We start from the raw sequence: 288,358 nt of genomic DNA on the forward strand, positions 1-288,358 counted from the left end.
ATACAATATAAAAGAACAACATGTGCTTTTCCCCCTTTTATTCAGTTGAGAAGGTGATGAGCTATCTGCTAACGCTAGCTAGTTTGGTTAGCAAATGCTAACCAACTCTATGGGTCTATTGCTGGACATACCCGCTAATTAGTGCTATGTACAGTAGCATGCACAACAAAATTCTAGACTTTTATGCGCCGTGGCCATCGTACTAACTTGTCTGTGCAGATAACAGCTTAGGAATCTAAACAGTAGTCAGACCATACTAGTAGCTCTTACAGCAATCAACATGGCCTACATGTCCAGTTCGGTGAGCTCAGTTAGCTGAGGTTAATCCTAGCAGACAGTTAGTGTCCTATCTGTTACTCAGACAAACACGTGGCTAATAAAGTTTAAACAGGTGAGTAATAGTAATATTACTTAATAATTATTAATATAGTAATATTTATACCTAAACAGTTCTCATTAAGGAATAAATTGATCAAGGAGTGGAAAATAATTTGCGTAGCAAGCAGTAAGCATGATAATTTTTGCTCTAAAGTTGGCTATTTCAACAAGGGAGTCTATGGAGAGTGACTCACTTTAGAAGTCAGTCTTGAGTGGCCACAAGAGAAACTGCAGTTTTTATCAATATGTGTTGCACTGATTATGTCGTCCTTATTTCCTTTTTTTTGTTATTTCATGCTTTTGTTTGGGTCAAGAAGGGCATCCAATATAAAGTCTGCCAAATCAAACATGCGCTGGTAACCAGTGTGATGACGCCTTCTGGAAAGGGAGCAGCAACTATTTAAAAAGCGAACCAAGATATTTTAGCAAATAAAATACAGTTTGTGACCACATGATATACCAGAAAGATTTTCTAAAAGGTTCTTATGTAATGAGTTTTCAGTCTTTTTTTAATGCAAAAATCCCTAAAGTTGTGATGTTATTTAACCAGGTACTTAGTCTGGATGGCTTTACCTTGGCCTCGAGTGATCCTGTGAGGAACACCGGCGTAATTTCAGACCAAGATATGTTCTTCAGCACACACAGTATAGACATACATGTAAGGCTGCTTTCCTTCACCTAAGTGGTATTTTTCTAATTCAATACACCATTTCAATTCAATTCAGTTTTATTTATACAGCACCAAATCACAACAACAGCCGCCTCAAGGTGCTTTATATTGTAAGATAGACCCTAAAATAATACATACAGATAAAAACCCAACAATCCTATGACCTTCTATGAGCAAACACCTTGGCAACAGTGGGAAGGAAAAACTCCCTTTGAACAGGAAGAAACCTCCGGTAGAACCAGGCTCAGGGAGGGGCAGGGCCATCTGCCGTGACCGGTTGGGTTGAGAGAAGGAAGGCGGGACAAAAGACATGCTGTGAATAAAATTTTAACAATGAAATGTTGTTGTTGTACAGTGGAACCTGTAAACAGACGGCTTCTGCAAAGTAAAGTCTCAAAGACCAGAGATGAGAGAACGGAGGACAATTTTAGGTTCTTAAGTGCTCTGTTTGTGAATAAAGTCACATGACAACCATGTGGTGCTACATACAACACCATCACAGTCTTGCCACTGCGATCCATCTAACCAAAAAGGATCTGCTGTTTCTTATACAACACAGAGCTTGGGAGATTTATGCTCCACTTGTTGTTAAGTAACCACAGGATCCCCCAAAAACAACATCTGCAGGCAATCTACACTGACCCGCCCACCACCCTTGCCCTGGCAGCCGGGCCCCCAGGCTCCCTCTGTGCTGCAGCATCAGGGGTCATAACCTGCCTGTATAAAACATGGACACAGACCATCGTGGAAAAGACACATGTAGATCACACATGTCAGAGGCCACTATAAAATTTCCATGCTGCTCCCAGGAATAAGATTAATCTATCTAATAAAGTCAAAGGTCATGCATTGGTGGAAAAGAAACCATGAGTTCACGTGGAATACAAACATTTCAAACTTAACTTTTAAAACTCTGGTTACAATTTCTTAATAAGAATGATTGGATTGAAGAGGTTAGGATTTTAAGATGGTGCGCTTTTGACAGTGATTTTTTACCTAATGAATTAGACGTAAGATATAAAAAATGGTCTGGACAAGGTTTAACGGCATATTGTATGTTTTACGATAAGGGAATTCTTAGGGACTTCCAATCAATAAAAGATCAATACCAGTTAAGTAAAACGGACTTTTTTAGGTTCTTACAAATTAGGCATCATCTATATAATTTTATACCTAAGAGAACAGATCTTTTTTCTTTACCTGTTCTGAGTATATTTGTCAAGGCTTATCAGGCTGACACAGGCCTTAAGGTGATTTCAAGATTGTACAAGGGTATACAAGAGGTTAAGAAGTGGAATACTACCTACATCAAAAAAAAATGGGAAAATGAAACAAATATAGCAATATCAGATAACATTTGGTATGAGCAGTGCGCTTTTCAGTGGAGAATTTCTAGTTCTAATACATGGAGATGTTACGGTTGGAAGAGTATCTGTAGGTTTTTTATTACCCCTGCACAAAGTAAACATTATTTTAATCACTCTAATTGCTGGAGAAATTGTGGGGCCCAAGGAGTAAAACATTTTCATCTGTTCTGGTCTTGCCCAAGGATCAACATTTTTTGGGTATTGATCCACTCTGAGTTGCAGATTATTTTTGGTATGCAGCTTCCCTTTAATTGGGACGAACTTTTGTTTGGATATTTATACTCAGTAAATGTAGATAAAATGTCTAAGCAGTTGTATGGTATCCTGAGTTTGGCTGCCCGTAAAATTATTACCAAGAAATGGCTTAGTGTGAAAATTCCATCACTGGGTGATTGGCATGAGACTGTACATGGGATGTTTAAAATGGAAAGAATTACCTTCATTAAAAGACTCCAGTTTGATATATTTAGTGAAATTTGGGGTAAATGGAAACACTACATCCGGTTAAGGAGACCCGATCTTGTTTGAATCTCTGTAACTATATATGCCACATTTCTGAATCGTTATGTGTTTATATGTATATGTTAGTATGTATGAGACTACAAGTGAACACATATGTAAGTAGGTATGTGTATGTATGCTTAAGAATATGGGTGTGTGAGTGAATATGTGTGTGCGAGTACATACACACTAGAGGGTACACCCATCTGTTTTTCTTATTTTTATTTATTTATTTATTTTTATTATTTACGTCTGTTCTTGATTATATGTTTATTTTGGATTATTTGTGTTTATATAGGTTGTTTAATAAAAAGAGAATAACAAAAAAAACATGGACACAGACCATCGTGGAAAAGACACATGTAGATCACACATGTCAGAGGCCACTATAAAATTTCCATGCTGCTCCCAGGAATAAGATTAATCTATCTAATAAAATCAAAGGTCATGCATTGGTGGAAAAGAAACCATGAGTTCACGTGGAATACAAACATTTCAAACTTAACTTTTAATATCATCCATGAAGACGGGCTTCCCAAGTAAAATATTAAACAAACAAAACCTTTGGGAAAAGAAAGGCTCATGTGAGCCGAGCGATGCCGGGAAAAACAGTCTGAGAGTCTGTCGGCATGAGGTTCAGGACCCAGAAACCATCTCACATGATGAGATGACGTGAGACCAGTGATAGTTTGGGTTGTAAGTTTACCACTGCTTTCCCTCCAGCAAAACATGTTACAACTTATTTCTTCTCAAGTGGGATTAAAAAGGGTGCAGATTTTTATAAAAGAGAACACCAGCATAAAAGGATTATCCATTTCCAGCCTCGTATTTTTATTCTTGGACTCTATCAGAGTAGCTGTGTATGACCCACAGTTCAAAACAATGCTAATTTATCTCATTCTGGGTCTTGTTTCAGTGCCACACTTCATCCTCTGTCTGAAACAAGTTGTTAAAAGCCATCTTTCACTGCGCCTCCTAAAAGGAATTACAGCAGGGGGGTGGGGCTTTTGTGCTCACAGCAGAGTACTTTTACAATAATGTACTTCCTCTGAAATAGTCCATAAATAAATACATTTTGATGGAAGGGTTGAGACAATTGTTTTTTATTGTCCAAAAATACCTTTCTGTGAGTTTTAGGGACATCATACCACCATAAAGCAATTTGTAGCTTCTGCCATTTTTATTTGAGGCATGAAGCGAGCAGCAGCTGAAATTTTATAGCTGCAGCGTTTTCAGTCACCACAGTCGCCTGCTCCTCTGCATGCATGGAGATACAGAAACACACATTAGCAGAATGCTAGTGTCTAATAAACTGTGGGATTTCTTTTTGTCCTGTTCAACACTCAGCTAGAGCGGAAGTTAGTTCCTATACAATGGGGTTAACAGGAAGTAGATTGGCTCTCCTCACAGCCAGAGATTTCCTAGAGCCAGAGATCAGTAATGACCAGATGAGGCACATTCACTCTCCAAATGTTTAGAGCAGTCTGAAGAATGCTCGGTGTTGCTCAAACCTATATATAGGTTTGAGCTATATATAGGTCTATACAGTCTATATATAGGTATATATATATACCTAAATATAGACTGACCTCGTTATTTCAATTCAATTCAGTTTTATTTATACAGCACCAACATCACAACAACACCTCAAGGCGCTTTATATTGTAAGGTAGACCCTACAATAATACACAAAGAGAAAAACCTAACAATCATATGACTCCTTATCTGCAAGAACTTTGGTGACAACGGGAAGGAAAAACGACCTTTTAACAGGAAGAAACCTCCAGCAAAACCAGGCTTAGGGAGGGGCGGGGCCGACAGGATATTTGGAACTTTGGATCTGTTTAATATAATCATCCACTATCATAATATATATGACAGGAAAAGGAAGGAAACATCACCTTTAAAAATAACTATTAAAGTGAAATCTAATGGAAATACTCTGTTGCTGCTTGTATGGCTGGTTTGGTTCAGGAGCCAATGAGCAGACAATGGAAGGACATCAGGAAGCAGTACACACCTGAGTAATTTGGGCCTCTCTCTATTTAAGTGGCTTCACTGGAAACAATAGTTTTGCATTTACTTGTGATTGCGTGGGTTTTTAGGCTGTGTGCTCTCCAGTGTTGGGTAAGTTACTTTAAAATAGTAACTTAGTTACATTACTAGTTACTTCTCTCAAAAGTAACTCAGTTACTTCAAGTTACTCGTTACTTTCAAAGTAACTAGTTACTAGGGAAAGTAACTTTGGTTTTACTCAGAATTCTCTTGTTAATGTGTTTCTTCCATAACTTTGCCAGTCTTCTAGCTTGCTTACTTGCCACAAGTGCACTGTGCCACCTACCAATAGAAAGGATATGATAACGTGCATATTTCCACGAGAGAAATCCCACGCCTGGACCGTCATTGACTGCTGCCATGATTCTAGCCTACGTCACAGAGTCATCTGCGCCTTTTACATCCAACACAAAAACTGCAGTCGTGGTGCTTTCGATTGTACTCAGAACTCAGAAATTCTGCCTTCTGAATAGGAAGATGTAGGTAACACCAGACTGCAGATGAGCTGCATACAGGGCTGGACTGGGAAAGAAAATTGGCCCGGGCATTTTGACTAGAAACTGGCCCACCATTATAGGAAAAATCATAAAGCCTTTGAATGAAAACAAACACTGTTGTGACAGTGATGTACACTGTTTTGATGGTATATATGCATCAATCTATCAATCGTTTGTTGTAAGATTCAGATAATTATTTTTTAAAAGCGAGACATTTTAAATGAGAATAAGAAAGAAAAGTATTTCTTTGTGCCCCCCATTCCCTGTTAATGCCCTACATGCCCCCTTGGCCACACTTTGCTAGATCCGCACCTGCACAGTTACCAGCTGTCAGCTACCTAAAAAAGGATCCTGGGGTTATTTGTCTCTCAGAAACTGTTCATAACTTCCCTTCAACTCATTCATGTCACCTAAAAGGTAAACCTGTTTCTCCATCACTGTTCAGCTCTGATGATCCAGTAAGGACATCTCCTGGTTTCATCTTCATGTTTCCCTCTCACCAGATAACCAAACCATATCATGACCAGCAGCTTTTTTTTACAGCTGTGGCTCCAGCAAACATCAGCTGATACTAGAAATTAATATTAAATAAATTCTAACAACAGCTGATCAAGCTTAAACGTGCTGCTGTTGTTTAGCGCGACATCCGCTGGTTTCCTCTTTCGGCGCAAAGTGGGCGATAAACAAACAAGAGAGCCGATCAGCTGATCATTGATCAGTTTCATGATTGAAGTAGAAACGGGAGAGGGAGGGGGGAGAATGAGAGGAGAAGAGGCAGCTGTGCAGCAAAGACACAGAATAACTCCAGCTTTGTGCCTTTTCCATTGTAGCTGAATTACGGGACAAACTGTTCCTTTTCACCTCAATAAGAAACGCGCAATATTTTCTCTGAATACCAGACGGGACGGTTGGCAACTCTAATAACTTATGAACAAAATAAAGTTAAACATCATTAACTTCATAGCACCACCCAGCTGTGTAGAAACTCCGTCATGCTAGCTAGCACGCAGTACGGAAAAAGTCAGAATAACAAAAATAAACTCCACCTAAGCTTGGTTTATATCTGACCCAGAGAGACTGCAGGTCATAACTTCTTACCTGAAGTTCAGTTCACACTCGGACCGGCGGCCGCCTCGGGTCTCTTTTCCTTCTGCGTCCCTTTTCCTTCATCCACCTGCTGCCTCCACCACTTGCTAATGTTACTGAATCTGTGGAAACTCCGCGATGCCACCACACGAAGTAACGAGTAACGACCCTATCTAAATCCCAGTAACGAGTAACGCGTTCCTGATTTTGGCATAATAACTAGTTACCGTGCTCGTTACCACAATAATAACGTAGTTACTGTAACGCGTTACTTAATAACGCGTTAGTCCCAACACTGGTGCTCTCATACTGATCTTTTAAGGTGACATGTTTCTGGTTTTGAGCCTACAAACATGCATTTTCTCATCTTTAATCTTAGATTATGACCCTCCTAACACTAGTCCTTTCCTCTCTAAACTTTCTAGGTGCTTTCTTACTGCACAGTCTGACCATGTTAGGGTTTTGTCTGTTTCCAGCACTTCATTTTAGAGTTCACACGGCTATAATCAGGGTTTTGGAGTCATGTGAAATTGTCATACAATCTTTCCTTTGAGGGGTAGTTTGAGCCAGCCAGTTACACTGAGGTGTAACTGAACGTGGTTACACAGGTGTTACATTTGGCTTAAGTTATATTTCTGTTAACAAAATGGGAAAAAGTAAATCTGAAATGTACTCTTTTTTTAAAATTTATTTACAGTAGAGCATTTTTATTGCTTTGTTCAAACTGTGGCTGATGTAATACTCATACTTCTATCCAATCATGGGTCCAAAATATGCTGCAATATTCTTTAGATTTTGGCTTTGAAGTTGGAATTTAAAAATAAATGAATAAATAATTGTGGAGGAGGACTCTACTCATGTTTCCTATCACTGGTGGTCGGTACATTTCAGATCAACACATTTCATACAGAAACTGAGCTGCTATTAGGAAGCTCTGGAAATGAGTCACATAAACATAGTAATCAAGACATAGGATGAGTAATGAAAAAAGCTAAATGATGATGGGTTTTCATTATGACTGTGGTCAAAACCAGTAAAAGGCTCAAAACAAAGGTCTTTATTCAACTTTTTAATGCAACATTTAATTTAAAAAAATCACCTATCAGTTAAAACTAAACATTTCAGACTTTAAAAACATTGAGCCCTTAATTAAATTGGTTGTTCTAATTTAAACCAGTTTATATATGCCCACCCTTTGGGGTTTTTGTGCCAGGAAACATGAAGATGGGAACGGTAAGCTGAAACTCATCTGAGCAAACAGCTTCATGCGAATTTTATTTTTAAATGTCAAACTGAATGAGAACCAGAATCATTTGCAGCTCAAAATGAAGCCGTTTTCAGTGCCGCTTGTTTCATAATGCTTCATAATCATCATTCCCAGGACTGCACTCTTCTGATGTTGTGTCTGGAATCTGCTGGTGACTCTCTTGCATCACTGAGAAAGACTGCCCGATGCACCAGTAGATGGAGTAGTTTTGTAGGAATACAGAGCAGAGTTGAGCTCTGAGGGTGATAAAGCAGCTCCTGCAGAATCAATGCATCATGGGAATCCCCCGGCAGCCTACAGCTATTGCAGCATAACTAAGGGGGGATTTGGGAGTCACCTGATTCAGCCCTAACTATATGCTTTAGCAAAAAAGAAAGTTTTAAGCCTAATCTTATCATTAGAGATAGTGTCTGTCTTCCAAATCCAAACTGGAAGCTGGTTCCACAGAAGAGGGGCCTGAAAACTGAAGGCTCTGCCTCCCATTCTACTTTTAAATACTCTAGGAACAACAAGTAAGCCTGCAGTGCCAGAGCGAAGTGCTCTAATGGGGTGATACAGTAAGATAGGGCTTGATTATTCTTGTATGTGAGGAGCAAGATTTTGAATTCAAGTCTGGATTTAACAGGGAGCCAATAAATGGAAACCAATATAGGAGAAATATGCTCCCCCTTTCTATTCCCCGTTTCTCTCCTCTGTTTCCTGAGGGGGGGCCTCTTCTTGGACTCACGGTGGGGCCAGCTTATAAGAATATTCAGCCTGTGTGACTGTGAACAGAAGAGGAAGTTCACACACGAGGCGTAACTGACATGACATTTTCTAACCAAAGCAGTGTTCAGCGTGGCTGCAGTGACACAAAGGAAACAACAGGCCGGGTTGATTCCATTCAGCCTCAGGACCCCCGCAGTTTAGAATCGTCTCTGAGTTTATGTCGGGCTGTTATGTCAGTGCAGCACCGAGACAGATACACAACAGACGGCGTGACAGGTTCAAAATGCACTTCGGCCGAGAAATTATGCGTCTCTGGTGCCACGTGGTTGCGGTGACAGCAGGACAGCAGATGACAGAGCAGCTTTGAAAAGAAAAGGGTGACACTCAAAGGCTTTTACTGTGCCAGTGTGATCAGAGTGATCAGACAAACCATAAAAACGTGTAATAAAGAATAAAGAATCGTAATACTTTCTGCAGATGTTCACTGCGCCTTCCTCTGCGGTTACTTTTCCAGCACAGAAAGTGGAAAATTCTGCAGAACCCGTGTTACCTGATAGACTTTTAAAAAACCAACAACCGGGTGTAATTTTGAACTTCTTCAGGAAATCGAATTACACGAGGAGCGACGGTTCCTCATTTGCATGTCTGCTGTCCTGGCGCGCGAAGACAAAACAACTCAGAGTGGACGCTTCTTTCTTTAAACAGCATGTAAAAGTGAGACACAATCGCCACAGCGACGACAAAGTGTGATAAAGATAAAGCCGTCGCGCGAGGGCAGCTCTGATGCGCCTGTGCACGTGGACGCAGAGGCGTGCGTGGAAGCAACAGGCGGTGAAGCGAGAGACGTCTCTCCTCGTGACATCTTTAACTTGTGATTTTGGTGCGAGCCAGCACAGGACACGCGGCGTGGATACCTTCACGCGCGGGAGCCGTTGTGTAAACGCGGAGCGAGAAAGAGGGCGGTCAGAGGAGTGACGGCACACGGTGCGCCGCGCGCTGCTCTCACTCCCAGCTCGGCTTCTGGTGGGGTGCCCGTCGCACGTGCAGTTTGTTGTTCGTGCACGGCGGGACTACCGGCGTCGGGAGACGCATGCTTGAAAAGACCTGCGCTCACTTGACGCCCGCTTTGGTGATGCCATGCCCCGGAACCACAGCGGAGACGAAGGCGGCACCGGGCTCTGGATGAGGACCTCGCCGGGGCACCGTACCGAAGGCTACGGCTTGAAGGATGTGGAGTCCGGCGGAAAGATGATGAACAACGCAGGAGACGGCTTGCTGTCGGCCCCCGGCGCCGCAGGTGCTGCCGGGTCCGACAACGCGAGGGGGAAGCAGGGAGCCCGGCTCAGCCTGCTGGGGAAGCCACTCTTATACAGCACCCAGAGCGGCCGGAGAAACGTGCGCTACCGGCGGCTTCAGAACTACCTGTACAACGTGCTGGAAAGACCGAGAGCCTGGGCGTTCATCTACCACGCGTTTGTGTAAGTTCACGTTATGATATGCGTACGGAGTTGTGTGATGCGAGGATGCACACCTGTTGATGGTCCCTGCGGGAGGGTTTGCAGTTAGAAAGCTTGATTCAGTTTGGGGCACTTTTGATATGTGATGGCTGACATGCGCCAGATTCACAGCTTTTGCACATGAAGCAGCTTCAGTGTGAGACTAACAGGTCACTTTTGCGTTTATGAGTTTCATGTGTGCTGTTAAACCCGGATCTCAGGGTCCCGGCGGTTAGGACATCTTCAGCCGTGCTGTGCGCCTTTCTTCGCTTCTCAACCAGCTGTATTTAATTTCCCGCGTGCGATTGTTTGTTGTTGTGGCGTGATAACTGTTCCTGAGAGGGAGGAAGGAAGTCGAGACACATGCTGACTGCAAAGCACCATTTTTTTTCTTTGGTGTGTGTGTGTTGTGTGTACACTAAGGGGAGGGGTTGCAAAGGGAGGACAGAAGCTGTTTACACACAACGCAAACAGCTCAAGTGTTCACTTTTCTTTCTGAGTCATCATTAAAGCTACTCTTTCAAACTGCATTCTTCATGAGCACATAGGATTTTCCCCTTGGTGTCGTGTGTAGGCTGTGGTCTGCGGTGGCACCTTTCATGTCGCATTCTTTTAAAAGAAATTACACTCGCTGACTGAAAACGGTTTTAAAATTTCCTAGACAGTGAAATCGAAATTTCATGTGTCGTGCGCGGTGATGGAAGGCAGAAATGGAAATCGGATCCTTTTCTCATTGCAGAGTTGGTCCTGTTAATAAATACTGTTCAGTTACAATACAGCAGCATGTTGGTTAAAGAGGACGCATTCTGCTCATTTCCAGCATCATGTTCTTGTTCCGAGGCTCAACTGGAGGTTCACATGATTCCCAGTTCAAAAAACCCAACTTATCTTTTGTTTAACTTTGCTTTTTCAGCTCCTCTCTGTTCAGCATATGCTGATCTATTGATGTGAAACTTTGGCCATATTTAATATGAGCATCCAGCACTGTAACTGTATACATGTGACAAAAAACAAGAAAAGAAAAGAGGGAAATGACATCAGGAAAGACGTTTTAAGTGGCGTATAGAGATGAAGCTCAACTGAAAATTTAAACCAAAAAAACAGATTTCCCATAATATTTATGAAGACAGGTCTGACACATCTGTAACTAAATGAGTTACAGATGTGCCTGAATGACATTTTTGGGTTTTATATATTTAAGTGTGTCTCTATCTTTTCATTTGATGTGCTGCCTCCTTTCACAGTGCTGCATGAATTAGCTGCCATTGTACTGGAGGAGCAAACAAAGAAGCTGTTGGCCTTGGACTCGTATGATCGACTGCGTGTGATGTTTATAACCACCTAACTAGTTGTAGAAAACATTCGGATATACGTTTTTAAAACCTCTGATTAGTCCAGTTCAGTTTTACTTAGAGCTGGTTCACAAAACCAGTCATCTCAAGGTGCTTTACTCTGTAAGGTAAAGCTCTTAATACCTAATACTAGAGAAAACCACAATGATCAGATAAGGAGATGAGCAGCGCTTGGAGGCTGTGGGGAAGAAGATCTCCATTTTAACAGGATGACGCTTCCAGCAGAACCAGGGTTAGGGAGGAGCAGCCATCTTCTCCATTTGATTGGCTTTTCTTTGTGTAGCTTTTTGGCAGTGCAGAGGTTAGAAGGATATGAGATTTGAACCACTGAGGCTATGGAGATGGACATGTGCACAGTCCAACAAAGACATTGCATCCGTCTTATCCACACGTCGAATACTGACTGGCTGAAGAGTTGGTTTGAACAGAAAAGGTAAAGACGACTGAGCCCACCACCAGGAGGCAGAACTGTGGAAAAAATGTCAGTGGTCAGAAAAAAGTACAATTTAAAGCACAAACTGTGATTTCAACAGACAGTTGTAAATGTTTTTGGCTTAAGAAGAAGACGTTCTTCGTATATTATGATCTGTTATCTCTCAGGCATGGGGCTCAGGTAAATGACCAGGAACAGCATTAAATTAACAAGAATGCTTATATTACAAGCTGTTCCACACATTTTTGACACTGCACCCTGGTGACTGTGTGCAGATACAATATGGGTTATTTGGCCTGCAAAGATCTGCCTTCTGACATGGAGTCGGCTGCACGTAAAAAACTTTAAGATTGAGCCCGCAGAAGCATGTTGCTGTAACTGCATGTCTGTCTTTAGTTCACAGTGAACAGAAGCTCAGTTCCCTGGAAAAGCCTCCATATCTCTGCTGGCAACAATGCAAGTTATGCTCTTTTAACACAGGAATTGTCTTGTGGAAATAAAGGTACAGAGGTCTTTGTTTCCACCCAGTAAAGTTGTCTCAGCATCACCTTTTCATTTTGATGCAAATCGAGCTAGCTGCAAGTTGAGCAGTTTTTCAGCTGTCCATTTAGTGCAGCTCGCACACGGTGAAAGAATCACTCTGCAGACCACAGCTACAACTAGGGCCAAATTTAATTAAAAACCAAAATTGGTCAAAATTTGCAAAGGGCTGGATTTGGTGTGAACCTTGATTTTTGACACGGGGTTTGAATTATCATGCTTGTAGCTGGCTAACTAATGGGACAATAAGTTTTCTCAGTTTCTACAAAAGCTGTTTCTGAGCCACTGGCTCGTCTCACTCCGTACAAGTCTTGCTTCTTTTCCGTGGAGCAGCATCTGCTCCCTGCAGTGTTGGGTTAAAATTGGATAGTACAATCATCAACCAAAAGCTACAATAGCAGCTCTGTGTTACCTCAAAGATAAGCACTGTTAAGGCAGTTTGATGTTTACTAAAGTAGAATTCGACATAGAGACATGGATGGATTTACTAACCCCTGCAAGTGATTCCAGCTGATTTTCAACACTATATTTCTAAGCTTTAAATGTTTCTGTGACCTTTACTCCAACAAACCCTCCCATTCAGATTTATTTGTATATTAACTAAAAGGCCTAAATTCAATGATTTGCTACAACCAAAATAGAGAATCTAGTGTTTGTGACCAGTCAGGGGTGTGGGTTTGTTTTACACCCTTTCATGTAAACTGCGTCATGGGCAACATTTTTTTTTTTTTCCAGGAACCAGAATTTTGATTTTTTTTTTCTTCTAAAATCCAGATTTGAAACTTTTGAATTACACTTGCTCTATATTTATTTTTAGCATGAACGTGCCATCGCTTCAGCCCCAGTACTTTGAGCCATCCAGCTTTATGCTGACCTTCCGTATTCCCCTTTATTGGAGCCATAGCTTAGACGTACACCAGTCGATATGCTTTAGTTTGCTGTTTTAGTTAAAAGCTTGACTGAAAACTGCTAATTTACATATTTTATGAAAGTGAGTTAGTCACATACGCCCACAGGGATCTTCAGACTCCTCACATCGGCGCTCTAAAACATTAGGAACGCATGGTCGGGTGGCCTGGAAGTTACTGAATGCTTTTCTTTCATTCCTGCGGCATCAAGCTTGAACTGGAGATGTGGGAGGAGGAGTGAACTCTCACTCGGCCCTTTGCTGTCTCTCCTGTACTGTGATGAATGGAGCTGTGATGGTTAGTGGCCTTGAAGTTATACTGGTCTGCTTATAGGACAGTTGTTGAAGCCGAGTGTGTCACCGTCACAGTTGTTATCTTTGAAATAAGATGACATCCATGTCCATATGATGTCAGACCTAACTGTGGTTCACCATTAAAAGCACTGCAAGCGTATTAATCAATCTTTCTTTAAATCACAACTCAGTAATCGGAGCACTCACTGGCTGGTGTGTAGGGGAGAGTTGGCTCAATGGACAGGAAAACCTGAAATTAACTGAAATTGAAAGAAGCAGCAAGGTGATATTTTGCTTTGGGGTCCATTTCACATTCTCATAATCCAATTATTCGGTGAAACCGGTGGTTTAAATGTGTTTTAGTAACCCAATAAGTACCTAATTTGCAAAGAAAAGCCTTGCATGTTGGGCACCCTCAGAAGAAGGTGGTTAGTTTAAATGCAGGTTTTGCACACGGTGTACCTGATACACAAATGGTAGCACTGTGGGTTAGCTTGGTAATATTGTAAGAGTTTGATAATAAAGAGGTGATTTCTATCATGTAAGCAACAACCAGGTAATGGTCACGAGTATTATCTGAGTATTGTGTACTTGGGGCTGAACAGTTGGAAAACATTTAACGTGCCTTTTTCTGCTCATTTACCCCCATATTCCTTCTTCAACTCTGCTAGAATAGATTTGCATGGTTCACATTTCAAAGTCCTCACCTGCCTTAAAGTGGACCTTGCTGCTGCCTTTAGTTCATCCCCTGTCTGAACTAAGACATTTAAGCTCCTCCCCTTTGAAAGGAAGGGTCCGTTTTAGCAGGCATTCATCTGATTGGCTGCCGTTCATACACACGAGATTAGAATGAAAGGTGGGTGTGGTTTCTGTGCTCACATGCTTGCCATGATCATTAAGGGATATCCCCCTCTCTGACGTCAGAGTCAAGAATAGAAACAAAACTGTCTGAAACTGAGCATTTTGGGGCAGGAGAAAAAAAGTTATAGTACAATGTTAGGAATGAAAGTCCCAGTATGCTGTTAATAATGTGAAAGCAATGAGGTACTATCGATAATTGTATTATAGGTTAGGGTTAGACTAACATCATCAGAAACATGAAATAAAGTGATAACATAATCTAATCTTGGAATAAGTTCCAAGTATTATCCATTCATGGTTATTCTGAAATATAACCATGGCTGAAAAATTCTTTCTGTTTCTATTAAAATTCATTCCGGTCGTAGATTAAACCAAACGTTTGTGTGGAAACCCTTTGGTTGGGTTTCTGCGAACTAATCACCAGACATGCAGACATGTTCACATGATACTCGACACCAGAATGGTCCCTGAGGCAAGCAGCAAATTTGCATAATCTCAGTTAAGAACAGGGTGTTTTTCCCGCCTGCTGTGCTGCTTTGTGATGTGAAATAAAAAGACAACCAAGACAGACATATATATTGTTAAACTCCAGTACAAGCTTATTTTTAAAGGTGTCTGGTTTTTAATTTTCTTATGCAAGAAGCATAATTATTGTAATCATGAATGAAAGGCTCTCGGTAAGAAGGACTCAGTGCAGTTCGAAGGGTCACGTGATATCTGAATATGAAAAACTTTTTATTGTTAAAAATGTTATGTAACATTATGCAGGACTTTAAGGACGTTATCTTGTCTGCTGCTTCGCTAAATATTTTTGTAGCTTTGCATTGCTGACATCACAGCTGAGATGTGCTTGCTCTCCACGAACCACCTGCAAAACACTCCTATAGCTTTTATCACTGGGGAGCAGGAGAGCTATGATCACGGAGGTTGGCAGAATGCTGCGATATGGAGGGAAAAGCTGAATTTATGTTGTGTTACAGAGTAAAAACAAACACAAAAAGATAATAGATAATGTCTGTTTTTAAAGGTTCTCTGTGAGACTGTAACGTGGACATGTGCTTCAGTAATAGACTGTATGTAAAAGACGGACCCTACTGCATTTTGAAGCCTTGTTGGAATGTTTTTGTTGCCAGAGGGGTCATATTTGGATGTGACAGTGATGTGCTATGTAGCCAGCTAACTCTGGAAAGCCTTGTTGAAACCTGCAAAAACTGTAAGAGTGAAACACACAGTCAGATACTTGCTAATTAGTGTAACTACTTAATTAGTTGGTGTAACTAAGTAACATCCATTTTCTTGACAGTTAACCCTCTGTACTCCATAATGGCTTCAGATGGATTCTACTATTATTGGAAAAAAAACCATTTCTGTACACTGGATATTTTAAAGTATTCTATTAACACCAACACTTCAGGAATTAAAAAAAAAAACTTAAGTTTCAGTTAAATATTTTTGCAATATCTTACATTTTTACTCCTGAGTCACCTCAACGCTCTGGCCGTTCGTCTGTAGTAAGTCTAGGATGTCAGTCTGTTTACCTCAGCTGTCAAAATGCCGGGTGTGAGGCATTCGTGCGTATTTACTCTGGAGGGTGTAAAACTAGTGAAAGGAGTCTGATACGAGTCAATAATTCAGCGAAGCACATCGGACATTCAGGCCTAACATTAGCTGGCATAGCGTTAGCTCGCGACTAGCTGTTGCTGTTGCTATAGCCAGCTTGTCTTGAGCTGTACTCAGATAGGACGGCTGCATGTTGTAATTTTAGAGCCTGAACTTGATTTCAGGAGATGAGGCTTCAGGTGAGGAGGAAGAGATCTGCGTTTGTCTCCTGACCTCTCACTCACTCTTCCTGTTGCCTGCTAATAGTCTCCTAATAGGAAGCATGCATGTCTGATTGTTGCATCAGACATACTCGCTCCCTCTCTCTTTACATTATAATAGGAAACACCTTGAGATGACTGTTGTGAATTTTTGCTATTTGAATAAAATTTTAATGAGTTAATTTGAGCATTTACAGTTCTGACTCTCACTGGTCTTCACTGTTTTAGCATCTGTTCTGTTTGTTTCGTTAGCATCAAATTTTTGCAAAAACACTATGAAGGTTAGGTCAAAGTTCTCATCTCAAAAATGGCTCCCTTATGTCGCAGGTATAGTTCATTAGTTCGTGTTCATTAGCATCACTTCCTTATTACCAACTGATTAAAATCAAAAGGGGGCGGACTTACAATAACACTGTAAGCGATGGAGAGAAGAAACTGATCCTGACTGTCATGAGCTCTGATCCATTCAGCCAAATAAGCTAATTCTGCACAGTTTAAATAGGGTATTGCTATAGCTTTAAATGATGGCTGTAATCTATATGTAAACCATTTCATGCCCAGATTTTCATACAAAATATGTACTGAATAGATGGGTTTGAGTCTTTTTTAAAGGCTTATGTAAGCAGAGCGTGCCTTTAGAGAGCCTCGTATTCACGATTGGTTTCACATAACACATTGTTTCGGTGTAAAAATAGGTTCTCTTTATTTTATTTCTGAATTCTGCAGAACATCCTCTTTTAAAAATCGTAATGTTTATTGACTGCATCTTAGTTAAATAGAGTTGGTCTGTGTCTGGGCAGCAACGTGGTTGATACGTGATTGATTACTCTATGAAAACAGCATCAAGCTCAGCTTCGTCACGTATTCTAGAATGAAATTGTTAGATAAACTTAACGAGTCAATATTTTAAATTGTTGTGTGATTGGACTTTTTGTGGAAGTTGCTAAAAATATGTAAAATAGTTTTAATTGTTAGGTTGCATTGTAGGTGATTATTATAACTGTAAGCTGAACATTATATAGCTATTACAGCTAATCTTTTTATGATAGCTTAAAACTATTGCTATTATAAAATCACAGTGTATCTTTTTTCGCTAACCTTTTTCCTTTTAAATGGGAGTTTCCTTCCCACTGTCGCCAGGTACTCGCTGTTGCTTAATCCTTGCAGTTTCCTCTTTGTTATTGTCTTTACCTTACAAATAAAAAGAACTCTTCTAGTTGGTCAAATTGGTTAATTAACTTTATTATGTTAGTTAAAATAGGTTGATAAAAATATAACAAATGGTTAAACTGTTTGCAAGCAGTGCAAAGTAGCTAAATGTGATGGTTAAATAAAAATGAATGACATCACTGTTTAATAGAGTAGCAGGTAGAATAAATGAATGACTGACATGTAGATCTGGATCATAGTTGTCCAGATCTGGTATAAAACCAGTTTAAACGAGTACAGTAGAGCATCGGAGGCATGGATGATGAAGCTGACTGTGGAGGTACATTAGATGAAAAGGTCGGGAACCACAGCTGGATGTCTGCTGGATACATTTTTGCGACAGCTGCAGCACTGAGCCCGCCTTTGTGCTGTACCGAGCCGGTCGCGGGGCCTCGCTGGCCCTCTCTCCTGTCCGTGCACATGCGTACACAGTGCCGCCATTCATCTCACCTCTGCATTAACGAGCTCTTATCCTTCCAAGTATGTTCAGCGGCAGGAAAACACGCAGGGGAAATGGCGTTTCTCCGCCTCAGGTTTCTGAACTGGCACCTCGAACAGCCGCGGTGCACAGAGTGGCGATATGGACTCACTGCTCTCACTTGTTAAATATCTATCAGTTGGTTTGTTGTTAGAAATACTTGGATTTATAGACTGCAGTAAAGGATGCTGGCTCATCCTGAAAGCTGTGTTTGATAAGCTTAGGTTATTGGGCCTGTGAAGCCAACAGACAATAAAATGTTTAGTAGACATCTAAATGACTAATCAGAGGCTGCTCTAAATCCCACTGCAGTTGTGTATTATATTTTGAGTTGTCATTTGTTACCCACCCTTTTAAATTCTCACTTAGAAATATCTCTGTTCCCTCTAAGCCTCCTTTTTGTTATCATTTCGAGAGGTTTGCACTCTGCTGTGTATGTTATACATTTGCTTAACCTTCACAGCATATTGGGGTATTTTGCACACTTTAAGGCAATCTGTCACCTTTTCAGTAACTCAGTGGAAAGAAACTTCCAGCATAAAGCACTAGTAAGCACAGCTGACCTGTATGTGAAGAGGAGCCGGCCGGCATGATCTGTGTGGTGACAAACCAGAGGTGTGATTCTTTACTCAGATGGTGGCTGCCTCACACTGACACTGTGAAAGTGAGAAGCAGACGCCGTGTCAAGAAGGTTTATGATGTGAATTTATCTTCAGATGCTTTGACGAGAAAGAGGCGAGTTCATGAGTGGAAAAGGGGCTAAACAGTTTCTGTGATGGTTTGTTTGACGCAGTAGCTTTTGCATGATGTTTTAGGCATGCTTCATCTAAACGTGTGCGACATCAAGGCTGTTTCTCGAGCACCGTTTGATACGGATCAACCACAGCCCAACTATCACAACCTGCACATCTTTGAGCTGGTTCGTGTTTGTCAGTCGTCATAAATATTTTGTTTCACTTTTAAAAAGGGCCCCTGATTACTTTAAAAGGAAGACGCAGTGACTATTTACAGCACGGCATATAAAGTAAGCTACACCTCCTGTGTTCATGCTGTCGAAGAAACTGATTGAAGACTCCAACGGTGTGTCAAATGTGATTTTTAAACTTATATTTCCGATGAATAAAGAACTCTGAGGCCAGGAATAGATTAGTTGACCACGAGATTAAAACCACCTGTCTAATAGCACGTAGGTTGCCTTTATACAGGCAGAATAGGTCCAAGCAGTCAGGTCACAAGTCCTCATCAGTTTAATACAGTCCTACTGGATTGTATTGATGATGGTTTAAATATTAAGAATAATTCTTTGCGAGTTGCCGCTATGTAACATTCACGAGGTTTAGTTTCTTTGCGTTAACCGGTGAAGCTTTGATCAAATTGTGTTTGAATTTGAGAAGCATGTTGGGATCTTTTTTTTTCTTGAGCTGTTCCCAAACATTTTTGCCACAGTGGCGGGGTGTCTTATCCTCAGAAGACATAATGCGCACGTTTTTCAGGGCGTGCTGTTGCTGTAGGCGCTTGTCATTGGTCAATAACAGTGCAAAAGTTGATTGTGTGTGTCAAAGTAACACCACACGAGTGCCAGAACCTGAGCTTTTCATCCAAACGTTGGATCATAATGAGATGATTAATTGCTTGGCGCTCCTCATCGCTGTGACATATTCACTGTTTTATTTTCCTAGATAATGGATTAGCAGTAGTTTTTAACTTTTAGGGTGTACGCTTATTTCTTCAACTGTAGAGTTTTCTTATGAAGGCTAAACAGAATTGTTGCATTTTATATATATATGTTGTAATTTCCTACTCTCATGTCCTTTCACCAGATTCACCGAGACTGCCCTCATGTCCTCAGTCCTGTGTGAGTTATCATAAAGAGCTTGATTTTGAGTCTGACAGAACTTTATTATTCTCCGTTATTAATGACGTTGTATTTTATTGTTCTAATCTATATAAAGAAGTCCTCTCAATAGTTTCGTTTTTTTTACCCAGTTGTATCATAAATGGTACTTTAGTATTTTTGCATTATGTCTTAGTTGGAAATCCTGGTATCGTGTTCTTGCTGCTCCAGCACAAAAACCTCCAGCCTGCCGATGTTGACTTTTTCACCATTTAAAACTGGATTCACTTTGTGTACATGGACTCAGCACAAACGACATGACACATTAGATATCATGACTGTTTCATGAGCTGGCCTCAGACTGTGTTGTTGTATAGTACCTATATGTAAATCACTGTGCCCGTTTGATGCCAATCACAGGATGGTCGCGGCTGATGGAAATTGCCTGCTGCAGGTTTCATGTTTCTAACCTCAGTTTACTCAGAGGGAGTTCCCCTCTCTCTATTGTCGGGGGCTGCCTTTCTAAACACAAAGACAGGCCTTGTCACAGGATACGCCTGCACACATGCGTTGTGGGTATTGTACCTTGGTGAAGAGAGACATCATTTAGGTAAACGGCACCTGTTTGCTTCCTTTGAACGCCGCCTCGCTCCAACGCCTCCCAGAGCCTACGGTCGAGATGTCGGGAGTTTCATTCCGGTGACATCTTGAAAGTCTCGCAAACCAAACAACTAGTAGACACCATTGCCGTCTGGCTTCCCCTCTCTGAAAAATGTCAGATTGTACTTTCACGTTTGACAGAAACCCCAGCCCACTGCCGCGAAGTGAGCCTGCCATCGTGGGTTAGGGGGTTTTCCACCTGATTGCCCCTTGTGTCTCACTCCCTGATAAGAAAGTGTTTTTGTGGTTGTTTGTCCCAACCAGTCATTTCACAGGTTCCAATCTGTGTGAATGAGTCACTTTTAGTGTAGCGAAGCTCTTTTTTTCATACAGCTCTCTGTGTTAGCTCCCCTTTTCTTACTGCATTACTTCCAGTGTTTTCCAGCTGTTTCCTCCTGCTCTTATGTGACCTCACCCCCATTGTCAGCGTGACAATGGGAGGGACGTCAAACTTCACTCTCTTCCAAGAAGAACTCACAGTTCTATCAGAATGACTGGTGAGTGGGGTACCAGCGCTGGATAGACATCACTTCAGTCTTCATCTCTCTCCCCTGACAGTGCTATTTGTTTGCCTTTCTGTCATCAGAGGGCTTTTGTTGGCCCGTGAGAGACTGGTCTTTAACACAAACAAAGAGAGGAGCGAGTATCATGATCTTTTATGGCCCCGCCCTCCCTTTTAGCCTATTTTTATTGCAGTTTTAGTCCTCCCTGATCTCTAACTGTTAATCAGAAATGTGCTAGCAGATGCTTGCCTGGAGGGGTACGGAGGTGGCACGCCAGTTGACTAATTTCTGTGTGTAGCAGTTCATCTGATGTGGAGTGTGACACAAGCGGACTCAGGCCTAATAACTGGGTTTATCTGCTGACAGCCGATGTGCTTCAGAATAGGCCTCATACGAAACGCACGCACAAACACGCGTCCGGCCTCCTAATATGTTTTTAGATAATCAAAAACACCAGCCAGCTGTCAAAGTGTCAGAGAAATCCCAGAGTGAAAGGGGCAATTTTGGGCACTTATGTGTTGCCATAGAAACTGATGCTGTCTTCTTGAGCTTGTTCAAGAGTGATTTTATAAAGAAATGGATGGATGAAAGATGAAAGGATGTGCTGGGTGGGTTCCAACGGGCGAAAACAAAGAGCACATTCTCTTACCTGTGTTCGTACGATGGCTGTGGCGGCCCACGCTGCGCCGCAGTCGCCCACCGTGTTATATTGAGTCGTGTATCAGCTAGTTTTAGTGTTTGTTATGTACCCGTAGGAACCTTTAACACAGCCAATTCTCTAGCCAGCGCTAGATATTTGAATTCGTCAGCTGTTCTGGTCACTGCTACAGTTGAGCTGATGGAGGATGGCCTCAGGTATCGGTGATGGTCAGATGCATTGACTGCGATGCATTGTAAAAAGATCCAGGCACGTGTTATGAGTGGATTCTGTTTTTTGCCTCTTCAGCTTATACGATAAACTCATGGTCACCAATTACAGCAGGCTAAATCATTCATCGCTGTATGTGAACGAGGCTCTCCCGCTGGTGTGATTCTGCATTCGTTCTCTTCATGCTGGAAGTAGGAAATAAGCTCCCTGATGTGTGTGTACCATAAGCATGTCTTTGTGTTTGGCTGCACAGTATGCATTATAGGGGCACAAGTGCACTTTCACCCCTTCCCTCTGTCCCACGTCCTAGTGTAACCGGTTTCTGCTTCATCCCGCTGCAACAGTTCGGCCCAAACAGACTCCTCGACTCTGCGTTGTGTTGTGTTTTTAAAAAGACAAGGAGTCTCTGATCGATCGTTGCCACTTTATTTCCTGAATGGAAACAACGGTGCTGTATCAGTGCAAATGGCTCGCCACACACCACTCCGCACAGCACACTATGGCAGAACATCTCATTAGCATTCCGCTTTAGCATATAGTTTCACACATTAATAAACAAATGAAAAGTACATAAAACTGGTATTGGACATGTGTCCACTAAGCACTTATTACACTCAGTGCTCGTCAGCTAATCAAACATGTTTTATGTGTCTGTACTACTTAGCTATATTGTGTGCGGAACAATACAACTCACCTCTCGTATGGCTACGGCAGACTGGCAGCGATTACTGCAGCCAGCCTCACCTAACCAGCCACACCGAGAGGGGGGGCGCTGTTTCCCCATTACACTGATATTTGTGGCAAGTGGAATAATACCACATAAACACTGTTACATTCCCCCCTGCTGAATTCCACTTGCACATTCAAATAAACAAACACCACAAACAAAAAAAAACACCCTTAAAAAAAAATCAGGTACACCAATCACCATAACACAAACAGAGGACAAAAACCCAATAATCCTCAAAAAAAAGAACAAGATAAAAAAAATCCAATAGCTAATCTATAGCTATCAACATGTGATAAATCTGTTCAGTAATACCAGGTCGTACAGTCACAAAGAAAATTCAGTCAGAGGACTATCCCCAAAGGAAGTAGAAGAAGAAGTTGGCCAGACCCCTTCCAAAAAAGAACAAAATATGCCAGTTACATATTTCATCACATCATAACTGTACGCCACTCCGACACAGAAAAATCAACGACAAATAATCAGTTTCAATTCTAAAGATCAAAGTCCCACTTCAACAACAATAGAATCAACTCACAGTTATCAACAATATTTACACTTTAACAGGTCTCTGATGCATCATTTCAATCAACCTGGAAACAGGCTTAAGTAACCGTCCCACTCTCGATCTAGCACGGGTCCCCACCATCCTGCTAACATCAATCGGGTCTGCGTTGGGTGGAACAACTGTGGTTGAGACATGACCCTCAATCGTAGCTTCATTGTCCTGGTCACTGTCAGTAATGGCTGCCAACTCCGAAACAGAGGAGGCTGCAACTGGGGCCACAGACATAAGCAGGTCAGAATGTTGACCACCAGAGGTGGCATCTACCTGCTCCTCAGTGTCAACAGGGGGAACACTGGTACAGGCAAGCTCTCGATCCACCATGCTGCCTTCTGGTTGAGTAACCTCTGTCATCAGCGAGTCGCTGGACACTGCAGACGGTAAGTCAGACACCCAAGCTCTCGTCCTGTATTCAGCCGTGCCCACTGATGAGTTGCAGACAGCTTCTCCGTCGCATCCAACCATCAGCGAGCCAGACTCAGAAAGCTCATCTCCATCATCCTGAACTGAAACACCACTGAGAGGGAGGAAGTTCACTGGCATTATCAGGTTGCGATGCACAACTTTCACTTGCCCTGTGGAATCATCCATCAGCTTAAAGGTGTGACTCTCATCATTTTTGTCAAAAACTGTATAGACAACACTCTCCCAGCGATCAGCAAGTTTTCTTTTGCCACGTCCCTTTTTGTTGGCCAAAAGGACGCGATCACCAATCGCTACTGGGGCTCCCCGCACTTTCCGGTTGTAGAGGTCCGTGTGACGCTTCAAATTTTTGCGTGCCACCTCCTGCGCCAAATCCATGGCTTCTTTGAGGTCCCTCCTCAATGTCTGGACATATCGATCATAGTTCATGATGTCTTGGTGCTCAATAACAGAGCCAAAGATCACATCGATCGGCAGTCTTGGCACTCTGCCAAACATCAGCAGAAATGGCGCATAGCCAGTTGTCTCATGGACTGTGCAGTTATAGGCGAATGTGAGAGCTTTCAGTGCCTCAGGCCACCTTTGCTTGGCTCTTGGGGGTAATGCACGAATCATGTTGCCCAAGGTACGGTTCATCCTCTCGCAGGAGCCGTTTCCCATCGGATGGTATGGGGTCGTGTGGGACTTCTGGACACCTGCCACATTCAATAGCTCGGCAATGAGCACACTCTCAAAATTAGCTCCTTGATCAGAGTGAAGGCGTTTCGGAAAGCCGTAGATGCAGAAGTAGTTATGCCAGAGTTGGTGTGCCACCGCCTTAGCAGACTGATTGGGGCATAGAAAGGCCTGAGCCATCTTAGTAAAGTGGTCTGTGACCACAAGCACATCCACGGATTTGTTCGCTGAATCCTCCGCAGACCAAAAATCTATGCAGACCAGTTCAAGGGGCTCTGATGTTCTGATATTCTCCAAAGGTGCTCTCGCCTCTGGCTCAGGCGACTTGCTAACAACACACCTTCTGCAGCACAGTACATACTCTGACACATGCTTGGCCATACCAGGCCAGTAGAATCTATGCCTGGCCAGATAAAGTGTTCTTTGTTGTCCCTGGTGACCGGCTTCATCGTGGACGCCTTTCAGTACAGCGAGCCGCAAGGTTGGCGGAACAACATACAGATAAGTCTTTGTCTTTGAGACGGGATTCTTGGAGACTCGATACAGCACACCATCCCTCACAGTTAACTTGTCCCAAGCCCTTAGAAATCTCTTCGTATCAACCGGTTCACTTGCCCGCTCCCTCTTCGAGGGTCTCCGTCCCCTTTCCACATAGGAGATCACTCTGCATAGCACATCATCACGCCGCTGGTGTCCCACTAGGTCATCATGCGAGAAGGGTTCAGAGTCAGACTGGTTTGGCGTAAGCACAGTCTGAGAGCATTGGGGCAGAAGGAGAGCATGTGGCCACACCCTGGACTCATGTTCACTATGGGCCTGGAAGACAGCTCCCACCTCAGAAGATGTCAGCATTCCTGTCTGTGCAACAGCCGTGCACTGCGAAACAACAGGCTGGTTATTGCTTGAGGCCTTATCAGCTGAGTGAACAGTCCATCTGAAGGCCTCCTGAACCCCACCAGTGGCGACTGCCTCTGCCTCTGCCAGAAGTTCATTATATGGAACCCTTATCAACCGGTGGGAGGCCCTGGGGTGCACGAAGGGCTCCCTGCTCAGCGCGTCAGCAACCACATTTTTAGGACCAGGAATGTACTTTATGTTCAGTTCAGTTCAGTTCAGTTCAGTTCATTTTTATTTCAAACATTTCAAACATGTGCCTTCACAATCATTACAAAATATCATTCCATTATTTGTTTGAAAAGGAGTAGGCTGAAGTATTTACTTATTTGTCCCTACCCCCTCAAGTTTTACCTCTCATTCATTTAATTTTTTTTTGTCTTAAATTAAACAAACAACATATGAAACATATGAAGTAAAACAAAACATAACATACATAAATCAAAAACAAGAAATTAGCAAGCCCCACCACAGTATAGTTTCTTTCATATGAAAAATACAGAATGTGTATATTTGCAGATACACAAGTTATGGAAAAACAACAAACCAAAACAAAACAAAAAAACAAAAAAGAACCGCAACACCATTACCAGCAACATTACCATCCTGGGTTAACCCCGTTTTCTTCATTCTTATACTTATTTAAAATTAGGTTTTTATATTTTACTTTAAACTGTTTTATGTTTTGACTGTCTTTTATTTCTTCTGTTAGACTGTTCCATAATTTAACTCCTGCAATTGAGATAGACATAGTTCTTAAAGTTGTTCTAGCACTTTGTATTTTTAAATTCCATTTCCCTCTTAAGTTATACCCACCTTCTCTTTCTATGAACAATTTACAGATTTCTTTGGGAAGCAATTTATTTCTGACTTTATACATTATTTGTGCTGTTTTAAGCTTCACCAAGTCTTGGAATTTAATAGCTTGCATTTTGACAAAGAGTGCATTTGTATGGTCCCTGTACCCTACATTATTTATTAATCTAATGGCCCTTTTCTGTATTATAGTTATTGTTTGTGTGTTACTTTTGTATGTGTTTCCCCAGACCTCTACACAGTAGCTCATATATGGCAGTAGTAAAGCACAGTATAAAATGTGCAGTGCTTTCTGATCCAACATATGCTTTGCTTTTCCCAGGACGGCAATGCCCCGTGCCAATTTCCCCCGAACATAAGTAATGTGTGGCTTCCAACAGAGCTTGTGGTCAATGATCACCCCAAGAAATTTTATTTCATTTACTCTTTCTAAATATACATTGTCAACACATATTTCTACTTCGATGTTTTTCTTTTGGTTTCCAAACAACATAAATTTGGTTTTATCTAGATTCAATGATAATTTATTTATATCAAACCACTTCTTTAATATCGTTAATTCCTGTGTGATCATCCCCAAAACCTGTGGCAACTCCACACCTGAACACAGTATATTTGTGTCATCTGCAAATATTACAAACTTTAAAATCTCCGATACTCTGCAGATATCATTTAAGTACATAATAAACATTTTTGGACCCAGTACTGAACCTTGAGGTACTCCACAAGCTATATCCATCAAATTAGATTTATATTCATTTATTTGTACATATTGTTGCCTATTCCCTACATAGCTTTTTAACCATTCCAAAACCACTCCCCTAAACCCGTACTTTTCCAGTTTTTTTAATAGAATTTCATGAATTACAGTATCAAACGCCTTCTTTAGATCTAAGAAAACTCCGAGCGCATACCTCTTATTATCCATACATTCCGTTATCTTTTCCATTAAATCTATCAGTGCCAAAGCTGTTGATCTGTTGCTTCTGAACCCATACTGACTATCTGTCATTAATTCATATTTTTCCACAAAACTATCAAATCTTTTTATGAAGAGTTTTTCCAGTATCTTAGAGAACTGGGAGAGTATTGACACTGGTCTATAGTTTGTAAAATGATGTCTTTCACCGGTTTTGTAAATGGGAATAACTTTAGCAACTTTCATTTTTTGTGGAAAAACTCCTTTTTGAAACGACAAGTTGAATATATATTTTAATGGTTTTACGATACCATCAATAACTGTCTTTACCGTTACCATATCAATATCATTCCAGTCTGTACTGGTTTTGTTCTTAAGTCCTCTAACTATGTCATAAATCTCTTTCTCTTCCACTGCTCTTAAAAACATTGAGCTACTATGTCAAACTGAAAAGGCGCTAGCTTTGCGATCCACCTCTGCTCACATGCATCCAGTCTTGGCTTAGAAAGTATGTAGGTGAGAGGGTTATTATCCGTCCATACGGTAAACTGATGACCCCTCAACCAGTGATGGAACTTGTCGCACACCGCCCACTTCAATGCAAAGAACTCCAGCCTATGCGCTGGGTACTTGGACTGTGCATGATTGAGTGTCTTACTGGCAAAGGCGATCGGTCTTGATGTAGAAGCTCCAGAAGGAACTTGCGACAACACGGCACCAAGGCCACTGCTGGAGGCATCAACAGAGAGCAAAAAGGGCTCCTCAAAATTAGGATGGGCCAGGAGCACTCGATCCAACAAGGCCTGCTTCAGCTCATTGAAAGCTGCCCTGCATTCATCCGTCCAGTCCTCCTCACACAGCTTTTTACGCACCAGCCGGTGCTTTCGCCGTGAACCACGAGGGCCTTTATCCCCAGATGTCAGCCGAAACAGAGGTTTTGCGATGGATGAGCAGTTCTCAATAAATTGTTGGTAGAACATTACCATCCCCAAAAATGAGCGGACCTTCTGTTGGGATGGGACACTCGAACCCTCTTCCATAAGGTCTGCCTCTGTAAGGGATGTAATGGATGCTATTTTGTCAGGGTCTGACTGTATCCCATCAGCATTTACAATGTGCCCCAGGAATTTCACAGACTGTCTCAGAAAATGGCACTTCTTTGGAGCCAACTTAAGGTTGTGAACCTGGAGTCTCTGGAACACCATATGCAAGCGCTCCAGTGCCAATTCTTCTGTCGGGGCAAAAACCAGAACATCGTCAAGATAACACAGCACACTGAGGAAGTTCTGATCCCCAAAAATGCCTAGCATCATCCTCATGAAGGTGGCTGGACTATTGCACAGTCCTTGTGGCATACGATTATATTCGTACAATCCAAATGGAGACGTAAATCCCGTGTACTTACTGTCCTCCTCATGCACCTCCACATTATAATAACCCGAAGTCAAGTCCATTGTGGAGAACAATCCGTTCCCTCCCAAAGCAGCCAGTGCGTCAGCCGGATGTGGGAGTGGGTGAGCATCTTTGACAGTTCTAGCATTAAGCCAGCGAAAGTCATTACAGATTCTCAACTCACCGGATTTCTTCCAAACTAAGACCAGGGGTGATGCAAACTCACTGCAAGACTTCCGAATTATTTCCCGTTCCTCCATGTCATTCAGAGCCTGTCTTAGTTTTTCATAATGAGTCGGTGACACACGTCGGCATGGCAACCGGAATGGCTTGTCGTCCACAACTCGAATTCGATGTAGGCAGCCGTTAGCCTTGCCACAATCCAGCTTGTCTCTCGAGAAGATAGACTCAGACTCAAACTGGGCTATAAGGCCAACCAGTTTTTCTTTGCCAGCCGGCGAAACTGCACATGAATCAATGTCGATATCAGACAGCCCCAGATTTTGCAGCACTGCATGTAGGGGGCTACAACCACTTGTCACCTCCTGTGAGGGTGAAACATCTGGCAAAGTGGAAACATCAGTGACTAGACTCTGCTCATCATGGCACCAAGCTGGGCCAGTAGACCGTTGCATGTTCTGTTGCAAGTAGGAGCCAGTGGGGCTGAAGTTCTCCACTGCTGCACAGGGGGACACGTCAGCCAACTTCATGTTCCGTTTCAGTGTTATCGGCTTGTCAAAGGGGTTCAGCACTTTCACAGGGAGCCACCCATCACTGTTTAGATGCGCTACAGTTCTCCCAACCATAACTGACCTCGGTCCAGACCTTGACCCGGTGGGCTCTACAACGACAGCACTGCCCACTTCCCCATTGTTCATTAGCTGCAGCCTGCCCCAAACAAGGTGTTCTGTCAAGGGCTCTAATGTTACAGCTCTCTTTAGATTGACAGTTCCGATCTTATCACCAACATGCCCTGGGGCCACCACTCCTGACATTGAACTCAGCAGATTTTTATTAAGCTGTTCTTCTGCACTCAGAGTCTTGCTGCATTCCTCTCCTAAATGTCCCTCTTCCCTCAGGCGATTACTCAGATACCTCATTAGGTTACTGCCCAAAATGAGGTCCTCATTCTGCCCTGCAATCACCAACATTGGCACAACAACTTTACAGCCATATATCTCCACTGTAATGTCACACACACCTGATGGAACTGTCCTCGAACCACCACAGCCAATCAGGACGACATCCGTGGGTTGCAAGGTGGGGGTCTGCAGCACTGCGTGATGTAATAGTTGGGGCATCATATTGGTGCTGAGGGTGCAGGCCATAGAGCCACTGTCAAGCATGGCTTTAACAGACACTTTGCCACCCAGGGTCACATTTTCATAGAACAGCTCATCATGCCGTTTTAGTCTGTGTTCTGAAGAATGGGTCTCCGGCCTAGCTGGCGCTCCTCACAAACAGTGTGTAATACAGATTCTAAATCATCAAAATCATCCTCTTTGGGGGCGATTTCAGGCCTAACACTTGCCCCCTCCACATGTAGGCCATCTAGTTTCCCAGCTGCTGGGTGGCTGAGTCAGGCCCCCTCACTCTGACAGACACGGCCCTGGGGCATTGAGCCCGTGTGTGGTCGCCAGCATGGCAGATGAAACATAGCCGATGGGCTCTACAGTGGTGATACGTAGAGTGTAGGGCTGCCACGATTTGTCGACTAGTCACGATTACGTCGACTATCAAAATCGTCGACGACTGATTTAATAGTCGACGCGTCGTTTGAAGCTTTGTAAGATCCCAAAAGACGCAGGAATAAGTGGCAGGATTTAAGAGTGTAATAACGGACTGAAACAGAAGATGGCAGCATTGCATGTACAAGGATGTCAGCTACCGTTAAACCCCGAAGAAGAAGAAGCAGCTGTGTCCCAGAATTCATAGCGCGGCCCAGCGCAGTTTCCAACAATGGCGGCAGCTAGTTAGTTTTAATGTTACTCTTATTATTCTTTCTGGGTCACAAAATAAACGTTTAACATATTTTCAGGCGAGAATGTAGCTGTGTAAACCTCAAATATCTGCTCAGTTTATCAGGACACCACATATTTTCAAAAGCGCTCCGACGTTTTCGGAGACATCTGTTACCCACTAGCTCGTTAGCGAGCCGGGGGCTAGGTCACTAGCGCCGTGAGAACACCGGACTCCCTGCAAATCGTTTTCAAACCCACCGCCGTCTTTCGCTACTCAGGTTAAATATATATGAGTCACTTAGATAACTTAAAATGTTATTGTTTGGCTTTTTTTTTAGTATTTTATTTGTTCCTGAGTAAATCAGTTTGTCTGAGATTAAAGTTATAGTTTTTACACAGCTGAATAAACGTCAAGCAGACAGCTGATTATCAGAAGTGTGAGATGCTCCAGAATATACTCCAGTGTCCTGTTATATTTTAGATAGCAAGGAGTTTATTAAACTTCACCGAAACAATCTGCAAATTTCATTAAAATTTAATAAACTATCATCTTGTCTTTATTTTTAGTTAGCACAGACCTTAAACACTTAAAGCTGTAAGCTAATGCTAGTTATATAAGAGCAGATGCTGCTGGTGCAATAAGCTGTAGTTTTACGTCTAATGGATGATGATCTGATTAGTCGACTAATCGCAAAAATAATCGGTGACTAGTCGACTATCAAAATAATCGTTTGTGGCAGCCCTAGTAGAGTGTTCAGTGTCACCACAAATCACGCAAGGCACAATTTTGTGTGTTTGGTTCCGGGGAGCCCTTACATCATCCTTAGCAGGCAGCTTTGCTTGTCGAGGCTGTCCCTCCAGGACTTTCTCTAACAGGGCTATCACATGATCAAGACGATCAGTAGGTGGTTTTGCATGAAGGTCGGTAAGTGATGTTGAGGTTGGTGATGGTGTAATACACTTACTGTTGCCTGTCGCCTGCTGCACATTAGGACTCACCTCCTGTTGCTGAAAACTCAAGGCACTGACTGCACTAAACTGAGGGGTGCACTTCCTGTCCTTGCCATGCTCCAGCAATTTCTCGTGCACATCAGCAACCGTCCACTGCTGCAGGGGCTTGCACTTGAAAATAAGAGACAGTTCTGAGTCTGGACAGTGGCGGATAAACATAGCAGTCAGCTCTTTTGTCAGATATGCAAAGGACTTATTTTGTCTCTTCAGACAGTCTTCAGTCACCTCCATGGCTCTGTTCAACCTGAGCCAGTAATCAAACGGTGTTTCACCTGAGTTGGGTAGTGTTGCATAAAAGTCAGCTAAAGGCATGCTTGAACAGGCAGTGTCACTGAAGTGCTGCTTTAAGATCTCAAAAATGGGCTCTGGGCCCCTCTCAAGACACACAGATGGCTTACTACGTATGCCCACCTTGACTATTTCTCGTGCCCTCCCCAGCAGTTTACTTAGCACATCATCAGCTTGTTCAGCAACTGGTACCCCTCTTCTCTTAAAAAAAGTCATCATCATTTCCTCCCATTCCTGAACACTGCATGTATCACAGCCATCCCCTCTAAAACACACAGGTTCTTTAACATCAGACTTTACAATCACATTCAATAGTGAGGGTTCAGATAACACATTATTGGCAGACCCAACAACACTGTTTCCCACTCCAGAGCCCAGCCGAGATTCAAGACAAGAGGCAATGCTTTCCCCAATAGAAAACCCAATTTGCGTTGCAATCTCTGCATAAAGGTTCTCTTTTGTGGGACTGGTTTCTGATCTAGTATTTTGTAGATCATCACAGTTCCCAACAATAGGGTTTTCATTTAACTCAGCAAGGACAGGCTTAGGTGTGGAGGAAACTGGGGCTGTCAGCAACCTTGATCTGCCTCTGCCATATGAATGCAGAGGGGTAAAACCAACTGCCCCCCTTCCCCTGCCAAAACTGGGAAAATCTGCCATGGCAATGTATCCCTCCTTTTTTTTTTTTTGTTAACTCTCCAAAAAAAAGAAAGAAAGCACAGAGCCCTGCCCCGATGTCTCTAAAGAACGCAGAAAATGGCGGGACTAAGAAAAGCCAGTCTCCCGCGACTTTTCCACCTTCCAGGAAGTAGACGGCCCCCGTTGCGGTTGCAGGATTGCAGGAGCTGGGGTCACGGCACCAGTGTAACCGGTTTCTGCTTCATCCCGCTGCAACAGTTCGGCCCAAACAGACTCCTCGACTCTGCGTTGTGTTGTGTTTTTAAAAAGACAAGGAGTCTCTGATCGATCGTTGCCACTTTATTTCCTGAATGGAAACAACGGTGTTGTATCAGTGCAAATGGCTCGCCACACACCACTCCGCACAGCACACTACGGCAGAACATCTCATTAGCATTTAGGGTTGCCAACCGTCCCTTAAAAAACGGAATCGTCCCGTATTTCGAAACAAAAGTACACGTCCCGTATTGAGCTAATAAGGGACGCACTTTGTCCCGTAATACAGTGAGAATCAAAAGTAGTCTATAAATGTTAATGGAATTAACGCTTTGTTTGAAAACATAATTCCCAGCCCCTCTCCTGATTTGTGACCAATGAGCTGACAGCACACTTATGACAATTCGAGTATGACAATTCAGATTACCGCTCATCTCATTGGTCGAGGAAAGGTCGCTTGCGGAGAAAATACCGGAAGACAACAGATGACCACAACAAGAAGCATGGCCAACAGGGGAACAAACGCCGACACTGCGGTGCAAGTCTCGGACGACAGTACACCTAAAGCTGGGCAGACACTGTGCGATTTTTTCAGTCACGTTATTCAGCTCCTGCTCAAACTGCACGATTGACTCGCAGGGGTTAGACGTTGGTAGGTCACGATGCAGGTCTCACACTATACGGCCCGATGCTCTGATGCGACCTGAGTGCTCACACTGTGCCTCCATAACATGAAGGTTATAACAGAAATTCTGTCGCTCTCCCTCTCTCTGTCTTTCACTCACACAGACACACCACCACCATCAACTTTGCTAAATTGCTAATGAAAAACATGATCAGGCAGCTGTGATTGAGCAGCAGTGTAGATCCAACTATTTTCACGGTTGTTGTGGTCGTGATCATTTTGTGAGGCCACATCGAAAAGGCTCGGATGAGCTTTCCAAAGTTCTACAAGTTGTGCCTCCATCGCTTGTGTCCAGATCACAGGCTGCACAGCCGTGCTGCGCCGTCTTTTTCACCGACGTTTACGTGTTTGCGCATGTGCAATGTGAGCGGCTGTGGTGACACCCTCACGAGCGATTGATGATCGGGAGCTGCTCGAGGTGTTAATCGCTTCTCGTTACCCCACGTATACTACACGACGCACGATGAAGGCCAAAATCGGGCCGATCACCAAATCGGTCGCACGACTCAAAAATCTTCTCAAAATGGGCCAAAAATCGCACAGTGTAAGCCCAGCATTAGAGCAGCAATGTTTGTTCCCCTCAGAGAAAGAAAAGAAAAAAAGGCTGCAAAAGTACGGGGAGGACTGGGAAAAGGAAAACACCTGGCTGGAAAAGTGCACGGTAACACCTATAAAACGCACTGCACTGTGTGCCGGCGCACTTTTTCCATAGGCATGCTTCTAGTGGTGGGCACATGAAGAACATGAGAGGCGTGAAAGCTCGGGGAACCCTTAACCAATTTCTTGTCCACCAGGCCACGGCAGAAGCAGATATGGTATGTAAACATTGGTTTGTTGTTTTTAAACCCTCTGGTTAAGGTTAATATGGGCATGTGCAGTGAATATCAGCGCTATGTGGCCAGAAGTGTGATAATATAATTTATTTGGGGAAATAAACAACTGCAAGGATAGATGATTACAAATAGATGACTAATACATAAAAGTAATACATAGATGAATAATGATGATGAGTTATGATGCGTAATCATGGGAACAAGCGGGTTACAAACAGGAGCAGCTGATTAGCATTAGAAAAGCTGAAATAATACCTCAACTGAAGCCAATTGTACTAAATGCACTAAATGTGCACTGTTACAAGAATATTTTTCTTTCTATTGTTTTCTATTATTTTAAGTTAAGCAGGACAGACAAATCTTTTAAAGAAAGATTTACTTATATTCTCAAAAGTTAAGCATGACAGGCTTCTGTTTAAGAAAGAGACCTGTTTTACTGTGTTAATGTTGTCATTTTGAGCTAAAAATAAATGGCTAAATGATCATTTGTTTCCTATATGGTCATATCACAAAGAATATGCATCTGCTTAAATCAAATTCAAGTCAAATGGTTAAAAAATAATTTCACACACAAAAAAAGAGCTACCACACTGGGAAGGGTGAAGACAACTGGGTTGCCCGGCCCTGGCCACGAGGTGTCCCTTATTTATTTTTCAGGGAGTTGGCAACCCTATTAGCATTCCGCTTTAGCATATAGTTTCACACATTAATAAACAAATGAAAAGTACATAAAACTGGTGTTGGACATGTGTCCACTAAGCACTTATTACACTCAGTGCTCGTCAGCTAATCAAACATGTTTTATGTGTCTGTACTACTTAGCTATATTGTGTGCGGAACAATACAACTCACCTCTCGTATGGCTACGGCAGACTGGCAGCGATTACTGCAGCCAGCCACACCGAGAGGGGGGGCGCTGTTTCCCCATTACACTGATATTTGTGGCAAGTGGAATAATATCACAAAAACACTGTTACACTAGTATCTGTCATGAGTTTAGTTTTTCCTTTGTTGTTATTCTAGCTTTTGTTCCCTTGTTTCCCTTTGTCTTTATTTTTCTTTCATTTACTTCCTGTTTTATTTTGAAGGCTTTTATTTTTCTTCGTGACTTGCTGTGTTTTTACTTCCTGACTTGAGTTTCTTCAGAGTTCATCTAAGTTTCCTCCTGGCTTCTCTCTTTCCTGATGAGTGTCTGTGTGGTTCGCCTGAGGTGCATGGACACTGTAATTTCAGCAGTTTTATCAGTTAACTGCAGTCTTAACTGTGTATCAGGCAAAGGTTACACACAGGTCAGGCGTCAAGTTTGATGCATGTAGTCTGCACGTTTTTCCTGTGCCTGCACAATGGTGGTACCTGCTGAATCATGGCCTAAGACTGATGACATGTTCTTCTTAGCTTAGTTGTGATAACAGCTGTGTGTGATGCATATCAAAGATGTCAGCTTCCACATCTCATCCCGCCCTGTGCTGGTATCTCATTGCTGTTTGTTGGTTTGTAGACAGGTCAGTGCAGCAGAGATGGATGGATTTATGCATTTCAGCTGCCCGCGTTCTCACTTAAAACAAAGAGCAGAATTTGAATCCTGGAAGTGGCCTTTTCACATTTTTATATCTTAATTTGCGAAAGATAAAAGTCATTCACGCATACGTCACTTTATTATATTAGAGACTGCACAACTTTAACTGATGTTGCTGCAAATGTCAAAAAAGGCCCACAGACTGATATGCCTTAGGAAAGACACGTGGTTAAATATAGCACCCGAGTTCGAGTGACGTAGGTGGCTTCAACAGTCAAACCAGGGCGAGCGTAGAAGCTGAAGATTGGTCCCAGTGGGTGAATGGCAGCACGTCAGCGTGGCCCACCCCCGGCTCTGTGCTTGGCACGAACCTGGTAGTGCTGCATGTGGGTAACAGGCCAGAGACCTTCCTGTCTTACCCAGAGGGTCAACACTGCAGCTGGGTAGCAAGTCTGTGCCTCATTTGCTCCCTCCATCACCACAGAGTGTAAAGGGAAGAGGTCAAAGAGAAGCAGAGAATTAACAACAGAGGGAAAAGACATTTTGGTGACTGTGTGGTGGTGATTCCATTACTTCCCTCTGCTGTAATTCTTCTACAAGAATCTTTTGTGTTGCACAAAAAGTGAAATGTGCTGCAGATTTAAACTTTCCTCGATTGCATGACAACAAAATGACCTGTTTGTGTGAGTTCATGCTTCCCTTTCCGTTCATTTTTTTGTGTAATGCACCAGATTTCCTCATCTTATCTATTCTTACACAAAAATTCCTGCATCAAAAATCTTAAAGATTTCCAGCTGTATAGTTTTAGAAAGCATGAATAAATCATTCACTAGTGTTTAAACTAGTGTTTAGTGTTTAAGCTGCAGCTTTTATCCTCAAGTGTATGAAAGCATTTACAGCTGCACACTTGAGAAATTAAAAAAGTGTTTAAAAATAAAGAAAAACACTTCTGACTCTAATAATGGAGGCAGGTGACCATCAGAGTGATGTTGCGATGACTAGATATTTTTTTACATACAGTCTGTGGCTCTGATCACTTTTGTTATACAGTTTATCAGAAGTTTGTAATTTTCTTTTAAATGCAATCTTCTTCCGTTTATCCTTCCAAGTCACAAGTTTCAGATGTTGTTTCAACATGTTTTCTGGTCAACCTCAATTTTTCTCATCATTATGCCCCTCCCACAAAGTCTTTTTAAACCAATGAGAGCGCCCTGAACTTATCTGTGGCTCACAAGCCCACGCAGCCACGGCTTGTCCGATGTCATCTTCTGTTTGTCCTCACAAAAGTCAGCCAGGTTAGAGCGCTGAGGTTAAAGTGCTGAGGTATGAATGAGAGCCGGGCTGGTTTTAACCATTACATTGCTCTGTTAGCACTTTCTTGGAGCTGATTGTCAGAATACATTAGTGATGAGTTTGCTGCAGAGGTCACCTCAGGGGAAGTCCTCTGTCATGTAGATGGAGCACAGTGTGAGTGTTAGATGGGGGTTGGGGGCTAAAAGAGGAAGCGATTGCATACATGCCTCTGACATAAAAAAAAGTCTTCTTCATCTAATCCCTCTTTTTCTTCCTCAAGGCTTCTGGTGGTGTGCGTTCAGCGTTTGCAGCGTCTGTGCCCAGTGTTACATCAGCTCCTACAGCTGCAGCAAACCAGGCCTTCATAATGCAATTGCATGTGCAGTATATTTAAAATGTATTGTGCTTTCATCAAAATGAGGAACAAATAAAGAGCTCCAACGCGGCCCTAATTGCAGGTGAATTAGAAAAAGCAAAATGACTTATAATGTCAGAGAAAAGATGGCACTCGAATAATTATGCCTATTATTCCAAACACTGGCGAACTGCGGTGCCAAAAAGGAAACGCTGATGAAGTGGAACAATGACGGACATGAACGTGATGCTTTTAAAAGGAAAAAGGAGCAAATCCGCACACAATATGCAGCAGTCGCATAAATACTCGGGAGAGGCAGTGAACTCCAATTCAATTGAATTATATTTTAATACACAAACATGCAAACATGTTTTATTAGCTGTAAACTAAGCAATAACAATATATATTGTGATAAAATCTACTAATGCTTGGGTCGACAGAGACGTTTCTAGGAAATTTTATAAGATTTGGCATTTTATGGGTTCAGAATGGCAGAACGTGTCCTCAAAGCTCAAGAGACGGGCACATCCGGAAAACATGAAGCTTCATTCATTCATTGGGATTCAAGGTTTTCAGCCTGTTATATTTTTTTTATTTACTGGGGGGGGGGCGGGGCTTGCTCTGTTTGCCATTTATTGACAGTGACACTTTAAATTCAAACACAATCAAATGGTACTAAATGGCTTCTCGCCTGAGAAGAATTTCTTTGCGTTTAGCTTCCCAGAGTAGGTGCAGAAATGCATGATTACTGAATGTCAGTGAGGCATTCATTCAATCATCCATTCATTCAAAGTACAATGAAATGACCTTGATGGTGCTACAATGAAAGGAGGGTAAAAAAAAAGAGAAGCAGATCAGTCGCTGTCAGAGGTGAACAAAATCACTAATGGTACAGATAATAGATTCGATAATTTTCATGCATCACACAAAATAGTTACTGCGTAAAATGATCATGTTTACATCGTTTAAACTAAATATAAACACACACTGATGCAGTTTCTTGAAACAGGAAAACTGCAGCAAACCTTCAGGAAAAACTCTTCCTGTGTGAAATATTAATAACCTCAGATTGTTGTGTCGACGCAGAGAAAAGCAGTTTGTGACGTCGACTGGCCAACAGGACTCTGGGATATGTTGTTGCTTGCTGCTTCGACGTGCTCTTGTTCTTCTTCTCTTCTTTTATTCTGACGAGCTTGTGTCAATGGGATATTTTTTTGTATGAAACACAGAAACTCCTCCACATGAATGAACCGCTGGAGCTAATCACCGCTGGCTGCTGCTTCATATTTATCGTGTGGACATAGTGCCTTGGCGTCCGTCTTCTCATCCAGCTCTTGGCAGGAAGGAGAATAGTCATATTTCCCAAACTATTTTTTCACCTTTGCCCCGTAACTGAACCCCTTAAAATGCTTCTAATCATTTGCACATTTGTTATAATCCTCATGCACCACCAAGACAGATTTTTCCATGTTTATTGAGCTGCATGAGTAAAGTGATACTTGTTGTTGTTCTCACCTCTTCATCAAAGCTGAAGGTTGGCCTCTCTCTTAAACCGTGCCGTGTTTACTCTGGCCCGGTTCCTTCTCTCTTTATGAGCTCTGACAGAAGCTGTAGACAAGGAGATACGATCACATAGGTAGCTAAAACTGGACTGTGTGTGTGTGAGCTACTAGTAGGCCCACTTTGAAGGGTACGAAGGGAACGAGTGAGTGTGTGACAGAGTCGGAGCAATGATAATCTCCCCGTGTGCGAGTGCGGTGACCAGCTGGTGTGTCATTCTCAATCAGGGTTTCACACAATAAGGGAGGATGAGGCCACACGGGTTCAAAGTTTCTACGTACTACGTAACGCTCTGAAAAGCAGGGTCAAATGGTTCCCGCATCAAATCAAGAATAAGGCTGGGCTAGCACAGGAAACCTCTTATCGAGCGCCTTGATCGCAACCAATCCCAGAGGGCAGCGTAAATGTCACTTACAATCCCAACACGAGTCTGTTAAACTGGCTCTGAGCTACTGCCGCTCGCTTTTGTTTGCCAAATCATGTCTGCCTGTCGCTCGACAGATCAGCTCCTAAGTGTTTGTCTTTACAAAATAAGCCGACCCTGCAGCATGCCAGCTCATGGGGCTGTGGGGAAGAGGTGGGAACAGGGGGCTTCGGATTTGGGGAATCAAGCTGAGGAGGAACATACAACAGCTGCCTGCTGGAATAACAAGAGTGACTGAAATGACTGCTCCACATGGGTCATGTTACCAAGCCGGGCTTTTAATAGGACGACTTGACTGCAGAGAGAAAAGATTAGTACAGAGTACGGTCGTCTGATCGCATATCATACATGAAAAGAGGTGTCGACAGAAGGCTGTATCACCTGTGCTTTATGCGTTGTAAGCTGCAAGGCTTGCCCTGCAGAGTTCACCCCAAAGAGGTCTGAGAGATCACTGTATATTCTTAGTCCATCCAAGTCCTCTGGGTTTCTGCTCCCTGTTGGAATCTCCATCAGCGATTAAGTCATGCTCCTGCCCTGCCACCGGAGCTCAGTTCTACATATGGCTACTGAGGTTGTTGGAAAAATATTTGTCAAAGTAATTTATGTTTTAGCCTGGCTGCGGTGGTGAGGATTGTGAAATAGAATTATTGCTCTTGGCAGTTTGCAGGGAGACGGAAAACCAAGCGTCGTTATTGGTTTTATAGGAGAATTAAATATATTTTAATGAGAGATTTTATTCATAACTTATATTTAGATCTAGTCCTCAAACTATGAGCTCTGCATATTTGAGCTCCCATGCGCTCTCGGTGGCTTTACTCGCTTTCTCTTTTGCGGGAAATTGAAATGAAAGACTCCGTCGTTTGTGCAACACTCTCGACTCTTAGCAGTTTCCTGTTTTGATTAAGGAGAAGTGTACTTGGTCAACTGCTTCAAAACCGCCTGGATGACAAAAGCTAAACAAGGCGTTTCCTATAAACTTCAAAGGCTTGAAGTGCAGTTTTTGTGAAAGTGCTGAATGTTTACATCGTTAATGTGTGTTTGTCGTGGTGGTGATAAACTCACCTCTCCCTTTAGCTTCAGATGGAGCGAGTGTTTTCACAAAGCTGCAACTTTTGTTTCCACACAAACTTCTTTTTTTCTTCTTGGTTTCATTTAAATAGGACTTTTATTTAAACCATGGTTGCTACTTTTCACTAACACCACAGACACACTTTTATTATGTTTTTATTACATATTTTACTACGGATGGGACCATCATTTCCAAAATATTCATAACACCTTATTCAATAAGACCTGAAACTGATCAGACTTTTCACAGACTTCTGTATAATCAGACCTGTTTTTGCAACACCAGCAGTCGCCCCCTGCTGGCTGTTAGAAAGAATCAGCTTCCCTTTTCAAACCAGGACAGATTTGTTCTGAAAATCAATCAACACACAAATATGTGTTCTTGGCATATAATACAGGCACAGGCAATATTATTTTTGCAAACCTACTTTTTTGCACGTATGCTCTTAAACCATTAAGAAACTCCCACAGGAAAAGCACACCCCAGTCTATAAGGTCAATATAAGTTTTGGGCTCTTTGGATCAGAGAAAGTTGATTCTCTGTCTCCATCATCAGGGACGTTGCTGTTTCTGACTCTGTTGTAAAGCTCTCAAAAATAACTTGCATCACATCTGATGCAACAAAAGTGAAGCAAGAAATGTTGCACTCACATTTGGTAATAGTACACCTTTAATATGGGCTGTGAGGGAGTTGAATCGTGTGTGTGTTCACATATGTGCCGGGCAGGAGGCGGGGCCTCGATTGCATCATACATTATCACCAATGCAAGATGGCAGTGCCCATTTCTGCCATATTTGAGCTCTGCGTTTTTTGACATGTCATCCTCAGTTATATACAGTCTGAAGTTAAAGCCAACAGAGCGTGACTAAAAATATTTGTAGAGATGTCGTTGGTTAATAAAATCAAGGTTTAAAGTAAAGTCAAACTGCAGGTCGAGCCTTGAGTTCATTTAAGGGCTGCATTCAACAGCCAGATTTTACACACTTTACCTTTAAACTTGCACTCTTGAATTTGTTACAGCCTCTCGTTGCTAAAAGCATCAGTCCTCCGTCATGCTGGAGGGCAGCAGGTGCCCACATGGAAAAAGAAAAAGCTCAGAGCCAGAAATGTATTTATCCCCACATTTTTCTCATTTTCCTCAGACTAGTATATTTAAACAGTGCAACACACATTTCAGTGTGCAATGTATATCTCAATAACATGCAGTATTTCCCCATACCACAGTCATTGACATGTAGTTTATTAACTTCTGTTCTATACTTGATAATTACTTGATAAGAGACGAGTTCCTGTGCACCCAGTCCTGCTGTATGTGTACAAGATTTTATTTTTATCTTCAGCTTATAGACTCCGTGGAGTGTCTCCATGAATGCGAAAAAACAAATCTGACAAATTAAAGGGTAATATGATTGCTTTGGTCATCCTGCCTGTAGGAATCAGCTCGTGTGTCTTTGTTGAGCCACAAAATAAGGTCAGCATGTCCTTTATGTAACCTCGAGGACGGCGACAGGTTTGCTGTCAGATGTGACGTATCATAGTCTTTACTGAACCCAAAACATCGCGTCTTCACACGTCTATTCTGGTTTCAGGATGGCTGTTTGCCCTTTGAAAAACAACCATTGAGCCAAATGAAACCTTCGCACAGTGGAAAATAGGAAAAGTTCCCTCCCAGCTGGCATGAATTAAAATCCCACATTGTCCCAGTTCTTTCTCTTGAAACTCTTTTTTTTGTGTGTTGCTTGTGTTACTAATTGAATTGAATTTTTTCCCCTAGCCTTGTTTTGACGTGCGATTACAGAGAACTTCTTAAGATGTTTTGACCAGTTCTGTTCCTTTGTGACTGTGGCAAGCGTGTTTGCCAGAGTCTGGCTTAACTTGTTTTTATGCTTCTGTTCTGCAGAACATGCCATTCACAAAAATCTTCCAGTTCTGACTGCAGCCAGTATCGTGTTCTGGTGAACACTGGTGTTGATGTTTTCTGTTCACTGTATGTTTGTACGTTAGTTGCTAACATCTAATTTAGAGAAACATAATGGATTGAGGTCATAGGCTCCCAAGTCTCTGTCAATATCTACACAATACTGTAAGTGCAGCTGCTACCTGCTTAGCAGGATTTGATCAGTCGATCAACAGATTTTGTTAAAAGATTCAATTCAACCAGTTTTATTTATATAGCTCTAAACCACAACAACAGTCGCCTCAATGTGCTTTATAGTGTAAAATAAAGGCCCTACAGTAATCCAGAGAAAATCCCAACACTCAAACAACCTCCTATGAACAAGCACCTTGGCGACAGTGGGGGAAAAAAACTCCTGTTTAGCTGGAAGAAACCTCCGGGAGAACCAGGCTCAGGGAGGGGCGGGGCCATCTGCTGCCAGCCGTTGAGGTGAGAATATTAAATCCAATCAGAGTGATCAGTAATGAGTTCTATGTCTAAATTTTTAAAAAGGAAGGAACTTGAGTGTTCTTCTCATAATTAACTAAAACCTTGAACTTTATGCTTTTTTTATAAGCTGGAGTGCAAATTTAAAAGTAGTCGTCGTTTGACAGAAAATGAATTGGTAGCAGATTACACGATTCATTATTAGGCTAGACTAAACAGTCAGCCGTGCTTGGTTCAAAATGAAAACGTTAAACTGCATTATAATACACAACATGTTGCTAGACTAACTTAATGAATTAATCAGTGACAGGAAATTCATTAGTAGAAGATTGTTGTTGTGTTCCATTTGTCTCAGAACTCGGATGCTGGAACATTGAGTGACGTCACTCCTGTGTGGAGGACATTCCTGTAGCAAAGTTGGAAAAGCTTGGGAATGCATCCTTGATATCAAATCATTTAAGCTAAGCTACAGCTAGCATCTTGGTCAGCTTATCACAGAAAACACACATTCAGTCTAGTTTGGCCCTGAATTGAAAAAAGCACCTAAAAAGATTCATTTATCCTTAAACCTGCACTCCACTGCATTTCATCGGAAAACTAACATTTTCATGCCACTGCAGTAATGTAACCCTTTTAATAACTAGTGCAATTCTTGCATGCAAAATACAGTATATAAACAAAAGTACTGTGCCTCATTATACCGACACCAGCTGCTCGACTGTGGACACCCACGCTATGAAGCTCCTGGTGCACAGTTTTTATTCTGATGTTAATGCCAGAGGAGGTTTGGAGCTCTGCAGCTACAGAGTCAGCTGACTGTTGTGACTTCTGTGCACGATGTGCCTCACAAGTCGGCGACCCCGCTCTCTAAATTTACATTGCCTCGCACTCTGTGGTTGAGTGTCTTTTTTTTTTTTTTTTAAACCCTCCCACTGTGCAATAGTCTTGTACTTACAGCTAATGCAGCTGTATCTGATTATAGAACATCTAGGAGGGAAAAAGTGTCACTTGTTGAAATGGAATCATCCTAAATTTCAGTCGGTTCTTTAGGAGGACATGTTCCTTCACAAGTGTTTGTACAAGCATTGCATTTGCATCTAGAAGCACAGCTGGAACATATAGATATGATACAGTTTTATACGGTTTGGGTTATTGTTTGGACAAATAAGCAGTGTGATTTAAAAAAAATCACTTGTTTTTTACTTTTTCTAAAATGACATTTGGCTAAACGCTAATCGAAAAAGCTCTGGCTCTTTTGATCATGAAAGCGCTCTTCCTGCATGTAAAGCTGTCGGTATCCTCACCCGAGCAGCCATACCGTCTCTGTCACAATGAATATATTCTTCTAACCTGAGAGAGTCTGTAATCCTGTATCTCAGCTCCTGCCTACTCATGAATAGAAGAATATAATGACTTCTGAACAGACTGCACTGCTTATGCATACATTGAGTGCCTGAGCAGAAGAAATGAAAGGCGTCACTCTTGCCTCTTTTCTCTGTCTGTGCACCTGGATGACTGTTAATGCATGGCAAGCAGCTTCCTCATCAACCATCTGCTGCTTCGTCCTTAGAGGCATCAGATCCTCGGCCTCTTGCTCCGTCTGCTTGAACCACCAACCTGCCCGACTTCCCTCCGGGACCTCCGTCAGAGACCTTTTTCTTTGGGCTGCAACGTGAGCGTGTGTGGGAACTTTAGGGCACAGTTCAGCCTTTCTATCATCAGATGAAGCTCAAAATCCCTGCAGAACTGCAGAGATCTGAGAGCTTTGATCAGACCCGCAGACCTGTCGGAAGAACTCAAGTTCTCCTTCATCAGCGCTTTCCTTTTATGTTGAAATCAGTTGAAACTGGATGATTTTTTTTTAGCACTTTAAAAAAATAATTTAGCAACAAATAAAAGATGGATGTTGTTATACAGTTAAAAAGTTTATTCTTTTAGGTTTAAAAAGTAAATGCTTCAACCATTACTAAATCCATCCATCCGTTTCTGCTTCAAATGTGAGTCTGTGCAGGTTCAGCACAAATGCCAGGCCCTGTCTCTCTCTCTCTGCAGGGGGGGAGGGGGGGGGGGGGAGTCCTAGAGAGACGCCAGAACCACTTCAGCTGGTTCCTTTCAGTGTGGAGGCTCTACTCTGAGCCCCTCCTAAATTAGTCCCTCAGAGTGGTTCCTGATGCTGTAGGTGTTGACTCCACCAGGGCTGGATCAAAATTAATAATCACAACCAAGGAGCAAGCTGATCTCAGGATCTCGTCTCCATAATAAACTAATTTAGCTCTAAGATCTGAAGTTTATCTGTGGCTCTTTTCACACAATGTTAAGTGACTGCTGGTAAAAAGTTTTTAAAGCACTATATGAATCAATGTGAGTGTAAAAGAGTACCATTTACCAAAAAAGCACTATTTAAAATTGCAAGTCCAGCTCATTAGAAGTGGAAAATGACAAAATAAAAAAAAAGTATAATGTTAAAAATGACATGCACATCTTTCACACAGCTCTCCATCATTCTCACTACAGCCACAGCCCAGAGACGGTTTTATTTATTTATTTTAAAAATGGCGCCACAGCCGCTCACTCTCTGGGCCGTACGTGGAATAATAGAATTTTATTTTTATTCTTTGTTCTTTGCTTAGTAATAAATATCAGCTAAAAACTTTATTTTTCCTTATTCAGAAACTGTGTAAATGTATTCAGATGACATATTTAAACCTTTTTAAACCTCTTTCTTTAATGCACAAAACAAAGTCATAGTCAAATTAGTCTTTCATACCAACATGTTTTATATTATCATATATAGATTATTTTATTATCACTTTGACCTTCAGATGTAATTCTTCCCACGGTGCTTGCTGTATGTTGATAACACACACCACACTTAAGAATAATGGTCATGATGCTTTTTGTCAATGTTTGACCAATAAATCATTAAGTTGACATTGATTTTAACACCACCCCACTTTGCATCCACACCATACCATCATTTATTTATATAGCACTTTAAAAATCAACACATGGCTAAACAAGGTGCTGTACATTAGAAATATAAAAAATACAGTAAGAATAATAAATAAAATAAATAGATAACAAAAAAATAACAGTGTCAGTTACCCACTGAGTCAAAGGGAATAAAAATGAGCTTTTAATCTGGATTTAAAAACCACCACTGATGTAGATAATGTGAAGAGGGAGATCATTCCAATAGCGAACGCTCCGACCCCACTCTGCATCCCAACAAAGTTTTATCAGGATTCGTTCCAAACCTTTAAGCTGTTTGCAGAGAGAACGACACCTGTCGACTCAGCTGCAGCAGGCAGTGTTCAGATTGACAGCGAACGTTTTATAGTTTTATTTATTTTTTATCAAATAAAAATACCTGCTGTAGTAACTCATGCTGTGGTTGCTAAATCACTCAATGATGGAATCTGGTCGTGAGCTCAGTCGTGGAGTTGCGCTCGTCTTTCTGCCCGTGAATCAGCTGTTTCCTGCTCTGAGCTGCAGCCTCTGGTTTCCCAGTGTGGACAGAGTTATGACCTTCCCTGGCGGAACAACTTTCACTCCAGCAAACAGCTGCTGTTTACCCCTCCTAATCACAGGCAGCTGAACATCCATCAGACCACTAATGAATAAAATTGCATCATATCACGCCCTCCCCTCTGTAACTTAATGACGCTGCCGCTGTAGCTGTTCCAGCTCGGCCCACCCGCTGCTATTACAGACGTTTACAAGGACTGGAGCGACGCGCCTTTGCGGGCAAGTGTCTCGAAGACACATGGGCGAATCGAGCTGTAAAACTACCGCTGTGAACTGTTAAATGCACTGTTTTACGCACTGTTGCATGTATTCAAGACCTGAAACTAGCTTCTTGTAGTTACCTAATTTGCTGTTATAAACTTTTAAGTTGTTGTGAAGCTGTAAGCAAGGCTCTTCAGAACTGCAGAAAAAGCTGCTTTATCTTTACCAGTGTTGTAAACGCAGTGTGAAGTTGTGTCCCTATGGGCTTCTCTGTAATTAAACCGGGAGACAGAGGACTAGTTAAAATCAGCCCTCGTGTGTAATCCCAGTTTTGTTCCGCAGACAAACATCCCAAGGAGAAGGCATGTTCCCAACAGAACAAAACACTCGCCCAGAATCAAACATGAGTCAGATAACGCATGTCTTCATTTATTCCACGTCCTCAGTGTTCTCTCTATGGTTTCTTTAATCCAGAGGTGTTAGACTCACTTTAGGTTGTGGACCAAAAACAACCCAGTTTGGTCTTAAGTAGGCTGGACAGGTAAACCTATCGCATACCACGAATGTGAAACTCAGAGCTGCAAATTGTTTCTCTTTAATTTAATGCAAAGTACATTCAGAAAACCTTCATCTTCATAAAACTGATGAACAGCCTGAGATGTCCCTTTCAGCAATACATCCCACATTTTCCACATTCAGGTGGTTTGTGTCATTTAAAAAATACCCAACCTTAGTTTTGGTGAAGTAGCGAAGGCCATTAGTGATGTCAGGTCTTCAGAACTGGTGGATTATAACCTGGACAGCCTCAGGTTATAATCCGTTCTTAGTGACCTGCAGCGCAAACCTTCCTGCTGTAAAACAGGATGAAAAGGCCTCAGTGTTTGCAGTTTTTGTAACTAGCAGACCATTTACTGGGCCCCTTTTGGATCGTGGGCCAGGTGTTGGATGTCCCTGCTACGATAGTGGGCATTGCAGACTGGTGTGGACCGAAACATTAATTCAAGCTGGAAATTTGACTCCATCAAAGGCCGGATAGTCTAACCCTAAGTGGCATTTAGGGCGGTTGCATATTAGCTTTTCTCCACATGATTAAAATAATTCACTTCAATGATATTATTGGATGTCTATATTAGAAATAATGAAGTGCTATCAGTAAGTCAGTGTTTGTATTTAGTAAAATCAGAACGAGTGGAGGGAAGTGGCGAGCGAATCCATAACGGTACCACAGATGCTCAAAAAAGGACTGAACATTATATGTTTTCATTAACATAATGTTTCATTTTTAAATATCTGTAGGTATTTTAAGTATGCAGAGACTCGCCTAAGGCTGAATTTCTCCACTACATTTATCTGTGATTAAAGTTTTCCAGACAAAGTTTTCAAGGTAAGGTTTGCTGGTTCATTAGGAGCAATCAGACCAATCAGAGCAAACACTACTTTACAGAGTTCCACAGTAAGATACAAAACAGGAAAAGGTAAAAAAACAGACCCTCTGTAACTGTTAAATACAGAATACAGCACAGCGAGGCTCAAGGCTCAAAAACCAAATGCACAGATCGTACACAGGAATTTGAAATTTGCTCCCACGGCCCTCGGTTTATACTAAACAAACATAAACATCTTATATTCTAAAATGATTTAATGGATGATTTAATCTTCCTCTTTGTTTCAATCAAGACACAATCTCACACCATATTTAACTTTACTTGAATAAATATTATGTGCCATTTCTAAATTAATCGATGTCATCTTTGATTTTGATGAAAGGGAGGATTTCTGAACATTTTCAAAACTTACCAAACATTCAGAAACATCACATATCTGCATTTTTTTTAAAAAGATTTTTACGAATCACATCCAGCTCAGACAGGCTGACTGAAAATGAGGACGGGTCTAAAATTAAAGAGTAATGACTCAAGGCCATGTCCCAGAAATGAAGGTTTAATCCAAACCCTGGATTTTAAAGAATGGTTACACCTCCAATGGGTTGCCAAACCTGCTTTAAAGAAACGTTAATCTGTGATAGCTTCATGATGGACTGGAAACAAGAGTTGTAGTAATGTAAACCAGAATTATGTTCTTCTGTTTTGCAGTTTTAATACAAACACTATATGCAGCTAATCTTTAAGAAGCCACGGCGATCCATGAGATGGACGCATTTTTCTCGGAGTAGATGGATCATGTTAAGAGTGATTTCTGTGATTCGAGTGTGAACGGCAGCTGCCTGGATTGGCAGGCCACTTGGCCTTCATCTCGTCTCCCACACACTCACTGTCACGCTTTAAATTTGAACCTGTCAGCTGTTTCACACACACTGCATTAAGATGAACACACAGGCACACACACACTTAAATGGACCATATAAACAAAACAAAGGTACTCGGCGAACACTCGTGCCCATCAGGAACATGCATAAACACTCACACACACTTAAAGCCCACACATCTAATCTATATGCCCATCCATCTGTCCACACGCCACATGACCACTTATACACATGCATTCTCTGTGATTCACCTGCTTGACTTCCATAGGACCGGCTCTGGCTTTTGCTTTCTGGTCTGTGGGCGTTACTGGCTGCAGAAGGTGACTGGGATATATACAGTATATATCCATAAGATGGATGGACAACCCCCACCTACCACACACCTCAGCCCTGATTATCCCCTTAGCCTCGATGATTTCGAGATGCAGGACAGCAGGTGGAGTGGCGGGAAAAAAAGTCGAGCAAAACATTCATGTTTTCATCTGCTAGTTCGAGCTATTGCCACCTTTTTATTTACACTAATGGGAAGTGTGAGAGCGCAGCGTGAAAACAAACAGCAGCCTCTTCACCTTTCTGCTGATGTATTATTGAAATATTCACACTACTGCGGTGTTTTCATGTGGTATAGTGGAACATGCTTTTTGGATGTAGCTGTGCTGTTTTTGGTACCCTGAGGTCAAAGTGCAGGGTCATCCGCTGAGCAGGAGTTAGCAGGAGTATAGCGTCTTGTTCAAGGACATGTCAGCAGTAGCTAGTGCAGGATCAGGAGCCCGCTGGGTCAACCAGTTTAAGAAGAGTCTTTCTGCTCTTTGCAGTCATGTATGGGAAACATGCAGCTATTTACACTCTCTCATCTGCTGTGGCCTGTCATTTCCTGTACGTGCACCATTGTACACAATTAGAAACATACAGCAAATGCTTCATATGCATGTTGTAGTATGAGTAGATACTTTGAACAGTAGTTTGTTTGCAGGAAAAAAAACAAGTGACATTTTGAGATATTGATACAGTTTGTAACATTGTAATGGTGTGCCTCTTTGAAAAAGACATTTTAATCTCAAGGGGCTTTCTGGCCTTTAAGGAAGGACAGAGGCACTGCGCTGCTCCAGCAGTGACTCCAGTGACTGTTAGCCGGTGGTATTTTCTCAGTGTCTAATCTATGTAGCAAACTGGCTCCAAAATAAAAGTCATGCCAATACTGGGACATAGTTTCACTGCTGGATCAGTGTGCCTGGACGTCCTTGTTAGACTAACACAGGGGTGGGGAACTCCAGGCCCCAATGGCCGGTGTCCTGCACGTTTTCGACATCATTCTGGGTCAACACACCTGAATCAAATGATTACCAGGCCTCTGGAGAACAAGACATGTTGAGGAGGTAATTTGGCCATTTAAATAAGCTGTGTTGGATCAAGGACACATCTGAAACTTGCAGGACACCGGCCCTTGGGGCCTAGAGTTCCCCACACCTGGTTTAACAAGATGGTTTAATTGTTTAATTATTTATATAGCACATTTAATTACAACAGGAGCGTTGACCAAAGTGCTGTACAAGATATGTACAGCATACATAATAAAATAACTTAGAGTATTGATAGCAAACACCAAATATGAATTAACAAATAACTCTCATGCTGTATTAAAAGCCAGTAAATAAAAATGCGTTTTAAGATAAGATTTAAAAAGATTGACAGTAGGAGCCTGTCTGATGTGTAGGGGTAAATTATTCCACAGCTTAGGTGCTACGACTGCAAATGCTCGATCGCCTCTGTGAACCAGCCTCGACCTTGGTACGGCTAAAAGCAAAAGATCACTTGATCTAAGAGATATAAGGGGGGTATAAGTCTGCAAGAGGTCAGACAAATACCCGGGAGCCTGTCCATTCAGGGCTTTGTAAGTCAACAATAAAATTTTAAAGTTAATTCTGAAGCGGACAGGGAGCCAATGAAGAGAGGCGAGCACCGGGGAAATGTGTTCACATCTTTTAGTACGTGTCAGAAGACGAGCTGCAGCATTCTGGACCAACTGCAGCCTTGTCAGGCAGGTCTGGCTGTATAAGGAGTTACAATAGTCCAGCTGGGATGTAATAAAATCATGAATCGCCCGTTCAAAGTTTTTAAAAGATAAAAATGATCTCACCTTAGATAAAAGCCTCAGTTTGAAGAAGAACCGCTGTACGACTGAGCTAATTTGTTTTTCAAAGGTGAAATTGCTGTCAAATATAACCCCCAAATTTCTGGCATGCGATTTGACAAAAGGCTCAAGACTGTGCAGGTTAAAATTAGAGGTGCTGGGATAGCCGCTTGGTCCAAAAATTATCACTTCGGTTTTGTTCTCATTGAAGTTAAGGAAGTTAGAGGCCATCCAAGATTTAACTTCACCGAGACACTGAAGTAAGGGTTCTAGTGATAAAAGATTAATTGAATCTGTTTGCAAACACCAACAAAAGAAACGCCACATGGATGACATTCTACTGAGCTCTAACAGGAAGCTAAACTTCTCATATCACAGGTCTCACACCTTGCTGGTGATGGTTGTGAAAGTCCAGAAAACCGTCATCGTGCAACCAATGAGACAGAATTTACATAAAGATGAACACAGTTGGCTTTGTATGTAAGAAAACGGGAATTGAGAATGGAGAACGGAGTAATGGCATTAGTTCTCAATTTAAATGTTGGATTAAAAAACAAAGACGCATGAATTGCTTCCTTTATTTATATTCTGACTTTTTTTTTGTCCACGGTTCAGTTTTTTGCCACAATATCATGACCGGGAGACAATGTTGCTGACAGAGTTATTTAATGAATGAAAACAACGAAGAAATCACTCTCTCCCTGCTGAAAAGTTGCTGATCTCCTTTCTGTAACTTTTGCAATTCACCATCACAGATGGTATAAAAGATGGAGGTAGCCATGTGAATATGACCTGAAATGAGTGCCTGAGCCCATAAACGTCTCAGGGAAGAGTTTATTGAGGTCGAGTTAGAACGATGTTTTCATATTGAATCCTACAGTGCAGGAAGTCCTTTCATGGGTAGCTCCCTCTTATGGTCTATAAAATGAATGCAGGTGAGACACTTAAACATCTGGCTTACTTCTCTTCTAAGCTACGTCTGTGTTACGTAAAGTCTGTGGTTCTGATCCAAACTAAAACCAATAAAACACCAAAGCCAGATAATAACACAAACTAACAAACTGAAATGGGCAGCAGCAGATGAACAACAGCCCCTGTTTTGTCAGGCAAAATTACTGTTTTTGTCAGTGAAGTCTGCTTGAGTGTAATGGCTTCATTTCCTTGTCAGAACAAACTCTCTGATAGAAGATAAAATGTTCTAAATACAGCAGATTGTTCAAAGTGTCCATCCCAGACCAGCTTCACCCAATAACCCCCTGTCACTAACTCCTTTCCACAACATCACAGTAAAAGAAAACCTTTGTTCTACTGTTGTGGAATAGTTCTTGTCAGAGAATTTTGCATCACAGGGACTTTTTTGATAACTTTGTATAGATAACTTTCTTGAAGATGGGAACCACCACCCCGGTCTGCCAATCCAGAGGTACTGCCTCTGATCTCCACGCAAAATGGTAGAGGTGTGTCAGTCAAGACAGCATCCATAGCCTTCAGGAACTCAGAGAGAACTTCATCCACATGAGGAGCCCTGCCACCAGGGAGTTGTTTAGCTGCCTCAGTGGCCTTACACTCTGCTTCCTCTACGGAACATGTACCGGTGGGTGAGAGTTGAGGATCTCGCAGACAGCTCACCACCAGATGGTGATCAGTTGACAGCTCAACTCTTCTCTTCACCCAAGTGTCCAGAACATACGCCTGGAGATCCCGCACAAGACTGGTTCCAGAGCCCAAGCTGTGCGTTGAGGTAAACCCAACTGTACCTGTCTGGTGCCTTCCCCACCTCACGCACTCAGTAAGGCAGCTTCCCCACCAGAGAGGTGACGTTCCATGTTCCAATGGCTAGTCTTGGTCGTTGAGGATTGGTTTGATTGGTCGCTGTCCAGCACACATTTCACACGATCCCTACAGTGCCTCCTGCAAGGAGGGTAGGCCCACGTCCCTTTTTCGGGCTGTGCCCAGCCAGGCCACCAGGCACTCACCCTCGAGCACCCTCCCTGGGCCTGGCTCCTCCCTGGTAACCCTATCCCAGGCTGGGTGAACTGTCCCCTAGGTCTTTCACACATAGAGGTTTTTGAATTGCTCTTTGTCTGGTCCCTCACCCAGGACCAATTTGCCATGGGAGACCCTACCAGGGAGCAAAAAGCCCCCCCCCCCCCCCCCCCCCCCCCCCCAACAACATAGCCCCTGGGATCCCTGGGACACACAAACCTCTCCGTCATGATAAGGTAGCGATTCACGGAGGGAGGGGGAAGGTTAGTCTATAAATTTCTCGCTGAGGTTTTGGAGCTACCCATTGGTTTTGTGATTTAAAAAAATTAAAAGGCTGACATCTTAAAACTTTAAAACTCTAATTGAAACTATTTCCACTGTCAGGTTGGATTTGGGGTATATGTGATTCTTCTTTAAAGCTGAGGGAGGATGTGGTGCACATAACACTGAAGGAGTGGTTTTTGAAATATTTTAGACCAGAAAGTCCAGACTTCCCTTTCTGGACAGTTTTGACACTAAGATTTTATACGGGGGAAAATAGTTCCCATGAAAAATGTTCACTAAAGGTTGTGGCAGATGTATTTTGCAATTCTGTGGCCTCCACAAACAGAAATTTCTGCTGGGGTTTAGTGGTTTGAAAGGTTCTCATCAAAACCTTAGTCACTAAGACTGAAAATGCAGATCAGCTGATTTGAGTCAGCTTGCAAAAACCAGTGGCTCAGCTTATAACCCTCTACATCAGTTAAGCTGCTTCAGCTGGTGTCTTTGCAAGCAGCTTTGCAACTCAGCTAGTGCATTTCAAACTCTGCACTGGCTGGGTTGCATCAGTGCATCAGTGCATCAGTGCCGTGTCCAGTGTCTTTGATGCCTGTTCTCTTTTGCTGATCCTCTCCAGACTTGGATTTTGCACATACAGTTTGTATGTCAATCATAATGTGATTGATATTTAGACTTTCACCTCACAGTCATGTAGACTTTGGGGGTCTACATGACTGTGAGATCGCTGCCTTCATACACTGTTGTGTTTGGGTTCTGATCTTCAGAAATCTTGTCCTGAGAAAAATATTCTCCATATTATAATAAAAACTGAAATAAACAAAGAAACAAACAAAAACTAGACATTTTAAAACATTTTTAAACAGTTGAATTCACTCAGGAATCTGACTGCGTCCACATAAAGTAAGTAATAAGAAATTCCTGATAAAATGAAGCTGCAATATGCATCTCAGAACACCTGCGACACACCGAGAGCATTTAGCAGCATCAAAGTCTGCGGCGGAGGTATTTTGGAGGTAGAACTGGGAACCGAGAAGGTTGACTCAGGCATGGGGGCCCACCTCAGCAGCCTCTGCAGCTGTTATGTTTTTGGTCCCCTGGCAGGTCACATGGTGCAGATGAAAAGTGTGGCGGCGGCGGTGCTGGGGGAGTTAGAGGGCGTGCTTCAGCACTGCCATTCTGAAGCATGAACCCCCGCCACCACCACCTCCTCGCCATCTTTCCTCTCTCTGCCTCTTCCATCCCTCCTTCTTTTCTCCCCTGGCTTTCCATTTCCCTGTGTAATTAGGCTTCTAATTAAGGCTGTGGATGTTGAGAGGATGAATGCCCACTCTGTCTATCTCTCTCTCGCTCACGGCATGGAGCCTTCAAGCTGCACCACAAAGTGTGCAACAGAAAGACCCAGTGCTGGCTTCTCTGACAAATTCTGTTTTTGTGTATTGAACATTGAGCTGTGGCTTGCTATGAAATTAGCATAATGTCATAGAATGCAAATATGCGCTTTGTGCATGAAAAAGGAGAGAAATACAGTAGACTTCCCCACCAGCAAAGGATTACAAAGAACAGGCAAAGCCAGAAACGGACTGGATTGGTGCTGAAAGTGCAAAAAAAAAAAAAAGTATGCAGAGTGCAGCAGCCTCCACTTACAGTCCCAAATCACTCTGTTGTTCTTTCTAATGAAACGTCTGCTTGATATGGATCTTACTAGCAAACCCAACCTTCAGTTACTAATTATTATCATCTAAGAAAAGCATCAAGGCTACAGCTCCTGGGCTAGTCTGCATACACAAATATCTGCATATGAAAATCCAGATGGATTGAGACAACATTTCCAGCGCTGGAAACTTTCTAATTTTAAATGTATTAGTGGAACATGAAGGCACAGTAGGACTATGTGTTTGAAACAGGAAAGAGATAATCCCCTCAGTTGAAGTGTTTTGTTGACACATCCATCAACATCCATCATGATCTCACTCCACAGACTTTCTGGCTGTAACTTCTCCTGTTGTAGCTGTTGTAGCTCAGAGTGGGAGATTGTCAGCATGATCGTTCTTTATACAGTAAAGGCGGAGAGTTCACGTTACCGTATGTGACTGAAAGGTTTGGATTTTTATGCTACATTTAGAAAAACAAAACAAAACAAGAGATGACAACAGAGCAGAAAGTTAATGATTTAGTGAGTTTAATCGTTTTTTTCTTACAATATATGTTAATAATAATAATAATAATGATAATGATGATGATGCTTTTATTTTCTCACACTCCGTTTTAAACCCGCCGTTCCGTCGCCCAACTCTTGTCACAAAGCAGCCGTCTCTTAATTATTAACACAGACATTAATGGAAGCTTCGAGCCTCGACTCCCTGACGTGTCATCGTTGTTGCTATATGAAGCTCCACATGTGACTCTCTCGTGAGGCTCCCAGATAGTTGGACTCGCTTTGAATCGCTCCCAAAATGAAACAAAATCTACACGGAGCACAAACAGCCTAATCAACTACTTACAAGCTGCAGTTTAATAAAGTTTTAGGCTTGGGTAGGTTAGATCTGATGTGTCCTACATCAACGTAACAAGCTTATGTTTTACACATTTTTCCACAATATATGCATGTGCAACACACAGTGTGTTAAAGAGTATGCCTCTTATGTTCCTAACAAATAAAACAACAACATATGAACACGACTGAATAAGGCTGTGTGATCATGTGGTACAGCTAAATTAAAACACTGAGTAAATTCAAGCTTTAACAACTCACCTCAGAGGGTGAACTGGGGTCCTGCAGATGACCCAGTTCAAGGTAAATTAAGATTTTTTTCAAGTCATGCAAAGCTGCTCCAGAGCCCAAGAATGAAATCTGTGGAGGTGAAAGTACCCCCCCCCCCCCCCCCCCCCCCGCCACCTTTGCAAAAACACTAGATTTAATAGAAGCTTTAATCTTGAGGCTGTCATTTTAAAGGCACGATGACTGAATCTTTCTTTCTTCCAAATTTTTCTGGAAAAGTGATTCCCACAGATAATCACTGTCTTTCCTCCTTTTTTCTTTCCTTTTTTTAATTAGCAGGACATCCATGAAATCTGGCGAGACATTAGGAGCCAAAGGAAAAACAAATTTGTCAAGCAGATATTGCCGCCACCAATTATATATTAAAAAAACACACATTTGGCTGGTAACCAGTGATGTAAGAACACTATAGATTGGGTTCCAACATGCTGTCCGTTAGTTCCAGGAGAAGTTGCTCGACGAGGGCAAACGCCAAAAAAGTTCTGCTCTTCCTGGTTGGATTCCAGCTACTGATACCCACTCCACATGCGCGTGATTTCTCTCTTGGTTGGCAGTCCACAGCAAAAAATAGCTTCTAATAAATCTCTCAGTCTCATTTCAGAGAGTAACAGTGAGTATCCAATTGGAGACGTCCTGTCAAGAGTTTCAGCTTTCAGAGGCTACCTCATGGTATGGATGGGTGACGCAGCGAAGGGATCCAGTAGCTTTGTTAGGCTGTCAAGTTTATTTTGTTGGTTTAGTCCATTTGTACCCTCAGAAGTAAGGTTTGCTGCAAATTCATACAAAGCTGCCCTGAGTGATGCAGTTATCCTTCATCCATGTAGCTACTTTGAAGAGCTGTTTGTGATTAAACAATGCTCCTCACCTGTTGGCTTGTTTGCTGTAACCTCTCCCGTTAGTGGAGTTTACCAACTCTGTGAGCAGGACCTTGACTTTGAGTTTCTTACGTTAAAATGTTTCCGTTAAATGTTTTTTCTTGTCTTACTGCAAAGTTTAGCTCCAGCTGGTTTGTGACTGTTCATTTTGTTTTCTTTTTACTGATGTCCATATTTTTTGGAACATACTTATAAAGATGGTAAAAAAATTCAAATGAAACTAATGAGAAAAAGAACTTGAACGTGCACATGGTGACAAAAACGACATCTAAAATGGCAGAAAACTTCAATAAGCAAAATGTATCTAAGGTGCAGTTTTCGTAGTTTAGTCGGAGTCTTGTGCGTTAAGATTAACGAGGGTTTTGCCAGAAACTAGGAGTCAGTCAAGATATTATTAAGTCACCACCATCTTCACTAATCCCACCACTATGTTAATTGTCCTACTTAATAATATAGAAATAAGCATGTTGTTACACCCTGGTACAAAAATATTTTTAGCTTTTTTGGATAGTTCCCCGTCTCATCCATCTGTCCAGCATGTAGCTGAGTGCAGTTTTTTGTAACTTCCTGTGTGGTATTTGTGTGAAACTTGTGTTTCAGACTGATTCACTGAGCCTGATTCTACTCAGTTTCTTCTTATTAAAAGGCAGTTTTTCCTTCCCACTGTCGCCAAGTGCTTGCTCAAAAGAGGCTGTCTAATTGAATTGAATTTTATTTAATGCCACTGTAACTTTAGATGCCGATAAAACGCTATCTGTAATTAAAATAAGACATTCAGAGGCTCGTGCAGGTGCACGCTTCCAGCTTCGGAGCTGATACTGATGCAGCGCTTATTGTTGTTCAGTCTCACCATTAAAGCTTTATGAGGACAAATGAGTGCAGCTGAAGACACAAATAGAGTGTGAACTCACGGGAAAGGCGGCAGCGCCTCTGGGTTCCAGCAGTGATGATGTCACCGTCTGTGGTGACACCCTTTGACAAAATGGTGCCACCCCACTTGTTAGAGGTTTACAGACATACCTCCAGCTGTTTGTTAGTAAAGTGTACTCAATCATATGCATCGATACCTCGTGCTGATTTTGCAACCGACCGGAGAAGCACAGTAGCTTTTAAATTATTTGAGGAAGAAAAACATAGAAGCATGCTGCAATTTGTCTTTTCATCCTCCTCACCGCAACTGTTCTTCTCTCCCTGCTCTCCTTCCACTGCTCAGTAATTATGTTATTCAAGAAGATGAGTGCACAAAATAGAAGATGTCAGCGAACATGCGACCGCAAGCAAAATAAATGCATTGTGTGTACCACTCAGCGTACATGTAGATTTGCTTTACGTGCAGCCTCTTCAGCCTTTCAGCCTGCTTGATTGGACCTGAGAGGAGTGCTATTGAATAGCTATTGAAATAAAGATAAATGCAGCTGTCTGTCTGTCACACAACATCAGAGGTGTTTAAAAAAGGGGGCTTTCACTCCGCCTGTGGAGCTGTTAGACCTCAGGCTGGTTTTCTGCAGGTAGCGGCTTCACATGAAAACAGAAGTGAAAAATGATTCACAGAAAGATGCGGCTGTGACATTTCAACCTCTGAATGTGTGCGGTATGAAAAAAAGATTATTGAAGAGTGGGTGAAAGAAGAAAATGTTTAATGTTTAAAATGTTCGGTGTTGATGGAACATAATTAAGATGCCTACAAAGGCCACTTTAAGTTTATTGTAGGGTTGTGTCAAAAATGATGGAGAATCTCTTGTTTCTTCCATTTCCTCCTCGAGTGCTTATCTGGAAAAGAAAATAACAAGAACTCCTTGACTTTTTTTTCCTCCCTTGTAATTTGTTAACAATGACGCATGATTCAGTTATTTAAGACTGATCTTTTTAAAGGTTAAAGGTTTTTCTTTTTCCTTTTTCCTTTTCATTGTAAAAATTACTTCAATCTTTGGAGACTTTTACACATTCTTCAATTCATAAAACTGTTTTTCTTTCCTTTAAGGACCACTGTCATTAACTTTGTCTTACATTGTTGCAACCCTCTCAACAGACAACCATAAAACCTGTTAAAATTATGTGTATTAAATGTATCTGCTGAGACCAGATATACAGGAGTGATACAGAAAGGAGGAGAAAAAACATCTAAAATGAACCTACACTGTTTTATTAAAAACGAGGATCCAAACCGAGGCTAGCTGAAACCCTGAGACATCCAGTTTGCTCTGCATCCTTTAACAACAAGCCTTTGACCTGTTCATGTCAGCTTGAAAAAATAGCATCCCAACCAGCTGTACATTAAAGCAAACCTTGTGCAAGTTTGTGGTCTGTTTTCCGCTCCTCATCGTGTCACATTCTCATAACTCCCACCCCCCTGCACCTCCATGAATGACTACGGTTTCCTAACAAAGAACTGAGAGAAGGAAATTGAATAAATTAACCATCCAGCAACCAGCGACCCGTCCGGGGTCAGGTTTAGGTTTCGCTTTGGCTACGTGGTTAAAAAAACACTTTTCTGGTCTTACTGAAACCTCAAGGCACTTTAGACTACAAGCTAGACTTAACCATACCTTCTTAAGGCACTTTATACTTTAGGCACTTTATCTACCTCCCATCTTGGCTCATTTTGGAAGCACTAATTAACCTTACATGCATGTCTTCAGAGTGTAGGAGGAAGACCACGCAGGCACAGCGAGAACCTGCAATCTCTAGTCTGGGAGACCCGTGAGACGTGATATCCTGCGCACCCCCCCATGACCGAATATAACAGCCAGTCCAAGCAAAGACCACAGCTATCATTGCTGCTTCTAACGGAACCATGGCATTGTATGGCAATGTGGATCATGCATATTTCTGAGTGTCTTCCTGTAGAAACGTATATTTCTTATAAAAATGTGTACAGCAGGAGATGCTTTTATGCTAGATAATCAGAAATGTTCATGTGTGTCTGGCTAATAAAGCCCAGTGTGTAAATCTGGCTGTGTGTGGAGATGGCCTTATAAAGAGTCCTCACTGGTACAGCACTGCCTTGTGGGGCCAAACTAATTGGAGCATAGTCCAACAAACGGAAAGACAGAGGAGGGAATGAGAGAAGGAGCCGGGAAGGACAAATGGATGATGTGACAGTCGTGCAAACAAAAGGGAGAGAGCCCGCATCAGAGAACAGCGCATCTTCAGAAAGAGATGCTGAAGCAGTGAAATCGAGTGTGAGGAAGCAGGAACGTGAATGAAGCAGAAAGCCGGGTTCAGATCTCTCAATTACAACTGAAAAAAATCTACAGCCAAGCTCTTCCTGCACCCGCTGCACTTACCTCGTAGCGCTCGCTCTCCAAAGACTTCAGCTACCGCACACTTCATTATTTCTTCATCGTAGCACGACTCCTGTGATTGTAATACAGCGCCAGCCTTTGTTTGACTGAGCATTTGGGTTGTTTCTAACACTCAGCCCACACGGACAGACCTCGGTAACCCTCCACTGGGGCTGCTCAGCTTCTGTGTACACTATCAACACTGCTGCTGTAAATCCACACTCGCAGCCAAGCAGCTTGTCGAGGTTGAACTCTGGTCATACTGGACGCATCTGACTGTTGGTGCTTGAATCATTAGCTGCAATAGTGACTGGCGCTGAGGGATTTAGCTCCACTTTGTTTAGACTGGTTTAAGAATCTGCTCATGAATTGGCCTTCATGCATGTCTGTGGTGTGCTAGCCATTTTTGAATTTCTTTATAGTAACGTGTTTGGTTCTGTGTTGGCCTGCAGTTGACTGGATGCTGTTAAACTTCTAATTAAAAGTATTTCTATAGTGAATATGAAGATGCTTCTTTGGAAAATGCTTCACTCTGTAATTATTTTGCATTGTTGACTTTAGTTCCTGATGACTCATTACTTTCTGCAGTGCCAGAGCAATTAGCTGGCTAGCTGTAACTTGGCTATATAGCCTGTATCTGGAAACGTAGCTTCATCAAAGTCAATTCTCTCAGCACAGTACTCAGGTATACAGTAATTCAGCTGGTGTGCAAGATGCATGTAGTACAGTACTTGCACGAGACAAGTTTTTAAAGATGCTAGATTGAAAATGGTCTTTCAGAACCAAAGTTACCAAAGCTAACTTAATGGGTGCAGGCTTAATTAATAAAAATACACCTGCCGCAGGCTCATGTTAGCAGCATGAGAGTAGGACAAATATAAAAAATTGTGTTTATTGCATTTATTGCAGATGTGACAAAAATTGCAAAACGCAACCTTTCTGTGATTGGAGGACATGGCACAGGAAATGAGGCGTTATCAGACTCAACCCAGGACGTCACAGTGACTGAAGGTCTAATAAATGATGTGATCAGACCACTGAAGGCCACAGACTGGTGCCTGCTGAGCTAACACATACATGGAATACAGCGCTGTGCCGTGTGGGCCCCTCTTCTTTCCTGCTACACACTCAGCAGCATTGTTCGTGTCTCCGAGGCGTCTTTTCTTCTCAGTAAACGAGCTGTGCTGCAATTCCTCTGCATGTATCTTTTCTTTCCCCCTCTTTGTCCTGAGCCCTCTTCAGCCGAACCGCCTCTCAGCACGTTCACACTCTTCTCTTATTGCGTTTCTTTGTGTTTGCAATAAAGGACACCTCTACTGGTATCTCCTGGTGTTCTACAGGCTTCCCTTCTCTTTTCTTCCTCTCCTGGTTTAACTTGAAAAGTGAGCTTTGTTCACCACTGTATCTCATTTCATCCCTGCCTGTTTCCCCTCTCTCTCGCTCTGTTCTCAGCCTGAGCGTAGGCGTACAACGACTGATGAATGCAAAAGACTCTTTTCTTCGGCCAGAGTGCGGTGACTCACCGAAAGGCCCGCGAGCAAGAGAGATGTGCGTGACCCTTCCACTCTGTGAGATTTGATGTTAGTAGGAATGTGAGGTGGGAGAGGAGGCCTCTGAGTGACAGGGTTGTGAAGACTTTGATGCAAATGTACACATGCTAAATAACCCCACAGACACACACTCATACACACAGAAACCACAGTACATAACAAGTGTCCCAGGGTGCAGCTGAAGCAGCGGCTGTTGCCTCTTTAATGGTCTTCATCCTGAAATTCACCACGTCTGAGTCAGACGAACAGGTTATCCTGATCACATCAGGTGGTGTGTGTATGGGGGTGGGGGTCAGGGGTGCTTTGTGCGTCTGTGAAAGTCACGATTTCCCCCGACATTTGTCACAACTTTATCAACCTTCCTGCCACATGTTCAGAAACAGATGTGTCAGCATTGCTTCATGTGCAGTGCCTGCACTGACAAATAGGAAACATCAGCAGCTTGCACTCTGCGGGGCCCCAGTTGTACCCATTTCTTGCACTTGTGGTTGCACCTGTCTGGGTAAAGCTTGATCCCAGCTGTGAATGAGCTGTTGGCATCAGATTATGTTTTTATGAATAATGAATGCAGTCATGGTGAAATGCTGAAAGTGTTCAGTTCTATAGGGTACAGCAGGATCACTACAGGTTGGTTTTGTTGAATAAACATAAATATATTAGGAATAATGCAGAAATAAGTGCTACAAAGTTAATTCTGCAGAATTGCATAGTCTGCAGGTGTTTTTAGCACACAAAGCAGTAAAATAAACACATTTGAGCTCCAAATCTTCAGACTGGATCCATTTAAACATTAAAGCCGTCGCAGCCTGATAAAGGGGCCGTGGAAATCGTTTCTCTTTATTTGATTGAGTGGACAGGTCTTCTTTGTGTGTGTGTTCAACAGCTGCAATTCCAGCAGTGTTAAAGAAACTCGGTTGCAGATTAGAATCAAGAATTCCAAAATTTAATACTTCTTCTAAATCGCCAAATTAATACGCTCACATTCCTGTGACGATATAATGAATGTTTCTGATTCATTTTAATGGTTTTAGTCAGATAAAACTTAACAAGCTGCACATAAACAGAGTTGAATCCATATTGCTCTTAAAACATGCTGTGAATCAATGAATCAGTGAACATGCGGCGATTCTAACGAAGCTCAGAACCGAACCTACGCACCACAGTTCTTACTCTCTCAGCTGCAGACTTGGTGCTGTTTAACAGTTTGAATGTAAAGATTAAATCTATTTATCGCTGATGCTCATCAGGAAACCACAAAGACGTCTATTCTTTCAACAGAGGCCTAACAGATCTTCCAGGAATGGCGAGGCTATTTTCTGGAGAGCTGATTGGTCAGTAGGTGCTGATTTCATACCCCTTGATGTGTAATCTGGAACCAAGGTTCATTGAAGTCAGTCTGGTAGTACTGACCCCAGAATACGTTTCAGCATATGAAGGTCTCCCTTTTATCTGTGTTTTCGTACCAGGGCCATCTTCTAGCTGTGATTTCCTTGTGGATCAAAAAGCTTTTACAAAATAGTTACAAATGTAGCTCAAACATCCTGCTTTCTTTACTTTACAGTAATGTCTCCACAGTGATCTTTATCTTAGGCGTGGCACGTTCCACCTTCAGCTCGGCTAAACAGGATCAGTACGCTGAAGGAAGTCGGAGATAGAGATAAGCATGCGATTAAGATTGTGTGACTGCATTGCTGTACATCTCTGTTCTATCTCTGTTATGCTGAAAAGTCCCTGCATGAAGTTGTTTAGCTGATTTCTTAAAACATGTAAAGGTGAAGTTGTTTTTTTTCTTCAACTTCCACCTTAATGCTGGTCTTTTTTTCTTCTTTGTAAAGTTCAGACCTAAGCAGTTGCGTAAAGCTCCGTCGTGCTGAGCAGAATTCAGAAAGACTTGCTCAGCAGACATATTGGATTTTGCCTGCGGCTTAAAATGCCAACAGGCTGACTTCAGGTTTTTTTTTCTCCCCCCTCTAAGGGAGCGGGGAGGATATCCCACTTTAATTTTGGTCTTGGTATCTCAGCAAGTCATTCAGGCTGGTGCGTAACACGATTTCAACGAGGCTTTGGGGAGAATCCTGCTCACTTCTGTAGCTTTCCATTAATCTCTCCAACACAAATTGAACATCTCATTTGAATATTCATGAGGCCTTTGGTCTCAGTAGCATCTCGGTGCAATATATCAGGTTAAATACTTGGCAGAAGTGCATCGATGCGAGGACGTAATTTGTTTTCATCTGCGTTGTATCTGAGAGTTTCAGCACTGCGGCTTGAGGACATTATTAAACACGTTCAGATGTAGCAGGAAGCAAACTAAGCTCTGGGTTTGTTTTAGAGAGTGTGCACTGGCCTGGGCGTCACTCATGTTTGTGTTTGCTCATTTCACTCTCTGTCTGTTCTTATCTTTGGGTCTCCTCCCTAATACCGACGGCCTGATTTCTTGTTTTCTAGTATTCTGTAATGTGAAATGAACGACTTTTAAAACTGGTCAAATCAAAGATAAAATTTTATTACATTTCAACTCCTGGGTCTTTATTTATTAAGAGAAATTAGTTTTCATGAGTATATTAGACACAAAAACAAGAGAAACATGTTATTTTTTTAATATAGGAAACAATCTTCAATGTTGCGTCTTATCTGAATCCTGGAGCCTGCTGTAGATTGCTTTCACTTTTTTTCTGTAAGAGCTTTCATTCAGTGAAAAGCCCTTTTCACATTTGCATCCCTGCACACTCTGGTCTCTGAATCCTGAATGTTACATTTGAGGAAGCTCGCTCTCTGACACCCGAAGCACTATACCTGAGGACTGCAGCTGTGGCGCACAGCTGTTCCAGCTCTGCCCCACAGTAGGTGGGTGGATGTGGGTGGATGATGACCCGCTGACCCCACAGCAGTGCTGCGTTTAACAGCTTTTCTTTTTAAAATCCATCTTTGTGGATTATGTGCAGTTTGGCAGTGAGGTGGCCACAGTAGTGCTATTTCTTCAACCAAATATCTTTTTTGCTTTTTTTAAAACCAAACTTCAAGTGAAAACAGAGTCTGCATGTCCTTCATCGCTCGCCAAGCACAAACTCCTGCTCGCCTGACCGACGCTTTTTGCTCTCGCTGCACAGATTTACACGTTATTCCTGCATGATGCTCAGTTTTAGCACCCTCACAAAATGTTAGGGAAATGTCCCATCACATACAATATAAAAATGATTAATTGTACAACTTTGATATACTATTACTGTACTATTACACAGACTACCACAATAAAATGGCGGCCCCCAGGCCAGGGGACTTTACTGGTCCGTGAGTCGTTTGTTACCGGGCCATGAGAGTTGAGACTCTAAATTTATGGTTTTCAGGGTTTTTATCATTAACTCGGTTTGCATGGGGTCTTTTCCCCTGTTGTTATTGTGTGTCTTATTTTGAAACAAGTATTTACGCGATACCATAGCGACCAGAGAGCATTAAGGGGCAGTTAGGAGGACGTTACTCTCAGTGTTGTTGGCGCATTTCAGGACGACGCTGCTAATAAAGTTACGCTGCAATAAAAGACACTGCTTCGCTTTTATTGACTACTGTTGTCAACATGATGATGATGTCTGACATTTCAATAAAAACAACCTCTGCGTGTGCAGCACGTCCCTCAGAGAGAATCAACATTTCATTGAAAAATCTATTTAGAGACTTGAAACAGCTGAATAACATCGACGACCTCTACGACAGCAGCCTGACTGCAGTTAACCGGTTATCAGCAGGTGAACTTTCAAAATAAGAGCGAGGAGAAACACTGGAAGGATTCCAGCTGAGCTTTGTGCTGATGTGAGTTTTAGCTGATCTGCCGGGTTTGCAGCTGAGCTGAACTTCACAGTATCCTCAATTTCACGGCCCATTTTCCAGCAGTAGCAACTGGTTGTCTCCAGCCTATTAATTACAGTATTTACACATGTTAATTCAACTTTTTTACTCTTCCATAGATAATTCTCTTTCCTGTAAAGCATTTGCAGCTGTACTTCCAATTAAATCCACGGAGCAATCCTGAAAAATCGACACGGCGTTTCATACGAAGCTGCGTCCAGATGAGCTCCATATAAGCTCTTAAGTACTAAAGAGCAGCGTGAGTTTTGGCCTGAACCCCTGGCCCTGAACCTCAGCCCCATCTCTCTTTGTCTCTGTTTCAGTACCCCCCTCCCCCCTGTTATACTGTGAGGCCCAGTAGTCACAGCCAGCTGTTCCACTTCAGAGACAATTAAAACAAGCTGTTCTCTGCTACCGCTGCTGCTGTTATTTCAGTACCATATCTGTTTTAATTTGAAGCACCCAACTAAAACAGCCCAGTGATCCCTTTCCTGGACTATTTAATCACTCACATTCTGCACTTTGCATTTTAAGACTAAATTAACCCAGCTTTATCTTTAACCTGACCCAAACTAATCCGATTCTCCATTTAAGGTAATTCTTTCAGCTTCCATCTGCTTTGTTTTCTGTTTTTTTCCCCCCACTTAATTTCTACCATTCACCAGTACGTTTTCTTTCCCCTTTTTTTCATCCCCAGCCTTTTCAGCTTTGGTGCAGATGGCCCGACACCATTTAAGCCCAGAAGGTCACCAAACGATCGCAGCGTGACACAAGCAAACACTGAATCACCAGCTTAAGTGTAAAAACGCTATAAGTGGTACAGCAGCAGCCTGATTTAAATGTCATCGGCCGTCTGTGGTCAGCGTGGGTGCACGAGACGACCTTTTCAAAAAGCTCATATTGGGATTATAGGAATTATTCTGCAGGCGACGTTTCAAACATACCTGCGGGATTACCTGTTGTACAATGTTCAAGAGCTGAATAACAGCAGGGAAACAAGAAGATGAGTCTTAAATGCACAGGCATGAACAAACACAGGCTGTTCTTTACAATTCTGTCATTTTAAAATGTCTTTGTGGATAAGGGACCTCAGAAATACAAAAAGTCCTCTTCTCCCGCTTACAGCGAAGTAACAGGAAAACTAAAAATAAGTAAAGCATAAAAAAAGTTTGCGGTGTCTCTGTTTCACACCCGACTCGTTAAATCTGCTTTTAACACAGCATGATGGTGGTGAAAGTGCTCAGCTTAATATTGCGTCTACATCCATCTCTTGCTTACAGTCTTGTGTTTTTTCTTTATGTGCATGATTAATGTTGTAAATACACTTATTTGAAGTCAGTATTTCAAAGTAGACGTGGCCAGATGACACCAAGCGGCGCAGTCGGTTCATTTCAGCTGATGAAGTCAGATGACATAAAACGTGTTGCGCTGCTGTGGAATGCCTTCCTAGCAGCTCTTTGAAAACACCAACAGGCTGTAGTCATTGATCTTTTTCCTTAATTTGCATCCACTGCTGACTTTCTTTTTCCTGTTGCATCACTCTCTCCATCTGAAGACATAACAGATGTTTACATAAAGTATAAAGATCATCTGGGGAGCAGCACCGATGCATGATGAATGCGGCTCAGCGCGTCTCGTGCAGGGGCCACAGCGCTAACCACCTATTGCCACACCTTTCCTCTTTCTCGTTTCAGTCTTCTTGATGTGTACTAATGATCTGACCTCTAGCTTTGCTTGTACCTTTGCGGGTTCTCTTTTGGTGCTCCAGCATGTTATATTAACGGGCGATTCCAGCCCGTTCTTATCCCCGAGGCATCGATCGCTGCCGATTTATCAGAGCTGCTGGCGTGCTTGATTTGAACACAAGCTGTCCTCTGGCAGCGGCTCATGCTGCACTGAGTTATGCTTGCTGTTGCTCTTGTGAGCAGCATCAAGTGCCAAAAGTGACATTACAACTGCCGGCAGCCGAGTTGCAGACACAAGTGTATGGATCGGTCTTTTCTTTGAGTACAGGAGCACCGATATTCCCAGATTATAGAGAAGAAGAAGCTGAAGACATTCTGGAGAACAAAACCTCCTCAGTGACTTTGTGTCCTGGTTTGAGTCCTTCTGCTCCCGTACCAGTACTGATGCCAGCTGCCAGTATGAATGTTTGGAGGCTGTGGTGACCTCCCAGTCAATGGCATAAATCAGTCTGTATGATTCCAAATCTTTTATTGTCATTATGGCAAAAGTACAAGACAATCCTACACTGTGACAGGCGTGTGTCACTCATTTATCTTTTTAAGTGAAATTTAAAAATTGTACATTTTTTGTAGCATCTCAGTTTTGGACCAGTGTTAGATGATTATTGTTGATTATTACTTATTTAACCCAGAAGTTTGAAATCCCACAAATCTGAAGTGTCACAACTCGACTCGTCACGGTTTGTTTCGCTGTGCGTTCAAACTCTCGGTCTTTACTGCGTAATAGGGAGAGCTGGACTGGTCACACAGCAGCTACTGTAACAGGTAACTTATTCAGCATCTAAGTGCTCTCTCAGCACACGTGGATTTGGACTGCGTGTGTCCAGATTGTATTGACAGACGGGTTGAAAATGTGTTAATTTGTTTAATGTGCATATAGACTTGTTTCATAGACACTTGGCATGTATTCCAGTTATTCCTTAGAAAGTTGGAGCGTCAAAATTCAGGAGTTTCCTGGGAGAAACGGCAAAACAGGAGGCCGTTGGCTTTAAAGTGCAAGAGTGAGCCTGGAATAAGACCAGCGACAAAGCTGCATCTGTCCACAGCGACACAGTGACAGTACGCTTTGTGCTTGATACACTGAGAGGTGGTTTTGTGGTGCTTCAGACCGTTCATGCTGGTGGCGTCATGTATTAGACACTAGGCCGAATAAACTGATAAGAACATGAATGAACCGATTGATGTCTAATAAACAAAAAGAATGTTGTTTGAAAAGTTACCAAATATGTGAAGACAGCATCCCACAAGTAACGTTTAAATCTGGCAGGATTTTGAATCTGTAACGCAGAGTTACAGACGTCCTCGTTACCTTTCTAACCCTCGGTTAGCGCCTTTCTACTTGTTGTAAATATTTTATTCACTGTGGTTGATTTTGGGTGCACTTGTTGTTTTCCACTATAAAAACAGCAAAAATGTTATAAGACTCAGATTCTTATTTTCCACTCTGTAAGAGTGTTGGCTAAAAAGTCACACGCCAAATATAATGCACAGATGTGACTGTCAGATCCGCCGCTGCGCTCTGGTCCAAAGTGATGTCACAGAAAATATCTCCCGACTCTTTTCACACTTTGTGTTTAATTGTTGGTTTTATTAAACTAATATAACACATGATTAACCGTTCGTCGTCAGAGAATTTCTCGTGATGGGAGTGAAGACCGTAACGAGCTAAATTTGGAAACCGGATAGTGTTTCCAGATGCTTGAAGCTGTGGCTGTCGAACAGAAGGTGCGGAAATGTGTGCTCTGACCTGGCATCGGCCTCCCTCCTTCCCAAAATCCAAAACATAACTATTAATGGAGACACAGCAAAAGCTGGCTCAGAGCTGATGGCAACTTTTACACACTTTTTTCCATCATAAGTCAGACGCCTGTGTATCGTTTCCTCCACACTGGTTTAAGGTGTCTCTTTGAATAACTCGCACCTTTACAGGGGGAAAAAATAAAACAGGCTTCACAATTTATTGCTTTGTCTGGCAGTTACTGGATTCCAGAGGGAAAAAGTCATGAAACTTGGTGCTGCACTTATAGCAAATATACAAATACAGGAAATACGTGTGTGTGTGTGTGTGTGTGTGTGTGTGTGTGTGTGTGTGTGTGTGTTAGACACTGCAAGAGCTCCGCGGTAACACACAAAGTTACACTACACCAAAGTGCTTTCCAGTAAAATCCTGATACAGATAAAAATCACAATATAAAATATAAATTACAGATATAAATAAAATAAATAAAATATAAAATAATTACATAATCTAAATGCAAAGCCAGATGTAAATTACCCTAATTAGCCTTGAATGGCAGGTTAAACAAATATGTTTTTGGACGTGATTTAAAAGACTGAATGGAATCTGATGCACGCATATGAAGAGGAAGAGTATTCCATAACCTGGGCAAAGGCACGGTCTCCTCTGGTCTTCAGCCGAGACCTGGTTGCACTAAGAGCAGTTGGCCCGATGATCTTAGTGCTCTCTGAGGGCTATACAGAGGAGATCAGCTAGGTAGTCAGGTGCCATATTGTTTAGGATTTTATAAGTAAACAATAAAATTTTAAAATCAATTCGATATTTAATAGGAAGCCAATGTAAGTTGGCCAGAGCAGGGGTGATAGAATCATAAGGATGGAAGGATGTTTTTGGCGACCGGTTTGGGAATATGTATTTTTTCCCAGCAATGAAAAATCAGCATCACTAGGTTTGCGTGACTGGGCCTTTAGCAGGTATTTCCCAGCTCCTGCCATCATCCTCCAGCAAGCAGTTGGGGAATTACTATTTCTCTCACGACAGGTGGTTCACAGATTGTAACCACGCAGGTCCCTAAGCCTGCGTGACTTGGGTCTTATTCACCCAATCTACATTGTAACCATGATTGTCACTTGGCCCACAAGTTAATGATATTTGGTTTTGATTACATGTCTGCAAAACTTCAGAAAAAGTACGAGGAAAATAGTCCTCTGCCCTGACCTCTGGAAACACTTTGCTGATGACTTTGGTCAAGAGGATTATATAGGATATTCCCATTGGCTAATGACTTTTCAACCACAAGTGTTCTGTTTTGTGTGAAAGCGCTCAACTCGAGGGTCCATAACAAAGCACTAGGTAGCCACAGCTATGTCCTTCTTTTATAATATTTGAGTGTCACACTCTTCGTTTTTTCTGGTTTTCCTACACAGAAGTCAGTTTTCAGGCTATTTGAGCGTCCTGAAGCAGCTGTTGAAGGTCTATATATTTACTTTTTTCAAGTCAGACATTGGCAACTTGTATTTAAAGATGTGTGCACTTAAAAAAAAAAACCTAAAAAGAGTGCGCTTGTTTCTTCATTGAGAAACGTTAACTCTGCAAAGGAGGGGAAGTGAGAGCTCTGCTTTCCTAAACTGATCGCGGTGAGAAACTGTCAATGGACAAATGGCCAAAGTGGATGAAAGACAGACAGGAAGTGAAACTGAGAGGACGACCAGTGAGAACCTGTAGTCAGACACACAAACAGACCAAGTGGAAACACGCCGGTGGTCTCAGCCAAATGACCGTGTAACTCGGATGGAAAATAAGGAGGGGGAGGTGAAAGAGAAACATTGCCACAGTCGTCCACAAACTCTTACGCCCCCTCACTCTCTCTTGGCCTCATCTCAGTTACCCTCTGCTTTACCTTCTCTTCTAAAATGCTCTCTGTTTAGGATTTGAGCCCCATTTGTCTCACTTCGCCTCGTCTCTTGCCACCTACTCATTGCTGTGACCTCCACAGCCTTAATATGTACCCGTCCAACTCGCTTTCTCTTATACCTTCTCCTCTCTGTGCTATTGCTGCGCTCTCTCTCTCTCTCTCTCTGTCCATCTGAGTGTTTTCCTTCTCATTTTCCCTCCCACCTGTCTGGACTGGACTTGGTCCTGTCTGGATGAAGCAGACAGAGCCTGCTTCGTAGCTAGTGAGGCATGATTGTGTGATAATGAGACCCGGCGAACATGAGGAGGATTTAGGCGAGGCCACGGTCCATATATTCTTACAGCTGATGACACTCAGGGCTATGATGAATCCTTACCACCCTGCCAGGGTATTTTTGGCCTCTGTAATTCTTTCTCATTAGCGCCGCTATTAGTGTAGGTAATAAAAACCAGAGCGTGATGATGGGCCTGAGGCACAGTTTTTGTTTTGCTGTCGTGATACTGCATGCTCTTACCTGATTACCGGTGCACCCCTGCACCCCTCCACTCTGACCATATTGTGCCAAAAAGCCACTGAGGTGCGAAGTAAGGTTGCGGATGCGCTCGTTATCGGCAGGGGCCAGCCGTGCAGATATGAAATAAAGACATCAGAGCTGACTGACACAAAATGACCCTTCCCAACTATAATTTTGAGCCCAGGCAGAGCTATTATTAGTGTTTGATTGACCGCGGTATGCGCATGAATCCGTAGCAGCTTGGACTCTGCAGCTGAATATGTCAAGTGCTGGTTTTTGAATTGCAGTGCTGCACTGAGGCTTGCTGCCTCTGTGCCCTAGCATTATGGCACACTTGTTGAGGTGGGAAATTGAATGATGTGCCTGTGTGCAGTCAAAGAGGCAGCTCTTACAAACTAGATGGCCTGACATGTGGACACACACACCAATTTCCCGCCAAATGGAGTGGTTTGGATGACATGCAAATCACGCCATAACTTCTCCCTTGTGGAAAAAGAGTGCTGCTCTTGCTGGCAGACACTAGCCTGCTCTCTGTGCAGGACAGAAATTCTTAAACTTCCAGTCTGCCCCTGCACACTTTGTGCTTGCAGCTCAGGCCTGCTCCTTTTTTTACTGCCGCTGGAAGCACAGCGAGCCTCCCTCAGAGGCCCCAGTCTGGTCAAAGCATCCTCTCTTCCTGCACGCTCGAGCATTTCACTTCCAGTGTGTAGTTTGTCCTCTTTTTCCGCTTAAGGTCATCACAGACAACATGGTTTGTTTATGCCTTTTAAATATAAAAAGTGACCAGGAGCTTGATGAGGCTACTCAGAAACGGGCAGACGCGTAGGAAGTGCAAAAAGGACTGGATGATAAGAGGAAGACACCCAGACAGAATTGCAGAGGTCCTGGAGCACAGCCTTGGGGTAGGGCTGCCACGATTAGTCGACTAGTCACGATTACGTCGACTATCAAAATCGTCGACGACTGATTTAATAGTCGACGCGTCGTTTGAAGCTTTGTAAGATCCCAAAAGATGCAGGAATGAGTAGCAGGATTTAAGAGTGTAATAACGGACTGAAACAGAAGATGGCAGCACTGCATGTACAACGATGTCAGCTGCCGTTAAACCCCGAAGAAGAAGCTGTGTCCCAGAATTCATAGCGCGGCCCTGCTCAGTTTCCAACAATGGCGGCAGCTAGTTAGTTTTAATGTTACTCTTATTATTCTTTCTGGGTCACAAAATACACGTTTAACATATTTTTAGGCGAGAATGTAGCTGTGTAAACCTCAAATATCTGCTCAGTTTATCAGGACACCACATATTTTCAAAAGCGCTCCGACGTTTTCGGTAGGGTTGCCAACCGTCCCTTAAAATACGGAATCGTCCCGTATTTAGAAACAAAAGTACACGTCCCGTATTGAGCTAATAAGGGACGCACTTTGTCCCGTAATACAGTGAGAATCAAAAGTAGTCTATAAATGTTAATGGAATTAACGCTTTGTTTGAAAACATAATTCCCAGCCCCTCTCCTGCTTTGTGACCAATGAGCTGACAGCACACTTATGACAATTCGAGTATGACAATTCAGATTACCGCTCATCTCATTGGTCGAGGAAAGGTCGCTTGCGGAGAAAATACCGGAAGACAACAGATGACCACAACAAGAAGCATGGCCAACAGGGGAACAAACGCCGACACTGCGGTGCAAGTCTCGGACGACAGTACACCTAAAGCTGGGCAGACACTGTGCGATTTTTTCAGTCGCGATATTCAGCTCCTGCTCAAACTGCACGATTGACTCGCAGGGGTTAGACGTTGGTAGGTCACGATGCAGGTCTCACACTATACCGCCCGATGCTCTGATGCGACCTGAGTGCTCACACTGTGCCTCCATAAAATTAAGGTTATAACAGAAAATCTGTCGCTCGCTCTCTCTGTCTTTCACTCACACAGACACACCACCACCATCAACTTTGCTAAATTGCTAATGAAAAACATTGATCAGGCAGCTGTGATTTAGCAGCGATGTAGATCCAACTATTTTCACGGTTGTTGTGGTCATGATAATTTTGTGAGGCCACATCGAAAAGGCTCGGATGAGCTTTTCAAAGTTCTACAAGTTGTGCCTCCATCGCTTGTGTCCAGATCACACGCTGCACAGCCGTGCTGCTCCGTCTTTTTCACGGCGTTTACGTGTTTGCGCGCGAGCAGTGTGAGCGGCTCACGAGCGATTGATGATCGGGAGCTGCTCGAGGTGTTAATCACTTCTCGTTACCCCACGTATACTACACGACGCACGATGAAGGCCAAAATCGGTCCGATCACTCAAAAATCGGCTCAAAATGGGCCTAAAACCGCACAGTGTGAGCCCAGCGTTAGAGCAGCAATGTTTGTTCCCCTCAGAGAAAGGGAAGAATGGGAAAAGGAAAACACCTGGCTGGAAAAAGTTAATATGGGCATGTGCAGTGAATATCAGCGCTATGTGGCCAGAAGTGTGATAATATAATTTATTTTGTGTAATAAACAACTGCAAGGATAGATGATTACAACAAATAGATGACTAATACATAAAAGTAATACATAGATGAATAATGATGATGAGTTAAGATGCGTAATCATGGGAACAAGCGGGTTTACAAACAGGAGCAGCTGATTAGCATTAGAAAAGCTGAAATAATACCTCAGCTGAAGCCAATTGTACTAAATGCACTAAATGTGCACTGTTACAAGAATATTTTTCTTTCTATTGTTTTCTATTATTTTAAGTTAAGCAGGACAGAGTTCCTTTAAAGAAAGATTTACTTATATTCTCAAAAGTTAAGCATGACAGGCTTCTGTTTAAGAAAGAGACCTGTTTTATTGTGTTAATGTTGTCATTTTGAGCTAAAAATAAATGGCTAAATGATCACTTGTTTCACATGTGTTCATATCACAAAGAATACACATCTACTTAAATCAAATTCAAGTCAAAGGGTTAAAAAAAATAATTTCACACACAAAAAAAGAGCTAGAAAATTCACCACACTGGGAAGGGTGAAGACAACTGGGTCGCCCGGCCCTGGCCACGAGGTGTCCCTTATTTATTTTTCAGGGAGTTGGCAACCCTAGTTTTCAGAGACGTCTGTTACCCACTAGCTCGATAGCTAGCCGGGGGCAAGGTCACTAGAGCTGTGAGAACACCGGACTCCCGGCAAATCGTTTTCAAACCCACCGCCGTCTTTCGCTACTCAGGTTAAACATGATATATGAGTCACTTAGATAACTTAAAATGTTATTGTTTGGCTTTTTTAGTATTTTATTTGTTCCTGAGTAAATCGGTTTGGCTGAGATTAAAGTTATAGTTTTTACACAGCTGAATAAACGTCAAGCAGACAGCTGATTATCAGAAGTGTGAGATGCTCCAGAATTTACTCCGGTGTCCTGTTATATTTTAGATAGCAAGGAGTTTATTAAACTTCACCGAAACAATCTGCAAATTTCATTAAAATTTAATAAACTACCATCTTTTCTTTATTTTTAGTTAGCACAGACCTTAAACACTTAAAGCTGTAAGCTAATGCTAGTTATATAAGAGCAGATGCTGCTGGTGCAATAAGCTGTACGTTTTACGTCCAATGGATCTGATTAGTCGACTAATCGCAAAAATAATTGGTGACTAGTCGACTATCAAAATAATCGTTTGTGGCAGCCCTACTTGGGGGACACCTGGCAGGAAATGGGTGGGTCACTGCCACTATGCTGTACTCTAATGACTTTTCTTATTATAACTTGTTTGGTCGCTAATGGTAATGGGAGCCCCATGGGGAAATTGACCTCATTTCCTTGGCTCCTTCCTCTTCCATCACTTTCAGCGGGGTGTGATACTGCGCAGTGCTATTTGAAGTATCTTCTTTAGACGAAGCAGCTGGGAAAGAGAGGAATGGCCATAATAATGTGCCACAAAATGGACTGAAAGTGAATAATGAGGTCATTACAGTGAAGTTGTTTGCTTTTAAAAGTAGAACTAGCTAATTTTCTAAGTGGCTGTACAGGGCTTCCCCCAAAAACACTGTGATGAAGGAGTTTAGAGGGTGGGTAGCACTGCATTAATCATGTTGCACGCAGTTAATGTAGCTGTAGCTTTAGTGCCATGACGCTAATCGCTAATTGTGTGAAATGCGAGTGCAGGAGTAAAAAGGAGGGAGATGGAGAATACCACCGGGGAGTTTATTTCCCACTTCATGCATGGATAGAAAGCAACGTCTACCAGCGGCTAGAGCAATGAATCGTATTTAACCTTGTTTACATACAGCATGAGTTAGCCTACGTTTATATGTTGGGATTAGAATGTGTAAAAACTATGAACAGCAGGGTCGTAGATTGGCTTTAAAGCAAAAATCCAAATATCTGGTCCTGCAGTTGGTTCTTTTAGATAGTTGGGCTTAAGTGTCGTTCTTAGTTGCTGACTTGTCTGATTAACAATTGTCAGCCAATTAGCTGGAAAACCCTCATTTCTGAAATTTATAAAGGTTAAAAATACTATTATGGACTTTATTATAGTAATTTTAAACTCATCAGTGAAGTATTTGCAGAGGTCAGACCCAAGGGCTGTTTTCCCAGAGACGTCTATTAGACCAGAAATCTTCTCTGCACTCACAGGGATCAATCCCTGCAGGTGAATAAAAATAATTTCTTCTAGGCCTGCCTTTTTCAGGCCTAGAAGTCCTCGTTCTACACTGTCTATAGTTTGTTGCATCATATGTGTCAGTAGAAAAGAACACCGGTTAGCAGCTACCATCTGCAGGATCTGATGCTTCAGTATCCTGCCTCGGTGTAGCATGAGTCTCACACTTGCTGTGTACTAGCTCCAAAAGTACACAGCAGAGAAATCCCCCTTATGCTCCTAAACACTTTACATGATTGAGCCTTCTGCTCACAGAAGCCAGGCAAACATGCCATCAGCATCAGGGATGGCATTGCACTCTGCAATCTTTGAAACTGTTGAAAATGGACAGACAAGACAGATGGCATGTTTTGTTTCCCGTCTGCTCTGGACTCACCTGCCATGTGAAGGTGTGGCCTGGGATTTGAAACACGGCGTCGAACCTTTTCCTGCTGAGCTTTGAGTAAACAACCTCTTTTAACTGTTTTCTGATCTGCACAGCCTTCGAGGTTTCCATCAGACAACAGTGAGAGTGAACTGGATCAACAAGATGCTCTTATGTAAGAGTGGAGATGCCACGCCACGTAAAGATACTGCAGCGTCTGTCCTGGCTTCATGCAGTCTGTCTATAACGTACTCCGATGTGTTCTTAAAATAACTCGTGTCTGAAACTTTCAGGTGGAGTAGGCTAACCAGCAGATTTGTGCTGGTCTGTTTTCTAATGTGTGCTCCGGATGATTTCAGGGCAGAAGATGAGTTAAATTAGGCCCCCACTATGCTGACCCTCGATCCCAGTATAATCAGGAGGTGAATCCAATCACTGCAGAGAGAAAGTGCAATTGCTCTGTTAGATTTCTTGCTAAAGTTCTTGTGGTCGTTTGATTAAAAAAAATGGAAGCTTACTAGCTGTTTAAAACCATCGTTCTGTATTCTGTGCTCACAGTCAGAACTGCTAATGTGATAATATTAGGGGGGAAAAAAAACCCCTCTATGACATCATAGAGATCCAAGAGTAGAAAAAAATGTCTAAAACCAGAACCAGAATACTTTAATAATCCCTAAGACCTGCCGGAGGTTTCTTCCCGTTAAAAGGGAGTTTTACGATACGAGCCTTTCTCGTATTGTTTCTCTCTCTGAAGTTTACGTGTTTCCATGTTTCTCACAAACGGGTAGAAAATCAGAGGCTGAAAACCAGAAGGGCCGGTTGTGAGCACTAATACATGACCTGAGACGTATTCACCACAGATATCAGCCTTCAATTAAACGCCCCAGCAGCTAACGGGTACAAGACGGTCTTCCAGTGATAGGCCATCTTTAAGCTGAAGCTGGGATGAATATGCTGTAACTAAAAGAACACACAGCCTCAGTTTGACACGAACACTGACGGGAACACCACAGTGTCTTTACAGACTTAAATGCAGATATAACTGTGCCCTCTGAAGCAACCAGGTGTCCTCGTCAGCAAGATATCTACCGTGAAAATGCACCGATAAATGTCATGTCTTTGTTCCATCTGGAGTAACGGCCAACGCCTCCGGTGTTTGGGTGCCTGAACATACTGTTAATTTGCATATTGGTGTCTGATTTGCAGTGTAGGCTTTGAGAACATGCGGTCATAAATATCCCATCCCTTCAGATATGCACATACACCATGACTCATATCATGTAGGACAGAATGAAGCGGCCTCTCAGAGACCGTCGAATGCATCACATTGTGTCGTGCATTGCTTTCATGCAGTATTAAAGTCAGATTGATTTTAAGTGCAATAAAAATACACGCAGAGTGCACTTGTGTGACAGTGCAGTTTCTGTTATGCAATTACAGTGTCATTATGTGATTCCTATTTTACTGTGTTATCCCTGCAGCACACTCTCATTGCACTGATGCAGGGATTAGAGGAACATGCAGGCTTTATGAGAGTTTGGGCTGACAGCAGTGTCATTTCATATACAGTAAAGATTCTGAACATCTGAGTAATTGTGTAGTTAGCCTGTCACTTTTTATCTGAAATTCACTTTATAAATGATCTGTTCATAGTGTATAGGAGTAATTATAGGCTGTGCCTTGTATTACGGCCCTCGGGGTGCTTCCAGATTAGATGTAATTGATCTGTATCATGCACGATTATGACTGCCTGCCCCCCCAGATTATACCCGAGTCGTACTTGTGCTGCTGCTGCTTATTTTGGACGAACAAACAAGGACACGGACATTTTTTTTTAAGGTTTCAAAGCTGTTTTCAGTCATGGGATGTGTAACATTGCTGGCTTCATTAATAAGCATTCTTTCCTTAGACATTTTCACGTTAATGCCCCTCATAGTTTCTTTCAGACAGAACCGCAACTGTGACACAGAGCCCCACAGTACCACACTGTTTTTCCATTCCTACAAAGCAACGTGACAATGATCCGTTTGTGTGTGTAACTCCATTGTGGAGGTCATGAATGTTCATTCTCTCTACATGCTTTTATCGCCTGTGTGTTCTGCTAGACATCAAACGGGAGACATAGAAATGATCTGTTTGCAAAAGAACAAATCTTTTCTTGTACTTGTGTATAAAGCTACACTCATGTGTGAACTTTTAGCCCCAAACTCACAGAAAAACGTGAAGCAGAAAAACAAATCGACTGTGTTTGTGTTCATGGAGCCAAATTGTCACTTTTTTTGGTGACACAATGTTTATAAATGATATTTAGGAGGGATATCTTTATGTGCAACACATATTTTGTCCAGACTAAATGGGGACACATCATCATCATCATCAGCTTAGACCCAGGGCTAAGTCATTGCAGGAGATAACCTCAACCTAACCATGTTTTTTGGAGAGAAGTCGAGTTTTTCTTGTTTCAAATAGAAAAAAGTGAATCTTTTGATGAGTCAGAGTGATTGTTTTCTTCGTTCACTGATTGCCCAAACTTGGGGGAACAATTTAAAAACAAGAAAAATGACATTTTAAAAATGAGATTTTCTGATTGACTTGGTTAGAGTTAAGGTTGAGGTCGTCACTGATGACAACATAGAAACTTGGACCTCAGAGGGTTAAAAGAAGCAATAAATGTTGTATTTTAACCTGAATGGTCATATTTGCAGCTAGGCGTTATGTATTGTATGTACTTTTACTTACATATTCAAATGTCACATGAACATCTGAGATGTGTATGACTTGTGTGAGCAGCTAATTGCTACCTCCAAATATGGACTTTTTTACGCTTTAAAGTTGGGACATGGAGATGAATTGGTATCCATAAGACTGAACAAAGTTGTGTTTTAATACTAAAACATGGAAACTTTAGATTACATTTCCAAAAACTGCTGCTGAGCCTGTGTTTGGTCTTCACCTGTGCAGTGAGTGTCTCCTTGTGACATTCTGTGAAGTTGTACAATTTTTTGTTCTCCAATTTGTAAATTTTTTGCTTACACACTATTTGGTCCTGCATGTGAGCTCAGGTGTTGCGATGCAGTTAAAGCTGCAATCTTGTCGAGTGTCGCCAACCCTTTTAAACCTTGAATTCTTTGCAAAGATCCCACAAGATTTCTCTGTAGGCTTTTTTATGGCTGCTTTGGGGTAAATGTACATTTGTCACACTGTGCTCCTTTTATTTAGCAAGCTTATGCCACTGTTACGATGCAGCTGGTTAAAAGTCACGGTGGTGTCGCTGTAACATCAGTACCGGTGGGTTCCTGTGTTTGACTTAATGACATCGAACATTCTTGACATCTGTAGCACTGATGTTGGAAAACGTGAGTGTGACGAAGCCCGTTTAAAAGTAGAGGACGTTAACTTTGAGGCAAAAGAGCTAGAAGTGCAAAAAAATGCTAATTTCAGTTCGTTTCTTGTGCTTGTTTTCCATTAAAGTGTTAGAAAATGTTTTTCTTATGATTAGATGCTTCCGTTCCTTTGCAGACAAAGAAAGTTTGGTCTGGAGACGCGTCACAATTAAAGTTTTCTGTGAAAACACTCAATAAAGGGAGAATATGCAAGGATATGTCACATTACACCCAGGGAGGGAGAAACATGAGCTGCGGAGAGTTTACTCCAGTAGTACGTAAGTGTGTGTGTGTGTCTGTGTGTCTGTGTGTGTGTGTCTGTGTGTGTGTGCGCGCGCGATAGTAAATCACAACATTTTTAATGCTGATTGCTGAACTAAGATAATGGATGTCATGGTGTGGTATGAATTAGACACTGTAAGTTAACCTTTAATTGACTGTGGGCATGCATGAAGGGAAAGCTTGTTGCTCACAGGAGAGCGTGTAGTCGGGCTCTGCTGCTGCTGTTTGGGTTTAATCCCTGGGATCAGAAATCGGTGAAGAGCGCTAATCGGCGGCCCAAACAGCCAGGCTGTGATTAGCTGCCCACTATCCCTCACGCTGGAGCCACAGTTCCACATCTGTGCCATGACAGGATTTGGAGTAGGTGCCAGAGCTGGCGGCGTTCACAATGGGCCAAACTCCGTGAGATTTAATGAGATTTACTCCCAGAGACGGGAGGATCACTGGGTCTGTGATGAGCAAAGGCCACCGGACCTGGCAGAGTCATAGCACCATAGCATTGTTTTGGTAGGCAATATGTTAATCCCAATTAGAGGTGCTGTGCAGCAAGAAACCTCACATACCACTGCGCTCTATTCACATGCACAGCATGCACAGGACGTACACAAAACAAGCTGATCATCATACTTTTCATTTTACTATAAAGTATAAAAAGACGGTTGCCCTGACGACAAACACTCACATAAAAAATGAGTTTAAATGTGACGTGCGTTGCCCGTGCTCAGTCACCACCACGACAGGTTTAAAATGATTACATTTTTTTTTTTTGCATGTTCTTCCAAGTGTTGCATATAATAAGTAAAACAAGATAAAAATTTCAGTGTAAAGCTGATCTAATAGATAAAAAGATGGGAAATATACCCTGGAAACTCGCAAAGTGAGTTTCTGTAAATAAATCCACTTTTTTTTAACTGGTGCATGTATGTAGTGGAAATTAAGTGACAGCAAGTAGGAGCAGACAATAAAGTGACGCCTTAAGAATAAACCTTAAAAGGAGATTTTGCTGTGCTATTTATATGCTGCACAGTCAGGCCTTGGCCTTTTCTCTGCTTTGCAGGTCAAAAAGTATTTTTGGTCGCGCAGTCTTCTTTTTTGCAGACATAAATACTTGTTATATTACACACCATTTTAGTCGTGGTGTCTTTTAAGCCGTTGTAATGAACAGCACAAATGTAGCGACCCGACTACCACAGGGTGAAGGTCTCCAATCGCAGAGTAAACACAGGGTCCCTCCCACCAGGTAAAGTCTAACCTCAGGAGTATGTTGGGTTCAGCTGTGTCACAAAAAAAACCATCAAGCTGCACAGACGACGAGAGCAGGAAGGAAGAGCCGAAGAATCCAGTCAAAATAAAAGCTGCTGAGGGAGTCTAACAATCATTCCCGAGGTAGCACAAGGAAGACACAAATGGAATAAAATGGTATTAAATATTTACTGTTGCTTCCCTACACACCGAGAGGTAAATGGCACCTTTACATGTTTCCGATTGACAGTCGGTTGGTCAGTTTTTACGCCTGGTTAAACTCTCTCACAGGAACCGTTATAAAAGCTCTTTACATCATTGAAAACAGCGAAAAATTAAAGTTAATTATTGTTTGGAGGGCAGCGAGGCGCAACGAATACAAAAGAGAGCGAGCCTCTGGTCCGTCCCTTTTTAAATGCGCAGCTGAGACTGCTTAGCTTTTTCCGAGATCATCATAACAATAGTGTGAGAGCCATAAAACGGAATTTTACTCGGAACCACAAGAATAAATGTAATTATGTTGCAAAATACTTAGAAATATATAAATGCCACTTAAAATTTAGGACCTTGAATCAAAGCTTTCGGGCGGTTTAATCAGATTTTAACGTTCCCTGTGGAGCTCTCTGCCTCAGCTTGGCTCTTGAATAAACTTGATTTAATTCCTCTTGTTCAGAAATGGACAGCTCACTTAGCTCATCCATGCTCCGCCGCAGACACCATAAGTTATAGCTTCGCTGCATCGGGTGCCTCTGTGTGTCGAGCACAGTGTGTGGCGTGCTCGGCCATCACAAACTGGCCTGTATGTGGGAATGTTTGCCTGCTGTGATTTTTTTTCTTAATCTCTATTTTCATGCGATTTCCCTTCTGTAACGTTGTGCGACCCACCTTCTGGCAATGTATCTGTAATGTGCCAAAAATAAATGAGTTAAGGGAAGAGGAGGGACCTTACAGGCAAAGCTATTGTGCAAAGTGATGAACAAACTAATTAACAAGGTGATTAATTGGCTCTATCCAGAGGTAATGAGTGGCTTTACACTTGAGGTTCAGTGCAGGCACAGACGAAGGAAAACGATGGATGCTTACGCGGATTCTCCTGACGTTTACCCAGGACGAAGAGGAAGTTCATCTTTTTAGTATTAGTGTGATTGATCTGGTTTGTAAGGGATCAGGGGGAAGGATTGCTTCTGTTTGCTTGATGAAATTACATTTCTTTTTCTTTTTTTTTGTACATTAACTTCAAAGTTGATCCTTTTATCTTTAGAGCGCGCAGCAGGAGGTGGCGTGTTGTTGAGAGGGCCCTTAACTACTGAATGAAAAACCACCTCAAAGACCTGCAGATTAGAACGGGGAATTGAATTTCCTCCTTCAATCCAGCTCACCAATCTTTCTTCAGCAAATATGAAAACCAAATAAGCCGCAGTGTGGTATAATACTGTACATCATTGCGTTTAAGAACTAAAACAAAACCATGGGTATTTTGGAGCGAGATTAAAGACGCATTTTTGAAATTATAGTCATGTTTTTTTTCCTTTTTTAAAAGTGAAGGGAGGCGGAAATTTCCATCAATAGATGGCTCTTGGTAATATACAAAGTAATGAAGACCTTTCCATGTCGTAAAAGCCTCTCATTTCAAACCACTTCACTTGGAAGGCGCACTCAGCAAATCCCGTCTTTATGTCTAGTTAATGTCAATAGGAAAAACAAAAGGAGGCTGAGGAGAGTGGCAGCAGCAGGAAACATATGGCTAAACCCTCACTCTGCCAATCACTGTAACATGGATTTAAAAAAACGCAGACACCAGGCAGCAGCCTGATTTATTTCCCCCCCTTCGACTCCAATTCCAGGAATTTTATGAATGGAAAATGTCAGGGGATAGGTTTTCCATAGCCGCTATGGCCTTGTCTCATGAGCTTACCATGCTGCTCTGGTGAGTTCATGCTGTCTGGAGCAGCGATGCGAAGGGGCAGGACCCCTGCAACCCCCCACTTCCACTTTACATCCTGCTGTTTGGCTTAACGGACAAAAATATCCAAGTCGGCAAAGCTGAAACTTCAGAAATCATAGCAGAGTTGGTTGGTGGTCCCCATTTGCTTTTTTTTTTTTTTTTCAAAGTAGAACAATATTTTTGTGATTTTTAGATTGTTAGTTTAAGGCGGCAGAGCCTGGAAAAAGCATAAGTGAAGTAATCGGTAATGAAAGACGTGGAGCAGATCTGTTTTTGGTGGTCTGAACGGGCCCTCGGGCTGCTCCTTTAACCATCTGCTTGTTTCTCAGCGTTAAAGTTCAGTGTTTGGTTTCTCGTTCTATGCAAACATTTGACTGCAGAGTTTGCCTTTTGTTCTCCTTTAAATAATGTTGTTCTTTAACAAAAGCCCGGTACGCAGAGTGGAGTCTTTTTCCAGCGAGAATCGTCTTACAGCAGAAAGCACTTTGGCCAATCAGCCTGATCCGCTGTCATCCCAGCTCTTTATTTCTAGACACTTCAGCAGGAAAAACATTGGTACTTTTCCCCTTTCTACACCCGTGTCCTTGTAGGAATCAGCCAGCTTCTGTCTTACGCGATCATTGTGAAGGACGTTCATTAAAGATCTCCTACCTTTTAAAAAAGCCTGTTCCTGTCTCTCGGCTGCACATAAGCACTTTGCAAAAACAGACTTTGGTGTTGCTTTGTAGAAAAAGAGCAGCAGTTGAATGTTATCGAGCATTTCAGCTGCTCCTGAATAATTGAACATGTTTGCTCTGAAAGGGCACAATCTGTCACCCCGGGGCATGTTGGTTCGTAGGGCTGTATGGCGCAGGGATGCCTACTGGAGAAGGCAGGGCAGAGCTTGTGGGAGTCATAAAGCGGGTAATACTGTTCATAAAAACAATAAAACCTGCTACTGGGCCTGTACTTTTATGTGCTTGGTAGACTATCTGAGGCTTTTGCCACTATGGGACCAATTTGATTTTTGCGCATTTTCTAAGCATCTCTATGTTTCATAAGCAATGACTGCATATCCCTTTTTACAGTCTTACTCTAGTCCTGTATGGACTATATGTATGTGGAAAGGCCTTACACCTCAAGTTTCAGCTCTTATTTAATGCAACTTAATTTTGTGAATTAAGGTTCCCTTTTGAGTAAACCCGTCACTCACACAGGCCTAGAGACTGGTCTGCAACCCTCCTGGCAACCTTGCTATATTCCCCTACCAGCTGTTGAGATGTTGCTGGCTGTTGGTGGGTGAAATCAATCATAAAGACGGTGCCGCACCAAAATGACTCAAGCAATTCTGATTGCTTTCGTTTCTAGCTTTTTGCATGGAACATCTGCAAACACTTGAAAAAGTTCTATGTGACTCCCCTGAAACAATGTGTTTCAAAAGGTGTGTCATTCACGCTGAAGGCGAACCGTCTCCGGTTTTGGTTTCTCTTGCACTTTTCATTCTGCAAGGTGGTGTTTGGTACAGCAGCAAATACCTCTTTGTGACTGATTTCATGCAGCAACCTCCAGGAATTACTCACAACCTGTTGAGGAATACACTTTTCCCCCTTGTTGACTTGGGTCTGCACAACAGGACCAATGAACACTGTCCAGTATGTGATTACAGATAGAGAGAGACTGGGTTTGAGTCTGTAGGACCAAGAATACTATCTAAACAGAAGACTACAAGGAAAAATGGAGTAACAGATATGAGTAAACTGGGTGTCAGTCACAAATAAAAAACCCCAAAAGGGTTGGGTAATAAAGAAAAGGGGTAATGAAAGTCTGGTCAGGTCGCAGATGATTCAGACCTGCAGGAAGTGGGAGCTTCCTGCCTACATGTACTGCTTGCATTAAAAAAATTCATATGAGCTTTAACACAATGGAAGCCTGTCTGTCTCATTAATCTTTGAGTGGTCACGAGTTCTGTTTAAAAGAAGTTAATTTCTAAGCATGTTCATCACAGTTTATTGTAACTTAATTTCCTCAGAAATAAATAGGTTGCGCTAAATCTAAGAGTATTATATCCACATGGATAAATCTGACTGAATTATGACTTATGGGGAGAAGTTGTAGTACGATTTTCAGGGATCACTGGATATTCAATCTGCTCAAGTAAGGCTGCCTCTGACTGCCCTCGCACCTCCTCCAGGGCTGTAAATAAGCCAGAGATTGCTGGGGGGATCAGTTAGATCCAGGTTGTTGAGTCCAGGTGTCAAGGCAGGAGCAGAACCACCACAGGCCTCGTCTGGACGGAGAGCTGAGGCCCCTCTCAGATTACCTCTGTGCTACAACTCCTGCTCTACCGCTGCAGGCAGCAGCCAGAGAAAACTAAGACTGAAAAGGAGAGAGAAAAGACAGAGACAAAGCGATGCTGAGAAAAGCGGAGGGCGTGCTGAACCGGCTGATACAGAAGAGCTGATGAAGAGGAGACAAAAAGAGGAGAGGAGACATCCTGCTGTCAGCGAGTAGTGTAATCAGGACCAGATGTCTTTCTGCGCTCTCTTGACCGGGGGCGGATTTTCACTCAGATTCATTTCCAGTGTTTGTTGAGGGATTTAGACACGGGATTTCACCCTCTCATCTGTGTTGTTTTGTTTCGGGTCCATTTTGAAGCCTTGCATTGAGTTTGTGCAGAGATCTGTGTCTCTAATGGCTCTGAGTTCTCAGACATTCATTCAGCTACTTGTATGTCTGACCTGTGTGTTACACAATCCCGTCTGCTCAATGGGCAGAGTGTTTTCCATGCTGATGGTGAAGACCCCCCTCTGCATGTGCTTGCCCTGAGGATTTGAACTCTGCAGTGACGTTCTGCATTATCCAAGATGAACCCTTTAATGGCCCTTTAAAATGTTGCACCAGCGACCTTTCGTGGGGCTTTACTTGGTTTATTCTACTGCACTGCAGAACAGCGCTGGTCAGCATGGCTATCATCTACTCATCTACTATCATACTTTCCAACTCTGCTTGGTTAATGCTTCCATTTGCAGAGACAGCGGGGCACAGTTGTCTGTCAGGCCCATGTAGTGTCCGCTGGTGTCACAACCTCTCTGAACTGCTAACTGCAACTGAAAAATAGTAAAATAAAACATTTAAGCGACTAGCAAAGACGTGAACGATTTGAGTAGGGCTTCCACAATTAGTCGATTAGTCACGACTACGTTGACTATCAAAATTGTCGACGAATTTAATAGTCTGCGCTTTGTAAGATCCTGAAAGACCGGTATCGTAGCTGTGTCCAAATTCAGGGGTTGCATCCTTCGGAGGCCGCATTTGTAGGCCGATTACATTACAGCGACGCGACGAAGGCTTACTCTTTCTGGGTCACAAAATAAACTGTTAAGGTATTTTCAGGCGAGAATGTAGCTTCTAAACTTCAAATATCTGCTCGATTTATCAAGACATCACATATTTGCAAAAGTGCTCTGACTTTTTCGGAGACGTCTGTTACCCACCAGCTCGAAGCTGAAGACTGAGTTTATTAAACTCCACTGAGACAATCTGCAGATTTTATTAAAGTTTAATAAACTATCATCTTGTCTTTATTTTTAGTTAGGACATACCTTTAAAAAAACACTTAAAGCTATAAGCTAATGATAGTTGCATAAGAGCAGATGCATGCTTGTGCAATAAGCTCTACGTTTTACGTCCAGTGGATGCATGATCTGATTAGCTGACTAATCGCAAAATTAAACCTAATCGTGCACGTCCCTACTGATAGCCACACAGCATATAAAAAATGGATGTGGCTATCAGTTTAAGCATGTTTACATTTTAATATCGGGGTCTATGGAGAGCGACTCACTGTGCAGCCAGCCAGCTTCAGCTTCGTCTTTCGAGCCGAGGAGGTTGCTGCTCGTTAATGACCTGTGTCGGGAGTCACGAGGTTACTGCTGCAGGCTTTCTGCTTTCATCACCTTTGTTTGTTCAGGACAGTTGTGCCTTTAGATGTGGTTGAACCACAGCTCAAACAGAACAATTCCAATTCAAAATGAACCTTAGTCCTCTTCTTACATCTCACAGGTTTTACACAAAACAAGTCAAAGTTTCCATGGAAACAGCGCTGGATGAGGGAACAAATGTTATTATGGTACTTGATAATCAGACCAACATAAAAGAACAGCATGCGGCTTCATAATAAAACACACACTCGACACTTTTTAGTCTGGAAGTCATGAGCTGACACTCGCTGTATCATTTCCTCCGTGTCAACAGTCTCTACGGGAGAGGAGCGATCACTCGCCCACATCCAAACTGCCATGTCAGTGAATTACCGTGAGCTCCCCTGCCTTCGCCCACAGTCTCCGAACGCTATAGCTTGCCGTTTGTCAATTTTTTAATGGCACCATTGTTAGTCTGACAGGGGAGCGGAGAGATTTGACAGTGCTATATGAAGGACACAAACACTGCATAGCCACGGGGAGGGTTTGGCTGACTTCGACAGCCAGCCCTTTCGAATACAGCCAGAAGCAAAAGACATCAGGAGAGCGAGACTGCACTCCTGCAGCTTCAGCGAGAGATGATTGAGTGCAGTAAGAGAAGAGGAACATCTCAGAAGAAGACTGCTGACATAAAAGCAGAGCAAAAAACCACTTTGGAAGAAATTTCAAAAATGCTTTAAAGTCTGCGGAAGTGTTGGAAATGAGCCCGAGCAGCGTTTGATTTGGTTGTTGCGCCGCTCTAAAGGGTCGAGGTTAAAGAGGTGTTCATATTCAAATTCAACAGAGTTATAATCATGTTAGCAAAGCATAAAAAGGGGTTAATGAACTAGAATTTTTACAAACAATCAAAAAGCTTAAGAAGTAGAAGCTCGTTTTGTTTTAAAAACAACATCAAAGAAAATACGAGTCATGTCATAAACTTTGTCTACTCTGTTGAATAGTTTGTGGGTGTTGTTGGTGGCCTCTGTGGTGTTCCTCACTGAGTGTGAATGGTTGCCACTCTTTCAGCCCAGTTTTCCTGCTAAAAGGGCGTTCTTCCTCCCTGATGTCACCAAGGGGTGCTAATAGGGGATCAACTGATTGATGGGATTCTTTCTCTGATCTTGTAGGGTTTATCTTATAAAACTGGATTAATTTGAATGAAAGTGACAGAGATGCATAAAAAGTGTTCAGTGACAGTTAAAGCAGTGACCTGGCTCGTTTTGCTGAATCAGCGTTTTGACTGCATATGGAAAGTACTCTGTAAAGAGCCCAAATCTTGTCTGACATTGTAGTCCAGAGTAATGCGGCCAACTTCTCACTTTCCAGTGCACACCGGCAGCTTGCTAGCAGGCTAACAGCAGCGTGTTTGCAGCCTGGTAATTTGATAATGAGATTGTGAGGCAATGGTTTCCAGATGCAAAGTCTGCAGCGCTTGTACTGTAGTGTGAAGCAGCTGAGGTGCCAGAGGCTTGAGCCAAGGAGGTATAGGTGCTTCAACACCTGCTGCAGGAATAGGTCAAAGGTCACAGAAGAGACACAGGTGATGAGAGGACTAAGTCAACAGCAGAACAGTGGATTATTTTAAAGTGCAAATGAATGAATCTGACCTGACATGTGAACCCTAATGACTCTCTGCACTCAACGTGTTTTCTCGTAGTTGCACCCACATTCATCCACAGATAACCAGCAAACATGCAGCTCCCGCGCCTGACAGGGCATAACAGCCAATCAGTGGGAGTAATTAAGCATAATAAGCGGCCTTCAGGGGAATCGAAATCTTTGCTGGTGTGATTTAGCATTTTAAACGGCAGCATGGAAGCAACAGAAAGAAGGAGAGAAGAGCAAAGTGACACTCTGCCTCCAAACATGAAGCAGGCCAGCCATGTCAGCCGAGGTAACTTTCTCACGTGTGTGAGCACTGTTTGTTCTCCTCACGCCGTTATTATAGAAGCCTGCTTTGCATCTGCCAGCTAAAAGCAGTTGCTGCTAATTGTTTTTCTTTTAAGGGAGGACAAACAAGAAGTGTGTGCGTTCAGCCTTTGTCCACTTGTTTGCATAACTACGCATGGAGGTGGATGAAAAAGGCTTATTATTATTATTATTATTATTATTATTATTATATTAGTAGCTTTGCTGAAAATTCAGCTGAGCCTTTTTTTTCCTTTTGCGATTATTGGTTTGAAAAACAGCTACACTAGTCAACCTGTCTCACCGTGTTACTTATTCTTTCTTCTTTTTCAGTTTAATTTGATCAGGAACTACTTGGAGGACATGGTATGGCTTTGCTTTAGATATAAAGCAAAGCCATACCTCCCTTTGAAGGACCTTGAAAAGCTCATTCACATTCTTATCACATCCAGATTAGACTACTGTAATTCCCTCTACTCGGGCCTCCCATCTTCCTCTATTCACCGGCTCCAGTTAGTTCAAAGCTGCGCGTCTCTTAACTGGTACTAGAAACGATGCCCACATCACGCCAGTTTTAGCCAACCTACATTGGCTCCCTGTTGAATATTGTATCAATTTTAAAATTCACTTGCTTACCTTTAAAATTTTAAACAATTTGGCTCCCAGCTATCTATGCGAACTCCTTCATTTGTATATCCCTAATAAGGCACTTAGATCCTCCAATCAAATGCTCCTGACGCAACCGAGGTCTCGCCTGAAGTCCAGAGGTGATCAGGCCTTTGCTGTCGTAGCTCCCAGACTCTGGAATAACCTCCCTCCTTATATTCATTCCTCAGAGTCCATCCAGTCTTATAAATTGCATCTTAAAACATATTATTTTAGTCTGACTTTGATTCAAACTAGTATGCTATTTCGTGGCTTGTTATGTGTTTTTTGTTTTTTAAATTTATTTATTTTTTACCCATATTGTTCATATTGTTTCCTGCCCTCCTTTTAACTCTTTTATTCTGTCTTATGCTATTGCTCTGACTGACTGTGAAGCACTTTGGTCACCTTTGATGTATTATGATGTGCTACAGAAATAAATTTTGATTTGATTTGGTTTTGCTTTGATGGTTTTGTGAGACAAAGCAGTCAGTGGGGAAAAATAGACCGAGCTAATCTAACCTAAACAAAGACACAACACAGGCTGAAAGAGCCTGAGTAATGGCAGAAAAGAAAGGGCAAAAGTAATTGTTTAACCTTTGAAAGGGTGTTTGGGTTGGATGCTAGCAGTGTTTGGTGTGTGGCTGCACATCTCTGCAGCAGTTAGATCAGCTGAGCTCTCAAAAATCCATTCGGGAGGTTTCTCCCAATATCGACATCAGAACGTGCTCCAGAAGCTCAAAATCGATGTGTTTGTGTTCAAGAGGACGACAACAAAGATGACATGGTGTCAGATACCAGAGTGCTGGTGTCCTGCAGCTTTTAGATGTGACCTTGCTCTAACACAGCTGATTTAAATGGCTAAATGATCTCCTCAGCATATCTTGAGGTTCTCCAGAGGCCTGGTAATCATTTGATTCAAGTGTGTTGACCCAGGGTGAGATCTAAAACCTGCAGGACACCAGCCCTCGAGGCCTGGAGTTCGAGACCCCTGCATTAAGCAATGAAACAAGCTCAGCAGCAGACTTTTATATATTTTATAGAACTCTAAGAAAGCAGCTATATCAACATTAATTAAATTATTATTTTTAGTTTTTGCATTTGTTGCCTGAATGTATCAAGTTTTTACAGTGTGTATGTGAGTACTGGTGGGAGCAGGCCTGGGTGTAGCATTCGGTACCTTTTATCTTGCATCTGTGTTTCGAATTTTTTGTGTTGAATCTCAAATTTGAGATCAACTTGTTTAGTTTTCTTGAAAGCACAGCGAGGTGTTACCTGTGGCTGCTAAAAGACCTCCAGACTTACAGTTTATGGGAACTGACTCTGTCATGATCTTTCCTGATCATGCTGAATAAAAAATGAAAATCGTTTTATAAATTTTTATCATTCTAAGAATTGGGAGAACCAGCAGGGATATGCTCATTGGTTAATGACTTGTAATTGACAAGATGTTAGCCAATAAGCGTACAGCCATATCCACCACTCATGCTTCACAATCTTTGTTCACAGTGGGTACCTCCATGCTTTTGACCCGTGGTAAGACTACATAAAGGCCACATGTTCAGACAGATTCATAATAATCTCATAATACGCTGTGCAACCACCAGAATCCGAAAACCCGGAAAAACTAGAGTAGTTCTGCTCAAGCTGCAGCCCACAGTGTGCCCGCTCTGCGCAGGAACAATCACACGCTTTGCCTGAATGCGATGCGTTCAGGGAACATCTGACATCTCCCTGAACTTGCTGCACTAGTTTATTTAACTGCAGAAGAAGACTGGTGCCTTTTTAATAATGTTAATCTCAGCCGCGTCCCCGGTGATCCCCCGCAGCCAGCTGAGTGTTTTTCTTTGTTACTGAAGGGCTTAGTGACCTTTTCAAACTAAGCTGTTGTTGCAGATCGTTTCCGTGATTAATGTTAATGATTGAAAGTGTTCTTTGCGAATTTAAATGTCGAGTACGCATCTTTGCCCATCGTGTCAGCACGTTTCTCGTCTGAGCTGCGACATCCACGCCGCGCATTATTCATTTTACTTCATTTTCTTTGGCTGTTAAAAACATTTTTACTGAGAGGTCAACATCTGCCATAATGGAAATGGTTTACTGAGCTGCATCAGCTGTGTTCATTCATGTCATTGTAGACGATGATATGCAGCTCCCAGCTGAGCGTGTGCGTACGTGCGTGCGTGCGTGAGACTCAATAACTTTTCTCTTCTGACGTGAAGCATCCAGCCAGAGCTCGCTCGATTATGATGCGATTAGTTAATTGGGTGAAGATGTGGAAAGTGAATTATGCGCGTATCTCATGCTACGCCACTAATGGATGGAAAATACCTCCATCTCCGACCTCATCCTCCCCACACCCTTTAACCAGAAAACGTCTCATAATTTCCAACTCGTGCATTCTAAAGCGAATAGATTTAGCGTCTCAGATTTATATCATCTTTCCATTTTGGCTTTCTCTGGCTGTCTCGGTCGTAATTTACTGTGAGGTTGCTATCGTTACTGTAACAAAAACAGCCAACCAGCTCCTGTATTTATGTGTTTTATCTTCCTGATCCTGTCAATGCCCCTCGTTTGAAAAACGGTTATTAAAAACCAATCTTGCTGTGTAACCTTTCACCAGAACATTTTTCTGTCAATCTGAAATATTGGAAGAGGCTTTTATGTGCTTCTCGATTTCTGACGTCTGTGTCGCTGTACGGTGGCTTAGAGTTCAAATTACCTTGAACAGAAAAGTCAACAGTTTTTCCAGAAAACTGCGAGCGTGATTATCTGGCACCTCCGTGATTGTTTCCACAAAAACCGAGCGGCTCTCTGAGTCGCACGCATCGGCCTGAAGCTTACCCACACTGTAAAAACGGCATAACAAATCCCTTTAACAGAGACACTGAGGGCCAGCCAAAGAATGTGGTGTTCACCACTCTGCGACTGAACAGGAAGTGTACTGCTTTTCCACAGGACTCCGCAGAAAATTGTTTTCCCATGAGCGGTGGCATGCGATCAGGTGCATGTGTTTTCTTGGCCCTGTCAGGGGAGCCAAGGAGATCAATGGCGAAGCATCCGGGAGGAGTCAGAGCTCCATCAATCATGCTCATCCTCTCTCTTTATCCCAGTGGTGCAGCAGCCAGAGAGGTGCTGAAAACCCCTGCGAGTGCATTTTTAGCCGAATTAGCGGGGAAATAGTCGAGCTCCCCTTTTAACGACGGCTGCCCCTCCGCGTTTTCGCTGCGCTGAGGTTGCCGATGGCGCAGTGGTATCCGTCCGCCGCTGAGAATACACCTTTCCTCTTTGTCTCGTCCGCCTAGTTAGACTTTGTGTTTTAGCGTAATTGCTTTCCCTCGGCTGAATTCATTTTCACGAACCGAGAGCAACGGGATGAACCGGTCTCCGCTCGTCATATTGTGACTCAACAATGCAAATTTCTCCAGCCTGATGTTGGAAAGCTATTGTGGAAATTTCGCTCTTTTTCTATAGCCAATGATAAAAAGGCCCCCACACAATGTAATGACATGAGCAGCGGTGTACAGGAAATTCTCCTTCATTGTGAGGTTCGTGCAGTAATTGTCTTTTATCATCTCTGCACGCATAGAGAAATAAATATTTGTGGTCATATTGGGCTCAGTGTGCTGATTTGTATTTTCCAACCACCCATTTAATGAACAGTGCATGCTGCTGCGGACCATCCGGTGTGTTTTTCTACTGTATATTGGCACAGGGAGAAAAGGGAAGAGAAAGATGAAGCTCTGCCATTTTTATCTTCTGCCGGCTGCTGTTTGTGTCTCGTGAGCTGACAGCTTCAGCTCATCTGACTCTTTCATCTCTTTTCTCTCATCTGCACAGCCTGCAAGTTTGCAAGAAGCACACCAACCTGTCAGCAAGCTTCTGTAGCACAAAACACTTCTTCAACAGGATGCTTGTTATCTGCACTACGATGTGGTTGAATTATTTCTTATCATCTTTAGCGTATTTCCATCCATTTGCTGCTGTGTTGATCCAAAATCCTCAAGGGAGCAGTTAAAGCCTCTTCCTTTTTTCAAAGCTGGGCTTGTGATATGAGCACTTACTTATGTTGTAAAAGCACACATTTTGTGTGCTTAATGTTGTTATAAAATCAACATTTAAAACAACCCCATTTCCAGCTCCATAATTTTGTTCTTGCATTCAGATTTCCTTTCTTCTATTCTTTAGTTTCTCAGTATAAGCCAAAAATAAATAGCCCCTCTGTACTCTTTCCTTTGATTGGCTGGCTAGTGTGAGGCTTCTAAACTATACGAATAAAGGTTTGTGAACGTGAAATTGTCATGGTGTAACAGAAGTCACAGCAGTTCTATTTTAGCTCAGACTGTGACCCTTTTGTAAACCAGACTACTTAAGTACTTTTTAAATTATTAATGCATGCAAATTAATAAATAGAAATTAAATCTGCCATGTGTATGGATTGAACCTGGGTTACTACCCCTCCAACCTGCAGAAGAAGAATTATACACTCTATAAAAGCATCCATCCTCATTTGCTTATCCACTTCAGGCTTGCAGGGGGCGGAGACCATCGCTGCCACAGGCCGAGTGCTGGCATGCACCCTGGACTCTCTGTCCTGTCAGTTGCAGGACTCCATAAATGTATTTATTAAATATTTATTGAAGTGACAGCAGGAGGCAAAAAAAAACCTGAATATGTTGCTGAGAAGAGGAAAACATCAAATAGTTGTTCATGTGAACAAAGTCTTTATTGTGTTCCAACTTTCTTTAACCTGGATAACATGACTCTCGAGATGCTGCTTTAGCATAAGCACCCTGGCTGAGGCAGACAGCAGCACAATCAGCAAGAGCTGCACAGGCTACTAACACATGTGAATACACACAGCAAAAATACACAAAAGTATACAATGTAAGTCGATTCTAAATTTAAAAACACAGGTTAAAGTTACTTTTTTTTTTTTTAAACCAATTGCTTAATGTGAGGAAGAAGACGGTCATCTGTTACCAATCTTAATCACGTCTATTGTGTCCAGAGTCAGAGCCTGTAGAGAATTAAAGTTTGCTCTAGTGCTATTATGACCAAGATTGCCTATCTGTAAAATAAATAACAGTGGTCCAGGAACTGAACCCTGCGGGATGCCATTAGTTACATAAAGCAAGCTTTCTTTCAACCTGCACATCCTGATAATTTTTCTGACAACCCTGAACTGATAAATCTTTGCTTTAAGACTGCATCATACAGTCTGCATCATAAAGCAATATAATAAAAAGGGTGCAGCCGTACTGCCCTGTACGAGATGATTGATGATCTCTCGTGTTGAAGAAATCTGAGCTGCTGTGAGGAGATGCTGACAGTCAGTTTTTCCTGTTCCCATCAGATATCTGCTGAGAGTCGTTAAGGCCTCACCGCCTAGTCTTCCTGTATATTTTTATGATTTTTATCATGTCATTGCTAAGAGAAATATTTAGTGCTCCCTTGTAGATCATTTTTCATGTCATCCAGAAGTCATTCATCACAGCATTATCACATTTTCAATGACAGCACTCCCAGTGTACTAGTAAAGAGCTGAAAGGCAGACGCAGTGGCTGATGGGGCTTTAGTGTTCTTCAGCGTGGGTTTAGCAGCTGAAAAATGGTGCATTCATGACAAGGTTATGAGACTTTTTATCATGAAACACACGAAGGACAGATTTGTCTCTTGATAGAAATGATTTTTACAGGAGTGGAACATTTTAATGTATCGCCTTAATATCAGAGGTACGTTTTAAGCATTAAACGTGATGGATGCATCCGTCTGTTCTTTCTCGCTGCCATGCCTGTTAACCATCTCTCTGCCATGCACATTTGTGGCCTCGCTGTAGGCTTCCTGGTCCTCCGGGAACCGCCGGTGTGTTTATGTACCATAGTCACCTGCTCAGGGTCTTTTTTCATTACTGATATGATTTGCATTTGTGTTGTGAATACAGCAGCAAGGCGATGTGCATGTAGTACATGGATGTAGTTTTATGCTTGGTCTTGTAAAATTTGAGCTCAGGCATCTCTGAATCCTGCATCTACACAGAGAAACCAAACAGATAAAATGTGCCATTTTTTATGGATTTTGATGTGTTGAATCCAAAGACGTCTACAGTTTCCTATATGCAGTTTTAGTTTTAACCATAAATTTTAAGCTTATGTCTTGTGTATGGTTACTCCTTATAATAAAAAGGATAAAAAAAAACATGCCAGGGCAGGATTTGTTTAACATCCTTCACAGCAGAGGTCAAAAGGACAAATAGAGATTTGAGAGTCGCATTCTGTCATGTGCAGCTAAAGTGGACCCAAGGAGCAGACCAACTCAAACACACTACAGTAAATTATGTATTAACAGTGAAATCACAATAGAAGATGACGAGGTGCAGGAGCGAAGCAGACCGAGGATCTCGGGCGATCTCGGGAGAAAGGGAAACAGCAGTTAGTCACTGACAAGTGCTTAATTAGAAAACTCTGGTTAATAAGTGAGAGAATTTAACGGAGTGTGGAGCTTACTCGTCACACTTCTACAAAAGGCTCGGGTGGAGCTTGAGGACAGGAGGCTGAGGCAGAGAGATGCGCAGGTGGGAGGTGTGGAGGGTGCAGTGAAAGTCCTTCGGGAAAGTCCTGGGCAAGCTGGTGGATGAAGGATTGGTGAGAAGCAAATGAAGAGAGTGCAGACTGGAACCATGTCAGAGTTTAAACGAAACAAAGAAACTGCTGGTTACCATTAGAGCAGGGGCAACGATCAGGTGACGAATCGCCGCTCCTTTAATGCGCCTGCCCGATTGACCCAAACAGGCCTCAGGTGTACCGGGTAAACCCTGCGCGCCACAGCCACGCCCAGCTCAGCCGCGCACCTGTTCCTAAAAAAAAAGAAGACAGAAAACCTAAGCCAGCTCAACCCTGACACATTTCAAATGGGCCCAAATTGGGCCACTGCTGCCAGACTTCAGTCATTTTTGGCTTCAGTTCCAAACTCTTGGTCTTCGAACCGACTTCACAACACATCATAAAAACTAAAAACAACAATGAGTTTGATAACGTGTATTTTGGAAGTGTTTCGGCTGCAGCCCAGTGAACTTGGGAGTGAAGTCTCCTGAAATAAAGTATAAAATCCCAAACAAATGAAAAACATTTTCTTACATTGCACTGAATGATGTTTTTTCCCTCTTTTTTCAAGGATGGCATCTTTTTCTTAGTATTACTTTAATAGGTTTGTACTCAGCGACTGCATTTTATTTTAGCAAGGTTGAGGTTAGAGAAAAATCATGGTTTTATTTTCCTTTTTATGCCAGTGAAGAGCACAGGACTTCCATTGGTGGATTGCATTCAGACAGTTCTTTTATCTGACGCACTGCTGTCCATCCAGTGATGATTCAGGCTCATGTTGAAGGACATTTTAATGGACGGAAGGAGTCGGGGTCATTTTAAGGTTTGCAATTATTGATGCTGAAGTGAAAGGGATTTGGGACAAAGATGAGCCAAAAGACAGCTATGACAAACTTTTACTGAACACACATACAGAGATGTATTTTTGGTGCTTTAAAGGTTAACGTAAAAAGAATATCTGCCTTTGAGCTGTCAGTTACTGCTGACTGAGTGTGCCCAGAAGTTTTTATTTTTGTGGCATTTTCTTTATACAGAGACAAAATTAATGACGTCTGAATGCGCTGAAGAAAATAAACCAATCAGAGGACGAAGAAGATTGAAAAAGAAAATTGCCTGCCGATCAGAAAGCTGCCATTGCCACGTATATCTGTGTTTGATTAATAATTCAGCTCTGGCACAGCAGCGCGGCCCATTTTAATGTTCTCAGCCATCAGCCTCACCCTTCGTTATCACCCAAATTTAGACTGCATGGAGATGGATGCTGGGCGTCAGCCCATCGACCGGCCCACTCCACCACTGCTGATTTATGGGTTCCTTGCTATTTTGAGGTCGCAGGGGTTCGCCTGAGCAGATATCACAGTGAATGAGTTTGTCGGTTGTCTTCTACTCCTAGATGAATGTGTAGCGTCCTGAGCCCGCCAATTTTTCAGGGAGAGTGGTTTTTGATTTAAAGCTCTAAAGTTTGAGGCAAAGAAAAGCCAGCCTTCATTTGAGGACCTGATCTTTTGAAGCTTTGAGATGAGCCTAACAACACCTTAAATGGCTCTAAAATGACTGTAAACCTCCCGATACTTATCGCTTTAATCGAAACTCTGCAGACCCCTGACAATGTTGTGCTCTGCTGCTGCTAAATTGAAGCCACCAGCTTTGTTATTCATCACTCTGCTGATTTATCCTCCAAACATACAGTCGCTCTATTTATCTGTGAGCTTAACCTTTTGCCCATGTGACTGTGCACACCAAAAAGCGTTCCACTGGTTGTCCAGAACACCATCTGGACAGGTGATACATTTATTCAAGACAGAGAGGTATTAGTTGTCCCAGAGTCAGTGGGGTTAGTCCGGGACGCCAGGTCTGTCTCTCATTACGGCGTGACAGTGAGAGTTCTGCGTGTCCACGCCACTCGCTGACCTCAGTGAGTCTATGTCTGGGTGCCTCATTATCCTCTCACCTGGCATCATTAATACTTGTTTGCCTGGAAGGAGATGGGTGGTGGAAGTGGGTCGGAGCCCTACGGTTCAAGTATTGATGGTCACTGGCTGGAGAAATTAGACAAATGCGCTTGATCGATGGAGAGAGAGGCCAAAAAGTGGCTGGAGATATTTTCAGCGGTGGTATATGATCAATAGGTTTGCAAATGACACAGAGTCCTCGACAGTGATTGCTTTAGATAATATCCTCTTCTAACACGGGGATAATGGGAAGGAAAAACTCAGTCGTGAGGATGAATCGTTGTGTCAGTTTTGTCTTAAAGGACTCATTTTCATTTGTCACATCAGCCTCGATTGGCAGCACATGCTCTCTTTGTGATTCATGGTGATGAAAGAAAGTTATTTTTTAGGCCTGAAAACAGACTGGACCACAGATACACCACTCGCTCTCTGCAGAATAGTTATTTTCACAAATGTTTCTGCAGTTTTGACATCTTATGGTTAGCTTATGGTTATGAAGATAAAATAATCGGGGTTATTAAGTCAAGTGCACCCCGTTCCTTTACAGCAGAGCACTGTTTCCCGTCTATAACAGCTCTATAGTGGAGCGCCATCCAAAATGACTGAAACGCATCAGTCCAGAGCAGCAGTCTGCTGCCTTTATGATCAAAGGGCAACTGTTGATAAAAAACACACACACAAAAAAATGTATGGACCCCAGTTGAGATTTTAGCCTCTGATTGTGTAGAAAAACATCCATCGATCACCTTATGTTAACCACAGTTAACCTCCCCTCACACCCATTGGGTTGTGGCAGATGTCCGGACGTTTCTTCCTGTTATAAGGGAGTTTTTCCTTCCCACTGTTGCCAAGTGCTTTGTCATTGGGGGTAATGTGATTGTTGGGGTTTTCTCTGTATTGTTGTGGGGTCTTTACCTTACAATACAAAGCACCTTGAAGCGACTGCTGTTGTGATGTGGTGCTATATAAATAAAGTTGTGTTGAATTGTTGGACATCCAACAGCTTTCAAGGCATGATGTTAGCATTAGCCTACATCTTCTGAAAGATGATGCCTGTGGGTTGAGGACTGTTGAGGTACGCCATTTAACAGCATCCTTTGCTCCCATTGGTAGTTGCTTCAGTCGTTCACCCCAGTGCTGAGATTAATTAGGCTCAGGATACGCCCACATCATGTCGGTAGCGGTTGCTTCATTTGTTGTCGAATTTCATTGACATGTGATGGTCTGTGGTTGCAGCATTGCTGCTGTCTCTTTCTGTAATGATGCAAAGTTAATAAAAATGTTTTAAAGCTTCAAGCGCATTTCCTAACCAAAAGCCTGCGATATTGTCATTAGTCAGTAGTACCTGGCTATAAAAATAGAAACCAGAAAGCTTCTGGCACCAAAGGGCTCGTCTCGTGTCTATCGAGATTCACAGAGGAAAAGGTGAAACCGAAGCTTGCTAAAAAAGTCATCCCATTTTTAAAAACACTTTTGTATACGTCTATAACAGCAGCTATTCTCATTTTTAAAAAGCATTTCAGCCCCAGGTGCGCTCTTACCAACATACGGTAATTACGGTAAATGTGAGACGAACACTTCACAACACAGCAGAGCTTCATAAACAGCGGGAAACTTCACAATCAGGGTCTGGCTCATTTATGAAGTCTGAATTGTTCAGTTCCTCCCCTTTGCTTTCCATTACAAGTCCTCCTGCAGCTCTGCTGATGGACTTTTAATTTGTGGAGGCTCTTTACGTGCCTCAACACAAGAGAACAGACACAATAAACTACAGTCAGGCTGCTTTACGACTTTGCACACTTGTGGTTTTATGCAGTTGTTTCTCTTTCTCTTCAAACATTTTAAAGGTCCTTAACGTTTCAGTTTTCTGCTGAATTTTGGTTGTGGTCTCTTAATAAGGACGTCTGTGAAATAGCTGCACTCTGTGGGTGGTCTCGCTGGGTTTATCTCCTCACAGCGCCTTCGCATTTTGCTTTTGTAATAGAGCACTGTTTCACAGCACACGGGATTATGTGCATGCCCTTACTCAGGCTCGTGCTTTGCTCTTGTTTCTTTTTTTGGACTCGAGCTGCGATAGCTGCTGTATAAGGGGAAGCATTACAGGGTGATGCATGCTGTCCATCTGCTTTTTACACTAATTACCTTTTTGGGGCACAATTAGAAATGATATGTAACACCAGCTACGGATGGAAAGAGTCAGGCTTTTAATAAGGCTGCAAAAATGGCTAAATAAACTGCAGCCAAATTGGATGGAACCACTAAGCTGAAAGATAAAGTTTATAGGGACGCAGTGAGCTCTTTCTACATTTTCCATTCATCAGCAGGTGAAGCTATATGATTCTATAATGTTTATATATCCAAGCTTTTCTTCTCTCGTCAGTGAAAGCATGGTTAAAATGTTAAAGTTCTTGGTTCACAGACTTTAATTATACTGCAAACTGAACCGTATCAGAAGGAAAACTAGTAACAATATTGTTTGTAGTCCAGATGCACTGGCTAGATCTGTTTTAATGGGATAGGTGGCCTGCTGCTGATCCACCGTGCCCTACTAAAATCTCAGGTTTTAGTTTTAAAGAGTGGATTAATAAGTCGTTGATAATAATAGGGGAATACAGACTTATTTGTAGTACAGTTTAAAACAATGCAATTTAGCTACAATGCAACCTCCAGTGCAGAAAAACAAAGCCATCCCCAAGTGCCAAAAACTGCAGTCCCCTAATGACCACTTGAGTCTGGCTCCTAAAGGGAGTCAGACGCCACAGACTCACATCTGATGGATGAAGATGGATGAAGCCATTGTAACATCACTTATGTTACAATACAATGCACAAACACCGGTATTAGCTGATTAATGCTAAATAACAGACGTGCCTTTTGCACATTTCTGTTGCACTGTTGTGTCTGTATCGTTCTGTTATGTCTGGGGTTGCACTGTGTTTGTTTTATTTTTTGCAATTTTTGCACACTTGCACTTTATGTGGTCCTGTGTTGATTGTCTGTCGTATGTCATATGTAGCACCACGGTCTTGGAGGAACATTGTCTCATTTCACTGCGTATTGTACCACAGCACATGGTTGGAGTGACAATAAAGCCACTTGACTTGACTTGACTAAAATAGTCTAAAAGGTGGTCATCAGCGTGAGGTCGATGGGCTCCACCCGCCTGTGTCCAGACACCTTTTAACCAGCGTGGCCACGCCTCTACCTGCTCCCAGTGGATGAAGTATAACCAAACTACTCCACTCAGAGCTTTTATGATTGGGGAAACTATCAACAGAGGCCAAAATATTTTTGCAGTCCAGGATCTAGCCGATGACTTCAGCGGTGCATCATCACACATGTATATGGCCATGTGTGTGCTGGTGCTGCAGGTCTGCAGCACGCAATAGCCCACAGATTGGCATTCTATGTGAAAAAAGAGTCAAGATTAATGTATGTCAACACGACCTGACTGTAAATTGAGTCATTTTCACATCATTATCCACTTTGCCGAAATAAAAAACAGATGGTGCAGTTTAATGCTTAAAAAAAAATCATCTTTCCAGTTTGGACTTGGTGTTTGACTTTCAGATGATGTATTCATGTTCCCTTCAAAGTTCACTCAAGAGACGATGATTTTTTTTGTGTGTATTTTCTGTGAAGAGACAGTAAGTTTAGCATAAAGTATATTGATTGGATACATTTTTTGAGTTAACATCACTGTCTTATCACATGATCATTATGACTGAATGTTAGTTTGATACTCAGAAATATTAGTAATTTGGGGTATTTTTATAATAAAGTATAGGCATATCCAGCTAGACATATCGTACTTTCTGTCAAATTCTCCTTGTATTCGTGAGTCTGTTGTTTATTCAGCCGCAATAAGAAGTTGATTTATTTCCTTCAGCAAGTAATGGATAATGGTGAGTCGTCTGAGGCGATCGTGGCTCAAGAGTTGGGAGTTCGCCTTGTAATCGGAAGGTTGCCGGTTCGAGCCCCGGCTTGGACAGTCTCGGTCGTTGTGTCCTTGGGCAAGACACTTCACCTGTTGCCTACTGGTGGTGGTCAGAGGGCCCGGTGGCGCCAGTGTTCAGCAGCCTCGCCTCTGTGCGCCCCAGGGTGGCTGTGGCTACAATGTAGCTCCATCACCAGTGTGTGAATGTGTGGATGGCTGGATGTGTAAAGCGCTTTAGGGTCCTTAGGGCAGGATCCAATACAGTGCATGACTGTTTTGCCAATCTAATAAAATCTGTTAGTCCTTTTTTATTGTTTATTATCATAATATTGCATAACTGTAGATGTTAGCAGCTCAATTCGCCAGCAGCTGTTTCAGGACTTCAATAAAGAATTTTTAATTTGGAGAGTGTGAACGACCTCCAATGCGTGTACAGTTTGGAGTCGGTGCCTTCGAACTGTTTCTACTTGGCAAATATCAAACAATGTAGTGACTGTCTTAAGAGGTTTTAAGAGCTTGCCTTCATAACTGTTGGCATGCAGCATACAAGATTTTTAGAAACTTAAAGTCATTGCTTTATAAGTGTGTAGGATATAAGTGTTAAAAGATGGACATTTGTTAGTGAAGCCTTTCACCATCAGTGTTTTAAGCTGGATCTAAGTGGGGTGTGGGTCTGACTGTGAAATACACTCATCAGCTAACAACTCCATGACTCCTGGCTACAAGTAATGGTTCGAATGTAGCGCGACAGATAAATCGAAATTTCGCCTTCTTAAGGGTTTTTGGAATGTTCAGGATCTTTGACCTGTGAGTTTTTGGTCTTCACATTCAGCTAGTCTACATGTCGCACTGCCCTGTTGGTTGTATTCCTGCCTCGGGTCATCCAATAGATCAGAAACAGTGTTAGTTCTCAGATTACTTTCTGTGACTCTTTCTAGTCAACCCCATGCTGAAACTCCAGGCTGCTGGATTATAGTTTCTCTCTGAATAGTCCTTCCCAGGTGATTCCATCCTGTTCATGAGTTTAATCTGTCTGGATGTTGTACCTGGGTGTTTTCCCATAGCCTTTGGCTTCCCTGAGTCCTTCAAAAGGCAGTGACATCAGCCCGTGTCCACTCACTTGGGGGGCTTATTATCTGCCAAGACCCTGAGGTTCTGGGGACACAAGGTATCCAGTGTATCCACCTTGTAGAACAGTGGTGTCAAACTCAAATACACAGTGGGCCAAAATTCAAAACTGGAACAAAGTCGCGGGCTAACGTTAATATTTATTGAAATATATTTATTCCTCCAGATATAAGAATGAATCTTTTCTTATAGACTCAAACAAGTTTTGCTGAAAAACTGAATATGGAACAAGCAAAGCTTAATACTAAACAATATATATATTAGCTGTATAATACCAGTAGGCCAGCTCTGATAGTAATTTGGTATGGCTTCGCAGGCCAAATGTAAGTAGGCTGCGGGCCAAATGTGGCCCGCGGGCCAGAGTTTGACACCTATGTTGTAGAGGATGCCTCATATGGTGAGATTAGTCCTGATTTGGAAGGCTTCAGTGCTTGCGGTGAGGCCATAGTTGGAGTGCACAAGCACACTGTACGCATCGCATCACAGTCTTCCTGTTGATCAATCTGTGAGTACATTAACAGAACAGAACTTGAGAGTTCTCATTTTGCCTACACATTCAAGCCTGGAGCTTTTCCCATTTCTGAAATATTATTTTTCAGTTTTATAATGAGAATTGATATTAAACGTGTTTTCTGGAGTTAATCTTTCACACAACTTAATGCAGTGATATGACTCCCACGCAAGCAGTCGGTGCTGGTGACTGCTTGAAACCTCATTTTGAAATAATCTATAAACTGTTTATGTAGTCCTCTCCTCTCAAACACATAAAGCAGGAGACGCCTCAGGAGAGGAGCAAATGAAAGCTGTCACAGCCAAACGCTGCCTGCAGCTACATGACGTCGAAGAACGTCTCTTGGCTGTGCGATTTTAAGGATGTAATGGAAATAATCGTCTCGTACCCAATGACTCGGCGGAGGTTCGTTGGTTCGGCGTGTGTGCAGACGCGAAAGCCAGACTTAAATGAAATGACGTAAAAAGGAAGTTCTCTGGCTGCAGAAATATTGTAAACTGGAAGTTTTTGCCAAGAAGCAACATTCCTGTCATCTGTTGACTCCGAAGCTTGTGGTGGATGAGCTTCCTCTCCTTTAACTCAAACATAAACACCACCGCTGCCCTCACCACAATGCAGGACGTCACTGAAAATATGAAACATTATAGCTACAGTGTGTGTTTTGTTATTCTTAATGTGGCCACCACGGTTTGAAAATCCCTGCGCTGTAGTTTCTGTTCTTTGCTCGCCGTGCATCGTTTTCAGTGCGTGCGTTATCGGTATTCTGAAGACTGCTCGCGGCAAACAGCCCTCTGTCACGGGGCTCCTCCCAGACGCCTCGCTGTATCAATAGTCAGACGTCACAAAAATCCTCACGCTCGCTTCCTCATTGAGCCGACTTTGCAAGTTCATTTGCACTCATTTAATCTCCCAAACGCATTCAGCTTGTTCTGCTCTAACTCGTGCTTCTTGCAGCCTGAGATGCATAACATCAGCATTATGGGGAATGAGAGACACTCCCCACCCCTCTTTGCTACTGCTTGACAAAATACAGAGCGCATCCCTGGCTCAGGCTTTCAGAGAGCCCAGGTGAATTATGGAAATGTGCTCTGTCGTCTTCTGAGCTTCAGTCACACTAATGTCTGCAGCTCACTGTCAGCACTGTGGCTTTTAACACGTAGCAGCTAACAGCTTATATTCATACGTACAGCCCTGCAGATATGTTACATGCATGTGTGACTGAGCAGGAAGAGTGTAGCATGACCTGTTCCTGCCTTATCAGAGCTCCAAGTTGATAAATGTGCAGACTGTGCTTTTTAAGGACTGACCATAAATTGTCAATCTGATTAAGAGTTGTGGGAGTTTCCTGGCCATGGATCTGAAATGTTCACTTGATGCCACTTTGTTATCACTTTTGCTTTGTGACATGATGCTCCGTCATTTGAGCAAATGCACAGATTGTCACCAAATTGCACGTGGATCTTGGAAGAAGTCGGTGTTTATGGTAGGATGAGTCCTTAAAGTGAGCAGACACACCGAACAATTGATCGGCACATCCTCTGAAAGACCCAAATTTACGTGCGGTGGTAACAGTAAGAGACGCATGCTGTAATGTCGAGTACTCAATCTCATCACGGTTGACAGCAAATAACTGACAGAAAATAAAAAGACCCATAAATGGTCGTCTCTGAACAAGTGATAAGGTTTTCCTCCTCCTCTGGTGAGTCTCTGAAATGTGCTGAGTGCACAGAGGAGGCCCGTCACTGTTGGAATAAACCAACACTGTCAGGAAGAATGCCAGGAATGCTTTGAGATGTCAGATGCATGACTGACTGAGTGCGTGAAGGAATGTCAACCTCGCAGGGAAGGTCAAAGGTCTTGAGGTCAAATTTCTGGGTCACGGTTAGACGACTGTGGTTAATTATGTTGTTGATGGTTGTGCTTTAGGCAGCTTTTTGAATCAGAAGATAACTTCTCACTGCTGCGTCCCGGGACCCCAAACCTGAAACAGCTATTTTTTTTAAAGAGCTGCTCCACAATCTGATCACACCGGCCACCCGCACAACATAAATGTGCAACACCCAGCACGACACGCAGTCCTCTGAAAAGTCGACTTTTCTGAGCTCGTGTGGCTCTTTTATGGAGGTTTAGGTTTTGCTTTTCCTTGTCAACTCATAAAGTTCCCGAGGACAACACACAGTGGACATTAAGGTGACACACACTTCCCCTGCTCCGCAGTTCACCATAATAAGTGAAAAGGTTTCAGTTTTCATAGTGTTGGCAACACGTGCTCTGACATTTGGGAACACTATCTTCTGCCAAAGCATGCGAGGACGCCGTCTCCCCTCCAGGTCATGAGCTCGAGAAACACAGTCAGTAGAGATTGTGAGTGTAACTGGATTTTAGATACGCGATGCAGCTGATGTGGGGAATCCTACTTCTTCTTTCACTTTTTGAAGTCTTTATGAAACAAAATAATCAAACTACGTTGAATTTTGATTCAGCGGTTTCATAAAGTTGCAGCACTGAGACGTCCTAATGTTTTGTCCCAAAAAACGGGAATGTAGCCTGAGACAGTTGATGGTTTCAGATTTAAAAATCAGATCACAGAATGTACGTTGGATTGCTCTGTTTACTAAACAGTTGCAAAGCTTCCACTATAGCACCACACTAACAGCATCATGTGTAAAGTGGCGATGCATTCTTTAAAGTAGAATAATTGTTGATTGTGCACCAGCTGATCTCTGTTCAATGAAAAGGCAGATCGGCAGGTGGGATCACTGAAGACAAATCAAGTTCGATCGTGTGACATCTGCTCTGAAACTAAAATCTAAGGGCAGGAGCAGGATTTGGTTTCAGGACCATGGACAGCATCAGATAATATATCTGTGTCATGTGTCTCAAAACAGCTTATGACATCATCTGGCATAAACCCAGTCACATGTGATCATTACGACATCATTAATCAATCTATTAGTGTGCTGTGGTCCAATTAACACACGACAGAACTAATCAGGAAGGTGCTTTTAAGTGGGAGTAGAGCTTCTTTATGCAGATTTGACACATAAAGTGGGAAATATGTTCAGTTTTTGTCCTGCACAGTTTATCTAATTACACCACATGTAGATGTGAATGAGTCGCCATGCTGCTTGTTCTGCATACGCTCTGTGCATACAGTGACACGTGTACTGAGCACGCTCACATGACCCTACAGTGTAAAAACCAGGTTAAATGGGGCAATCAATCAGTTAGACTTTAGTTTATAGCTCCTTTTGTGCTGAGTGATGAACACACAATACACAGGAACTGCAAAGCTGATAACAAGATGTAATAAAGCAAAAATAATATCCAACAATAAGAAATCTTAAAAGAAAAAAGAAAAAACAAAAAGGAAAATATTGAAATGGTCGATAAGAAAATTAAGAAAAATCAGGATCAAAGATGAAGCCACGCTAAAGTAAAAATGTTGAAACTGAATAAGTGAAAAAAAAGGTTACATAAAATACAATAAAGGCAAATACATAATAAAAGTACAACTATGGCTCAAGCTAAACTTGAACTGGTTTGCAGTCAGATAAAATCAAATCAAAACGATGACCTCTGCAGGGCTCCAGGGTGCACGTTTTCCTCTGCTACGCAGATTATTCAGGTGTGTGAGTGATGAAAACATTCGGGCAGCAGATTCTCACTTTTAGAAAAACCTGTTTGTGTCTCACCTGCGAACTGCTGCGAAAACCAGCTCCTAACAAACGGACAACTGAAAGGAACACGTTTAAGACGGCAAAGCCAGATTTTGATGTCTTTTATTGGGCAGAGACCTTTCATTAATAGGACACAGACGTCCTCATCTTAGATTTATTTTTCCAGTTTTATTTAAATTTTATGTTTTTTGCACTGAACCAAACATTGAGGTGAAAAATTCTTCTTCTTTATTATCAGTGGACAGAGAGTGTTCAGCCAGGCGTATTAAAGAGGCTCTTTTCTGCTAATTTTCAGCTTTCTTATTTTCTTTGATGGACATTCTTTGCAGCTTTACATAATTCAAAGCTCAAATTAATTCTTATGTATCTTATAATGGCCCCTCTGTCTCCCATTTGCTTTTCTCACTCTGATCTTTTTTGCACATCTCCGTGGTCATTTTCAGCCTCGTACTGGTGATTTTGCATGTTTTTGTGGTTATTTTGTGTCTCGCTGTCTGTTTGTGGCATTTTGCATTGCATCAAAGTCATTTTTTTGACTTTCTGGCAAAAAACATTCAGGAGCGCCCTGCAGCTCACCTGGTGAAAGCTGTGTCCTCACTGCAGAGGCATGGCTTTAATTCCACTCCAGGCCATTTACTGCCCCGCTCTCCTTACCCTCCTATCATCCAAGATGACAGATAAAAAGGAGACTGTGGAGAAATGTCTGCCAATCAAATTCAGAGTGATAATGAGCTGTAATATACCATTGCAGTTTGCGGATATCATTAGTTTTGGAGCTCATTTTGCAGACAAATCAATTAAATTATGCTAATCAGAGCAGCACTCACCTTGTTCCGTGATGCTGGGCCAACGTGCGAGCGCAGGGGAGGTGGAGGGTGAGTAGGTGGAAGGACGTACCTCTCCTTCTTTGTGTTCGCCAGTTTAATTTTCAGTCAGTGTTGTTTGGAAGGTTAAGAGCGATCACTCTGCTGGGAGCACTGAACGAGATGCTCCAGATGAATCCTTCAGCTCTGAGTGCAGGGCATCACGACACACGGGGGCCATGGCCGTCCGAGAGCCTCACCTTGTGGGATTAATTAATGAACCTCATTGAGAACTTAATGATGCTGTCACAGGGCTTTTCACTTCATCCCCCCCCCCCACCCCCTATTTTTTTTAAAGTAAATATATTCAAACTGGAAACATGAGTTAGGCTACGGATGAAGGGAGTTGATTGTCACTCTATAATTTTCGGTCTGACAACCTTGTAAGTGCGAGAGGCGTAGGTGTGCCACTGACAAGGAGCTCGTGCTTCAGCTGACAGCACCACAATGCTTGTCACTAGATGTTTTCCTCCAATCAAAAGCACATTATTCAAATCTTTGGAAATGTCAACAGTGCAAACCTCAAACTTTCGATACTTTATGCTTTTCGTTTCATTCGGAACCTCCAGCAGCTCTGCGAGGCCTGTCGCAGAGCAGGAGGAGAACTCATGGGTCGAGAAATGATGACATAACCATCCCCAAGGCTGTGGAAAATCCTGACCTTCATTTTGGCTCTCTGCATGTCGGCGAGGGCCCAAGTGGGGTCAGAACAGCACAGTCCTGTACTGTTCTGTGGGGTATGGGAGTGTGACCTGCTCTGCACACCCACTATTTTCACACAGGCACCATTCAAACACTGGAAGTAGTCCTGATGGGCCCGGCAGACAAGCTTGAAAGACTTCCCTTCAACTCTGTGATAATCTGGGGTCAGTTTGGCACGAGGGGCCCATAGGAAGGAGTCCCCAGTCTCCGCTTCGGTACAGCTGTGCACAGGGACAAACTGCATTGTGGGTAGGGCCAAGGTCAGATTGCCAGAAATGATATTTTTCCTAGAGGAAATGATTGTAATGTGAAAAACCTTTTTCAAATTCCAGTAGCATGCAAAGCTGTTTTAAAAGTCAGTCCGCTGCCAGCTAGGAGTCTTTATCGGCTTATCCAGTGGTGACTGTTCTGTGGCCTGAGAATGGAAGTGGAAATGGATTGTGAGTTTCCAGGTTAAAATAACACCAAAGTGCCTCGTTTCTATGCTGGAGATGTAGAGATGCACCGATCTGATATCTGGTCCCATCCTGACTGAAAAAGCTGACTCTGGTATTTTGACAAAGGGCTGAAATGACTTGTTGAAGTCTGCGAAGCATCTAACCAGGATCCCTCGTAGACACTACGTATTAGTTTTGACTACATGCAGATGCAGGGAGGCAGACCCGTGGGAGTTGCTGGTTGAGGCTGAATAGTTCAAAAGATTCTCTCCCGTGTGTTTTCCTTGAATCTGAGGTAAAACATCAAGACAGGAAGGAAAGATGTGAAGGAGAATTCATGAGAGGAAGCCTTTCTTTTTGAAGTTTGTGTTTGATTGGTGATTGTAATTTGGCTGCAGGCGAGGACGGATGGCTCTGTGATAGACTGGAGACCTGAGTCCCTCAGTGACAGCTGGGATAGACTCCAGCATCCCAACAGCTCTGAGCTGGATAAACAGTTATGAAAATGAATGGATGGATCTTTACCTGATGTGAAATGACTGATGGCAGCTAAACTACAGCCGTCACTTCACTTTATCATTGTTTAAAGTTCAAACACCCACATATTAGAAGGCAAATGCAGATTAAACTACCGTCTACTTCATTTGGTACTCACGCTGATATACTTTTTTTCCTGAACCACTCAATCATGTATCTCATTTCCCTTCATGAAGGATGATCCACTGTGTCCTTTGCTAAAGAAGGTAATAAAGGAAGCGTCTTTCCTTGGTATTATTCCAACTATTCGACCACAACCTTCATCTCTCAGCTGCTTAGGCTTTCAAACAGGTCTTGCACACTGTAATCCATCTTTATTGCTTAAATGTCATTTCTGGTACTCTGACTTTGGTCCTGCCTGTAATATATACAGTTTGTAATATATACAATAAACACAGTTATTTCAATAAAGACGTTTATTCTGTATCAAGCAGTAAACGGGAACTGTGGATACTTTTCATAGATGCAACCCGGTTTTATTGTGGACAGCAGAAGGTGCCTCTGCTTTCAGTTCTGTAACGGTGGGGGGGTTGCTTGGATTTCAACAGGAGTGTAAATAATCACCTGAAATTCTGTAATTAAAGGTGTGTTTATGATTTGAAGCGAACTTCAGAGGCCTAAAAACAAGACCTGTGTAACATGAAGTGGGCTGTGTTGCTGTCATTGCACAATAGTTAAGAGAAAACACACACACACTGCGTGTCAGACGGGCCTGTGCAGCAGACTGAGATGATAAAACACAGATGTGCTCTCACCATTTAACATCAGGAGCCACTGTAGCTCTAAAGGCTGCACTCATATTTCTCATTTTGGAAGCTTTGTGTGATGGAAAAACAAAACACAACAATGAAGATGGAAAGCTACGGTTTCCTGGCGGAGGGAGCGACAGTCGGGAGTGTGGAAGTGGTCGGATGTTGCTTGTTTTCCAAGAGCCGCAGTTTCACTGCTTGTTTCTTGCAAACCATGTTGCACAAACAAGCATGATTAACTTGATATCTCAGGAAATTGAATAATGGTCGGGCTCACTGTTCACTGCAGACAGGAAATAATTGTGCGATTGCGCTGCCAGGTCGTTGGTGTGCTGCTCTTCCTTCACTGCCAGAATGGGTTCAAGAGTTTGTCACAGAGGAACAATTCCACTTCAGTGCACAGCCTGTTTGGGACCAGTGGAAATGAGGGTTTGGTCAGTGTGGTGGATGAGGTCAGCCCATTGATGTCATCCTGTTTGACTCCAGTTTTGTGTTTTTGTTCAGGTTCGTCTTGGTCTTCAGCTGCCTGGTCCTCTCTGTGTTCTCCACCATCCCGGCTCATCAGGAGTTCTCCTCCTACTGCCTGCTCATTCTGGTAAGCACCTGGAAAAATGTTCTTCTGCCAGGAACTCTAAGCAATCAGCTCTTTAATTCATTGACATCTACAATATACCCAAGCATACGTGTAGTACATACAGTAAGACCATCCATGAGGCTGCTCCACCACCTTAGAGGGGATTTGTCTTTCCTTGCACGACCAGCTTTCTCCTCTAAACCAGTTAAAGAATATGCTCCCAAAGAATTTAAAAACGTTTGCAGAGTTTCATTCATTATTCTCATTAGAACTGCTTCTTGTTTGTGTATAAATTTATATGTATATGATGAATTTTGATATTTGATGTTTTGACATTTGTTACTGTCTGCGTGTGTGTGTGTGTGTGTCAGTAGTGTGCGTGTTGTGTGGTCTGCAGGAAAACTAGGAAACATCTTTCCTGGCCTGAATAACACAGACAGTCCCAGCTTATCAGATAACAGCATATCTAAGCTGATAAAAACAAAAAGAGCTGACAGGAGATTCTCTTCATGCTCTTTTTCATACATGTTTGAACACTTCAATATAAATTTCAACTTCAGGTGGATCATCGTCCTCGGCTCGCTCTCGTATTGAGGATATTTGAGGGTGTGGGAGTTTGTAGAGCCAGTCTGTGTGTGTTTTCTGTGGACTTGGTGAAAGCAGTCGGTCACGGACTGTGAGCTCGTCGGTGCCTGTACGACTGTAGTCTTTATGCTGGCATTGAGTCAGACAGCACGAAGTGATCTCAGGCAGTTTGCTGCAGTTTGGCTCTTTTAGGTATCTTCTTCCTGTCGTATGATGGTGGTCGTCTCTCCATGATCAGGCTCTTTATTGATTGACCTTCCTTGACTACTTTAAGCTCCACATCAGAAATATTCAAATCCATACAAAGTTTTCCATCATAGTATGTCAGTTAGCCCTCCTTCACTAACTCTCCAAAAGTTACTGATATTGAGTTTTATTCCTTATGTTCAAGGTTACAGCTGAGTTGGACCACTGTTACAAACAAATAGAAAATATAAAAAATATATTTGAAATTCAGTGTCTAACACTGTTTATTAGGGACACTTTTATCATCGCGTGGCAGATTGATGCGTTTCCCTTACAGAAAAAAGAATTCCACTCTAAATTTAACCTGAAAAGATGCATGAAAAGTCACCAGAAGGAAATGACATTTTAAATTTCCTGCGAGTGGATCACCAGAGTCTCGACCTCCTGCGACCTCCCAAATTTTAATTAAATCCTTGAAGCCTCCTCCTTATCTTCCTCCTCCTCAGATTCAGCATCCAGGTGTGTGACTTCCACCTGCCTGACTGGAGAGTTTCAGACTTCTGAGATGTGAGACTCTCATCCCACAAACTGAGTTTCTCTAGCTCTTTGGTGTCTCTGACATTGGAGGGTTTTTGTAAGAGCAACATAATACCTCAGGAGAGAACAAATATGTGACAGACTTATTCATTCACTTTGCACACGACATTTGTATCCTTATTTTATCACGTCACCCGCTGACCCCAAATTTTCATCCAGAGTAACCGAGCATAATAATCATTGTTCCAGTGTAACCTCATTTAGCACATTTTCAAGATATTGCAGTGTAAGCGTACGTTTACAAAAGGTACGTCTGACCGCTTCCTTTCAGTCTGATTAACTGACACAGATGTAAGACCTCAGGCCTGCGGACCGCTCAGAAACCCCTGAAACCACCCGGAGTGATTTTGGCTGCCGTTGCGTGAAATCGGTCACAAAGTTGGTGCTGCACCAAAAACTTCAGGTTCCTTTGGTCGCCCACAGCTGACCTATACTTTTCATACAAAATGCTGACCTGTCTCTAAACGCTGAGCTGCAGTGAAACTTGAAAAATTGAGTCACAAACTGGAAACGGAAAATGTTTAAAAAGTCGAGTGCTGGCTGAGTTTTTCTTTGCAGATGAATGTTGTCTGTTCCTGGTTTGCATTTCACTTTTTCAGGTTTCCCTGCTGGTTAGCAGTTATTTTGAGTGTTTGCAAACATGTTGGTATCTTCCACTGCAAACTATCAGTGACCACAGTAATCTGCTAGCAATCAAAACAATTGTAGGGAGATGTTTTTTTTATTTCAGTGCCGTATTCAGAAACAGGTAAACATATTTTTTCTTACTGACCGGTGGTCGGCTCTCTGGATGTGTGTGGCTGGGGCCGAACATGGAATGTAATCTGGTATTTTCCATTTTACTCATGCACTTAGCTGCATGAGTAAAATTATATATTAATTACAAAATATCAGTGATCCTGTAAATTAACCAAGATGTGAAGTGAAAGAGGAAAAATGATGCAGTCTGCAGAAAATACCCAGTAATTTGTGTAATTTGTGCTAATTGTGATCGCTGACAAACTGTGCGGAGGAGTGGGAGATAAATAAGGAATATGATGAGCAGTTAACAACGTTGCCTTTCCTTTGAATGTCTTGTTTAAAGAAGTTCTGAACAGAAACCAAAGTATGAATTGGTGAAAGGAGAATTTGCCATTATGAATAAGCCATACGGCCATCGGGAAAACTCTCGGGGTCGACCTCGGGATAACAGAATAAATGGCAGATTTAAGTGCCTGCCCTCAAACTGAGAACTCCACTTTCTTTAAGTACTAACAAATTGAGTTCAAAGATGTCTTGAGAAGAAAGCGAGGAACGGTGGGCACGGGAGCAGAAATGCCTTTTTAACAGACTCTTCACGTTTTTCTTTTCTTTTCTCTTTTTTTTTTTTAAAAAAAAAAAAAGCTTTTGCAGAAAAAGAGGTCACTTTTTTTGCACGGGCAGCATTTACTGCACATGATTGCCCCTGCAGCTGGAGCTGCCATTTCACAAATTGCACTACGCTAATTGCATCAGCGTTTCCATCTAATGGAAGGTAAAGCCGTGCGTGTGCATTAACAGATGACCCGTCTCAGTCATTTTAACACACAATACTTTTGTCAACCCGGCATCCATTTAAATGAGACAAACACTGCATTAATGACGTATAATGACATGTGATCAATGCAGCAAATAATGACTAATGTAAATTTACACTGATGTGCCAAAATAATAAGACCAGCCCAAGATAATGTGCTGCTGGTATTTGCATCTGAAACATAGACAGGCTATCATGACATCATCCAGGGGTTAGTGAGGTCTCGTTATAAAGCCTCAAGTTTTAAAACCAGATGTGATGAGTGAGAGGTGGATCCGACTGTCAAACTGATCACGCCTGGAGCTGGAGCATGCTCATTGGTCATTAACTTGTGGTCAAGGTCAAGTTCAAGTTTATTTATATAGCACATTTCCAACAGTCCACACAGCACAAAGTGCTTAACAATGTAAAACCACTAAAATCAATAAAATGCACAACCGTGATGCAGTAAAATATAGAAGACAATAAGTCAATAAAACAACTAAAACAACAACTTATGATTGACAAGTAACTGGCCAGTGATTAAATAACCAAATTTTAAAGAGTTTAATAAATAGTTTAGGTTGGAGGAGATGCCGTGGCTAAAGAGATTACATCTCTCCACTGGCTTAGGAACACCTCACAGGAGGCGGCCGGTGAGAGGGAGAGCACCTTCACTGCTTATGCTGCTTTCCCTGCCACCCAGCCCCGGATAACCAGAAGAAAACAGATAATTAATCATTTCTAAAATGAGTGACTGAGCTCATAAAATCAGCAGGAAAGCATTCACAGAGTTCTGTGTGAAGGACTGTTTCCTGTTTACTTTTCAGGACCAGATGTCTTTGCCTCCTGGTGGCCATTAAAAAGAATGCAGCGTGTATCTTTTATAACGTCTGTAGACAGAACTCAAGCTTCTTAACCTCTGAGCTAATGCTAGCTGGCTTGGTTAGCAGGTTACATCTATACACTGTACAGTCTACTCGAGCACATATCTGCTAATTAGTGCTAAGTTAAGTCACCACAGTGGGTTTGATTTGGCAGATCTTCCTGAAACGCATCCAAAGGGTCTAGCATTGTGGCTAACATCAGTGCTAAGTAATGAAATAATATTAGAACTGAATTGAAGTGAAGGAGACTTCTCGGACAGTCGCTTCGTACCATTAAAAGCACAACAGGTCAAGTAAGTGCATTAAAAAGCTCCAAAAAGCACTAACAGCAGAGTCCAGAGGTCCAGTTCACTGGTTCATTTAGCAAAGGTAAAGCCCAGCATACGAGTAACAGCCAAGATACGACCTACCACACCCCCAACAGTGCCTAACGTCAAGCCAGATAGCAAGGAAACATTGTCAATATCAGGTGATGTCATTGAATCAACGTTGACCCTAACGTTGACCTAACGTCACTCTTGCACCCTTTTTTAATATTGAAACAACGTCAGGTTTTGATATTGAATCAATGTTGAAACCTGACATTGATTCGACGTTATATTTTCTAATACTGTTGACATTGAAACAATATCAGATTCTGATATTGAAACACTGTTAAAAAAAATAATTCAGTAGTTATGAAGGGAGAAATCAGCTGTAGAGATCAAAGCTCTGTTTGTATACCAGGCTGTAAACCTGTTTACTTCTGCTGTAAAATTGGACTTTTTAACATCGAAGTCTACGTTGATCGACTCACGTCAGGAGACAGCCTCAAGTGGACATTACAGGAACTGCACTTTGTGGCATTTTTACACTGGCTTGACTTTTGAGTCTCTGTGGAGACCAGTTGCTCAGTTCCCAGAGCCTGATGTTAAAATACTGAGCCAAAACTATGCTGTGTCTTTCTTTTATACACATCAGCCGCGCTCCACCAACAACCTGTAAGTTTGTCTCTCCTCAGTCCAACCATGACCCGGACTGTCAGGCACATTTGTTCTGGTCCTTACATCTGCTTCTCTCTTTGCCAGTGTATTTGGTGCATAACTGTTTACTTCCTGTCTAATATATCCACTGGCTTAACTGTGTTTGATTTAATCCCTGGAAAACCAGATTAATGCTCTCTGTTGCCGTCATCAACACGCTTCCAAAACAACTGTTGTTTCTATGCTTCCAACAGGAGTTTGTGATGATTGTGGTGTTCGGGTTGGAATTCATCATCCGTATCTGGTCAGCGGGATGCTGCTGTCGCTACAGAGGATGGCAGGGTCGGCTGCGCTTTGCCAGGAAGCCCTTTTGTGTCATCGGTGAGTCTTTGGGCCACGCCTTTCTTTTTTCTTTTTTTTTGGGTGATTAATTCGCTGCTTAAAGGTTTTGTTTTCCAGCTACAAAGCCATTCCCTTCTCATTGTTTCACCCTACAGTTGCCCTCTAGCGGACCGCTCTGCGTCCTCTCTGTGAATGCAGCCCATGGCACGCTATTGACCAAAGTCTGCTGGTGTCATTTTCAGCTGTGGTCAGGCCTCATAAGTGCAGAGAGCATTTACGTAATGAGGTTGCATTAACTGCCTTTTATTCTTTCCACTGTTTAGACAAGGATCGCTCTGCTGCTTCTTTCAAAGTACAGTAGGGCGCTCGCAGGGAGGGAGAGCAGGGCTCCGAGGTCAGCGAGTGCGTCGCAAGCTCCGGTCGTCACTGTTCAGCACTGACGGGGGAGCGAGCAAAAGAAGAGTGAAATATAAGTAAGAGATAAGGAGAAATGGAGAAGACGACGGCGAAAAATAATAAAGTGAGAAAGTAAAAGAAAGGATTTGAAGGATAAATGGAGCTGAATCATAACGCACATCCCTACAGAGAGAAACCCTGTGACTGTGCTGCAGTATAAAATGACTCTGTCTGCGTCTGTGTGTAGTTTTGGTCGTATTACAACTTTTATTATACTAATTTTAGTTTCTGTGCACAGACATCGACTTTAACTCCAGAGCATGACGGCAATTATTCTCCATCATTTGCAGAAAAACGTTTGGATTTTAAGATTTCAGAGTGATAGTGGGTGATTTCTTTGTGTTAGTGTGACTGAATCGGAAATATTGGTAGCTCTTCCCACTAAACCAGTGCAGAACCAGCTCTGGTTTAGTCCTCCATTGAACCAGCTCCCACTGTGGCCGGTTTGGAGACTGAACGCTGGGTAGCAGAAGCTGACGTAACTGTCATGGCAGTAAAATACTTGTGGGATAAATGTATAAAATAATGTGAATTTCTCACCTAATGTCAGTGACTAATTATCACTTTTTACTTGTAGCATGGTATAAAATGTCACAGGACAAGCTGGAAAATGCACAGATTGTTACCAGATTACTCCTGGATCTTTGAAGCAGCTGGTCTTTGAGGATGGTTTTAGTGTGGAGCTCTGATAAGGCAGGAATGAAGCAGATATCCAGCCTGCTACAGAGAACTGCAGGAAAACCAGATTCATAGATTAATGCTGTTCAAGGATTTATGAAACACAGAATTTGTGCTACTGGCAAAACTTTTTTGTGGTTGTTGTTGATTTTTTTCTGCCATGACTGCAGTTATTTCTCTATATGAAGATTTCTAAATGAGCAAACTCCTGGTTTATGCCAAGTTTAGCCCCTGGCAGGTTAAATGAAGTGAAACTGGTTGTGTAGCTCAGTCTTTCCTCAGTCTGGGCATTGCTGTATCGCCAGGATTATTGTTAGGATTATCATGAATTAATTTGACTTCAGAGATGCTGAAAGCCTTGAGAATGGCAAGACTTAAAGTGGATCATGTCTTTAGTGGAAAGAGAAAAATGTGAGTAGCTTTGAGTGCCGTTTTATGCAACATCTCCTTGAGTATGATATGTAGGGTCAGTGACCTTTAATTGATCATAGTGTTGGTTCAGGTAGGCCATGAAGTCAGCCTACAGCTACCAAATCTCAGGTAGGTTGCACTGTATATGCTACTTTAGCCTTCACACAGGTGCTGCACACCTGCAAGCCACTTTGCAACCAGCCTCCATCCAATTATCTCCGTTTCTGACTCGGTGTCCTATCAGTGATGTCAGCTCGGTTATGTGCTGATGTTCTTCTAGAGCCATGTCAAACATAAGTGGTTGTAGATGGAAACAGGAGGGCTTGTTTTTACTTCAGTGATTCTAAACAAACTCTGTGCATATTTGTGTGATAGTTTGAAAGTGCCTAAAGGTGTAGAAAGTGAGCTCATCCAGACAGCGGTGAATCTTACGAATGATTTATTTGTATCCAACCTTGAAGAACACAAATGTATTTTCCCTTTTCTTTAATCCTGGATTTAGAAAACTCTGTAAAAGCTACAGGACAGATTAGCTTTTATACAGACAGGAAAAATCTGTATGCTGTATTAACCACTGATATTTGCGCAGATAGTTAAAACATTTACAGAGTTCAACACACGTTTAGAGAAGAACACTAGGGTGATGGTACTGTCATGCTAACATTTCCACAACCTGGGGAAAGTAAACCTGTCTGACTGCCTTCAACTGGTGCAGAACGCTGCCGCTCGCCTGTTGACCGGTTCAAAAAAAAAGAGAACACATCACTCCGGTTCTCTGCTCTCTCCACTGGCTCCCAGTTGCCTTTAGGATTGATTTTAAAATCTTATTGCTGGCTTTTAAGGTTTTAAATGGCACTGCACCTTCTTACCTGTCAGAACTCCTTAGTACTTATCGCCCCAGGAGATCTTTGAGGTCAGCCGACCTGATGCTTTTAGATGTTCCCAGGTATAAATTAAAGACAAAGGGAGAGAGGGCGTTTGCTGTGGCTGCACCCAGACTGTGGAACAGTTTACCTCCTCACGTCAGACTCTCCAAAAGCCTAGAAACTTTTAAAACCGCTCTTAAAACTCACCTCTTTTCATTGGCTTTTAGAAAGGTTTAATTTATTTGTTTTATATATTTTTATTTTGTTTTTATCAGCGAGGTGTTATTACGAAATTGTGTTCTATTGTATTTTTATCTGTATTTACTGTACAGCACTTTGGTCAGCCTTGGTTGTTTTTAAATGTGCTCTATAAATAAACTTGACTTGACTTGACTCCTGAAAATCATTCAGGAGTCAGTTTAGGTATTTATACTTGAGTATTTTCATTTTAAGCTGCTCTGTAAGTGTAATAAAAATATTAATCTTGTAAACATGAGTGCTTTTAGTTTTTATACTTTTGCTGATAGTACTTTTTAAACTCGAGCAACATTTACTTTAATGGATGCACGGGATCTGACTGATCTGTCTTACATTAAAATGCTTTAATAATGCTAGAATAATAAGATATCCTGGTCTGAATATCTAAAAATAATACAGCCTCCAGCTGAACTCATTTAAAATGTTCTTCCTTTTGCTGTTACTTTTGGCCCAGAAGTTAAATCATTTCTTCTTCTTCTGTGGAGTCCTTTAAGCAGTTCTTTTTTTCTTTTCACTTTGGCTGCTGCATCGTGCCCAGTGGAAATTCTGTTAACCAGTTTATTTGTGGCAGCAGGGCTCCCTAATTACTCGCGATCAAGCAGCTTCACTGGAGCCGTACGGCGGCATGTTGATGCCAAAACAGCCGAACGCCAAAGGAAGTTTCTGTGCTCAGAATAAGCACCGCGTGCAGAATCTTCATGTTGATATGACGTTTTAACCAGCGTGATCTAAAGATGTGTTAGTCTGTGACTTCAGAGCGACCAACATTAACTCGCAAATGAAGCGGGAATGAAAACTAGCATCGCTTTAACTGGTGTGAACAGGTGATTTGTCCCTGTGAGTCATTTAAAAGACCAAAGACTCCCCGGGGGTTAAAGGAAGCATGTCCGCTGACAGCCTGAGTAAATGACTCCATGGTGGCTGTGATGCACATGGCTCGGCCCTTATGGAGATGCATCTGAATGATGCGCCTGAGGATGGACTGTCATAATATGCAGCTTTCTTGTGTTTGTCTGGTTTCACGCTCACATTCTTTCGTGTGAAGTTTTGCCTGAAGCTCAGAACACTGTGTTTCAAATGAAGACCTTCAAATTGTGATCATTCATCACAATTTGATCATATCAACCATCAACTCTGCAGGTTTGCATTCGGATCTGTTCTGGAAACTGATCTGGACAAGCGGATTGATGAATGGATGTGTGATGAGTGAAAATGTTCCTACATTTTTGACTTCACTGTTGGGGAGCTATCGGGAGATGTGCTGTCTGTAGGGCTGAATGCCTGTGTAGAGTCAGCTGGACTGATTTAAATCTTTGGATTCTTTGTGGGGGTTGTTTTTTTTTTTTACTTTCCTCTGAGCACCTTCAAAGTCGGCGAGCTCTGCTGGTGCCCCTTTAATGTATTTGTAATGCCGCTGCTGCTCATGACCTTTCCCCTTTCTCTTCCTCTCCCCACTGTGGGTCAACTGATCTGTTTATTTATACGACCATCAGCTTCACCTCAACAAACATTCTCTCTTTTAAAAAAATGGGTTCAACTGAAGGACAGAAGGGAAATCCTCTCGTACACAGTGAAGTAAAATAGCACGGCCCGGGTGTAGAGTTTAACGCGGAGCATCGCCGAGATGGAAGAGACGGGGAGATTTGGGGTTTTTTTTTGAGTTGGACGAGGTCTTATTTGTCTGTGCTCTTTGTGGGTTTGGTGTTATTCATGTGCTCGCTGTGCTTTGTGTGAACTTCCTCTGCACAGAGTCAGATCTGTGTGCGTCTGCCTCTCTGTGCCCGTGTTTACGTCTGTCACAGTTTTTATGCTCTTATGGGAAATTAAAAGGAAACAAAGCAGAAGTGTGAGCTCTGCTTTCAGATATACAGCAGAGCACTGTTTTAGCCAATTACCTCTCCCTCTGCTGTGATTGTGTAAACAGCAGATCGATGCAGTAGCCAGGCAACTTAAATCAGCATATACTCTGTATAGGAAGAGGCCATAGGCTGCTATTGTGCTGTTGATGCCTGTGGCAGATTATGTCATCTCCAGTAATATGGAGCCTTTGTTGGGCTGATTTACTGCAGTGAGCAGCGAGAGATGACAACGCTGACTTACTGTTATTGCTGCTGCATGATAGACGTCGAACCGTCTAACTGGCGTTCAGATGAGAATGAATTTTGATAGGATGGTTTCACGTTAAGATCAATAACAACAAGATATACTTGCTTCTGTTTTCTTTTCTGCTAGCAGGAGTGAGCAGTCTTTTCTTTTTTTTGGAGCTGTCAATGAGATGAGGGAAATAGTCGTGTTTTTTCTGAGAGCCAGTTTTCTTATTTTTTGAGTGCACACAGAACGTACACATAAATCACTACACATAATCGCTAGGGGTGCAACGATACTCTTATCGATATTGAACCGTTCGATACAGTGCTTTCGGTTCGGTACGCATATGTATCGAACAATACAAAATTTGTAATTTATTTTATCAACTTTCCTTCTGACGATGCTGTCTGTGTTGAGCGCTCAGTGAATCTGCGTTTGACTACTCCGCCTAGGCTGCACTGTCGAGCGCAGATCCACTGAGCACTCAACACAGACAGCATCGTCAGAAGGAAGAGCGCAGGGCAAGCTAGCGAGACAGAAGTTAAGCTCTCCTTGCAACATGGCAAATTGAACCTCATTCAGATCTGGCGTTTGGAATTATTTTGGTTTTCATGTGAGGTATGACCCTGAAGGTAAGCGCGTCATGGACTAAAGTAAAACAGTATGTTGGATGTGCCACGCAATGCTCAATTACATGGGTGGGAACTAGTGTGTTAGCGCAGTTAGCTCGTTAACGTGTTGGCCGTCTAGCCCCACGCAGGGGTAGCTCGTTAACGGAGATTTGCCTTGTTGTGGCGTTAACGTCATTTCAACGAGATTAACGCTGACAGCACTAGTGGGAACACAACGAATATGACTGCACATTTACGCAGACATCATCCTAGTGCAAAGACAAGTGGAAGCAGACAAAAACAACAAGCATGCATGCTGCAGAAGAACACTGCCACTAGCTAACTGCTCAGCGCGGCAACGGCATAGCAACAACAACAACAACAACACACAGGCCGCCCTCTGACCCCGGAAGGACACACCGTCGCAGCGAGAGGGCGTCACCCGTCACTATAGCAACATAAATAAAACATAACTGTACAAACAGAACCCCGAATAGCCCTGACCAGCTACATAGCCCCCACCTAAGGGGTCAGTCGTCCCCGACGACCCCATTACCCCACACAAAGTCCTGCAAATGTCCAGGTGCCTTCTTTTGGCGCATCGGCCGGTCACGACCGGCGGGGGGAAAGTCACTCGGGTCAGAACATGGGGTGCCACCATCATCCCACTTCTGACACCAATGTGGCGAGCTCAGACAACGAAGAGACGGAGGTATCGTTTGGTCTTGCTTCCCGTGAGCTAGCCAGGGAGCACAGCCGTTTATTGACATCTGCAGAAGAACACTGCCGCTAGCTAACTGCTCAGCGCGGCAACCGCACAGCAACAACAACACACAGGGCGGCCTCTGACCCCGGAAGGACACACCGTCGCAGCGAGAGGGCGTCACCCGTCACTATGGCAACATAAACAAAACATAACTGTACAAACAGAACCCTGAACAGCCCTGACCCGCTACAATATGCTGCTGAGAATATAGCCCAGAAGAAGCGTATAGTATAGCTTTTATTTTGGAAAGAGCCATTTCTCTGTAATAAACTCTCTTTTCCAAAGATGAGTGATTCCTCAATCAGATACAGGTGTTACCGCGCCAGATCCGCGGCCCCGAACTGTAGTAAGGAAACCTCTGGCAGTTACTTGAAGGTTCCGTAACTGACTCGTAGCCAGCAACAGCTTACTATACAGGTCAACTCCGCTAGCAAAAAGATCGAAGGAGGCGTAGGAAACTGCTTCACCGAACTTTATTTCTTCTCTAAGGCACGAACACCGCGTACAGTGGGCTGAAACAGTTTACTCACAGCGAGCATCGCCGACACAACTCTGGCTGTCGAGGGAGTTATTATATTCCTTTTATTTATTTTCTTTTCGTCTCTTCTGTAGCTAACCGTTACTTTTTCCCCTTCTCCGCTCTCTCTCTTCACACACACACCAGGCAGTCCCGCTACACACATCCCGAATACATTTCCCATCAGGCTTCATCCTTAAAGGGCCATGCCTGTAACACAGGGCTTGCAAAATCGCTAGCCCGACGTCCCGGGGCTAGCGGGCTATTGTAGGAAGGGCTATTGTAGAAAGGAAAAATATATGTCAATGCTTTTGCATTCTTTCGGAAATGTAGCTGGGTAATTATGTCATTGGCATCGGTGAGCCACTGTCAATATGTGACATATTGAAATCGCGTTTGAATTTGCGCTTGTGTTTTGCTTTCACTTTGCAAATGTCCAGGTGCCTTCTTTTGGCGCACCGGCCGGTCACGACCGGCGGGGGGAAAGTCACTCGGGTCAGAACATGGGGTGCCACCATCATCCCACTTCTGACACCAATGTGGCGAGCTCAGACAACGAGGAGACGGAGGTATCGCTTGGTCTTGCTTCCCGTGAGCTAGCCAGGGAGCACAGCCGTTTATTGACATCTGCAGAAGAACACTGCCGCTAGCTAACTGCTCAGCGCGGCAACGGCATAGCAACAACAACAACAACACACAGGGCGCCCTCTGACCCCGGAAGGACACACCGTCGCAGCGAGAGGGCGTCACCCGTCACTCTGGCAACATAAACAAAACATAACTGTACAAACAGAACCCCGAACAGCCCTGACCCGCTACAATATGCTGCTGAGAATATAGCCCAGAAGAAGCGTATAGTATAGCTTTTATTTTGGAAAGAGCCATTTCTCTGTAATAAACTCTCTTTTCCAAAGATGAGTGATTCCTCAATCAGATACAGGGCTCGCAAAATCGCTAGCCCGACAGCGAGCTGAGTGTTGAAATTAGTGATTAAAAAACTCAATTTCTGAGCTCTTGTTTCATGTTTACGTAGCTGACCGTTTATGGAAGGAAGGCAGTGAAGCAAGGCACCCCGAAGCAAGTAAGATTCACTCCACAGGCCGTTAGAGGCATGTGGCGTGTATATTCGAGTCCATTCAGATATTAGTAATATTGAATATTTAATCAATTTTAGTATTACAGTAATATATATCTCCAGTAAATAGATCTGACAGCAGGTCAACTTATGCCAAGCTGGCCTCCAGGGTTATAATGCACAGTCGGGAAGCCTTTCTGGGATCATAAAGTTCTCTGGCACCACCCATAAATACCAAAAACTACACTTCCAGGTGGTCTCTGTGTGTCCACTTTCAGCACTGCTGATGTTTTATTATCACTCTGTGGAAGTCCGGTTCTGCCAACTTTCCCTCGGTTAAAATTTTTTCTTTAAATATAGACTCTGTGCACAAGTGTTGGTGCACACCTCTGAGCCTTTGAATTCAAGTGTTTCAGTCACAGGTGTATAAAATCAAGCACAGAGAAGGTAAAGTGCATAAACATGAATAATGCTCTGTTGACTCAGTAACTGCAGAGGTCCAAACTTCAGCTAGCATTAGCATCAAAATCAGTTTTCATAATCCACCATAATAAAAACTGTATTTCAAGTTTTTCTGATCTTTTTGTGGTCGTCTTCCTCTGGCATGCCAGGAGCTTCACGGCCTGGTTCCTGTAGCAAGGCAGCTCCTGTAGGTGTAGTGTGTTGGTGACCCAGCAGATTTGTCTGTATAGTGTAGCTTTGTATAGATTATTTCTGTTTGAAAACACATATTTATCAGTGCAGATCATTTTAAAGGCAGCTTCATAAAGAATTGTATCCTCTTCTGCTGGTAAGCCGTCGTTTTGTGTTTTCATTCCAGACATCATAGTGCTGATAGCGTCAGTGGCGGTGGTGTCAGCAGGTAGCCAGGGCAACATCTTTGCCACGTCAGTCCTGCGAAGCCTGCGTTTCCTGCAGATCCTACGAATGGTGCGAATGGACCGAAGGGGAGGCACCTGGAAGCTGTTGGGCTCTGTAGTCTACGCACACAGCAAGGTAGGCGAGGAGGGCATCTGCAGATCAAGCTTCTGATCAAGCTTCAGGGAATCTCAAGATGTTTCTGTAACGCTATGTTTATACGATTAAAACAATTAAAGGTGTTAAAGATGAAATGTTATCAGAATCAGAATCAGAAAGGGGTTTATTGCCAAATGTTGAGCAGGTTTACAACATTAGGAAATTGCTGCGGTGCTTCAGTGCAAACATACTGTCATAAATTGCGATTAAATAGGCGATTAAATGCAGTATTTATTTATTTTTAAGCTAGTAGACTAATCTTGCATGATAGTTTGATTGCTCTTCCTTGCTATTTTGAGGTCACAGAGGGTTTCATGAGCATTCATCACCTACCTAAATGTTCCTGATAAAGTGTACACCAGCACAGCTGTGTTCCTACAGCGTTGTTCGAGCAGAGCAATGAGTCAGATTAGCTGCAGTCCCTGATTTGCAGGTAACACTGGGCACATTCAGAGGTCTTGTAGAGTTCAGAGCAGGCAGTTCAGCAGCTGTTTTAGCAGCACATCAGGAAGTTGGTCGCAGTGTTTTATCATATTTATGTCTGAACCAATAAGTGACTGCATCAGAGGAAGGTTCTGTAAAGGGTCGTGACCTATCACGTCATTATTTTATTTCTGTTTCTGACCTCAGTGTTCAGAGAAAAGTGGTTTTAGGTCGATGTGCATTAAATAAATGCTCCTTTTTCCACCATTAAACTCTGAATGACCTCTTTGACTTCTGCAGGAACTGGTAACCGCCTGGTACATCGGCTTCTTGGTCCTCATCTTCTCTTCGTTCCTTGTCTACCTTGTGGAGAATAAGTTCAACAATGAGTTTGCTACGTATGCGGATGCCTTGTGGTGGGGCACGGTGAGTTTGGAGGAATTTCTGTACTTTAGTAAAAAGCCCTGATAGAAATGATTTTTTTAGCAGCTGTCAGCCAATCTCTGCAGCCACCTGACCCTCCTGAGTTAGACTTTCTTGGACATCAGCAGAGTACAGGTTTTACTCTGAGTATTTTCAGATGAGTGTGTCGTGCTCTGGATGCAGAAAAGCAGAATCCTTGCTGTTATTATCTCCTGTTCAGCTCTGCCTCTGAGCACCAACAGCCGTCCATAAACATTAGTCCTGCACGGCTCCGTTAAACACCATTATTAATCCGGCTCAGAAATTCATAATGGTGTAAAATAGCCTTTGTCATGAATGGTAATCAGAGCCTGAATGAAAAATGTTCAGGCTTCCAAATCAAAGAGGTAGATAGATGGATATCTGTACAGATGGGCAGATAAAACCGGCACAGTAATAAAGCCAAGTAAGGTTTTTCTGCCAGTTTCAGTCCACGGCCAGATACATCTGCCCCTGTCATTAAATGGTGAATACACTTCATTAAATGCTCCTTTTCAGGCTTTTGTTGAATACATGAGAATGCTTTTATCCAGCAGTCATATTTTGATGCACTAAGTACCATCAACTTAAATCATTACTGCAATTAACTCTTAATTCTATTAAAACTTCACTTGCTGACATCGAGATGTTTGAGTCCCATTTTCATTGAATCTGAGGTTTCATATTGTCAAAACGCCCTCTCCGTGTATATCTGCACAACATCATCAGATGCTCGGTAGGTCTTTGCACATAAAGGACAAGAGGAGTGCACATTCGGTGCCTTAGAAAACTTTATTTTTTCAGATAAGGCAGAATAAACATTTGAGCCGCCGGCTTTCAGCAGCGTTCTTGGAACCAAGGCCGCACAGACTGACGCCCGTTAAAGCCTCTGCGCAGGTTTAATCATTCAGATGTGATTGCAGTGCTTGAAGGCATCATTTAAAATCATGTCTCTGTATGGAGAAAATCAGGCTGTATGCAAAAGGGAAAAAGATGCAAATACAATGGAGCGATGCGTACTAGAAGACATTTAACACTGAGCAGTCTGACAGAAATAAAAGCAGTCTTAATAGATTGGTGTAAGTAAAGCAGAGGATGCATTTTCATTCAAGTCTACTAACCAAATAACCCCTTTTAATATCACTTAAAGGACCATTTCACCAAAACTGCAAAAGCTGCCTGAGGCACAAACAAAAAGATGAAACCAGTTTCTGTCCTACAACCTTTAAAAGATGCCTTTAAAAACAGGTCTCATATAGGTAGATATAGGTATAGGTATTCCACATGACTTTATAATTTCCAACTAATGACGTCTTACTGTTAAATAAAAAAACTACTAATAGCTTGTAGATGTTTAGATAAGTCATAGACAACCTCAGCGTTACCAGGTCACTTGCAAGTTCTGATACAGCACAAGTTTTAATTTTAAATATAACATTTGTTTAAAAGTTCCCTGTTTAAACAGCCAGGGGCTGCATATGAGCATCCATCAGGCCCTGATAATAATCATTGTTTTCACAGATCACCCTGACAACCATCGGCTACGGAGACAAGACGCCAAAGACGTGGACGGGGCGGATGCTGTCCGCGGGGTTCGCCCTCCTCGGCATCTCCTTCTTTGCCTTGCCAGCTGTAAGTTATTCTTTTTTTATGAATCAGTTTTCTGTAACAGGTTTTCATTTTTTTTCTCTCATAAAGTTTCCTTTTTTATGAAATTTGCTTCTTTTTTAATGTAAATTTACAACCTTATTATTGCAGTTTATAATAATAATTATTGTTGTATTGTTGTAATAGAACATTCAGTTAATTTCCAGTCACAGTAATTCAGTCATTAAATTGAATTATGTACCTACTTGAGGACATAAAAGTTCTCTGAAACAAGCTGTTTTAGCGCTTTCCTGCTCTCTTCTTATTGGCTAACTTCTGGAAGCCTGCACAGGAGCACTAGGATACTCTCTTTAAGTCACTGCTACCAGTGCACGAAACCACATCATGGTGTATTTGTGGTGTGTGTATTTATTTCTGTTTATATCATTTCAGGGTATTCTGGGTTCAGGCTTTGCCCTGAAGGTCCAGGAGCAGCACAGACAGAAGCACTTTGAGAAGAGAAGAAACCCAGCGGCCTACCTCATCCAGGTAAAACAGACACCCTGTTATTCTTTTGTCTCTGACACATATCTCTGCTTTGGGCTGGACAATGAAGACGTTAACGTTGACGATTCAATCCACTGTAGTGTTGTTAAAATCTATAAGCGACTGTCATTCTCCACTTTGTCCTTTTCCTTCGTGGACTCGACGAAACCCAGTGAAAAGCAGATATCGTCACCCTGTGCAGCCCACTTCTCTCCTCATCTTCTCAAAGCTCAATCATCTCTTTCACCTCCTACTAGTATAGCCATAGACTGTATATAAAAGATGGTCATGGCTACCATGAGATCACCATTTGGATTGCAGATTCCTGTTTTTCTTCCTTTCTTGCCGTTTTGAAAGCAGGCGTTACGAGCACAGGTGGAACCGAGGGATGTTCCACGGCTAACACATAGACAACCATCCGCACTCACATTCACACCAATAGGTGTGACAGACCCCAGCATGATGGTGGAATTGAACTCAGGACCTTTTTGCTGTGAGGCAGCTGTGCTAACCACCACTGCCCAAGGAAGATTCATGACAAGGAGAAAAAAACTGTGTGACTTTATTTATGCTTTGAAATGTCTGTTCAGCTCATCTAATCTAGATGATCTCTTGACGTTCCAAAGGCTTCTTCAGTTTTTAAAGCTGATGAGGAGTCAGTGTTGTAGGTGGCTGAAAGCATCTCTGTCCACTGAACTGAAGTGGTGTCCGACAACTCCAACTATCTGCCACCTATGATTCGGTCCTGAGGTCCCTTTCCAGACGATCTAACAACATTCAGTCCTCGTCCTATATGACCTTAACAAACGACATGATGATAGGGTGGGACAACAACTCGCAAACAAGGCCAACATGTCCGGAACGAACTCCAACGTGACAATCCTGGGTTAAATACCTGGGACTCGTCATCAGCTTTCAGATGAAATCCAGTTTGGATTAAAGCAATTGTTTAAATGTGTCAAAAACATTTCCTTCCTACTGAGCTTATTGTCTGAAACAATCCGAAAGCCTGGCAGGGTTATTTGGGGGGATGGTTGTTTTGTTTTTGTTTATTTTTTGGGGTCTGAGGAACCACGGCGATGTTAAATCAAGAGCTGAGTTACAGAGAAAACTCCTCCCACTGTATGTCTGTCTTTTTTATACAGTCTATGGTATAAAGCACAGAAACACCAACGATCCCCTCCGTCCTGCTACCTGATCTTCACTCACCTTTAGTTTCATCCTGACTTTCACTGGTGCTGACCTCACATTGACCTCCTCGTATATTTCCCCACATGCTTCCTTTTCCTTTTGTCCATCATATGCTCCCATCTCCTCCTCCTCCTCTTCATCCTGTGCATCCCCATGTTGTACCAGGCTGCGTGGCGTTATCACTCCACCGACAGCACCAGGCCCTACCTGGACGCCACGTGGCGGCACTATGAGAGCCTCCTGCCTATCCACAGGCATGTATCCATGCCTGACCGCCGGCCGACCCCAGACGTGTGACACATCCGTGTTTTAGTTTTCACTAATCAGCTCTTTTTTTTACTTTCTTTTCTTTTCTCCTCTTCTCCTGACTCCCTCTGGGGCCTTGTTTTTCTTTTGGTTTTTTTTTTTTACCTTTTTTCTGTCTGTTTATCGTTTTTTTTCTGGGAGGGGGGTCTTTTAATTTTTCCCTTCCACCTATTTTTTTTGTGTATTCTGCATGCAGTGTGTTTGGCGTAGTTATGCGGCTGATGAGAACTCGGTTTCCATTGCTACCTGGAAGCCTCACTTGAAGGCGTTGCATACCTGCAGCCCTACAAAGTAGGTACAACTATGGCAGCTGGTGTCTGTATTTGGTGTCTGTGCCACATTCCTTTCCTGCACTTCAACTTTGCAAATTTAAAGTTCATTTAGATCCTCTTTGGATTATTCACTTTTCCTGCTCTGTCCTGTCGTTTTACGTATCTGCTTTTTTTCTCTTTATTGAAAATTTATAGAAGAAGTGATTTTAGAATTTTAATTTATAAATGACAGACAATTTCCAGGCTCCATTAATGTAAAAAAAAAAGCTGACTCCATCTGCTTCTCTATAAATGTCTCCGTCTGTGCGCTGAGTGCTCAACGGGCCAGGAACGTTCGCTGCTTTGAGGGACCAAGGCAGCAATTTTAGCCGTCACCCTTTCATAGCACGTCTATTTATGACTCCAATTGTGGCTTCAATGACCCAATCGGGCTTTTTGAACTCAAAGCCCTCATCTTCTCAAAAGCCCAGGGCCCAGAGTGATTTAGAGGGACGCACCTATTTCAGTCTGTCAGTGTGTCAAGGTTTAGCTGTAGTGCAGCTTTTTTACAGAAAATGATGAGGGATGCGGAAAGAGTTGAGAAATTTCCCCCAGTGCCGTCAAACCGTCAACTTCCATCAAGTGGTTCTTCATATTACTGTCAATGACAGGAAAGTTGGTATTTATAATAAAACCATACGTAATTTTACCTTCATAGTGCGAATCTTTTCAAATTTTACAGCCCTCAAAGTACAAAAGGGATGATTTTAAATTAAAGGCTTTTTAAGTGTCAGTATTTATTATATCCACATGAAACCTTCAGGACTGAAAATCACATTTAATCTCTTTTAAAAACTGCTACCAAATCACCACGAGTGTCACAATCAAGGTTTTATTTAAGTAAGATTTGTTTTTCTCTACAACAACAGGGGTGGGGAACTCCAGGCCTCGAGGGCCGGTGTCCTGCAGTTTTTAGATGTGTCCTTGATCCAACACAGCTGATTTAAATGGATAAATTACCTCCTAAAAAGTTCTCCAGAGGCCTGGTAATGAAGTAATCATTTGATTCAGGTCTGCTGACCCAGGGACACCGACCCTTGAGGCCTGGAGTTTGACACCGCTGCTCTATAAACATCTCTGAGCTTCAGTATCTCGTGATACATCCTAGCGTTTCAGATCGTATTCAGTAACACAACTTTAATGTCTGCAGTGTAGAGGAACAGACGCCCCAGAGAATTCACTTCAAAAAGTGCATTCTGGGTAAACTTTAAATGCTCATATCACCATGTGAGATGCGCGTCTGCTCAAAACAAGTCATGACATGAAAGTTCTCCTTTCACCTACCTGACTTTGTGTGAGCGGTGTCAGAACAAGTTTCTAAAAAGCCCAATCCGAATCATCCTTGGTGTTCACGTGTTCTTTATAACCGTTTGGACCGCGTCACCAAAGTTGACATGTTTTTGTCTGAGTCGTAGGAGTGTTGCATGGCTGCAGGTGCTTCTCAGCATTCAGAAACCGCTTGAAGGCCAATTCACAGGTTCCATGTTTGCGCCTCACCTGGTTTCTGTCTTAAGGTGTCACACTTTAAATGGGACCACACATTATTTTTATTCGTGTCCCCACATATTGAGGCACTGTCCAAATTTTTATTGGCTCCAGTTCACAAACGTAAACACACCTCACCAACAGATGTGCTGACTCAAGGATGCTGGAACTCAAAGATAATTTCCAGGCACGGCAGCAGCTGACATGTCGCATAACAGCATAAAAACAAACTTTAGCTTCTACTTCTGCTTATAAAAGTTGGGAAAATGGAATTAAGTTAAAAAAAACTGCAAGCTGTGTTCCTTTTCTTAAATTGTCTCAATGTCAAAAAAAATTCAATCTGCATTTTAGCATTAATCTCATCACTCATGTTGTCCCACACAAACATCATGGACTTCATGTTTAGTTTGTTGGGACTAGATCAGAATTTGAACATGTGCTGGAAAAGAAGCTCCTGAAGTTTTGTGTTTCATACCCTGTGAGGTAAAAGATTTAACTATGCAGTTCCTGAATAATTTTTATGACTAAGAAAGTTTCAGAAACATCCCTGCCTCTGATTTATTATTTCATAAATCATACCGTGTCTACTCCAGCCAGCAAATTCTATTTTTTAAATTGACCTAAGACGAGCACTTTATTCATGAAGCTGCCCAGTCTGTACCAAAACCTGCTTTGCTCTATGTAACGTATATCTAAAAAGAGCTTCTTCCTGTTCCTTTCAGAATAAAAGACCTCAACATACGCTGCATGACTGCTATAATCCCACGTACTGTTACTACACATTTTAGAAAAGATCATAAATCTCTAGAACCCACATGGGTTCAATTGGCACAATAATGTTTTTATTTAAATGAAAGTCAAAATGACAGGTCATCACAGTGTGATGGCACGTGCTGTGGGAAATGACTGGTATCGTCCCAAACAGCACATGATAAAAGCAGAAAAGCTGCCCTTAAAAGCTCGCCTCCCTTCATGTTTTAGTATTGGCATTTATCAGTTTTATGCACTTACATTTAAATACTCTGTTTAAAATTATCCACAGTTCTGTGATATAATCCAGGCATCTAACCAAGCTGCTAAACGTTAATACTCGAGCTAGTTATGCACCTTGAATTATAGAAATGGGGAGCTTTTCTTCTTTGGTTAAAGAACATTTTTAAAATTTTATGATTTGTGCATTTTTTGGTATCCATCCTAAACACCCTGCAAACACCCAGTGATTGGGGTTTGTTTTCCACCCCTCCTATGTGCTTTTGAAAGCCATCTGTGGAGCCTGGAAATATTGGGACAGCTATCTGCAATGTATACAATAAATGCATTGCAGATGGTTACATATAATGTACAGTTATAGCTTTATGATTACTTTATTTAAAGGAGTAATGTGTGAAACATGCAGTCCTTAAGTCACTTTCTTCTCTCGCTGCTGCTTTAGTGTGCATGAACCTGCATGTTTGTAGTGAGTCTGCTGTTTGTTAAGGCTTCCACCATCAGGCCTCTTATTGATCGATGTGTTGCGGCCTTCAAATCCTCTGCACTTGTGAAAGAAACAGCTGCTGGCAAAGCTTGTGATGCAGAAATCTCCCTATCATGCTGAACACATTGGTGCGTTTGCAGGTTTTAGCTCCTCGGTTATAAATCATGTATAACTTGTATTTTAATGAATTCCTAAAGCTCACATCATCATGACTTCAACTGGAGAGTAAAGGAGTTTTTAAACATGCTGAGTGTGTCATTCATCACTGTGGACATAAACTTTGCATTTATGATGTTGCCGTTAAAGAAGAATTCGCATTTGCCGTTAACACTACTGCTGAGGCCGCGCTAACTTTACACGCTGAAAAGGTTTGCAAAGCAAAAGTAAACATAGAAATCAGCTGCCTGGAACAGCCTCGGTGCTAAGTATATGAGGCACAACCTGCATTACCCAACATGAAGCGCATCCAGCAGGTTCACTGTCCAGTACACGTCAGGGTGTGCTTTATAAACTGGTTTGTTGGTTTTCATTAAGCCAAACGAGTTCATGTTATTATGTGGAATAATGCATTCACTTCACAAAAACTTTGACACTTATTGGGTCTGGATCTCCTGCTAGTTGGACTAACCTCATCCTCACCTAGGAGGTGCCAGGATATGTCCTGGTTAGATACCTGAACCACTCTAGCTGGCTCCTGTTCATGTGATGGAGAAGCAGCTCTAAGCAGAGTCCTTCCTGACTTACTGAGCTCCTCATGCTCCATCCAGAGTCTTGCCACCCTTCGAAGGAACCTCATCTGAACTCTAAACCCTGAACTCTGAACTCTAAACCCTGCCCCCTTGGCTTTGCCTAGAAATTCTAGAACATAGGTGTCAAACTCTGGCCCGCGGGCCAAATTTGGCCCGCAGCCTAATTACATTTGGCCCGCGAAGCCATACCAAATTACTATTAGAGCTGGCCTACTGGTATTATACAGCTAATATATATGTCGTTTAGTATTAGGCTTTGCTTGTTCCATATTCAGTTTTTCAGCAAAACTTGTTTGAATCCATAACAAAAGATTCATTCTTATATCTGGAGGAAGATTTTTCAATAAATATTAATGTTAGCCCACGACTTTGTTCCAGTTTTGAATTTTGGCCCACTGTGTATTTGAGTTTGACACCCCTGTTCTAGAAGGTTATGACCAGTATTAATGACCAAGGGCAACCTGGCAGAGGGCAGCTTCCACTGTGCCCGGGTCCAAATTATTTCTGGTAGTGTGAACCAGGCTCTCACTGCGGTTGTGCAGAAAATGATCGTCCTGTAATAATGGGTTAGATACCCAATATTCCTTGGTCTTGGAATAGACCAAGCTGCAAAATAAAAAATGATGCACTGTATTACCTTGCAATAACATTGTAACTTTGACCAAAAAAGACTGTTCACTGTGGTAGATTACATAACTTACCATACAAAAATTGATGCAAGACAAAGTGGAAAATATTAGTTAAACTCTCTTTAATACAACATATGAGATTTCTAATAAATGGGCTAAAACTTGCAAAAGCACCAGTATTTTGATATAAGCACTGTACTATTACTGAAGTTTTATGAAAAGATGTGTTCTCAAATATCTTTCCTTTTCTGATCTGTCTGCTGCAGGAAGGAGCAGGGAGAGTCGACCACAAGGTTTGTGACTGTTTGACCTTCGCTGTGTTACGTAGTGTTGTAAGTCCATGACTTGGAAATAGGGCTGGGCGTCAAATCAGAGAATGTATCAACAAAGCTGATGCGGCGCAGTACCACGTGTGACCACTTGGGAAATTTACCTGAAAATAACTGAGTGCCTGAATTTTATTTTCATGGCTTTTTCTTCTTGTTTTTAGTCAAATGTTTGTAAGTACTTGAGTTTTTAGATTACCTTGAAAAGTCAGCTTTAGATTTTAGAGTTTCTAACTCCTGCCTGTAGATCAAAGATGAATGACGGCTATAAGATACACCTCAACAATGTTATGAAGGGGGAATCAATCTATAGAGGCCGAAATGGTTTTATGTATCAGGCTATAAATGTGTTTATTTCTGCTGTACAGCCGGACTTCTTGAACACCGGTTGTTAGAGGAACTGATGTTATTGTGGCACTTCTTTTTCAAACTTCATCTGCACTTTGCAGCTCACTCATTAGAGATTCTCCATGGCCACGCCCATATTTACTTTCTATTCTAATGACGTGTCATCGCCTTTAGGACAACTTAGCTACACCGGATGTACCTTATGTTGCATGACATCAAAAATGTGGTGCAGCTTTTATTTTTATCACTCACTTAAATTCAGTAGAAGGTACAAAGCATTTCCTGCAATGCTCTAATGCAAACGAATGAGCGCTGGGAAATCAGCAGCAAAGCTGAAGAAGTTCTGTTAATACACTCGTGATCTGCATCGTTATGTTCAAACAATGGCCGGCCGTCTTTGAGGGCTCTTTCCGCCACACTTCTGTGCGACCTGCATGGTCACCCAGACAGAACAGGTGCCCTAACAGGAGCTGAAGGCCATAAGGGTGATGATGTGTTGCCTGGAAAAGCAGCCACTTTTACACAAGCACTCTGTATGACTCACTGTTTTGACTTTCTGTTTGGTGCTGTTTTTTCTTTTTATTGCTTTTTCTCTCCAAAAGAGAAAAAATAAAATCATTTACACACCGCGTTCACTACACACAAAGGCAAAAACACACACACAACATTTTTCTCATGCTTTAAACCATCCTCTTGCCTGAGGTATCTATTACACACTTATTACAAATGTTATTCTGTGTGATAATGTCCTAATATTGCTTAATTTTGTAATGAAATCAGTGCTCCTGATGTTTCTCTTTGAGCCAATGCATTTATAGACTCATTTGGGGAGGGCAGTGTGCAGGGCAGTGGAGGCTGTGTGATGTAATATGTTGTGTTTGCAGTTATGAAACACTGAGTAAATGTTTGTCTGCAAACCACCGCTGCGAACTGAAGGCAGGCGTGCTTTCTTTTTTTTTTATATTACTCTTTCCCTTTGAACCTGGTTTATGAAATACACCACAATGTAGAAAAGGTGATGGAGGTTCTGCAAAACCCCCAACTCTATTTATGTCTCTACTGCAGAGCTAGAGAGGAGGGATTAAACGCCACACTGTGCAGTCAGTGCAGAGCTGCCTTGCTTTATTAACAGAATCAGTATATATGAGAAAAGGCAGTGAGGAAACCAAAACATTACATGGGAAACAAAAATGGATTTGCATGTTTATACCTTCAGTAAACCCACACAACTGTGTAAAGCTCCCTGTCCGCTCACTGGTGATTCAGGCACTTGTTGCCATGGCCCAGCTGAATTCACATAGTTAAATGAGGGATATCGGCATGAACTGTGTGACTCACCAAATTGCAGCCTTTTTCAAACGGTCCTGTAGATGTTCATTTTCTCTACTAAGCTCAATTTGCCTCCGTTCTGCTGCTTCTAAATGTCAGTGGTCGACAAATTGAAACTCCAGCGGTAAACGTATTACTTTGTACTTCCTAGACTTCATGCATACAGTCCTGCAAAGGTTCATCAATCAGTTATTCTGCAGAGCTTACACTAAGAAAGTGGTGTTTAGATGCACGAGGGTTTAAGACAGAAAGATTTTCTCTCATCTGTTTCTGCTTCATGTAACACATCACCGTGTGTCTATCTCCCCTTGGTTTTTAGTAAAAATCATAGTAATAAACAGAAGCTACTGAGGAGGTGTACTGCTCGGAAACATAGGTACACAGCATCTCTGCTCCCTGTGACATGAAGTTTTTCTTTGGGAATGCTGACTAATTCTTGGTGCATGGGTATCTGTAGGAGGCTGTGCAGCCTCAGAGAGAGCAGAGTCAGAAAACCCTGCAGGGAGACATCAGTCGCCTTCATAGTAACACACTATCTGCCTTTTGTTTGATATTTGCCTGAGCAATGCGCTATTTGTGCCTGTTGTGATTTTGGTTTTTAACTGTCAGGTCATTAGTCTGTGCCAGGTTTCGTTCTCAGCAGCAGCTCCTCTGAAATAACTAATTAGCTTTTTCTCTGGATGTAGTGAGATTGAAATTACCGTGTGTGTGTGTGTGTGTGTGTGTGTGATGCACCGTCAACATTTTCTTCTTCACTCACCTCCTTGTATTCCACCTAAACGATAAACCGCGCTTCATTCACCAGAACCCACACAGACATCTCAGGTACCATCCCCTCCACCGGTGAGAAGCATTGCTTCTTATTGCTAGCCACCTAACAGCTATGAGACTCTCAGTTACTTCTTACATCATGTGCTCTGATTTCTAACGAGGGATACGAGTCAGAGTCGGTACAAAGTCTCGAGGGCCTCACTGCCACTCGGCACAGTCAGCAGTGAGCAACACTAGCTAACGTTAGCTTAGAATCAGAACCTAGCATGCAACATTTTCCTGATGACTTCACGGGCTCAGTCATTAGTGTCAAGCCACGTTGAGACTAACAAGTGAGATCATGACGTTCATTTTACAAGTTATTAGAAAGGAGGATTATGCAGATGCACTCGTTGGCTGATAACGTCTTAATGAAATCATTAGCCATCCTGTTGACTTTCTCAGACTATTGAGTTTAAGAGTAAGAATTTACTGAGACGAATCAACACATTCATGACCAAAATCCACTGATTTGGTGACAATAAGAAGAACACAGACTTCTGTTTAATCCTCTGCAGCGTGTAAATGATGCACGGCTGACGCCTGCGAACGGCTTTGCATGCTGTCATTCTGCATAAACACAGGATCTGTCACTCGCTAATTATCTCCACACCTCATGGTCCTGCCTGTTCACACTCTGCAGGTAATTCTTATGAATTTTCATCCATAAACTCACACTTTTATATAAAAACATGCGATACATTTAATATAACTGTGCGACACCCGCTGGCTCTTTTAATGATGTGTAAACGAATTGGTCACACAAGACGGCATACTGTGCACACTTGCAGGAACAAACCACCAGCATCATCACACAGCTGAAGCTTCATATCTAACCAAAGCTTGCATTTTGTCTAAAGCATCTGCTGCAATGCATGCTGGTCTGTCTCCATCCTGTCCTGCAGCCCTTATACTAAATGGATGGCTGCCATGTTCAGCAGTTTATGAAGGAAGACTTTTCCAGGATAACTTTTTGCTATCATGAAAATCATTTATCGCTCAAACATGTTGACCTCTTTGTCATTTCCACCCCACTTCACTTCCTTCTTCTTTCCCCTTCTCGCTCCAATCTCCCTCTGTACTACTTTTCATCACTAATTTCAGCCAGAAGTTGAGTTTTAAGGAGCGGGTGAGGATGGCGAGCCCCCGAGGTCAGAGCATCAAGAATAGGCAGACGTCATCAGTGAACGACAGGCGCTCTCCGGTGGCTGACGCTGGCACAGAGGGCACCAGTCCCGCCAAGGTTCAGAAGAGCTGGAGCTTCAACGACCGCACGCGGTTCAGACCGTCGCTCCGCCTCAAGAGTCAGTCCCGCTCCACCACTGATGGTGCGTGTGCCATTCTGCTTTCACTGCCGGTATTTTATATCAGTGTGGATTATTAACAAAGCAAAATCACCTGTTTTAGAGTCTGGCTTCTGGCCTCCACCCTGCTGGCTTTTTAGTGGTGGCTTATAAATGCTAAGTAACATATTACCGTACCAAAACTGAAGACGGCCTTCTTGGTTTCATCATCTCCTCTCTATTATCATGGAGTCTTTAACTTGAGGTGCCCGTTGTTGTGTTTTTGCGTTATATAAATAGTACTGGACAAAACTGCTTTTCCTGTGAGGGGGGAAAAAAGATGTTAGAATTTTTTCCATTTAAATTTTGAAATGTCTCAATGTCTTTTTTTGTTCAGAGCAGGTCTAATAACTTATTTTAGCCATTAGGCTACATTCACTGCTGCTCATAGTGTGCTGTCAAAGTCAAAACCGGCCAGTTTCAGTCATGCGGGATTAACAGGAAGTGAGTAACCTCTCCAAACAGCTGCTCTTGCTCTTCCTTGAGTGCCACATTTAAAGAAAGGTGTTCCTGAGATATAAAAATAAGCACAACTGCCCCAACCTCACTGCTCATATTTAACTGACTCTCGATCCAGCTCATCAGAACTGGTTTGGCTCACTAATGACGCAGCGGAGTGGAGGAATGCTGATGGCTGCTGTGCTCCCTTTCTTTGGCCTAGCAGTGCCGGCCTGGCGAGTCCTCCTGGGTAACGGCCAGTTGGTGGTTGTGGGCGGACTGATGGATAGATGGAAGGTGGGGGTGGTGAGCTCCAGGAGCCATATGGGGTGTCAGAGCCATCCAGCTGGCTGAGGCCTGCTGGTGGAGAGGAATCATTAGCCAAGCTAGCCAAAACCAAACTGGTTGGCTGGTTAGCCACGCTGCGTCTGATCGCTGACATGTTGGCTAAGTGAGACATTAGAGGATGGGAAACATCTCCCTTCCATTCTGTCTTAATTAGAAATGAAACCAGGAATTATTTTAGTGGAAAGTTTTTAATGGAGCAAATCATTAATCAGCACTGTTTTTCATCAGCAGCAGGTCTGACAAAACCCACATACTGTGGAGTAATCGATCCTTTCCTGAGGTCATCTACAGTGTTTAGTTCAACAGAACACATCAACGGCATTAACCCTGTGCTTACCTCCTCAGGGTGCTCAGGGTTCCTGCTCCATTTGGAAAATCAAAATGAAGTCTTTCTAAACCTTTAATGCTTTATTACCCCATGACACTAAGGTGAATCTCTGGATTTTGGACAGCTTTGATCTGTGCTTTAAACTATTTAGACTCCAGATTTTCCACCAGCTCACAGAGATCCCCACGGCCCAGCAGAGGCGTGTAACTACAAAGTGAAGGTCAATGGATTAGTAAGCTGTGTTGAGCTTAAAGTCCGAGTTTAGTCTCTTATGAGTCTTGAGTCACTTTTTACCTGTTACATCGAGGTGGTAACTTATTCTGAAACTAAACAGTGACCTGGTGATGAGCAGGTTTTGTTTAGAGTTTCTGTCTAAAAACAGCTGGAATTGTCCAAAACTACAAAAACTACCAGGGTCAAAAGTATTCGTCAGATGTTCTTCAGCAGGAGTGATGCAAATTTGAAGTTGTTGTCATATTGGAAGACAAAGCTATTACCCAAACCTGGTTTTGCCTGCTGACTGCTTGATGTTTTCTTCTTCACATATCCTTCTTTCGTCTAGTGGTGCAACGGATCACAGTTGATCCGTAATCCAAACTGATCCCACTCCACAGTGCGCATGGTGGGTCTGTCAAGCGATAGTTATGGCCAGCGCTAGCGGTCCAAGTGGAGGAGCAGAGGAGTTTGCGGTACTTAAGCAGCCCTTTCATGCCCAGTCCGACCGGGCTAAAGCTAATACAAAAGCTATTGGGGTGTTTCGCTGCAGACGGGAGGCCGTATTCCGTTGTGCAAAACAAGGGGTTTAAACTATGATGCACGTGCTTGAGCCACGCTATGATATCCCGTTGTGCGTCCACTTTAGTGACAAGATCGTACCCAGGCATGTATGAGCAGGAAAAGATTTAAGTTATGGCTGAACTGTCCCAGGCATCTTCTGTTGCCCAACTACAAATGGATGGATCTCCAGGGCAACGGAAAGCTACGTGACCGTGTGTTAGTGTGTTTGAGCAGTAAGACTAACACGGCTCACTGCAATCTGTTGTTTGTGTGGATGCAAAATGTTCTCATTGGCATAAAGTGACTTCATTGCTATCACAGAAATAAATAATCCTCCTTTTCTGCGCCTCTCTTCCAAACAGCAGACTCCAACATTACAGCGGAGGACGGTTTTGATGAGAAGGGCTGTCACTGCGACATCTCAGTGGAGGACTTGCAGCCCTCGGTCAAGTCTGTCATCCGAGCTGTCAGGTGAGACAGAGGAAATGAGACTTCCTCTTTCAGTCTAACTTCTGCTGCAGTTTTCCGTGACCCAGGCTGCAGGCAAACTAACCCTGATTGCGGCCAACCCCCTGCTGTCTTCTGATTGAGCTCAGGGGATTAAAGTGACCAGATGGTTGTTATTTCTGTTAGTTTATTTTTGGATCATCAGGAAATATGGTTAGTGGGAGGATTAAAAGCTGTGTAAGGTGATCGTGTCACAAGGAAACAAGAGTAGACACGTCTTCATGTCCTTCGTGTCCTGAAAGAACTAAAGAGCCTGTTAGATGCAAGGTCATCATACGTTCCTGACCAGCAGGAGTTGAATAAAAGTTAAAAGCAGCTCAGTGTTTGAATTATTAAATATATAATAACTAAGACTATAATGCTGAAGCTTCTATGGCTCCATGTGGTGAACGAGCTCCTTAACAAGACACCTCATGTTGGTTTTTCTTTTAGTTTTTACTTTATGAGCTTCGACAGACTTTCAGTTTTATCAAAGAACAATAATAAACATCAGTGGTTCACCTCATCCCTTTATCCATCTTCCACATATAAAGTGAACTGGCTGTCACGCATCACTTTGTGGACACAGACAGGTGTCCACACACAGACACATCAGTCACGATAGCCTTCACTAAAGGCTACAACTTTAACGTAGGTACCTGCTGTATTTACAAAATTATGTAGGATCAAAAATGCTGGAAATACAGCAAATAAACATCAGTGCGCTTCAAAGGCTTGTATTCTGAAAATATTAGCTTCATTAAATATGCTTCAGTTATTGTGCAAAGAAAAGTGTAAATTCACTAATCAAATGTCCTACGTGCCAAACTCGAGGCCACTGAGGGGCCAAGAAGCTAAACAGACGTGCTCACTTCCATGGCACCTGCAAGCTAACGAGCTTCCTTACGCAGAACGCACCCAAAGGAAAACTAATGTTCAAGCCCATAGTAGAGTTTTGTGTATGCACTCACTCACAACAGTCTCACATTCTGAGGTACATTCTGAAACCACATGACAGCACAGAGATGCGAAGGTAAGTCGGGGGTACGGCAAATTCAGGAAGTCACTAAATGAGATTTGCAGCTGCAGCAAAAATGTTCTTTGAGTCAAATCTAACAATAGCAGAAGCCAGGTATGCCATTCACCTCATAACTTGTCACTTGTACATTTTTATATGCATCACATTTCGTGTCAGAAGGCTCAGTGGTATGTACATGTAAACTACATCATCGGGACCTCCTGTTTTGCTCTATGAAATGATGCTGGCTGAGCATCTTATTAAATATTTTTGATATTTTGAAGCATTCACATGGACCAAAACTGTATATCGGAAGGCTGTGACAATATAATCCAGCATGTTTTCATTGTTTCCGACCCCTTTGACTCTCCACTTTCAGCCACGTTCCCTTGAATTCAGCCTCAGTGCTCCACAGGTGTTTCCATCCACATACACATGCAGCTAAAATCTGCCTTTTTTCTGAGAAAGTGATTGTTCTGAGCGTTTGAAATGCTGTGAACAAACAGGTCGACACATTAAAAGCACCATTAAGCACTATCAAAATAAATGCAGGCTTTAATTTGTTTACATTAGCTCAGGCTGGCAGTGTCACGGCTGGACCACAGCTCCCCCTTCTGGTGAATTTATGAACTTCTGTGCTGTTCATGCAGGATCATGAAGTTTCATGTAGCCAAGAAGAAGTTTAAGGAGACGCTGCGTCCGTATGATGTGAAGGACGTGATCGAACAGTACTCTGCCGGTCACCTGGACATGCTGTGCCGCATCAAGAGCCTGCAGACCAGGTAGGACGGACATTGTACTGCAAAAGATCTGCATGTGTGTATGCATTCCTTATACATGCATGGGTTTATCTCACGCTGTTTTTTTCTTTTTGCAGTTTGTGTTTTTGCATGTTTGTACCTGTGTTTGCTTCTCTCCAGGCTGGACATGATAGTAGGCCCACAGCCCCTGAGCAGCCGAGCCAAGGCCTTTTCCTCCCCCTCCCTGTCTGTCTATTACAGCCAGGGGAGGAAGAACTCCACCCAGGGGTCAGAATTCCCCCAACTTACTCAATCTACCCACCTACTCTGTCATTCGCATGTCACATGGGTTCAGTTCACTCCTCAGTCGCACAATTCAGGAGCTGGTTTGTTGTCAGAAACGTGAAGGAGAACATAAAGTGCGGCCTCATTTATCAACCATTCGTTAGTCCAGCATACCTGACTGCCCCTTCATGGAGAAGTGATGGCAATGAGGTTTACAAAACATGCACTCGGGACAATTAGTACAACTGTTGAGTTCATTTTTTGCTAGAAAGAGAGAGCATATTTGCCCCATATTGGCTTCCCTTCATTGGCTTCCTGTTAAATCCAGAATCAAATTTAAAAGGCCCCATTTTATTTTAATGACCTTATAGTACCATATAAACCCATTAGAGCACTTCCCTCTCAGACTGCGGGCTGACTTGTGGTTCCTAGAGTATTTAAAAGTAGAATGGGAGGTAGACCCTTCAGCTTTCAGGCCCCTCTTCTGTGGAAACTCCCAGTTTGGATTCTACTTTTAAGATTAGGCTTAAAACTTTCCCTTTGACAAAGCATATAGTTAGGTCTGGATCAACTGATCCATAGAAACCGGCAGTTGCTGAGCCTGGCTCACCAGAGATAAAATAGAGAAATGGATGGTGTGCAGCGTGCATGTCTAAGGACTGCGGGGACCTCCTTTGTAGATGGTGTTGAGTGGCTGACGAGTACATAATACTATACTTCAGCTGTGCCAACATCTCACTTCTGATTTTGGACAGGCAAAGACCCTCTTGATCCAAAATTCACTTAGTAGCACTGCTTGGAAACTTTTATGAATGAACCTTGTTTTCACTGCTCACCAGGACATTAAACTATTTTTATGTGTACAGTTTTCACATTGAAGAACAATTACAAACACAGCTCTATAAATCCCAAACTCAAAGGATTTCAGCTTACCATTTAACAATGATGTAAGCCCCTGAAGCATGCTGTGTGTCCTAAGAGACTGGCAGGTTTGTCAGGAAGGGGACAGATGAAGCCTAAATCAGCTTGAGTTGACACATAGTGCAGTACAGTACTACTCCTTCCAGTCCTCCATAAAACTGATAGATTTGCTTGTCTTTGTTAATCAGGACCTTTACATTGCTGCCAGTGTTGTTTTGTTGCCTTTACCTTCACTTCTTGTTCCACATGTGCCACCCGAGGCTTTTAAGGAGAAGCGGTTGAAAGTTCGGGATTTGTCACCGCCTTTATATGCATGATAAATCCAAGTTGTCTGCAGGTTTTAAAAACGTGTAAGTTTGGAGCTTTTTTCCTCTGATGATTTGATAAATGAGGCCCCTGGTTGACGAGCTAAAGCCTGAATTAACTGAGCTTCGAGCCACACTCTGCTCCCACACACAAACACGTCCTGGATATATCTGCTACTAACCAGCCACTAACAGATCTCTTAAGTAAATTGACTTCTGTTCTGGGAAAGGAGTTTGCAATGTGATGCTAACATGTTTTAGACACACTCCAATCACACACCAGAAGGTTTCACCTGTCATTGCTGTTGCAACACTGCCCCCTGCTGATGCTGTGTGCACTCTGTTGCTGCAGATGAGCCAATCCGACTTGCAAAGGGTGGAGGGCCTGTCAACATGCTTCTTTTTTTTTTTTTAAACACATCTCGTAGTCACGAGTAGAGTCTAACACAGGTCAGCAAGCTCCAGCCACAAATAACTTCAACCTGCCATGACCTCACTGTAATATATGAAAAACATCTGTAAGATTAGAATAGAGAAAGCTGTAACAGTCCTTAAATTTACGCAAAATGTTTTTGTTTTTTTTAGTAAAATGTTTAAAATGTTACATGGAGGCTGGTCTTGTCTATATTTGGATCCAGTCCACAATTACAATCCCCAGATCGTCTACATTTGATCTGCATGTTTCATATTCAAGAGGAGCGTGAATCATTCGGTTCCTGCCCATCTTATCCTGAATTACATTTCTTATTTGAAATTGGACTGATTTACAATGAACGAGTGTCGTAAATCTTCTCGCTTCCTCCTGTAAAAATACAGTTTTAGAATCCAGATCTAACTTCCCGGTGTAGTGCTCGATCCCCTTTTCTTCTAGCATGATTTAGTGGTGACATACAGGGTGTCCACACCTGACTTTTTCTTCTTCCTTTTGGTGAACTCGTGATTGCATGATCTTGGCTCAGTTTTTCTGTGCTCTCTGTCAGCTTTAACACAAACAGACTTTATTAACCAGATCCCACAGAGCCTGACTGGATTTAGCATTTAGACATAAATATAATCATGTGTAAACCAAAATATAAGACTCTAATGTTTAGAGTCTGAAATAAAAAGTTGTATTGTTAATTGGTAAAATGTAATCTGGTTGGTAATGTTTGGAAGTGTGAAGTCCAGTGAGGAAGAATAATCTCTCGTGTTTGGATTTGTTTTATTCGGGGAAAGGTTTACTTTAGATAAACGGTTCTAATTTTCCTTCCTTTTGTAGTCCTCCTTTGTACATTTTAAAATTAATATCTTATTGTGTTTGCTTGTATTTCTGTGCATTTCAGGGTGGACCAAATCCTTGGGAAGGGCCAAATTCCTCTGGATAAGAAGATTCGAGACAAGCTGCTCTCTGATGGCGATATACTGGAGGACATGAGCATGCTGGGTCGCGTCTGTAAGGTGGAGCGACAGGTCCGTCCTCTGGGTTTTGTTCTTAAAATTTCAGGAGGTTGAGAGGATCAGGGTTTTTGCTAATTGGAACTTCAGTATTTGGATCCTTGCTGCCTCCGGTCCTCATTACGTACCCCAAAATGCCCCCAGTGTTTCTGGTCAATAAGACTAGAACAGCGCTACGTAAGTGCCAGTCCATCGACAGCAAACCAGCTAAATACAGTAAAATGTGATCCATCTCGACTGCGTTTAAGTTTCCTAAAGTTACAGGAAATAAACTTGTTGGTATTCCGGCTCTGTCCCGCTTCCAGTTTTTATGCAACATTAGACTAACTCAGCTAATCACATTCATCTCCAAACTGCTTATAAGACTAAAACATCTTACTGATCATTTTATTTTGGTATTTGTCACAATGGGTAGAATTCAAAACGGCCCTGAATCACATTTTACTCTTTACAGCAAATTGATTTTTTTCAGGTGCACAAGTTGAAAGTGGCAAATGCATATGAATCCTAAAGCTTAAAACAAACATCTGGTAGAAAGCAAGATGCTGTTGAGGTAGCTATGAGCCCCCAGACCTGATTCTCAAGCATTCAAATCGACACTTAGAGCATCTGTACATTCTGCCAGATGTGGCGGTAGATCACTCCTTTATTCCTCTTCTCTGCTCACAGGTCCAGTCGATTGAGTCGAAGCTGGACTCCCTGCTCGACATTTATCGTCAGGTTCTGCGTAAAGGCTCGTCTTCGGCCCTCACGCTTTCCTCTCTTCCCCTCTTCGAGCTGGAACAGACTTCAGACTACCACTCCTCTGTCTTCAGCAAGGACATGTCCTGCTCCACCCAGGTCAGCAGCAGTGGAGCGCCGCCCACCAGCGGCTTCGTCACTCGCTCCTCCACCAGTTCTCATCTCTCGCAGGGAGGACTCCATCTCATCCTGGGGCCCCCCAACGAGCTCAACCTCAATCTCAATGCCCCCTCTTCCACGCCTCCCTCTGGCCTCGCATCATCCTCTTTCAGCCCATCGCCCCTGCCACATCATCATCACCATCGCCACCACCACCATCCCCAGGCTCAGGCCACCACACCTGAAAGTGGCACTGATGAGGCTATGGGTAGTTCTCCACCCATCCTCACCCCGAACAGTGTCAGCAGTTCAGAGGACAGAGGAGTAAGAGATGGTGGGTTTCCTCTTCTGGCGAGGCTTCCACCTCCACCCCCTCCTAGCCGAAGTCACGGCCCAGGCACTTTAGTGCGAACAGCCTCCATAGAGGTATCCCCTGACATAGAGGACTTTTGTGGAGGTCTTGGGACACAGATGGAGGACAGCGTTGTCGGGAAGGGCCTTGGGTTGGGGCTCAACAGATTGGGGCAGCAGCTCCAAGGGAACAGCAACAGCAGGCTTAGCACAAAGGAGGAGGGATCTTGGAGGAGACAAATGAGCTTGGAGCTGGAGCCCCTGGTGCCACCAGCGCTGGGCTGCTGCTCTGGGTCCAACGAGATGGACCGAGGATTGGGCAAGTCCATGTCAGTGCAGGATCTGAAGCAAGTAGCCCCCACCCATCACGGCCACAGCCTGTCATCTCCAAGCCCCAGTACAAGCAGTGACTCCCCCATTGGCTTCCATAGCTGTAGCCAAGATCCTGGGGGAGGAGGGGGCGGTACAGGCAGGAGGAGTGGAGGTGGGTGGGGTGAGGAGGACCTCTTTATCAGTGATAGAGACATTGAGACGCAGGGACTTGACTTCTTGTCACAGGGGTCTGCCGAGACTCCGACTTACTCCTCAGAACTCCTGAGGACAGGCGGCAGAGCCGGAGCAGGGACCCAGGGCTCAAACCGCAGTCTGGCCAGCGGTCACGCATCCTTGCCCTCTACTGGCAGCAACGAGTTGCTGAACATGCCACACGTACGGCTAAAATAGACCCAGCTACATGTCGGGAAGGCACACCAATCTCACCTCAAAAAGACGGTTTTTATCCTTTTTGGAGGGAAGTGGGTGGGTGGGAATATTACATGGGGTCTTCTTCTGTTTATATTCATGTTGATCCATTTGATAAGAATCACAGTATTTTCATACAGGCTGACCATATGACATATCATTGCATGAGTTTTGTTTTAAAGTGTGATTGACAAATCTGAGATAAGAGCCTGAGAAACGACAACAGAGACACCCAAAAACCTCCGCTGTTAAACTCGGGTTGATATGAGACCTTGACATACAGCATGGAGTGCATGCTTATTGTAAAGAGGTACAGAGATTTGAAAGGTACAGTTTGCAGTCGAGGGCATGGGCTCCTAACACTTATTGAAACCCTCTCTGAGAATGGCCATGTTCAGTGTATAAAAGCCACATTTTGTGTGTCTCCCATCAAACAAGACGTTTCCACACTGAAATGATGTTACATCACTACTGCCAGATGCATTCTTTCTTTCCCATCTTTAACCTCTTAAGATTCACAAGGTCATTGATGACATATCTTAGGTTTCGGTTTCTTAGCATTCAACCCATTTTTGAACATTTTCACCTGTTTGGAAAATGGAAAATCTTTTTATAGAAAAACTGTAATGTGGAAATGAACAAGACTTAATTCTGAGATGTAACGTCGTCTTTGTTTCTGGAAATTTGGCCTTGTGGCTAAAATAAGACCCAACTTTAACCATAATCTGTACAGGTAATCTGAAGTTAAGAGGGTAAATTTTATGAAACTAAAGCAATACATTCAAAGGACAGAATTTAAATCATTTTAGTTTCAATCAAACCTTTAAAAAGAACTCTATTAAAAAGGAATATACCAGTGTAATGTGAATACAGGCAATACGATTTACGTTTTCATGCATGTTTTTTTTTTCCGTCTTTACAGCAAGAACAACAAATTTCTTGTGGTTTTAGGTTGTTGTCCTCAACACAATTTTGGAACTCTGTTTTATAAGGTGCAAGAACACACAGGGAAGGTAGGGGAGGGGCCAGTTGCATTCAGAGATTTGATTGTCAGTAATTAAAATGAACAAATGGGCTCCTGTTTGTGCTTGTAGGGCCCCCCCAAAAAAGAAAAAATATATACACTGATGTATTGGAGCATAATGATGTTATCAAGTATTGTTATGTTAGTATAAGTACAGTTAGATTCTCTGAGCACCATGGTTCTTTATCTCTTATGTTTTCCATCAAGGTAAAATGATATTTTTGGACTGTTCAACCACAATCACTGACTGTATATAAGAGATGGACGTAGCTTCTAGATCTGAAAAGTGAAGTCAATGCAGAAGTGCCTTAAACCTGCATTCTTTTTGATGGCCAGCAGGGGGACACTCCCTTGGTTCAAAAAGAAAGCCCTGTTGTATAAACTGAGAAAGAAATGTCCCTGCTGCTCACTTCCTCGATGGGTTCATAGTTAACATCACTAGTTTCAAGTAAAATATTGTTCATTTTGTGAATCGTGATCCCTATTACTGTGCAGGACATAAAGCAGGTTTACAGGGTGAACATATGGGCATTAAGTGTCCCTCAGTTTCACCATCAGCTCCACCTCTGCTTTCAAAAACACCAAGATGGGAACCCCAAAAGTGCTTCATAGCAGGAAATGAGTAACCGATAGGTGAAAGCAGAGTGGCTACCTCCATCTTATATAGTCTTTGTTCACTTAAACTCAGATTCTTTTGGTGTCTTACTTTGAAACTTATAAAACCATAAGCTGCTACTCAGAGGTTCAGCGGGAAGAAAAGATATGCTTTATCACAAAGCCCAACTTTTGTGTACTTTGGGCTTTTTCCAAACACAACAGGTACATTTAAGTGTGGATTTTATCTTAAGTTGGGGAGTGGAACCACTCCTCACAACACCCTCTTCAAGCCGTTGGTCTACAAATGTTTCCTGCCCTACATATTTGTATATTCTTGTTTCCATGCCCCGCCCTCTCTCCTTGCTATTTGTGGGATCAGCCCAGGAGCTGGCGTTACAACAACAAAGTGATAGTCTGCCAAAAAAGTGATTCCTGATGTTTCAGTGTGTGTTTTATTTGTAATGTCTTTATTTATATTGATTAATAGACTTGAACAGGATTTTAAAAAGGAGTTTTACATAAAATAACAAAATGACCAGTTTTGCAAGTGTCTTTGTGACCATGTTGGTCTCTTAAAACGTCGCATAAGTCGTATTTGTTTCAACTACTGCTGCGCTCTTGACCAGATCACTCTTAAAGACATTTTTGATATCAATGAGATTTGTTAACTGGATAAATAAAGGATATATATGCATCTATTCTCTTCCACTTATCCTTACCAGGGTTACGGGGTGGGACTCTAGCCTGTGTCGTCTACCATAGGCGAGAGGCAGGATATGCCCTGGACAGGTCGCCAGTCTGTCGCAGGGCTAACGTGTAGGGACAGACAACCATTCCCACCTATGGGCAATTTAGAATGACCAATTAACCTAACCCCACAAACTGCATGTCTGTGGCGTGTGGGAGGAAGCTTGAGAACCCACACAAACACAGGGAGAAAATGCAAACGCCACACAGAAGGGTCCTGGCCAGATTGTGGAGTTGAGCTGTCTGAGGCAACAGTGCTAACCAGCACGGCACCGTGCGGCCCTACATATATAAACGCCAAAAACTCTGCAGCTTCTACCTTGTGGCAGGAATGCTGTTGTAGCTCAAGATGACTTGATATCATTCATGAGGGATACATGTTTTATATATTATAGGCTAACAAGTGATTTACAGTAGTTTAAATACAGGCAATCATTTTTTTGGCAGACGATCACTTTTTTGTCAACACCACCACCAATCCTCAGCCCGAGGTCATAGCTCACCATCTATTTGTTACCTTCTTTCAAATGCCCAGTTGTGTTTGAGGTTGAGTTCCCTGCTATTGGCTCAGGGAGTTATTTTTCTGGTCAGAATGAGTCTTTGGGGTTGACCAAGCATGAAGAGCCAACACAAATTGTTATTTCTGACCATTTCCTTGGATAAATTAAACCCCATGTTAAAAAATGTTGGTCTCTTTGATGGGTGGCCGTAAAACCCCTGAACTCAAATCATGTTTCAAAGGCATGCATGCAAGTTTGCTGTATGCACACGTGTACAGAGAAGAATGCCCATTCCCACCAGCAGCCAGTGAGGACGTCAACAGAGGTTACAAGCAGCGGCTGTTAACTTCACATCAATTATGCACCGACCGGTTGGTTTCCCTGCCGATCGCGGCCATGGATTGAAGAACATCTCAAATGTCATTACCTGGTTTAAGAGAATTGCTTAATGTCAGAACAGGTGTGTGACCTGGCAAAGCACTTTGTTTTGGTTCAGAAACACTGAAGGAAATGTTTCGACGTACGAGTTTTTCTTGTATCTGGCTTTTCTCTCGGCCTGTTCTTACATGAGGGAAGATTTTTAAACTCTTATTTAAAATCATGGTCAATGTTTGCTTTTTTTCTATACTCTGTGATGTGGGGATTATTTTTGCTTCCTGGCTACAGAATGTATAGTCGCTGAGTATTGACATTAAAACAAGAAAAGCAATGTCAAACCTCCTTGTTGCATGTTAGAGAATTAGATGCATTTGATACGGTTAAGTAGGTTTTTCTGGTACTTGGGAAAAACTATTACAGCACAGCTAGATGCAGATCAGTTTTGGTGATTGGTCCACCTCTGGCTATCACAGGTAAAAACTGCCCATCTGGTCGATCTACATTTCTACCCTCACCTACAATTGTGGATCTGAGTGTCCCTGCCCGTGTGACACAGACAGGCTAAATAGCAGGGTAGAACGTGGACTGATCTATAGATGCATGACATAAAACACCTGAATAGATTCTGCAGATACCCCTTACCAAAAACCAGAAAAGTTTAAGGAAGTTTAGTTTGCTTTGAAGAATGGATTTTAATCTCCTTTGCATGAAGAGGCTGCCATATCCAAACCTATCTAGAAGTGATAATGAATGCTATGCCATCACTTGAGTTTAAAATCAAGGAGCCCAGCTCTGATATGAAGTCTACAAAATGTGCAGTACATCCAGTATACCGGTGCCTTGCTTGTATGGTACATATTGAGCTTTGAGTTAATTTAGTTTCTGAAAGGTGCATGCATTAGGTTCCTCCACACAGAGATGATTGCACTGTCTTTATTTCCTCTCATTAGGTCCTTACTTGAGGCATTTTAGTTTTTATATTCAGAGATTTTGCTATTGAGCTAAAAATGGACCTTTGACATGTTACCATTCTGTCTGTGTGTCATTTTAATTTATTTAAATTATGTTCACATATTTACACACTAGTAATAATCTCAGATTTATGAAGCCTGTAATGTAAATGCAAGCAAACTTTTATTCTCATTCATCAATAAAGGAAATTCTACAGATGTTTTTTGGTGGTTTTGATTTGAATGAAATGAGGAGCAGAGAGATAATGTTTAAACACCTTTACTTGTATGAACGTAGAATCACAAATAACAGCGGTTAAGGTGAACTTAACAGTAACATTTATCAGAGCTACTTGGAGGGAGTTTAAGTTGAGCAAAGTGCGAGGCACGGAGAGTTTCTCTAAGGTGCAAACATGCAAGAAGCTGATCTACCTCAGGCTAACAAGTTTATCTTTTTTAAAGCTACAACACAGAGCTTACATGAACGAAGAGCTGACAAAAGAACGCGTCTGCCTCGTCACTACGATTGTCGTCTAGATCCACGAGAAGCTGAATCATTAACTTCAACAGGCAGAGAACTGTAACGCAAACCTATTGTGTTCTGCTGCAATAAAACCTACATAAGACGAGCACTAACAGCGTTTTGGTTAGTTTTTTTCCTTCGTCTGCTTTTGCGATGCATTGTGATAATAGACCAGACGCTGACTATGGAGTGCAGAAGGGGCGGGGTGTGTCTTCGGCCATGGTGAGCGTTTGGGGCAGCAGCCCAGCACAACGTTCATTTGGCCTTCTGCGCCTTCTGTGCCGATTTGGTGATCTTACCACTCGTGGCGGCTTTCTTTTCCACGCCTTTGATGACGCCCACCGCCACCGTCTGACGCATGTCACGGACAGCAAAGCGCCCTGAGGAAGAATTATTGGTAAAAAATGTGCATTAACATACAGAGAGGAGGTGACCTAAGTATGTGTCAAGAGATTTTTGTTTTTATATAATTTGATCAGCTTCATGAAATGTGTTTTCTGTTGTTTAAGCAATCTAAATGTCTATGTGACTTTTCACCTAATAACTTAGTGATGAACTTATTCAGCTACTAAAACCACTTCCTGTTTTTCTTGAGAACAAATGTAGAAAGGGGAAATAACCCGTTGCTTTGGGTTTGTGCAGAGTCAGAGTGACGTTGTTATTTTTACACACACACAGACATGTAACAGGAATCCAGGGATATTTAGCTTTTTTTTTTTTTTATTGTTTTATTCGTCTGATAGAAAAATGTCACGCATGACAGACGATCCTCTGATTCAGAAGTTGTGTTCTCCCTAACGGGCAAATTTTATGATTTTAAAATTGTTTAACTTCAGCTATCCATAACTGTCCATTTATGTTCACTGATTAAATAAAGCAGTGAAGACAGACTAGAAGGTGGAGAGAGAGAAGATACAGCACTTCGACCATGTGGTATATGGTCACCTGTGCCCCCACCCTTTCTTTCTGTGCTGCTGGATAGACAGGAAGCTATCGAGAGTGCTGCTTCTCTCCAAAAAATAATTAAAAAAATATTTTTTTTAATATTCACCTATATGATCAAGTTTAGAATATCCATTGAATTTATGCAAATAATAAATTTGGCATTTTAAGATATATTTCTGTCCTTTTCACCTTTATTAGACAGTGACAGATAACTGTGGGGTGAATAGAGAGATTATTTGAGCTGGAATCGAACCCAGGCATCTGCAGTGGGGACAAAGCCTTCAGTACATGTTGTTCTACAGGCATCGCCAATAATCTGGTTTTAGTTTGAATTGAAAACTAATTTCTTACTGTCAGTGAGAGTAAAGTTTGGATAATTCACAGTCAAATAAAGCTAAAATTTAGATCCACAAAATCCAGTTTCAGGATAAAAAAAAACCTACCGAGCGGCGGGTACTCAGAGAAGCTCTCCACACACATGGGCTTCCCGGGGATCATATCAACAATGGCGGCATCTCCAGACTTCAGGGACTTGGGGTTGTCCTCGAGCTTCTTACCAGAGCGACGGTCAATCTTTTCCTTCAGCTCAGCAAACTTGCACGCAATGTGTGCAGTGTGGCAGTCCAGCACGGGGGCATATCCAGCACTGATCTGACCAGGGTGGTTCAGGATAATCACCTGCAGGGCAGCAGACACAGGTATTATTTGTAAACCTGGAGAGGAACAGAAGGAAGGATGTGCATTTCACACTACTGACAGCACACCTGAGAAGTGAAGCCAGCTGCCTCCTGTGGCGGGTCGTTCCTGCTGTCTCCAGCCACGTTGCCACGGCGAATATCCTTCACAGACACGTTCTTGACGTTGAAGCCCACGTTGTCACCGGGCAGTGCCTCAGTTAGGGCCTCGTGGTGCATCTCCACAGATTTCACCTCAGTGGTCACATTGACGGGGGCAAAGGTCACCACCATGCCAGGTTTTAGGATGCCGGTCTCCACTCGACCCACGGGTACAGTACCGATGCCTGGAGGAGAGGCAGGTTAACAACTTTACAGCTGTGTGGAAGACCTGCATGGATTAAAGTCGTATACTTCTAAGCCTCAGCATTTAGGACAGAATGAACCAAAGGGAATTTCTTCAGACCTCATTCAGCTCAGCTGTTTTTATCACAAGGTGATCTCATTCCTATTTTCATACATATTCTGGAACAACCAACACTTCAGCCAAACTTCACAACACATTTCATCCTTACAGCCTCACCTCCAATCTTGTACACGTCCTGCAGAGGCAGGCGGAGGGGCTTATCGGTCGGACGCGTCGGAGGTTGGATGGCGTCCAGAGCCTCGAGCAGTGTGGTGCCTGAGGCACTTCCATCTTTACGGTTGATCTTCCAGCCCTTGAACCAGGTCATCTGTGAAGGGAGAGAAGCCCACATGTCTGCAGCTTAGCAAGAAGGAGTGATAAGATGTGAATGTTAACACCAGATAAATTCTGAGCTAGAATTTTACACCCAGAAGCCATTTGCCAAAGCTGAAGAAGGAATGAGGCGCTAACTAGCAGGCATTAGACCTGTAAGCATGTTGGAGTATTTTTACCCAAAAGCTCATTCTTTAATAGTTATAAAACCTTATATTATTATAGACGTGTAACTCCCTGCTAGTCTCAGACAAATAAAAGAGTCATAGCTGGTCTCATGGCAGTCTCACGTTAGGGCTGGGCTCCAGCATGTTGTCCCCATTCCAGCCAGAAATGGGCACGAAAGCCACGGTGTCAGGGTTGTAGCCAATCTTCTTGATGTAAGTGCTGACTTCCTTCACAATCTCCTCATAGCGCTTCTGGCTGTAGTTGGGCTCAGTGGAATCCATCTTGTTGATGCCCACAATGAGCTGTTTTACTCCCAGGGTGTAGGCGAGGAGGGCGTGCTCACGTGTCTGCCCGTTCTTTGAGATGCCAGCTTCAAATTCGCCCACGCCCGCCGCCACAATCAACACAGCACAGTCAGCCTGAGGGGAGGGAGACAGATGTGAAAACGTCTTTCCACCTTAAGTTTCTCCATCAACCATTTCTCTCATGTTATACTCTTCTACTTATTCTAATGCTACTAGCTACAGTCTTTCCCACGTTTTTGAATCCTTCTGAGATTCCATTCGCCTTTGGGTTAATGGAGAAACACCTCACTCAGTTCAATTACCCTTCTTGTACCAGCGATTCTAGAGAGGATCTCGTCCCATGCTTGGGAGTAGTCCATTCCAAGCATTTAGGACAGAAGCTGATGATGGTGGTCATCGTCTCAATCTGCACAGTTGTATGTGTAGGGTAAAGGACTACACAAACAGTATAATCGTATCTCTGACTGACCCTGCACTAAACTCAGTTAGGTGTTATTCAAAGGTATGGAACAGTTGTTGTTTTACTTTCTATATAATTGTGTGACACTGTGGAATTTGTTTTAAATTTTCTACTGTTTTTTTTTTGCATCTATTTTATTTGCTATGGACCCGTGTGTGTCTTAAATAAAGTGAAACTAAACTAAACTATGATCTCTCTGTGAGCTCAAGAACAAGGAATGTCATCACCAGCTGAGATCAGAGATGTTGGAGTTTTTCTCACTGAAAGATCTGCAGAGGAAAAACTTATAAATGGCATTTAACACGAGCACTTAAGAAGTCCACTGAACTGTACCTGTGAGGTCCCAGTGATCATGTTCTTGATAAAGTCCCTGTGCCCTGGAGCATCAATGATGGTGACGTAGTACTTGCTGGTCTCGAACTTCCAAAGAGAAATGTCGATGGTGATGCCACGTTCACGCTCAGCTTTCAGCTTGTCCAGCACCCAGGCATATTTGAAGGAACCCTTTCCCATCTACAAGGTGTAAAAGGTAAATCAATAAGACTGATGACCGAATATTTTTTGTGGACTTGTAATAAAAAGATGAGAATATTATCCAGAGTAGGAGACAAGTAGACCGAAAATAGGAGTTAAATAGCAGAAAAATTTCAAAATGATCTTTTTTTGAAGTAAGAACAACATGAGTCATACCTCTGCAGCTTCCTTCTCAAACTTTTCAATTGTCCTCTTGTCAATGCCACCACACTTATAGATCAGGTGGCCGGTGGTGGTGGACTTGCCTGAGTCAACATGTCCAATTACCACAATGTTGATGTGGAGCTTCTCCTTCCCCATCGCTGCTCACTCTGACAACAAGACAAGAAACGGATACAGACTTGGGTCATCTCCATAAAGGGAACAGCAAAAGTAATGCAAAGACACAATTATAATTTTTATCTTGATTTCTTTGTTTTAACTCTGGAAGCCAAACACTCAACTGAAATTAAAATCTGAAAAATTAAACAGCCTGAAAATTGTCTCTCATTTAAACCGGGTGTCAGAAAAATGAATTTATCAGCAGAGCTTTAAAACATATTTGAGCCTCATAAAGAAGGTGACAGATCCCATTAAAATGAAATTGTCCAATCAACATTATTGACAATTGATTTGGCCACTCCTAAAGTCCCTTCTCTCTGATAGGTTTATTTTTTTGAGTCAGACCAATACTAAGTTGGCCACACAACCTAAACATGGCTGCATTAAACCGCTTGAATCAAAGTTCAAAATCTCCACTTCAGTCACATCTTGATTGCTTGATATACCCTGAACTGATATTTGGATCCAAATGGCTTTGTAATATAATGTGTTGTCCTCAGCTTGATTAAATAATCTTTCACTTCAGCTCTTTGGACAGCTTCACACAAGGGCTGTGCGATATGACCAAAATCTCATATCCCAATATAAGACATTTATCGTCCCGACAACGTTATGTATCACAAAAATTTTACATTTTCTGTAAATCTCGGGCAGCTCGATTTGCGTGAAGTTTTTTTTTTTTTAGCTGGTCGTGTACCTAGAGTCAAGTGTTTGGACCGATGCATGAAACTACATTTTTAGACATTTTCTTTGTGACTATTTATTACACGGCGTGCTGCGGGGAAAAGCCTGTTCTGACGTTTGATTCTAAGGTTTATTTTTTAGCACCTGACGGCTCTTTTTTGCTTCTCATCCGTACTCCTTCATGTGATTCAGTTTATTTTGAAAAAATCTCAACAGGATCTTCAGCTTTATTGTGAAAGGTTTATGTAGAAAATAAACAAGCGGACGACGGAGCCACGCAATGGTTTTACGGTCGTTGTTGCTAACGTCAACGCATAAAAACAGTCGCTTCTCCGTCCGTAGCGTGGTTATATTAAATATAGGAAAAAGAGAGAACTTTAAGAAATTCTACAGTGACTATCAAAACAATGAAAAAATATTGCCATAAACAGTTTATTTTGCAACACCAAGAAACAAACGAAAGCGTAATATATGCAACGATTGACGTTTTCATATCATCATCTGATATATATCGCTATATCAAACAGCCCTACTTCACACATAATGTGTGTGTGAGGAGAAAAAAGGAGATACCAATGTGACTGTACCTGACATCATCCTGCAGCAGCCTAATGACTCACTGTAACCAAAATAAGTCTAATGCAAATAAGTTGGATGAATAACTCCAACACATTATTTATATTTGATGGTGTTCATACCGAGCTTGTTATCATTTATTACTTCGCTAATAAATTCAACAAATGTATATTCTTGGATCCATTAACTTTTCACTTTTAATTTACAGAGTTATGGAAGCTGTTTATATCAAGCCTGATTTTATCTCACATATAAACAAATGAGTCCTCACAGGGAGGATTACAGATTATTAATGCAAAACAGGTATTGGATTAAGCAGATACCTTGGCTGTGGGCATCTGTATCGGAACTGGAAAAAGCCAGATCAGTGCACTGCGTTGATGTATGGAGGGCAAATTATAAAACTGTGCCACTGTTCAAATACTTGTGGATTTTATTGTATATAAACAAGAACTGCTTCTCAAATGTAGGTTTCAGCTTTTATGCTCCTTATATCTGGAACAAACTCCCAGAAAGCCTCAGATCAGCTGAAACACTCAGTTTATTTAAATCCAGGTTGAAGACTCACCTATTCTCAGCTGCATTTGAATAAAGCACCAAATCCACACTTTTAAGCTTAAATTTCAAAACTTACACTAACTACTGATCTTATCTATTTCTGATTTTATCTGTTTTGATTTTATATACTGTTTTGTTTGTTTGTTTGTTTGTTAAGTGGGTTTAGAGCTCTGGGTAGCTCCCCAGCTGGGTCTAGACTGGGTCTAGAGAGTATTTTAAATTCAGGGAATTTAAAATAGAAAGTAGCTCGTCCACAGAAGGACTGGTAGCTCCCCTTACGATAAGGGTTCAGATCGCGCGAACAGGTGTGAAATGTGTGTGTTTAGTTAGTTTGTTTGTTTGCTTGTTTTAATCAATTTTAAATCATGCTTTTTATTTGTTTTTGTTTCTAATGTCTCTGTAAAGCACTTTGAATCACCTTGTTGTTGAATTGTGCTATACAAATAAATTTGCCTTGCCTTGCCTCCGACAAGCCTTTCTGCTTTAATCTGTCTGGTGCTATGAAGGCATGTCCAGGAAATGCTCTCATAATTATTCCTTATTAATTTAACTAAGAAGATGCACCTCACCTGCTCTCCTATGACCACAAATACTGTACTGTACTTCAAATATACACCATTCTTTGCACAGTAGGAGTATTTCAAAAGTGAAGCATTTGGGTCAATTCAATTTCAATTCAGTTTTATTTATTTAGCAACAAAACAACAAAAGTAGCCTCAAGGCGCTTCATATTGTGAGGAAAAGGCCCTAAAGTAATACAGAGAAAACCCCAAAAATCACCAACAGTGGAAATGTGCACAGTCCTTTATTTTTAAAATAGACTAGACTCTCTAACCTATTTATGTGTTTGTCATTCTTTTCCTCCCCATTTCTTCTGTGTAGCAAGAAGAAAATATAACCTGGCACTATTTTTAACAAAACATCCACTAAAACAAGGCACAGTAATTGACTTATTCATTAACTATTTAATGAATTAATTCTGGTAAAAACCAAATTGCAGTTTAAGTGAACTGTTAAAGTACAAATTGTCGGGTATTTTTTTCAGTTCAGATTTCTTTTCAACAATTATACTTTTTTGGAAATATTCTCAATTCATTTACATTTTCTCCTGTCACGTGACCTTATCAATTGGGTCCCTTTTTCGTACCAAGTGGTTTAAACTACTATTAGGGCTGTTACAGTTCTTGAATATTAAATATTAGTGTGATATTAATGTATAATAACAACGGATCTAACATTAATATCACATTTAATGGTGGCCTATAAAATACTGGTACGCCCCACTAAATGGCTAAGAGGGATTTTATATACTTTTTACACTGTACTTAATAAATATGGGACACTAAATAATTAATTTAGTGTACCTGTTAAACTTGAAAACATTTTCTTTCCAAGCCTTTATTTATGTATTAAACCCTAGTTTATTTACAGCATAGCACATTAGGTTTTAAAACAAAACACATTTGTACTATTTCACACCAAGGCTCAGACTGGCATATAAATATAGAATGCACGAGTTAGTTACATAATAAAATAAGTTAATTTAATAATAACAAGCCGGTTAAAAGTAAAGCTCATATTAGTCTGCTTCTATTATGACAAAATTTACCGCCCTACGAGCTAACAATAAGCTAACGGGATTTCCCGCTGGTATTTTGAAAGTTTACATTGAAATTTAAACAGAGACATATCCAAATTAACAATTAGAAATATATACATAAAACAAAATAATACACTAGCTCCAACCATCACCTTACCTTTTGTTTTCTGAGGCTAAACAAAATTTAGTTAGCTAACAGTAAGTCTGATTAGCAACACCTGCACTACTCCCTCACAAGCTAAGGAAGTGTCTTGCGCATGGGCAGTTCAGCAGATTTAGAAGCTTGCAGACTAAACCAAGGTTATTATAGTCAAATAGACAACAAATGAACTACCAAAAAAAAAAACAAAAAAAAAATGTTGGAATGAACCTAAACTTTTATTTTACTGCATAAACCGGTGGTTATTTAAATATATATGAGTCTGGGGGGGGGGGGGGGGTAAGGGGGTAAATACTGCATTTACTGTTCTGTTCGTTTAACAGGCTATGAAAGGAAAATGTTGGCATTTGCCAAAATACACAGTAAACTGAGCTAACATCAGAGCACAGCAGCCCATACACTCAAGACTCGTGCACTTCAAAATGAAGCCCCCCAATCTTACAAATCTCATCCAGCTCATCAGATCGGACGTAAAAACGTGTCGCGCATTTCTGTGCGACACTGCCGCAACGACCAGGCGGTGGTCATGACGCTGCAGACCTGCACTAGAGACGCCCGCATGTCCCAGGAGTCACACAGTTATTACACAGCACTATTTAGCTGTGGCAGCGCGATGTTGCTGATGAAGATGATGGTGTGGCCGTTGGGGAGCAATGTCTGTGCGCTGAAACTGCGCCATCCGGGCCTACCCAGCCCCCCACGCCCCTCTGTACTTTTTGGTACCTCTCTCCTTTATCAAATTACCGTGACATGGAAGCCAAACAACATTCAAGCCTCACTGTCAGTGTGATGCAATTACATAACAACCATCACACACAGAACACACATGAAATCCCCATCCATCTGCGGAGGATTAGTGAAGGATGCAGGAAAAGAGCGCAGCTTTTTGCGCTGGAAAACACCCTGAAAAACATCCCAAAGCCTACCCTACCTTCAGCCGCGGGGCGCGCTCACTGGACTGCGGTGAAACTGGAGATGCTGCCGGTGTGATGCACCGACACCGACACAAACACAGAGCTGCTGTCAGGTGGCGTCACACGCGTCACTCTGTGAAACAATGAGCCGCTAGATGGCGCTCTGCTGCAACAGAACAAATTAACCGGCACTGCTTGTTTCAAAAATAGAGGCATTTATTGTGTGCGGTTTACAGAGATGAGGTCAGTTCTGCTGATGCATCACATTCAAGAGGAAATAAACAAATAAAACTGCATGGATATGTAAACAGTGAGTGTGACTGGGTGACCAGGACACCGTGCCAAATGTTGAGAAAATGCTCCACATTAATAGGCATCCAAAACCTCTGTTTTTGAACAGCTGTGAAAAAAGGCAGTGGAAGCTGTCCCATGGCTCTCCTGCAGGTAAACATATTACACCCAAGGTGGAAAATTAAAAGTGACCAGCTACAGTTTGGGCAGAATATGATAGAAACTCTCATAAATAACTAACTGATTAAAGCGATGGAAGATGATTCTCAGAGTGTTTTGTGACAACTTTTAATGTCACCCGAGTGTTTTATTATCACTCTGTTAATTTAAGCCATTTCTCTCATTTTACCACATTTTGTAATGTGTCAGTGTTTATAACTTATGTGAAGTACCTTGTAACGCTGTTTGCACCAGCTGACAGAACGAACAGTTCAACAATTTCAATGCTACAGTGAAAAAAACGAGAATGTAGTAAATTATGAACAATATCGTATATAAAAATGTTAGCTTGTTTTTACACTTATTGTTTTTACTTGGCTACAAATGTCACATTCACGTGAAATAACTTTGTCCTTCACATACCACATGCCTCTCGGCATTAGCAACGTTTCATTTGTTGGAATATGGCCACCGTAACCAAGACGTGGGGCAATTCTTCTATGGCCCAGAAATAAAGTACTTGGTTAAAAAAACATTATATACAAAGAGGTAATAATGGAAAATTAAACATTTCGAATCTTTTAAAGTACATTTGGTATTTTTACACTATTTCTAAGTCAGAAACTCAAACTGAACAGAATTATGTGGTAGCCATCCAGTTTCTGCGCAAATAAGGAGACAGAGCCATTTGTGTCACTTCTTCTTCAGTCCACTGAGACGCTGGAAGATAAGATAACAAAAAAAGGCACATGAATGCTTGAAATAAAGGGAGTGAAATTTGTTATGAATAGTGAAAAGATAAGGATAGAAATATACTGAAGGACAGTTGTGGGTCTTATTTTCCTATTTTGGGGGTGATGATTAACAGGAAACATTTAGTCATCACAATGTAACCCAAAGTGAGTTAAACTTCAGGGACATCAGTCAGTCCAGCCGGGAAGCAGAAACCGCTGGTGCCCTGTTCTCTTCACAGATTCAGATTCACCCTGAACACCTGACAGATGTGAAAGACTCTGGGATCTGTCGCATCCACCATATTCAAGAAAATCAGTGTTGAAGCCGTGAATGTGAGTACTACCTAATGTTTACACTGCTTTAATGCAATCATGTGATACCTCAGAGAGAGACTTATAATTGGAGCCCATCAGTGGGGAAAATAACAACAACTTTAATGTGGAGCGTTGCTTTAAGCCATTACACTCCCACTGTTTCAGGGCTGTTGGTTAAATTACAGCATTCTTGCTCAACGTTGAATGAAAACAAACATTTCTGTGTTTTTTTAATAACAGACCCAAAGAGATGGAACAATAGTGCCCAGGTTTTAAAAATCTCACAATTTTTCTTTTGCACAGTACCATCTGAGGTCTCACGTTTTACAACTAAATAGAAGTAGAAACTATCAGTGTTACGATACTTAAATATTATCCGTTTTTCTTGGTTGTGAATGACCATCCAACAAGGCAAAAGCAGAAACCCACCTGCTCTTATCTGAGTATTTTTCACATCTTTGGTACTCACTCTATTGTCCTGAGTGCGTATTTGTGGTTCTTCGTTAGCTCCGCGAGTGCTCTGATTTCAGAGTTCTCGAGCCTGTTGCCCACCAGATGCAGCTCTGTCAGATAGAACGGGTTTAACTTCAGGGCTGAGGTCAGGAACTGAACACTCCTCGAGGTCAGGCCACAGGTCCTCAGTCTGAACAGAAACAGAAATACAGAACAGCTCAGTCTACCCCGACAGTGTGGGTCTGCAAACAAACATGCACATGCATTTACCCGAGCTCGACTCAGGTGCATCATTTGGTTATTAACAAATAACTTGGGCGAGTATTTTGTGTTCAAACATTAACAGGACATGTTTGTTATCACTTCTGTCATTTGAGCAACAACTGCATAAATTCAAGGGCAAATCAAAAAATTTGTTACTCTTTATCTCATGGAGACGGTGACACACAGTCTCTCCAGTGCACGTCTTTTGAGTTAAGAGGAGCTGCAAATTCTATTTGACTTATATTTCAACTTGTCAACATGTTTTGTTATAAATACAGATCTGAACATCTGGGTGCATTACTGGGCTCACAGTCGACTGTGCTACAAAAACACTAACTTAGCAGCACATATGTGTGGAAGTATTTAAGGTCTCGCCCATTTGTGGAGAGTGGAGTGGGCTAATATCATCTGAAGGTTAAAGCCACAAAGAGACGAAAAAAAAATCATTTGAGGAAAAAAAGTACAAATTTATAAAAGAACTATGCAAAATTTCAAGAGGGAAACTTTCATTAGTCGAGGAACAAAATTGCTTCACTTTACACCAAGGGTGGGGAACTCCAGGCCTCAAGGGCTGGTGTCCTGCAGGTTTTAGATATCACCTTGGGTCAACACACCTGACTCAAATGATTCCCAGGCCTCCGGAGAACTTCAAGACAGGTTGAGGAGGTAATTTAGCCATTTAAATCAGCTGTGTTGGACACATCTAAAACCTGCAGGACACCGGCCCTCGAGGCCTGGAGTTCCCCACCCCTGCTTTACATGGTTAAATGGGTAAAAGATTCACTTATTGCAGGGGTGGGGGAACTCCAGGCCTTGAGGGCCGGTGCGGATGTGAATTCTTTCCAACTTTATCCTGAAGTGTGACAACGAAAAACTGTTCAACTATTTTTTTCCATCATAAATGTTTGTGTTTTTTTATTTTATTTTTGTAACATATTTGTGAGGATTTTTTTAACATATATTTGTAAATTTTAATTTTGTAGACTTTTCACATAAACTGAGAACCTGAATTTTACTTCACTGGTTCTAAGCCAGTCTTTCTCAAACTGTGGGATGCGTACCACTCGTGGTACTTGGGCTCTCTCTGGTGGTATGCGGGAAAACTCCTTTTTTTTTTAAAAGATTAAATAATATACGATTGTGGAGCTATGCAAAGACAACACAAGAGTTCCCGAGGCTCTTCTGGGAGCTGGGGTCAGCCAGAAAACGTCTCCCTGAGCGTGAGTCCTCTATGAAGAGCAGCCTTTCCTTATCGCCAGTGTCACGGCCACTAGAGAGTGCTGGTGGGCTCATTTCCCTGGGCCTTAAAACTGCAAAGGCGGCACTGCGTTGTCACACTGACGGTAAAAAGCACAGCCCTTTTCCGCGGTGCTGCCGTGCCACGATCCCAGCCACCATCGATGTGTCGGAGGCCCCCGGGAGAATCGGTGGGGGCGCTGGAGATGTCGTGGGTGAGTCAGAAACTATCGCCTGGATGCCGAAGCTCCTTGTAGGGTCGTGAAGCCAAAACTCCGGCAGCTTAACCGCCTCAGCAAAAGTTCAAACGTACAGCTCTGTTATCACTTCCAACATAAATGAAGACAGAAAACTAAACAGCAGTGACGTTTGTAGGGTTACTGAAGTCGGGCTAGTCGGGTATATAATGATGTGCTGCGTTGTGGCTAGCTACACAGCTATGGTTAGCACAATATAAACACAGTGAAGCTGGAGGATGAACGCTAACTTTTTTCCACTCGATAAAAGTTAACGTGAGGGTTCCCGATGGTTAGAGACAAATGCAATCACAGGATGCTGTAAACGAACCAAACTTCAGTCAGGAGAACAACTGAGATAATCGTAAGGGTTTAAAAACTGAGCTTTAAAATGAAGAGTGGTAATAAAAACTGAGAGAGGCCGACAGTGATCACTGAGTGTTTTTAGGGGCTTGTTGAGATTAAATATAACAAGATACAAAGCATTAAAACATGTTAAATACACAACAGCCTTAATAAATGCAGAGTAGTTTGGACCTGGAAGCAGGATTCATCAGGTCATTATTTAAAGACTGGATATCCCACCTGCTGTGAATGTTTTATTGCAGTACAGTTGTTATTATTATCACTTGTCACATCCTGTTTATGACAGTTAAATAAATAGCATTCATAAGAAATAAAACTGTCTCGTGTAAACTGTATGTGGTGTTAAATAGGCCTATACTACTGTACTTTAATGTCCGTCATAAGGGTGGCACTTCAACAGCCATATATTTTATGAGGTGGTACTCATTGTGAAAAGTTTGAGAAGCACTGATCTAATGTGCCACTGCAGATACAGCCCATGTATTGACTCGTTTAACTTTATTAGAAAGAGGGTTTTTTTGTTGTTGTTTTTGTAAACATAGTATAAAAGTTTAATAACTTACGACAGTTTCTCAAGTTTGCACTGCGGGCTTTGGAGTCCGATGTAGAGTTTCTTCACTCCCTTATCTTGAAGGTTGTTGTGAGACAGGTCGAGCTCGCTGAGAATGTTCGCCTTTGACATCAGTCCAGAGGCGAGTTCTGCACAGCAGCTGTCAGTCAGACTGCAGTAACTCAGGCTGAAAGGAAGCAAAAAGCTATGTTACAGCAAGCTTTTCTTTCAATCAAACTGAGCCCACGCTGTCATTATGAAGTCTGGTTAAAAAAAAAAAAAAGATTCACTTCAGAGTTTTCAGGTGGCTCAAAGGATTCATTAGGCCGGGTGAAATTTCTTTCACTCCTTTGTCTCCAATGTGGTTCATGCTGAGGTCCAGGTCTATCAGCTCCACCGCCTGCCACTCGCCAACTCCCATCCAGCCATCGGTGAGCTGCGAGATTGAACAGAGGACCTTTGCCAGGTATCGACAACCTGCACCAGTGATTCCACATCGTGAAACACTGAGGAGAAATACCACAAACATGAATAATGTGTTAGGCCAAATATTCATCGATAATAAATGGATTAAAAATAAATCTTTGCCAGGATTTTTAACGTCTCTTTGTTTCAGTCAGTGTGTAATCAGGTCATGCTTACTTGAGTTTTTGGAGACTACACCACGCATACATGCCTTCGCAGATGATTTTAAACCCAGCATCTTTCAAGCTGTTGTTGCTCAAATTGAGTTCTAACAGAGTGCTCGTTTCACTCTTCAGAGCTTCCCCAATACTTTCACAGCTCAGCACGGTGAGGCCGCAGCAGTACAACCTGCCAAAGACACGAAAGACCATATGAGTGAAATCTATCAATTTATGTTGATAAGCAGCAGTTATCCATACATCTGTGGTGACAGACATCTTTCTTTTTTAAATTGGCTTTCTTGCAAAGTATAATGAAGTTACAGTCATAAATATGGGCTAAACATGCAGAGTTTTTGCTTTAATTATTGGCTGTAAATAAAAGATGGAAGCAGAAATGGCAGCCTCATTAGCTACATTATGGTACCATGATATTTTTGGAAGTGACCATATTTGGAGAGGGTGACATGCTAAGTTAGCGGCTAAAGCTTTGTTAACAAAGTGGAATAATAAACCGTATGAGCACAATATATACACTAGTTCCTGCCATATTAATTGTCAGATAATTGTATTAAAAGCTCATAAAAGGCATCAAAACACTGGAGAAATCCAGTTCAGTGACTGCAGTTAGTAGCTACAGTTACATCTGTCAAAGTAGCCACTAAACCTTAGCGGTATAAATTCCTCCAAACTCCAACTGTCCACAGAAGCCAAAAGATATTTTTGTTAGAAGGTTGTAAACATGGTTGTTTCTGCTTTAAAGCGGTTCTTTTTAACATGGTAGTCTATGGGGGCTGACTAGGCGTAAACGATCCGCTTTGGCGCACAAAAAAAGACACAAAAAAAAGAGGGGACTGTGTATAAAAATGGCTTAAATTTCCCTTGAGTTAATGTGATATTTGTGATCAACTCACTAAATCAAGACTAACCACACTTAAAGCCTACATTTATCCCATAAATCAAACGTGTCTATCTATGAACCCAACTTTTATATGCTTTGGTATGTTACTGGAAAAAGGACTTTTTGTAGATTAAGCCATACTTACTCCAACTTTTTTAGATACGATATGTCAAAATTGTTAAATATCTCATTGGCCCCCTCGTCTCCAATCCAATTGATGCTTAGATCCAACACACTGAGAAAAGGAGGGTTTATCAGCAGAGCTGAGCCCAGATCATAGCAGCCAGCCTCTTTAATGTCACACTGTGACAACCTATGAGTAAGAAATACAGACGATAAATACACAACATAATTTCATCTGTGAGGAATGGTTTTATCAGTGTCATTTTAATATTGTATGTGCACAGCTGTGAGTAAAAGGTGCAGCATTTACACTATCACTCCTTAAAGTATTCGAACTGCTTGATTTCTTTTGGGGTTTTTTCCTCAGTAACATATTATTAATGTTTTAAAAATGTTAATATCAAGATAAACATACAACATAAATACACAGGTATCCAGATCCATACAACCCTTTTAATTTATTTACATTTTTATTTTATTTAAAGATGCCACAAATTTAGCTTTACAATAATACAAATCGGTCTTTTACACCCAATAACTGAAACTAAAAGTAAAAACACTGATTTGGAATTTTTTGCAAAATTTGTTGAAATTTAAAACCTGGCCTGACTGATGTGCAGATGATCTCGGGGACTGACGACGGACGGATCGAAGAGCTCAGCAAACACAGTTTTTACCTCATTTCCTCATTAATTCATGATTCAACAGTCTGATGATGAGATTGTTTCTGTCTGTTGGTGTGATTTGAATTAGAGCGTATTGTGATGCTCATTTATGTCGTCAATTTTTTGTCTCACTGGGCGTGTTTGTCAGCGAGACCTATGACCTGCACTATGAAGCAAATTCAACGTATCCTGGATAGCTTCCATTATTTGGCTTCACTTATCCTAACATCATAAATCAGGCTAAGCAAATACATGAATGTGGTTATCAGCTCACTTAGGCAACTCAGGGTTATCAGTGTAGGTAAGGTCATGTTCACATGAAAGAGCCAAAGATCTGGTAGCATCAATGGTGTTAATGGACAGGTAAATCAGCTGCCAGGCAGAAACAGTAAGACAGGTAGTGTCGTTCTTTCAGCTGCAGTCCTGGTGGCATTTAACAGCCTGAGACGTGGTAAAGAATAAATAGAAAAAACCCAGAAATAAAACGGTAAGTCTTCTTCGCCTCCATGTAAACTGTACCAATGCTCATCAGGGAGAGACAAACACTTTAGATCCTATTAATCTTTGAGTTGATTGCTCACTAGGTGGTGATCTCTTATGTGGAACATAACCCATTATACCATAGCTTCTCCCCCCCAATTCCTTTTTCACTGTGGAGTATTTGTGATTTTTCCTGACTTATAAGTGGTCTGTGGGGACAGAGTAACTATCGGCTTTATGAATGATGAAGTATTTGAGGGTTTACTTTATGCAAAAGAAAAAAAACAACTTTTTTTGAGAATGTCATTGGGGTTTAAAATTAATCAACAAAATTAAGTCAGAAAAGCGTTAGGGGGTCTTGATAGAGAAACAACGCTTTACCATCTGAACACTTACTTTAATGTCTGCAGCCGGCAACTAGAACTTCCCAAACCATGCGACAGCAGCTTCAGCCCCCGATCTCCTATTCCATTGCTGCTAAGATCCAGCTCTTGCAGTATTTGGTGTTGCATCAGGCATTGGCTCAAATACTGACAGGTCTCTGCGGTCAGTCCACAGCCTTGCAGCCGAAGTATTTTCAGCCTGCAAGTCATACTGTTCAGGCCCTCTGCAAGTTCCTGGACTCCACTGGTGCTGAAGCTGTTGTACCCCAGATCCAGCTCCCTCAGGAATGACTCCTTTGAGCTTAAGACTGCTGCCAACGCTGGGCAGCTCTTGTCAGTCAGGTTGGAGAATTTCAGCCTGCAAAGAGGTAGAAGTTAATGACATCTGGCAAAGAGGGAAATATTGTATGTCCAGGCAAATGTTTAAGTAAGTAGACAATGAAATAATTTTGCAGTTACAGCTCTGTGCACAATCACAGTGGGTTTTAAATCGAACCCCTGACACACTGACTTACAGCTTTAATTCAAGGGGTTTAACAAAAGTCCTGCATTACCTGAAGGAACACAGTTTTGTCATATGATGTGAGATAAAACATTTCAGTTCATTTAAATGTACGAATATGTGTGTAGCATCTGTACATACTGCCCTGTGATTGTGAACACTGCCTCTCGCCCTATAACAGCTTGGATCCAGCCTGGATAAGTGGTTAAGAAAATAGGCGTATGGATAAAATTCAGTGAATGCAGTAAGTACAAACTTACATGGCTTTCCTGGATTTGAAAATAGCTGGAATATTCTTGATGAGTTTGTCATCACATCTCACTGACACCTCCATCTCAAAAGTCTCTCGAATCCCTTCAAAAGCTCTGATCCTCTGCATCAAGTCTCTCCAGTGCATCAGTGAGAACCCTGGGATCTGAGAAACGCCATACCTCTGAAAGAACCTAACCTCCTCCTGCAACGCCTGACTGTCGTACTCCCGCAGGCAGTGAAACAGGATGACGGTGCTGTAGGACGATATCTTGCTCAGGATCTTCTTCTTGACATAGCCAAAGAGCAAATCTTTGGGTGGCAACAGCATGCGCTCCTTAATGAGGCCAAACATGAAACGAAGTAGGAGATCAGAGACTCCCTCATTATTCTCCAGCACTTCATCCACTTGATGCTGAATACAGGAGCTTAAATTCATTTTTTGAGCTTTGATGTCCTCCAGTTTGTAAGACGCAGCCAGGAACTCTTGAACACTCAAGTGGCCAAAGCGAAACACAGTGGTACCGTTCAGTCCCGTCTCCGTTCTCAAAACAAGCGGGAATGTTTCTACGAAAGATAAAGCTTCCTCGACACTTATCCCATTTCCTGAAAGGTCATCCTCATACATGACGTTCTGCACTCCCATCCGAAGCAGCGCCACCTTCTTCAGCTTGGTAAAGATAGGCAAGTGTTTAGCTTCCAGCGCACCGAAACCCAGATTGTAAATCTCAGTTAGACTCAAGGGATGCAATTTAAAACCCTTTTGCCCTTTTACGTGATCCTTTAAAGCACTTGCCATAATGGTGCAGATTGGAGGTATCTGACACAGGGAGTCCAGGCTCCTCAATATTCTCACGTGATTGATGGCTTTGTTGACAAGATCATCATCACCGATGACCATTCGGAAGTGCTGCTCCTTCTCTTCATCGCTGAATCCCCGCAGCTCCGTTTTTTTCAGCAAATAAAAGGGAGGTATTTGATACTCGTCTGAAATTCGAGACGTTACCCATATATGAGCTCTTGGGAGTAAATTTCCCCTGATTAGGTTAGTGACAAGACTGTCTACAGTTGATGCTTCAGAAACATCACTCACAGCTGGACAGTCAAAGTTGAGCTGGATTTGAAACTCGTCTAGTCCATCGAGAATGAACCACACCCCGTCTTCATTTAGGACAGATGCATCAAGCTCCTTCAGTTCAGGGTAAAATGTCTGGAGAAGCTCAATCAGGCTCAGTCTATCTTTCAGCAGATTCAATTCCCAGAAGGTGAGAGGAAACAGGAAGCTGATGCTGTGGTACCCCTTGTCCTTGGCCCAATCAAGAGCACAGCTCTGCACCATTGTGGTTTTTCCGACTCCGCTCACTCCTATAGTGATGACTGTTCTATTTCTGTTATGTTGACATTTGCACGATAAAAGGTCTGCAAGTGGAGCGTCTGGAAAAAAGAAGCTCCTATCCAGGCGTCTGTACTCATGCTGGAAGAATTCAGGCTCTGTGTAGTTGTACCTGATGTCCTGATAGCAGAGCCTCGAAGGAAGTATTGAGCTTTTGGAAAAGGCTTCATCCAGGCTCTCATATTTGCTCCTCAGCGCAGCTTTGAGACAGGTTTGGAGAGCCATAACAATGGCAGATGCTCCTGAAAAGATGAAAAGTCAGTGAGAAACATTTTACTGCAAAGTCAGTCCACAAAAACTCAGTCAGTGTCTCCCACCTGAAGGTTAAAAACACAGAAGGTTAAAAACACATTTAGGCCATAAAAACCCAACCAAATCAATTTTACACTCAATGCCAGTGCCACAATCACATTTTTGATCAGAATGCTTTTTTTATTACCAGCCTGAGCATCAATAAGTGGGATACGTCATGCTTTCAATAACAAAACAGGCCCAGTTTAATGTTTGTAACAAAGACTAACCAAGAGGAACAATCATTGTGACCCTGGTCTTTAGAAATTGAATGATCCAATGTTGAGGACACAGACAGCTGGAGACATGGCGCAGAGCAGTCATTCCTGTTTCACTCTGAAGTCGCTGCACAGGTGCTCTGTTGTAATCTACAGCTTCTACACACAAGGCTGCACAGTCACACAACATTTGCAGGCATGTGGATGTCTGTGAAGAACCTTGTGCACGCTGTCAAATGATAAAGTTTACTTCATTTGGACAGTCAGATTCATCTCTCCAGGTTGAGATGAAGGAAGCTAAACTTTATTTTTTAATTTAACACCACATGAGACTAAAACTCTTGGACTGCCATTCAGCTTTTAGTATTGAGGAATCTCTTTGGATGGCAATCAGCTGATTGAAATTCACCTCAAGTACTAAAGACAGTTCACGTAGTCAAAACCTTTGGTACCCTGAATGTTTGATGTGTGCTCTGATAATTCACCTGATACATTTTTAAACAGAACATTTTGGGTAAACTTTCAGGAGTCATATCACCATGTGGGACAGGTGGCTCCAAACAAGGTAGATCATACTAAACGTCTCCCCTCTACCTGGATTTTCATACCAGACTTATCTTCTAGCCTCTAGCCTTCTTCAGTGCCAATGAAATTTTTCTACTATGACTATATTTTTACATTATGTAGCTTTAAAATCGAGAACCAATTAGGTGTTCAGATGTTCTCTACAACAGTTTAATATATCCCCTTAGACTTAGTGTTGGTTTTATAAATAATTGTAGAGAGCAAAAACTGTTACATTTAGAGTTTTTGTTGTTGACAAAGATTAAATGTATTTTTCAGGCCTTGATATGTGCATTTCCCTGTACTTATGAAGTCACGGGGACTGAAAAAGGCAGGTAGGTGACCAGTTTCAACTTCTATCAACTTTAGAGCTTGTAAGATATTGATAGGTAGAATGCAAAATGTTCACCTAAAACATTTGTCCCCTTTATGTGGAAACAAATGGTTTAATAAGATGCTAAGATTTACACTTAATACACCAGAGGGACAGCTCAGAGAGGATTCTTGTGAGGAAGGACATACAGGAGGTTGGTGAGACAAAGAAAGAAGCTAGGCATGAGGTGATGGGGGCAGATAACCCCCTGTGGCGACCTCTAAAGGGAGCAGTAAAAGAAGAAGAAAGAAAAATATCATAATTTAAGCATCGGAGATGCTGTTTCACAGAGCACTATTTGGAGTTTAGTGTGATAACTGCAGGCTTAACTGCATATCAACACTCATGTGAAAAACACGGAAAAACAAGCTGAAGTGAAATCATATAAACATTTCAAAGTAAAAACAGTAACGGGGCCAATACATCGTTGGAATCGGTGTTTCAGATGAAGATATGTTGTATGGCTCGCACTTTCTCGTGTTTTTTTGTTGCATTTTGTTCTGCTTGCTAAAAATAAATTCATTTTTTAGAAGTTACTCTCACTCAGCAGCAAATCAAACGCTTATTTTACCTGTTGCCTGATAATTATTTACTGTATTATTGATCTGCATATCAACAGTCACTGTAAATACCCGTGTAGCATTGCGCATGCTCAGTGATATAAGTTCTTGTTTTGGAAGTGCCCTCAATGTAGCGCGAATAGCTGAAAAGTTAAAAAAACAAAACAAAACAAAAAAACAATAAGGAAACCTAACCATCGTTTGAACACATAGAAATGAACTTTAACTAAAATCGACCCCCTAGGGGGAAAAAAAACACCATCAGCTGCTTTAACCCAGAATGAGAAATCGAAAGTAAAAACACCGGTGTTTGGCAAAAACCTCATCCAGCTGAACTGCAAGACGGGACTGTTGACTCAGCTTCATCTTGCATTATACTGACTCGTTCGTTTACGTATTAATTTACGTATTAACAAGCGAGCCAAACTCACCGAAGAAGCTACAGCACCTTTCTTTTCCACGAAGAGGAGATTGCGGCGTTCACGGCAGCATTGTGCGCAGAAGAAAACGACAAGAAAAAAAATACTTTCACTTTCTTAGGACCCGCCACAGCTGAGGAGCACGAATGGGCGTGAACCACAAAGCTGATATAATCTGAGAACGACCGCTCTCGGGACTCCTGGGTTTTTAGGGGGCGCTAGCTAGCTACTCCAACGCGTTTGCTCAAAACAACATACATCTCCCGAGTTAAAGATCTTTATTCTGGTTTTCACTTCATTTCACACAGAAGTGGCCATAACATTATACATAACCACTTTTACATCTTTATCGATTTTAACTACCTCAAAATACCCTTCTGTGAGTGTTCTGTGCAAGCTGAGCAACTTTCCCAGCATCCGCCATTTTGACTCCTGGCATGAAGCCAGCAGCAACGGGGACTTTAAATCAAGCGGTCTCCTGATGGACTCGCCTTCAACCACCACAACCAGCTCTTCTACAAACTTGCACCCTTCTGTTGTTGTTTAATAACCAATTCTAACAGCTGCCTGGCGTTTGTAAACGTATGCCCCGACGTAAAGCCTTAACAGCCAGGGTTAGGGTTAACCCTAACAACCCTAACCCGGAATACTAGTGTTTTATGGGGAAAAACAAGAAGGGAAATAAATAAGGAAATAAATGCATTTTTTAAATTCGTTAAAATGATCGCTGCTGTATTCCCGAAACCACTTCCGCCTTTTTTATTTCAATGTTTATTTATTTTTATTCTTTGTACAATCACATCCACATGCTCTCCCACACTGGCTCTGACATCTACCAACCCTCAGAGATACAGGACCTCTCTTACATTTCGTCGTGGATTCCAGACACCTGGGCCCTGTTTCAGGAAGCCGGTTTAGTGGAAAAACTGAGTAAGTATACCCTGAGTTAACGAAAACTCTGGGTTTTCGGTTTCACAAAGCGAGTTCAGCTGCAGCCTGAGTGAGTCACTATGACGACACACGCCGTGAAGCTAACCTGCCCCCTAGCAGGTTTACTACAACTAACCCTGACTGTCTCCGCCCCTTTGTCGGAAACCTGACAGTAGGAAGTCTCAGACATGGCGTGTCCCTTCCTTGAAGAGCCGGTAGATATCGAAGCCCAAATTCTCCGCAGAGCTCTCCGCCGGGAGAGAGTGATTCGAGCGCGTCTGGACATTTTATCATTACCTGATGATTTCCTGTGCGAACGTTACCGTTTCTCAGCACAATCTATAAGTTATTTGGATCACATCCTCAGGCCATATATTACGCATGTGACACATCGCGGACATGCTCTCAGTTCTGTACATATTATTTGTATTGCACTTCGTTTTTTTGCAAACGGGAGCTTTCTGTATAATATTGGTGACGCTGAGCACGTTTCCAAGGCTACCGTCTGTCGGGCAGTCAGGAATGTTACAGTTGCACTGAAACGTCTCCTGCACTCGTCTGTGGTGTTCCCCGGTCACAGACCCACAAGATTCATCAAAGAGGGATTCCACAAAATTGCAGGTATCAGGATGAACAAAACTTAATTTATGGTGTGGTGATACTTGGACTACTACTTAAATTTTACATTTATTTTCAGGGTTCCCAGGCGTGATTGGCTGTATAGATGGCACTCACATTCCAGTCATTGCTCCTTTAGTAAATGAAGGAGACTATGTGAACAGGAAGTCTTTCCACAGCATTAATGTACAGGTACATAGTTCCCTGTAGCATTTCAAACTAACAAATTATTTCATTATAGTAATGGATGCTAATTTGTGTTCTCTGCACTGTGAAGATCATATGTGATGCTGCCAACATTATCACAAATGTGGAAGCCAAGTGGCCAGGCTCTGTCCATGACTCACAAATATTCCGTGAATGTACACTGAGCACAAAATTTGGACATGGTGAGTTGAGAATACTTTAAAATATATAAAGACCAATTGCTTCAGGGACATTTGAACTGAAGTGTACCCTTCTGTCTTAGGAGAGTTCACTGGCTACTTGCTTGGTGATAGGGGGTATCCATGTTTACCCTATTTGCTTACCCCTTACCCTGACCCTGAACCGGGCCCACAGCAGCGATATAATCTGGCTAATTGCAGGACAAGAGCCAGAATTGAAATGACTATCGGAATGCTTAAGGCCCGGTTCCAGTGCCTGCAAAGACTCAGGGTCACCCCAGAAAGGGCATGTGACATTATTGTGGCATGTGTGATTCTTCACAACATTGCCACAATTAGAGGAGAACACTGTCCTTCTGAACCAAACATCAGCAGTGATCCAAACCATGAACATCCTGACCCTCCCACGGACATACAAGATGGAAGCGCAGTCAGAGACACCATATGTCACAATCATTTCTTTTGACCCATCACCTCAACATGTTGAAAGAAGAATAAACAGATTTTTTGTTCAACTGGCTTTATTGGTCACCTGTGTTTCCTGTACACAAAGTATTAAAAGATGTAAACCTCATAAAGTGTCTCTGTTGCTTCCTCCTCTGTAACAGCTGTCAATGTTTCTTCATTATTTTCCTGTAGTAAAGAAATAAACAACATTGCTGTTCTACTGTAAACTCATATAATCTGTGGAGTATTACTCACAACTGCATGTTGGTCTGGCTCAACAGGAGGCTGCACCAGATGCAGTACACCATCACCATCAACTGATAGAATATGAGGTTTATACAGGTCACTTATAACTTACAAGGGACCAAATGGCAATTAACAAACATACCAATCACCTTACACTTCATTGTCATTATGCTCTCAAAGACAACCAAGACTGAGGGAAGGCAAAATCAGTAGGAAAATAACTTCACTACAAAATAATTCATTATGGTGAAGAGTTTATCAAATGAATGAGTAGCACTGCAAAGGTGACTGTGGAGAAAGGATGTATGCACATCATGTATTATTTTGGATTTACCCCCTATGTAGGCACTTGTGTCTTGCGGGGTTATTGACTCAGAGGATGTCCCCGCAGAGATGCCTTCGGCCACAGGGCGCCCACTGTTTTGGCTGAGGGCCAACTGCTCAGCCTCTGTGAGTGGTGGTGGTGGAGGACCCCCACCTGTTTTTCGGGCCTCCGCTTTTTTTCTGTTGGCTATAACGGGCCACATTTGAGCATACAGAGTAAGCAAATATGTACTTGTAATGTGCTCAGATAATTTCAATAAGTGCTTACAGAAAGAAAATTAATGTAGCCTCTAACTGCAATTGATTTACATGGGACAAACAGACCAAGCACTATGGCTCATAATACAATTACACCTTACCTGTTTGGACTATATTTTTATATTTCATTTTTACTTGCTGCCAGGAACGTTTGGGGCCTGTTGGGTTGCACCTGCGCTCACATCACATCACAAAATAAAATGTATAAAATAACAAATAAAATAACATATGATAAAATAACGTGTTAAATGGGTGGAAATCCCTAGATCAATGTTTATATTAACACTCACGCATTGACTCTGTCGGCTATGTTTTGCCATGCATGCTCCCTGTCTTTCGCAGCTGTGGCTGTGTTACTTTTTTCCGCGGAATTTGCGTGTTATCGGCATATGCTGCCATCAGAATTTCGGCCTCAAGCGCTGTAAAATACATTGATCACGCCTTCTTTCCCTCCGTCTCCATGGTGACTCGCTTAATCTGTGCTCCGCTTATCAGGGCTTTATGTATCCTCGTCCGCGCGCTTCACTTGGGGTTAAAGCAACTCCGCGTTGATTGAACTAATTGTTATCAGCCTTTCTGAAACCGAATATTCCGAGTTGGACAGTTCGGGATTACTCAACCCTGCGTATCGTTTTTCACTCTGAGTTTTCTAAACCGGCTTCCTGAAACAGGGCCCTGTGCTCCATCACCATAGCTGGACTGGCCATCGGTGGGCCGCTGGCGATTTTTTGTTTTTATGGGCCGATCGATTATTTTTTTGGAAGGGTATAAATAATGAAAGGTGTTGGATTGGCCAATTAGTCATGATCGACTCTGGGCTGGACCAATTACAGCCGAGGAGGTCGGATGCACCCTCGCCCTTGTTTAGCAATCTTATAGACGAACTAAAGAAAATGGAGAACAAAAAAAGGAAAGGAGGTGCAGAAAAAATTAGGGCCAAAAAGAAACAAGCCCTTCAGGCAGACGCTGCCAAATGTGTAAAAATAACTGAATTGTTTGGCGGTAGCTATGGCATAGCTTCCACAGATTTAGCAACATCACCAAGAGGCCAGCAGGTGGATAAGGGAAAGGGGAGGCAAGAGGAGGAGAGACCCGAGGCGTCCACCGGTCATAGTGGCAGAGGAACTGAACTTCAGGTAAGAAGTTATGACCAGGGCCCTATTTCAGGAAGCCGGTTTAGAAAACTCAGAGTGAAAAACGATACTCAGGGTTGAGTAACCCCGAACTGTCCAACTCGGAATATTCGGTTTCAGAAAGGCTGATAACAATTAGTTCAATCAACGCGGAGTTGCTTTAACCCCAAGTTAAGCGCGCGCACGAGGATACATAAAGCCCTGATTAGTGGAGCACAGATTAAGCGAGTCACCATGGAGACGGAGGGAAAGAAGGCGCGGTCAATTTTACAGCGCTTGAGGCCGAAATTCTGATGGCAGTATAGGGCTTTGGAGCGTGATGTCACGGGGGTGGGCTATAACATGCAAATTTTGCGGAAAAAAAGTAACACAGCCTCAGCTGCAAAAGAAAGGGAGCATGCATGGCAAAACATGGCCGACAGAGTCAATGCATGAGTGTTAATTTAAACATTGATCTAGGGATTTCCACCCATGTAACACGTTATTTTATTTTATTTTATTTTATTTTATTTTTTATTTCATACATTTTATTTTGTCATGTGATGTGAGCGCAGGTGCAACCCAACAGGCCCCAAACGTTCCTGGCAGCAAGTAAAAATGAAATATAAAAATATAGTCCAAACAGGTAAGGTGGAATTGTATTATGAGCCATAGTGCTTGGTCTGTTTGTCCTATATAAATCAATTGCAGTTAGAGGCTACATTAATTTCCCCTCTGTAAGCACTTATTGAAATTATCTGAGCACATTACAAGTACATATTTGCTTACTCTGTATGCTCAAATGTGACCCGTTATAGCCAACAGAAAAAAAGCGGAGGCCTGAAAAACAGGTGGGGGTCCTCCACCACCACCACTCACAGAGGCTGAGCAGTTGGCTTCCACATTTGTGATAATGTTGGCAGCATCACATATGATCTTCACAGTGCAGAGAACACAAATTAGCATCCATTACTATAATGAAATAATTTGTTAGTTTGAAATGCTACAGGGAACTATGTACCTGCACATTAATGCTGTGGAAAGACTTCCTGTTCACATAGTCTCCTTCATTTACTGAAGGAGCAATGATTGGAATGTGAGTGCCATCTATACAGCCAATCACGCCTGGGAACCATGAGAATAAATGTAAAATTTAAGTAGTAGTTCAAATATCACCACATCATGAATTAAGTTTCGTTCATCCTGATACCTGCAATTTTGTGGCATCCCTCTTTGATGAATCTTGTGGGTCTATGACCGGGGAACACCACAAACGAGTACAGGAGACGTTTCAGTGCAACTGTAACATTCCTGACTGCCCGACAGACTTGGAAACGTGCTCAGCGTCACCAATATTATACAGAAAGCTCCCGTTTGCAAAAAACCGAAGTGCAATACAAATAATATGTACAGAACTGAGAGAATGTCCGCGATGTGTCACATGAGCAATATTAGGCCTGAGGATGTTATTCAAATAAATTATAGATTGTGCTGAAAAACGGTAACGTTCACACAGGAAATCATCAGGAAATGATAAAATGTCCAAATGCGCTCTAATCACTCTCTCCCGGCGGAGAGCTCTGCGGAGAATTTGGGCTTCAACATCTACTGGCTCTTCAAGGAAGGGGCACGCCATGTCTGACACTTCCTACAGTCAGGTTTCCGACAAAGAGGCGGAGAAAGTTAGGGTTAGTTGAAGTAAACCTGCTAGGGGGCAGGTTAGCTTCACGGAGTGTGTTGTCATAGTAACTCGCTCAGAATTAATCTAAACTCGCTTTGTGAAACCGAAAACCCAGAGTTTTCGTTAACTCACGGTATACTTACTCAGTTTTTCCACTAAACCGGCTTCCTGAAACAGGGCCCTGCTGTCTATCTGTGTCAGATATAAACCAGGTTTAGTTGTAGTTTGTTTTCGTTGTGCTGACTTTTTACAGTCACTGGTACTGCCTAGCTAGCATGACGGAGTTTATATACTGCTGGGCGGGTGCTATGAAGTTACTGATAGTAAATTTTATTTTATGCTTAAGGTTAGTTTCTCAAACTCCTCAAAATCTTAACAAATTGTGCCAATCCTTACATGTTGCACCAGGCTGATCTATCATCAAAAGTGGAGAAGTCTGTGACAGAGGAGACAGAAGAGCAGCAGAGAGAGATGGAGCAAGAGAGAGAAATAAAAGAGCAGGAGAGAGAGATGGAGAGATGACTTTATGTCATCCATGAGGGATGCATTTGACCTATGTTTCACATATTATAGCCCAACAAGTTTCTTATAGCAATTTAAATATGAGCAATCACTTTTTGGCACAACACCGGCTATTGCAGTTACAGCTTCTTGCCATTTTTTGTGTTTCTTTTTATCGCTGTGTAACTGAGTTCAATTGAAAGCCTGCATGTGCTAGTACCTCTTGCCACAAGTTCCCAGAATCCTTTGCGGTTTTACCCCTGAATGACGTCACATTTTTGGTGGGCCGGTCTCTAGTCAAAATGCCCGGGCCGATTTTTTGTCCCAGTCCAGCCCTGTCCATCACCTATCCACACACCTGCAGTATATAAACACAGGTTGACTCCTCCTCTCTAGGCCTTCATCTCTCTGGAAGAAAGTAAGGGCTGCGATTTTAGTCACCTTTGTTGGTTCTAGTTCTGGTTTAAACCTTAACACCTGTCCTGACTTACTTACCTCAGCTCAACTGGTTGTGGCAGATGCCCTGTGTCCGCCCCTCCCTCAGTCTGGTTCTGTTGGAGGTTTCCTCCTGTTAAAAGGGAGTTTTTCCTTCCCACTGTTGCCAAAGTACAGAGCAAGGTAATGGAGATTGGGGGAAAACAAGACGTACTTTTTTTTTCAATTTTCTTTCCTCCAATGTCCCTTGTTGGGCTCCCTACCAAAGTGCTTGCTCACAGGGCGTCATCTAATTGTCGGGGCTTTCTCTGTTTTCTTTGTATTATTGTAGGATCTTTACAATATAAAGTGTCTTGGAGCATCTGTTGTTGTGACTTAAGGCTATATAATGAAAACTGAATTCCATCTTCTTTGGGTATAAAAATCGTAGGGGGGAAGGTTTTATTTAGGGATAATCTAAACCAAATTTTGAAGGCTACCTGGAGGCGCCTGTATTGCCCTGTAAGTGCCACTGAGGGGCAGTCTCTGCTGACACAAACATAGAGTTAAGTTGGGATTTCCTGATGTGTGTGTGTGCTCTCTCTGAAAGGTAGGTAGTGCATGAGGCGGGCTTCTTACAGTGTCCTTTAAGAGCAATAAGCATGCTACATACAGGGACTTCATTATATTAATTACAGCCTTGTAAGACTTTGTTTTCTGGTATGGCACAAAACCATACACTTTAATCTTCTGGCCTCAACATAAACCTGACACCTTCACTTGTACCTAAACTGCTTGTTTGGAGTCAGTATTGGTCTAAACACATACCGTCTTTAATCTTTGCTAAATAGCTTTGAACTACACATAGCAGTCAACTCACCTAACCTTTATTTGATCCCTTCTCCTGATCAAATAGACAAAACCCACAATCTGTCTTTGTTTTTTTGTTTTTTTGCCTCACCCTCTAAATCCACCTTTGCTTTCCTATATTTATTGCAAAGGCCACACTTGTGGCTTTGAAGATCTTTAGTTGAACCCATGTTCCAAAGAGACAGGCAGGAGTCACAATGAACCGGGGACAAAGACCGGAGAACAACTCCATTAGCTTGAAGCCTAATGTCTCACTATCAGTTCCAGGAAGCTTTTCACTTTGTTACAGTACATTATGTACCACACTTTGGCATACACTATTGTGAGTACATTAACTTTGTTGTTCAGGCGTGGTTCAAATGGCAAACACAGAGGTCAGAGGGTCAGCGTGGAGCCTGACGCTGCTAACAAAACAACCCAACAGAAAATCGAATGAAAGGAAGATTCATAACAGTCCACTTGAAACAGGCTTGAAAGGTGACAGAATCCTGATATTTTTCCAAATAAAAGAAATACTTTTGAACTCTTTATTTTCTTGCGTCATAACAACTGTAGTGGGGTGGATTTAGAATAGAATAATCCTTTCATTGTCCCACATGGGGAAAGTTGGAAGTTTATTTTTAACTGATGCCATGATGATGCTTAAATTTAGGGGTGTAACCACGCTGACTGTCCCAGCACACAGAGGCATGGCTGAGTGCTGCAAACCTTCACCTTGTTTTTGTTTTAGGAACCTGTTTATTCTATTTTATTTGAGAGTAAACTTGGTGTGGAAGTTAAACTTGGTGCATTACTTGCCGTGCAGTCCTTTGATTGGCTGCTGTGCTGCTGCATAAATTAACAGATTTGGCTGAATTTGCGAATGATGTAGACTCATTCAAAAGGTGGTTGTTTTGCATAAGTTTCACTGTGTGGTCAGAGTCCACCAATGTATCGCTGTATAAGTTGTGTAAAAAAAAAGAAAAAAAAATATATTAGGGGTGCAACGATATTCGTATCGATATTGAACCGTTCGATACAGTGCTTTCGGTTCGGTACGCATATGTATCGAACAATACAACATTTGTAATTTATTTTATCAACTTTCCTTCTGACGATGCTGTCTGTGTGGAGCGCTCAGTGAATCTGCGTTCGACTACTCCGCCTAGGCTGCACTGTTGAGCGCAGATCCACTGAGCGCTCCACACAGACAGCATAGTCAGAAGGAAGAGCGCAGGGCAAGCTAGCAAGACAGAAGTTAAGCTCTCCTTGCAACATGGACCTCCCCCACTCTCATTCAGATCTGGCGTTTGGAATTATTTTGGTTTTCATGTGATGTATGACCCTGAAGGTAAGGGAGTCATGGACTAAAGTAAAACAGTATGTTGGATGTGCCATGCAATGCTCAATTACATGGGTGGGAACTAGTGTGTTAGCGCAGTTAGCTCGTTAACGTGTTGGCCGTCTAGCCCCATGCACAGGGCGATCGGCGGTAGCTCGTTAACGGAGATTTGCCGTGTTGTGGCGTTAAGGTCATTTCAACGAGATTAACCTGAAAGCACTAGTGGGAACACAACGAATATGACTGCACATTTACGCCGACATCATCCTAGTGCAAAGACAAGTGGAAGCAGAAAAAAAACAAGCAAGCATGCTACTAACTTTAGCCGAGTCATTTAGACAGCTGTTTAATATGCTGCTGAGAATATAGCTCAGAAGAAGCGGATAGTATAGCTTTTATTTTGGAAAGAGACATTTCTCTGTAATAAACTCTCTTTTCCAAAGATGAGTGATTCCTCAATCAGATACAGGGCTTGCAATATCGCTAGCCCGACGTCCCGGAGCTAGCGATTTTTCCAGTCGGGGTACCAAAATCTATCTCTGCCCTGCCCGTCGGGCTATTGTAGGAAGGAAAAATATATGTCAATGCTTTTGCATTCTTTCGGAAATGTAGCTGGGTAATTATGTCATTATGTCATCATATATACATATATATATATATATATATGTATATGTATATATATATATGTATATATGTATATATACGTATATATATGTATATATACGTATATATATGTACGTATATATACTGGTAGACAGAACAATCAGCCGAGACTGCAAGACCAGACTGACCAACCTGTGCACTGCCTGGATTGATTACAAGAAGGCCTATGACTCAATGCCCCACAGCTGGATACTGGAATGCCTAGAATTGTACAAGATCAATGGGACCCTAAGAGCCTTCATCAGGAACTCAATGGGGATGTGGCGTACAACACTAGAGGCCAACTCCAAGCCCATAGCACAAGTCACCATCAAGTGCGGGATCTACCAAGGAGATGCTCTGTCCCCACTGCTGCTCTGCATAGGCCTGAACCCCCTCAGTGAGATCATTAACAAGACTGGCTACGGATACCGACTACGGAAAGGAGCAGTTGTCAGCCACCTCCTGTACATGGATGACATCAAGCTGTATGCCAAGAGTGAACGAGACATCGATTCACTGATCCACACTACCAGGCTATACAGCAATGACATTGGAATGTCGTTCGGACTGGAGAAGTGTAGTCGGATGGTATCAAAGAGAGGGAAGGTAGTCAGAACTGAGGGGATTGAACTACCAGAAGGCAACATTGCAGACATAGAGGACAGTTACAAGTACCTGGGGATCCCGCAGGCAAATGGGAACCATGAAGAGGCCGCTAGAAAGGCTGCAACCACCAAGTACCTGCAGAGGGTCAGGCAAGTCCTGAGGAGTCAGCTGAATGGTAAGAACAAGATCCGGGCCATCAACACGTACGCCCTGCCCGTGATCAGGTACCCTGCTGGGGTAATAGGCTGGCCAAAGGAGGAGATAGAAGCCACTGACATAAAGACAAGAAAGCTCCTTACCATGCATGGAGGGTTTCACCCCAAGTCCAGCACCCTGAGGCTGTACGCTAAGCGGAAGGAAGGGGGCCGGGGACTGGTGAGTGTCAGCACCACAGTCCAGGATGAGACAACGAACATCCACGAATACATTGGGAAGATGGCCCCAACTGACCGAGTGCTCAGTGAATACCTCAGGCAGCAGAAACCCAAGAAAGAGGAGGGAGACGAGGAACCATCATGGAAGGACAGGCCCCTGCACGGTATGTACCACCGGCAGATAGAGGAGGTGGCTGATATCCAGAAATCCTACCAGTGGCTGGACAAAGCTGGACTGAAAGACAGCACAGAGGCACTAATCATGGCAGCACAAGTACAAGCTCTGAGTACAAGATCCATAGAGGCTGGGGTCTATCACACCAGGCAAGACCCCAGGTGCAGGCTGTGTAAAGATGCCCCAGAGACAATCCAGCACATAACAGCAGGGTGCAAGATGCTAGCAGGCAAGGCATACATGGAACGCCATAACCAAGTGGCCGGCATAGTGTACAGGAACATCTGTGCCGAGTATAACCTGGAAGTCCCGAGGTCAAAATGGGAGACGCCCCCAAGGGTGGTGGAGAATGACCGAGCTAAGATCCTGTGGGACTTCCAGATACAGACGGACAAAATGGTGGTGGCTAACCAACCGGACATAGTGGTGGTAGACAAACAGAAGAAGACGGCCGTAGTGATCGATGTAGCGGTTCCGAATGACAGCAATATCAGGAAGAAGGAACACGAGAAGCTGGAGAAATACCAAGGGCTCAGAGAAGAGCTCGAGAGGATGTGGAGGGTGAAGGTAAAGGTGGTCCCCGTGGTAATCGGAGCACTAGGTGCGGTGACTCCCAAGCTAGGCGAGTGGCTCCAGCAGATCCCGGGAACAACATCGGAGATCTCTGTCCAGAAGAGCGCAGTCCTGGGAACAGCTAAGATACTGCGCAGGACCCTCAAGCTCCCAGGCCTCTGGTAGAGGACCCGAGCTTGAAGGATAAACCGCCCGCAGGGGCGTGCTGGGTGTTTATATATATATATTAGGGGTGCAACGATATTCGTATCGATATTGAACCGTTCGATACAATGCTTTCGGTTCGGTACGCATATGTATCGAACAATACAACATTTGTAATTTATTTTATCAACTTTCCTTCTGACGATGCTGTCTGTGTTGAGCGCTCAGTGAATCTGCGTTCGACTACTCCGCCTAGGCTGCACTGTCGAGCGCAGATCCACTGAGCGCTCAACACAGACAGCATAGTCAGAAGGAAGAGCGCAGGGCAAGCTAGCAAGACAGAAGTTAAGCTCTCCTTGCAACATGGACCTCCCCCACTCTCATTCAGATCTGGCGTTTGGAATTATTTTGGTTTTCATGTGATGTATGACCCTGAAGGTAAGGGAGTCATGGACTAAAGTAAAACAGTATGTTGGATGTGCCATGCAATGCTCAATTACATGGGTGGGAACTAGTGTGTTAGCGCAGTTAGCTCGTTAACGTGTTGGCCGTCTAGCCCCATGCACAGGGCGATCGGCGGTAGCTCGTTAACGGAGATTTGCCATGTTGTGGCGTTAAGGTCATTTCAACGAGATTAACCTGAAAGCACTAGTGGGAACACAACGAATATGACTGCACATTTACACCGACATCATCCTAGTGCAAAGACAAAAACAACAAGCATGCTACTAACTTTAGCCGAGTCATTTAGACAGCTGTTAGCACATGATTCTCCTTATGCTGCTGAGAATATAGCCCAGAAGAAGCGGATAGTATAGCTTTTATTTTGGAAAGAGGCATTTCTCTGTAATAAACTCTCTTTTCCAAAGATGAGTGATTCCTCAATCAGATACAGGGCTCGGAAAATCGCTAGCCCGACGTCCTGGGGCTAGCGATTTTTTTCAGACGGGCTACCCTGCGGGCTACCCTGCCCGTCGGGCTATTGTAGGAAGGAAAAATCTATGTCAATGCTTTTGCATTCTTTCGGAAATGTAGCTGGGTAATTATGTCATTGGCATCGGTGAGCCACTGCCAATATGTGACATATTGAAATCGCGTTTGAATTTGCGCTTGTTTTTTTGCTTTCACTTTGCAATCGTGCGAACTGTGTATAGAGAGCGACAGCACTGATTGGTGCAGTATCGAAAAAATATCGAACCGTGACACCAAAGTATCGAACCGAACCGTGAATTTTGTGTGTTGTTGCACCCCTAATAAATATATATATATATATATATATACATACACGTATACACACAGACTCGTGTTTTCTGAGTTTGAGAAATTTACCAAATTAATGGTTTTTGAAATGGTTTGGCATAATGCACCATGTTTTACTTCAGCTGTCCAATATGTGAGGCTTTGTGTAACTCATCTCAGACACGTTGAGTGTAGAAAATAAAGCTGCTCACCACTGCAGGCTGATACTCATGTTTAAACCCTCAGGAGGTGACTAATGGTGCATTTTGCAGGTGTGTGATTTTGTCTCATAAATGCAGCAAAATCATCCATTGTTCTCTTCCTGTTGCCGTGCTACTGAATTGTGACTTTTCAGAAAAACATACATAAATACAGGAGTCATCAAGTGGCCTCGTTTAAAGTGTATTTTATAAATTTACATATTCAGCTTTTTTTTTTTTTAATAACATACAATAGAAACAGTGCTGATTTAAGTCGACTTTGGAGAAATATCTGGCATAAATAAAGTCCAGTATTGAGTCCAGTACAGAAACAGTAATTCAGAATACAAATCTTTGTCACTTAAGGGATAAAAAATATTTGGATATAAAAATATTTCTACACACAAATACCAACTGCAGTTGTCCAGCAACTGCAGAACAATAAAAACAGAACAATCATACACTTTACAAAAGCTCATTTCTCTTTTTAAATTAATGTTTAGAGTGGAGTTTTAATCTGGGTTGAATGCTGTCAGTGGCAAACAGTATAATCAATTCCTTTTAAAGGCACCGAGGGAGCAGTAGTTAAGGCAAAAGTTAGTCATTTATTTGAGGATGGTATACGTGTCCGTCATGGCCAAACATTTCATTTCCACCCACGTAACACATGCTAAACTCCTTTATAACCAAAGCAGATACAGGCTGCTGAATTTCCCCTTCTTTGTCTTTTTCCAGAGTTCAACCTAATTAAAAAAAATCATTTGCTAATCAAAGACACCCTTATTTCATATCTGCATCAACTTGCCAACGTGCAACTTCAACCCTCTCCACAAAACATCAACAAGCACCAGAGGCGGAGCTTGTCTCCCTCTGCTATTCAACCTGAGGACAGTTTCCATTTTGCACGACGCCGGGGACGCAGAGGTTCAGGTTGTGCACCCTCCTGTAGACGAAGTGGAAGACCTGAGCGCGCGGCCGGCTGTGGAGCTCGGCTTTGATTCGCTGAGGGTGAGTGTCTGGGGTGAGCTGCTGGCTGGTTTCCTCGTTGACCAGAAACAGAGCGTAGTTCTCAGGGTCGGAGAGCCTGAACTTCTGGGCGCACAGCGAGCAGACCTCTTCTGTGGTGGTGTACGGGTGGACGACCAGCGTTTTGGCCGTGCAGCCCACCCCCGGCTCTTGCAGCGCGACTCGGAGATAGTTCTAGAGAGAAAAGAGTTCAATTTTAGAAAACTGTAAAATGAACGAAAGGGGCATTTCTGAGGAGGTGAGCAGGCAGGAAACCCACATGCAGTGGCAAAGATTTTACATGCAGTAATGTTATCAGGAGCAACATGCTGTGATGTTAGTACAGTTGAGACACAGCACCTTCCATGCCTCTGTCCAAAGCTGGATTTACTCTTACTGGTACAAGTTTGACTCACTGCCTGGATGGTCAAGGTCGGCTCAGGTCAGGTGATACCTGAAAGTCGTCCACACACGGTACTGAACGCTGGGCGGTCCGCCGGCGGTGCCACTGTTGCAGCGTGTTCCTGGCCTCGGAGCTCAGCACTCGGGCCGCCTGCTCCTCCTGGAAGTTTTTGATGAGGGACATGGCTCCGTAGGCGCTGGTCAGGTAGTAACCGCCTGGGGTAAAAATTAAATACAAAAAGAAATGAAACCAACCGAAGTTAAAAAATAATTAAGAAAAATGAAGACAGTTGCGCCTTTCTGGCAGAAATGAATCAGATTTGGTGCTTAAGGGTCAAAGATATTTACCTACACAGCCGATTATTAAACATTTTCAGTTTACATGCCAGACAGCTTGGCGCTGATGGGAAAATATTTCACTCTTGGTACATTAAACCTTCTTATTTTTTCCTTTTGAAGTGGTTCCAGCCCATTAAAAATCAAAACACTGACTGGAATTTCCTTGCTGTGAGGACTTTTCCTTCCTATGCAAGCATTTATCAAGTTTTCTCAAAGAACCTTCAATAAAAACTGGAGCTGAGAATCACTGTAAAAGACCTCAGTGATACCGTACACCTTCTACTGAAGGCAAGACAAAGCTTTCAAAAGAAGAAACAAATATGTTAAATGACTTTAGACAGAAACTGTTGGGACACTTTGCAGTTCAGTCTTTATTTATTTTACTATTTATCATCATCCTGCGAGTGAACTTTGTGTCTTTAGTTTCCACTAAATACCAAGCTTCATAATAAAGACATTAATGCTAAAATAAGGAAAACCTCACATTTGTTTTTTTTAAAATCAAACTTTAAAAGGAACTACTTCTGTAGATTTCTGGCCACTAGGGGGCAGCACAGCAGGCCAAGTCAATTTCTCCATAAGCGCATTTTAAAGACAACAGGTGAGCAGAGTGCTGTACAGCTAAAAGAACCAATTAAAATAAATTAAAGTCATTAAAAACAAAACATCTGTAACTAACTCATCAAGTAGTGATGATTTTGGTGATGATTAAACCTCTGCCCACGTGTCCCACATCATTTCCAACCAGCAGCAACGTGTAGATATTCACGACTCTTTCACTCCCGCGAACAGTAACTAACACTAGTGTTACACAACACACTGTGACATGGTTTTAGTTATAAAACATAACTCATTTGTTTCTCTTTCAGCCGGTCACGGGTCCGAAGGGTCAATGACTCATTGTTAGCAGAAGGTGTATTGCTCTATAATTTACCAGCTTTTAAAACATCGCTCCGAGCCAGTGATGGAGAGGAAAATATTTCAGTGAATCTTTAAATTCTTTAGTTTCTCAGCTTAGCGTCATGGTTGTACAGTACAGCTGTTACCAGCTGAATGTGGGAGTGTTTTTATGTTTATTCTACCAGACGCACTGCAGCATCTTTCAGAAGCCTCCTAAACATTCATCAAGAAAGCGTCACTAAAAGTGCCACCAGGCGGATTTTTGTTTAAATTAAACAGGAGGCACATGAAGCTGCACAGAACAGGTGACCCGGCAAAGGCTTGGAGACCCTGAGCAGACTGAACTCCACTCCTGAACGCTCCCGGCGTGAATGAAAAACATGTGATGGTGTAGTGATACACGCCTGGTTTATTCTCTGTGGTTTCGTTTACTCTGACATGACATAGATGTCACCAAGCTAAAAGTACACATGGCCCTGACAGCCACACACTCACATATACAGGCAATTATTCATTATTTAGACAAACAATGAGTAACATCCTACAGCTGAGAGCTCGTCATCTACTGTCATTAACATTGCTCATAAAACGTTTCACCCACCACAAAAAACCTGAGTGATCTGACAGCTAATATGGAGTCTGACCCTTCCTCGTTGCCGTTTCTCTGACTTATTACCTACTAAATTATTCATGAGCAGTATTTCTGTAGGATGTTTTTTCAAAAGAAAACAGCTCCAAGTTTGTTGCTGCTGGTAATAAAACTGATAAGAGCAGCGATACTGAATCAAAACATCAAAGCTGTAAAACCATAACAATGAGTAATAAGATGCTGTAAAAGCTGCACAGTTATTAAAGGAAAGAGTTTGGAGATAAAACTCGGCAGGTTCATCGCTACATGCAGCAGCGGCAGATTATGCAAAATATTCCTTTCCACAATCAGTCCTGATACAACATCCTAATACTGTCAACCGGACTGTGGCAGGAAACCACTCCTCTCACAGTCTGAACTTCCACTACGTGACTTCCACCTATAATCTTGGGTATGTACATCCATTAAACTGGAAGCTTCCTGTTCTCACACAGTCAAAATGGCAAGACCTTCCTCTGACCAGGTTACAAAACAGGGTGGACCTCTTTAGCCTCACAGCACACTGGTGCGCCCAACCTGGAGAATGAAGCATCTAAACTTTAAGACGAGGTGATGTTTTCAGTGAGCAGACCTCAGAGTCTCTCTCTGCTTTATTTAAAGTCCTGCTTTAACAATGTTACACGTCAGTAGGAAAGGCTCTGTTATGACCCAATGATCTTTTCCTAGCAAACTAGTTTGGTACCTAAATGTATTGTAGACATTGATCTTTTAAAGTATAAGGCATACTGTTGTTCTAACTATTTTCACATGCAGCTAAACTGAATCATGATTAGATATCGTGAAGTTATTTTTCTAAACCATGAAAAGAATTCTGCGAATATTGAGCGAACATTTCTCAGATGGTAACTGTGTCTGTAACCGATGCACAAGTGCTGCTGTAATGTGTATGTCCTGTGTAACCGACAGGACCTACCCTCTCCTTGAAGCAGGGATGGATCCAGCAGCTCCATCATGTACTGGATCTCCGTGTCCAGCTGTGGCATGTTGCACTGAGCCACCACATAAGTGAGCATGGGCAGGAAGTCATCGGCACCGTACATCCTCCCTGGAAGGAAACAGATGGAGAGCAGAGGGGGATGTAGGTGTGGCAGGTTTGTATTTTCAAATTATTTTTCACTTTTATATCGTTTTCAGTTCGTTTCCGGAGTTCGTTAGATCGTTCTCAGTTCTGCTTTCATTTGAAAATGTTAAAATGTTTCATTTTAGTTTCGTTTTTATTAATTTTGACGTTAGGTTTAGTCATTTTTAATTGGAATTGTATGGAGGGCGTATGTCAAGAGGTGTGATTTAGGAAAATCAGAACAGGTGTTACTTTTTGAAAACTCCTTTTGGAAGCAGTTGACTCACAGTCTAGACATCCAGACTCTCAACAAACACGCCCATCAAAGCCTCATCAGCCAAGTTGTGATAACTACTATCACAAATGAATAAATTCTAAAACTACAAAATCATTTCTGTTAGTTTGAATTTTTTCCAAGAGTCTGGTTTTTCATTTTTATTTTAGAATAAAACAATGTTTTTTATATCTAATTTTAGTTTTTGGTTTCATTTCAGTTAACTACAATAACCTTGATGGTAGTCGCACAGGTCAGGCAGAGGAAGGAAAAGGAAAAAAAATCACAGCTGTAAACAATCAGAGGAAACTGACAAACTGGGAACAAACGGACTTTTCCATACCTGAGTTATCCTGCATGATGGTGTAAATGAGCTTACACACTCGCAGCAGCAGTGACACCTTCTTCTCGGGGGAATACATCTTCCTCATGTTCAGGAACTTCTGCCGGATTTTCTCAATAGCCACGGCGTCAGGGGGCACGGCACCATCCACCCCGAGCTCCTGGGGCTTTTTGGTCTTAGCCAGCGCCAAGTTCTCCCTCAGCTGCTGCAAAGCTCCACTGCTCACCTGCAGCGAACAGAGACAATGCATCACTGATATCAGGGCTTCATCTTTAGCATTGCTTATCTCCTCATTTATGAAGACACTTTTCTAAGATCTTCACCTGGAAGTCATGCAAAGCCGTCTCGATGACGCTGTTCAGAGGTTTTAAGACACATTTGTGCATGGCCTTCTCCAGCACCTGGTCTGTGGAAGAGGACACACCCACACACAGACAACCGGTTAAGCACCAGACGTAATGTAACGATCATTTCTTTGAGTAATCAAATAATAAAGTGTGTCACTGTGTGTTGTGCAATGACAAGTTAAATAAAACTGAAACTGTACATTTGCTGTAACTCTTATGTACACTGCAGTTCCTGGGAACGAATGAGGTGATTTACTGGTTAACCCGAAACCATCGTCACATGCTTATGGCAGTCAGCACGCTGAAGTCATGTTCATCAACCCTGAAACTTGCACAGACTTTTCTCACATTTAACGCTGCACAGTCCTGGACTCCGTCCTCACATATGGCTTAAAGTCAGGCTAAGATTAAGTTATCAGGCTTAAATTATCCACCCTAATATCAGAGTGCGTCATCTTTAAAGACTTAATGCTTTTAATCAGTAATTAAACCCAGATGACATGTGAGAGATCACTGACAATAAGCTCAACATGAGCATTCAGTCGGCAAACCGACTTTTTGTTTTCTTTATTTGCCAAAATTGATCGTACCTGAATGTATTTCTTTCTTTTTCTTTTTATTATTTCTTTTTTAATGTATTTTTTGGAAATATGGCAATTTGACCCAGTGCACTATAAATGCATTTCAAGAAATCACATGGAAAATAAAATATCTGCATTTTTAAAATCATTTCTACTACATGTTATTTGCATGTCAAAACGGAGACCATACCAAGAAATTCACCTCAGTCAGCTCAACGCTTCAGATGTTTCTATTCTTCAGTTGTTTTCTTTATTAGAAAATAACAACAACACCCTCCTACTTCACCAAAAGTTGATTCTGTTCATCTGGACGTAGCAGTTTGTGGGAGAAACGTTTCGTCACTCATCCAACTGACTTCTTCAGTCTCAGCTGACTGCAGGTTTCCCCAGTCTTATAAACAGTACATACTCCTACCTCAGATATTACCAGCTGCATCTCTGTGGGGCTCACATAACCACTTTATGGTTAGGAGACACTTTTGAATTCCAGTCTGTTTGCTCTCATCAGCAAAACAAATCGAAATCAGAGACCAAGTAGACTGACCTCCCCCCACTTCATGCATGTCTTTGGGACTGTGAGAGGAGAAGCCACGGAGACACGGGGAAAACACAGGGATCGTTTGGCAACAGCGCAAACCACCGCGCCATCATGCTGCCAGAAGGCCGTTTAAGACAATGAACAGGAAGTAATTTGAGTATAAGGATGCACAATGTCTGGCAGCACAGAAGGCCCTCAGGCACATGATGCCCTTTACCATCCATCCTGTGATGAAATCATTTACGAGGACGTCAAGCTATCGCCGATATGTCTCCCTAATGCCAAGGCTCCTCTCACAAAGTTGCCTCCTAAACGGCAGCAGGAGAACAAATCAGATTTAAGCGTGATTATCTCCACTAATCACAGCAGCATGATTTACTTTGATTAGTGGACATAACAAAAAAGCTCAAGCTGGTTGAATAATCTCTTTATTTGCTACAGTATAGTGTTTTTTGGCTCTTTTTATGTGTAAGAACAGATTATATGAACATGTGGGCTAATGGGAAACATTTGCTATCTTAACACTAAAAAGCAGAAAAAGGTAAATAATTGGAAGAAGGATCAACGCATGCCTTTCAAAGCTGAAGCCACAAAATGAGTAAATAAACTAAACTTTAGAGTTTGACATTCAAACACTTGAAATCAGGTTGTGTCAGATAGATTGCATGTTTATGGCTCTGATAAGGTTAAAGAGTGACTGACCTCGAGTGTGAGCTTTAAGCATTCCGGTCATATACCAACCTGGAAGCAGATTGTACGTGAGTGTAAATACAACGGCTCCGTCTGTACCTCTGACCCACGTACCCGGGCTTCAAACCATTTCCTCAACTATGCCCAGCATGCTGCATTTCACACAATCGCGTGTTATTGTTCACTGACAGCGAGTATTCATGCAGCACAGGCAACCCCAGCCTCCGGGCGCTGTTTATGCCAGACTTATGCAATGATTTACGCAGAACAAAGTACAGTGCATGCACGCACAGGAATCCTGTTCTTATGAAGAATTGGTATTCTGTTTTGCTTTCTTTGTGAGCCACAGAAGTACAGGATGACTACCTCCCAATTATCCCGCTCACTCTGTACGAGAGCCAAGTGCTGTGGCTCACCTGAGACAAGGGCTTGGCGAGTCCTTTATTGCAAAATGCTTACAGATATAAATCTAGAGCCATAAAAAGGAAGCCTTGGACGACTCTGTTAGATCCTCACGTGCACACAAGGACGTGATCGGAGCCTCCTCAGGATCGACCGTTACATTTTCTGACTTTCTGATTTGTTGTTAGGTTTTATCTCAAAAGCAATTAAATCGGGAGGCAAACACGTACTCCTACATCTGACGGAACACCAGAAGCGCATAATAAATATCTCATTTACTGATTTACACCCCGCCTTTCTTCGTCATTCACATTCTCTGTTTACTTATGAATTGGGGTGTGTGCTGCCAGTCAAAAGCCTCCCTATAAGCTAACCATTCTGCTTCTCCCACTCACAATACTTCAAGTGTTGCACTCTCTAAAATCACTCCAAATTTTGCACTTCAAGCTTTCCTTTTCATTATAAACACAACAGAACATTTTGTTCTGCTGCAACATAACTGCACTCCCCAGTATTTCTGTAAACACGCCTGAGAGGCTCGAAGGGTCACCTTAGCTCCACTTCTCCTTTTTCACAGTTATGTGTGAGTGTAACATGACATCAGGCGGACTGTCGGCTCTCAGCTCAGACTTTTTATTCTGACAGCTGACAAACGAGGGCTTAATCTGAGCCACTTTATACTCATTTATGTTTCAGTTCTGGTGCTCACAAATGTTCCAGCAGGCTGGATGTGGCTCAGACGTCCTGAGCTGGGTTACAGCAAGTATTATGGGTGTTAGACTTGGCCAAAACCCACAACACACCTCATTTGGCTCATGTAAGGTGGATGTGGGGCTAAGTTTAGGCAGCCAGACTCATCCTGATACATCAGCGTCACTCAAGGCCAAACGTGGCTCACAGGAAACTGAAGATGTGGGCCACATTTGGGCCAATGACTAGTAAAGTAGATTTCCATTTTGCAAACTATTGAATCAAAGTCTGCCTGCTTATTAAACATGTTTACATTAGTTCTCCTCTCCAAAGCGAACCTTTGTGAGCGCGAGATTGTTTATGTGCGGTCTGTTAGGACAATCAGAAAGGATCATTTCTCTGTCCCTGAACAAGGCTTTGCTGTTATTGTTTACAATGAACAAGGGGATGTGAGATGTGTGCAAAGACATGCTCACATATTCTGCAAAGCAAGTGCACAATAATCTGATCAGAATGAAGCGTCCCTTTCAGAGAGTTTTCCATATGTGCAAACTATTTTTTCAAATGTTCTGACATCACTGAGAAAGCAACACTTTAAAAAACATATCCAGCAGGACCTGATGGATCCTAACACGAGCAGCAGTATAATGATAATAATGAATGAAATGAAGGCATACGAAGGTACTTTTTGACACAGTTCTGTAGCCTTGAGTCCTGACATTTAATAACAGCCCCACCAAGTTAAATATACACTTAAAAGCAACACCTGCCCTTCAAAGTCAAACTCAACTACAGTGTGAGATTATGCCGACAAACACAGGCCAGGAATAACTCACTAGGGCACAGCACGCTGGCATGTCTGTAATTCAACACGGCTAATGAGGCATGCTAATATGGAAAGTTCAACGACACAATGCAAGGCTTCAGCACTGTCGATGAATGTAGTGATTTTGAAACCCTCTGAATCACTAATGGCCCAACATATCTGGAATGTGAACATGTAGAGATCTGAAAGCTGTCAGATATATAACAAAAACATGACACACGCCCACACCTGCACCCACACAAAGATCTTTTACAAAGTCAGGATGAGCCCATACTACAAATCTCCAAGTCACATTTCACTTTAAACACTTACCAATCTGGTCCTCGGGTATGAGGGACTCAATAGGAGGGTCGAGCTCAGAGCTCTGGCGCAGGTAAGCCTTCATCTGTGTCATAAACTGCCTGAGAGTCTGCAGAAAATCCATCCCTGATGTGTGACAGCTTCGATTCTCCTGAACGAAGCCGATGTAGTCCTGAACCAGGGAACCAAAGTACGAGCTTTTGTCCCTGGACAGCTCAGCGATCCTTTTCACCGTCCGCCTCTCCGGGGTCATGAGGGAGCTGAGCATGCCGCTGACCTTACTGAAGCGCCCCTTCAAGGCCCTGGGAAGGATGAAGGAACTACCGCTTATATTCACGCCGACCTTTCGGCTCCGGGCTCTGAAGGATGGACGGAGGCGCATTTCTAAGTCTGTCTCCATTCCAACTCCGTAGTCCTCCTCCTCTTCTTCCCCATCGTCATCGTCCTCACTGCTGTCCTCCACCGGGTCTTGGTGATTTAGGTGTAATGATGGGGTAGGGGTCAGGCCCAGGGAGAATCCAGGAGACTGGGAGTATTCCAGTGAGTCGGAGGAAGAAGTAGACATGCTCATGTCGCTGAGTCGCTGGTGTCCCCTCTCATTAGGACCGGACGGACTCTCCAGATCCGCAGGGGTGGCAGATTGAGGCTGGCAGGATGGCAGTTTGGCACGAGACAGGGCCTTGGCGATGGTCTCATCATCCAGGGCAATGTGGCAGCGGTGAGACTCCAAATCCGGCTTCTTTGGCCTCGGAGGCGGTGGGTTTGAAGTCACGGGGATTGGTGAGCTGCCACTTTTGGATGATCCGCTGTGCTTGATGCCCATCGAAGGTCGAGTGGGTGCCGGGCGCTTATTTGAGGATTGGTGCTGCCTTGTAATTACAGCCTCTGGCATGCTCTTCGGTCTGGCAGTAGCTGCTGGAGGTCCAGGTGGAGGTGGGGCAGGACGCCGGCGTGGCATCGAGCGCGGCGGTGGGGGGCGAGGGGGCCGCGATTTGCTGTTGGGTTTGATTTTGTCCACGTGTGGATCACTGCTTTGGTTGCCAGTTAAAGGCTTTGATTCCTCTGCATTCTCCAGGGTGGACTCGACAGCCTTTGAGGGCGGCTCCTCCTCAGAGCTGCTACGGCGGTGCGGATGGGTTTGGAGAAAGAGCGGGTTAACAAAGCACAGAGGACCGCTGGAATGTCTTCTCTCTAGGTGAAAGTTAGGTGGAGGTGCATGGGATTGTAAGGTTGCCGGTGCGCTGTCACAGTGAGCCCTGGTGTGTCTCTGCTGTGACCCCTCGACCTCGCTGTTCCTGTTGGTCCGCTGGGGACTGAGGGTCCGGCTCAGAGGGCGACAGGGACGGGGGGAGGTGTGCCGCTGACTGCACAGGGCAGAGTCCCAGAAACCTGTAACACACAGACGTAAAGAAACCGTCAGAGGCAAACATTGACCAGCGTCTCCTGAGACAAGTCAAAACTCCCACAGAGAATAAATCCTCAGAGCAGCTGCTGTGTTCAAATTAACGCAGCAGCAGAGTTTTCAGCAGGTTCTCACCACTAACTTTGTTGGCTCCCTTTAAGTTTTCAAAGTTTTGTCCGTCTTTCCTGCTCGTTTGTCGTCTAGAAGTGTTCCATACTCAGCCCGTGCCTCTCTGCTCTGACTCACTGGATGCCGACACACACCCAGAGAGAGGGAGCCACACATGCTAATCACACAGTGGGAGGGCACTAAAAACTCCACATAGCGCACAGTCCCTCCACCCCTTTCTTCCTGCTCTGCATTTCCTTGTAGCTCTGAGTCGATTCAGTATCAATCTTCTTTCTTCCTAATATCTAGTGTTAAATTTAAAGTCTGTGAATCTCATTTGAACAACTTTCTTCTTCTGTTTCTTTCTTACACTGACAGTGCATAAACATGAAAGGGGAGTGGAGGAAATGCTCTCTCACTCCACTGAATCATCCCATTGTTTTCAGCTGCTTGGCAAGACAGACCTCATTCTAACACAGCTGCTGCGAGAACAACTACAAAATAAAGCATCTGTGGAATCCCATCATAAACGCACGGCTACAGCATAAAGATTTAACCACCCTTTAAGAGAACAGACAACAAATAATCCACACTCAGCATACATCTACACAGTTGTTGCCACTTAAAAATGGAAACAAACTCGGGGGAAATGAAGAAGCAGCTCCAGCTGCTAGGTCAGTTTCATATGTCCTGTAATCCTTTGGTGTCTGGGGACTGAAAGCTGCCTGTGGGATTCTTGCTGGTCCATGTGAGCAACGAGCACCTGACACTGTGGTGTGTGTCTGCAGAGCAACCCAACAGCAAGCAACCCAACCTGAATAAACACCACACATAAAACTGACTGACCGCAGAGTGGGCTGAGCGCAGTTCCCCTTTATCCAAGTAAAGACGTGCACTTTAAAGTGCCTCAAACACACTTTCACTTAGCTTAAATACTACAAACAAGACATTTGTTTATACTGAGTGAAGCTCACCACATTAAAACCACAGGTTTTTTTTTTTTAGATATAAATAAATTTATTAATTCAATGCAGAAGTTACTGACAATAATAACCTCATCACTTCCTGCATGTGCTGCAAACTAAAACAATATCAGGAAAGCGAGGAATCTTCCACCAGAGATTCCTTAAGGTTTTTATTGTGAAATATCCATGCAGGAAGTCTTTAGAGTCTTTCGTCTGCCCATAGACTGTATATAAATGATGGATGAAGTGACAGTGATGTAACCCATGCTGCTGCCATGTTTTTTTAGAGTAGTAAATACCATGTTCAGGTGAGAGGGTGTTAAATTATCAGCTACATAAACGATCTACCTACAATGCACAATGCTAATGTGCGCTATGCAACAAACTAATACAACATGAATTTCTAACAGCTACTGATTTCACTAACCAAACTGCAGCACAAACACTTTGGATGGTCTTGCCTCACAGCATAATATTTGTCAGATTAAGTTATTGCAAAGGGAAAAACTAACCATAAAGACCAAAACTGTTTTTGCAGCACGCTGTAAACATGGTGATTTCTGCTGTGAAGCCAGACATGCAAGATTTAACATGTGTATGGGGATTTACTTGCTTAAACAATGTTTGCGTGCCTTAATAAGTGGATACAGGTTAATTTAAGTTGCCACATTTGCATAATTTTCCAAACCCATAAGTCCCCACTTGGTCTGCAACAATTTTTAGGTAGGTTTTAAAAAGTGACCCTTGTGTCTGTCTGCGGTTTTAATGATGATGTCAGCAATGCTAACATGCATTTGTTAGAGTGGTATCTCACTTTGCAATGAGCAGCAATAATCGGTAGTATTTTGCATTCTAAATGGAAAGTTAATGTCTAAGCTGAGATGACCAAACTCACAGCACTGCTAACAAAAGTCATGCCGATAGGGAGGATAAGAGTTCAGCCTCATGAGAGATAAACTAACTGATTCACGGGAGGCGCAAGATAAGTTTTGTTTCTTTGTTTTTTCCCTTACATGTGCGTGGCCAGAGTCCACAACGGTCTGCTGTTTGTCTTTAAATAGAAGCAGTCCAATGACGAAGGGGAGTTTCCCTCAATGACAGGATAATCTTGCAAATCCGGCATTAAAGAAACTGGCTAATACTTAAAGGATGTTTCGGCCACTGTGCTTCATCACAAAGTAACTCTGCACGCTTCCACCCACATCCATTCATAGAAGACTGTGAAAAAACAATGATAGCGTTTCATCTTGGTAATGATGATATTATGTTAGCACACATGCTTGCAAGCCTTTTGTGTTTTTATACAGGTCTGAATGCAGTGCAATGGCATGTGTGTGCTCAGACAGCAGTTGGCCGTCTGTAGCTTTCCACTCGCCACTCCCTTCTCTCCCTCATCAGGGGTGAGTTATGTCGTAGGCTTCTGCTGACTCACCCGCAGTTTCACAGGAGCTGAGCTTAGAGTAACTCGGAGCGATGTGAGCAAATCTGCTATGAAACCTGACCAGGATAGTCAGTGTGAGGGAAAACAAACAGAGCACCTGCAGCACGAACACTGACCTTTTTATCTTTGCTTTGTTTGCCTGCCTGCACTTTACAGATCAGTAACCAGGTAATATTACAATTTCCAGTAGATACATCGAGCAAAAACTCAAACTGGAAAGCAAATTAAAAAGATTTGGAAACCAAATGAACAGTCTGAGTTCAACGCACTAAGATTGAAAAGCAGCCTTTACTTACTTACTCCTCTAGTTTACATTAAGTGAAAATAATAGCACTAAAGACACTATGTACCTATGTTAAAGTACCTATGCAGTGATTTCTACTCTGTTTGAGCACTCGAGCAATAGTTTCTTCCTGTCAGGACAAAGCTGAAGGAAACTGATTAGCCAAGCAAGAAAGAAGAAATCATAACAATTAGAATTTAAAAAAAACAACAACTATTTATCAGTTTGCCTAGCACTTTTAATATAAGGGATAGAAAATACTAAATTAGCATGAGCCTTAGGTCCTAAAGACAATATCAAACTGGGTGTGAAAAGTGAAGCCAATGCACAAAAGACAAGGTAATCCCATCTAATGGGTTGACTTGAAAAAAGTCCTTAAAAACACTTCATTGCTAAAGGTTTTCACTCATCTATCCAAACACAGCTGTATGAAAATCAAGCACCGACAGAAAGGGTCGCTCTCAGGAGCTCGGTGAAGTCCCGCATGGTGCTGTGATACTCTTTAAACACTTTCTCTAACGGTGTGTTCACACTGAACACGATAGAGGTGGCCAGAGCGTCAGGTTTACATGTAAAGTCAATGGAAAAGACTTTATGGGTTCAGTCACTCATTTGAGGTCATATTGAAAAAAACATTAGGTCCCATTTGTAAATTTCGATCATTTTAAGTTTCAGAAAAGAAGATTATGACAGCACCGAGCTGCTCCTTCAGTGTCCGGCTGCAGCACCTGCGGTGTGAGACGGACAGATTTCACAGGTCTTTCCTCCCTTCTGCTGTGAAACTCCACAACATGGTCTCTGCAGATGACCACACATGTGCAGACAGACACACATCCAATACACAACGATAACTTTCGCCCCATCTCCCTGATGTGCAATAGTACCAACTGCAATTTCCCAGTTTAGCAGTTTTTTATTCTGTTTGGTATAGTATGTTATTCTGTCATATCGTATTCTATTCTATTGTTTTGTTTGTTTTTTCATTTTTCTTAATTTTTACTGTTCTTAACTTACTTTCTGCTGTGACCAAAACATTTCCCACATGTGGGACTAATAAAGGTTTATCTTATCTTATCATCCACATTATAGACTTAAAGGCTCATTTCGAGGCTTCATAATGGAACTTCAATAATCAGCAGCTGATGTCACGATAGCTACATCCTTATGCTATTTATGGTGGAGGTGCAATAACCACATTATCAAGACATACCAGGTAGAATTTACCATGAATTAAGTGCAGACAACTTGGAGATATACTTGTGAGAAATCCAACATGTTCATTCAGGGTGTGAGTTTACAAAGCAGCAAGGCTACCTGCTCCAAGCTGAGCCACCTCCTCCAGCTCTTTCTGGGTCTTGGCTGAAGCTATGGCCTCTGGGAGTTTGAGTGTGAATGGCAGGATATCTCTAAAGAGACAAAAACAAATTAAAATGTGTTAAGAAAGCAGAAGAAGGGATAAACATAGGAGCTGAAGTAGCTGTCGAATTAAAGGTCAGTCGTGAAAGAAACGTGCATGTGTGACAGATTTATGTTTATCCATCGTCCTCGTTTGACATAAAATCCTGGAACAAAAGTGATGACGCCTCAAGTCTGGTTGGCAAAACACGACCCAAACACGGTCATACAGATAAGTGCCTTCATAACACACCCTTGGTTTTCCACTGCACTACATTAACGCCACTTTAATACAGCGCTACAGATACACACACACCCCGTGCTCAGACTTTATAAAGCGAACACGCAGCTGAAGACGATATCTAAAGACAATTTTGTGTCCATTTAATTCTCTGCTTTGTTGTGCCTGGCATTTCTTTCAGCTCAACTATTTCCTGTGTCTGTCTGCGTTGCCCCAGCTGGCACGATATAAAACAAGAAGCGAAAGCCGTGAGCGCTGAGAGCGGACTGCTTACTCGACATTATCCTCATCCATGCTTGAATCATCACAAAGCAACAGCAAAGAAAACCAAACAAAGAAGCTGCCTTAGGTGGGGTATTTACCTGCTGATACAGTAAAAGGCCACGAGCCGGAACAGGTCTGCAAAGCTGATCCCAGATCCATCGAGAGAAAAGGCTGTAGGCAGATGAAATTTACAAAGATCTCATCAGATTTCACACACAGGAAGTTAATGACATGCAGTGCAAGAGTTCACCGAGGGATTTCTCGCCTAATCAGCATTTTTTCAGGCTTGTTTATACTGATGAGATGGTACTTGTGTCAGAAGAATTAAATAAACGAGCCCAACAATTCAGCTCAAAGAAAAAAAAAGGTTCTCAAAGGATAAATTAAAACGATGTGACTGCAACATTTTCAGACGACCTTCGTCAGTTACCCAGGGTTTCTCCTCTTCACTGACTCCAGGTACAAACTGCACATGCCCACTTCTCCGTCGCTTCTGGAAGAACAGGTCAATAATCCAGAAGCGCAACAAGTTTTACAAGTTCTCTTATCTCCTCTGGGTATTTTCCCTCTTTTGAACTGGCAGTTATAACACCAGGTCAGGGTGTCGAGTTCCCTCACTGTCCTCACGCCGCATAACAAATATGAGGATATAAACATGTCATCTTGTGTTCTGATTGCTGAAGGCAACGAGACTCTTGCATGAATCTGTGGTGAGAAATAATAAAAGTGGACGTGCCAATAACTGACTGGTCTTGGCGTACTTAGAAAGCTGGTGCGTTCGGTTTTTGGTGCAACGTTTTCGTCATAGATGTACATAAAAAATAGATTACATCAGCCACTGCTTTGTGACGTCTCTTTGTGAAACCTTCATCATGAGTGCAGGGCAGATGGGACACATTTATGATGTTAGCAGGCTACATTTGTTCATAAAAGGATACAGATCAACAGTCTTTCCTGAGTTTCAAGTTTTATTGAATACAATATGATATTCATGCTGTAAATTAAGGTGACCGAGTTCAAAGGTACACCTGCTGTGAGCACACTTCTGTCTCACAGTGAGATCTGCATCATGTCTGGCTACACAACGTTAAGGTGGCCGTGGCCAAGAAGCTCGAGGCGTCAAGAATGAGACTATAAAACAGCAGGTGATGTCACGATGACTACCTCAGATCATGAGTTCTGATGAGTTTGATCATTTTCTCATTTATTATTTTTTATTTCTAGTATTTAGATCTCTAGTATCTGAAATTAGACCACGAAATAACTCAACATCTACATAAACTGACAAAATCTGGGACAGTGGATCGTTCCAGGTTTCAAGTTGAGATATCCTCAACAACTGTTGAATGGATGTCATAGACCTAAGAGTTCAAATCTCTCTTAGGTGATTTTCACCTCATTTGAGACTTCTTGGCTCTCTGATACACATTTAGGGAAGTGGCTTTGAGCTTTTAGTTTCCATACAGTCACATACAAAGACAGAAGTTACTCTTCTCATTATGTGCACAGGCAGAGTTTCACAAAGGAAACTTTTCTAAAGTTGTATTTATATATATACATAATTAAAAGCTTTTAAGTTCACTTCAAACACTGTGTACAGGGCTAGCTTGACGAGGCACGCCAACTATAGAGCAGCTAGAAGAAAAAGCAGGCCTAAGGCACAATCCCATCTGTGCTGTCATTTCAGCAGGGAAAATCCACAGCTGGTATGTCGTCACTTCTTGGCAGTGTTGCAGCTCAATGACTAATGCTGACCATACATGCAACTGATTTACTTTAATATCTCAGACGTTAATGTTACAATTAAAAATGACTGTTTAACAGTTCAATAAAGCTTCCACAAAGCATAAGGAAGAACCACAACAAGCAGGCACAACTGCAAAGAGCTTTAGATGAAAGAGGTCAGCGCAGGTATGCTGCACAAGCACAAAGGTGACGAAAATCATGGCTGCTGTGCGTGTTTGCTGAAGATAAGTACTATAATTGCTCTTACTTAAACAGAAGCCTGTGTATGTTATGTCTTTTCACATGGCAAACCCTCAGGACAAAAGTTAAATCTAGACGAAAGGTTCATTTCAGCTGTCATTTGTTTGTAAAACCCACATTTCCAGTATCACCAGTCAAGCCTTATAGGGCTGGCTCTTTCAGCAGTTGTAGTTTGGACACTGTCTACGAGCAAAAACAAGATGAGGTCATGATGAGTTTGGAGATTTAAGCTGAAGCACCGTCAGAGGAAATGTGTTAAAATAGTAAAAATACAATAGAAAATGTTGGATTTGTTTTTAATGTAACAACATTTCGGCTTCATTATCTTAACTGGATGCTCTGCTTATTTCCTAGTCTGCTCCCATCTCACTTCCTGAGCTGCGTTCACCAAAAATCACAGGAAGTTATAGTTTTTGGTTTATTCTGTGTATCCTGTGTGGGTTTACAGCTCCTGCCTGGAATCAGCTGCACAGCTCTTCTGCTTCTGACTGAACTGCCTTAAACTGGACACTGCAGGGAAGTTTTCTTTTAACTTCAAGCGTCTTATGTTCTCGTGCAACATTTAATGGCTTTGGCTCTTTGTTTATTCTTTGATTTATCCGGATGACCAAATTCTAACTATAGGTTTTAAAATCCTCGTACAAGCAAGTCTTGTAACTTGGGAAGTTGGCATGAATGCAGGAGGTTATTTTTAAGCCCCAAACTAAAGAGAGAGTCACAGCTTTCATTTCATTGGTCAGTGGGACATAAAACTGGCCTGACTTACCATCCGTGTTGGTCAAGTTACTTGAAAAAAGTATTCAGTAACTAATTACTGATTACTTCCCCCAAAAAAGTAATCCCGTTACTTTACTGATTACTTATTTTCAAAAGTAATTAATTACTTAGTTACTTGTTAAAAACACGATTTACAACCTGAAGAGGTGATAAAGTGATAGATCTTTCAGCCCAGTTCTACTTTTTCTGCATAATCCATCATACAAAATGTAATCAGATGGAAAAGTCTCTTTTTAAAACTTGTTTTATTAGTTTTAACCTTTTAACTTTATGCATCAAGCAAACATTTAATTATCTGCAACATTCTCTGACGGGAAGAAATTAGTTTAACATTTAAAGCTATTTTCTGCACATTCCAGCACATAAAATAAAATATTTTTTGTGTTTACACTCAGTCTTTCAAATAGATGCAAGTAAAACACAGCAGAAAATAAATAAAGTCAAAGACTCAGCGGTGCTGTTGCTCTATTTTCACCTGTAAAGCAGGAGTGGGGTAGGTGGAGGTTTACCCTGGTGCAGGTGAGCTGCAGCGGTCAGTGGAAGAATCCGCGAGTTTCTCTGTGAGTTTCCCATTACGTCGTAGCTACTCGGAGCTTGTTCGGAGGTCTAGGGGGTTTTTTCGCTGTAAAAAGAAGTTTTCTTCCCACGCACAGCGGACACTAATGTTTTTGTCACTTTTTATGGAATCAAACTCAAAGTAAGGTCAGTACTTCCACGCTTTAAACGCTGCACGCTCATACTCTCTCTGCACTCGATATATGATCCATTGTTGATCTGCACACAGCTGTTGTCACGAACGGCGCACTTGCTTACGTCACTGTCATGAGACACTTTCGCAAAAAAAAAACCCCCAAGGTTTTAGTAACGCAGTAACGCAGCGTTCCTACGGGAAAGTAACGGTAATCTAATGACCTTTTTTGCAATAGTAATCCCTTACTTTACTCGTTACTTGAAAAAAGTAATCGGATTACAGTAACGTGTTACTGCCCATCTCTGCTCACCAGACAAGTCCAATTAAAAAAAAAAAAGTAATCAAAACAAAGAAACAAAACCTGCTTTCACCCAAAATAAGGTTTAAAACAGTCGTCCAGCTTTATGCAACGATATGATTGGCTCCTGAGTCTTCCAAGTGTCTAGCTTTGTTGAAAGCCTCTTTGGGGCAGGGACGGGACAACTGCCAATTTTGTCAAGAATTCTCAAAAATATTTACTCCTGATTGTTTGAGCCGTCTCTCCCTGCTGGGCGCCACTTTAGTGAGCAGTGGGCGAGCGGCCTGGTTCGAGCCCGACCCGCGGGCCATTTCTGTGCATCTTGCTCCTCACTTTCCCATCCGTCTTCACTGCTTCACTAAAGGCAAAAACGATGGTGTAATAATGTCGTTCCGGCAATTTTCTTGATCAGTTACATTTAAAAAGAAAACAAAACTACAATAGTACACAATGTAACATACACATGTGGCAAACCGCCTCAGTCATAATCTGATTCTTGTTTCGGTGTTGGTTTATTTCTGGGCATCATTTGCAGAGGTGGACAGGAAATGGTGTATTTAAGTCTTTGACCCAGAGGACAGCGTGACTGCAGAGGCAGCTGTGGTCGAACGAGATGTATTCTAAGGACCAAAGGAAACTGAAAGCCTCGTTTTAGCCGTCTGACTCATCTCTGCCATCACAGCTTTTTGAAAAGTGCTTTAAGAGAATGCAACTAATGACTCTGACGTCTAGCGGAAAGTACTTTTTAGTTAAAGGTAGTCAAACATGTCACTTACTGTACTGACTCTCTCTGACAGGGAAGTGGCTGATGGGAGTTCCCGATTCCTGATCCTCCTGCAGACGCACGGAGAGGACCTTTCTTTGCAGAGCGACAGACTTCCTCACCAAAAACACCTGCACCGCGAAATTAAATGTTTGGAAAGACATTCAAAGGAGACATATTAACATCTGCATCCCAGGACGCGACCTCCTCACCCCTGGCGGCTGTTTGAGCAGTATGCGATTGGCCTCCTCTTCGCTGACCCCCAGCAGCAGCCACGCCGGGTGGGTTTGAGTCAGCCGGTCCCACACGCTCATCCTCCTCCGCAAGGAGTCGTACCCAGAATCCCTTTCACCCACCAGCCCACCGCAGTGGCGAGCCTGCAGGTACACACCGCTCTCCAGCCTGCCACAGAGAGAAAGACTTAAACACTTTTGCCACCTGCTGGTTGTTTGTATGTTTTTTTATATGTTTCCTCCTAACCAAAAAATAACTTAGAATTAATAAAATAAGTCAATGCCGAGATTGTCTCCTAGTATATAAAAAGAAAATAAACATTTTCAGACTGTCCTCCAGACCTCACCATCTAATTACAAATTTATAATAAACTCCAAATGGATAGAATAAGCACATGAAAACAGAAAGATCTGTGTCATAAAGTCTGGAATAAAATACTTGATAGCACATAGAAAACAGGCTCACCCTTGTAGCTCCACAGGATCCTTGTCCACAGCATGAGAGACCTGAACCATCTCCTTCTTCAGCTCTCCGATCTCCAACGCAAATGTGTCAATCAGCTGGAAAGAGACAGAGTGAGAGGCTGTGACTCTGGAGGGAGCGTGAAAAGGAGAAGAGGACGGACGAGATGTAAATGAAACATAAATTATAAAACTTAAAACTGAGCCTGAGCTAGACTGGACTGGAGAAACTGTTACTCATTTTCCGGTGTAGACCTCATTTCCTGTTGGAAGGAAACAGACACAAAGCACAGAGTGAAAAAAAAAGAGGGAAAATTTCTCCTAATCCTCCTGCAGATAACAAACTGCTGCCCAAACTGAAAATGCTGTTTCTAATTCAGACAGGAAGCCTTCAAAGAGTCATCTGTGACAGGCAGTGTTGTTTTCAGGTCGGCACAGATAAGGCTTATCACAACTGTCATTCAAATCTAGGTCCGCATTTAGTTTGGAATATTTTAGGATTCGAGCAGTGATGACATGGATGATACGGAGTCTGTTTTACAAACCTGGAAAAAAGAACAAAGAAAACAAAAACCTGCTCGGTTTATGAAATGATTGGAGACATGTAGATTTTGGTGTCCCCAACTGTAATCCCCCCAAAACATTAAAGCAGCCATGGTAACAAGTACCAGCAAAGCTAATTTGAAGCTCCAGTCTAAATGAATGGGCTTGAATGAGAAAGCCATAACTTTAACAACAAGAGAAAAACTCTAAGTTTGCAACTTGGAAGTTATACTTCCACTACAGTTATTACAGTTACATCACTTTGATGGTATTCTCCTGCAGATTATGCTGCCATGTTTTGTAACATGTAATTTTCATGTAATCAAATTACTTAAAGTCAGGATTTGGTTGCTTTGTAAATGTAAAATGTTCAGTTTAATGGAATAAGGTCAAATGAAAGTGACTGAACAAACCTCTCGTTTTAAATATTTCAGCTGTATTTTGCTCTTAATGTTACGAGGGTCCAGAGTCACTTCTTTGGGTGTGTGTGGGTTTCTGTGATGTGGTGTCTTAAGTGTGTTTCTGTTCCTTTCCTTAAACTCCTGAAACGAAACTGCGAGAGCTTTTGGCAGAGTCTCTGTGTCGGACTTCCTGCTTTCCTCAAAAAACAAACAAACAAACAAAAAATAAATAAATAAATAAGAACCCAGCGCAGACTGGAGACTTGCTTCTGTGACACCTTTAAAAAAGGTGAGTGGACTCGCAGACATCACCTCGGGTGGGCGCAGTGAGTGTTTGGTGTTTACTGTACAGGTGAGCAGTGTCTGATCAGCCCTTTTTCATGACACGTGGCTTCAAAGATGGTAACAGTAACAGAATCCTCACCTCCAAGCTTCAAAAATAAAACTTTGGATCATCTGGATCAAATATGATCCATACTGGCTCCAAAAACTCAACAGTGTCAACAAGTCGGCTGAATTTTCAAAAATGTGAATTCTTCCATCTTTTAGTCTTTGAGGTCTGCTCAGATTTCCGGATGTTTATTTATGATCAATATCGAGGAAAACAGCCCAAACTGAATCAATAATGTTTCATTTGCGTACATTTAGATTTCAACTTGTTCCACTGTATTTCACCCATAGTTCATGTACGTTTTTCTCTCCAAGCTCTGACTCACTTTCACAGTAAGCTGGTAAAATCAGAGGAACCACCAACAAAAACTGTTGCAACTTCCTTTTATTTTAAAGCAAACGTGTGCCCCTTTCACCCCACACATTATCTCTGAGTCGTCTGCATTCAGTTCAATTCAATTCAATTCAATTTTATTTATATAGCGCCAAATCACAACAAAAGTCGCCTCAAGGCGCTTCATAAACACACATTCTGGCAAAATTAATTCCTGTATCGGAACAACTGTGTGCAATTTACTCCAAAATGTACTGGAGCTGAAAACTGTTTGGCTGCATAAAAATGTAACTGATTTCATGTTGTCTTTTTTCACTGCAATTCCCACATTCCCTCACTGCACATTTTAGAGAACTCCCAGGGGTTCAGAGCCTCCTCGTCGTATCAGAGCAGATGTTGAAATCTGGATGCTTTTCACTGATTATCTGGGTCAAACAGTGCAAACAGGGCTGCTCCTGAAAGCCTACAGTATTTATCTTTCTGATATTCTACATTAAAATGCAACATTTAGGGAAAATATGCCAGAAGGATGTGTATCATCACAGAAACGGCACATTTGTAAAGATTTTATGAACTAGCGCGCCCATTATACATTATAACCAGCAGGAGGCATCCTTCTCCAAACATTCTTCCCTAAACTGGGCTCCAGGCCAGACCACAGCCACCACAGGACCTTCAACCCCCCCTCACAGGACTAAGTGGAGCCAGCTCTGTAAAAGCCACAGACTCCCACAGCTTTGCATCAGGTCAAAACTCTGTTACACAACACGAGCCGATCCCCAGTGATACTGCAACACCAAACAACTAATATCTCAAACCCAGAGAAGGAGCTCTCAGCCGGAGCCTGGGTGGAGACAGAGGCTGACCAAAGCTGGAGAAACAGCCAAAGATTTCATGCTTCAAAGCATCAATTTTCAATCAAGAAATGTAAGAAATGTAGAAGTAGAAGCTAGAAAATAGCAAAGTGGAAGTTTGAACAGCATGAACCTTTAATTAGCACGGGTAATCCCAGAAAGGAAAACATTTGCTCTCATGTTTCATCCTTCTAAAGAACTAACGAGCGCTCTCCCATGCTGCTGACAAAGATTACACCACTTCAGACCGCATTGTTTACAGTGTTCCTGATGACAGATCCAGTTGAAATTCAAGCCACTAAACCAACTCAGAGACAAAAACAAAGCTGGCAGCTCCCTCTGCCAGAGCGCCAGCGTCACATGGATGAGCGTTAAGTTGTTTCAGGTGTGTAGTGTTACCTGACATCATCAGCTGTAATGTAATGTAATTATCTGAGTTTGTATTAGCCAAAAGATAACATGGGAGGGAGTAAAATACACCATATGTTTGTTGTTGGAAACAGTTTCCAGTTATAATGCACAAAATGTTTTAAGGCTAGTGGGAATCACATAATAAAGTTGGAATTTGTCAGGCTGGTGTTGGACAGTACCAGGTTAAAAGTTTCCCCTTCGTCTTTGTAGTTAAAGCCAGAGTCCAGTCAAGTCGTAGAGCATACGTGAGCGTGGCATCAGTCTGCTTATCCTAATGTCACCTTCTAGCCTTTAAAACGGTTTCCATGTTACAGAATCATACATGAACTTTTTTTCTCTGCAGAGCCTCATATCCTGAGTTTATCCAGTGACGGAAAGAAGGAGAAACATTAGTTATTACATATTGTTGAGACGGGCACTGAATTATATGAATGCGAAAGTAGAAAGTGAGCCAGAAGAGCAGACATGGGAAATTCCTGACCGATAAAACGAAGGTCAGTGAGCACGAGCGCTGCTGAGTGACTGGATCTGGGCAGAGAACTCTAACGATGATACCCACACAGGCCTTATGTCACACTGATGACCTTTAGAGAAAAACCACCCACATCCATAAAAAAGCACTCACTGATTTATACAGAGCTTTATAAACAGGGTTTATTTTCATTCATTATAGTTTATTCTTAACAGCACAGGTATGCAGAGCAAAGGCAGACTGAAGCGCTCAAACACAGCTCCTTCAGCAATGCACGTGTGTGTGTGTGCATGCGTAGACGTAATTGATTCACTGCATGAGCTGCTGTTAAAGCCATGGATGGAGTCAACGGGAAACTATGTGTTTGGTTTTGACACAGACGCGTACAGAGCGCTTTCACAGGGTTATTAAAGATGGAAAAAGCTGCAAAGGAAATTAAAAGTGTGACTTTGTTTCTGAGTTGCTGGTCTGGTCTAAAGACGTCTCTTTTACTTTCAAAGGGGTTTTACTCATTCCTCTGTGCAGGGCACTGATATATCATACAGATAAACTGAGCTGATGCAATCACTTCAGGGCTAGTGGGCATAATACACATAATAAGGATTTGTTACATCACTAACAAATCTTTGTTTTCTTTTTTTAAAAGCCCACATTTTACAAAGCCAGAAATGAGACCATCCTCACTGCCCTCTGGGAGAAACTGCCCAGAACAGAAAAGAGCTTCAAGTGTTATTCTTAGTAGGCTTTCAGGGGTGCAGAATTAAAGTATAAGCACCATAATGCCAGAGAAATGTGCAACGTGTGAAGAAAAAAACAAAATCTAATAATAAAAAGTTTGCACATATAAGGCAGCTTCAGAATCAAACCATAGTGGAGAGATGACCTCGTGCATGTAAAAGATTTTACATGAAAAATCAACTTTTCATTAAAAGACTGTATATAAAAATCTCTTTTACACAACTGACTTGCCAGTAGAGGGCACACACACACACACACACACACACACACACACACACACACATTCCTGTCTTGCATAACGACTGAGGACCGGGTAAGTGTACTATCAAAGTGAGGACCACCATTTCTGCTACACTTGCAGACAAACCTTTGCCATTTTTGAACACTGGGTGGCTCTCTAACACCAAAAATCACCTCAAAATCTTAAAACACTCAAGTAAAAAAAAAATCTCATTCTACTATCAGAATGAGGACCTTGTCATTGAGTGCTATTCAGGTGATTTTCCACCAGGGGGTGCTTTTGTGTTCGTTTCTGTCTATATGTTTTTTTCTGTTTGCATTTACTCCTTGACATTTTCTATTTTAGTGCAACCAAATAATGTTAAAGTTAAACAGTCTCAACTTTATACATAAATAGAATAACTAAAAAGTTCTGATAATCTATCAAGACAACCCTACATAACAAAAGGTAGTATTACATTTCAAATACCGCTGTAGATTTTATTAATAATTACCAAGGAAATTCCCACAATGCTGCAACAAGAGCAAATTCAGTTTATTTCACAATGTAACATCCTTCCAGAGGAATAATAATTGCTATTATAACAATGAAGACAACTATTAAGTCTAATGACTTACAACTAAAATAGTGATCAATAACTTTGATCGGTTTGTTTTGACTTCTGCCAAAAAGAAAAATCAGTAAAGCTTAGGATGGCTACAACTGTACCAGTATGACCTTCCTGCTTCCTACATAATTCCCAGCCGTCTTTGCACTGCCGTCTTCTCTGCTTCACTCCATGGCCTCTTGACCTTCGCACGGGGGATCTCTACAAATAACACAAAAGACAACATGGACTGTTAACTTTACAACATGTATGTAACCGTAGTTTTTTTTGTTTTTGTTTTGATTTTGAAATGGGGTTCTGCTTGTGTATATTTACAGAAAATGCCAAACCAAACTGTAGGTTCAACAATTTACTCAACATTTTGTACCCAAGATATGTAGTAAGCACTTTTAAATTAAGTATTTTGAGTTCACAGAAACATGAGATCAGTTATTGAGTAATATACCTACAGAGTGAAACAGCAGCCAATTTACTTTTATACATTTTGTTTTCAAAGGTACATGTTGCATCTAGCCTTTTAAAATAAGATGCTAACTAGTTATTAGTCCTGTTAAAATCATTCATCATAACAATATTCTTGTAAAAAAACAAAAAAACTGTCAGACTTTAATAATTTGCTATTGTTTTAAATAAGGCAAATATTTCTGATGTACTAGTAATAAAAAAAACCTGTGCTGTTGGTAGTAGTTCTAATCTAGTTAACTGACATCACATATTTTAAGTCAATTTTTTTTTTATTATGAAATACAATTGCTAATATCCTTGACAATGTAACAAATTACCTAGATCATGATTCAGAACCAAACATAACTGATTGACATGATCTTTTCATTTTATCTGAATTTATGCGTTTTATTTGACAAACTGTCACAGTTTTGCGACTGGCGCACAGATACAATACCAAAGAGCAGAATTAAGTTTTGTCTATCATTAGTCATAAGGCCTGTACTACAAAGCACATTCAACACATCAAGGCTATCTTTCCATAATCTGGATTCACTTAACCTGAAAGTGGCGATCTGGATAAGTGGTCACAAAAAGCTTAACCTGCATGGTCGCATGAAAGGGGTGGCATTGTGAGCATCTGTTCACTAATGATTATTGAAAAGCGTACTGGAAACAGAAGCTGATTTTTCAAAAGATAAAAGTATAGTATTAGGCAAATATGAAGATATTAAAACAGACTGCAGCATAACTAAGGGAGGATTCAGGGTCACCTGGTCCAGCCTGAAATATATGCTTTAGCAAAAAGGAAAGTTTGAAGCCTAATGTAGTCTACTCGATGAGCTTTGTTGCTTGTACTTGCCGTTTCTTGCTGTCTTTTCACAAACCTCACACTGAAAATGATGGTCCATACTGTCAATCTAGTTCACTTTACAAATTTTGATTTTAAAACACAACATCTGTGTGTGTAATTGGTGGAAACTAAAATACGCATTGTAAAAAAAAATAACATTGAGATAAAGTAGTTGTCTTTAATTGGTAAATCATAGGACCTTAAACAGGTATTTTCTATGATAATATAACAAGACATTTTCAGCCTGCATTTTTTTTTTTAATTCCAGACTTGTGAAATGACCTGCAGAACCCTGCCATGTGTTTTGTAGTGCTGTTCTTGCAAAGTGTGAACTCACGCAACACAGCAGGTTAAACTAGTCACTCACCAGAATAGGTAGCCTAACAAATCATAAATGTAACAATAAAAGTGAAGCAATCATTCTTTCAGCTGAACTCTTTAGGGGTCATCACAGCGGATCATCTCCTCAACCTCCTCCTATACCAGCATCCTCCTCTGTCACACCAACCTTCTGCCTGTCCTCCTTCACATCCATGAACCTCCTCTGAGGTCTTCCTCTTCTCGTCCTGCCTGGCAGCTCCATCATCAACATCCCTTGGCAGCCTCCTCTGCACATGTCCAAACCATCTCAGCCTTGTCTCTCTTTGTCTCCAAACCTCTGACCTGAGCTGTCCCTATGATGTAGTCATTTCTAATCCTGTCCATCCTGGTCATTCCCAATGAAAATCGTCATAGCGTTCCTCACTACCATTTTGTAAACCTTTCTTTTCCCTCTTGCTGCTTTCCTTTTATAACACATCACCCCTGACACCCATCTCCACCCCCTCTGAATTCTCCTCTTCAACTTACTGTAAAGCAATACTTAAACATTTTCAATAATTTTTCTAATTACCAACAAAATAATTCTGGATCAATATTATCAAGAATTTTGTGTTTGTGTAGGCATATATTCTGCCACAGAGGACAAAACTATAAGGAAATAAAGTCATGTCTACAACCTGATTCATATACTGCAAACAGAAAATTTTAAATACATTTAAAGCTTAAAACATCTCACCCTTTGCTTTGGCCACTTTGGTTTTTCGCCTTTTCCTCAAAGCCAGTCTTGCTTCCTTGCTCTCTTCTAAAACAGAAACACACAAACAATGGTAGCTGTTATTGTACAAAGCAGATTGTACTGGAATAGAATTTGAGTAGAATACATACAACAGTGTCACTACATTTCAGACAAAAGCTTAAACTCACCATCTACATCTGAACTCTCTTCACTGGTGGGCTCCGGTCTCTTTTGAGAGGAGAAATGCTCAGAACTTCCACCTGAAAAACAGAAACATTCATGTGCCACATCTTCCTAATTCACTGTGTTTTTGTACTGAATGACTCTGTAAAAAACCTGACCTTCACCCATCTCACTGCCTCCTCCTTTTTCATTTCTCTGGGGGACACGGAGTAGCTGCTATGTCAAATATTAGCCATCTGGAGTCACAAAAAACTTCAAACACAAACAGTATTGTTGACAAATATGACAAAAAACAAAGATGCAACAACAACGTGCAAAGGAGCAATCTTAACTTCTCCAAGTGTCACTATGTCATCCTAGAAATGAAATTACTCTTCTTTTAGTTAAGATAATTAAAACAATGCAGCACAACCATTCAAAGGTGCCATTTGTGTAAACATGCACTGGACAAATGTAACAGTTTTTAATTTAGAATCTGGGTCGTGGTGATAAAACCACAAATCTCTGAGATGTCCTTTTTTCATGTGTTGTGAGTCTAGTTCTTGCTGTAATAAAAGAGCTCACTATAGAGTGAGTGTACATGATCAAGTGTTATCTGTTGTATAGACTACTGAGCACTGAACTAGGCCAACAGTGTGTTTCTTTGGCTGTAACATGCCACCCAGTTCATTTTACCATTAGGAACCCAAGCTAACAGGTTAACGTCACTCTCTAATATTAGTCAATGTCACATACATAACTTGCAGTTGCATAGCAGTTTATCAAAAATGCAGCTTATTCATGAGGCAGTATACCAACAGCTGTACTAGTGAGCAGGTAACACTTACCACCACTATCAGAACAGCCATTATCACTGCATGCGAGCGCCACGTTATCGTCTGCAATGTAAGAAATAAATATTGAAAGGATACAATTATATTTGGACATTTTTTATGAAGAGAGAAGTCTATAACATGACATTACTGTAAAATGTATAACCTAAGCTAATTTCTATTGTCATGAGCTTTAACCTCCTATGACCTGAACTCTTTCATGCCATTTTTAATTTCTCTTTGCTATTTGGGCTGATTGGGACCTGATGTAAAAACAAAGAATTATCTGAATTTTTTTTACCTCTCTTGTTTCTGAGAGGAGTGAGATCCACATACGAGGGCATTTGTTTTAAATTTCGATAGAACAGTGGCAGTATAATGTCCTTGTAGAGCAAAATTTAGTATTTTGGTCGAGACAACCCAAAATGTGATGTCCACATATGTGGACATCAGGTCCAAGGAGGTTAAAGTACACAACACTAACAATGCACCATAAAACAACAAGAAGGAGATCATGAATAGAAGACTAATCTTATTTTAAAACCAGTGCCCATTTAAATTTAAGATTATGCCAGTCAGGATTCAGTTTGAGGTCCTCTAGCAAGGAATTCTACATGTTCTCTCCTGAACAGGAAAAGCTGTTTCTCCAAACAGGGATTTAAGTGACATCAGCTTCCAGCTGGAAGCTAACAAAGCCAAAAACTAAATACGACCATAAGATCACTGAGCATGTGGGAAACCTGGTTAATAAGCATTTTTTTTAATTTGTTTCAGAAAAATACATTTATTAAAATCATCAACCAAAAATTTCTTTAAAACATACCACTGCTGTGATGCTGACTTTGTCCTATTGCTTGATTATATACCATGAGACGGTGTTTGTAAACACGTTATACATGAAATTAAATGTAAAATAAATTCTCAGTGGATCAAACTATCTGTTGCATAAATAAATTGAATATATCCAAATAAATTTGTCATTTGAAAATCTGCTCATCATTTCAACCTGCTTAATAACAAAAATTTTCACATGTGAAAAGATATGTTTTTAAAGTTATAAGACTTCACTGAGCTCGTGTATTCCTGGCTGTAAGTAAAATAAGATGTTGTGGTATGACCGTGGTATCAGACTGCAGAGGACTGCACAGGTCTGCAATGAGGACACAGGCTGCAAACAAAAGTTACGTTCAACAACTTTTTGTCTTTGTCTCCTGTTTCTGTTGTCTGTTTGGGACTGTTTCTCATATCTGGCTTACATCATTTATATTATAAAATGCTGAGTTTCAACCATGTGTTGTCCTTGTGCCATTTTCAGGTAAAGAGGCTTCAAATGATTTTCTGATCAATGCCTATTTTATTTACATTTTATGCAGAACGTGGGGCCGATGTGACGCACATGAGTATTGTTCTAGCAGCAGTTGTTCATATTATAAGCAACAAAGAATCACATTTAGAAAACAATCACGTCTGATCTAAGAATCACCTATTCCCACCTTAACTGATAATGATTCTTAATGCATATTATAGTTTGTAGTATCTGTTGTTTGGTCTGTTGTTTGACACTCCTACGTACGATTCAGTAACGATTAAAGACTACATGTTCAAATATTCGATAAGAAGGCACATACCTGTATTTGGCTTGCTGCCGTGGCTTCCTTCACCTAATACCAAAGACAAAAGTCAAAGTTACTTCTCAGTTACAGTTAAATAATCCAGTTACAGTCAATAATGACTTGGAGGTGATACAGTAAAAGTGCACCAACAGTTTTGATGCAGCCCATTACCCATTCATTTACAGTAGCTCACCTCAATAAATATACAGGTGTCTTAGCAGTGAGCGCTCATGCAGGTGAACCTGCTGTAAAAATTGTGACCTACAACTCTATCAAATTTAAAGTAAAACAAAAAAAAAAACATGGAGCATCACAACGTTTCACCCGTTTTAGATATAGTAGTATTAGGCATTTAAAAAACAGAGTGTCATATAGGAAAGCTTATATGCCTTCTGATGGCTACACTGTTAGAGTGACATCATTTCCTTTTTTAACATACTTTTATTAATTACTCTCTGTACATAAAGCAATATTAGGACAGCATGTTATTGTTTCCTCCAAGGTGAGTCTTATTATAACACTAAAACATAGCAGCCAAAGAGACAACACATAAACACACTTTCAATTGTTGGAAGGCACAATTATAACACACTATACAAAAGGCTTATATTTTGTATAAGCATGTACATTATTTGCTTTGAATAGCCAAATTAATACTACATGACAGCCTTGATGTTCCACAGAAAAACACTATCTGAAGCCCACTTCAGCAACAGAACACCAGGCCTTCTGTCCAGTTATGTTTGACGGTGAAAAACAAATGAGAGGAATAAGACAAACGAGGCTAAACGGAGCACGCTGCTCAGCTGGGTCATGCTGATGTGCGGCTACGTCAGTAAATATACTGGACGGACAGACGCTGCTCAGTCACTGAAACATCGACACCAACATAAAACTCCATGTTGGCGTAAACACGTGGGAACGTTTATATTTGATGGATAAAGGAGGACAATGATTTCAAGCATTTTGGATTGTAAACACTTTAAGACAACAAAAGTTAAAGCATTGCTACGCGCATGCGTCACACTTCAGTCGTTTCCTTTACATATTTTGAAATGCTAACTTGATAGATGTTATAGCTGGGCAACTGAGGTTGGGTTTTAACAAAAGATTAAAGCGCTCGGAATAAAAGTGCCTTTCGACTAAATCTAGGCTAAAATTGTGACTTAAAAAGAAGGGGACAAAACCCAGTCAAGCTATAAAATGCCTTAAAGAGATACCCTAAATAAAACGGTACAAACCACAGTTTGGCCGCTTGTTATCTTTAATAAAGTTTGTGAAGAATTAAAAAGCATTCCACTAAGCTGTGTTGTGGCGAATCCACTTAGCCAAAAAAATGGATCGGACATCAATTGGAGAAACGATAGTCTTTATATAAGGCTTCAAAAGGGGGAATGTACAACAAATAAACTGCTCGACATCAGAGCAACATATAATGGCTTCCCAAAACTTTCTTTGCTAGCTAAAAACCCAGAGTAACTTTTGTCTACCACAAAGGATTCTGGGAAACGCAGTTTTCTAATGAAAATACCTGTTAAATAAATTAAATCTATAATTAACAGCTCTCACTAAACATGTGACTAACACTTAAATCACTTACAAAATAATCCAAATGCTGTTATCAAACAAACTGCACTAAAGTTACAACAAGCTGTCTTGTTAAAAGGCTGGAACTCACACAGGTCTGCAACCAAAACACTGCATAGGATTTTTCATTTTAGACTTTTACTCACTGAAACCGTGAAAAATCTCTAACTTCATGTTTTCTTGCAAAAATCATGTTTTTACTGTAATTAAGCGTACATTTTTCCCCTTTAAACTGAAAACCAGATCCGATAATTATTTCTTACGTTAATTTTATATTTCTAAGAGCGAGACTGAAGAGAAATACAGATAGAAATTGCCAGAAATTGAGGGGGAGGGGACGGTAGGTTTGGCATAAAATTTAGTGTTAAATATATCACGAAGGAATCGGTTTTTGTTCCTATGTTCAATTATAAGAAAAATTATGCATAGTTAATTGTAATAAAATATAGATTGAGACGAACTTTATGCATTGTTCAATTAAAAAAAAGTATATTTACTGCCGTGTCATTAAGTTAAAAAAAAAATTAAACTTAATGTAAGATACCTTTTTCTTTCGTTTCTTAGAAAGACAACATTTGCACAGTTTTCATATAGCAAAAATGTGAAATCTTACCTGCAGAAAGCGTGCTTTGCAGTCTTCAGAGCTCCACTTAAACGGCTACTCCGACTGTGGACTGAATGACGTCACATGCCCTGCAAAAGTTTGAGAGCTGCAGTGCAGGTGCGCGGGGGGAGGGTCACTGATGGAGGAGCAGAGAGAGCCAAAGTTTTCTCCTCAGCTCTGACTCTCAAACCTGATTTACAGGCTACAATATGTGAAATAAAGGAATCCTGACATTTATTTTAACTACAGTTTAGTACACATTATGAAATCACAAAATAAAATTTATCTAAAGTAAGATTTAGTTTTACAGTCTAATTAAACTTTATATATATCAGTAGTGGAAAGAGCCATTACCATATTATTTATTTATTTTACACACACACTAAACAGCTATATTAGGTACACTTTGCTAGTCCTGGTTTGGACTCTCTTTTGCCTTCAGACCTGCCAAAGTGCTGGAAACATTTACCTGCCCCTCCCCCACTGCAGCAGCTATGGGGGAGGTGCAGGGCATCAGTTAAGTTGGGAGCAGAGTGAGCTACAATTCTCTGCTCAGCTCTCACTCAGGCTCAGGCTTAGTGTACTGGCCAGAACACATGAAACAAAGGAACCCTGACATGTTTTACTACAATTTAGTACACATTATAAAAGCACATACCAAGATTTATCTAAAGTAAGATTTAACTTTACAGCCTAATTTTACTTTATATACATCAGTAGTGGAAAAGTACTTAGTATTTATCTAAAAGTATTATTACCATAGGGAAAAGAAATACATATATATACACACAGTGGACTCATTGCGAGCCCTTCAGGAGGCGAAATGATGCAATTTAATGCAAAATACGTATTTCATCTGCTATGATGGGAAAGCCAGATATTTCATAGATGAAACTTTGAAATATCTGGCTTTTGATGATGATCAAACATTATTTTTTCTGCATATAGGGGAGAAGCATGTTAGGAGTCGAAGAGAAGGACAGGCAGGAGCGTGGAGGTACTATGACTGGCAAAGGGAGAGAGCTGGCTGATATGACTGGAGAGAAGGAAGGTAGATTTACTGTGTGTGCAGGAGACCAGGTTGAAGGTTGGATGTCAGTTAGAAGAGAAAGAGGAATTCTGCAGTTAGTTTGATAAAGTGGTAGAGAGTGTTGATTGGAGCAGACTTCAGTAGCCATGTAGGTGAAGGAAAGAGAGATAATGAGGTGTTAGATAGGTATAGTGTTAAGCAGAGAAATGCACAAGGTCAAAATTAGGAAGATGGAAATGGCTGGGGTGAACTCATACTTCAAGAAGAAGGAGGAACAGAAGGTGACGTAGAAGAGTGGAAGAAAGTGTACACAGGTGGCTTACATCCTAAACAGAAGGGTCAGTCTGAAAGAGATAGGAGACTGCAAGGTGGTGTCAGGAGAGAATGTAGCCATGCAGCATTGGACACTAGTCTATAGGATGACTTTGGACGTCAAGAAGAGGAAGAGAATGAAGGCAGAGACAAGAACTAAATGGTGGAAGCTGAAGAAGGAAGAATGTTGTGCAGTTGTTAGTTCAGGGAGGAGTAGACATTCTCTGGGTGGAAGGGAAGTGTTACCAGATGACTGGAAAAATACAACTGAAATGGTGAGAGAAAGGCAAAGAAGGTGTTTGGTGTATCTTTTGGAGAGAGAAAAGAGGACAAGGAGACTTGGTGGTGGATTGGACACTTTCCTGTAGTTCCTCAAAGGAATAGCTAAGAGAAAGTGCGATAGTCAGGGGAGATGGATAAAAGTAGACAGGAATACTGGGAGGCCAGGCCAACTGCAAAGATAGAGGTGGCAAAGGAAAAAGCTTATACTGAGTTGTACGTGAGGCTGGGTACTAAGGAAGGAGAACAGTACTTGCATGAATTAGCTATACAGAGATTGAGCTGAAAAGGATGTGCAGCAGGTTAGAGTGATTAAGGATAAAGATGGTGAAGAGAGTGTGTTGAGAAGATGGAAGATAGAAGTATTCTCTCACTGTCTTCATTAATGAAGACATTAATAAAGACAGAAACTGAGGACAGATGGAGGAAAGTTAGTGAATCAGGAAGCGCAGGGGATAAGTAAGGAGGAAGTGAAGGCAGCTATGAAGAGAGGAAAGGCAGTTGGTCCACATGACATATCTGTGGTTGTATAGAGATGTTGAGGAGAGAGGACTTTTTTTTTTTTTTTTTTTGCCTGTCCCGTTTGGCTCTTTTGCCATCAGAATTATTGTCTAAAGGCAAAGAAAGATGCCCAACGGATTTACTTTACCAAATTGACCATCCCAGCCTTGCCGTAATGGTCCATTTGATTCACCTTTTATTGTTTATTTTATTTTCACTTGTTGAATACGGGACAGACTTGACTGGGGGAAAGAAGGGGAGAAAGAAAGAGAAAGAGCTGAGAAGAGGGATAGGGGAGAAGGGCAAAAAAACAAAAACCAACAGAATGGGCAGAAAAAGAAAAAAAAATGCATCTATCGATCACCTGGATCACCTGTTGAGAAAGAAAAAAGAAAACAAGCAGAAGAGAACAAGAGTAATAGAATAAACAACATCACAATGATATATGGGAATATGACAGTAAATACTAAATATTAAGCATTATTGTGCAGCACATAGGATCAACAGAACACAGTGTGCTTTGAGGTAGGAGCCAAAAAGGGTGTAGTTTGTGGGTGTGATCACCCGTGTGTACACCTGTGAGCATGGACGCGCTTCCATCCATCCATCTTCATCCGCTTTATCCGGAGCCGGGTCGCGGGGGCAGCAGCCTAAGCAAAGAGGCCCAGACCTCCCTCTCCCCAGCCACCTCCTCCAGCTTATCCGGGGGAACACCAAGGCGTTCCCAGGCCAGCCGAGAGATATAATCTCTCCAGCGTGTCCTGGGTCTGCCCCGGGGCCTCCTCCCGGTGGGACATGCCTGGAACACCTCACCCAGGAGGCGCCCAGGGGGCATCCTTGTCAGATGCCCGAACCACCTCAGCTGGCTCCTTTCGATGTGGAGCAGCAGCTGCTCTACTCTGAGCCCCTCCCGGATGGCCGAACTTCTCACCCTATCTCTAAGGGAGAGGCCAGCCACCCTTCGGAGGAAGCTCATTTCTGCCGCTTGTATCCGCGATCTCGTTCTTTCGGTCACTACCCACAGCTCGTGACCATAGGTGAGGGTAGGGACGTAGATCGACCGGTAAATGGACGCGCTTGTTTTTTTAAAAGGTTCCTTCGTGTAATGATCTGCTAGAGGGTGTGGGGGGGCCACAGCCCCGTCCTCCAGGGCATGAAGCAGGTATGGAGGAGATCAAAACTCCAGACATCCAGAGGCCCCCAGAACACAAGAGACCAAGGAAGACCAACAGAGGGGCAGCCGCGCCACTGTCCCAGTAAGAGCTGAGGAGAGTCCCAGATGAGGGCTCACTCAGCAGCCGCGGAGCAGAAGCCAGGGGGAGTTGCAGTGACGCGCCCGTGAGCTCCGCCGGCAGCCAGCTGTGCCTGAGTGACCGAGCCCCAGGCTGAGAGGCCGGGGGCACCCCACCTCCGAAGTGGCCCGAGCGAGCCCCAGGATCCAGGCCCCGATAAGCGGCCGCCAAGGAGTGAGCCGGTGTGTACCTGGACGCCCATCCCCTCATCCTCTCATATGCACTTCACACTCAACCAACGTGGAGACAGACATAAAGAGACGCTGTACACACGATCACACTCCCCAAGCGTACTCAACGAACCGGGTCTAGGTACCCTTGCCCCTGGAGGGGGGAACTGCACCCAGACCCAGGTGGTGTTACCCTTTTCCCTGCGGTGGGGAGAGGCAGACCGACTCCGCAGCAGCAGGGAGGCCCCACACTCCAGATGGCCAACTCCTCCTCCTAGCCCCCCCGCTCCAGCAGGCCGCAGATAACGGGGGTGAGAGAAGACTCCAAACCTCCTTCCACCCGCTTATTGTAGTGTTGATGCATGTGTGTTCTAAGGTGCATTTAAAACCCAGGAGGGCATGGAGCTACCTGCCAGAGAGCAGCAGGTAAGCGCATAGTCCCTCCTGCTAGCCCTCAATGTCTACGTGTATTTAAAATTGAGAGGTGGGCAACCACGCGAGGGGTGAGGTGTACACCCTGATGGTAATTTGGATTCCGTGTATCGTGCCCACTCCCAGAGAGGACTTTTTAACCAGATTGTTTAACACAAGTTTGGAGAGTGAGGAATGAATAAGTGTACTGATACCAGTTTTCAAGACCAAGGGTGATATGCAGAGCTGTAGTAACTACAGAGCGATAAAGCTGAGACACACCAAGAAAGAGTTGTTGAAGCTAGGTTAAGAAGAGAGGTGATGATCCATGAGCAGCAGCATGGCTTCTCACTGAAAAAGAGCAGTGCAGATGTGATGTTTGCTTTGAGTGTGTTGATGCAGAAGTATAGTGAAGGTCAGAAAGAGTTGCACTGTGTCTTTGTGGATCTGGCAAAAGAATATGATGGGATGCTAAGAGAGGAACTGTGGTACTGCATGAGGTAAGTCTGGATGTGAGGGTGGTGCAGGATGTGTTCAAGGTGAGGGTGGGATTACATCAGGGATCTGGAGTCAGGAGGAGGGACAGGAAACAGAAATGAGTATACAAGAAGGACAGCTCATGCTGAATGGTATGGAGAGAAAGTTAGAGACAAGGCTGAGATGATTCAGACATATGCAGAAGAGGGATAGAGGAAATACTGGACAAAGGAGGGAGAAAACAGCATGACCTCAGAGGTCAACACCAGAGCCTCTGGTGTTGTGACCCCTAAAGAGAGCATTTCTCTCTCATATATATATATATATATATATATATATATATATATATATATATATGTGTGTGTGTGTGTGTAAATGAATGATGGATCAGGTGATCACATAACATGTAATGTGATCACCTGATCCACCATAGAGATCATAGAGGTCCTCTTTTGGATTGAGATCTGGTGACTGTAGAGGCCATTTGAGTACAGTGAACTGAACTGTTATGTTTAAGAGTGCAATTTGACATCATTTGAGCTTCTTGACACTGGTTATTATCCTCCTGGAAGCAGCCATAATGAGATGGGCACTTCTGATGGATGGGACATATTTAATTTTTATAAAGTATTACAGAACACATGAGTCAATATTATATTGCATTACAGATTATATATTAATGGTAGATTTTCACTAATAGAAGCTTACAGTAGAGGAACCAGGTTTTAATATAAAAGGGAACACAGCAATATATGTATCCTTTGTACGGAAGCCCATGCTTTAATATAATCTATCAAAATTCACCAGTATGATTTATAATAGTTTGAAAAATACTTGAAACAAAACTACAGTTTCTTGCACATTGTCTATATTTATGTTATGTAGACACAATTTGTAGCTCACTACTAAAGCAGGGTCAAGGTGGTTTTTCAGATTCAGTCTCCTATTTGTGGAGATATTTTGGTAAAATATGCTGGTAACACTAAATCGAAAGCAGCCCCTCAAGACGTTAAATGATTTTTTTTTTAACTGAATGGTCTAAAAAAGTTACTTATATGCCATTTCTATAGCAGAGATAAAAGTATGGTTTAAAAAGAGACGCCTAAAATGAGAACCAGAAGGCAGAAATGATGAGCTGCATTAATAATTTCTAAACCTGTCTCACATTAACTGATCAAACCCATGTTAACTAGCACACTGTTTAGTTTAAATTGAAAATCCAGTCGTAATTTTTCAGGAACTGAAGCACTGTCTCATAGCCCAGTTTAGGCCAGTCCATATTCAATATTTCTATTTCAGCATTTAATTCCAAAAATTGTATTGGTGTGCTTTCCAATTTGGGTAGACCAAGACCAGATATTAAAAGTAAGACATAATAATATGTTTAACTTACCTTGTAGGGTCTTTACCCTAAAGTATAAAGTGCCCTCAGGTGACCTTTGTTGTGCTTTGGTGCTATATAAATAAAATTGAATTGAACTTCAAGGCGATAGAGCACTATTTATTTCTCCTTCATTAGATAAACTGTCATTATCTTCATTTGTAGTGAATGGGCAAAGACAGTAGTTGGCAGTAGAGTGCAAAAAAGTTCTTGGGTGCAGTGACTGTCCAAAAGCAGTAGGGGCAGTAGAGAGCAAAAAGTACTTGGGTGCAGTGACTATCCACAACCATAAGGGGCAGAAGGGCAGTAGAGAGCAAAAAGGCTCAGGAGCAGTGATTTTTCATAACCACTAGTAGCCAGTAGAGAGCAAAAGTGTGTGTATGAAAAGAATAGCAGTGTGTATAGAAGTGTGTATTTTTTCTCGTATTTCTATCTTTCTGAGGACCTCGCTCAAACTTTGAGAGAAGCATAAAAATGGCCTCTAGAAGCCATTACAGTGAAAAACAAGTGAGGACCATATTAAATGTCCTCACTTTCCCAAAAGGTCCTCACTCGTAAGGTCTAAAACCCGCGATGGTCCTCGCAAGTATAGCAGAACAAGCACACACACACACACACACACACACACACACACACACACACACACACACACACAGGTGGTGCTGGGAGCCTGTTGTGGTGGTGCAGAGGAGCATCACTATATCATCAGCATAGAAATGAAGGTTTGCTGCAGTGACATTTGGACCAACATTATAAACAACAGCTGTCTGAGAACACAACCCTGGTTCATGAAGCAAGGTACAAATGAATCCATCTACCTGTACGCACGTGCTCATGTCCCAGTCATACAGGCCTAGAGACTGCTCATTGACAACCACTGGTCACCAGGGAAAAGTGTGGTGCTAGAATAGCATTCCCCAACATTTTGGAACCACGGCACATATTTCACATTAGAGAAATCACACGGCACACCACAAAACTAAAATGTCACAACAAGCATATTGATCATTTTTCTCCGTGCATCAGGTACAGAGGAATTGCTTTCTTCTGACCACTGCCCATGCTTCATCTGGATCGTAACTTTCTCCAGGACCCAGCTCAGACTGACTACCTTTTCTTTTCAAATATTTTTTTGAAAATTTTGCTATTGCTATTATCACTGTGGTCTCAAAGCTCGGCTATTATGTCATTTCTTCTTCCTCTTCTTCTGTTTTACTGGCAGTTGAGAAGCCATTTAATTAGAGCAGGTAGTTTTACTGCCCTCTAGTGGAGGAGAATGTAACTGTGTTGCCTGTTATGCTGATCACTTAGAGTACTAATCAGTACTAATCAGTACTACTCAGGTGGAACCAGATAATCTTCCACGGCACACCTATGTGCCGCAGCACAGTGGTTGGGAAACACTGCGCTAGAAGATCCTGTGGTTTCCAGTAGCTGGAAGCAAGGAAGACGTCCAGTTGTCTGCAAACGCTTGCCTAATATTCTCCAAGCTGTTGTGAAACTGTGAAAGCTGTGGCATGGATCGGCTTCAAAGTAAAAGTAAAACCTTGCCATAGCAGAGATACTCACAAAGGAACATCTTTTACTGTGAAGGTGAATGTTTCTCATGTCAGGTCTTCACTTTTTCAAGCTTTGCCACAGTTTGCAGAGTAAATGTTACAATCTTCCGTGCAAACGGACGGTTGGGGCAATCTGCTAGCCCCGAAGCAATCATAGGCTGGTTTTTAATGCTGCACCATTTTTGCAACCAATTTCACCCAGCAACAGGCAGTAACCACTCATCACCAGTTGGGAAATACACGTTTTCCCTTAACACCCCATATTTACCAGGGAGAAGTCGCTTAATAGTATCTAGGCCTGTGTGGCTCAGGCATTAGATGAAGTTAAAGGTCAGCCTCAGAGTTAAATCAGGGTTTTATACCACAAGGTTAGGACAATCCGTTTAACACTGACCAAGGCTCACACACAAAATAAAATGTTTAGGGCACTGAAAGATGAGGAAAGACTGAGGAAATCAGAAGCAGCGAGGAAACAGATTTACTGTCATGTGTTAACTCTCGAGAAATAGATCAGGTCTTTTCATAACACAAGACTACAACAGTACATACAGGCACTGCATGAAAAGGTTTTCACATCTGAGTGACACTTGGAGCAAAAATATGCAACTGATTGCAGAAGAGAAAGAAAACAGAAGAAATTAGGAGAAGATGAAAGGGAGAGAGAGGAGTGGACAGAGAGAGGTTTTTATGAGTCCTGTGAGTGTGTTTGTCAGGCTGCCAGGAAGAGCAGCTGGTTTTGTTCATTTCCAGAACTTCTTCGATGCATGGCAGAAAGTGGAGGAAAACTGTCAAACACACTGATCCACTTTGGTATTTCATCAGTCAACAGTCCATATTTCCTGATTATATGAAGGAAAAGTGCTTAGTCAGAATTAATAATGGTGAGAATTTAAAGTTAAGATAAAACCTCAACAGGATAAAGAAATCCCAGAGTGCATAAATCCAAACAGACTCTGATGAGTGCTTTAAAAATACTAATAAAAAAAAAACATGAAGACATTCATGAGTCTGTCTCAAAAATGGTAAGAAGAAAAAAGATTACTGAACAGGGGTCTATGAAATTATTTGTGATTGTCAATAGATAAATGTGGCCAATCAAAACTTTTTTTAAAGAAACTATATGCAAGATCCCAAGCCTGGAATCTTTCCCAAATCAAACATTCAGATATTCAAGATCATCAGAAACCAGCACCATTGCTGTCGAACAGCAGGGCGCCAGAAAAAACTGAGCTCCTGCTGGATGAAGACAGTGCAGGAGGAGAGAGGGAAGGTGTATTTGGTGGCAAACTTAAATAAAAGGGGGAAATGACAGGTAGAGGGAGAGACCTGGCTGATATATGGTTTGGCAGAGGAGGAATAGTGAGGGGACACTGGGCGAAGGATGCTGAAGATGGAGCTGCCAGGAAAAGAAAAAGACCACAGAGACGGTCCATGGATGTAGTGAAGGAGGACATGAAGGAGGCTGGTGTGACAGAGGAGGTTGCTGGGGTGAGATGGCGGCAGATCATCTGCTGTGGCAACTCGAGAGGAGGAGGAAGAAGAAGAAATGTGATAGCAGTTTAAAACACTCAGAAAAATACTTAATTATCAACAGAATAATTATGTTAGTTATGCTGAGGGGTGTGCATGATAACCAGCTGAACAGCTGCTGCCAGCGGGGAACCTTTTATGACACCAGTTTGTAGCTTAAAGCAAAAATTCTTGTTCACTTTCATGTTTTTATTCTAAACTCTACTGGGGCAGCTTTGCATAACTAAATGTTCAACATAAGCCTTCTTTATCTTCATCTCCTGTCTAAAACGAGCTGCTTTAACTCCTCCTCTTTAAGGCAACTTTCTTCTGATTGGCTGCACCAGAAGGTATGAACAGGTGGGTGGACTTTTTGTTTTCACAGCCAACATCTGTGACTATTTATCTGATATGTGTTTACACACCTCTCTGCATTTAATCATTAGTTATTATTAATCTCTGGCTCTCTTCCACAGCATGTCTCTGTCCTCACTTCCTCCCCCAAACCCAGAACCTGTCACAGCAGATGGCCCCGCCCCTCCCTGAGCCTGGTTCTGCTCTGAGGTTTCTTCTTGTAAAACAGGAGTTTTTCCTCCCCACTGTCGCCAAAGCGCTTGCTCACAGGGAGTTATATGATTGTTGGGTTTTGTCTATTTTCTTTGTATTATTGTAGGGTGTTTACCTTTCGATATAAAGCACTTTGAGGCAACCGTTGTTGTGACTTGGTGATATGTAAACAAAGTTGTATTGAATTGAATGTGTAAATAAGTTTCAAATATGAAACAGACATTCATCGTTTCCTGTCCTGATCCGTCCAATCAACCAGTTACCTCGGTTTTCACATCACCCTTAATCTAAATCATCTCAGCTACAGTTTGTTTGTTCAATTAATCCAAAAGGTAAAAAAAAAAATTGTTTAAATAGTTTCATAAAATTCAGCCACACAAATGTGATGACTTACTTTTCTGCATGATCTTTGTTCTGCTATGTCTCCACAGAGCTGTCCAGTCCTTACCTTAAAGAAACTGCTGCTCCTGTCTGTGAGACCACAGGAAGGATTTCTGGGTTGCGAGCTGGAGGCCATGTTGTCTTCCTGTCAGCAGGACTCGGTCCTTCTTCCTTTTAGGTCAGCGTCTGCAGAGGCTGGCGCTCTGTGGGACACAAACATGTTTCACTTCAGACACTTGAGCTGTGGTGCACCCAGAGGAAATTCCAGTTTCGGCCACAGTCGGGGTTACAGTGATGCTCGTCTGCTGGGAATCTTTGATTGTCACTCTCCTCCCCACCTCCCCTCCCCCTTTTTTATTTTGGGCTGAACTGCTGTCCTCTGATTACCTGTCTCCACCGTTTCCTCACCGTATCACATTTTCACTCTCTTCATTCCTTCATCCTGTTCTCATGTCCTCATCCCGTCATTCATAATTTATTTTCCATCCCGGACAGCCTCAGTTCCAACACAGCTGCTTTCCTTCCCCACCCATCAAAAATTAACGTCTCCAAATATGAGAAAACGTAAATGTCTGGTGGTTTTTAACTTCCATAAAGTGAAAACAGAAACAGGCCTGCACCTTCACATTTTTAAAATCTCTTTTATGGTCTTTATCTTTGTCTCTTTGTCTCTCGACCTGCCCTTCTCTGCAGCCAGGCTGAAACTATTAAGACTAGCACTTTCCTTTCCTGCAGAGGTTCATAGTCCTGGTGAATCAGGGCGATGCGCCATTTGTCCGTCAGTCTCCACATCCACTTTTATCTCCCTCAGACAGGAAGCCATTAGCCCCACCCCTCACCCCCCCCACCCCATCCCTCTAACCCGACCACCACCATCACAGACTGAGGGGGAGGAAATAAAAAACCAGAGACAGTTCACAGGTTCAGGTCAGGAAAGTGACGACCAGCTCATCCACACTTCATGGTGCCTCAACGAACCCACCCTCAGTTCAATGAAATATAATACAGAACATATCCTGGTGCAACAGTTTGAATAAAACTATGAATCTTCATGTATTTGTCTGCAGTACTGCTCTGATTCAATTATATTTTTATCAGGTTTTTAAACACTGATTTATTGTATCATATTTAAATTTGTATTTTTACTGACTTTTATTTAATTTTACTTATTGAGACATTTTATTACACGAGCCTTTAACCATCCAACTGTCCATTTTCTATCACTTATCCAGGGCCGAGGTTCAGACCTCCCTCTCCTCAGCCACTTCCTCCAGTTCAGTCGGAGGAACACAGGGGCGTTCCCAGGCCAGCTCAGAGATACGATCTCTCCGGCGTGTCCCGAGTTTGCCCCAGAGCCTTCTTCTTAGGACATGCTCAGAGCGCCACACGCAGGAGGCATTGCAATCGGATGCCTAACTCAACTCCTTTCATGCAACTTTGGAGGGGGGCGGCATTTGGGATATTTTTAATCATAAAAATGTTTCCTATCATAAATTTGGGAAACTACAAGTTTACAAAAATGGACCCTTTGTGTTTCAAGGACAATAGAAAGAAGCTTTGTTTTTTTATATATTATTCCACCACAGATAACAAACCGGCAGCAGGATGATTTACTGCTGCAAAATATCCTAATGTTACATCTACAACCCAGAATCATCATTGTTGTTATACAATAATGTTTAAAATTTGGGGGTTTTGACAGATTTTTAAATATTTATGTTTTCTTGTTTTTTAATGACATTTGTCACATTTATTATGCACGGTACATTATGTTGGAACATGTTAAGAAAAGAGTTTTTAGGTAACTTTTCAATGAATTTATGACTCTGCTGTTTATCTACAAGTGATGGAGGCTATTCCCAGCATTTACATCTGTGCAGGATGTCGTGACACTTTAGGGAGGAGCAGTTCAGGTTACAGCACAGGTTATGTTGTAAGGTTTGTGGCTACAGCGCATCTATAGATTTAATGCAGAACTATAAACTCTATTGTTACAATATTGTTACAGAAAATTTCTTCTGTATGAAATATAATGGGGTCATAAATGAGGTCATCTTAGTCACTGAAACTGTTTGGTTACTCGAGGGTTTTCTTTGGCTGCTCTAACCTGGGAATTTCCAAACTACTGGGATAAATATACTAGTGCAATGGCTCAAGTCCAAGTGCTGTGTCAGCAGCACACAGGGCAGCGCCTGTTTCATCACACTGTTTGGACAGGAGACATCTCATCCATCTTTTATATACAGTCTATATTGGAAATCAGATTTGTTTGCTAAGATGAATCAAAAAGTTTACAAGGTGATAAAACAACAGCTTAATACATGTAGCCATGAATTTAAAGATGTTACAGCAGAAAGAAAAGCATTAATCAGTTACATACAGGAAATTGCTCTGCAGGGATTATTTCTGAATCTGGCTTCTGAAGTGACGACGTTCAGATGTTCTCCGTCGTATTTCAGTGATGATGTTTGAATGCTTCAGTCAGACATGCAAAGAAGACCCTGAATCATCTCTAAGTTATGCTGCAACAGGGTTTGGCTGCTGTGGGTTTTATTACAGACAAAACAAGAATAAAATGATTCTAATGACTGAAAGTTAATACTGACTGAGCAATACTTGTTAGTTACAGCCTGAATAACCCACAGTGAAGTCAAACAAATGCTGGTTAAGCTCTAATATAAACTGTGCAGAGACTGCACCCATTTCCTGATGTTCTCTAAACAGAACCGATCGTCTGCTTCAGCCATCGCGGTTTCATTTTGACAAACGAAAGAATGTCAGGAGAAACACACATGACGTGAACTTTACTTTCTTTGTCTTCTTCTGCTGTCGATTTGGTAAAAGGTGTGATAATAGCTGACGTGCCAATGAAATCTGATAAATGTGTTTCCACAACACAAACCTCTGAGCAGCTGATGGATCACAGAGCATGCTGGGTAATGTAGGAAAACAAGATGAGCACCTCTTAACAGCTCCATCAAAAATCACCTTTTTTTTGTGAGAGCTTCCAACCTAAGAAAGAAATTATAAGACAGAGACCTGGCACTGAAACTATGATCCAGATGATTTAAAAAAAAAAAAAAAAAGCTATTTGAAAACGTCCTTCAGGGAGGAAAATTCAGGAAATTTCTCAAGCAATACAGCAAGTAAAATTATCACCCCCAGACGATCCTCGTTCGAAAACTAACCAGAAGTGAGCCCATAAAATCACCAGAGGTGGCTCGTCTTTCCCCAGACTTCTACAAAACCACGAACCCACAGCTGTAGTTGCCGTAATGTCAGAGATTTGTTTCTAAAGTCTCCTTTTGGAGCACTACGATGAACGTTTTCACTGTTACCATCTCGGTTTCAATTATAGGGCATTAGCCAGTGAGCATACCACGGATAATCCTCTGTTTTGAAGCATACCATGACCAAGATCTACAAAATGGACCGAAATGAGTGACTGAGCCCATTAATGCAGCAGGAAAGTGTTTACAGATGTCAGGGGTTGGAATGCCGTTTTCCCAGGACCGGAAATGTTTTTCAACCACAGCTTTCGCCATCCGATGGCCTTCAGCCAGAACGCAAGTTTATTTCAAATCATTTCACTTTATTTTTTCTGTCCTGGAAGATACGTCCATGTTTTTTTACTGTCAACTGGGCATTAAAAGAATTCATGCTAAAGGCACTCAACCATAACAATTCACCCAAACTGTAGCTTGTTACAGTCACACTGTATTCAGCTCTGTGGTGTTGAATTTTCCATCTGACTGCAGTCAGGAATGAAGCTCTGTGCCACACTGATAACAGGATCATTCACGCAACGCAAGCTACAAAACATAGTCAGCACTACTATTATAACACAACAACAGTGCAAAGGGTTAAAATTCGAGTGAAATGAAAGTGTTTAAAGTAATAAAATTCTATTTATATGGCACTTTTCAAGATAATATCAAAGAATGGTCGACAGGAAAACAGCTTAAACATCCAAGTAAAAAGTTCCTCAAAAGCAGAGTCCACAGATCTCAGGCTCGGTGGGAGAGAGTTCAAGAGTCGGAGGTCACTCTTGCAAAAGCTCTGTCTCCTTTAGGTCTCAGCCAGCAGGTCCTGGTCACATGACCTCAGGGACCTGCTGGGGATGTATGGGTGTAAAAGTTCACTGATATATGCTTCTACTCGTCCATGCAGAGTTCTAAAAGTAAGTGGAGTTTGAAGTTGACGTGAAGTCAATGCAACTGAATGAGCAACAGTGTGACATGTGAGGCCTCGCAGCAGCGCTCTGAACAACCTGCAGATGTTCCAAGGAAGTTTACCTAAGTAAACCACTAATTACAAGAATCCAGATGTGATGAAATAAAGTATGGATAACAATTTCCAGTTCACACAATAGAACTCAACTTTTAATGCTTCTTATGTGTTAACAGTGGAAGCGAACCACAGACTTCATATGATCTTACTGGACTAATATTAAAGCTGCTGTGTTGTACAGATCATCAAAGGAGTTTGTGCCTCAGATCTAATGAGTGAATTTCTTGGGTTTTGTATGTTAATTAGTCCTAATTAGCCAATATGTGTGTCTCCGCTTGGACTCCCGTTGTTAAGAAATGCAGCTTGCTAACCAAGCTTGATAGCATTAGCTAACAACATCTGGCTTCAAAAACAATAACAGCATTTAAAATACTAATGTTAAAGCTTCAGAGTGCATACAATACAATAGCAAACAGTAACTATCATCTGTTTGATGCACTCCAACACTAACCCATCCAACCATGTTCAACCTATAAAAATGGAAAATATTCATTTAATGTTTCAAACTGCTGTGAAACTGCGTGATATTTTCTCACTTCTCGTTACAGCCGGTCTGTAAACGTCTTTCCAGTGGGTTTTTATTCAAACTGTCAAAGACGGCATGAAGTGTGACTTTACTCAAACTCTCAACAGACAAACAAAAAGGCAAACAGGGTCCGTGATGCTGTCAGAACAGCAGAGCATGGCGATGGGGGGCTGCAGGCAGCTGCAGATAAGAACTCCCACACGTGGGTCATGTTATCGCTCTGAGGCAAACCAGATGATGGTGTGGGTGTATGCAGGAAACAGCCATTTGGAGGGCATTTGATTTGAAAGGTACATTTAATCAAAACAGGGCAAAGGAGTTGTTTAAAAAGGATCGACTACAGTAGAGGAAGATGATTAAGTGAGCTCTTTGTGGCTGCAGAGCAGAGCAGTGGTTGTTGGTGAGTTCAGCTGAACCCACTGGCCCAGGGAGGACCTGAAGAATCTGATCACTCACAGATTTTTAAAAGGAGGACAGAAGGGTTGGATTACTCTCATTTTTTCCATGAGCTGTTTATGAATCTCTTGTCAGTCAAACACCAAGTGGACCAACAGCCTGACCTCTAATCACAGCTTTAAGAGACTCCTGAAAATACTCAAAGTGCCAATCAGACAAATCCAGCTTCACATATAATCAGAGTGCCACAGGATTAAATCATGGTTAGAAACTGTGTCAGGCACCAGCAACGCCCAGCCAAAACTTTCCAAACGAAAGGTCAGCTGAGAAAAGCCTGGATATTTTTCCCTGTGCTGCTCCCCTTTAAATTAGTAACAGAAACACTGGATGGAGCTGAGCTGTGAGCTCCTCGGTGCAAACGCTCGGACTTTACCAGACTAGAAAGGAAGATAAAGGGGCAGAAGATGGAGCAGATAGTTTGGGAATTTCCAAATGAGATAAGGAAGAGAAGGGTAAACAAACACTAGAAACTCCCGTCAACCCAAACCAGCCTGTAACCAGTGCTTAAGATGTGGCCTCAAAGACAAAGTGCATCTAGAAGCTGGCTAGAATTGGCTTAACATGACGTGTGAAAACTGAAAAATAGCTGGCCAGCTGTGCCAAATCTGCCTACCAGCACCTCCAAAGTGCTTTAGTTATGAGTAGTTCCTTTAATCAGGTGTATATTTCATATCATATACACATATATGAAAAATGTGTTTGAAACAGGTTTGAAAGTTCTGTCATCAAAGACAAAACATCAACATAAATCCACATTATGTTGAATTTACACAAGACTTCCCTCTCTAGAAAAATACCCCAATAATTTTATTGTAGCTCAGCCAAAATTTGACATATTCATGAGATAAAAATCACAAAGAATGCATTGGGAGAGAACGAGAACCCTTAATTTAAGTTAAACACATTTTGTTTTCCTTCTGTGTCTGTAGGACATAAATGTAAGACTCTTCTCCCAGAATCAGCATCTGGAGGTGTTTCTCAGCAGAAGAGGACCTCATCTCCCTAAAACACAAAGACTCACGATACAGTAATAGCAGCAGTGCATTTAACATTGTGACTGTAATGATTTTTGAATGAGCACTTTGCAGTTTTGCAGGCTTACTTATTATAGATTAAAACACACATATGGCAGCAAGCAGCTGAAGAAGCATCCTCACAGTCAAGCACGGAGAGGAAACGTCATGCTTTGGGCTGTTTTTCTGCTTAGTGTACAGGATGACTTTGCTGGATTGAGGGGCCAATAGGTCACGATACGTATGTCACATCTTGGACAAGAAGCTCCTTTCCTCACGCAGACGATGGGCCTACATACTACCACAGCAACAACTAAAGAAGAAGGCCTTTCACGAAGTGGCCTAGCCAGCCTCCAGACCTCAAGCTTCAAAGTGACAAACGGCAAATAAGAAACCTGAATGATTCAGAGAGTTTGTGGTGAGTTGAGGCCCAAATCTCTCCTGAGAAGTCTGCAAACCTGACCAAGTAACATCTTACTGCTTTAAGGGTTTCTCCATCAAGTAATAAGTCATGTTTTGCATGTGATTAAATACTCATTATACTCAGTAACAAGCAAATCAAACCAAACTTTTAGGTGATTAAAATAAAATTATTTCTTTGTAGGTGAGCAAACTTACAAATTCAGCAAATATTGGAATTATTTCCCCCACTGTAGGTACTAAGATGCTGCAATGATTCATTACGATGAATGCAATCAATGTTGTTTCCTTGAAGAATAATTCTGGTCTATTCTCTATTATCAGTGGCTGTAATATTATGTACGGTAACCAATCGAGTCATGGAAATGTTTAAACACTTGAATTCCCTCAAGACAAATGAAACAAATGAGTTTGGTAGATAAATTCTGGCATTTAAATGTTCAACCAGAGACTTTTTCTTTACTTGAAATCTTTGTGAAATAACACATACAGTCAGCGCAAAGCCAAAATGGGAAAACCAGAACCCAGCGCGTTTCTGCAGGATCACAGCGGACATCAGTGAGGCTGCAATCAAAGCGCTCAGTGTTAACATCCCCAACCGGACGCTTTACTCTCACACCAACCCGAGCGGCCGTTTCCCCGTCCAGCCAGCATGACGTCACTTTCCATAAACCTGTTTGGAGTTTTCAGTTCTGCCTTGAAGGTGCGGGCAGATGTGATTTAAACAAAAACTCTGTTCTTCTAAAGCCAATGCAGACAAAAACAACATCAGCTTCATAACCCAAATCTGACAATCTGGCGAGTTATTTCTCATTTAAAAACCTTTTTGCTGAGTCATTTCCCCTGTGCAGCATGTAGAAAGGGTGCAAAGTGCCAAAAATGCAGTAAAACTAATCTCCTTAACAGATTCCAAAGAAGCTTAGATGAGGAAATTGGGAGCTTATTAGGCCTCTTCTAAAAAACATCAGCTAACTATTTGTTTAGGAAAGAAAGAGTCGGATATGCATTTAGGTGCAGACATCTTTTTGGATAGAATCACTTCCTGCAGTTGTGAAAGCGAGCTGGGACATGTTGCCACCAGATACAGAAATTCTTTCAATTTCAGGAAAACCCCCACAAAATCCAACCTGTGGATTAAACAAGTGAGGGACTGTGCGAAAATTATTGCAGGGAATAAAAGGATCACAGCTGAGGAAGGATTAATACGTTTTTCATAAAGCGAGTGAGGTAACTCATTTGGTAGAGCAAGGAAAGGTAGCTATTTTTCCATTATTTCACTATTATTATTATTATCACTGTTAGTGTATAATAAGGTGCACCGTCTGACATGTATTTACATTTTTCTCATTAGTCTAGTACGATTAGTTTGTTTTGCATGTACAGATAAAGAAGAACTTGTCTATGCATACAGTCATAGCCAACCTATCATCTGTGCTTATGGTGGTTTATGTGTTATACATTTTTTATATATAACACATCTATATGTTTTATAGATATATATATAAAACATATATATCCACATTTGTGTGTTTGTCACATTCATAAACTGTGAAGTGAAAAGGGAAGTGAAGACGACGCCTCTCACAAACATTGTTAAAATTATTTTTATGACCTTTTTTTCAGTTGTGTCACATTTAGCAGAGCAGTAGCTGAGAATCTTCCTGAAAAGGTTAAATATCATCAACATGTTTGCTGACGGACTCGCTGCTATAAACCTGCACAAATCATCCGGTCACAGCCCTCTGGGAATGACAGCTTTGTTCTTTCTTCTATCGTTAGACATACGCACCTCACTGGAAAATGAACAGTAACATTCACAGTACAACTTCAGCTTTGAAAATGAAGCCTTTTTTAATAAGGATAAAATCTTTGCATGAAATTGTCCGCACACAGAACTTTTGTGTCAATCCCTTCTCTTGTCCTTTTCTCCTCTATGACTAAATATATCATTCTTTGTGACATATTAAACTTCAAAACCTAAAATAACGGGTTTAATGGAATCTCCTGCCAATTGTATGCAGACGATACACAGCTATGCTTTTCTGTTAAGCCCAACATCCTCAGCAGCCTCTCATGCCTCAGCGAATGATTTTCTGCCATTCTTTGTTAGACGTATCAAAGTTTCCTTCATCTCATTTATAGTAAAACTGAGGATTTTATGTTTGGCACGGACACTTTTCCCTAGGAGGTCAGTACAGTAGCTCTTGCCAGCACCATCAAATCATCTACTCAGAACCTCTGCATCATCTTTGACCAGCATCCGAATTTTGAATCTCACATCTCTCAGCTCACCCTTGTTTCCCTCATGTCAGAGATACTGCAAATACGTCAAACCTTTCAATCAGTTCCTTTCCTATTTAATCATCTGGAACTTTTCTCTGGCCTTGATTATTGTAATTCTCTCTTCACGTGTATCTCTCAGTCCTCCATAGCCTCCCATTAGTGCAGAGAGCAGCAACACGGCTGATAAGAAAACTAGCCAGTGCTCACATATCCCACTTATTTATGGATCTCTTCACTGGCACCCACTGAAATTCAGAATAATCTTTAAATTCCTGTTATTAACATATATTATATATATAACATATATACACATATTAACATATAAAGACCTAATTGCTGGAACCAACCTCTTCGATCAGCCAATCATGGTCTCATTACTGTCCCACGCTCTGATTTTAAAACCAGAGGTGATCACATTGAGTTTGTAGTGTAGCCCCCAAACCCTGGAACAACCTTCCTCAGCCTATCACGTCTGTTAATTGTTTTAAACCAAGTTTTTATTTACACTGTGAAGCTCTTTCTAGCTCTGTGTTTTCCAAAGTGCCGTAGAAATAAAATTATTCTTTGTATTAAAACTTGCCGCTCACCACAACACCCATTAAATCATCTGGCCTTGGTCAGAAAGCTTTTTTTTACGTTTAAACCCTGCTAGCCTGGCACTGGGGACAAAGAGATTTACTATATTTCAGAATTTGTTTTGGCTTCACAGGGGCATCAAAGGGTCAGAGTAGAAGAAAGAGTGGAAAGGTCCAAAAAGTAAAGCACCCTGAGGGGATCTTGTGTTTTTTACGACAAAGAAGAGTGTGATGGTTTCTACAGTGCCTAAAGTAAAACTTTTACGTCTGGGTTTTATCATATTTGAAAGAAAAATCCAAAGCTTTGAAGTCGCAGTTTGATTTACAGCCATGAACATGTGTTTACTTTTACCAGCAGCTTTATGCTTTCAGTTCATGATGGAAAAGCAGCTCAGCCTCATGTGAACTTTACAAAATGCTTCTGCTGTGATAAAATCAGCTTATTTTAGCGATGCCGCTGCAGAAGGAAGCGAAAAGGCGCCCCGTGTAAACAAAGTGCGCAGAATAAACAGACTTTAGCGCATGTGTCGCTGTTCCTCTGCAGCACGGGAGGAAAACTCCCGTCACCCGTGTCTGCAAACATTTTAACGTTTCCTGAAAGTTTTAGAACTACTGCGTCCACTAACCTTACTGTGGTTGATCTAAGTCGGTGTGTTACTGCTGCTTTTGTCCATGATAAAAACCCTCCGGGATGTTTCGGTTTGTCCGACGGCACCGAGGAGCTTCTGGTCCCCCCCAGTGTCTGTCGGTTACATCCTTTAACGGAGACTTCGGGGTTAGACAGCTGAGGTGTTGGAGACACAGGGGGGAGGAACGGGGGGGAGAGGAGGAGGGCGGTAATACGATGCTTCCTTCTGGTTGGCTGAGACATGATTTTACCTTGAGTTTCCTTTAAACGTTGAGGAATTCATTGCGTCACATCTCGCACTGTCTTTAAGTTTTTTTTATTTAACAGTCTGCTGAAGTAAAAGTGAGGATTCAAACAGTTGAACAGACACAAAATGATTTCTGAGAAGTGATGGCCTGTCTGTTTGTTTTCTCTCCCTGCAGCACTGGTTTGGATCGTCATCATCGCCACACCAACCCTCTGCATGTGCTGCTCCACTTCTTGACCAGTATGTCCACTGTCCCTCCTCTGCACATGTCCAAATCATTTCAGCTTTGTCTCTGTTTGTCTCCAAACCCCACAGCTGGTCGTGTCCCTCTGATGTACTTCTAATTCTGTCCATCCTGCTCACTCCCAGTGAAACCTGAACATCTTCAACTAGGCCTCTTGTTTTTCATCAGTACCACTGTCTACAAATCATACATCACAGCAGGTCCCACTCCCATCTTGTAACCTTTGCTTTCACTCTTACTGCTATCCTTCTGTCTAAAATCACTTATCTTCACCCACTCCACTCTGCCTGCACTCTTCTTCACCTCTCTTGTGCACTGCTTTGGCTGGTCTTTAAACTCATCTGGGGCGGCAGCATCTCTGCTGGGGACAGGAAGAGACTGAACAGGCTGATCCGAAGGGCCAGCTCTGTTCTAGGATGCCCTCTGGACCCAGTGGAGGTGGTGAGTGACAGGAGAATGGTGGCTAAGCGGTCATCCCTGTTGGACAACATCTTCCACCCCATGCAGCAGACTCTGACAGCACTGAGCAGCTCCTTCAGTGGGAGACTGCAGCACCCACGGTGTGGGACGGAGAGATTTCGCAGGTCTTTCCTCCCCACTGCTGTCAGACTCCATAATAAAGACTTTTGCAGCTGATCAAACACACAAACCCACACATGTGCAATAAGACTGCTATATGTGCAATTCTTCTGACAAAGTTGTATTTTTGTATTTTCCTACTCAGTTGTATATAGTATTTGTATTTGTATTTTATTCTATTGTATATAGTATTTTATTGTATTGTATTGTATTTTATTGCATTCCAGTGTTTTCTAATTTCTGCTACATAACTTTGCACTTTTGCTGTAACAAAACAAATTTCCCACCAGTGGGACTAATAAAGGTCATCTTATCTTATCTTATCTTATCTTATCCTCTTCAGTGCTCCTTGCATCTTCACTGTCTTCCTCTCATTCACACACATGAATTCTGTCTTGCCTCTACTGACTTTCATTCCTCTTCTCTGCAGAGCATACCTCCACCTCTCCAGGGTCTCCTTCACCTGCTTCCTACTCTCTCTACAGACCACATCTGTGAACATCAGAGTCCACAGAGACTCCTGCCTGACCTCATCTGTCAGCCTGTTCATCATCACTGCAAACAAGAATGGGCGATCCCTGATGCAGTCCCACCCCCACCTTCAACCCATCTGTCACTCCACTGCACACCTCACCGCTGTCTTGCTGCCCTCATACATGTCCGGCATCACCCTCATATACTTCTTTGCCACTGCTGACTTCCTCATGCAGTATCACACTTCCTGTCTCAGCATCCTATCATCTACTTCCACAAAGACACAGCGAGGCTCCTTCTGACCTGCTCCGTATTTCTCCATCAACACTCTCAAAGCAAACGTCACGTTTGTCGGAATCTTTCCCAACATGAAGCCTCGATTCAGTAACTCCCATATCATCCCACTCTCTGAGTCGCACTGGATGATAAAGCTAATCAGATAAATGTTAAACACATGCATGTTGGTGAATTTCTCAGGAACTTCTGTTTAATTCAAGGTGGAGTGAACTGCTTTGGTTTTTCCCTTTTATGAACTGAAAAACGAAACGCCTGTGGCTCAGGATGTAGAGTGGGTCGGTGGTTTGATTCCCGTCTCCTCCAGTTTGTGTGTTGAAATAAATCGGAGGAAGCCGCTGCACTGAATCGCCCCCGACACTGTGTGAGTGTGTGCGAATGTTCAAAGTGCTTACTCATAGAAAAAACACTTGTGCAATTTGTTAAATGAGGCTTGTAGTAAAAATCATTTTGAGTTCTTAAAAGTGCTGTACAAGTACCAATCCATTTACCATCAAACTCATGTAACTCATGGCCATTCATCATAAAAAAAACTGCCCCTGTCTGAAGCAGTCATCAATGAGTAATACTTGAGAATTTTTCCAAGTAAGTCTTCTGCTTTCTTCAGGGAAGAAAACTGAGTCTGTACCTTCTCAGTCTCTCCTAAAAGCCAGGCACCATCTACAGTCATGGTAAAAATACATCTTTTATATCAGGACATATACATACATTCAAAATGTCACATTACATCACGTCCTTCTTTATTTACCAAAAGCTAAACCAAATGCAGAAACAGTGTGTAAAAAACCAAATGGTGGGCTGCCCCGGTCTCTGTGGGCCCCGGTCCGGATGGGCCTGGGCCCCTTTGCCCAGAGTGTGGGGGTGCCTACTGGGGTCAGTGGGGGAGCTGGCCCCAGAGAGGGGCCTCTTGCCCCTCCCTTCCTTCCCTCCCCATCTCCAGCTGCCTTCCTCTTCCCGCTCCACCACAATCACCCACACATGCAGGGCCTTGGGGTGCAGGTGTGCAGGTGAGGCATCTCCCCCCCTGTCCCCTTCTGGCCACCTGTGCCTCAATTTTATCCCACAACTTAAACATTCACATTACTCACACTCTCATAACACATACATATAGGACCTTGGGGGTGGGCATGCCACACAGCATCCAGAAGACCATCAGGGAATAAAACCTCACCTCTGGCGTCGTTGCCCACCTCTCAATTTTAAATACATGTATACATTGAGGGCTAGCAGGAGGGGCTATGCGCTTACCTGCTGCTCTCTGGCAGGTAGCGCCATGCCCTCCCTCCTTTTAAATGCACCTTAGAACACACATGCATCAACACTACGTGTTGACATATGAGCGGGCGGAGGGAGGCTTGGAGTCTTCACACACCCCTGTTCTCTGTTGCCCGTTGGGGCGGGGGGGCTGGGAGGAGGAGTTGGCCATCCGATTGGGGTCTGGAATGTGGGGCCTCCCTGCACTGAGTTGGGAGTGGTCTGCTTGTCTGGATATTCGTATCTGTGTGTGGCCATTTGTCTGTGTTTATATGTCAGGTCGGGTATCAGACGCCACCTCACTTGGGACATCTCAGGCCCTCCAAGGTATGGAGGCCTATCTCCCCCCACCACTCTGACTGCCAGTGGCTGATGCCCTCAGACATCGATGAATTGGTGGTTCTTGGTGTCCGGAGCTATGCGCTCAGATATGCACCGGCTCACTCCCGGTGGCTGCTTGTCGGGGCCTGGCGCCTGTGGCTCAGTTGGGCCCCTTCAGGGGGTGGGGTGCCCTCGGCCTCTCGGCCTGGGGCTCGGTCCACTCTGGCACAGCTGGCTGCCGGCGGAGCTCACGGGCACGTCACTGCAACCCCGTCTGGCTTCTGCTCCGCGGCTGCTGGGTGACCCCTCATCTGGGACTCTCCTCAGCTCTTTCCGGCAGAGTGGTACGGCTGCCCCTCTGTTGGTCTTCCCTGGTCTCTTGTGCTCTGAGAGTCTCTGGATGTCTGGAGCCTGGATCTCCTCCATGCCTGCTTCATGCCCTGGAGGACGGGGCTGTGGCCCCCCCACACCCTCTAGCAGATCATGACATGAAGGAACCTTTTGAATACAAGCGCGCTCACATTCACAGGTGTACACACGGGTGCTCACAGACACAAACTTTTTTGGCTCCTACCTCAAAGCACACTGTGTGCTGTCGATCCTACATGCTGCACAATAACGTTTAATATTTAGTATTTACTGTTATATTCACATAGATCATCGCGATGATGTTGTTTATTATATTGTCCCTTATGTAACATCTGAAAATAAAATTAAATAAACAATAAAAACAAAGGTCAATCAAATGGATCAATACGACAAGGCCGGGATGGTCCACTTGGTAAAGTAAATCCGTTGGGCATCTTTCTTGGCCTTTAGACAATAATTCTGATGGCAAAAGAACCAAACGGGACAGGCGGGGGACAGTTTGTTTGCATTCATTTATGCACGGCTCTCTTGAGGTCCCGCCACAGCATTTCAGTCGGGTTGATGTCTGGACTTTGACTGGGCCGTTGCAACACTTTGATTCTTTTTCAGCACGTCTGTTGGAGATTTGCTGCTGTGCTTGGGATCACTGTCCTCTTTCAAGTAACAATCTGAGCTGAGCTTCAGCCGTCGATCAGACTCTAGAATACTTTGGCATACAGAAGAGTTCACGGTCAACAACAGGTCGTGTGGCAGCAAAACAAACCTGAAACATCCCCCCTCCACCGTCACGTTGACCGTTGGTATGAGGTGTAGGTGCTGATATGCTGTGTTTGGAGTTCCCCAGATGTGATGCTTTGCATTACAGCCAAACGTCTGTCAGAAGGACGTTGTTACAGAACTGTGGCCGTACTGCCATCTTCTTTTTAGAGAGGTTTTTTCCTGCAACGCTTACAAACAGCCGATGCTTGTTCAGTCTTTTTCTGATTACTTTAATGCTTAACATGCTAACCGAGGCCTGTAGAGCCTGAGATGTAGCACTTGAATTTTTGCAGTTCCTTTGAGCATTGCACGGCCTGACTTTGGGATGAATTGGTCGTCATGTTCAATCAAAGCTTGAGGCATTGTGTTAATACACACCTCAATTCTACCCTCTCGTTTCCCGAAGCAGTAAGGCTGTGTGTAGTTTTCCATTGGATTCCTTAGAAAACTTTTTGCACAGGTCCTGTTTAAAGATGACTCCACGATGACTCATAAATGCATCTGAAAACATTATGTGTATGTAAATCAATTTATTGCAAGAAGATCACTGGGAACAAGGTGAAGGTGTCCATCTGTCCCTGCCCAGAGCTCCTCATCAACAAAAATGAGGATTTACAAACAAGTTAACAGACATGAGCATAAAATGACAAGAATTAGCTGAAACTAAGTGCTGTAGGCCTACATCCTAAATACTGTATATATCTCAAATATAACTGCTCATCAGAAGTTATTCCAACACCTGCGTTTATGATAGCATATTCCTCCTGATATGTACAGCATAATCAAGACAGTGCCTTTAAGATGTTGCATTAAAATTACACACAAAATAATCAGAACTATGAAAGAGGCATGCAAAACCGAACAGTATATGTCACTACGTAGCCTACCTGAAAATATCCCCCCACACACCCAAAGCGCAGCCTCGCTGAAGGCATAGCGCAGCTCTACAGCGCCATCCTGTGACTGCAGGACGCTTTGAATTGATCAGATTCAAGAACTGAAATAAAAAGTCCACATTTTCTTTGAACACATGCTGAAACAATGTGACCATAATGTTCTAACAGTGGTGCTCAAATACGCAGAGAAGAACAGCCACGAGCCTCAAATACAAGAGACGGCACAGTAATTGAAGCACTGTTGTGAAAGTTCAAAGTCTGGTGTTTTTCCTGAAAAGAAATCCGTTACATCTGCATCTCATCCCTAATTTAACACGTGAGGGCGACATATCAGAACATGTGAGGGGTTTGTAAAGGCTGACATTTCCATCCTTTGTCTCCAAATCCACTGTGTTTAAACTAATATAAATGCAACATTTCCAAACTATACAAAACTTATAAATTATAAAGTTCTATTCTTAAATATAAACAACATCAAGTCAGTTTCCAGTACTTAGATTATATATTAGGTACAGTACATTGTACACAGCTTCCACTGAAATCACTGTACACGATCCAAAAGGCTGAAACTGGAGGTCAGACGTGATCTTCGAATAAATTAATTCATAAATAAATCACGATTACGTCTTCCCAGTTACATCCTCGGCATGCTTTGCATCTGCTCCAGATTGTGGCACGCGCTCACTCACGCACACACACACACAAACACGCTGTGCATTCGACTCTTAAGTCCAAATCTACAAGTTCGGCTAATCTAAAAATACTTTTGGCTTTAAGAAATAACGTTACACTCGACTGAGACTAAAAGCTAACTTTTCAATAAAGTACGAGACGTCTACCGCCTACAGGGAAGTTTAACTTCAGTAGTTACATGTTTACCTGCAGACGCTTTGCAATAGAATATTAAAAGAAATAAATCTCTAATCCATAAAGTGACGGTGCTGGATGTCAGTTCCAGGTAGATCCCTTTCATTGTGTGGGAAAATTTAAAGCCCACATCTACTCAGGTACGACAAACAAAACAAAACAGCCAAGAGCAGACTTTATGTGATAAATATCTCTGTGACAGTGCAAAGCTAGAGCTGTGGCTGTTACAGCATGCTGTGTGGGCTGGAAGGAGACATGTTGAAGCATTTTGAGCCTAAAGGAAAACACAGAATATTTCGGCTTTGCAAGACCGATCCAGTTGTGCATAAGAGGATTCCACACAAAAGCTGATAGAAGTACTTCTAATATATACACAGAAAGCCAGTTTTTGCTTAAAAATTACTTAATCGTGTGCTTTATATCCAAACTTGTAGAAAGAGTAACAAACAATCCAGCTAAAAATCGCTGACTTCTCTCTTTTCTCGCCTCAGTCAGTCAGTTACAGTAGCAGCTTGTTCACCAACAGTAGCCTAATTGTCGGCGTTAATACAGTTAAGTTCACTCCAGCCAACGTTTTGGTTCATTATACATGATTGGCAGCAATCCCGCCGCTGGCACTTTCTCTTCGCACCTCCAGAAAATAACCCCAAAACATCCGACGTCCTTCTGTCCGCCACTCGTGTGTATTGCACCAAATATAAATCATACAGAACTCTATTTTTCTATTAAGTAATAGGTAGGACTTTGTTTGGAGGTGCCATGAAACTGGAAGCCAGGTGAGGTTCCCCCATCAGCCAGAGGAAGAATTAGTAGAAGAAGAAGAAGAAGAAGAGGAGAAGGTGGGAGGGTCAGTGGATGTCTCTGCACATGGGGAGGTTGACGAAAGTGAAAACGTTGAACTCGATGAGGACGGAGAAGGACAGAAAGATGGCGTACAAGATGAGGCAGGCCAAGCCCAGTCGCCAGTCCAGAGTCCACTTGTTCAAATGGACGCCGAGGACCTGAACGAAGAAGACACGATTAGAGACACACCGCACAAAGATAAGAAGAGTGGATGCAACTATGAAACAATTCCTGACTTAAAAGAGCTACAATGCAAAGCCTTTATTGGTTTGTCCGGACCTCCCAGGAACAGTCGGTCCAGCTCAAGTCCAGCTGTTTACTTCAGGTCATGTTTCAGTTTTAGGTATTTGCACTTCTTTGCATACTTATATACATCTGACAGCCTTCATTCAGTTTTCTGAAATTCCCGCGTTTGTCGATACGTCAAACTAGGTGTTTTATGTGGCTGCAAGTGAACTTGCTCTTCCTCTTGTCTAAATATACTAATTTCAAACCTGTGGTTGACATAGGAGTGTGTGCAACTTGTTTAAACCTCATGTCAGCCGTGCGCTGTCTTTACCCCAGGGCAGGGAAACATAAGTTAAAGCTGTGAGGGACGCCTTCATATCATTGCTCCACAAGTCTGTGCATTCAAAAATGTTAGCTGCAGAAATCTGTGACTTACTGTGAAGAATACTGAGGCCAGTAGGAGTGCCACGGAGTATATGAGTCCTCTGCTGTTAAGTTCGATCTGAAGAAACAGAGAAAGAGGCGCATTTTCACATCATTTTCACCAATGACTTTAAAATGCAGTTTTTTTGTTTTATTCTAAAGTGTAATGAGACAAATAACACCGTCTCAGTTCACGGTGATGCAGTTTGGTGACAAACAAAGTCTCATTGTTTATGAACTCATTTCTGCTCCAGCAGACGCTCCTCCAGCGGAGCAGGGAACACTCACGATGGAGCCCGTCTCGATGCAGAGCGTTTGCAGCGCCCAGGGCAGACCCAGACCCACCAGGATGTCAAACACATTACTGCCTATGGAGTTGGAGATGGCCATGTCTCCCAGACCTGAGGTGAGGAGAGAAACACTGTCAAAGTCTGTGTTCAGTCGGGAGACAAAGCGATTACGACAAGCAAAACTCTGCTGTGCGACGCTGGACTTCTTATGTGAACGTACCTTGCCGCGCCACTATGACACTAGCCATGCAGTCTGGGACGCTGGTGCCCGCTGCGAGGAAGGTGATGCCCATGATGACGTCAGGGATGCCGAGAGTAAAGCCAATCACAGTCACCTGAGAACAGACAGACATCGTCTCAAGAGACACTCTCTGGGAATTCCTCCTTACGCAGGGCGGTAAGATAAATGAATCAATTCTGAGAGTTTCCCTCTGTTTCTGCACTTAATCGAAGGATGTGTGTGTTTTCCATAATGACAGCTGTGTGTCAGTGTTAGAAACGACTCACTATTTATAGACATTTTTGTATCAAATCTACGAGGTTCTGGCTGGACTGTGAATGTAAATATTAATGTGAACTTTTATGTATATAGATGAAAACACATTTGTGATGTTTATCACAAACAGATTGAATGCAATTAGCGACTTGACCCCATTCAGTTCCAAACCGTGGACAGATTGTCTCCATCTCCAAGGCAATGAGGCTGAAAGTTAACTGCAGATGGCTGAAACAATTTTGGCCGTGTTGCCGTCTCCCAACCAGTGTTTTCTCTAGTGTGACTGCAGCATTACATAAGTCAAAAGGATGAAATCATTTAGACGTTTCTAAAAACACAGTTTTAATAGTCTTGAAAGAAACTGTCTCCATGTTTAGAGGGAAAGGATCAGGAGGTGGTTGAGCAAGCCTGACTGGACTCACCATCCACACCATGATGTACGAGAGGCCGGCGATCCAGATGGTGGCTGTGAAGAAGGAGACCATGAACCACCTCTCCCAGCGGCGCTTGCCACAGTTGGGCACCGTGAAGAACAGAAGCAGGGACAACGGCCACATGATCAGCCACTTGAGCTTGTTACACACACCCGCTGGAATGAATAAGATGTAGTCAGGGTTTAACGTTACACGATGCTAAAATGAACATTTGCTGAGAGCCAGATCGTCTCATGTACCTGGAACTTTAAAGGGCACCAGGGGGCCCTCTTTGTCATCCTCTTCCTCTCCTTCCTCGTCATTCTCATTGTTCTCGTTGTCCTCATTTTCATTCTCCGTCTCATTCTCCAGCCGCTGAAGTCTGCACCTCCCGTTCACACCCTGCTCGACTCCGCCCATCCCATTCTCTAGGCCCCGCCTCCCTTGCGCCCTGGCTGCAGACTCAGAGTCACCATTCGTGATGCGATTGACTCGAGTCTCCGTGGTGTTGATCAGTCTTTGTCTCTGGAACATTAAAACAATCATTTGGACACTTTGCATTGCTCTCGTGAATTATTTTGTCATTATGCATAAAATACAAAACAGGAAAATATTTCTCTGAGGTAGAAATAAATATTCTTTCCAACTGTGGTTGTTTCCTTTGGATTTAAGCTGAAACTTCAGTCTGCAGCAGACAGGTGTCTGAGATATCCAAAAGACAATTAGCATTCATTCCACGTCTTATTTCATCTTCTGCTAAACCCAGACCCAATTATTTGGTTTGTATTTATGCTAAGACTCTGGATTTGGGCAATTTTTCAGGCTAACTTTAGTTGACAAATTTATATTTCTCCTAAGTATGTGAGGAGCATCTGAAACCACACATCCAAGAATAGTTCAGTGTGTAAGTACCTCATTGATCAGCATCCGAGAGGCCATGGTGAGCCGGGTTCTCGGGGAGAAATGACTGGTGATCATGATCCTCATGCCGGCCTCAGAGAAAGACAGCTGGTGGGGGTAGGCAGACAGCAACTCATCCACCATCAGCACAGACGGCGTGCAGTGGAAGTTCGCTAAAAAATAAAAAACAGAAAAATACGTTTGAGCCGATAAAACATTAAATATAAAATCTCGCTGGATTGGAAAATCTTAGCTGTTGTTTGTAAAACACACAGTATGGAGGCACAGTGAAGTACAAGCCTGGAGTCATATCTGCACAGACAGCAAGTTGCATCATTGCCTCAACCCAACCCCCCAAAAATTAATTCATTAATTAATTATATCTCTCCATCCACTGATTTTCTCTGGCTTATCCAAGTCCAGGTCAACCATCCAAGCAGAAATGCCCAGACATCCCTCTCTGCAGCCCCCTTTTCCAAGTCTTCTAGGAGATAATGAGACATTCCTAAACTGAGAAACATAATCTCCCCATGGTCTCCTGGGTCTCCACCAATGCTTCCTCATGGTTTATAATGACTGGAACACCTCGCCCAGGGGGCATAGTTCAATAAAGCCAAGGGAAGTACATCATTGGCAAACAAGTAGAGATGACATTCTGAGACCACCAAACCCATAAAAGTCTTAAAAGTTATGAAGAGAATCTTGGACAAAGGGCAGGAACAAGCCTGACTTATTGCTGCTAATGCAGATTAAGCTCTCTTGTACAGGGGCTGAATGTTGGGAAGTATGGTGGTCAAATTCCTTTTCCAAGTCCATAAAGCACATGTAGGCTGGTTGGTGAAACTCCCACACACCCTCAAATATCTCCAAGAGAATAAAGAGCTGGTCGACTCCATCACCAGGATGAAAACAGCATTGTTTCTTCTGAATGCAGGATTCGACTTCCCTCACCAGTGCCCTGAAAGTCTATGCCAGGTCTATGTCTACAGCTGAGGAGTGTGATCCCTCTACTGTTGGAACACCACCAGTTTGTCGAGGGCACTGTCCCTGACGTCATTGCAAAGCTGCAGAGATACGTCCACGAGAACGGCATCAAAATCCTTAAGGAGCCTCGAGATAAACGCAAAACCAAAGATCAGATCAGGTCCAACCTAACCTGGAAAAAATGCAGGTTCTGCACATGAATATGAATCAATAGCTATTATAAAATCATGCCGATATAAAATCATGCTCATTGGGTGGGAAAAGGGGGAAAATTACTGTCCAGGAAGACATTTTGTGAGCATTTCCTTGAAACTGTTTTGCCCAGTAACAAGTGAGGAGGGCGACTGTTTCTCACTGGGGCAGCATTCAGAGTATCAGGTGCAAAACGAGCTGACAGAGCAGGCTGTGCCAGCATCTTGCAGTCCTCTCTTCTGTTGTTCTCAAGCTGTAACTTATTTTTGAGGGCAGAGAGAAAGCTGCAGACGGCAAACAAAACGGCTGACTCTTTGACATTCCTAGCATCCAAAGCAACTCTCAAGCTCTTAAAGAGACACGCCGGGAAGGCTACTGGGTTGCTTATTTGGTTGGAGAAGGTAAATGAATTCAGTTTACCAGTTTATTCAAACTTCTCTGCAAACGTCTTTACGCTGGCTTGTTTCCTGGATGGAAAGAAGCTCGGTGTTCAAACAGAGGGTCATAATCACCGAATACAAAATCTTAGAGTCTGCACAAGTAGTCCTTTGGTACTGTCCTCACCCTTTGCCTGCTTAACACACAGCAGAATCAAAATAGAAGGAAAGTGCTCCTGCGGCTTTTATATTTATGCAAATTTCAGTGTGCAGAGATGAACAACTGCAACCCACTGAGACACTTTAGAGGACAAGCAGAAGAGGCTCTGATACCTTTTTTAAGCAGGACTGCAGTGGCGTCACACGTGACGTCCTCCAGATCAGTGCTTCCCGTGAGCCCATTGGCCAGATTCACCGAGCCTTTCTTTCGACGGTCGAAGTAGCGATGGGCCCGGCCGTTGAACCTGGCAGTAACAAACGATGACAGACTCAGTAAATCACTGCAACCAGCTGTTTAACTCTCTGAAGCTGACACTCACTTCATGATGAGGATGTAGACCGCATACATCAGGATCAGGACAAGAGATTCCCACCTGCACACAAACACAAGCAAAAGGTTTCACAGTCACTCTTTCCATTTCAAAAGCTCAGTCATATATATTTAGAGTTTTATGGTAAATGTCAATACGCACCAGCACACCTGCTCATCGTAGATGAACTAAAGATGCAAAGACAAAGAGGACACAAGGGGGTCATTAGGTGGAGGAAGTACGTGGGAGTTTAATTAAATCCTGCAGTTCAGCATCTCTGCCGCTAGGGGGCAGACCCAGCTAAGAGCTCAAATCTACAAAAGGGTCCAAATTAAAGATTGTTGTGTTACAGCCAAAATAGTAAACAATGCCAAAAGAAACAAATGGAATATGACACTGACAAATACAAATATAATACATTTAAAAGTTATGTAAAAAGTTGAAATATCATACACCACGGGGCTAAAATTTATGAAGGATAGAAAAGCACTGAAAAAAAGTTCTTTGCAGTAGCTGTACTCTGGTTTATTAACAGTAAACATTTAATATGTACAACCCTTAGACTGATTTTATGAAGTTTTATAAAGATGCCCTGTAAATATAAAATGATAACTATTTAAAAGTATAATAATAAGTTATTGGATCATTAATATGAGGATGTGGAGCAGGGCGTTATTATTCTACAGCTTCAGCTACTCAGTTACAGTTTTATGTAACTGATGTTAGTTACATATCAGTTGTTAAACCATTTCTGCACCGATAACTAAAAAATATGAATTTTGTTTTCATGCTTTTTATGCAAGGTTCTGCATCTGTGCAGAACAGCTCAGTTCAGTTATTTGTAAATGAATATGCAAACCTGCATTTAAGGGACATGATGTGTGACATCACAGTCTCTCTGGTTTCTGTTTATTGGCCAATCACTGAGCAGGCTTTGGTTGCATGCAGGTAAAGAGTCCTTCGGGAGAGTCACAGTTGCTGGAAACCATCGGCTAATCCAATGTATAATTTAATATCAATAGCTTTTTAATAACTAATCTGTAGTCACGAATATCATCCAGTAAGACTCTTTCACAGCGTCGACACACAAAGCTGTTTGTAAAGTGTGCATAATGATTATTTCATGCAAACAGAACACATGCAAACATGTTTAAACGAAATACTGCGATCTCTAGAAGTTCTCTGATGACTCTGCAATAGTCGGCCTCATCACTGATGGGGACGACAAGGAGTACAGAGGACTGACTCAAGACTTTGTGGACTGGTGCCAGCTGAACTACCTCCAGATCAACGCCAGTAAAACCAAGGAACTGGTGGTAGACTTCCGCAGGCACAAGCATTCTCCACTGCAACCACTGAACATCCAAGGTATGGAGATTGAGGCTGTGGACAGCTACAGGTACCTTGGTGTTCATCTGAACAATAGACTGGACTGGACTCATAACTCAGACGCCCTCTACAGGAAAGGGCAGAGCAGGCTGTACCTGCTGCGGAGACTCAGGTCGTTTGGAGTGGAGGGCCCACTCCTGAAGACCTTCTATGACTCTGTGGTGGCTTCTGCTATCTTTTATGGTGTGGTCTGCTGGGGCGGCAGCATCTCTGCTGGGGACAGGAAGAGACTGAACAGGGTGATCCGAAGGGCCAGCTCTGTTCTGGGATGCCCTCTGGACCCAGTGGAGGTGGTGAGTGACAGGAGAACGGCGGCTAAGCTGTCATCCCTGATGGACAACATCTCCCACCCCATGCAGCAGACTGTGACAGCACTGAGCAGCTCCTTCAGTGGGAGACTGCGGCACCCACGGTGTGGGACGGAGAGATTTCGCAGGTCTTTCCTCCCCACTGCTGTCAGACTCCATAATAAAGACTTTAACTGATCCAGCACACACATCCATACATATGCAATAATACTAAGTGCAATAATCCTTTCTGTCATCGTTGTATTTTTACTCAGTTGTATATAGTATTTGTATTCTATTTTTATCTTATTGTATATTTATTTTATTGTATTCTACTGTATATAGTATTTTATTCTATTCTGTACAGTTGTGTACTGTATTTATTCTTATTGTATTCTAATTTTTGCCTCATAACTTTTGCACTGTCCACTTCCTGCTGTGACAAAACAAATTTCCCATGTGTGGGACTAATAAAGGTTATCTTATCTTATCTTATTATTGGTCTTCTTCTTACTATTAATTGTTTTTTTTAATTTTTTGTCATTATTTACAGATTTTTTGTTTGTTTGCATTTTGATGAGATCATTTAAATCCCTACAAAAATCCCAAAGGAGCCTCTATGGGCTGTAAGCTTGATTTCATTAGCAATCATGCCCTCCTCCCTCTGCTTAGATTAATAAAGGTTTATTTGCATCAGGTCTGAAAAGCTGTCGTAGGAGAGTTATGGTCTCTTAAGACATCACGTGGCCTAAATGCATTTTAGATGCATGGCCTCTGAAGCCACATCAGTCCTGGAGAAACTGCCTCCAACAGCACCGTCTATGCTACTCAAAGATGGCAAAGTAAAACTGTATAACAACATTAATTCGGTAACATAGTTAATTGTAATAGTAATCACAGATTAGCTTAAAAAATGCAATGTCTGCTGTGAGTTTCTCGCCCTGGTCTGAGAGCTCAGCGGTGTTTAAACATCTTTTTTGTGTTGGTGCTCCTTGTTGGACAGAAACACTCATGTCGCACCTTTTCTTTCTTTTTCTTTGATCCACATTCTGTGTCTCAGGTGAAACAACATTCGCCTCCTCGGTTACTGCAGACCAAGCCTTGTTTTTTGTTTTAAAAAGAAAACCGTCCCACCTGAGGACACCCATCTACTTTCCTCCTGTTTTGGTTTCTTTGCTCAGTTTATTTTTTCGTTAGAAATAAAAATATCTAAAAAGCAAATTGTTCAGATTAGCTAATATAAACATGTTGGACAGGAAGAAACAAAGAGGCCCATTCCCTTTAAACGTGAGAGACACTCCAGTTTATTCTACTGTACAGGAAACATAAGTCAGCCACTGGTTTCCCACATTAACATGCAAGTGTTATTTCATTGCTGTAGTTCATTGAGGTAAGGCTAATTTAGTTTTCAACATATCATCATACTTCGAATAACTAATATTGTTTTGTATAATCTTTAAAGTAACAAATAGATGCAATGGAGTCAAAAGATCAATATTTCCCCACAAAAAGTTGCACAAAAGTTGACTTGAAACTATGCAGTACTTGAGTAAGCATACATCCTACCACTCCATTGCCTTTGTGCATTGCATTGTGGGAGAGAAACCTACACTTAAAGCTACACTGCTGAGGTAGAAAGTGCAAATGTGTAGTGACTGTAAAGCTGCTAACTATGACCTGCCCTGTAAATTGGCTCAGTAAGTGACTGCATGAGTGCCTCTTCCTGCACTTACTCCACACTTGATCATGTGAACTGTGCATCTACACGTGACTCTGCAGTATAAGCTCTTACCGCAATGAGGGCAGTGACAGAAAACGTGTAATAAATCGAATCTCGGAGTAGAGCCCAGTGAGACAGCTTCACCGCCTGTGAGGGGAAAAAAGGAAAACTGAGAGATAAGCACACTGAAAGTATCCCGCATCAGTTTCTGCTCTCGTACAGAAACACTCAGCCTTCTGACATCATTACCATACTGATGTAAACACAGGAGGTCTTAAGTTAACCTTTTGAATCACAGCCACTGAAAAAGGCAATTGCAGGTTAGCATCCTACATAGAAAAAGAGCCGCTGTGTTTACCGACTTTATGTAATCAGATATAACGCAGGGGCCCACGATGCCGTGACTAACGCTGTAACACGCTCCCACACAGCGCTCACTGTATATATAAGTGGAGGGTCAGGGGGTCACATCTTGAATGTGCCACTCCCAGCTGTGGAATCGTAAAGTTGGATCCCAACAAAATGTTTGCTTTTACTGGGTTTGACTTTGTAGAAGGAACCTGCTACAAACATCTAGCTAAAGGTAAGCAGCGGCGAGGTGCACTGGGTGGAACCGAAGATGATTTCACTGCCCCCTCCGAGCCCCCTCCGAGCTCCATCCCAGTGCCTGTCTTTCCCCCTCATTATCCAAGTATGATTACATAATCCACAATCTGGGATTGCATCACTGTTTGGAGTCCAGCACATATATTTTTCAGAGCAGAGAGCTTATCCTTGTACTTTGCTCATTTCCATGTCCCAGGCATGTCAGATAGCATCAGAGAGAGGCTGCTCTACGTGATGCTATCTCTGTATCTCATGTAAAATACACAAAACCAGTGAGGTAAAGTAGAAAAAAGATACAAACAGCCTCTTGTAATCACACTGACATGATGTTTTAAATGTGTCTGAGCAAGGCGGGGAATTAAAAGAAACAAACAAAAATACAAAAGCTCCAGAAAAGAATCAAATATAAAACACAAGCGTGATTCCTGATTTGTTCGTTTTCATCATGTTTATCTCCTGACATTACAGCGTTTTAATATTTACTTTGAAATGATGCAGAATATGTATAAAAATGAACTCCCCGCTAAGCGTGCCACAGCTAACATCTGTGACATTAAAGCTCAAACGAACAGCGTGCACTCCTCGCATAAACATGAATTCACCCTCTACCACTCTGTGGTTGCTCGGTATTTAAAGGTGACATTAGGCCGCCGGTTGCGCGCTGTGAAAATGCCACCGGGTCAGCAGCGAGCTCAGCCAGTGTAACGCTGCTATGACATCATACCTGGCCGGCGAAGAAGCCACACACGCCGATGATGCAGAGGATGTTGAAGACGGCTGAGCCCACGATGGTCCCGACGCCGACGTCGCCACGGGTGATAAAAACTCCTGCAGGGAGAGTGAGCCAACACACACACACACACACACACACACACACACACACACACACACACACACGATGAGGTCCACCGAGAGCAGAGCACACGTAGCATCTGCAGTGGTGACAAACAGATGTCACACAACTGTCAAAGTACTTGACTCAAACACACGTGCCAGCAGAGGGGTGCGTGTCCCAGCGCTGCACTTTATGTTAACGATAGAGAGAAAGCATCACTGTGGACCTGTTATACTTTCCCTTACTCTCTGACGATGATACATTTCAAATTCTAATTCTTTTGAGCCAAAAGCCAAAGCTTCACAGTGCTACAAACACTCGGATTCATACGTTTTTCCTGCTCTATCTATTTGTATCTGTACAGAGAGGGGATGTCAGCCATTTAGAAGAAAGCAGGTTTAAAACAGAGGAGCTAAGGTTAACCTGAACACTGCACCAAGGCCCAATAACAGATAAATAAGGATTATTTCAAACTGTGAATCAAGCAAAGCTACTCTAGTAGAGTCTTAGAGTAAAACTATAAAGCTGGAAATGAGCTGAATATGTCACCTTGAACTTAAACAAAATAAAGCATGTTAAACACATTTGGCACATTTACATATTTATAACATATTTATAACTTATTGCAGCTAAATTTAACAGTACCCTTCACCCACCAGTAACACTGTATTTGCCATTAAGTGATTCTGAATATTTAAAGCCATGTTCACTGCATGTGTCTTGGGATAAAAGCATTCAAAGCCATGGCTGCTGCCTGCCTAAAGCAGCACTGCAGCTCCAGCTGTCAGAGTTAGAGCAGAGGATGTAGACTGATGGAGGGATGGGCGTAGAAATGTTGTACCTATGATGGATGTGAAGAGCTCCGGAGCCGAGCTGCCAGCGGCCATAAAGGTTGCACCTGCGACGTCCTCGCTGAGATTGAGACGCTGAGAAGGAACAGATCGGAAGATTAAGAAAATTTCAACAGGGAAAAAGGTGCAGTTTCAAAATCCAGACAAGACTGAAGGATTTTAGAAAAATTTTGGGAGAATAAATAAATGTAACTAATTTGGGCTAATGAGTAAATACACAGAGTCTGGTTGTTTATTTCTCAATCAAATACAGAAAAAAGGGTCTCTGCTACTGGCAAAAGAAAACATGTTTTTACAAAAAAGAGTCTAAAAAACAGAAAAATATTCCTGTTTGGCAAACATGACGATTCATATTCAAAGAGTGAGTCGGATATTCTGCTATTTTTATGCTGGCGAAGTACATTAAAGTCTTAAAACAGAGAAAGAAAACTCCTTATCAGGATAAAAACTGGCATAAACAACTTTCTTTCTTTCTTCTGCGAGGACAAAGACAGTATCAGTGCTGATGAGTTCCTTTTTCTGGGAGATGGGAAAAGCACTTAATAAAAATGAAATAGAGTTCAAATGTGTTTGTCAAAGCAAATACGCCAGCAATAAACATCCAGCTCTGAATATCAGTATCTGTGGTTCATCTGAAACTGTAACTCTTTAAATTTCTTGACTCTTCAACATAAGTTCCCCAGCTGAGTGACTATATTTTGAAAATCTTGATTAATACCTCACATAACTTCTCCAGGGAGGGGACGAAGTAGTCATCGCAGACGACGGCCAGAGCGCAAAACATGTATATGGTCTGTGAAGAGACAGAAAGAGCCTTAAACATTACAGTGAAGGAGAAACACTGTGCTTTATGTGATTTGATCTATTTAAACTGGACAGCAACAAGAGATGTTGTTATTCTGCATCAAACAAATTCCAGAATGGTACAAGAAAGAATACCTTTCTGCTTAAATTTATATGTAAATTACCCTAAAAATAAGTCACAGATCTCGGCCCATGACAATTCAGTGGAGTCCATTAACAGATCGGACATTAAACATTCAGGAAACACATACAGCAGGCCCACACGCTTAACTTTTTAAAACAGGGAAGTTAGTTTTCTCTCCTGAAGCATGCTGGCATAAAAAAAAAAAAATTCCAGGTCTGGAAGTTTGCAACCAAAACATGACCTCTGACCTTGTAAATGTAACCGAGCTGTTTGATGCTTAGTAAAGACGCTGGATTTGTGATTCCTTCTAAGCTTTTACTGTGTAGCTGAGCAGACATTACATGCAAACAGCTTGACTCTGGGGGCAAAGACTGGGCCGTTAGACATTTTTCTTACTGCGTACATGCACTGTGCACTCTATGAACAGCTATGAGAAACCCCCATTATTCAACAATAGTAGTCAGCCAAAGCTAATATAGTTATTTATAGACATGCTTAAATTCAGCCTAATTCTAAAACCAAGAGGAAATCAGAAGTTATTTTTTTAATTGTTTTTTTAAAAAGATTTTTATGGTTATTCTGCTCTTTTCAACTATAATTTATTTGTCTCTCCTTTATGGTACCAGCAATATCTTAGTCACTGCAAAAGAGACTAAAGTGCAAACATATGGATTTAATCAGTGAGTAGTAATCTGCATAATATATAATCTATTTCTATAACATAGTAAATCTACAAAGGGAACTTAAGTATTATGCAGATGGACTGGATAGCCAACCAATCACAGCAGATGGCCCCGCCCCTCCCTGAGCCTGGTTCTGCTGGAGGTTTCTTCCTGTTAAAAGGGAGTTTTTCCTTCCCACTGTCGCCAAAGTGCTGCTCACAGGGGGTCATATGATTGTTGGGTTTTTCTCTGTATCTATTATTGTACGATCTACTGTACAATAAGACACTTGAGGCGACTGTTGTGATTTGGCGCTGTATAAATAAAACTGAATTGAACTGAAAATAGAACTCAGCTTATAATGAATAATAGTTAATAAAAATAAATCAAACCTGTATCCACAATAAGTTTCAGATTATTGCAACAATAAAATACGAGTTCATCGTCTGCAAATAGATTAAAATTACCTTAAGAAGAGTCACCATAAGAAGAAATATACATAATAGACCGAATACTGAATACTGCCAGCTTTACACATGAAAACATGTTTGAATAACACAGAAAAAATATTTGACAAAAAAAGCTGAAAAACGTTAAATTAAACCCTAAACATAAAAATTCCATTACAAACACACAGATCACATCATCTTAAAAAGAATAAACCCAAAACTCTGAACATGAATTCTTGTTGATCACGTGCAGCATACGTTACATCAGTGATCTGGATTAAAAGGCAGCCTGTGACACTGAAAACTGTCATATTAGATGTTACATCAACTTCTCTGGCATCACATAATAGATCCAACACAAAGAAATGGAGACGGGGTGGAGATCAAAGACAGGTGGCGATGATCAAAAGCACTAGTGATGACAGAGTGACTGCTAATGTGTGAACAAAGGAGAAACGCTCTCACACACTGCAATAACAAAACCTTTACAGTTAGACCGACGCGGGAGTGATCACGCTCTTCGTGCCCGGAGATCAGTCACATTTCACCGAGCAACCACAAACTCAACTTCCTGATTCTGACAGCAGGTGAGAGCGAGCACGTTATGTGTTTGAGTGCCAAAAGCAAAAGGTCAGAGGTCACATGTAATCCTGCTAACTGGGTTTAACACAGATTTAGAGCTGAGGTAGAGGGTGGGAGAAAGCGTCTTCAGCCACAGAGACGTATGCTGACTGCACACTTGTTTCTATGTGTGCACGTGTGAATTGAGTCGAGGAAGTCCTTCAGTCCGAGCTTGTGTTTGTGTTTTTTCGGAGAAGTGATGATCCCAGCGCTAACGAGCTGTGCGGGACTGGAGAGTGAGTCAGCAGCACAGCTGCTGGGAGAGAAGTTGGGAGCAAGATACTGCGATTAAAAAAAACAAAAAAAAATTTAAACTGAAGCATGAACAAAGCATGCTTCCATTTTTAAAAACCACAAATACTCATGGTCAATTATAGCTTTCCCAGTTCAGCTTCACTTATGGCTGCATCACACGGAAATGTGAGGGAAAAGACAGCAGTGTTTAAATCTGCATCCCTCTGTGGTCAACCTGAGTCGCAGGATGGCCTGGAATAAAATTTAACTTCAGCATTTACAAGCACTGTGCAGAGAGTATCTGCACAGAGGAGCAGCTGCATGTTTTCCAAAATGTCACAATTTGAGCTTCATGCTCAATATTTCATATTTTTAAACAGGTAAATGGTTAATGAAGGAGATCGCAGGGCGTTTCACAAAGTCACAAGCACAGGAAAATCCGAGCTTTTAAAGTTTCTACTGAAGAAAATATCAAAGTGAATCACAGCCAACGACTAAGGCGAGTTTAAGGCCTTTGAGTTTGTTTGTCCAGCATCTATGATCACTCGTGACTTCAGGAGAGATCCATGTGTAGCTTGTAATTTCTGGGCTGAAAAACATATTTAATCTTTTTCGAAACTGTAACCACGTCTATTTTACACCCAGTCTAAGTGTAACAATCTAGAGACAAATCTTTTTCTCTATAACCTCTATAAACTGCGCCATTTTCATGCCCGTGATGTGGAGAAACAGAAACAAGCACTGGCATCTTGGATCTCTGATCATTCAATGGAGAAAGCTCAACAAATGCGTTTTGGGTAAACTTTGAAGAGTCTTATTCCCATGTGACTGGTGACTCCTCAGAACAAGTTAAAAGGTCTCCTTTTACCTAGAATTTGGCATCAGGCTCATCTTCTAGCTGTGATTCCTTTCATAAAAGTCATTTTCTAATATATTGATTTTAAGTTTCGAGTTGATCTGCTGCTTTTTTCAACAGAACGTAATGAATTCAAAGACTAATAATAATAAAGTCAAAGACTGAACCAAGAAAAAAAAAAAAAAAAAAAAAAAAGCAAACAGCTTGGACTGAGTTTTGTGACCAAATGAGAGACGTGGATTTGTGGTTGTAAAACTGACTCACTTGGTTTAAGGCCAACATTAGAAGAGACTGCCCAGCTTTGGAGAGCTAAACTTTTGCCTCTAATTGTTTTTTGAAGGACTCGTTGTCAATGCCAAACAGGGCAAATGTGGACTTTTTGTCACGTGTCTTTACAAATACGTTGCAAACGGAAACAAGAGCATCTTTGTATACTCAGCTCACAGACTCTTCTAGATCCAAATAAACTTCTGGGTTTAAGTGCTCGACGGGTTCCTGTAGGATGTTGAGAGGATATCCAAGGCTTGGTGAAAGGCCAAGTTGAGATCAAGTCTGGAAAAACCTCGTAAACTCACCTTGAGTTAGGACTATTTACTATTCCCAGGCTCGGCAAAGTAATCCATCCGAAAACTTCCTGGAAACCCACTTTGTCCCACTTTGGGTAAGTCAAATGCATAAATTGCATGTCATACTTCAGACACACACAATCACAGTCTGAACATTTCTTATTTTGTTTTAAAGGCAGCCTGTTACAGCAGCGTTTTATTCTCAGCTGCAGGGCACGATTGTCCTCCCGCTGTACACAGAAAAAAGCACAATGACATCAGCTATGAAAGGACACTGAACATTATTTTAAAGGTTAAAAAAAATAGATGGAGCTTATATTCACCTGCTATTTTGCACTGATTTCTAAACACCCAAGCATCCCAGTAAAGGTTCTGCAGCAGCTCAGAGGGTGGCTGCAAAGTGAGACACGGCAAACGCTTCATTGTTTAGTCCTGCGGAGATGCTGCAGGAGCTTCCATTATGATGAAACCCCTCAGAGACCATCAGCACAATGCAACATGGATCATCGCGTGCTCAAACATTCTGCATGCTTTGTCGCTCACGCCACAGCGATGAAAGAAAGGCCCCATCATAGTTTGGGCCTCGCATGGTGACCTCTGCTGGGTCCCACTGCAAAGGCTGTGTGTTTGTTGAATTGCCGGATGGGAAAAGACTCGGCTGGCACTGAGCTGCAGCTCAGTCTGGAATGCTGTAATCCAAACACCAAAGATATTTCCAATTGCTTTGATTTATATTTGGTGGCATGGCTCTTTTCTGGGAGGAGAACCGGGGACAGAGATGGTTGCAAATCAGCTTGCAAAGGTGCATCTGCAACTGTGAGCAGGCTAAAGCAGCTTAAACTGTGGGCCTTATATGAGAGTTTGCAGTCAGATGTGTAGAAGCCATCAGCTGATATGAGATTGACTTTGAACTAACCCTGAGTTAGTTTATTAGCATGGCAAAGTTACACCAGTGGTTAGCACTTCTGCCTCAGTTTGAAGAGTTGGTGGAAATGTGGAAAAGGAGAGATGTTCTTTATATTTTCAATCAAATTTAGATGTAAATGGGTGTTTTTCTTCTTTTTAGCTTGAATTTTTTTAAACCTCAGCATTTTCAGGCAGTATCGGTTAGACAAATGGTAGAGCCGTCCTTTCAGTGGGTTTTCAGCATCGCCATTATTTAACCCACTGGGCTGTGATGGGCGGCAGGTCTTCTAAAACAATGTGCATTTTGTTTCCATGTGTTCATGAAAATGAAGGCTTTGGATGCACAAACCATCTGGGAATTTTTGGATGAGTAAGTAAAATCTCAAACGTGGATACAGGGGAACGGATGCAGAGCTGTGTTGGTGAAGGCAAACTTACACACAGGACATGCAAGGCCACGGCTCCTTCTGTCCTCTCTTTGTTCGTGAACAGGTCCGTAGGGAACTCGTGCAGAGCTGCAAGAGACAGAAAGCCAGGATCAGGACACTTCATACAGTAACGCTCAGTGGGTTTTATCAGAGGATGCTGCACAGAACACGTTTCCAATGCTCTGCAGAAGCTTAAACTCGGTCCCTTCCAGAGAGTTACTTTGTCATGGCTCGGCTGTGTGGCAGGCAGGAGGAGGACCCAAAATGCAAAACTCACACACACGGGGATGAACTCAAAAAGCAGCTTTATTGCTGACAAAAGATAATAGGAGATACAAAACTAAACTGGGAAAAACTAACATAAAGCTCACCAGGAAACACGGGGGAATCACACACAGCATGAGGGAGAACACGACGCCGAACAGAGGGAGACTCAGACAGAAATACACAGAGGGTAAACGAGGAAAGTGGGCACACACGGGGAACACAGGTGACACTGATAATCATAACGAGACAGGGCGGGGTGAACTGAACATGACATGTACAGGCACCGAGGTTCAGACAGGAGGAGAGAGAGCACGGGGAAACACAGACATAACGGGCTGGGGAAACATGAAACAACCACAAAGGGAGACGAGGGCTCATAAATACATAGAGGGCACACAGGGGGGAGAGAGAGCACGGGGAGAACTTAGACATAATGGGCAGGGGAAACATGGAATAAAACATAAGGAGAGACGAGGGCTCACAGATACACAGAGGGGCACACAGGGGGTAAAAGCCATGAAGGGAAAACACTTAGGGAACAACACAACAGGGCAACTCAGAAAACATGGCCTAAATAAGGAACGAAATACAAAAATACAAGGAACTAAGAATACTGGGCCCACATGGCCCAGGACCATGACATACTTAAACTTAAACCAAGCATGCGACGACCGTCAAACGGTGTCCTCCCAGGCACTGCGTACGAGTACCCTTCCTCAGAGAGAAGAGTGAAATGGAAAACAGTAGGAGGACGAAGAGAGGGCAAAGAGGAGAGAGCATCGTAAAAATAGAGCACGGGATATTTAAGGTACAGCAAGTGGGATGGAGAGCAAAGAAGAGAGAAAGGGTGATGGGAGTTTAACCACAATGTTTCAGCTTGAGAATGTGAGTACAACGGAGGATCAGCTGTGTGTGAGCACAAGGAAAAGACAGAGAGAACATAAAGGAGGGGGTTTGGCCTTAAAAGGTGGCAGGGGTTATTCCACTGCCTCTCTGTGGCTTCCTCACTGACTCTCTGAGTGACAGGCACTCGGGTGCCGGCGAGAGTCGAGGAAGCTCTCCTTCTCGCCCCTTAAGCGTCGAGTCATCCTTGTCATCATCTCCACCCACACAAACCAGAAGTCACTGCTAACATGTGTTACATATTTCGGAGATAACAGGGGAAGGTTGGACAGCTATCAGGCACAGATTTGGGCTATCAAGTGCTAAGCCACGAGAAATCACAAAACATCAGAAATATTTTACTGATTAGCTTCAAAGAGTCAAGTAAAAAAGCACAGTCCTGTATTTTCATGAGATTTTATTCATGTTTGGTTTTGAATCCCAGAGACCGCATTACATTCCAGCATATGATGATAATATAATAATGGAGAAAATGTACAAATTAGTGCATAAAAAAATCACGAGAATGTTTCAACTACTTGTGATTGGCTGGTTTGCAACAGCTTTGGAATAATAACAGCCAATGTATATTTTATTTATATTGTCTCTGTATTTATATATGTGTGTGTGTGTGTGTGTGTGTGTGTGTGTGTGTGTGTGTGTGTGTGTGTGTGTATATATATATATAATATTCTGTAACTCTGTAACTTCTGTCGGTGCTGTGCTTTTTTGGAAATCGAATTTCCCAGAGGAACCCACCCGAGGGATTAATAAAGTTCTATCTTATCTTATCTTATCTTATCTTATCTTATCTTATCTTATCTTATCTTAACAGGCTGTTTTGGATTGATGTGTGGGTAACTGTAACAGAGGTCAGAAATCCTGACAGTATGATTTCAGCCAGTGTTTAAATAAATCCAACAGGACATCAGATGCTTGTGTTAAAACTGGAAAATGCAAAAGTATCCCACAGCAAGCCTGTATATGGAAGAGGATTAGGGCCACTGGGAAAAAAGAATTCTGACTTTAATCTCATAATTCTGACTTTTTTCAGAATTATGAGAATTATGAGATTAAAGTCAGAATTCTGGCTTTTTTCTCAGAATTCTGACTTTTTTCTCAAAATTATGAGATTAAAGTCAGAATTCTGACTTTTTCCCAGTGGCCCTAATCCTCTTCCGTATGTATATGATCATCTCTGTTATGTGAAATACCTTACAGGGAGTGATCAGCTCAAAGTGTTACCATACAGGGAAACCCTCCTCCAACCTGGGATTTCCACCCCTCGCCAAACCTGCAGCCCCCTCCACACACACACACACACACACACACACACACACACACACACACACACACACACATACACACACACACACACACACACACGCCTCTTTTCTCTGGCTGAGGCTCCGTACACATCCTGGATCCTGATCCGCTCACTCACTCCCTGCTCCCGTTGGCCCACTTCATTCCTGCGTTATTCAGTAAACCTTTGAAACCAGTCAACGGCTGTGTGAGTCTGCTCACTGATCCCAGTAATCCCAGTAAGACAACACTAGAAGGTAGCCGCGATGGTGGGCACATATAACTTTCAGTGATAAATGTCTCAACAGCTTAAAGCTGACATACACCATCAAAGTGCTGCAGAACAGCGCTGGTTAGCAGGGCTGTCATCTGTTTACTTTGCCATCTGCTATCTTAGTGGCCGGCGCTACTGTAAGTACCAGCTCTGAGCACATTAATAACATAATAATACTACATTTAACCAGGCAGTACTTCTGGCACAGACTAGCAAGAGGAGTAATATTTAAATGTCTAGTCGACTACTCGCGTATAGACTTCTGCCTCCTTAAAATTAAATGCATTAAGGGGTCCAGCTCTACCAGACCAATATGGCGACTGTCATGAGGCGTTGTTAAAACGAACAGCAGTAACAGGTGTAGCATCTAAGTCTAACTGTCCATGTTTACAGAGTAAGCAGCTCGAACAGAGTGGGATGCCCTCTGCATCACTGACAGGCTAAAGGTGAAAGAATGAACAAACATGAGAGTCCAGCGTGGTGAGTAGTTTTCTCTTCCTCTTATATGACGCGTTATTTCAGTGCAAAATCGTTCATGTTCATGTTGTAGAGAAGAAATAAGAGCGGGTAGAATAATAAGCGCTTGTTCCCCTGTTTGTTGACCTGATTGTATCCACAGTATATCTGTGGCCACCAGTCCTCGCCTGCACTATGTTCCACTGCCACGACTTCTAAAGTCGAACACAATGCAGAGCTGCCTGTAAAAAGCTACAGAGGCTGCAGAGCAGCAGAGCAGACAGCCATCTCACAGCGACAGCTGGATGTGTTTAATATTTACTATTACAAGCCGGTGTCGGCGAGCTCCAACTCAATCCAGCCGAAAATGCCAGGCGAGTATGTGAGGGGAAACAACAAGCAGCTCTTATGACAGGAATCAGGCTGGAAACGCAGAAGAACAAGAAGTCAACACTTCTGCCTGAATTCAAACTTTCTCAAATGAAAAACAGAAATAGTTCATTATGAAACAATTGAAGACAAAATGCTGAAATAATCTATCAAAACGATTTCTCCTGAAGCATCGGGGGATAAAAGCCAAACAGCTAATTGTTTTTCCGAGAAGCACGAAGCTCAGTTTCCCACGAGAGGTAATAAGTACACGTGCGGATGTGATGCAGAACCACACACTCCCACAAGGAACCCGCTGAACCTCCATGTAAACAAGGTGTTTTATAAAACATCAGCACTGAAAGGTTCCACTTCACAGCACCCAGCTCTCTCCAAACCTCAAACACATGCTCGCCACGATACGCCGCTATATGAACGTGCTGCTCGCCAAACCCACCTCCACCCTCGAAAAACTGCGGCTGTCACTGTGATGATCCTGATTTCCTCACTGCATTGTGAGACTTGGATAAGTGGAAGGGTGCTGCATCTTTTTTCTAGATTTTCAGAAAGAAAACAAAAAAGTGAAGAATAAGGAATGAAAAACAGATCAGGATTTCACACAAGTATGGTGATCTACAGCCGCAACCCAGGTGCAAGAGCTTTTCATTAGTTCTCATCATTTAATAGGAAAGCAGTTTTATTTAAGATCCTGTATAATAATGTGAAGTTTTTCTTTTACAGGTCACCACAAACTCAAACGTTTACATTTTTTCCTCTTGCCTGTTGTCATGTTTATCCTGTCGTGCTTTTCAGGCAATTTCAAAGTAATATACAATTCCTTTTAGAGCTGGGAGCTTGCACTCCCCCAAATCTCTGCCACGAATATGAAAAGTTTGAGGTTGAAATGACCCACTGTTACGTCCCCACATAAAAGCTAGGCGATGAGGGTGGGGGACAGTAACAGTTGGATCCGGGTGAAATGAAAAGAACGCCAGGCAGAGGTATTTAACACACCAGCCACAAAGCAAGGAAATAAACCTTGAGTATCTTTTAAAAAGCAAAGCAACAGTAAGTAAAGGGCAGCACGACTTTGTGGACTGAAATGATCAGAAAGTGGTTCAAATCAAACGTCAAAGTTGGAAACTTCTAAGGTGAACGGTGCTCTACACGAGCAGTTGGGACAATGGTCACGCCAGCGGCGGCGGCGGCGAGAGTCGTGGCTGCAGAGGTACCTGCAGCACGTGCACTCACTCTCATCTGTCGTGGCCCTCGTTCTCGGACCTCGGCTTTTGAGTTTTTGGATTTCAAATTGTGTTTATCATTAAATATTTTTGTCTTTGTGTATTCCTCTGTAGTTTTAGTCTTTAGTTCTAGTTCCAGGTACTATTTCCATTAGAGTTCATTACATCCCTCACGTTTTTCCTTCAGTCTTTCCCCATGTTAAAGTTATTTCCGTGTCAGTTTTCCTTTTTAGTTATCGTTACTTACTTCCTGTTTTACTTTGTCAGTTGTTTGTCTTCTGTGTCCTGTTAAAAGGGAGTTTTTCCTTCCCACTGTCGCCAAAGTGCTTGCTGATAGGGGGTCATATGATTGTTGGGGTTTATTTGTATATATTATTGTAGGGTCTTTACCTTATAATATAAAGCGTTTTGAGGCGACTGTTGTGATTTGGCGCTGTATAAATAAAATTGAATTGAACTGAACTGCCTCCCCTGTGATTGCATTGATTGTGTGCACCTGTGTCTCATTCCTCCCAGCTGTATCCAGTCCCCATTAGCCCTCAGTGTGCATGTAAATGCAATCCTGGCGTTCCTTTGCTCAGTGTCTGTATCTGTTATCATCCATTTGTACTCTTTGTTACTTGGACTTTTTATCAGCTGAAATAAAGGCTTGCCTTTTGTTTTGTTCATTCACTTTTTCATATGTTGTTTTTTTCGTCTTTGGGTCCTCAATCCTGTATGAGCAATGTTCTCTCGTTTGGTGTTTTGATGATGGTTGTGGGGAGAAAAGTGTGGGGCCAAAAATCTCCCACAGCTGTTTAATTTGGTTGAGATTTGATGACTAAGAAGGTAATGATGTATGCAGTCACATGCTCATCACTCGTGACCACAGATGGGGCAGCTATCATCTTGGAAGAGTCCAATTAGGGCAGAAATTACTCAAGACAGCTTCCCATTGGAGCAGCTTCGCATTTACTTGCAGTGACCATTCCCTCTAAAGCAGAGGTAGGGAACTCCAGACCTCAAGGGCTGGTGTCCTGCAGGTTTTAGATATCACCCTGGGTCAACTCACAATCAAATGATTAGTTCATTACCAGACACGTTAAGGAGGTCATTTAGCCATTTAAATCAGCTGTTTTTATCAAGGACACGTCTAAAACCTGCAGGACACCGGCCCTCGAGGCCTGGAGTTAGCCACTCCTGCTTTAAGCAGAAACAATGGTCCCAAACACGAAAGGAGAATGAGGCTCGTGAATGGTGCTTTCTGTTAATCTGACAACTACTAGATGACAGTCTGGGTAATCTATCAAAGTTATGACTACAAAGTGTTTAAGATTTCTAAAATGAAATTTGACACGTCAGTGACAACGACACACCTGTTTAATTAAAATCATCACTCGTGCCTGTGAAGTCTGCTTGCCTGAACGCTAACTCCATAGCAACAGTGTGAGTGTCTCGTTGATGTAGAGTTTGGAAACAAATAACAGAGTGCTGGAGTTAAGGTGAAGCGAGTCACTCTGCCGCTGCCATGGCTGCTAGGCAGCACGCTTGCCATTAGCAGTGCCATTTGATGTACTCGTTGCAGAAAGCAGGCTGAGGTTCGGTGCATTATGCATGATGTTTGGAGAGTGGAAAGAAATACATGTAATACTGGCATGTGGGGGAATGATGTGGGAAGACGTGAGATGTTACCTCACTCCGTGTTTCTTTAGGGCTTCAGCTGACTACTCGAAAGCGGGAAAAGTGAATTGTACGCATGAGAGGGGAAAAAAAGTGATGGAGGTGGTCAGATAATTAGTGCAGTTGTAAGTGAGGTCACTGGGATGAACCCTTAACAGCTGCTGAGGGTGCTTTGGACTGAACCACCCCTGCTCTCTGTGGTACATTCACACACCGACACACAAGCTGAACACTCGTATGCACCCAAGACACATAGAATCACAGCACACGAGTGCACAGGGACTTTCATTGTTTCCCTTTCTGCAATCATCCCGGTTTTCCTCCTCTTCTTCGTGATGCACAATCAGTGGCAGTCAATGTATCAATCAGCAATCAGGCTTCAGCTTGCTGGGGACACATTCTGCCTCTCCTGCTCCGTGCCTGCCTGCCTGCCTGCATCATCCCGTGCCAGTCTAATTTCCCAGGCAATTTGGAGGGAACCACTGTGGGCTCTGAATCAATGTAACATGATTCCTCTTTGTTTCCTTGTGCTGGAACTCTGCAGCACCATGGCTTCTCCTTTATAAAACACTGTACATGTTTAGGCACACAAGCATATCACACTGACTGATGCACCGTAGTATATCCATCTTCTCCCTGCACAGACTCTCGTTTGCACTTCCTAGCTTTATTCTGGATCCTCTCTGCTAACAGCAATGACAGCAGAGACTGTCTCCTCTTCAGTTCTTCCTTGTGTAATGCATCATGGTTGTGTCATATATCCATATGTCTCGTAACCCCTTTAAGTAAACAAATATTTGGAAAGCATAATCCCATAAAACTTCATATCATACACAATATCATCAAATATTATGTTTCAAGAAAGAAAATAAAAGGAATGAATAAAGTGCTAATATTTAAGTGTTAAGTGTTTTTACTCTCACACATATTGTAACATGAAACAAATGGACCTTTAAAGTCACCATTAGGAGAGGAGTAGATTCAATCATTATTACTAACATGGAAGCAAAGGCACTGAATTGTTCCTTCATTTTGATGCAAACAATGATGCAGTTAAAGTAAACAACAATTAAAAGCCTATGCCCATCCTGAGTTCCTAATTAAAAGTGGCATTGATTATAATAACATATCAGAGCTGCTGTTTTCTTATATCTTGTATATTTCAGTAACTTATTTACCTGAGTGTTTAACCGGCCAAATGCAAAGACTGTACATGAAAGACGTACAAAGCCTGTACCAACTGTACTCCAATAGAACATTCACTACAGCCCCGCCCATGCAGCAGTATATTAATGACTAACCTCGTATTGTGGATGGATTATCTCAGTTGTTCTCCTGACTGAAGTTTGGTCCGTTTACAGTATCCTGCCATGTGATTGCATTTGTCCCTAACCATCGGGAACCCTCATGTTAACTTTTATCGAGTGGAAAAAAACTTTGCGTTCATGCTCCAGCTTCACCAGTTTATGTTATGCTAACATAGCTGTATAGCTAGCCACCACATAGCACATCATTATATACCAGCTAGCCCGACTTCAGTAACCCTACGAACGTCACTGCTGTTTAGTTTTCTGTCTTCATTTATATTGGAAGTGATAACAGAGCTGTACGTTTGAATTTTTCAGAAATCCCTCATCAGAACATGCTATATTATTTAATCTGGAGACTTCCTGCATACCACTAGATGTAGCCCAAGTACCACCAGTGGTACGCGTACCACAGTTTGAAAACCACTGGTCTAGAGGGCAGATATCAGCCCAGCTAGCTATAATCGGACATCTGTCTGTTATACTTGCATGCCGCTGACTCCAGCATCTGTAGCTACTGAGCCTCAAGTGGCCATTACAGGAACTGCAGTTGTTGACATCTCCCTGTTTGCTTCCTTTTTCAGACCCAGAAGTTGCTGCCTGATTCAGTCACATCCAGTTGCTCCATTACACCATCAGCATGAATGCATTTTTTCCTCAGCACACTGTACACTTCAAATCCAAACAAAGTGTTGTTGTGGATGGAATAATGGGAATTTGTGCCTGTTCTTTCTGCAAACAAATGAGTGGGATCATGATAACTTTGTCAACTAAGAAGTCGGTGTAACTTCAATCATGTAGTCAGTTCTAGTTAAATAATCTGCCTTTGCATAACTATCTAAGGTTATGCACTCTTGCCAGGCCAACATGTTAACACAAAAACAGCATTATTTTCTGACCAGTATAAATATGATTTTGTGGTGGTTAGTTGAGATAAGCTGAATGCACGACTAATGTTCAATCAGGTCACAAAGTTTTAAAAGAAACAAAACTGACTGTGGCGGAGGCGTGGCCCCGGGCGCAGCTGCAGGGGAGGAGTGGAGCGGAAGGCTCATCAGGGCGGCGCTGCGAGGCCGGTAAGAACAGCTGATGTTGTTTATGGACTGATGATGGTCTCCCTCCACTGTGTTTATAGTGAGACGAGGAGGAGCGGCCAGGGGAGAGATCAGCTGGGCTCGTGAGCTGTCAGACTGTGTGACTGAGTCAGCTGTCAAAACAACAAACACTTGAATAAATGTGGAAGTTGGCTGTACCTACCTGTGTGTGCGTGTGTCTGTGCCTGGTGTATTCCACAAGTGGTGCCGAAACCCGGGATAGTGCCGGTGGGGTAGTGCCCGCCCAGCCTCTGCAATTCTTGGCGCAGATGCTGGCGGAGATGGCGACGATGAGCCGGGATCAGGCGGCCGACCAGCGTGCCCACCTGGCCGCGCTGCGGGAGCAGACGGACCGGCAGACGCAAGTTCTGGAGCGGCTGGTCGGGGCCGCTGCCACGCCGAAGCCCTCGCCACTGTCGGTGGCGGTGCCCCGGATGGGGGACGGGGACGACCCACAGGTTTTTTTGGAGACCTTCCGTGCCACGGCGGAGGCTTGCCAATGGCCGCGGGAGGAGTGGGCTCCGCGGCTGCTCCCCCTGCTGTCCGGGGAGGCACAAACAGCGGCCCTGAGTCTGCCTCCGGCGTCGAGGAGCAGCTTCGCGGACGTGAGCCGGGCGGTGGTGGACAGGCTAGGGCTCACCGCCGAAGACCACCGCCGGCGGTTCCGGGCCTGTCGGCTGGCTACAACGGACCGACCATTCGCCTGGGCCCGGCAGCTGCGCGACGCGGCGGTACGCTGGCTGCAACCGGGAACATCGGAGGGGGAGACGAAGCTGGTGGACAAGGTGGTGCTGGAGCAGTTCACGGAGGGATTGCCAGCGGAGACGGCGAGATGGGTCCGGTGCCACCGGCCCGCAAGCTTGGAGGTAGCGGTGACGCTGGCGGAGGACCACCTTGCCGCTGGAGCAGGGGAACCCGGGGACGCCGGACGGAGGCCGAACAAACAGGTCCCGGTGCCGGCCCCGAGGCGCCGTGTGCCGGCACCAGGGCAGGCAGAGCGGCTGCCGGCGCTGAGCCCCACTAACCCTTTCGCGGCGTTGGTGCCGTCCAGGGCAGCCGAGCCAAGTGGAGCCGCCCCCGAGCCACGGAGAGCAGCACAGACGCCGGGGCCGGAGTGTTGGAAGTGCGGGCAGCCGGGGCACCTGAGGAGGGATTGTCCGCTTATGGAAGTGGGGCAGGTGTTTCGTGTTGCTGGCGCCCCAGCACCCTCCCCCGGTCCAGGAGGGACATACAGTATTCCGGTAAGGACTCGAGGGGGTATACGCCAGGCGTTGGTGGACACGGGCTGCACGCAGACCCTTGTACACCAAAGCTTGGTTCGCCCCGGGGCATTGCTGGAGGCAGAATGGGTGGAGGTGAGGTGTGTGCATGGTGACGTTCACAGGTATCCCATAGTGCCGCTGTTATTAAAGTATAAGGGCAAAACGCATAGAGTAACGGCGGCGGTTAGCCCGCGCCTGTCGCACCCCCTGATTCTGGGTACCAATTGGCCGGGGTTTCATCAGCTACTGGGACAGTACGCGGGGGTGCGATCACGACCGGAAGCGGGGTGTAGCGTGTGCGCGGCGTTCAGCAGTGACGCGGGGTCGTCCGACACTGACTCCGGGGGGGAGGAGCCGGCGGGTCCCTCACGGGACGTCCCGCCGGCCCCGGAAGTGTCCCCCATGGGTGATTTCCCACTGGAGCAGTCTCGTGACGGCACCCTACGCTCAGCCTTTGACCAAGTGATGGCTATTGATGGTCACGTGGTGCGCCCTGAGGCCGCGCAGACCTACCCGCGTTTCGTCTTATTAAACGACCGATTATATCGAGTGAGTCGTGACACTCAGACAGAGGAAACACACACCCAGTTGTTGGTGCCGCAGGGCCGCCGGGAAAAACGCTTTTCCAGGCGGCCCACTATAACCCCATGGCAGGGCATATGGGCTATGAGAAAACTCTGGAGCGAATAACGGCCCGATTTTATTGGCCGGGCATCCGAGCGGATGTGCGCCGCTGGTGCGCGTCCTGCCCGGACTGCCAACTTGTTAACCAGCCGGCCATACCGAAGGCGCCGCTGCGCCCTCTCCCCCTCATTGAGGTCCCGTTTGAGCGCATCGGCATGGACCTCATCGGGCCGTTTCACCGGAGTGCACGCGGCTACCGCTTTGTGTTAGTCTTGGTGGATTACGCAACGCGGTACCCGGAAGCAGTTCCGCTGCGCACCATCTCTGCAAAGAGTGTGGCGCAGGCACTGTTTCAGGTCATCTCCCGAGTCGGAATCCCGAAAGAGATACTGACTGACCAGGGCACGTCGTTTATGTCTCGTACACTGCGGGAACTGTACGAATTACTGGGCATTAAATCTATTCGGACCAGCGTCTACCACCCTCAGACTGACGGGCTGGTGGAGCGGCTGAATAAGACTTTAAAGTCCATGATTCGGAAGTTCATTAACGAGGATGAACGCAATTGGGATCACTGGCTAGACCCTCTGTTATTCGCAGTGCGGGAGGTGCCCCAGGCCTCCACGGGATTTTCTCCCTTTGAACTGCTGTTCGGCAGGAGGCCACGTGGGGTGCTCGACCTGATTAAAGAAAGCTGGGAGGACGGTCCGAGCCCCGCCAAAAATGAGATTCAGTACGTGTTGGACTTGAGAGCAAAACTCCACACTTTGGGGAGGTTGTCACGGGAGAATTTGCTCCAGGCTCAGCAGCGTCAGCAACGCCTGTATGACAGAGGGGCTAGGCTCAGGCAATTTTCACCGGGAGATAAAGTGCTTGTGTTACTCCCTACTTCCAGCTCGAAGTTGCTCGCCAAGTGGCAAGGACCCTTTGTGGTCACACGGCGAGTCGGGGACGTGGACTATGAGGTCGCTCGGTCGGACAGGGGAGGAGCCACGCAGATTTATCACCTCAATCTCCTCAAACTGTGGCGAGAGGTTGAAACCGCTTCTCTGGTGAGCTTGGTGAAGGAGAGAGATGAGTTGGGGCCTGAGGTGCCAAATTCTATCATTCCCGCCTCCCTCCCTTGTGATGACCATCTCACACAGGCCCAGAGAGCGGATGTTGTCGCGTTGCAACAGCGTTTTGCGGACGTGTTCTCCCCCCTGCCCGGCCGGACGTCCCTCATCGAGCACCATTTCGTGACGCAGCCTGGCGTGACGGTGCGTTCACGGCCCTACAGGCTCCCGGAGCACAAGCGAAAAATCGTGCAGAGGGAATTGGCGGAAATGCTGAGGATGGGAGTAATAGAAGAGTCGCACAGCGCCTGGTGTAGCCCCATCGTTCTGGTGGCGAAGAAGGATGGGTCTATACGGTTCTGTGTCGACTATCGCAGGGTGAACGAAGTGTCACGCTTTGATGCCTACCCCATGCCTCGGGTCGACGAGCTCCTGGACCGGTTAGGCACGGCCCGCTTTTTCACGACACTGGACTTAACCAAGGGCTATTGGCAGATTCCCTTGTCTGCCGAGGCCAGGGAGAAAACGGCCTTCTCCACTCCGTACGGTTTGTACCAGTTCGTGACACTTCCGTTTGGCCTGTTCGGGGCCCCGGCCACTTTCCAGCGTCTCATGGACCGGGTACTGCGTCCGCACGCAGCGTATGCTGCCGCCTACCTGGATGACGTGATCATCCACAGCGACACCTGGGCGGAGCATGTGCTGCGGGTGGCCGCGGTCCTGGAGTCCCTGAGGGGGGCGGGGCTCACGGCCAATCCGAAGAAGTGCGCGGTTGGACGGAGGGAGGTGCAGTATCTGGGGTACCACCTGGGGGGCGGGCAGGTGCGTCCACAGGTGGAGAAGACGGCGGCTATCGCATCCTGCCCGCGCCCCAGGACGAAAAAGGAGGTGAGACGGTTCTTGGGGTTGGCGGGTTACTATCGTCGCTTTGTGCCGTGGTTTGCGCAGCTAACCAGCCCCCTGACCGATCTCACTCGAAAGGGTGCCCCGGATCTGGTCCAGTGGACGGGGCCGTGCCAGGCGGCGTTTGTGCAGGTGAAAAAGGCTCTCTGTGGGGAGCCGCTGCTTCACACTCCTAACTTTTCCCTCCCTTTTGTTCTGCAGACTGACGCCTCGGACAGAGGGCTGGGAGCCGTTTTGTCCCAGCAGGTAAGGGGGGCCGACCGCCCTGTCCTATACATCAGCCGGAAGCTAGCAGAGCGCGAGCGCCGGTACAGCACCGTGGAGAAGGAGTGCCTGGCCATCCGGTGGGCGGTCGGCTCCCTGCGCTATTACCTCCTGGGACGCTCATTCACCCTCTGTTCGGACCACACCCCGCTGCAGTGGCTCCACCGCATGAAGGATGCCAACGCCCGGATCACCCGGTGGTATCTGGCGTTGCAGCCCTTTAAGTTCAAGGTGATCCATAGGCCGGGGGCGCAGATGGCAGTGGCCGATTTCCTCTCTCGCTCGCGGGGGGGGGGGAGTTGGCTCGGCCGGACGGCTCCCCGGCCTCGAACGGGCGGTGGGGGTGTGTGGCGGAGGCGTGGCCCCGGGCGCAGCTGCAGGGGAGGAGTGGAGCGGAAGGCTCATCAGGGCGGCGCTGCGAGGCCGGTAAGAACAGCTGATGTTGTTTATGGACTGATGATGGTCTCCCTCCGCTGTGTTTATAGTGAGACGAGGAGGAGCGGCCAGGGGAGAGATCAGCTGGGCTCGTGAGCTGTCAGACTGTGTGACTGAGTCAGCTGTCAAAACAACAAACACTTGAATAAATGTGGAAGTTGGCTGTACCTACCTGTGTGTGCGTGTGTCTGTGCCTGGTGTATTCCACACTGACACAAGCTGATTCTGTGCATCATTACTCTCCAAATATTTTTGGAGCTAGAAGAGATGGTTTAATGTGAAAAACCTGCTGTTAAATTAAGACACGGCTCTTTAAGGAATAATGAAGCCAGCAGCCACTGTAATGGTTGGTACTGAATGCAACCCCTGACCGTGTACAATTCCCAGCAAACATGTTTCAAACCCTGACATTACTTTTCCTGTTAAATTTCTGTCAACATCACGGGGGAAACTGAACCGTAGGTGGACGAATGATGACGTTTGCACAAACAATAGCTGCTTAGCAAGTCCCCTCTTACACAGCAAGGCAGTGTTCATATTACTGCACAAAGCAACTGTATGAGTCTTTGTTTGTAAAATTTGATAATAATTTGATCCTGCGACCACACAATCAGAATATTACTACCAGATATCCATTTTTAGAATATACAAATACTTTCAAGTAATTTACGTTTATGAGATACATGTTTCACTTGTTACATAGCTTCATCTTTTCATCCTGGTATAATATTCCATTATTCTAGTAGATTTTGTTTGCTTCTATAAACAGAGGATATCTTTGCAATAAGCGATATAAAATACAATCTCAGTTTCCAAAACATCTGAATGCTGTTGAAAATGTAAAGCAACACAGAATGCAATGATTTGCAATTCTTATAAACCCATATTTTATTCACATGGTATAGAACGGCTCATTTATAATTTGATGGAAATAAAATGTCTCAAAAAAGCTGGAACGGGGCAACAAATACATCATCAAGATATTCAGAGAATGTGGAGAAATCTCTGTGCACCAGGTACAAGGTTGAGAATGAAGATGCTCGCTATTTTCGGGCCCTTGGGTGGCGCTGCATTAAAAACAGGTTTGATTCTGTCAGGGAAAGCAAGGCTCAGATCCAAGAGTCAAGGTTCCATATCTCAGGGGTTAGAGCACTGCTCTTGTAAACCAGGGGTCGTGAGTTCAAATCTCGCTGGGGCCTGTAAAACATTTAGCAAATTTCCCACTTGTGGGACTAACAAAGATTTATATTATCTTATCTTGAATCACTTCATGCACTCAGGATCACTCCTGCAAAATGTACTGACATAAAAAACATGAAAGCTGCATCCTCTGGACTAAAGAAGAGGCACGATCTGATATCGTCGTGTTGGTGTTGTTCCAGGATCAACATTGCAAGTGACCAATGAGAATGTTGTGACATCATACTTTTGCGACTTCGGGAAAAACCGCCGTAAAACAAAAAACTGCACTTAAGCTGCGAGAAACCACCTCTGTCTGCCGATCAACGGACCCTGACCCTAACCCTTTAATAAACGCTAAGCAGAATTGATATTGTCCTTGCAACATTGGAATTTCATAAATGCACGAATGGCTTGGCGCACCAAAGAATAACGTCACAACAATGTGATTGGTCACTTGCAATGTTGTTCCTGGAACAACATTTACTATGTTGTTCCAGGAACACGACGATATCAGATCATCCAAAAAGAAGAGAGACAACCCAGCTTGTAATCAGCACTCTGGGCGTGGGGATGGGGGTGCATCAGTGCCTTTGGTACTGGCAGCTTGCACATCTGGAAAAGCCTCCCTGCAGTCCAGACCTTTAACCAGCTGACAACATCTGGAGCATCATGAAATGAAAAATACAGCAAAGAAGACCCAGGACTGTTGAGCAGCTAGAATCCTCTATCAGAAAAACAATAAAACAACATTTTCTCAGATGTCTACAGGCTGATGTTAAAAGAAGATGGGATGCTATGTGAACGAATGTTCAGTCAACTCTTGGTTTGAAAGCAGCAGCAGAACTTTGGTCTAAAAAGTGATTTTCAAACTGACCTTTACAAGCTCAGAACACCCTTCTGTGCAGAGAGACACAGACGTCTGCAATCATGTGACTGCTTGGGTCAGGGGTATCTTAATCACCCCTGTGGGTGCGATATCACCCTCTGCAAACATACGGTAGTAATTACGCTGTTTTATACTGACTGGAAGGACAGTTGGAGTTTTATCCATTAAAGTCTGCACATGTTCACTGGAAAAGTAAGCTTGGATCAGGTAAATTATTCCAATATAATTATCCCAAGATAACTGGGGGTGCGATTCTGCTCACTTTGCTAGAGCAGCTTTGCATGATTCAAAGTTAAAAATAAACATTATTTATCCTATACTGGGACACTCATTTTATCCTCTGTGTGGAATTAACAGTTTTAGCTCCTCCCCCTCCTTTGAAGCCAGCTTTCTCCTGATTGGCTACTCTTAATACACAGAACTTCTAAACAGGAACCTGAGATGATCATATTTGGGATCATAACACCGAGCCAAGAGTAGAGTACTTCCATCTCTGGAGCCGTGCACAAAATAAAATAAAGAAAAGTTTAACAGGTCTACAGATGCCATGTAATAGAAGATATGCTGTAATAGAAGGCAAACCATTGAAGCAATCAGATATATTTGTTACTAAATGTTCAAATGTTTTTCGGCTGCCTCGTGATTTCAGCACCATTGAGGACCTTGCACTGACTAACAAACTGTGTGTGTGTGTGTTATTTATAGAGAAAGGGAAATAGCAAAGAGGAGGTGAAGTGTGAGGGCATGCGCTGATATCTTGGCCTGGAACTCTCCTTCAAACATCTACTGTACAAATCCCAGTGGACGTCCACGCTCACCATCTTTACCCCCACCTTCTCCATCTTTCATGTTTATTTATAACCGGCATGGAGCTGGAATTTGAAAGGTGGAGTAAAGCTTGAAGTCTTTGGGGACTTCTTGAAATCTCTGCCGGTGAAGTATAAAAAAAGCAACCAGGAAAGTCTCTGCCCCAACTGTGACTGTGTTCCTTCACCACTTCTGCTCTGGACCACTGCCTCGCTCATCTCATGCCATCATTAGCTATAACACGCATAGCTTAGTTACACAGAACTAATCAGCAGCAACAGCTGGATGTTCACTTAATTTTCAGATGCTACCACATTTGGCTGAGAGTGTGGAGTGCTAATAAGTTTAGTTAGCAAGTAACAGACTGAAAAATACTAGAATTTCACAGCCAGCCATGTTATTTGTCAAATAATTACATTAAAAATGTTTGAAACGAACCCAGTGTCACAAAAATGACAGACAGGTTCAGCTTGCTTCACTTTTCAGACCCAGAAGTTGCTGCTTGATCCAGTCGAGCCCAGTCGAGCTACATGGCATCGCTACGTGTCTGCATGAATGCAATGCTTCCTCTACTGACTGCACACTTCAAATCCTAAGAAAGTCGTATTGTGGATGAAATAATGGGAATTTCTGCCTGTTCTTTCTGCAAAATGACTGGGATCATGATAACTTTGTGAACTACGAAGTCAGTGTAACTTTCAATCGTCTAGTCAGTTCAAGCTGAATAACATGTGTATATCTGTCTGAGGTTATGCACTCTTGCCATGTCAACATGTTAATACGATATTATTTTCCAGGCACCCTAAGACCACCTGAAAAATGGCAAAAAATCATATTTTGCACGGTTGGATCTTAACAAGGCTCCAAGAGCAGTTTATGAAAACAATGTTTAAACTGAAACAGGCTGTGTTACAGCTGATCAAAGGTTTAGGGCCACACCCTCAAAAAAAACCTCATAAACCCCCCGAAAACAGAAATCAAAGTTCCAAACACGAACTCAGTAATGAGTAGCTCCACCGTCATTGTTGATCACTTCAAAAAATTTGCAGCATGCTTGATGCAAGCGTTTCCATGAGGTGAGTGGGAACATTTCTCTAAGTGGTGAAGACGGACGCACGAAGGGCGTCTACTGTCTGGAGCTGTTGTCCATTTTTGTAAACTTCCCTTGCCGTCCATCCCGAAAGGTTCTCATTTGGATTTAGATCAGGGGAACACGCAGGATGGTCCAAAAGAGTGAGGTTATTCTCCGGGAAGAAGTCGCTTGTCCTGCGGGGATTGTGTACTGTAGCGTTGTCCTGTTGAAAAACCCAGTCGTTACCACACAGATGAGGGCCCTCAGTCATGAGGGATGCTCTCTGCAACATCTAGACATAGCCAGTGGCCTTTTGGCATCTCGTGAAGCTCCATTGTTCCACTGAAGAAAAAAGCACCCCAGACCATTATGGCGCCCCCTCCACTGTGGCGCATAGAAAACATCTCAGGTGGGATCTGCTTGTCATGCCAGTAACATTAAAAACCATTTAAGAAATTCCCAATGACTGTCTTACTGCGTCCCACCTCAGCAGAGATGGCGTGCTGTGTTTATCAACCACGCTCGAAAAGGGAATGTTTTTTTTGCCTTTAACACCAGAACGTCATGACAGTGTGACTACCTGACAGAAATGAAAATGAATCCACATTTTTGCACAGGTTTGGCCTTTTAGAGGCATGTGGTCCTAAACTTTTGATCAGCTGTAAAACAGCCTGTTTGAGTTTAAGCGCTGTTTTCAATAAATTACATGCTTAAAAAATGTTCTGTCTCACTCCCATTTCTTCTTGTTGCATGTTGAAGCTCTACTTGGAACCTTGTTAAGATCCAACCATGCAAAATACGATTTGTTTGCCATTTTTCAGATGCTCTTAAATGTTGGTTCAAGACTGTATAAACACAAGTATTTCTGCCTTAATGCTGAATTGCAACTCACTCAGTTTTAAAATATCCAAAAGATACATTAAAACAGATTTTTTGCATAATTACTCTCCAAAGATTTCTCTGTGTTAGAAAAAGTTGACAGCAAAATGATCTGCAGACTTTGGCACTCATGTGATGGCTTCATTACGGATACGTCCTCTCTGCTGTTAATCCCAAACTGAGGGACACTTCAGTGAATGCGCCGAGCCTCCTTAAAGTAAGGTTTCACCTGACAGGACAATGCTCCCCAAAACCTACTCCTACCAGGTGATGATGCCACATCTCCTAAAAAAGAAAACCTTGTGTAGCAAAGTCTTCAGCAGGGGATGGGGAAGCATTTTGGGAAGTGGGTGCAAAAATTGTTCGAGTTTGTGAGCATGAGTGCAAAATTCCACCGCTGCTCCCTTCTTACTGATGATATAATAGTTTCAGGTTGTTGTCATGGAAACGCAAAGGCACTGGCTGGCTGGATTTGGCGGGTGTGGGGGGGTGTAAGATAATAAGCAGAGGGGGCTGTCTAACTGCATTTGGAATTCGGATATTTGAATGCCAGGCTCCCATTTGGATTGAAGTGCACTGCGTGTGCGCGTGTGTTTGTGTGTGTGTGCAGATGCTGTTTTGCTGTTCTGATGACTGAGCATATTATACAGTTTGGTACAGACCTGACCGACCTCTGGAGCCAAGGCTGAAGAGAGGATTTCTGTGTGTGTGGAAATGACAGACTGAGAGGCAGCAGAGCAGCACAGACCAGAGAGCAGATGGACAGCATGAACAAACAGCTGGCGAGGTCATTTGCTTGACTTAATTCATACAAATTTTTGGAGTTTACTCACGTTGAGTTATCTGTACTTTTTCTCCCTCGGTGTGCAAAATTGTAAGAAATTTGACCCAAAGAGATTTCTGTTTAGTTTATATCCAGAAGAACACAAACACTAACTCAAGTTTTTCTTGTAACATTTGAGTTTTGCTGCCTGTTTGGATTACTTTACTGTTCTAGTGAGCAAGTTCTTCAATTCTGGCTTTTATTAAGCTTTGGTTCCTAATTTGAGCAGCAATCGATGTTCAGACTGTTTCCCTCAAACACCTCCAGCTAATATTGGGAAACTCTAAGGAAGCAACGAAGAACAAATACTTTGTACTTTGCTGACATTTTAAAGTAAATATCTGTACTTTCTACTCCTGACCTTTTTTTCAAAACAGACTATTTTTAAAAGTAGGAACGGCTCACTGACATTTGCTAAACTGTAAATTCATTCATGTAATGTTCTCATTCATTTGAGTGTTTTTGAACATGTGCATGAAGGTTTTATTCATATTGTGAAAAATCATGAAAACAAACTTTTTCGTTGTTCAAAGTGTGCATGAAAAGGATCGGTCAGTTTTCGTAGGCAACACTGGTTAGTTTGCAACGCTGTGGTGAAGTTTGCAGGAAAGCAGTCTGTTTCACTGGTGCAGACCAGCTGTGATGTTCATGGTCAGTGTTGCATCATGGGTAGCAGACATCAAACTGAATTTAAGGTGTTGATGCTCATACTGGAAACTGAGCCACGATGGCTCATGTAACATCTGTCTATATCTTGTTGCATTCAGTTGGCTGAATCCACAAAGAGCAGCAGCAGGTGATGAAGTATCGCCTACTTAAGTGATGAATGTGTGGCTAGGTCTCGATCTCGATGTTGGAGAGCCAGATCTCCATGGTCTAAACCTCCTGAAAGGCTGAGCTCCTCACCTTATCTCTGAGGGAAAGCCCAGCCACCTCTTGGAGGAAACTCAATTCTTTCAGCTTTTTTTCGACACTCAGTTCCCTTATCGTGTCCACATCACTACAGACACCAACCTGCCCGTCACTCTTCCCTCACTTGTGATCAAGATCCTGAGATACTTGAACTCCTCGACACACGGAGGCAACTCATTCCAACCCAAGGTGGGAACTCCATCCTCTTTGAACTAAGAAGTGTGGCAGTTGGCCACACATTTTTCTCCTTTTTTAAAAGAATCTGCTTAAATCATTCAGCCCAACATGGACAGCCTGCTGTCTGGACCAAGTCTGGACCAAATCCTGTCTGTGTTAATTAAATGGACCAAAACATCCTCCAGCTCAAGAATCATATCATCTTTTTTTCTTCTTCTACCTACCAGTGCAAGTGTAATGACTGTTTCCAGCCCACATGACTTTCAACCAGGACACTAAGACTTGAGTCTTGTGTGGTCCCAATTTTTATTCACTGTGAAAATTAGTTTGAAATAAAAAAAGAAATCCTTTTATAGAGTTAAACATACGAAGATATCACCCAGCAACCATGGTGCAGAAGCCACAGGGGGCTGTGGTGACCAGCCGACTACGGCAGAGTAGATCAGGCTTGGGCCCAGAGACCCAAGATCCGAGGGCCCTCCACACCCCCAAAGGGGCCCGACAGAGCCAAGGGGCCAGTCCCCACCAAGCAGCCACCAGGAGTGAGCAAGTACATACTAGAGCATCCAACCCACAGAGAACCACCAACGCACCAGCAGGTGGGGGCATCCGCCACTGGCAGGGAGGGTGGTGAGAGGAGATAGGCCCCTACACGTTGGGGGGGGGGGGGTCTGAGATGTTCCAAGAGAGGTGGAGTCTAACACCTGACCTGAAATATAGACACAGACACAAACATGCATTCTCATCCTCATCCACAAATATACAAAGACACACAGAAATGAACATTGTACGCACACCCACACTCCCCACACATACTCTATACCCCCAGGTCCAGGTACCATCACCCCCAGAGGGCCAACCAGTCTGCAGACCCAGGAGATGGTTCCCTTTACTCTGGGGTGGAGACAAGCAGACCACCCCACGGCCCCTCCTAAGAACCCTCAATGTCTACATGTATTTAAAATTGAGAGGTGGGCAGCAACACCATACCCCTTCCCAGCTCCCCCGCTGACCCCGATCGTTACCGCCATTCCCGGGAATCCACCAAGGGCAGGGGGCCCATGCTCCTCCAGAGGGGTGCCCACAGCAGCAGCACCACAGAGCATGGGGCGGGCCACCCGACCCCACCGCAGAGGAAAAACTACACCCACCCCAACATTCAGTGTCTGAAATGACATTTAAACTTTGTCTTCACATGTCTCTGAACTGGTGGACAGAACCAAAGAGCGTGGATGTGATTGTCAGGTGTGTTGCCTTGACAGAGTGAGCAGTTGTTGGAAGCTGTGAAACCCATCCTAAACATCCGTTGACCTGTATAGTACCGATGATGTAAAGACTCCGATGACAAGATTTTGTGATATTTTGTTGCACAAGTGAAATCCTCTGCAGTCTGTAACCTGTGTGTTTTTCTCACTTTGTTGCACAATGAATTATTCACTCTGATCAGACTGTCATTTAGCAAAACGTTTACATGGTTACTAAGGTGACAATTTTATGCAGAATAATGCCTCAGTTGATCTCCATTAGCAAGTCTGCAGAGCTGCACCGAAGATGAATAATACGTAAAAATGCCATTAATGAATTCCCCACTAACTCACTCCACAGAGAGGTGTGAAGAGCAGCACATCTTCTCTGCTACTACACCCAACTTCCACCGTACTAATGCTCAGTTCTCCTGACTCACTAACTCTCCTCCATCCATCCTCCTCACTCATTGTCTTCATTCAACAGTTCCTCAAAGTACTCCTTCCATCTTTTTCTTCTTCCCTAGTATTCCAGTCTCAAATACAACACACTATAAACCTTTTCCTTTTGCCCAGTACTCCTATTTTCTTCATTATATCCCACTTTTTCTTTCCTAACCTCTTGGTGCACACAATCAACGCAATCATAGGGGTAAAAGCAAAACAACACCAGCCGTAGAAGACAAGCAATTAAGTAACAATAACTAAACAGGAAAACTAACCAAGACACAGAAATAAACTAAACACAGAGAAAAGACACAAAAAGAAAACAGAGAAAAACTGATCAAACTAAGAAACTCTAGTTATAAGTTCTAGTTATGTTCTGTAAAGAGGTGACAGTGAAAATTTAAACAAACAAAGAGAAAATTAGAGAAAATTATTAATAAGCATTCAAAGTCCATGAACTCAAAACCCTGGTTTTTGATCTTAAACATTCCTCACCAATTTGCTCCTTTAAAGATACAGTTTTAAAGACCAGCAAAAAGTGAGTCATAGAAAATCAAAGCACTGACTCATTGGAAAGAACAATCCCTGGTTTGACTTTTTATATTGCTGCACTGCCACAGACTCACTATAATCAGACAGAGTGCGGGGGCCTCCTCTGTAAACCAGTCAACAGGTGTTTGGTCTTAGCCACATGTATGTAGAGTAAAGACTCACACTGGCCTATAGTTGCAGTGAGGACTGAAGAAGGAGTCTAAACTGAGTTGTTCCTGTTTCACTAAAAGATTAGGTGGCCAGTTTAAAAAAAATGAAATAAAACTGTGATGATGAGCAGGTGCACAGTTTGGGTTCAGTAAATGGGTAAAGCTGGAGTAGAGCTGGTAGGTTTTTACCTTTGCTTTAGGCTTGTTTTCAGCTCAGCACTTGCTGTTCTGGTGTGAATGTGTTTATGTTTTTAAAGTAGTGCATATTGTTACCTCAAACAGCACTTCTGGGACTCTACCGCATCCTCAACCATGCAGAACAATCCAGGACAGCGTGTGGCTGTTTCAACGTGACCACAACAGCCACAAAAAACATTCATGAGACTTCTGAATTGATAGAGGGAGATCGCTTCAACATTGTTTCCCAAAACTTCACAAGAATGCCAATCAGCAGGGAATGATTCAGCTCAAGAAACGTGAGAGACCGCCACACCTATACGGGGTTACTTTGAGTGATTACTGCATGAATAAAGTCCGCTGTAGAATATGACTCACGAATACAGACAGATTCATCAGAAACGGATTCACGATACTTTACAAATGATCATGTGAATTCTTGACTTTGACAACCCAAGAAATTTCTGCTCAATTTGAAAACCACAAAAAAAGTGAACAGTGAACAAAAACATGAACTCTTAACATCTGCAAACAAAGATAAGATGGCTCAACCTTTACAGGAACATGATTAGAGAAGAGTTACAACAAGAAGTTATGATGCTGAATAAAGAGGAAATTTGACAGCGATACCAGACGGTAACAAACAATCACATGATACATATTCCATCATCAGTCAGTCAGAACTTCTTCATGGGAACCTTTCTTTCATTTTGTGCAACAAAGACAAAACACACACAAGCACCACCCATGCACTGACCACACTGAAGAGGAAATAATGCAAAAAAAGAACAAAAAACCCACAAGAGAGTCCTGCAACGACTGCAAACCGTAGTGGAAATAAATGTGGTCATGAGAAAACACGTGATGCAGAGCAGGTGTACAGTTTTTCCCAATGTATAAACTGGTACCCTGACGTTTTCAACCCAGCACGAGACCTCATTCTGGTGTATTATTCTGGTTAAACAAAAAGGGAAATGCATCTAAAATAAAAGCATAACAGGCACACAATGATTTCATTGCACTGTCGCCTCACAGCAAAAGGATCTTGGCTCAAACCTGCCAGCTGAGGCTTTTCTGTGTGGACTTTGCATGTTCTGCTGGTGCCTGTGTGGGTTCTCTCTGGGTTCTCTGGGTTGATTGGCTGTAGGTGAGAACGTTTTTCTTTTCTCACTGTGTCAGCCCTGTGGTCGACCTGCCCAGATGCACCCAGCCTCTCACGCTATGACAGCTGGGATACATGCTAGCCTTTTATGGCTGAATTAGATAAGCAGTTAAACAAATGTATGAAGGAAGAAGCGTTTGTGCTACAAAGTTTAAAGGTCAAGTCCTACTGGAGTTATTTTTTAAAGTGCATTTGTTAGGAGAGCCTAAGAGCAGATAATTTATCCTTTAGTTGTGTGATTTTCTATCTTTATTATAATGGCATTAAAACATTTCATATTTTACAAACAGCCAGAAGAATAAAAGTTGTAAAATAATAACAGTAATGACAGTATAACATCCCTTCAAACTGCAAGAATCGTAAAAAGATCATCTGTGTGATGTGATATTGAGCTGATGTGAGAATAGCTCAGGGTAACAGTCCAGTGTATTCACAGCTGGCGAGAGTGGCCATCCTGTGTGCCGCCTCCTGCACGAGATACTCCACACGGAGCACGCCGCGAGCGGAGACAGACTGCTACACATGCCATCTGATCAGCTTTGTCTTTCAGCTATTCTTTGGAGAAATCTCTAAATAAAAGAGGGGAAAAAACTAACCATGTCACAGCTGGCGTGAACACATATTTGTTTTCAGTTGAAGGGAATAAGATCACTGATGCGTGGCTCAATCGTCTGACAAAAAAACAAAAAAAAGGGCTAATATTTACTGTGAAATGCACAGCCGCTCAGCTGTAGCGTAAACACAGTCATCTCTTTCAAATGCAAACAGCTCAGGGTTGTGAAGCTCTCTGTAGGAGAGCAGTGTGCTCGATCTCACTAAAACACTGAAATGTGCCTTTAACCGTTGCATCTCTGTTGTGACAGAAAAAACTGGAAGGGTGAGAACGAGAAAACATTTTTAAATGCAAAACAGATCCTTAAAATAGCTGCCTAACTTTAGCTGCTGCACCATATGACTTGGAGCAAGGCATTCTGGGAGTTTAAGTTGACTGAGGTTGGGAAGAGTGTAATGATGACACAGGACGAAGAGGAGTGACGGTCGCTGTCACCTGCTCTAATGGAATCTCGCACTCATGAGGACAACAGGCAGAGGCATCGCGGCACGAAACAACGAAATAAAGAAACAAACGATTAAAGTTTCATTCCCACCCATGGGGACACGTAAGGGCTCATCCTCCCGTACATCCCGCGTGTACACCGAGCGCACGTGGAGAGCTTGGGGCCTGTTCTGCACATGCTCAGTGGGCGACGATGATGTGGGCTGACACATCGCATGTCGTGAGCGTGGCTATTGTGCTGAGTAATGTGTGACATTTAAGGGCTCCTGCTTTTTGTCCCTTGCTGCGTTGTTTATAGCATGAACACAGTGTCTCCACAAACATCTACACACACAAACACAGACACACACTTATATTACAGGCATGCATGGTCTGAGCATGACAAATCTTTGTATTAATAACAAATGCCTCTATATCTATTCTGCTACAGCTATGTTTTAAGTTGATGTATTTCTTGAGGATGGGATAATATCCTCACCTTAAACCTGCTGTTACAATTAAGGAATACATCCTGAAATATAATATGAGCATTAGTAAAAATCAGGCTCAACAAACAGTGATGCAGCATCACTCAGCTAGACAACGCACACTCACGAGTGAGGTTCTGCTGCATTAATAAGATAAGCTGCGTCAGGCTCTCTCTGATTTAGTTCAGCAGGTAACTGATGGATCAAACACAAAAACAAGTTCCCTTTGCAATAATTCATCAGAGCCCATCATGAAGTGACGAGAGTTAAAAAAAACATCAGAGGTTTTACAAGCTGGGAAACAAATCACCTTTTTAGTTTTAATCTGCTGCAAAAATCACCACTGTACCATCATCCCTTACGATAAAAAGTCTGCACTGGACTGAAATAAATGATTTCTTGAAGTAAACCCAGCAGCTCGTGTTTGTTTGTTTGTTGTTACTGTCCTCTCAGATCTCAGTGATTAACTTGGCGAGTACAAAGCTGTTATTACGGTTAGAAACGATGCCAGCACAGCTGAAATGAAGCTGCAAGTCAGTCAGGACCACTATAATCAAAAGAATATTGGCTGCAGTAATTTATATTTGGCTTTGTGGGTCTGCTCTGGGACCTGCTCGTCCCAGCAGCGAGAACATTTCTGACTGAGTCTGAAGCAGCATGAATAGGAACAGCTGAGGGGGTGTAGGGTTGCAAAGTGGTTTGCAGATGTGCAGCAGCTGCAGGCAGGGTAAAGCATATCACCTGAGCCAT

General features: G+C 42.6%; 5 protein-coding genes and 3 long non-coding RNA genes across 16 annotated transcripts in view; 2 read left to right on the forward strand and 6 right to left on the reverse strand.

The window, feature by feature from the left end:
- Window positions 1-9,159: 9,159 nt before the first annotated feature.
- On the forward strand, window positions 9,160-147,311 carry kcnq5b (potassium voltage-gated channel, KQT-like subfamily, member 5b). 4 transcript variants are annotated; one of them, XM_085460469.1, is made up of 15 exons: window positions 9,160-10,007; window positions 111,057-111,147; window positions 116,132-116,258; window positions 124,766-124,941; window positions 125,686-125,811; window positions 127,348-127,458; window positions 127,867-127,962; window positions 129,653-129,747; window positions 134,371-134,397; window positions 138,022-138,245; window positions 140,514-140,622; window positions 142,306-142,437; window positions 142,576-142,683; window positions 145,229-145,355; window positions 146,010-147,311. In XM_085460469.1, the coding sequence occupies exons 1-15, from the start codon at window positions 9,667-9,669 to the stop codon at window positions 147,252-147,254; spliced, it is 3,135 nt and encodes a 1,044-aa protein (XP_085316595.1). In that variant the 5' UTR covers window positions 9,160-9,666; the 3' UTR covers window positions 147,255-147,311. The 4 variants fall into 4 exon arrangements, with proteins under 4 accessions (XP_085316595.1, XP_085316596.1, XP_085316597.1 ...); XM_085460470.1 differs by having other exon boundaries at window positions 140,517-140,622; XM_085460471.1 differs by lacking the exon at window positions 142,576-142,683 and having other exon boundaries at window positions 9,161-10,007.
- Window positions 147,312-151,732: 4,421 nt separating this feature from the next.
- Window positions 151,733-160,749, reverse strand: LOC146708526 (elongation factor 1-alpha 1). Of its 2 annotated transcripts, none has more exons than XM_085460474.1 (8): window positions 160,647-160,749; window positions 155,973-156,127; window positions 155,616-155,795; window positions 154,640-154,936; window positions 154,194-154,344; window positions 153,701-153,957; window positions 153,380-153,614; window positions 151,733-152,371 (listed from the first exon to the last, which is right to left on the reverse strand). In XM_085460474.1, the coding sequence occupies exons 2-8, from the start codon at window positions 156,114-156,116 to the stop codon at window positions 152,247-152,249; spliced, it is 1,389 nt and encodes a 462-aa protein (XP_085316600.1). In that variant the 5' UTR covers window positions 156,117-156,127; window positions 160,647-160,749; the 3' UTR covers window positions 151,733-152,246. The 2 variants fall into 2 exon arrangements, with proteins under 2 accessions (XP_085316600.1, XP_085316599.1); XM_085460473.1 differs by lacking the exon at window positions 160,647-160,749 and adding an exon at window positions 159,713-159,816.
- An 81-nt stretch (window positions 160,750-160,830) lies between these two features.
- LOC146708527 (NACHT, LRR and PYD domains-containing protein 3-like) lies at window positions 160,831-173,416 on the reverse strand. Of its 3 annotated transcripts, none has more exons than XM_085460476.1 (9): window positions 173,341-173,416; window positions 169,171-170,794; window positions 168,422-168,766; window positions 166,903-167,070; window positions 165,876-166,046; window positions 165,524-165,739; window positions 165,247-165,420; window positions 162,598-162,771; window positions 160,831-161,799 (listed from the first exon to the last, which is right to left on the reverse strand). In XM_085460476.1, the coding sequence occupies exons 2-9, from the start codon at window positions 170,775-170,777 to the stop codon at window positions 161,784-161,786; spliced, it is 2,871 nt and encodes a 956-aa protein (XP_085316602.1). In that variant the 5' UTR covers window positions 170,778-170,794; window positions 173,341-173,416; the 3' UTR covers window positions 160,831-161,783. The 3 variants fall into 3 exon arrangements, with proteins under 3 accessions (XP_085316602.1, XP_085316601.1, XP_085316603.1); XM_085460475.1 differs by lacking the exon at window positions 173,341-173,416 and adding an exon at window positions 172,990-173,292; XM_085460477.1 differs by lacking the exons at window positions 166,903-167,070; window positions 173,341-173,416 and adding an exon at window positions 172,990-173,293.
- A 3,664-nt stretch (window positions 173,417-177,080) lies between these two features.
- Window positions 177,081-191,925, forward strand: LOC146708528 (uncharacterized). Of its 2 annotated transcripts, none has more exons than XR_014920968.1 (3): window positions 177,081-177,322; window positions 190,243-190,427; window positions 190,891-191,925. It is a non-coding gene; the product is annotated as an uncharacterized LOC146708528 (long non-coding RNA). The 2 variants fall into 2 exon arrangements; XR_014920967.1 differs by lacking the exon at window positions 177,081-177,322 and adding an exon at window positions 184,869-185,040.
- LOC146708529 (ras and Rab interactor 2-like) lies at window positions 186,232-239,055 on the reverse strand. 2 transcript variants are annotated; one of them, XM_085460478.1, is made up of 13 exons: window positions 238,899-239,054; window positions 228,777-228,912; window positions 206,701-206,795; window positions 206,214-206,403; window positions 206,015-206,132; window positions 201,585-201,657; window positions 200,901-200,992; window positions 195,400-196,776; window positions 191,337-191,419; window positions 191,014-191,239; window positions 190,250-190,381; window positions 187,501-187,664; window positions 186,232-187,241 (listed from the first exon to the last, which is right to left on the reverse strand). In XM_085460478.1, exons 2-13 carry the CDS (start codon window positions 228,843-228,845, stop codon window positions 186,915-186,917), a joined length of 2,946 nt encoding a protein of 981 aa, XP_085316604.1. In that variant the 5' UTR covers window positions 228,846-228,912; window positions 238,899-239,054; the 3' UTR covers window positions 186,232-186,914. The 2 variants fall into 2 exon arrangements, with proteins under 2 accessions (XP_085316604.1, XP_085316605.1); XM_085460479.1 differs by having other exon boundaries at window positions 187,176-187,241; window positions 187,463-187,664; window positions 238,899-239,055.
- LOC146708530 (uncharacterized) lies at window positions 211,594-214,381 on the reverse strand. Its single transcript, XR_014920965.1, has 2 exons — window positions 214,230-214,381; window positions 211,594-214,107 (listed from the first exon to the last, which is right to left on the reverse strand). It is a non-coding gene; the product is annotated as an uncharacterized LOC146708530 (long non-coding RNA).
- On the reverse strand, window positions 214,388-221,433 carry LOC146708531 (uncharacterized). Its single transcript, XR_014920966.1, has 3 exons — window positions 218,850-221,433; window positions 216,665-216,697; window positions 214,388-215,102 (listed from the first exon to the last, which is right to left on the reverse strand). It is a non-coding gene; the product is annotated as an uncharacterized LOC146708531 (long non-coding RNA).
- A 5,411-nt stretch (window positions 239,056-244,466) lies between the features above and the next one.
- LOC146708532 (sodium/potassium/calcium exchanger 3-like) overlaps window positions 244,467-288,358 on the reverse strand; it is a 63,755-nt gene continuing 19,863 nt past the window's right edge. The window contains exons 3-17 of the mRNA XM_085460483.1: window positions 262,229-262,305; window positions 257,287-257,361; window positions 256,559-256,643; window positions 255,607-255,710; window positions 254,349-254,423; window positions 251,043-251,068; window positions 250,890-250,943; window positions 250,684-250,814; window positions 248,810-248,970; window positions 248,158-248,422; window positions 247,907-248,073; window positions 247,209-247,323; window positions 246,987-247,099; window positions 246,712-246,777; window positions 244,467-246,205 (exon numbers count right to left, since the gene is read on the reverse strand). Coding sequence (XP_085316609.1) covers window positions 246,053-246,205; window positions 246,712-246,777; window positions 246,987-247,099; window positions 247,209-247,323; window positions 247,907-248,073; window positions 248,158-248,422; window positions 248,810-248,970; window positions 250,684-250,814; window positions 250,890-250,943; window positions 251,043-251,068; window positions 254,349-254,423; window positions 255,607-255,710; window positions 256,559-256,643; window positions 257,287-257,361; window positions 262,229-262,305 — 1,667 coding nt within the window. The 3' untranslated portion in view covers window positions 244,467-246,052. The remainder of the gene's footprint in view (window positions 246,206-246,711; window positions 246,778-246,986; window positions 247,100-247,208; window positions 247,324-247,906; window positions 248,074-248,157; window positions 248,423-248,809; window positions 248,971-250,683; window positions 250,815-250,889; window positions 250,944-251,042; window positions 251,069-254,348; window positions 254,424-255,606; window positions 255,711-256,558; window positions 256,644-257,286; window positions 257,362-262,228; window positions 262,306-288,358) is intronic.

This window comes from Copadichromis virginalis, linkage group LG6 (genome assembly GCF_057382275.1).
Source record: "Copadichromis virginalis isolate Kocher_CV1m ecotype Utaka linkage group LG6, C_Virginalis_male_GT1.1, whole genome shotgun sequence".
Classification (NCBI taxonomy): Eukaryota; Metazoa; Chordata; class Actinopteri; order Cichliformes; family Cichlidae; genus Copadichromis; species Copadichromis virginalis.

Coding starts and splice junctions, on each gene's coding strand:
- LOC146708529 (XM_085460478.1), bottom strand. CDS start 228,845: ATGGCCTCCAGCTCGCAACCCAGAAATCCTTCCTGTGGTCTCACAGAC. Junction 200,993..201,584: donor GCCTTTTACTGTATCAGCAG/GTAAATACCCCA, acceptor TTGTCTCTTTAG/AGATATCCTGCCATTCACAC. Junction 187,242..187,500: donor CGTGTGTGGACGACTTTCAG/GTATCACCTGAC, acceptor TTTTCTCTCTAG/AACTATCTCCGAGTCGCGCT.
- LOC146708526 (XM_085460474.1), bottom strand. CDS start 156,116: ATGGGGAAGGAGAAGCTCCACATCAACATTGTGGTAATTGGACATGTT. Junction 155,796..155,972: donor TTGAGAAGGAAGCTGCAGAG/GTATGACTCATG, acceptor TACACCTTGTAG/ATGGGAAAGGGTTCCTTCAA. Junction 154,937..155,615: donor TGATCACTGGGACCTCACAG/GTACAGTTCAGT, acceptor CCCTCCCCTCAG/GCTGACTGTGCTGTGTTGAT.
- kcnq5b (XM_085460469.1), top strand. CDS start 9,667: ATGCCCCGGAACCACAGCGGAGACGAAGGCGGCACCGGGCTCTGGATG. Junction 10,008..111,056: donor TTCATCTACCACGCGTTTGT/GTAAGTTCACGT, acceptor GTTTTTGTTCAG/GTTCGTCTTGGTCTTCAGCT. Junction 142,438..142,575: donor ATCAAGAGCCTGCAGACCAG/GTAGGACGGACA, acceptor GCTTCTCTCCAG/GCTGGACATGATAGTAGGCC.
- LOC146708527 (XM_085460476.1), bottom strand. CDS start 170,777: ATGGCTCTCCAAACCTGTCTCAAAGCTGCGCTGAGGAGCAAATATGAG. Junction 168,767..169,170: donor TTCAAATCCAGGAAAGCCAT/GTAAGTTTGTAC, acceptor ACCTCTTTGCAG/GCTGAAATTCTCCAACCTGA. Junction 165,740..165,875: donor TGTAGTCTCCAAAAACTCAA/GTAAGCATGACC, acceptor ATTTCTCCTCAG/TGTTTCACGATGTGGAATCA.